Source organism: Lagopus muta, chromosome 16, assembly GCF_023343835.1.
Source record: "Lagopus muta isolate bLagMut1 chromosome 16, bLagMut1 primary, whole genome shotgun sequence".
In the NCBI taxonomy this organism is placed as follows: domain Eukaryota; kingdom Metazoa; phylum Chordata; class Aves; order Galliformes; family Phasianidae; genus Lagopus; species Lagopus muta.
Genome location: NC_064448.1, coordinates 5,457,708 through 5,743,908, shown reverse-complemented (window position 1 = coordinate 5,743,908; position 286,201 = coordinate 5,457,708). Strand labels below are relative to the sequence as shown.

General features: G+C 43.4%; 9 protein-coding genes and 1 long non-coding RNA gene across 18 annotated transcripts; 7 read left to right on the top strand and 3 right to left on the bottom strand.

Annotated features, from left to right (window-relative positions):
- Nucleotides 1-9,763: 9,763 nt before the first annotated feature.
- Nucleotides 9,764-58,611, top strand: NTSR1 (neurotensin receptor 1). The gene is made up of 4 exons (XM_048963273.1): nucleotides 9,764-10,729; nucleotides 41,555-41,756; nucleotides 50,948-51,038; nucleotides 53,366-58,611. Exons 1-4 carry the CDS (start codon nucleotides 10,073-10,075, stop codon nucleotides 53,613-53,615), a joined length of 1,200 nt encoding a protein of 399 aa, XP_048819230.1. The 5' UTR covers nucleotides 9,764-10,072; the 3' UTR covers nucleotides 53,616-58,611.
- A 17,280-nt stretch (nucleotides 58,612-75,891) lies between these two features.
- On the top strand, nucleotides 75,892-77,927 carry LOC125701381 (uncharacterized). Its single transcript, XR_007380221.1, has 3 exons — nucleotides 75,892-75,976; nucleotides 76,936-77,028; nucleotides 77,692-77,927. It is a non-coding gene; the product is annotated as an uncharacterized LOC125701381 (long non-coding RNA).
- A 35,046-nt stretch (nucleotides 77,928-112,973) lies between these two features.
- On the top strand, nucleotides 112,974-118,305 carry LOC125701357 (MRG domain binding protein). The gene is made up of 5 exons (XM_048963336.1): nucleotides 112,974-113,208; nucleotides 113,925-114,046; nucleotides 114,572-114,653; nucleotides 115,647-115,721; nucleotides 117,035-118,305. Exons 1-5 carry the CDS (start codon nucleotides 112,974-112,976, stop codon nucleotides 117,223-117,225), a joined length of 705 nt encoding a protein of 234 aa, XP_048819293.1. The 3' UTR covers nucleotides 117,226-118,305.
- A 335-nt stretch (nucleotides 118,306-118,640) lies between these two features.
- OGFR (opioid growth factor receptor) lies at nucleotides 118,641-128,578 on the top strand. 2 transcript variants are annotated; one of them, XM_048962779.1, is made up of 9 exons: nucleotides 118,641-118,957; nucleotides 120,778-120,831; nucleotides 123,204-123,251; nucleotides 123,876-123,938; nucleotides 124,232-124,316; nucleotides 124,696-124,774; nucleotides 125,251-125,317; nucleotides 125,633-125,781; nucleotides 126,238-128,578. In XM_048962779.1, exons 1-9 carry the CDS (start codon nucleotides 118,739-118,741, stop codon nucleotides 127,601-127,603), a joined length of 2,130 nt encoding a protein of 709 aa, XP_048818736.1. In that variant the 5' UTR covers nucleotides 118,641-118,738; the 3' UTR covers nucleotides 127,604-128,578. The 2 variants fall into 2 exon arrangements, with proteins under 2 accessions (XP_048818736.1, XP_048818735.1); XM_048962778.1 differs by lacking the exon at nucleotides 120,778-120,831 and having other exon boundaries at nucleotides 118,642-118,957.
- Nucleotides 128,579-129,898: 1,320 nt separating this feature from the next.
- Nucleotides 129,899-162,508, top strand: COL9A3 (collagen type IX alpha 3 chain). The gene is made up of 32 exons (XM_048962780.1): nucleotides 129,899-131,417; nucleotides 132,591-132,659; nucleotides 136,973-137,008; nucleotides 137,678-137,749; nucleotides 138,519-138,572; nucleotides 141,996-142,031; nucleotides 143,183-143,206; nucleotides 143,639-143,692; nucleotides 144,349-144,402; nucleotides 145,115-145,156; nucleotides 146,489-146,545; nucleotides 147,158-147,211; nucleotides 147,682-147,735; nucleotides 148,283-148,336; nucleotides 149,099-149,152; nucleotides 149,761-149,814; nucleotides 150,420-150,473; nucleotides 150,767-150,820; nucleotides 151,463-151,516; nucleotides 152,275-152,319; nucleotides 152,927-152,980; nucleotides 153,228-153,281; nucleotides 154,614-154,667; nucleotides 155,313-155,384; nucleotides 157,528-157,563; nucleotides 158,508-158,552; nucleotides 159,091-159,123; nucleotides 159,243-159,389; nucleotides 160,006-160,060; nucleotides 160,649-160,831; nucleotides 161,029-161,106; nucleotides 162,325-162,508. Exons 1-32 carry the CDS (start codon nucleotides 131,352-131,354, stop codon nucleotides 162,498-162,500), a joined length of 2,028 nt encoding a protein of 675 aa, XP_048818737.1. The 5' UTR covers nucleotides 129,899-131,351; the 3' UTR covers nucleotides 162,501-162,508.
- A 1,804-nt stretch (nucleotides 162,509-164,312) lies between these two features.
- Nucleotides 164,313-169,210, bottom strand: TCFL5 (transcription factor like 5). The gene is made up of 6 exons (XM_048962781.1): nucleotides 168,452-169,210; nucleotides 167,626-167,812; nucleotides 166,474-166,636; nucleotides 165,646-165,889; nucleotides 165,125-165,266; nucleotides 164,313-164,461 (listed from the first exon to the last, which is right to left on the bottom strand). Exons 1-6 carry the CDS (start codon nucleotides 169,063-169,065, stop codon nucleotides 164,315-164,317), a joined length of 1,497 nt encoding a protein of 498 aa, XP_048818738.1. The 5' UTR covers nucleotides 169,066-169,210; the 3' UTR covers nucleotides 164,313-164,314.
- Nucleotides 169,211-170,549: 1,339 nt separating this feature from the next.
- On the bottom strand, nucleotides 170,550-220,265 carry DIDO1 (death inducer-obliterator 1). Of its 7 annotated transcripts, none has more exons than XM_048962511.1 (21): nucleotides 219,622-220,265; nucleotides 219,120-219,223; nucleotides 218,071-218,119; nucleotides 217,946-217,981; nucleotides 206,831-207,018; nucleotides 205,349-205,547; nucleotides 203,898-204,008; nucleotides 202,711-203,599; nucleotides 202,090-202,408; nucleotides 199,273-199,485; nucleotides 198,323-198,548; nucleotides 187,200-187,656; nucleotides 186,207-186,366; nucleotides 185,434-185,550; nucleotides 185,105-185,212; nucleotides 184,748-184,883; nucleotides 184,073-184,616; nucleotides 183,001-183,154; nucleotides 182,244-182,333; nucleotides 181,371-181,566; nucleotides 170,550-175,659 (listed from the first exon to the last, which is right to left on the bottom strand). In XM_048962511.1, exons 5-21 carry the CDS (start codon nucleotides 206,993-206,995, stop codon nucleotides 172,289-172,291), a joined length of 7,455 nt encoding a protein of 2,484 aa, XP_048818468.1. In that variant the 5' UTR covers nucleotides 206,996-207,018; nucleotides 217,946-217,981; nucleotides 218,071-218,119; nucleotides 219,120-219,223; nucleotides 219,622-220,265; the 3' UTR covers nucleotides 170,550-172,288. The 7 variants fall into 7 exon arrangements, with proteins under 7 accessions (XP_048818468.1, XP_048818472.1, XP_048818469.1 ...); XM_048962515.1 differs by having other exon boundaries at nucleotides 205,349-205,544; XM_048962512.1 differs by having other exon boundaries at nucleotides 218,071-218,109.
- Nucleotides 220,266-220,553: 288 nt separating this feature from the next.
- GID8 (GID complex subunit 8 homolog) lies at nucleotides 220,554-227,566 on the top strand. 2 transcript variants are annotated; one of them, XM_048962520.1, is made up of 5 exons: nucleotides 220,554-220,673; nucleotides 222,199-222,328; nucleotides 223,471-223,667; nucleotides 224,192-224,389; nucleotides 224,701-227,566. In XM_048962520.1, exons 2-5 carry the CDS (start codon nucleotides 222,211-222,213, stop codon nucleotides 224,872-224,874), a joined length of 687 nt encoding a protein of 228 aa, XP_048818477.1. In that variant the 5' UTR covers nucleotides 220,554-220,673; nucleotides 222,199-222,210; the 3' UTR covers nucleotides 224,875-227,566. The 2 variants fall into 2 exon arrangements, with proteins under 2 accessions (XP_048818477.1, XP_048818476.1); XM_048962519.1 differs by lacking the exon at nucleotides 220,554-220,673 and adding an exon at nucleotides 220,964-221,084.
- A 3,360-nt stretch (nucleotides 227,567-230,926) lies between these two features.
- Nucleotides 230,927-246,000, top strand: SLC17A9 (solute carrier family 17 member 9). Its single transcript, XM_048962725.1, has 13 exons — nucleotides 230,927-231,088; nucleotides 236,826-237,023; nucleotides 237,775-237,914; nucleotides 239,023-239,122; nucleotides 239,648-239,778; nucleotides 240,480-240,576; nucleotides 241,259-241,355; nucleotides 242,974-243,061; nucleotides 243,359-243,393; nucleotides 243,479-243,594; nucleotides 243,955-244,010; nucleotides 244,317-244,346; nucleotides 244,428-246,000. Exons 1-13 carry the CDS (start codon nucleotides 230,976-230,978, stop codon nucleotides 244,589-244,591), a joined length of 1,365 nt encoding a protein of 454 aa, XP_048818682.1. The 5' UTR covers nucleotides 230,927-230,975; the 3' UTR covers nucleotides 244,592-246,000.
- A 32,577-nt stretch (nucleotides 246,001-278,577) lies between these two features.
- BHLHE23 (basic helix-loop-helix family member e23) lies at nucleotides 278,578-280,261 on the bottom strand. Its single transcript, XM_048962745.1, has one exon. The coding sequence runs from the start codon at nucleotides 280,204-280,206 to the stop codon at nucleotides 279,544-279,546; it is 663 nt and encodes a 220-aa protein (XP_048818702.1). The 5' UTR covers nucleotides 280,207-280,261; the 3' UTR covers nucleotides 278,578-279,543.
- Nucleotides 280,262-286,201: the final 5,940 nt, after the last annotated feature.

The following is a 286,201-nucleotide window of genomic DNA, read 5'->3' as shown; positions in this document are numbered from 1 at the left end:
TAAATTCAAGCTGAATATTTACCCAATAGGGTCATAGATTTTATTTTCAGAATTCTCCCATCTGTGAGAGTAACATCAATAAAGGTAAATTATTGATGATAAATATTCACACTAAGCCCCTCTCTACCAGCACTCTCTATGTTCAAACTAGTTGCTCTTCCTTGAGCTCCTTTTTTTTTTTCCCCCTCCACTTTCTAGCAAATTATTGCTTTAGGTGAAGTAATTTCTAGTTCAAACCAATTTCTGGAATTATTCAAGCATTTCATTTGTAATTACAGCAATGTACTTCAGAAAAATTTAATTCCTAAACGATGAAACTGCTTTGGAGATTCTGGGAACACACAGAGATCAGCACAGGCAGAGCTGGCTCCCCAAAACAAAACCTGTGTGTTACCATGTGTGGGGCTCCATGGTCATGCCTGGTGGACCCACCATTTCTGTTGGCTGATCTGACCGTGGTTCCACTGAACAGGCCTGCGAAAAGGCATCTCAAGGGAGAGAGTTCCTGCCTGAAGAGCAGACATTGCTGTATTTAATTTAGATGTTTAACATCTAACATCCTGCTCAGAATAGATTATTAATGTAAGGAGTTATAGCTTCTTTCTGTAGAAAAAAAATCCTCAGTGGGCAGAACTGGGAAGAGAAAGTTTAGGCTATGACTTCTCTCATGGACCAAAATTCATTTATGCTGCCCATATTGTATGATGTATTGTATTTACAGATACTGTGCACATCATATTTTCAGCCTATTGAAATAAGGCTAACTTCGTGTATGAGAGGACTTAATTATACCTTCAAAATAACGAGGCAGTGCAGTCCAGGCTGGATGTGCTGCCTGGATCAGCTGCACTTAGGGAGGCTGTGACCAGAGAATGGGCACAGAGACAGGTAATTATGCACTTTATTGCACTGCTGGGGCTGAGCCCAATTCTAACAGCAGCTCTGAGAAGCAATAGCAAGTTACCTGCAGCTTTATTGCAAACTGAGCTGCTACATCTGCTTTATTCCAATGCAAGAGCATTTCTTTGCACTTGATCACATAACATTTCCTTCACTCATCTGTGCCAATGTAGTGATAGTATTCCAGAATGATGCTTGCTGTTTCAGCTCGTGTAAGTAATCATGAAGTCACTTCATTCAAGCCATATTTGACCAAATGTTGCAATGTTTCCAGCAGACCCAACTGAAACCAGAAGACTGTGTAAGGGATGTCATTGATTTTGGCCCTGCGGTTTCTCCATTCTGCACTCAATTTGATTTAGGTGGTCCTTGTCCCTCAGATAAATCCTACCTGGGAAGGCTGAAATGTGTTGGTGATGGGATGTGAATCCGGCCTGTTGGTTAGCTCCCAGAGTTAGCTGAGAGGTGGCAAAAATCAGAAATTCCTGGTTTCTGGAGTAAGTCTGGGTGGTCAGAGAGGAAGGATGGGGTTCGCCCAGCCACCAGTCTGGGATACATAAAAGAAAAGTAACCCAATAAAGCACAGTTTCTATCTATCTTCCACAGAAATGTCAATAAGGAAACCTAACTTGCTTTGTACCGGGTTTTATGTAACACCTTTCAAGAACAACAGCAGAACTTGTGATTTCCCGTAGAGAAAATCAAAGATGCTCAAAGGGGAGTTCTGATATTATTGGCTCATCTGGGCTTTGTCTGTGCCATCCAATGAGAATGATGGTGATTATTGTTGTCATTTGTAGGTCCTCTTCAGTACAATCTAATGATGATCAATACTGTCTTGTTTGGACAATTCTAGCTGTGTTGGTGAGGCCAGATTGATTCTTCTACCAGGATGGGGGCTCAAGGGGCTGCAGTAGGTCTGGATCTGCTCCTGCTTTCTTTCTGTGAAGTCTCTCCCAGACAGGGCAGCCATGGATGCAATGAGGAACCACCCAACCCTGCAGGGATGTCTTCACTCTGTGGGAATGTCCTCCCGATTGGAGCTGCTTAAAGCAAGGGGGATTCAAGGGGGAAACTTTTATTGCATGATCCAGAACCACTGCATTCAGATCTTCTCTGTGGGACTGAGAAAGTGGTGCTCCAGGAATCCAGGAGCACATTTCTTTGTCTCCAACTTGCCCTTGTAGCCAGCAGGCACATCCAACATGGCTCTCTGATGTGAGTACAGGTGAAGCCACGTCTGTGAGCATGTGGAGGGTTGGAAGAGACACATCCACCAACAGCTGCTGTTTGCCACGGAGCAGAGCAGAGCAGCTCCCTGTCAGATAGGAGAGGAAGAACAGGGTTGGCTCTGCTAAATAAGCAGACCTTGGAGGAGCTGTAATAGTAGGCTATCACACAGTGAGGCTGGTGGGAGGGTGGGCAGGGCTCAACAGTGAAGAGTGATTCACTGCTAAGTGTTTTACAGGAGAATTTGCAGCACTAACCACAACCTCTCAGTTGTTAATGCCTTTGAAGAGTTAAATGAAGACTGAAAAAAATTCTGGATTTTTGAGTCTTCTGCCAGCATAGTGTTTGCAAGGAAGTCAGCAATTAGCAAATGCAGAATCTATAGAGAAGTTTTCCTTCAATTTCTCTAATAGACTGTTAGCACCAGAAGAAATTCAGCTCTTCAGTAAGTGAGCAAAAGATCATTAGCAGCATCACTTTCTCCCAAATCCTCTGTTATTAAATTCAGAAGCCACAGAGCAGGAGAAGGATTCATCCCTGAAGCAAAAAGTGACTGCTTGGATTCCTCGTCCTTAGCTCTTTCCTTTAAGCAATCCTTGCAGTTGGGAAAGACAAGATAAAGCTGCAAGCTGCCATTACAGAGGCTAAAGCAGAGTTATGTGCTAAATATTCTCTATTCATTCTCATCATGGGCAGCAGGAGAAGTTCTGTGACAGAACTGCTGCAATTGGGTTAGTGAGGGTGGGATTCACACATTTGCTGCCTTTATCTACCATAAAAATATCTGGTTCAAACCAGTTTGGGTTAAATATGCAGATATAATCCCTTTTAAACCTTCAAGTGAGAATGCTTTGGAAATCTTTCTTTCTACGCTACTTGGAGATCAGAGACATGTCATGCAGTTAACTCAATATCTACAAATACCCTTTTATCCCAGTACCTCCAATATATTGCAATAGGATGTGTATCTTATTTCTCATGTCTGCCCTTTATCAAGCATGTTCTCCAATAGACCCATTTCTTATTCTATCCGCTGTATCAGGCTCATCATAAAAAGTGTTTGCATTTGTATCAAAGAAAGCAGATAACCTGAGGGAACTGATGTATTTCTGAGCTCCTTGGAGGTGATCCTGGAAAGTGAAGATCTCCATCATGCTATGGATAGAAGCAAATGGGCCTGTGTTCTTCTGGATTCTAAAACTCATGCAAGCAAAACTGGGGACAGATCCTGCCTCACTGAGTTCAGAGTGGCTTTTGGTTTTTAAGTCTTGATTTGTGCAGATTCTATTTCTCTTTGTTTCTGGCTGGCAGAGGAGCACTTATCCATGCTCTGAGGTTAAACCATTCCTCTTGTCCATGTAGCCCCAGGAAAAGCAGAGGCTGTGACTGCTTCTCCGCATCACTGCCTTATACAACATCTGTGCTGAGCTGACTGGTGGCTGCAGAATTTGTTGAAGGATTAGCTGAAGAATCAGAGCAAATTCTGAAGAATCAAACCATTTCAAGAAATCTTTCTGTTAATTGAACTCTGTTCCACCGTCTGCCAGTTCATCTCACAGCTACTTTAGTGGCAGTTATCTTCATTGTTACTTCTATGTTTACCATGTAGTAAAATATGACTTTCTTTCATGAAATGGTCATTACTGAGAGAGAAGGGCTCCATCTAATTTTTCTAACCTATTTCTCATCCCCTGTCATTAGTTTGGCTCTGCTGATGTTCAGCAATTTCTTGTATGAATGCACCCTTCCACCCAAATCATTTTCTGACTTTTTCCTCCAGCACTCAGCCCTGGATTCAAAGCTTGGTGCGCAGCTTTTGCTATTTTGAGCGCTGCCAGAGAGTCGTGTACTGCACTGAAAGAGAAGTGATTTTGGTTTCAGCATCTTTAGATGCTGTGAAATCTGAGCTAGAAACAAGCTGTTATTTTAAATGTTCTTTGCACCAGAGGAGGGGTCCTTATTTCGACATGAGAGGCAGATTTTCTTCTTTAAAAGTTATTCGAGAACCTGAGAAAAACCTTGCGCTGCATTTTCATTGCAGTGCTTCTCAGGTCTGCCAGGTGAGAAACCTTCCTTCCCCTTTCAGCCCCGACAGCAATAAGACAATTATAGGAAAGATACCAGAGAATCATCTGTTTGTCTTTGTGTTAGGATTTGACAAGATATTGGTAGCGTAGGCAGAGCAAACAACAGAAGAGGGAACCCTCAAGATACAAAAAGGAGAACGTGCTGCAAGAGCAGACACTGCTTTTTGTATGGTGCAAAAAACAGTTTGAAAATGTTTGCCCTTGGAGTCGGAACAGTTTGTGATTTATGAGAAGGTTTAAAAAAATGTAGCCATAGTCCAGAGAGCTCCTGCGCTCTGTAAGCATCTCGCCAAATCAACCTAAGGTTTGTTTCATGTAATTTGTTGCCTTTTTTCCAGACTTCTCCTGTACCTGCAGTTCCCTGGACAGCTGCAATCAGATTTTCAAAAACTCTCAGGCAGTGAATGCAGCCCCAGTTGAGCCCCAGTATCACATTGAAAGGCACTGAATGAGCTCCCTGTCTAACTCAGGCTGAGCTGATTAGCCTTCCTGGCTATTTGTTTGCTGTTTTTCTCTTTTCGGCTTCCTGCCTGCCTCCTCTGGCTGTTCTCCTTCAATTTAGTTTAGAGCAGTCACAGGGCTGCTCTGTGTTATGGTTTGGGGTGAAATCTCCCCAGGAAGTCTGCAGAGATTTGTTCCCAACAGTCTGCTGGCCTGCAGGTATAGGAATAAACCCTTCCCTTCAGGCTCACACTCACCTGCAAGCAGCAGGTCCTGCACCTGCAGCAGTGTTACAGGTGGAGTAGCAGGTCAGAAATGGGACACCTAGGTACTGCATGATGGCATTGCCTGTAATGGCAGGGATGGAGCTCATGAAGCAATGCCCTCTCCAGCCTCTCATTCCTGGTAACAGCCAGGAGGGACTGTTTCATCATTTGTGGGGGGTGCAGACCTCCTCTGCACGTCACATCCTCTCTGCATCCTCTTCTTGTACAGTTAGAGGGGTGCCAGCTCTGGCTCCATCACTCTGCCAAAAAAAATGGGAGGATGTGGGCTCTTAGAGGAAAAAATAGCAGGAACAAGGCAGATTGCACAGTACAAACAAAACAGATTAACAGCAGGTCACAGTGTGCTTTGGAAGGCAAAAACTGCCAAATTTTCACGTCTGCTGAAGTGGCACAGAGTGACTCAAAGCCATTGTAGGGTGTCCCAGGAAAATGGGAATGGCTCTGGGGACAGCCCCTCACAACACACCACTGAGAGAGGGCTGGGAAGGCAGATGGCATCCCTGCAAGGCAAAGGGCTGCTTGTCTGCACTGCTCTAACCTAATCCTAGACCTAACCCTAACTCTAACCATAACCCTAGCCCAACTCAGAGCCGGGCTGAAGCCCTGAGGCTTCAGCAATTGCAAACTGTTTCCTTGGATTCCTCTGTCTCATTTCATTGTATTTCTGCCTGGGTAAAATAGGATTTTCAAAGGGAAACTGCATGGCAGTACACGAGCGCAATTCATCATGTGTTGGACGTTTATATTGTAAATGGAAAAAAAAAGTGTTTGTTGCCACAAGGAATCTGATTTGGGCTTGTTGCAGTCACAACTCAGGGGATCCAAAATCTGCTTTCATCTCTGAACTGAAGCAGCTGGCATCTTCTGTGTGTGTCCAGTTCACACATCTGGCTCCATCTGAGATAAATATTGCAATGCCTATCAGCCAAAAAATCTGCTAACTTTAAAGGAATTTTGCTGAAGTAAAGGGATGAATCTGAACACCCAGCACACAGAAGACAAGACTTGTATGAAGAATCTGGACACCTCATTTCCCAGCTGTCCATTCCCAGAGATTGATCCTTCTTCAGGGAAATTCTCTTACCAGCCTCATCGTACATACCCCAGTGTGCTCTGTTTTCCACTTTCCTATTTTCTTTTAAATCTGTCCAGGGACACAATGCTGGGGTATGTGATCATTGCTCTGTGCTGGGTATGGTCCCTCTGCTTTGCCAATGCACACACCAATGCACTCACACTAAGGAGCCTCAGCAGTTTCCTCTGCTATGAAAATCAGAGGCAATAAATAACCCATGTATCAACAGTTTTGATTTAAAATACTGTCCTGAAATCACTTCAGTCAAATACAGTAAGTAACGTGCACCAACTAGCAATACTTCATTTTGCAATACATTGAGTAATGCAGTGCTTGTAAATAATGATGCAGTCAATATTATAGTCAAAAGAGCTGATAGATGCCCACTTTTCTATCACTCCTTTCTTCCTCTCTTTCTTGAACAAATCTTCCTTGTACCTCCCAGGATTGAACCTTACTAACCCACCTTAGACACCCCTGACTTTTAGGGATGTTTGAAGAAGGGAGCACCTGTCCCAGTGATTTCAATGGGATCTGACTCCATAGGTTCGAACCAGGAATCTGCTCTAACAGATATATAGGGTGGGGAGCTGTGACCTCAGAAAAAGGAAAAGGCTGACACAGTCTTTTAGCATTTGCTTCTTGCAAAGCTTTCTCTTTGCTGCTTTTCTTGTCCTTCAGATAAATCCTACCTGGAGAAATCAGACTGCAATAGGGTTAACATGAATAATTCCTAGTGCTCCCAGCTGCAATGGGAAAAGCAAAGAAGAAAAACACTTGGGTCAACATGAAAGGGAGTGAGGCAATCTGGGGGCCTTGTATGCTGGTCACTGTGGGACCCTCAGCTCACAGTCCAGGAAGTTTTAATAGGCAAGGTCTTTAGGTGATATTTTCCTGCAAGATTTTAAGTAAATGCCTTGCAGTAACATTTGAGATCAGGAGCCTGTTGGTTTCCATGATTCTTTCCTGTTCTAAGCCACAGACACACACATACAAAATATATTAAAACGAGCCCAGCTTAGCTAAAAGGTCGGCTAGTTCAGAAACAAACAGCAGGGATTTAGGCTGGAAGCTTTAGCTCACAAGGAGAGAAGGGTGCATCTCTGGCTCTGCTTTTGCTTGAAGGAGAATATGGATTACATCCCTGCAGGGAGCAGAGGTGAAGGCAAGAAGAGATGGTTTGGCATTCAATTCAATACCTCACACAAGGAAAGAGACTGCACGTATCCTTCAGGTCATGCACAAGTGATGGGGACACTAATGGTGTGCTGGGAGATGTTCTCTGTGGGCTGGTGTCTGCTTGGCACTACAGCTCTGCCCATTCCAAGGGAAGGGTTTTCAGGGCTCAGCTCTGCACCAGAGGTAGGTATCCAGCTCTGTAAAAGTGATGTGAGGGCAGAAGGTAGAACAAGACCTTCTTATAAAGATGAGAGAGGCTGACCCTTTTCCAGCTGGTGATACACTAAGGCTTGCTTTTATTTTCTTCTTTACAAGGTGACCCGTGCTTCTGCATGGGAAATGGCAAGGCTGCATGTCAGCAGGCAGACTTTGAGAAGGCAGCACACTCAGGCTCAGCTAGGATAAACTGGTGGTAAATTTACCAGCACCGGTGTACATTAGAGAGCCACATTGTGATTTCACATCTAGTCATGCATTCATGCTCTCCGATGTTCTCTACAAGAGGTGCAAGCTAGCTAGAGGAGCAGTGAGTTGACATCCTAACTATTTAGACTCATCTGCTAGGAAGAGCTGAAAAAGAGGTACCCTTCCAGGGGACTTTTATGAAAGCAGAGATTTGGCAGTTGACACAAACTGCACCAGCCTGATGAAGTGCTGATTGTAAATCAACAGCTACATTGATTCCTGGTAGATGATATTTCAGAGTGTAATTAGAATTCTCTGTTAGCTATATCTCTGGGTATTCTCTGCCAGTACTTGGCATGGAGGGAAAGTAGAGGTGGTACCTGGAGCACTTGGAAACGGCTGCTGGGACAGAGTGAGGAGATGTAATATCTTCCTTGTCAGCAGCCGTGCCTGCCTCGCCTGTGTGCAGAAACACGGGGCAACAGAATCCAAAACAGAGCATTTCTACAGACAGCTATTGATATAAACGTGCACATACACACTGTAAAATTAGACCAGCAGATGGGTATCTAGTTTATGGGGATAGCAATTGCTTTCCACAAGGCCAAAATGAAGTTACAGGGCCAGGAAGGGACAATAACTCTTTGTTATGGACAAGGATCCCAAAGGAACTCTTTCACTGCCTCAGGGAGAAGCACTTTAGTGCAGGAGCAGGGCTTTGGGCTTGGATCACAGGACTATAAGCTACTGCTAAGGAATAGGAACTCATGGGATCCAAAATCTGCTTAAAACTTCTCTGAACTGAAGCACACCCTCACTGCAGCTGCACTTCAGACAGCAGCACAAGGACATGGAACAAGGGGTGAGAGAAGCTGGGGGCCCCAGCCCTGACAAAATCCTCCATGCTGGCAGAGACCTCATAACAAAAACTTGTAGGTAAAAGGAACGTTAGTGCTAAGAGATTATTAGTCATTCTTTAAAGCAGTGTGGGATGAATGCTAGAAAACATTTCTCTCCGTGTTTATATGGCTACATAAGACTGAATAAATCTGATTGTGGTCAGCTTTCTGTGGTGATGCTGTCAGCTGGATATAAGAGAAATTTGGGGGAATGTTGGTTGTTGGTGACCAGCTGTGTAAAGTCCACTGTATGCATGCAGAGATTATTTGATTGACCTCAGGATTAGATATCTTCTGGCATCAAATAGATAAGTGGTCTGCAAGGCATCAGTGCGCTCAGAGTCCACCGGTGTTTGGAAACACAACATCTGTCAGCATATAAATTCAGACAAGCTATGGTTGCCTTGGCCAAATCAGTGGATGGGAAATCCCTGGATGGGATTTCCTAGATCTCTGTGCAATAGTAAAGAGATTTATCATCAAGACAATTGAGTAAACAGCTCACTGAGGTTTTACAAGGCAGCATCCAGCTCAGCACCCCAAGCCTGAGAAAGTAACCCTCAGTAGCCCCTGTCCTGGAGAGCCCTTTGCTGTGGGGGATTCCTTTATCACTCTCAGCATCACCGTGGCATCCTCGCACTCCCTGCAACAGAGCAGCTCAGAGAGGACGCTCATCTCAGAACTGGAGGATGTGGAGCTAAGGGAAAAGAGACATATGGGGATCAAAGCAAAGCAGCTCACTGCTGATGCTGCTGAGCTGTAGGGCTGAGAAGCCTCAGGGCAGAAGTAGATATCTTTATGTGTTTTAAATTCATTTTAAATGCATTCCTCCTAGAAGCAGCAGAGTTTGTGAGTATTTGGATGCTCACAGGGCATGGGAATGTCCAAGAGTGCACTGCCGGTGTTTTCTCATGACTCGGGGGTGGGGGAAGTGGGGGGGAGAGAATCGAGCTGAAGGTGTAATAGGACTAGGACACTTTCCCAATCCCATGCCAGCCCTCACCTTACAGCTATGCCTGACTTCGCATGGGATGGAGAAGGCGGGTTCCAACGGGAGGAGAGGGACCCAGTCCCCGGGGTTCTGCAGCCTCCTTTCCCCAGCCCAGCCGCTCCTCCTCACGGGCTCCAGTTCGGGCACCGGGCTGGGGCTGCCGAAGCCGTTTGGCGGCGGGGCTCGGGCAGGGGGAAGCTGAGAGGAGGGGCCTCCCCGGGGCCGGGGGAAGGCAGCTCGGGGGGCGGCGGTGCGGCGTGTGCCGGCACGGCTGTGCGAGGCGGGCTGCCGTGTGCGTGTGCGTGTGTGTGCAGGGAAAGCCTACCGTGCACATCTGGGCTCCGGGAAGCTGCAGGGAGGAGATTCCAAAGCTGCGGGCTGCACACAGCTCGGCGAGGTTTCTCCGGTGCGTGTGTGTTTGTGTGTCACACACTCACACACGCACAGCAGCCCGGCAGCTGCAAGCGCCTCCTCCCCGCCGCATTAAAACGAGCCAAGTTTCCTCGCTGGGGGCAGCGGCACGTCGGGGCGGGCGTCGGCTCCGAGCTGCAGCCCCGGTGGGGCGGCCCGGCCACGGGATGCATCCCAACGCCACGGCCCCGGCCGTGCCCGGCGGCTCTCAACACCTCCACTCCAATGCCTCCAACCGCTCCGACCTGCTCTCCAAAGGACCCGACGAGGAGGATCTGGACGTCAACACCGATATCTACTCCAAAGTCATGGTGACCGTTATCTACCTGGCTCTCTTTTTGGTCGGCACCGTGGGGAACTCCATCACGGCATACACGTTGGTGCGCAAGAAGTCGCTGCAGAACCTGCAGAGCACCGTGCATTACCACCTGGCCAGCCTCGCCTTCTCCGACCTCCTCATCTTCCTCCTCTGCATGCCCATCGAGCTCTACAACTTCATCTGGGTCCATCACCCCTGGGCTTTCGGGGGAGCTGTCTGCAAGGGCTACTACTTCCTCCGGGATGCCTGCACCTACGCCACGGCGCTCAACATCGCCAGCCTCAGCGTGGAGCGCTACATGGCCATCTGCCACCCCTTCAAAGCCAAGAGCATCATGTCCCGCAGCCGCACAAAGAAGTTCATCAGCTGCATCTGGATTGCCTCCTTCCTCCTCGCCATCCCCATGATCTTTACCATGGGGGAGATTTATGCTAAGGATCAGGATCCGGATTCCATCATCTGCACCACCATCGTGAACACCTCCACGCTGAAGACGGTCATCCAGGTGAGGACCCTGAGCAGCCGGGGCCGGGCGGCCGCCTCATTCCCTGTGCTGGAAAAGCCCAAACTTTGTCGAGAGCAGGGCGGAGCGGGTGGGGGAGACGAGGCTGGGGAGCCAGCTTTGGGAAACGGGGAAGCAGAGCATCCCCGACTGGACGGGACAGGACGGCGTGGGGTGCGGGCGGGCGGCGGGGTTTGGGGGGCGGGGGGATGTCGGCTGTGTTTGCTGTGCCCCCATACGGCTCGTGCCCCTCCAGCGCCAGGCTGAGCACCGGGTGAACCCCGCAGCAGGGTAAGTCCAGCCCCGGGCTGGCGCAGCCCCCTCCGAGCAGCTGTTCCTGCTGCCCGCACGCAGCCCGCCGTGTCCCGGAGCGGGGCCCTCCGTCCCGCACTCCTGCGAGTTGCATGCAGAGATCCTCCGCCTTTCTTTGCACCCCCTCCCCTTCGGCTGGTAAGGGACCAGCAGCATCAGGGCAAATAAACCCATCTTTCTGCTCTCCTCCCCCTTCCAGCTTCTTGGGATGACCTGCAGCTCATTTCATCTGTGAAGTAACAGACTGATCTCACAAAGTTTTGGGCAGCGTAGGCAGCCGACAGGAACAGCAGCTGCAAAGCTAGCGGCTGCTATTTGGGCTGTTTGAGGAAAACCATAGCTTGTTTAACTAGTGGCCCCCTCCCTGACTTCAGAAAGTCTTTGCTGGTCTCCATGCACTGCTTAATCTAACACTTCCGTGAGTGGAACGGATTTCAGCATCACCACTCACAGCACTCTGAGGGGTTGAGGCATTTGTTCACTGGAGCATTAGGCTTGAAAAATGCAAGAGAAGTGGAAGGAGAGAGCAAGACACCAATCTCCGTAGCTCCTTTGCCGCCAGGCTTACATGTGATAGCTTTTCAATCTTCTATTTGGAACATGAATTTCAGGTGGGTCTAATCTGTAGCCTATTAGGGTTTAAAACTGCAAGTGTACTAAAGCTTTCAAAATGTTCCTGCAGGTAAAGAACTTAAATGGAAACAGAACTAAAAGTGGGAGAGGATACAGACAGGAGTAAGCCCAGAGCCTGCAGATGTTAAGGGATGTCTCTCTGAGTTTCCCACTGCACTACTGCTCCAGTGACAAGTCCAGCCCCCACAGAAGCACTGAATTCCCCCCAAATTTTGTCTCCACACCTAACTTTCACTTTCAGATCATGGAGGCTGTTTCCCCTGTAGCTTTGTAGCTTTTCATAGGGGCAGCCCAGTGTGCTTAACCCAAATTCCCTATTCTCTAAGGAAGCGTGAGCCATCTGATTTAAGAACAATGTGGCTGGAATGCATTATTTTCACTTATCTTCCTTTAAAGATTAAACCCATGCTTTGTGTTAACACGATAGGGCTGAGGAGAGCGGATTATTTCCAGCCATGTCTATGGAGATTGAACAATTCTCAACATATTTTACAGTCTTGCTGTTATTCAGGATCTACCTTATCCTGTTACCCGAGGAAAAGATAGGCAGACATTAATGCATTGTGTATGAAGTTTGCCTGGGGCCTCTTCCTTACATTTTTTATCATCATTTCACTTGTGAACGTACTAAAAAATAAAAGGAAGGAGGCAGCTGTGGGGGAGGCGGGGGAGCAGCATACTTTCTTTCTTGGGGACCTGGCTACAAATGAAGATTTGCTAAGACAGGAGCTAATTTCATGGCTTGGGCTCATTCCTCAGCACCCAACCTGAAGCAGGGCCCTGGGTCAGGGAGGGTTGCAGAGTGAGTAAGCAAAGCAGCTGCAAGTCAGGTTTGAAGTGCATTAAGGGAAACCATTGCACAGCGTGTGACTGAGCATTCTCACGTTGTAAGCTGTGCAGGGGTTTTAAAAAAAAACAACGAATAATGGAAGACCTGTGAAGGAAAGGGCAATGGTAATGTGTGAGAGTGATGTGCTGAGGTCCCACAGTTCAGAAATCCGGAGCCCTTGAGTTCTGCAGAGGGCTGAGGCTGCTTCAGAGCAGGTCTCTACATCCCTTTTGTTCATTTTCTGCTTTTAAATTAATCAGAGCAATGATACATTTGCTCGAGCTGGCAAATCTCTCGTACCAAATCACTCAACATATTTCACTCTTCCTGTTTGGCCAACTGCCGAAAGTAAATTGGGATTTTTGAAAAATTCTTTTTTATTTTTTGAAACCATCGGTTCTCCAAGAGGTTTTATTTGGTGACTAATTGCAAGCCAGGCCCTGAACAGAGCAAATGTAACCTTTTATAGACTCAGAGCCCAGTGCTCACGCTGCAGAGCCCAGGAGGATGCCCCTCCCTGAGCTGGAGCCACCGCCTCCCCAGGGTGAGCATTGGGTGTCCTCATTGAAGGCTCTTCCTGACAAAGTTCCTCCCTCTTTGCTTGGAGTCTTGAAGTTCTGATGGACATTCCCAAAGGGAACTGCACTGTGTGAACAACCAGGTTTCCTTACAAAAAGAGAACAAGAGATAACCATTCAAACAACACGCCGCACACTCGGTTTCTGCTCATATTACTTAACATGTACCTCTCAATGTGCACAACTCTAAAAAGTAATTACTGGCATCCCTCTAGTAATTACAGATTGCTCAGTGCAGCACACGCTGCTAAGCAGGCAGAGCAGCACACGAGTGTTCTGTGGGGTGTCACCCATCAGCACCACAGGGTGCTGAGCATCCCTCCTCATGCCATCACGGCGTGAGCTCCGTGCGACCTCTGGCATTTAATTCCTTACAGCAGCATTGCTTCCCAGCTTTGTTTATCAGCAGCCTCACAGCTGCTGAAGTCAGGCTGGTTTATTATGTTTTCCCAGTGCCAAGCTTGCCTGTTCTTTCTGTCTGTTAGGGGCGTCTGGTTTGGATGTTGGCATCATTTTGGGATCTGATCGGAGGAGTAAGTCCATTATAGTACATCATTTAGGTCTAGTTAACACTTTAACTGGCACACATTCTCTAAAACAAGCTGCAGCCAATTTTATGGTGGTTTTTTTTTTTTCCCCCATACAAATTAAGCACCTCTCAAAGCCATTTCCATACAAGTAAATTAATGTTTTCATGCCACTTCAGCTGGAGGAGGTTATAACAGCTGCTCGTTGTGGCACCGCCAGATAAAAGAGCTGCGAAGCAGAGCAACGTGTGGGCTCTGTTCTCCTGCAGGTCAGCACTCGTGCTTTTGGCTGCTCATGGTTTTGCTCTCAAAACAGGAAACTGCTCAGTGACTGCCCCACATCCACCAGCATGCATCCTGTTCCAAAAAGACCTAAATTTTACTGTCTGGATGGCAGTGCAAATACTGTTTTCCTTTACTGCCACGGTGTGGCACAGCCCAGACTTGGTGGCCTTGCTGCAGAGTATTCCCCAGGCTCCTGCAGCCTTTTGGTCTCAGTAAGGTTGTTCACATTACCCCTTTCCAAACCCTTGCTGTTTATATAGGGCCTGTGTAGGGCGTCTGATGCAACTGGTGGTTTGCTGATGCAGACAGTTGGTGAGAACCCATTTATTGAAACACATGGCAGCAGGCCACAAGCTTCCATAAATCATTGCAGCTTCATGGGCTCCAGCCTGACTACTTGCTAGGGGATCTTCTTGGGAAGCACACTGGCAGCTGTTTATCTCTCACTGGTTTGGGTGGACTTTTTCCATGCTGTGCATCATCCCACTCTTGTGTGGCTGCAGCTCTCCCACCCTGCAGGTCCATTAGTTGTTGTTTTATGAAGTCTGCTCATGGTAGAGTACATGAGACATGGTAGAACACATGAAACAACCATTTGCCCAAGCAGGTACTCTGCTTTATTTCCTCTTGCATTGAAGTAATGTGCTGAAGGGCTTCAGATCTGATGGGATGTAAAGGAGGGAGCAGACACTGGGGCTGGGATGGAGGAGCTCTTTCATGCATTCAAGATCCCTCACACAAGGCAGCTGGCCTGAACACTTCCCTGGCCCTAAGCACGCTTCCAAGTTCATCTATTCAACCCCCATTTATCCAAGGGGCCCAGCATCCCACACAGAGTGTTGCAAACACTCCCTTACACCTTCTGCAGTGAGGACATGTGGCAGGATGCCTGGCAGGTCCATGGGGCCCTGCAAATAAACCTGGCAAGGGTCTCTCCATAGCACATGAAAAACAGCAGTGAGTAAAACCAAAGGGCTGAATTCTCTCCATATTTGCTTGCATGTCGTATCCAGGATTAGTCGATGGCTTCAGTTCAGGAATTCTGCGTTTATACTAAAGTTGGCTGGAGGAACTGAGGCTGGTCTCTTTTCCTTAAGTCACAGCCAAATTCCTGCTATGGCTTTTAGTAGCAGGGCTGTTTTCAGTCACTTACACGGCAATAATCTTACCCCTGAAGCCTGGCTGATAAACTATTTTGGATAGAGGCGCAGTGTCTCTGCGCACCAGGAGAGCCCACTCAGCAGCAGCACAGGTCAGCTCCTTTGTGGCAGGGCTGTGTCCAATGCAAGGTTTTAAAAGTCTTCATCTTTCCACAGACTGCACAGGTCCTTGGGATTTTAATCCAGCAAACTCAGCCCACCCAGTCCCAGGCCATTTACACACGGTCCATCGTACAGCTGGATCTGACTCGAGCAAGCTCCTGTGTTTGTTGCCTTACATAACCGCTTGGTCTGCTGTGTTCTGCCAGTTCTTACATAATTTCTTCTCTTTTTTTTCCCCCCAATTGATTTTAATTCACTTGATATTTTTTTCCCTCCCCAACCCCCTTCTCGAGGTGTCAGCTGAAGGGAATCAAAAGCGAGGAAATGTAGCCGATCAATTCAGCTCTTACATTTTCCTCTTAACAGCACTTTGTAAAAGCAGAAGAGATAAAGGTATTCTACTGGCTCCTCTTCCTAGAGAAAAAAATAATAATAATAATGCAGCTGCCTTTAATCTCCTTCCAGATCATTTAAAGCAGCTATTTAATTGTCTTCTCCCTGCTTCCCCCTTCTTCCCCTTAAAGGCTTTTTCTATCATCTCCACGCAGCATCTGCAGGAGATGTGCAGATGGCATTTGTGCTTCCTGTGTCCTGCCCAGCACACCTGATGGCTGCATCCAAGGTCAGGGGCTCTGGGCACCACTGGTGTCACCATCCCATTTCTCAGCTGTGAAAGGGGTGGATGCCATTGTCAGGAGAGGACAGCAGCTGAGCAAGTGTCCGGAGAGGTTGGGAGCATGGTGGGACCCTGAGCTGATGAGGTCTGAGCGCTGTGGTGATTGAGCACTAAAACAGGCATTGTTAGATGCCAACACAACAAGCCCTGGTCCTAACATCCCTTCCTTCATTGCAGAAAGCAGGTGAAGCTCTGTTATTACACTCCCAATCTGCCTGGTCTTTCTCCAGCATGAAGCACTCACGCCATGTGAAGCTGGAGGTGCTTCCAATGCCTGCACTCCCTTATCTCCATTCCCCACATCCCTCTCATCGTTCAGGCTGGTGTGGCAGAGAAAAGCATATTACAAGCTCTGTGCTTCCCCAGTCATTTTTCTACCTTCATATACACAAGAGCATCCTGTGGTCTCCTGCCTGGTGTGACCTTGGTTGCTGGTCCCTGTCTCCCTCCGCAAGGACACATCTGAGCAGAGAGTTTAACAAAGACCTGGCCTTCCCCAAGTAATGCATTTGGCAAATTCAATAACATCAGCCCACATGCTTTGCCTCCTGTGGGTGCCATTTCTTCAATTTAATTTCAAAGCATCATAGGTGTGGGATTAAAAAAAAAAACAACCGACAATAAATCACTTGAGCTGATGAGTTATTCAAGAAATAAGTGCCAGGGTTGGTTTCGAATAAATAGGTTGGTGGTGATGGAGTACCAGCCCTGTCTGGGAGGCAGAAATTTCTGAGCCACTGATTCATTCCCAGTGTTTCTCTGCATTCAAAGTGTCAGCTGTTGAGTTTCCTATGGGTGGGAGGGCAACAGCAGTGAGAAATGTTTGTATCCTGTGCTCAGTCCCTGTGAGTGCGCTGTGTGTGTGCACTGGCCTCCTCCATTCTGGGCCACCACAGAGCTGTCCCTCCTGCTCCTAAGGGGCAGAGGATGCTATGAGGCAGGGCTGGACATGGCTGAGTTGTGTGCAGGCTCTGTTTGCTTCCTCCCTCCTATGGCTTTGCCACTTCAACATTCATCAGTGCAGTAAGTGTGCTGCTGGGCACGGCTCCATGGCAGCTCATCTCTACCAAAGAAATAAAATAACAGCGAGCAAAGTTCTTTTTAACTGAACTCTTGCTTGAGAAAGAAAGATAAGTTTCTCTGAGACTTTTAATTTCTCAGGGGCTGGAGATGACTGTCAGCTGAAGGCAGGCAGTGAGATTTTCTAGTTAAAATTTTTTAAAAATAACTTTTCACAAAGTCTTCCATATCTGAATGGGAGGGAAGAAAAGCATCTCTTCTATGCAAAGTGCTCACAAATGGAACCTAGAAGCATCTCTATATTATGAAGCTACAAATAGCGAAAAGCCCTTTGGATCTCAATAATTCAGGGCTGTCAGAGCAGCTGCTGGGCTGGGGCAGTGCCCTGTGGGCAGCAGTACCACCTGCCCGCCCTCACCCCATGCTCCTCACCCACAGTTTGCAGCCAGCCTGCAGGTTTGCGTCTTACTGCACCCTGTGCTGTAAATCTCCCTTTATAAAGTTGTCTCTTTGCCAAGCAGATTTCTAAATATATAGAAGAGGAACAGGCAGCCTAGACAGAGCTGGGGATGTAATCTGATTTCAGCGACGTGTTCCCTTCTCTTTGCAAATACCCTCTGGTACTTCCTGCCAACTACTACTCCCTCTAGATAATAAAGAATAAATTTAAGGCCGCTGCTGTTATAGCCAACTTGTGCTTCTGAAGCAAACCTATTCTCTTGCTCCTGGAGATTGGTCCCTCCTTCAGGGAACTCTTCTATTGCAGAAGCTGCTTTGAAAAGAAGGAGATGAGGACTCTGAACTCTCTGTGGGCCTTCATTGCAGCCACTTGGAGCAACTCGATGACCACACTGCTTTCCTCCTAACCCCTCTCCTGCCCTGAGCAATGCTCACCTGCTGGGCTCACTTCTGCTCGCCCCTCAACCATCTCACTGCCTTCCTCCTTCAGCCTTGATAATCAGGCTCTGCTCTCCCATCTCATCTTCTCCAAGCAGATCTCTGCAGCACAGAACTGCTGCATAGCAGCCGGGAGCGCTTTGACGCAGGGCGGCGTTGAGCTCAGCAGAGCCCTGGTTTTGATCAAGGCTTCAAGCAGCTAATTAATGGGGTTGTTGTGATGCCACATCCCAGCCATTGCAACACAATCAAAAGCAATGCAGGTCTGCAGAGCTGAACCGCATGGATGCGGTCTCAGTTGGTGCTAGGGCTGTAGCACCATGCTCTCCCAGAGAATGAATTTTGTAAGCCCACAGGTATCTGAGTGTGCTCAATGCTAGTTTAATATTAATTTGCTTTTCACTCCTCTTCTGTGTTGTTTTTTTTTTTCAAGGCTGTCTCATTAAAATGCAATGCACGCAGCCACCGGGAAAGTTTAGCTCGTTGTTTGCATCATTCAATTGATTCCTTCTTGCATTTTATCCTCAAGAGGACAATTTATTCATTTAATTTACTTGTTTCATTCAAAAGAGAAACTCACAGAAATGTCCCTCCCCGCAGCCCACATTTTGTTCCTTTCATCACTGTCAGTTACGGTCTTACGACATGTCACACTTCCTCATCCTCCAGTTCTGAGTGTGTGATAAAGCACTGCAGGAGGAATGGTTTGCACCAGTGAAGAGATATCTGACTGCAGTCACCAACCCACAGTGCTGCCTGAAGAAGTGGAAGATCCCTTGAAAGGGGACAGAGTTTTCCAGGTGTGTTGTTGGGACCCAACAGTGCCGCTGTGCAAAAGGAGGTTCACGCATTGCCTCGTGGCCACATGAGGAAAGTCTACCATCAGAACATGGGGAAAGCAGAAGGCCTGAAGGTGGTGTTTCTGTAGCAGGTTGGTCAGCAGTAAGCTTACATGCTCTGAAAGCTGCTCAGGGGTTTAGGGATGGATTAGCAGCAGCGGCCATGAGGGCACCAGGACATGGCACAGCACGGTGCTGATGTCTGCCCTGACCCCAGAGCTCTGCAGGCAGCATCTCTGTGTCCCAGGTCTGAATCCCACACACTGCTGCTCAAATTCTACTCTGGGCCTCAGCCCTCGCACTTGGCTCTGCTGGGCTGACACTGCATTGCCCATGAAGGGGTTAAGAGTCCCCAGAATGAGTTTTGCAGAGCACTGAGAGCAGAACTTGCTGCTGCCATTTCCTCCAGGACTGAATCTGTGCTCTTTGTTGTAAACAGAGCTCACACAGGAGTCTGCATTCAGCAGTGGGACAGTATTTGACTTAACTGTGGACTTTAATTTATTTATAACTGCATATCCAGCAGTTGGTATCATATTTAATGCAAACAACATTCAAGTGAAATCCCCACTGAGAGGCACATTATGAAGATTAACAGCCTGGCTTTTCTGTTGCTCCGATTAATACAGTGCTGATTTGTGCCTGGTGCTTCATAGACGAGAGTTGAATGAGGGAACTTGAGCTTAAAGCTGCCATTCTGCAAAATCAGTGTCTGACACCCTGCACTCATCTCAACAGCTGGAGGAAAGGGCCCAGAGCATAAAGACCTCTGGGAAACACTGACATCCAGGAAAGGAGGAGAAAAATAGGGCTGGGACCTGCAAGGCACAGCACCAGAAAAGCAGGTGGGCATTGCACAGAGTTGCAGTGGGGGAATGTTAGGTTTTGTAGCCTTCACCCACAGGACAGCCTGGCAGCCTCACCTCCCCAGTTGCCCCCAGAAAGGTAAAGGTGAACCCCACAGCATGCCATCTGCATGGGTTGTATTTCTTTTAATTGCACAGACTGTTTCCATTTTAAACAAGCTGTCAGGAAAATTAATTTCGCCAAGCTTAAGATGACATTGAACATGTTCTCATGCCCTGCAATTATCTGGAGCTGTTTTATTCCTTTATGTATTCATGTGATGAATTTGTCAGGTGTAACACTGTAGGCTTTTTAGGAACTTTATTAATAGGTTTTTGTCTGCTCTTCTGTCTGAGTCCTTATGTCTCCTTCTCCCTCTTTGCAGTCAGATTATCCTGCTCCCAAATTCTTGTCCCATTCTCCTGTGCACAGAGAAATGTGGCCAAACCTCTGAGAGCTGCCAGGACAGGGATCTGTTCTGCTTTGCTCTTTGCTGTGGATGACACTCGTGCTCCAGCTCTGCAGAGAAGCTGCTGCTGTGGGCTCCACAGTGCTGAATAATGCAAAGGGGCTCTTGAGGGTGTTGGCTCTGGTCTCAGCATCTCTTCCAGCAAAGAAGGTCTACCCTTGTCACTGCCTGTGTGCTCTGTGCTGCTCTGGAATGGGTTGGAAAGATGTCTTCCTCAGGGGATGGCTGTCTCACAAGGAGACCATGCAGGAAGTCTTCTATTTCCATCAGTTCTTCTCTTCCCTTCCTCCTTCCTCCCCTTTTACCAGTGGAGACTTCTCAGGAAGGGTCACTCACATTCAGGGATGTTACAGCAGGAAAAAAGCTGCCTTCTGCCTTCATTACTCCGAAACAATTCTGGTTGAGAAAGGGAAAATTACTAGGCACACTCTAGAGGTTTTCTCTCATCCTATATTGCTGTGCTAAATTCCATTCCACAAGCATTAGCCAGGCAAAAAAATTCCTTTGGGGCTCTCAGCCCTTGTGTTGCAGAGGTCTGCTGCTGCTGTTACACAGTGTTATGGGGTGGGACAGCAGCAGCCTTCACTGTGGGGCAGGTGGCAGCATCTGGATGGGACAGCCCTGTTTTGCCATGCATGGGGAAAACCCCGAGCAGTTGGAGGGGGGGCAGTTTGCTTTAAGGACACACAAATCAATCTGGAGAGATGATTTCGCCTCGTAACCTGTGGGTACTGTGGATAAAGCATTGAAGCCCAGCTGCAGATTTGCCAGACACTAATTCCTTTTCAGCTGTGGATTGCCTTTGCTCTCTGGGAGGCTGATCTGCAGCCCTATGCCTTGCAGTGAAGGCATATCTTGGTGTCTGCAGCAAGGTGTGCCTCTCTATTTCCCTCCTAGAAGTCTCTCCCTGAGTGTCACGCAGAAGCTCTTTGAGGCTCTGCTGTGAGCACCATGGGGTGTATGTCTCCCTTTTCAGTGCAGGAGACTTGGTCTAGATGACAGTTAAAGGTTCCTTCCAACTTAACCAATTCTATGATTCCGAGCCCAACCTTTAGCCAACTATTGCAGAATGATCTAGGGAAACTCACCCTGATGTGGTGCAGGGTGAGGATGCAAGGCTTTGCAAGCACATTTGGCTACATCACACAGAGCCACGACTACCTGCCAGTCCTTGCTCTGCAGATGCAGCATCTCAGCTGCATCTGAAAGCACTCAGGTGGAGAACGGGTTCTGCTTGGCTGCCTCCACTTATCAACAACACGGAGCTGGTATGGTGGCCAGGCAAAGCTGGGTGTCTGCATGAGCCCACTGCTTCCACCATTGACCCCAAATGGACCCAGTGTTGCACCACTTCACCTGCTGACACAAATCAAGGAGCTGCACCTCAGGGAGATGGGGAGGAAATCCTTTTGCAGGGAGAAAGCCTCCTGGAAACTACTGGCAGCAAACATCAAACCTTGGAAAGTGACTCTGCAGCCCAGGATGGGAGTTGCTTCAATGGAGTTTTCATGCCTCACTCAGTATTCTAAGTTTTGTTGGAAAGAAGTGGTCTGTAGCAAACAGGCTTTTGTGTCCAGTCACAAAAAAAGGGATTGTAAAGACTGCTGAAGAAAGCAGAGAAATTAGCCAGGGGAAGAAGAAAATATGCATGGTGTTGTCATTAGCAATTCTAACTGTAGATTGTCACAAACCTGGCTTCAGCATAGACTTAGAGATGGGAAAGAGGGGGACTCACCCGTAAAACAGAACATTGCTCCAGGATGTAACCACCAAACATTTCCAGTTTCTCCTGCTTACAGCATTCAGCAGAACTGGTGTTGTTCAGGCAGACCCCCCTTCCCCCAGCCCCCCCTCCCCCCCCAACTTCTTCCAGCTGCTGGCCAAAGTCTTGTGTTTAAATTGCCTGGAGTTGAAGGAGACAAGTTTGCCTGGAGCACCAGCATCAATCCTGTGGCAAAGACGGACTGATAAAATAAACAGAGATTTCCCTGGCTTTAGAGCTGTTTAGATAACTTTGAAATGCTTATTATTCAAATAAACGAATCGCACAGACTTTTCCCTTATTTTTCTCTCAAGGAGTCGGTGAATTTCCTTTTTCAGAGCAGAACGTTTTTGCTTTTTTTTGGTCACGACTGAAGGAGCAGCACTGTAACGAAGCCCTTCACAGTGACACATTTTGTGTTGGCAGAGTGCTGTATCCCCAGAGCACTGAACGGCCCACGCTGTGCCTCCCAGAACCTGTGCGTGCAGCTGGAGCAGCCCTGGGGAAAGCAACTGCAAGGAGCTGGGCCCTGCAGCACACAACTCTGTGCCTTGCAGTGATTTCAGGTGCAAGTTAGCATCAGGGCTAACAGACAGCATTATCTTTCTTTTTTTTTCTCCATTTTAATGCAAGGCAGGTGATGCAGCAGGAAGGCAGGAGCGTGGATCCTATCTTGCTGCACTGCTAGGAAAGTCGTTTCCCAAAGGAGTTGTTCCTGGGTTATATCACTGTAAGTGCGAAGAGACACAGAGCAGTGCATAAAGTGCCCTGGAAACTGCTGCTCAGCTCTCCCTTTAGAGCCTCATCCACCCAAGTAATTATATGTGGCTCAGGAACCTCAGGCTGCCAAAACAATGTCACTGTCCTCTAACTTTTCTGTGTTCATTTACTTAAAGCATTAGTGGTCAGGCACTGGCACAGCTGCCTGGGGAGGTGGTGAGGTCAGCCTCCCTCGGGGTGTTCAGGAATCATAGACATGTGGCGCTGAAGGATGTGGGCAGTGGGCATGTGGGCATGTGGGCAGTGGGCTGGGTTTGGACTTGGGGATCTTAGAGCTCTTTTCCAGCCTTAATGAATCTGTGATTCTATGTCAATTTGCATTTTAAATAAAGGGATAGGGACAGAGCAACTGATTGGTAACTGGTTCACTGCATGGGTGAAGGTAAGCATGACTCACCATGTCACGCTCGTGCTTTCTCTTTCCTTACGCATCTCTGGCATTAAACTGAAGATAAAGGGGAGAAAAAGCCTGGGTGTGGATGACACCTAATTGGTTTCCTCCATTGGGTCTCCCAGAGGGATGGTGATGTGCCCTGGGCATTTTGAGGAATGAGGAAAATTTCATCCCCAAATAGCACGCTGCTTTGGAACTCAGTGGCAAGTTGAGCACATTAAATGGGAGTGGTGGTGCAGTGGGGAGCGTGGCTGGGTTTGGGGGGCAAGGAGCTGCAAGCTGACGGTCCCAAACCTGCCCTGCTCCAGGTGTTTCCCCAGCCCTGAAGCATGTGCTTTGCAGGGGATTGTTGCAGGGTATTTTTAGCATGCTTCAGTTTAGTGCAGGTCGCAGAGAAATAGAGCATCAGTATGTGGAAGAGCTGTCATTCCACTTCCAGTCTAGCAGGAGTAACACATTGACTTATTTATGAGAGCAGTCAGCTCCCTTCTCCCTGTGCCTAAAAATCTGCTTTACCACTCCCAGCACAGAACAATAATTTTACTGTCAACATTTTTGCCTTCATAATAAAACCTTAAATCAGGCTAAGCAGGATTTGAGGGAAGTGGACATGTTCCCAGTTTATTACATTTTTCACTCTTTCCAAAATATTCCACTCTTTCACTGTCTAAACCATCGGGCAGCAAATCACTGTGCTGGCCAAAAGGAGGGAGAGGAAATTATTTTTCAAAGCATGAAAGCTGCTGGATAAACCAGTGGCTGTGACAGTTCCCAGTGGCTACACAAGCCTTTGGGTGTTCACACAACCTGATGTGGATGTTGCTCTATCTTTCATCTCAGAAGGAGGGCTGGCAGGAGGACAGCATCCCCCCTTCCTTTCCATCCCCCTTAGCTGCACTTCCTTGCAAGAGGAGAGGAGCCTGAGTGCACAGCAAACATCAAACTGTTCATTAAATCTCAAAAGACAACATCCCCATGCTTTGTGCCCAGTAGGAGAGGCTTAATCTGTTAGCTGGAAAATGCCCACGTTGAGAATGACTAATCTTGTACCTGGAGAATGAAGGTATTTAATGCTCCCTGCAGCAGAAGAGCAGGTGGATGCCTCTCAGTGGCATACCACATAGAAAGAAGACATGAAGAGCTGCAAGGAAGCCAATGTAGACGGCCACGAAGGCTTTCAACACCACTTGCAATGTCCAATGCTGTTCTGAATTCTGATGTGAATTTTTCTGCCTGAAGTGAAGATTTGAGGATTTGTGATTATGGGGATGTCAAGTTGATCTCACGGATTAGATTTTGGTGGTGCATCAAACGATGTCTGCCACAAGTATGAGCAGTCCTGAATGAGTTACTCAGGGTAGTGCAGATGGGGCTGATGACCAGCAAGAAGGGCTTGGCCAGAACAACAGAGATCCTAAGCTGAAATGTCCTCGTGCTTCATTGCTGTCATTATTTTTGTGGAAAATGCCAGTTCTCATTAAACAATTGTTAGTCATAATTGTCTCCAAATCTGTCATTACCAAGGAGTCAGCTGTCAATTGCAAAGATGTGCTTCTGGAAATGTCTTTGCCTAATTCCAATGAGATGATCCAGCAGAGCATTGCTGCAGAAGACAGAAATCACTCTGGGGTGAAGTGAGGGTAGAACAGCTCCGTCCCAATGCTCCCCAGATGCTGCTCTGGTGTCTTGGGGCTGCAGAAGCACAGCCCAATCCTCAGTACTGCTCTTGCTCATTCCTTAGTGCTTATCATAGGAAAGCTGGGGTCAAAGGCTGCAGAGATGCATCTGCTGCCATTAGACAGAGCCACGTCTTCTCCTCCATCCTCTCTTTTCCATTGGAGATATTCCTTCTCCACTCGGCAGAACAACAGGGTTTGTGGTTTCATAGTGAAATAGTTCACTTCCAAAGCAAAAAATGTGCTTGGGCCAAAATGAGAAAAAAAGAGGTGAGGAATTTATCAGGGATGAGATAAACAAAGCAGTTTGGGGTTGACCTACAGCACTCTGTGAACCTTTATTCACAGCACTGAGTTTGAGTTGAGATGAAACACTTTGTTTCCCTTTCTGCTTACAACCACCTTCTTTCTTAGCTCAGGGCAACTCTGAAATAAGAGAGAAGGTCAGCATGGTTTTTTAATTTAAGATGTTGAGAAGAAATATGTTAGCATTTCCAAAAACAAATTTGTGTTTAAAAGCAGTGGCCCAGTTCACTATTTCCCCCATTTTCTTGATCCGTTCATTGCCTTACAACAGTGTGCAATATACCTTTAAATGCACAAAGCTTTTAAATTACACAAACAGATCTTTCTGGTTATGTTTTTTGCACAGCTTTTACAGTCTCACTGTACTGAGTCAAAGCATTTCTGGTCTGGCTTCATCTGACACTGTGCCAGGTTCCACTTCTTTGAAGCATTTCAATTAGTGCATAATAGATAAGTAAACAAAGGCGTAAATTGCCCCCTAGAAGTTAGGTGCTGTCTTCCTGGCATTCTCTCCTGATGCATTTTGTTTCAAGTATCTCTCCTCTGCATGCCCATGTTTTCCCTTGCCTGTGCCAGGTGTACACCAGGGAGAGTATTTAATAAGCATTATAATAGGCTCTAAAGATAATAAACCAAATAGCAATCAAATAGTGGTACCTCTCCCATTTTACATTCTTTTGTTGTTGTTCCAGGGTTGTGCAGGGACTCTGCACCACTGAACACCAGAAATCCCCTTTTCCATCAGTGTGATCCCTGCCTCAGCAGCAGCTGTGCAGCAGAGCAGAACTTGGCACACTTCACAACCAGCTCCAGGCAGGTCCCCTCCTGTGAAATGCTTTGACACACCATTTGGGTGGCATAACGGTGTCATTAGGGCTACGCTTTTCCAAATGAAGCAGTGCAGGAAATAGAAGTTCAGATGAACGAAGGCTGTAAGTACAGGAAAGAGATGGCAGCGTGCTTGGGACTGGGGATGGAAACAAATTCAACAAATAAAAAAAATATATAATTCAAAAAAATACTATTAAATAGAGCTGATTAGAGAGAAATTAAGGTAGCCGACAGCCAACACAGTGAGATGCAGGTAATCAAGGAAGGCAGCGACAGAAGGCAGAAACATGCCTTGGTGGGGAGCTGAGCAGGTGACCAGCTGTAGTGCCTTCTCTGTGCAAGCAAAGAGGAAGCAGCATGCCTGAAAAACCTCCAAAGAAAAACATTTGCAGCTGGGATAAAGTAATGCTCAGCAAATTCCCTGGGCTGCCTGACGTCTGGCTCTGCTTTGGCAATTGTCCTCCTTGCTGGCGATCACTCACATGTTGATTGTAAACAACTCCCAGCAGGGAGTTGAGTCTTGCAAACGTTTACTTTCTGTCTTAAAATCAAGTAATGCTTCCCTGAGCTGGAAATTCGATATAAGCCAAACAGAAAGGATGACTCATAGGAGGGTTTCCCATTGCCACAAGTCTTACCTGCAGAGCTTTATCATTGCCAGCTCTATCTGAGCGCATCAAATGTTAAGGATGTGACATTCACATCTTTGGTTACACCTTTTTTTGAAGCCATGTAGACAGGAGAGTACCAGAAGGGCAGTGTACTTTCACCCTCGTTCCTTTGCTCATGGTACCCTTGGCTGAACCTTGCTTGGCTGTTGCACTACAGCTCATTACTCCATGAGATCAGACTTCGGTGTGCAACAAGCATCTGCCTTCATCCTTGCATGCTCTGCTCCAACATCCCTGCTCCTCCATCAGCAACTTCAGTGCCAGTGGAAAAATCAAAGGACACAGATGTGTAATTCCCATAGCTTGGTTTCAGAGTGCATAACATAAGACAAGTAGAAGAGTCACTCTTTCAAGCTTCCAAGAATTCATTTAAACAACAAATGTTGTTAGCAGGCCAATTTCTCGCTGCCTTGGTGAAGCAGCATGCTTCTTTTCCCAAAGTCTATATACTGCTTTATTCATTTATAACATCCATGTATTCAGTCTGCTAGTCTGGCATTTCAGCTCCCCTGTGCATATTTTTATTGCCTTTAGTCAAAGCAATATTACATGGGAGCTAGAGTGAAGAATGGGAAGTCAGATTTCTCAGGTCAATTTAAGGCTTTATTTTAAAATACACTTTGCTACAAAACAGAGAGATCCATTGTGAAAACGCTTATGAAGAAGTAGTTTCAATTAGATCTCACTGTTTTCTGCCTCAGTTTATTAACTTGAAAAACAGGAATAATAAAATCTTCCTTGTACCCAGAAGGGAATGGACAGTTTTGCTTAGTGAACAGGATAATGGTTTTGTCCATAAAAATGCTGAATAAATTCAAGTTCCTTCCACCATTTCAGCACTATATGTGCTACTCTATTCTGTCCATGAAGATTCATCTCAGTACCCGAACACTGAGAGTTAATGAGAATTCTCTGCACTTAAAGGATAAATGAAAGTATCGCAATTACCAAACCGTCTTCCATTAGATGGAATTATTTATGAGAACTTGTCACTTAAAAGACTCTCAGTTTTTACTGAATCAGAAATCAAGAGGTTTAAGGCTGCTGTCATTTTTTTTTTTTCCCTACCAGTTTGACACAGGAGCATCTCTTTCTATATTGCAATGAATTGTTTGAGAGAACAGAGTATGGGATTTCTTCTTTATCCACTGCTGCTCAAGTGAAGCCTCTCAAATCAGCTCAGAGCTGTGGAGATTGATCCTCACATGTTCTGGTGCTCATCCTTACTGTGACCAACAAGAGGGTCCTTCATGGCAGGTGAACCTGGAAAGAATTAAATTTATTGCCCTGACATTGAATTTGGTGCCAGGTGCCAAGCACAGGGAATGCAGTCCCACCAAATAATTACATTCCTCAGTATTTCTGAAACCCCAGATCTTCTATGCTCCTCCTCACACCCTCAAAACTTGAAGATGCAATTTCTTTTCAAAAGGAAGAGAAAAATATTAGAAGTGCTTCCATAATCCATTTTGAGGCAGGATTTTGAATGCAGAGCACAGCTAACTGAACAACAAGCAAGCAAACACAAACCTGGGCTAGGAGACTGTTCTTTTATTTCACCCAGAGCAGGCACCTCAGCTCCACACCAGGACAGCAGTGTGAATGTGACTTGCCCGTTAACAGATCAGCATGCATCAGTCAGCATGGCCCCATTGTGCAAAGAGCTGATTCAGGAAAGGAAGGGATGCTACACCATGGGCCACGGGCAGCAGGAGGGTCTCACAGAGACCCTGGGGCAGGGATGAGCTGGGGTGGTCCATATGCAGCTGGCACAGGCCCTTTGTCACCTCCTACAGTGGTGGACGTGGCACTGGATTACGGCAGCACTGTCCAATAACTACTGGGTGTAAGAAGCTTTTTGCAAATAAACATAAGGAAAAGAGTCAAAGGGTGATTTCACCATCAAATCTTTGTCATGTGGTCTGTTACACAGCAATGTCAGACAGAAATGTGGTGTGTCAGCCTGCTTGCTGGCAGCAGAGCCAGGTGCTCCATTTCCCTGAGCTTGTTCTGAAACCAGTATCTAAGGAGTGAATTAAAAATTAGGAAAAAAAATTAAGGACTAAACACTCAGTTGTTAGCTATGAATATTTATGACAATATTGGACTTGCAAATTTAAGGTAATTTAAATGTCAAAACCAGTGTAAAGTCTTACCTTTGGTGGATAAGTCAGAGAAAATTTATCTTGATTACAAGTCATAACATAAGGAAATTAGCATCTTAGGGCAGCAGTGATAAACACTTCTGTGCTATCCCTTCATAAGCCATGTGCTTCACAAAGATGAGAGTTAATTTTAATAATAAAAAAAAAATCACCCCTTAATTAAACAGTTAGGTAATTAACAGGGAAATCCTGGTTGCATTCATGACACTGTGATTATTCCATCTAGCTAAATCAACTCCTCTACTGCACAGGCTCTGCCTCCATAGCTGTTTGTGGAAGAAAGGTTTCTATTTGAGACTGAGTCTTCTTGTGACTGAGAAACTTACCTTAGGGATAAATGCAGTAGTGTTTGCAAGTAATTACTTATATTTAAAAAGGAAATTCTTTTAGTTAATGCATAGAAAGGACCAGCACAAGCTGTGTCCATGGTAGTGTCCCTGCAAGCAGGGAAAGTGGCTGCTGTCATCTTCTGCAGCCACGCTGCCTGAGCAGGATCAGAAGCTGCTGGGCATCTGCAGGGATTGCACTCCTGATTCCTGCACTGAAGAAGTCAGAGTGTCAGGAGCTGGTTTCTGCTCCAGTTCTAGGTCAGCATATTTTGCATCCCTCCATGGGCCTTCTTGGTTTTGAGAAAGGCAAATGTGAAAAACACTCCTACTGTTAGCAGGCTGCAAAATGCTGTACAGGAGGCTGAGCTGCCACAGGAAAATGGAGATTTTTCTAACCCTACAATCAGAATCTGAATTTAAGGAAGAGCAGTTTATAACTTTACAGGCAGCTGAGCCCCACACAGACCCCAAGGATTTAACTGACCCAGCAACTCACACTGGCCTCATCCATCAGACTCATAGCCAATCCCCAACACTGGCTACAGCCAGCTGCTTTGGGATAAGGTTCAAAGAAATTAAGAACAGCAAAGAAACCAACCCACTGGCAGAATATCTGCCTCCCACCACTCATCTGGTAGCTGGATTAAGCCTCAAAGCAGAGGTTACATAAAGTCTGTACGCAGGAATGACTCCTCAGCAGCTGCACCAGAAACGAATCTGACATTTGCCCTATTAGTCTCATTTGCAGTCTTATCCTGTAGCATTTAGTTCCACGTGTTCATTTTGCACTTTAAATACTATTTAAAGAAAAAAAAAATCAGTTCTGAGAAATGGATGTGCAACTGGGACTTGGCTTTGCTATGGTTTGCAGCAGAGTGCCATGACCTTCTTGGTACGTGTTGTTCTGGGATCATTTCCTGAAGAGCTGTGAGGATTTGAAGTTCTGGTGGCCTTGCAGATCCCCACTGAGGCTTGGCAACTGCAGTTCTGAAGCCAGCTAGGGCACACTGGGGTCTGACCTCCTCAGTACAGACGACTTTAATTTGCCAACAGAGACATTGGTACCAGCAAAGGAAAGCTCCTGTACTTGCTCTCCTCGCCAGACACGTTAGATTTGCAATTACTCTCCCTGCTCCCACCTTCCCTTGCTCCCCTCAAACCATCACGTACTTTCATTCTCTACCCTGTCCATGCTTACCTCTGCAGTTTCTGAGGTAGCAGATCCCCTGAGATCCATAGAGCTGTAAGGTCTCCTACAGCTCCTCCATTTGCTTCATCTCCCCTACAAAATGGCAAAACGTGCCCTATCCTTTCTCAGCATGAGGCATGTAATTCTATAGTGGGAAAAGCAGAGCATGCAGTATTACTGTAGAAATATCAAGTAAGCCCCTTCTAAAGCAGTCTGTAAGCCTGTGCATGAATAGTCACCCCATCTTTCTTAGGGAATTTCACGATTTCCAGCATTTCAAGACCTAAAGCAACAATTGCTACAGTAGCCCCATGCTCTCACTGCATCACAAGCATCTCTCCCAGCTAGATTTAATGCTCCTGGAGGAATTGGCTTGGGGTGGAGACATCCAAGATGACTAAATCCACCTGGGAACCTCTTGCAGCTGCTCTTTTCCATGAAATCCTTTCATTTGCAATGCTGAGCCAATGCTCCCCAATGATTTCTTGTTTCTGGCTATGGCTCCAGTTCCTGGCCAGGTCAGCCCTTGTGTCTGTCTTCATGGAGAGTAACCTCAGACCTCCGGTCATGCAACCTGCTCACTCAATTGTAAATGCACAATTGTTCCCAGTTCTTAAAGTTCCCTTGAAAAATACAGCTCTGAGCATCTCTGCTTATCTTTCAGTTTTCATCCCTTTCTGTCTTTATCTGAGCTATCTGTATGTAATCTTTACCCACGCAAAGAAAAGAAAGGTGATACACACATTGATAGAGAGTGAATGGGATTTTTCTCTCTCTCTGGACAGATTTCTTTTACTTCCTCCTCCAGCACTTTACATCCTCAGCTCTCCATCTCTCTCTTGCTGCAAATATCTTTAGCAATGGATGGACCTTGCAAATCTGCTGAGGAACAAGCAGTGCTGTAGAAAAAAAACAACAGCCATGTTCAGATCACACAAGCTGGACTGAGAATACACCTGCAAATCATGCAGGTCATCAGAGAATGGGAAGCTGTCCAGGATGGAGGCTGCTGATCCCCATGCAGACAAGATCTCCTCTGCTGGGGTAGGAGGAAAGCAGCCAAGGCCAGCAGCCCCACTGAGTGAAGGAAACAAGTCCTGGTTCCCTGCTTCCCCAGGAGCAGCTCCTGGATTTGAATGCTGTGACTGCATTGTGCACAAATTCCATGCTGGTCTGTTTGCTCAACAGAGGCCACTGTACGTACTCTGGAGGAAAGACACCTTATCTCAGCTGGTCCCAAACTAGCAGGAACAGACCTACAATAAATTGACTGTAATATAACAACAAAATGACACATCTGGTCATTCAGACTGCCTGAGGAAGGCAGACTTGCCAATGGCAGAGTCGCACCAATTCACACTGTATTCCTGTTCTTCTTCTGTTGGCATTCAGCTTGTGATGTGGGGGAGGAAATGTAATTAATGGAGGACACAGTGTGTGGAAAAGGAAGACAAATCTGGTTATGTATTCTGTTTAGGCTTTACCGAGAGCAAGAATGGGGAAAAGAAAGTATTTGGCCAGCAAGAAAGTGGTGTTCTGTGAAATATAAATGCACTTTCCTCCTTCAAAAATAGAAAAAAAGAAAAATAGAAACTGCAGAGAAATGACCGAAATTTTCTCAGGTCTAACAAGATCAAAAAAGCCCCGAGAGCTTCTTGAATAGTCCCATGATCACAAATCAGGGAATTAAGCCTACAGAAAAAAAAAAAAAAAGTGCTGCTTGATTTGCCTTGGTCGTGCAGTTCAAGCATAGCAGAGGGGGATAATTTAGTCTTCTTCACGATACTACCTGGTCCACACTTTTTCCTCATCCAATCACCCTGATTAAGAGCTGCATAGCTGTGTCTCTCAGAGCAGCAGGGAGGTGCAGGAGAGCTGCACACACTCTGTGCTTCTTGACCTTGTTTAGTTTTGAGAGGTCAACCACATTTCCAAGGCAGCAGCACATCTTGAAGGAGAGACAGAGATCTCTCCATCCCACTTCAAAGCCTAGTGAGAACAGGGATGAGTAGTGCCTCCTGGGAAGGACTGCCATGGAAATAGGGACTTCAAGAGGGTGTTAACAGCATTAATTCCCTCAAGAGAGAGACCAGTGCTTTGCTGGATGTAATGATTCAAATCACATCCTTTCCCAATCACTTTTTCCAACCCCACTCCAGAAAAGATTTAATTTCTTCAGTGCTGTGACCCAACCTTCTGGAAAGACCTCATGGCAAAGTCCTGCCGTTACAATAGTGCTAAAAACCCACACTGCCAAATGCCATCTCTATGACAAGGTCTGATTTTGTGTGGATCAGGCGTTGGTTTGTGCCCCATCTGCAGTTAATTTGTGTAAACTGGAAAAAATAAAGATAAATTATCTGTGCTGCCACATTTTAATATTGTAATTTGGGGAGGAACTGCCACATTTTCTTAGTAAACTGAGGAATGTTCCAAACTTCTAAAGTTCAGACCCCCAGAGAGATTGTTAGATTTTAATTGCTACCTTAATCAACATTTATTAGTGCTAACCAAAGCTCCTCGTGGATTTAAAATTCAACCCATTTGTCAACTACTAATTATTTTAAGTAGACAAGCTGTTATTTTACCAGCTATCTTAAATGCGACTTTTCAGCACACATGAAATATTACAAACAGCTTCAGAAATTTCGTTCATGAGACATAAATCAACAGACAAAGCATTCCTTGCCATGACCTCACTTGTCTCTCAGACATCTATAATATCTCTTACTCCCTTCTACCTTCATCTCACCTGGCAGAGATTGTAAAAGCAGTCTCAAGTCCCATGTGTTTCAGGAGGAGAATGATTTGTTCTTTCCATTTGATTCTAAATTAACTCTCCTTTGAATCCCTCTGTGGCCTGCGTGCCTCATGCATCAGGCTGAAGGATGTTGGCGTGGTTTATTGCAAAGCCTCTGCCTCAAATCTTTAGGATCATGTGGGGGCTGGAGATGATTTATTAATTGCCCCCCACTCTGAGCGTGTGCCTGCCTGTCACCTAGCTTCTTTCACCTTTGCCTGCATCCATTCACTGTGGGCTGCATCCCCGCTTCCCTACCTTGCCCCAGCAGCAGAGTTGCCCCCCCTCCTTCACAGAGCGAGACCCCCCTGTTCAGTGATCACACCACGTGCTGGTGGCCACTGTGGGAGCAGAACAGTCCCATGTGTTTCCCTAGCATAATCCATCTGCCATACATTGCCACGGGAGTGTGGGAAGAGAGAAAGAAACCACCATTACATTTAACTCTTCACTGATTTTACAGCTAGAAATCTTTGCCTCTTACATGTGCTATAATGCTCTGCCTTTTGCTTACTTCCAAAACTCTGGCAAGAAATTCCCAAGCTGGCCTGGTCTCTTTAATTGATTTAATATACACAGAGCCTAAAGCCATCCATTTTGATTATCAGGGCTGAAATGACTCAATATTACCAAATGACAGAACAAGAAAAGTTGGGGGATAATTGACTGTCGCCATGGTTTGATTATTTTTTGACATGCTCTCTGTGAGACAGTATCCAAGTATAATAGTCTCATTCATTACAATGACTATCCCAAGTGTGAACTGAAGAAGTACAGAATAACAAGCAGACATTAGGGAAGCAAAGCTTGCAAAAACAGCTGCTGTGATTTATTTACATGGCGATACACCAGCAAGACATAGGCATAGTCTGCACCCTCATTAAGTCTGCAGCAGCTGTTCCTGCTCCTGTCCCAGCTGCAAGACCTACACTGCAGGAGCAGGAGCTTTGCATATACTGAGTGCTTACACTCATGGCATGAGAAAGAGGATGATTTTCTTGGTTTTGACAAGGACTTCATTAGACATCCCCAACAGGGAGCACCATGCTGGGGAGGCACTTCCCATGGATGAACATCCACCACGTGAGCACCACTGGTGGGCACTGTACTGTAGAAAAGTTATGCAAGAAGATGGACAGAAAATAACGGCAAAATTTGGATTACTGTGACTCAGATGTCAGAAGCATGAGGCACTACACGAGCATTTATTGAAATATTTAGAGGGCTGACAAGCAGCAAGGCTGGAGGAAAGGAGAGATATTGTGATAGGTGCTATAGGGCAATGTCCCTTTGGCGAAAGCAGGTAGGAACCCAAATACCAGCAGACAGCGAGATCCAAAATCCAAATGCACTGGTAAATTATTTAAAGCATATTTCCAACCTGTCATTTGAAGCTGAAGTATTACTTCCCCTTCAGTAGGATATAGCTGGTGAGGAGGGTGAGAGGGAAGCAGTAGCAGCGACCTGCACATTCAAAGGGAAAATCGTGAACATTATTCACTGAGCTTTTGTTCAACCAAAAATATTGCCCTAAATTGTGTAATGGGTAACTAGATCTGAGAAGCAAAGCCGAGGCCAGTAAGCATTCTGACAGCAGACAAATTGACTTTATTATTGTTGCAAGAAAACCGAGTAAATTTAATTAATTTACCTAGTAGCTCAGTGCACGCAATGGCAGGAAAATAAGAAGGACTGAAGGAGGAAGAGAACAAGATCTGAATCTTTCAGGTTAATGATGGGGTGACAGAGGACTGACAGTGCTGCTCTTTCACTTCTTTCCTCCTCAGCAGGATGAGGGAGGAGCAGCCATGCTGGGCCAAAACCTCGACATCTTACTTTCCACACATCCCTCAAGCCAGAGACAGTAATCTCTAGATTGAACGAGGCCCCAAACTTATCTTCATCGTCTTCATTGAGTGTCACCATAGGGAGGTCGCTTTGGTTGGTTGAGGGTTTGGGGTTTTTTTGGTAATTTTTTTTTTTTCCTTAAGAAATGTCCTTCAGTTTTACAGGGAGGTCAATGGTACAATAAGGCATTCTGCATCACACTCAGCAACCTTTAAAACCTTCCATATGTCCAGCTCTCCAGTGTGTTATTTTCAGGATTTCCCAAATTTCACAGCTTTTCTCTACCGCTGGGAGCCAGAACCACAAGAGCCATTCAGATTTGAGAGTGGTGTCCTAAAGATTAGGAGAAGAGGAAATTTTCTCTTATGAATGTTTACAGTGAAGATTTTCTGACATTTAGCAAGGTAATGGGGAGCTCTGAGGTCCCCAGGGGCTTTCATACTTGGATATTATCATTGTGTACAATTAGGAATAATAAGCCTTGTATCAAACACTTGTATGTGAATCATACCTCTCAGCTATTACTTATGATAAGTCTGAAAATACTTTAGGTCACAGGATTATTAACAATGCATAGAAATGAGGTTAAATGATCTTATCAGGTACCGAGTCAAGCTCAGGAATGCCACCATTACTCAGTGTTGTGACATCTTTGCCACCCCATCATAAGCAAGAGACACTTTTAAGTTGTTCTGCATCAGATGTTGTTCTTTATGAACAAGTGATTTCTCCATGGAGGGAGATTTATGAATGGAAAAGCTGGAGGAATGTTTTTGCCATGGAGATATGATGGATTTTTTGTCAGTATGCAATTTATTTCCATCTGTTCTGTATCTGATTAACTCCTGCAGAGTGTGTGATTAAGCTCACTTCTCAAGATCATTAGCTGCTCTGCATTCCTGTTACAGTTCATCAGTGCAGGACCTCACACAGGCTTGAAAATCTTACATGTTGATTATTTTTCATGTTCTGTTCCACGCTGACTGGTCATTCTCTTGTTGTTTCCATGGATCCAAGGAGAGAATGCATGTCACTTTACCTCTGCTCTGGAGCAAGCACAAGATGCTAACAATAACAGATTTTAGGTGGATTGAAGTGCAGCGTAGACTGAAAACAGTGCATGCTATCACTGTTAGCCCTGTGGTAACACTCATTTTATTCTGATCAAAATATCTGCCCATACAAAACCCAATATTTCTTAACAGGAGCAAGCAGCCACAGCTCACACACAGGTCTTTTATATCACCCCTGGAGTAGTTTTACTTCTGTGGATAGAATAAGGCCAGTGAATGGATGTATCAGTAACTGAGGCTCATATGTCCTTGCCACACGATTAATTCAGTTTCATTGACATGAATGGGTGCAGAGCAGTAATGTCATGGGGACAAGACCCAGTCTGATGGCTTGGGAGCATCAGTCAGATCCATCTGACAGACTGTATTCAGGCTTGTGTGCTCTTTTTCTTCACCTAAGCAGCACTACCTGCAGCCTCCTATTTCCAGACCTTATCCAAAACAAGAAGAAAGCTGACTAGAAGAAAGAGACCCCTGCAGAGATCTAAAAAAGAGAAGTTTGGCCAATTTGAGCTCCTGCAGCTGATGTCAGCCGAGCTCAGCAAAACCCACTGAGTTATTTAATGAAAAGTGGATTGAGCAGGATGTGTCTGTATTTGAGGTTTTCCTCTGTTGTCTTTTCCCCTGAAGGATACATTTGAAGGCTTCCACATCTGTGGTCCAAAAAAGTGAACAGTAGAGCAGTTTGAGACAAGATTAGAGCAAATCACACAATCACACTATCACCTTGGGTAGGAGATACTGAGTCCATACCCCTATGGCTGAATAGAAGTACAGAGCATAAGGTGTGACAATAACCAGAAGTTTCTGTGGCCATGTCTCATCTTTGGCCATCTGCTATGGTGATGATAGGATATAATGTCCCACCACCCAGATCCACATCAGATTTTTATATGCTCAGTCTGGTCATGAGACAAGGGGGGTTCATTTTGCATGGCTGAAAAAGCACCTGCAGGTGATGATGGTATCAGGGCTGTTTAACATTGCAGAAATACAAGGTGACAGGCAAGCTTGTGTGAGTTAAAAGAGAAATGTGCAAAGATCAAGCTCCTGCTTAAGTGCCCTGTTAGAGCTCCAGATCTACACAGCATTCAGCACCTAGCCCTGCTCCTGTTTAACTACTGTTTGAGGTTCTGTGCCATGATACACTTACCTGGGATAAGAACCAGCAGTCCTGTGCTGCACTGCATGTACCTCAGTGTTAGCTACCTCCTTCAGCAGCTCTGGTTCCTTCCTTTGTTGTCTCAATTTCATACACTTTTAGGCTTCATCTTTAGTCTGCAGATTTAATTTAGATATTTATTGAATTAATGATCCAAGAGGAGAAAGACAGGAAATACTTTGTACTAAAATCTAATGCTAAATAGTATGCTCTGAACCAAGCCATGCTGAAATTATTGAAATGCCTCCAAACTTTTCAGTAGAGCTGAACTCCCTTTCTAGGCTGTTTTTCAGCTTACACATTCCTTCTTGTCCCAGGTAGAGGCTATGAGAACAGTTGTTGCTCTCTGTCACCACTTACAGACACAGTCTCCCTTGCCCCATTGTATCCAAGGAATGGCACGGAGCTGCTCACTGCTAAACACTTGGCAAGGATGTTTGGAAAACTGTGCAGACATAGGATTTAACTAGACAGGAACTTACTTACAACAGGAGAAAAAAATGGGATTATTCAATCAGATGTGTCCTGTGAACATCAAACACAAGTGGCAAAGCCAAATGTTTCTTTTGGCATGCCAGCATCATGAACACCTCCCAGTCCAGCTTCGTATTCCACAGATTGCTGCACCCACAAATGGAGCAGTGCGATTATTAGTGCTGAAGTTATTCACTGAGTGGTTAAAAAATGCTGATTCCAGTCACCAAGTGAGAAAACTAGTGACTTTTCAACTCTATGTAGTCACATAGGATTGTTTGGCAGCCGAATGATGAAGGGAGTGCTTTTCTGATTGACATATGCTAACAGTACAGCCTCCACAGCCAGGAGGAGGAGAATTTACATTTCCATTAGAAATGAGGTGAACCAGAATGTATTAATTTGTTAAATCCCAGCGACGTTTAATTGATGTGCTCAAAAGCATGACACCCTGCATCTTCAGCTTCTCCATTGTCAGTGCCAGGAAACCAGAAAGGCAAATCTGAGATGCTTGCCAGCTCCTTCGGGGCCATTTTCCTTGTGTGTCCTCAGGGTTCGAGAAGCCTCTGGGACAGCTGAAGATCTCTGCACTGAGAAATCCAGGCAGTGGGGGAGCATCTCAGCTCTCTGCCATGAAACAGGAGTCATATACAACTGCTAGTGCTGACCTAAATATCAGCTGCCCCTTTGTCTGCTCTGGAGTCAGGTCCATGCTGGTGGGAGCCCTGGTTCTGTTCCTTGGGACCCCTGGTTGCTGCCTGCATTTCAAGTTTTGTTTACTTTGTGTGACTTTAACAGTTAACAACACAAAGTCCGATTTTTGTTGAGCTGACTGGATAACTGACTGGACTGATAACTCCGTTTTTATCCTCCGAAAATTTATTTCCATAAATTTCCATTTGTCTTTTCATGAGCCCTTGGAGCCTCATCCTCAGAACTGTTCTGTCTTTGGAATCCTTCAAAATGCTGCATGGTTGTAATGCTTCGTGCTCTGGGGGTCCTGGAGAAACACATCTGACTGATCCCAAGCAGAGCTGCTCAGTGCTGCTGGGAGGAAAGTCCATGGCTTTGTGCTGTGTGAGATGAAGGCGTTGTATGATTACTTGGTCCTGAGCAGTAATTCCATTGCAGAAATGCTTCCAGCCTGGTGCTTGAATGGCTTTTAGGGCTGCTCTGGCTGCAGGAGAGTCAGCAACATGGAAGTGGCTCTGTGTTTCATTCATTCCTGCCAGTGGCAAACATTGTAGTATTGCATTATCTTTAAAAAATATGTATATATGTAAGTTTTAATGGAGAGGATAAACAGCATGAACTCTTGGTGGCAGCTAAGATGAGGCCATAGCATTCTGCTTTTACATTCAAACAACCTGAATACAACGGTTTGGATGTGGTATTGCACAAGCTGTCATTTCTGTGGTAAGCCAGCATACAGCCTAAGACTATTAGATCAAAAATGAAGCTGGATACTGTCTAAATCCTCCTTCCCAGGGCTGTAAAGGTACGCAAGAAGCCAAAGGAATTAACAGTCATAGGTGTTCACTGGCAGCTACAGTTCCACTGATAATGAAGAGTGTCAGCACTAATGAAAATCTCATTAAACACCCATACAAGTCATTCTGATCCTGAACACTGTTCAGTATATAGTCCAGGGATTCCAGACCAGCTCCTGCCAATGCAGAAAGGAAACTTCTGCTGGCTTCAAAGTGCTGTTGGAGGCACACCAGCAGCACTGCCATGCCCCGTGCACAGCCCAGTAGAGCCAGGGACAGCACTGAGCACAAGGGCTGTGCTGGGAGAGATCTGCTTCTCTGGCTCTTTTTGTCTTCGAGTGTTTGTATTTGAAAATGATTTTTTTCCACAAATTAAAACTCTCCATCCCTTTGAATTTTGTTAAGTACAAATCAGTGCAAATCAGGACCAGATAGAAATCTTTCAATGGAGCCTTTCATAGAATGTATGCAGTTTTTACACTTCTGCCATAGCAATTCATAATGCTATTCCTGACAGTTTCTCAAGCTCTTTAAAATCTTCACAGTACTGGGAATGAATCAAAACCTTAAAGAAAGCTCAGAACAGACTTTTTGGTTTCTGTGTGATTCTATTAGGCAAGACTAATTTTTAGCTTGGGCAAAGCTATTGAGTGAAATTCAATAAACTCTGAATCTTTGGTGGCAGAGTGGAGAGCTTCATTTTGCTCATTTGCAAATGCTGCTCAGTGGTGGCAGAGGATATTCAGCAGCACAAACAGCCATGTGGGACTGTAGGGCTGCAGGACCTGTAAGCCTGAGGAAGGCTTTTCACCCTGTGTGTGCCAGCTCAGCACAACTGCATTGTGAAGGTTGAATAAAGCAGATTCTTTACAAGCACAGATTGCTCCCACTGTGAAAAACTTATTTTGTGCTGGCTGTGAACGTGCTGCCTACCACTTAAGGATCTATCTTAACATCTTGATAGAAGATAACTCTTCTTTGTATGCAGGATGCTGTGAGATGTGCTATCTTTTAGGAGACAAGGGGAGCTTGGAAAAGTATATATTTAACAACAAAGACCATTAGTAGCTTGCAATGGGGAAGTATATCTAGGAATTTCCTCCGGAAATTGTCCATGGTGTAGCTCCATTATTATTACAAGAATAAACTGAAAGTCAATGCTCTCACAACATGGACTGCTGGAGATGAAACCCAGCTGGTACTTTTGCTAAGTGCATCGAGCTCTGGAGTTGTACAGAGACTTGATCTAAAAAAGAGAACTGGCAAGAACAGTGCTGCCTGTCTTCAGCAAAAGAGGAGTTACATCTTGCTTAAATTTATGAACATGGAGACTTAACTGTTTCTGATTGTCAGTGCACCTGTTCCCCTTACACTTATGTTCTTAGTTCTTTGCTTTATGCATCCCATGTTACATTATGGGGGTCTGGGGATTTTTTCCTCATTTTTCCATTTACATTTGTATTTCTGATTTTTTCCGGAGCAAAGAGAACATATATCTGAACCAGATACTGGGGGTAGAACAGAAACCTGAACAGTGCTGTGATCTTGCTGTGTTGGAGAAGGGATTTCTCTAGATTTCTCCCCCAAGCAGACGAAGCACTCATTGGTCAATGAGGTTTCCTGCAGAAGAACATGGATTTGGCTCAGAGTGCAGGGCCACTTCTGTATTTTAAGGCACTGATCTGCAAGAGATGTGTCTGTCTGGGCAAAAAAAGTTAGTATGCCTTACAACCCTAGCACAGGGTGAGGGTCCCCATTGCTTTTTGGTTTTTATCCTTCCATTGATGTGGCTGTTCTATTGCTTTTAATAAAATTGCTTCCTCAGTGGTTTGTAGCACGCGGTTCGATTCTTGTTAACGTTCTGAAGTTTTAAAACTTCCAGGCTTTTAGGGACTTCTGCTCTTTCACCCACTGATGTCAGTGATGTGATCAGCCTCCTCACCAGCAGCGAGGATGAGTCTCAGGAACACACAGCTCATTTTCTTCCCAGGCTGCATTGCTAAACTGAGCTCCAGCGAGTTTCGAGGCAGAGACGGAGGCCCTCACGAAGGCTTTCTGCTTTTAGTTGACACGAACAGTGACTTACACTTGATTCAATCACTGCTTAATTTGATCCTCCATTTAATTTTATCAAAACTGTAGTAATCAAATAATTTGTACTAAAACCATTATAACTTCCACTTGTTTATTCCGATCAATTTTAATCCTTTAAGGCACAAGGCTTATTGGACAATTTGATTACTGGCTAACAAAAAGCTGTCATTAAATCTACAAGGGAAGGCCAGAGCTGAAATATCCCGAGTAGAGCTCATAATAAAGAAAAAATATAATAACATACTGTTATTTAGGAGTCGTGCTCCGCACAGTGAAAGCTACAAAGCATCCTGCCACTGGCAAGATAAAAAGATAATGATACCTTTTGGTCATGACACTTCTGGAAATGAGCTGCCCTGAAAAGGGAAAGACATCATAATTGGGTGTGAGTGAATTTGCCTTTTCTGAGTGTTGACACCACTAAATGAACACATGACAGTGGTGTCTGAGCTTTCTCTCTGTGCAATAAGCTTCAAAAGCAAAGGCAAAGTGCAAGAGAAGGGAAAATGTTTCCACTGCAGGCTGTTACTCTTGCTGTGAGAAATGAATCACAATCTCCTGCCTTGCTGACCATTCCCCTGCTTTGACCATGCCTTGTTTCTCCTCCACAGGTCAACACGTTCATCTCTTTCGTGTTTCCCATGGTCGTCATTTCTGTGCTCAACACCATCATTGCCAACCAGCTCATGATCATGTTCAAGCAAGCTGCCCAGGAAAACCAGGTTTGCACCATCGGTGGGCAGCAGACGATGCTCAGCATGTCCATGGAGCCTGGCCGTGTGCAAGCCCTGAGACACGGTGTCAGGGTCCTGCGTAAGTAGCAGCGTTTTGACACTGCAGCAGCTAGAAGTGTCTATGTAGATATGATTTGAAGGGCTAGGTTGAAACTGGTGAATGCTTTCATTCAAAACATCTGAAATGAAAAGTAACATTTTAAAAAATCCAGATTACCCCTGAGAAATGCTTTGAAATTTGCCATTGTTGTCCAGTTCTCAACTCAAAGTCCGACATTTTGGAAAGTGAGTTAATTTCTTCTCCTGGTCTCTTTCCTTCCTCTTTTTCTTTCTGAGATAACAAGAGTTTCTTAGGGAATTTTATCTTTAATTTTCTATTTCTCCCAGAGACACTTTGCATCAATCTTCCCTTAAAGGATAAAAAAAATTCATTATAGAGGAAGGAAGCTAGAGAGGGATTTAAGCATTATTGAATTCATAGTTCTCAATGGAGGAGAAGTTGAGACATGAAAATTCCAAATTTAAGGAAAGAAACTATGTTCTCTTAGACAGAAAGAACATGCTGATACAAAGCTCTTCTACTCCTTTTCCTATCCCTGGCCACCTCCAACCTGAACACCTCTCCTCCAGCTGGTGCTGGCTTTGGGCTCTGTGTGTAGTGTGGGAACTCATGTTGTTTTAGAACCAAAGGTATTTTGTGGGGTTGGGTTTGAACAGATCATCCTGACTGGGCACCTTGCGCAGGTCACTTGTGGGCACACTGCTCATGGCCATGTAGGCAGGCAGATCCCCTCCAGCTGCTGGAAGCAAGGCATTGATTTCCTCCCCCTTCTCTGCAGGCAAAAGTAGGGGCTGCTCTGGTGATCTCTGCCAGAGGGGTGTGGAAAATTGATTTCCCCCTGATGGCACGCACATAGAAATGAGTTTCTTGCAGACGGTCACAGCTTTGATTCAGATTTCAATTTTCCTTTTTTTTTTTTTGACAGAAAAAAAATCGAGTAGCTGAGATTAAAAAAAAAAAAAAAAAAAAAAAACAAATCTTAATCAAATCAGGCTGTTCTTCCTCTTCAAAACTTTGACTTCCAATTTCAATTACAGAACAATGTTAAAATGTCGCTATTTCTGTTGATGAAAAGGCAAAATGTTTTCCACACAATCCAAGCCTGAAGCAAGTCAGTGGGGCAGTGATGGGCGACCGCTGTATCATCTGCAGAGAGCATTCCTTGTTCCTGTGCTGCACACAGCCAGGGTCAGGCCAGTCTTCCCTGGTGCTCTGCTTATTACAGCAGCAAATGACGCATAATCTTTCCCCCAAACCTCCCAAACCAACATATGGAGCTCTATATAAACACACTGCTCTGAAGATTATATCAAACAGGGCTGAATATGAAGCCCTACTGACCGCTGGCTCTGCTGGGAGAGGCCTCTGCATCCCCCAAAGTCAAGTCAAGCTCTGGGGGAAGGTTTTATCTCATTTATATGCTTTTTTGGGGGCCGAAGTCCCACTGTCACTCCAGCAGGGTTCTCAAGGGACACATCTACACCCCTTGAGTTGCATTTTGTCTGCTCCCTGCCAGATTTTGCATGTGCTGTTTTGCAAACTTTGCCCGAGCTATTCATGATATCACAGCAAAGACAAAATGCATTCCATCCCAAGCCAAATTAGAGTATTAGAGTGCAACAGAACTTTTTTATTTTTATTTTTTTTAAAAAAGCTACTCAGAGGATTTTTATTAAATTTTGCAGGCCTCAAAGCAGCTGCAAACATATTTTGGATGAACTCCTAAGCCCAGTTATTGAAAATGCCTCTATCCATATTTCACATGCAATAAAGGGTTCACCTTTGTACTCATAATTACTGCAATGTCTCAGACAACATTTATAGCTCTGAGCACAAATGGCAGCTTATAAACTGATGGGTGAGAATTGACATCAGAGAAATGAGGTACAATTGTGATCTCCCTGGATGAAGACAGAAAGCGATTCAATATTTTATTCTTCTTCTGAACAACCACAATTAGAGTGGTAACAAATAATCCTTTTCTTTTGCCTTTGCTTGCCAATATGTAAAGCTAAAGAATAGACCTGCTCTCACACACAGGCTCTCTGAGGAAGAGCTTTTGAATGAGTTCAAAAGCAAAACTGGCTCAGCATTTTAATGATTCCATCAGCAGCAACTTAGGTCTTAAATATCTGGCTTCATTCCCTTTCTTTTTTGTTGTTTGTTTTTTTTTTTTTCTTCTCAGAGCTTTGGTTCAGACAAAAGTTACGTAAAAGATCCAGTAGCCAGGAATCAAGTGGTGCTGTGAAATTCCAGAAGCCTTAATTAAGCAATCTGAAGAAAAAACAAAGAATCTGGTAGCTTAAACTGACAGATGATAAAGAAAAGCAGTTCAAAAATAGCACCCTAAAAAAGTCTATTAAAATATGCCAGTTCTGGTTTTGCACTGTGAGGGCCCTCATGCACATGAGATGTGAGAGCTGGTTAGCTGAAAGCCTTCCAGCTGCTGCTTTTTATGGCAAGGCTCTTGGTGGCTGCAGTGCTTTGGCCAAGACCCCCTTTTCCATAGGGAAGGAAATCCTGGCCCTAGAGAACCCACCAAAAGTCCCACTCCCTACAGTGGAAGAGCATCCCTCACCAAAGAGTCCAGGTTAACTCCCGGTACTGATGGCAGCCCTTCTTTCTACAACAGTGCATATGATTTGTGCTGGGCTCCATGGCAGCCAAAATCACCCACCCAGACTGATGAGTTTATGGAAGACAGTGGGAAAAGAAAACAATGGCCCTTGTCCACACTAATAAAGCTGCTGGCACGAAATTAGACTTTATGAGGATTAAAGTATTTTCCATTTCCAAAAGTAAACTTTGGCCTGATGTATAAAAGCTTGGTTATGTTTTAATGGTGAAATGTTTCAGAATACATACAACCAGTGCTTAAAAAACAAATTTTTTCAGTTCATGGTGAGCAGAGTTTGATAAGATCAGAGTAGCAAACACTTTCCTTCCTTCTTCCACATCTACTGAGTTTGTACTTAATTACATTAAAATAGGAGCGAAAATTGTCAGGCCAGCAGCTTCATGCAAATGTCCACAGTATTACTTTCCTCCTCTTTTCTAGCTTGTATGTGTTTTCTTGGCTCTGTTTGACTCTGGTCATGTACAAAACAATTAGGGAGATCAGGATCGAGGAACTTGTCAGCCCTGCTTCCTGTGAGCCAGTTCATTAATTCATTAAGCGTGTGATTTCTGACTGTAATTCCTTCTCTGCTGTCAGCTTTCTGTAGGTGTGAGGATCCACATCCTGAGAGCTTCAGGAACTGGTGGCTTTCCAGCTCCTTTGTGAGGACTCCTTTATTCCTTGGTTGCGCTGTAGCAGTGCTGCTCAGCCAAGTCCCTCAGGCATTACGTGGCGCTGCACAGAAGGGTGAATCTGCTGGTTATGCATCCTGACACACCAACCATTAGATAAGGAAGAAAGCTACCTAAATAAATCTGAGCTATACACTAGTTCTCAAACACACATGCAGATATGCACCCTTCATAATAAGCAGCTTTCAGCAGATGAAACCTCACACATGCTGCCCAGACTATTGCACAATGCATCCAATCTAAGTCTTTCTAGGGGCATATTTGAGCTTGGCTCAATCTGGAAGCGCTTTTTGGCCAACCTTTCTTCTTGAAAGGGGACAGTTCTGTGACACAGACTAATTGTCTCCATCAAAACACCAGCCTGCAGCCTATCCAGCAACTGCAGAAAGAGATGCCTATTCTTGGAGCAACTGCCTCCACAACTGCATGCCCAGCAAACGGGAAGGAGTTACTGAAGGGCACAGCCAAGTAATGACAACAACACCAAGGCAAGCTGATGGACATTGAGTGCAGGCATTATGCATCCCTGGTGGACGTATGCTAAGCTCATTAAAGCGTGAACTCTCCCAGGTAGCATTTGCTCTGTTACAGAAGCTGCTTAACTGAAGCAATTATAAAGCTTTTAGAGAGGTTTAAAGAATTAAAAGAATATCCTTCAGCCTCCCACAGTTGGCTGGTTAATGCCTCAGTATGATAGTTTTTAGGAAATGAAGTCACACCATATTTTTTAACTGAAAGTTTGAGAATGTTAAAATTATGATTCTGGAGCCTCTACATTTCTTCAAGCAACTCCAGGCAAATGCCAAGTATTAATGAAGCATCCGTGCATCCTACGTGTTTCATTACTTTGTGTGTGAATAATTCCCCTCCATAAAAATGTGCTGAAGAGTTTGTCCATTTCTCTTTTCAGATGTTCCAAGTTTGAGCTACCAATTTGAGGAGAATAATGCTATGAGATTATAGTGTAACTATCCCACAAATAGGAGTAACAAATAGCAAATGCTTTGCAGCCACAAAGGTCCACAGAAGAACAGCAGTCTGAAAGTCTGTACTATAAGGAAATCAGATTTATCCATGAATCACTTTGCTTGCAAGAAAGGAACTAAATTCATGACAGTTTGTAACCCTAGCAAAAATCTGAGCTGCTGCAAGTGGAGTTCAGCGAGTCTCCCATGACTTGAAGCACGGATAGAAGTGTCAACTAAAATTCAGGAGGATAAATGAGCCACATAATAGCTGTATATGTTTCTTGGAGGTGTTTGTACGTGTAGGTTTACTTTGCAGCCTGCCAAGTGACATAAAGGGAGTTGTACAGAGCACTCTGTAAACAGCCTCTGAGGAGCAGAAATGCAGCACAGCTGTGCTTGTTGGGAGAGGAAGATGTGTGTGCCAGTCCTGCGGCTGCTGGGCATGGCTGCAGGGATTCAGGCTCCTAGGGCTATGGGAATTCAGGCTCCAGCTGCTGCATCTCTGAATACAACTCTAGGGCTGGCCAAGCTGGGCAAGTAGATTTTCCAGGTATTGGGTCCTGCCTTGTATGAGTGTTTAAAAAGGTAACTGATGCATTTTTTAGACATGAAATCTAGCCAGGCCTCTGTGACTTCAGAAGCATGCAGCAAATACAGTGCCAGAATCCCTCAGCAAGCAGAAACAGCTCAGGGAGGAATAAAGGATATGTAAGACTCAAAACAAGAGGAGAATGAAGAAGGGGGCTGCAAAGGATGTCACCTTGGGTTATAGCAGGTTGTAGTGAGTAGAAAGTGTATTGAATGGGTGAGGAGAAGACTAGAGCCCTCATCTATCCTTCCAAGGGGAAAATTTCTTCTTTCTCCTTCCTTCTCCTACTCACACCCTGATATCCTTGGGAGTAATGACACAAATGAAGCTTAGATTGAATCTAGCAACATCTACGACTAATTATCTTAGAAGGGGACTTGGGAAGAGTCCCTGGTTTGCAGTGTGTTGGCAGGGATGTGCTGCTTGCTGAGCCCCATTCTTTGGTTGGCTTTTAACCTTCATATTCTGCCTTGCTCCTTTTGGATGAAACCAGGTCTCACTGGTGCCAGTGAATGTTTTAATCACATTGCCCTGTGTGAACAGAGCCAGGAATTCACATTCATTTTCAAATCTGTCAGCTGAATCCTCTGAAAATCAAGCCTGGAGAATATAGTCAGAGTACAATACTTTGGGTTTTTTTGTGTGCTGAAAAGGTTTTTCTATTCACTCTGCTGTCTGCAAATGATACAGGAAAATAAAAGAAGATCTCTTGTTTCAGAGAATGTAAATTAAGGAGTCAAAACTAATGATTACACTGTTCTGTAACATATACAAGAGAACAGGAGGATTGCACCCAGCAAAGTCTATGTGCCTTCAGCAGCTTCTGAAGGAGCTGTGGGCTCCCTGGGCTCCTTCAGTTCCCAGTTTCTCCTTGTTTCACTCTCCTGGGCACTACTGGTGCATACTGGTGGTCTCCGCTCTCTGCTGGTAGTTATCGACTTTTATGGAAATGCTTTGTTCTACAGCCTTGTGACCCAAATACCAGCACAAGCAGTTTAACTTTTACTAGGCTCCTACTCACATTGTAAGTGCCACAACCCCTAGTTTGGGGCCTGCTGGTGTAAATATTGCTGATAACCTGTCAGGTACTGCATCACTTTGCATAAACAGCACCTCGAGGTTTAGCCAGGCACTGCCAGCTGCATCTGCACTTGTCCCAACTTTCTCCAACTCTCATATCAAACCACACAGTAACACTTGTTCTCCATTGTGATAGATTCTCTTGTAATGACATCAGCTAAATAAGCATATAAAACCCCCAGGGCTTTGAATGTGCAGGGACTGCTTCTCTAGAAGTCAACATCAATGCAAATTAATGAGCTCCATTCCCCTGCTTTATACTTTATTCAATACCGGCCGGAGCGTGCATTCCTTGAGCAGCATTGGAGATGAACAGCTGTTGATATGCTGAAACTCAGAAAAGGATGAGAGGTTTTGTTCTGCTCGGTCTGCCCAGACCCAGACAGCTCCTGTCTTTGCTCCAAACTTATGACATGCTGTCTGTTTTTCAGCTCCCTTTGAAACACAAAGAATAAGAAAGAAATTGGCCAAAATTAACTGAACAAAGCTATTGAGGAAGGCTGGATTTGAGCTTCTCTGAGCAGCATCTCTCTTCTGTCTGTCCAGCAGGCACTGCCAGGGCCCATGTACAGGTGATGTGCTACACGCACATTGCCAGATTTTTGAGACATTGGCCCTGGAAAATGGCCACCTCCCAGCCCCAAACACAGGATATACTCATGGTGAATAAAATACTCAGTGCAATCTAATAAAATTTAGCTTCCCGGCTTGCTTCCACATCCAGTTTAGTCTGAAAATCAAGACTGGCACAGTCTAAATCTTCTCTTGCACAATGAAGAAGACGTCATTCAAGATTTTTGTTTCCCTCTGTGGACTTCCTGCCCTTCTTCCTTGGGATGCAGTTCCAACAGGCAGGGCATCGAGCCACAAGACAAAATAGAAAATCACAGGATGCAGTAATTCAGGTTTGCACTTCTAAATTATGAGTTTGATTTTGAAGGTAAAACGAAGACCCACTGTGCCTTGTTTTGAACCCTTTCTCAGGTGGTGCTCGGCTCCACCAGGCTGTCCTGCCCCATCTTATAACACCAAAGAAATCCAATCCATGTGAAGTGTCAGATGATGGAGAATAGGCTTTAGGAGCCTGTAAGTGTAATAAATAATCATTTTGGCAGCAACGTTGCCCTTGATACAGCAGGGTTAAGAGTGACAAATGCAGGTCAGGGCCTCCTCACCTGCGCTCCACAGAGTCTCACAGCATGCTGCCCAGCCAGGATTTCAAAATCAGCCCCTGAAGTGCTTCCATTGCACTTAGCCATGTGTTTAATACAGTTCTAATTGCAGAATGATTGCTGGGGATATTACAGAATTACCACAGATTATTTAATTGACTATCTGTTTGCTGAGGTCGAGTGGTTATTTCTCTCAGCGTGTGTTTTTGTTGATATGGACCCATGCCTCTGTGCTGTCTGGCATCACACTCTCAGAGCCACGGAAGCAGAGCTACTTTACATGAAGGAAAACACTTTCAATTAACGTGTTGGGAGATTTAATGGGCAGATGTGCAGGATCATTAAAGGTGGCATGAGAAAGAATCCAGGCCCTGCAGTGCCTGAAGAGCTGCAGGCGGAGGCAACACCTGGGACCTGTCAGTGCACGAAGGTTTCTACAAACTATCTGGATGAGATGCAGGTCAAATTCATCCACTTGGTGGTGTCTTTTAGACTGCTGAAAAGCTGCAGACCCTATAGTGACAAATTATATCTGCGATCACAATGACCACATAGCAGCCAAAAAACACTCAGAATGAAATAACGAATTCAGTTAGATGAGAGAATAAAACCAGCCCTTCTTGCCTGCTTTCCAAAACATATTCTTTCAGGTGTTTGAAATTTTACTGAATAAGTGACTTTTGCAGGGTTCCTGCTTTGGTGCATCGCACAGGCTGATTAAATAACTAAGTAAATAACTTAGCCATCTCCATTGATAGTGATACGTATAATAAATGGGAACCCATGCAGTTGAAATAAAGTGTGAGTACAGATCTGGACACCAGGAATTATTGAATTTCTTGCCCCATTGAAGGGATCCCTTCACCAGAGCCTTCACTTTGCCTCTGTGCTGCATAACAGTGATGGGGAGGTGCAGCTGCCACGGACTGTGTTTTTATGAGATGCTCATCATCTGCACCTCTCCTCCCACTCTGTGGGATGAGAGCTGATGAATTTGGGACATGGCTGCCTAAATATTTTCAATCAGAAAGCAGAAGGAAAAGCAGCCTCCAAATTCACATTGCACTGGTGGTATGGAGCTCGGCAAGAGCGCATTGCTACTTCCTAGTCCTTACAGGTCACATAAAGGACAAGAGTGATGAGGCCCTTACTGTCTGTAGAGCAGATTTGGAATAAAAAAAAAATAACATAATTATTTTATTTAGTCTTGATTTTCTTCTTGGCTTTTATTATGTTATGTTTTAACTGAGATTTCTTTATTTCCTGCTGGGATTCTGCCAGAACGTTGTCATTTCATACAGAGGTTGAAATACATATTGCAAAAGGAAACAAATCTTTCTCTTGATTGCCTGATATATCTGCTTTTTAATTTCGATTGATGATTGCTCAGCACCAGCAGAGCTTTTATGCTTCAGAGTTGTAATGTTCTGTTTTTCTTTGTTTGACATTCCTTGGCTGGAATACTGAAAGGAAAAAGATATGCATCATCTTTTTAACTTACGGTTTTTATTACAATAACGTCCAGACCCAAGCATCTTGTAATCACTGTCTCAGGTATTGCAGAAATGTAGAATAAAAGGACAAGCTCTGCCACCAGAAAGCAGCTCCTGAGGCCGTTTAATGATCCCCAGCACTGGGGGGACTGTGGCCAGTGGCTCCACGTAGCAAATTAATGAGATTACTGTGTCTACCTGGATGAAAAACACACACCAGCTGCCTCTGTGGGTATTGTAGACAAAACTCCCAGTGCCTTAACAGCATAAAATGCAAGGATAGGTGCAAATACATTCTGTTTTCATTTGGCCTCCTTCTGATCCAGGCATAAGCAGTCCCTTATCACTGTTATATCTTCTTTTGTTCATAATTTCTCTGTCCCCAGCTTATAGCTATTTTTTCTATTATTTCTGTTATACTTGTTTTTATAGGTATTTTCAGGCTGTTTGTCCCCTAGGGTTATTAATATCTTCCACAGCAGCAAGATGTGAACAAAGCAGGGCTTTAAGAGCGAAGTTTACAGTGATGCAGGTTCCTTTTCACCCTCGAGGAAAAACTCCTCACAAAAAGTAATGGGCTTTTTTTCACGGCTTGCAGGTGCGGTGGTGATTGCCTTCGTGGTCTGTTGGCTCCCTTATCACATACGGCGCCTCATGTTCTGCTACGTCCCCTCCAACCACTGGACAGAGTGAGTCGTGGTCTGGGGAGCAAATCTCCCTATGCTGGGTTGTGGGGCCAGGCTGGAGCTCAGCTTGGGGCACCAGTAGACTGGGGATAGGGGTGGGGACCGGACAGAAAAGGAGGGCAAAACCTCCACCTCCTAATTGTTGTTTTTCCTTACGGATTTCTTGCCATGATTATCAGCCAAATTAAGAGTCGTTGCTTTGACATCTAACTCGCCCAGATGTAGCTGAAGGAAGCATTAGTTTGAACCAGAATGCATCAGCAGCCCTTCTTTCTGTGGCTATGACCACAGAACAATCCCCAGTGACAACGGCAGTGGATATTCACCTCTGACAGCCCTTGATGGAACAACATTTGGCAGAAGGGTTTATGCATCCAAAGGGAATAACTGTCTCTATGGTAGAGATATTGATCTTCAGCCCTAAGATGGAGCAGCTCCTGTCAACACCCAATTTAGTTGCACAGTGCCACATTTCCTTAGTGACAGGAGAGATTTCACAGATGGGAAAATAACTGGGATGCTCAGAATCTGGGATAGGACATTCACTGTGTTTTGCAGGGAGTGCAACAAAATTAAACACCAGTTTTCACTGATCAGAAAATGTCCAGGCTCGCAGACAGTGTAGGGATACATACATACATGCAGTTGCACACCTACAATGAGCACACCTCTGGTGTTCATAGATGGGCAAGGGCACACAAACAGCTACTTGCAGCTTTTCTGCTGCATCAGGCCCAGTTCCTTAAGCAATGCAGATACAGAGCTGATTATTCATTTTAAGTATGCATAGTGCTAACACTGCCTAGAGATCTAAACCCAGGTAACCCAAGAGAGAGAGATAACATAAAAGGTTCTCACTGTAAGATGTCTCTCTCATCCCACAGCATTATGCCCCTGTTCTCTCTGGATCTGTCTCTGCTTACTGCAATGAACAGGAAAAGAAAAAAGATCTATGATACCAAAAGGCAGAGCAACAATGAGACATTAAAATTTCATAAACTCCAAGCATATATAATAGTAATTTATCATACAGCAGTTTGCTGCATGGAAATATACATACATCCATAGTAAAAGCCAAAAACTTTGATCATGAAAACAGAGCTCTAGGCGCACAATGGGGCAAACTGTTGTTTCTTATTTGCTTTCCTATATGTAAAGCACTTAAAGCAGCAGTCAATTACGTAGTGGCTGGTTGTGCTTTGAGTCAAAGAGGTAGAGAATTCTGCTGGCAGTTAGCATGAATTTATGCATTCCAGTTGAATTCACTTTTTTTCTTCTTTCAAAAGCTGTGAGTGAGTTTAGGAAGATGTTGAATTTACAGGCATATTATGAATGGTGAACGATCTGTATGGCAGCTAATCAAGAGCTTGCAGCAGCTCAACAAAATCATCTATAAATGCAAGTGTCTGCTCCTGAAGAAATCTTTGCTAAGTTAATTTTTCACAACTACATTGAGAAACTCGGCTTGTAAGGGCTGGATGGGCCACACCATACTTGGCACTGCTGAGGGGGCCATGGGGAGCTGGTGATGTACTCCAACACTCGTCTATTTATCTTTTGTTAGACAGCGCTCAGACTAACAAAAAGGTCTGCGGTTTCCACTGAGATAAACGAACCTGGGGAACATCTTGCTGAAAATGAGATCTGTGTTGTTTATAAACCCTTTACCAGCACAGAGATGATGATCTCAGTTTTCCCAAGGAAAGATATTTCAGAAAGAAAAAAAAAATAAAGCTGAACATTCTAGATGAAAACATCATTTTGTGATGGCGAGGATGTGTTCCAAAAGCATACTATTACCAGCTTGCCCCCAGAGTTGAGAATGCCATCCCACAGTACAGGCAAATCCCAACCCAGGGACCCATTGAATGAGTTGATGCAGCTCTCACTGCCCAGGGGAGGAGAGATCTGCATCTGTTACAAGATGCTGGCTATTCTGCAGGGTCTGTATACCAGAACTGCAGCCAGAAAAGTCAGACTAATATATATGCATTACACAGAAGCAAATTTCCATCTGGTTTCTCAATTTCAAGCATGTCTATTTTCAAAGAAAAAATGAACAGGAGGCAAATGTCTCACGCAGTCCCAGGGCATAAATGAGTTTCTAACTGGCAGAGACTGGGGCAAGACCTCTGTAAAGGTATTTGACCTACACTTGCCCAGTCTCAGCTGAAACCAAAGGGCGCCTGCACTGACTCCCACTGGCAAGATCATGTCCCTAATAGAGAAAAGTGAGCAACAAGAAAAGCTCGTGTTTTCTTCACACTTGTGACTTTGAATTATTCCAGTTCTCTTCACTCTTCTCAGAATTCTTTCATCTGTTCTTCCAGTTTCCTTTTCAACTTCTACCACTACTTCTACATGCTGACCAATGTCCTCTTCTACGTCAGTTCAGCAATCAACCCCATCCTATACAACCTGGTATCTGCAAATTTCCGACAGATCTTCCTTTCTACGCTCACACTCGTGTGCCTGCCATGGAGGAAGAAGAAAAAACGACTTGCGTTTACCAGGAAATCCAACAGCATTTCCAGCAACCACACTTTTTCCAGCCAGGTCACAAGGGAAACTACATACTGAAGCCAAAGGAGGAAGAGAAATGCACTTCGTGGAGTCTAAACTTGAGAGAGGCCTCTGTGACTTTCATACACGGTCTCCGAATTCATGTAACACAAAGCGTGTTTAGCAAAGTCATTTTTGTTGGAGAAATAGGCTTCATTCTGCCAGTAACTTCGAGGTTAATTTAAAGCATTGGCCTTGCCTCCTGTGAGTGATGTCTACACGATTTGTAAGTTCAGTCTGGTGTAAATCCAGGTACAGTGTTAACCGGGAAGCCAATATATGTTAAATTTAGGCTACTTCATACTTTCATCCTTCTCTCAATGCAGAGATGCCATGTTCACATCCAAAGGTTTGAGATCACGCCTCTTGGTGGCACTGAGCGGAGTCTAAGGAGGAAAAAGCGGTTTCAAAATGAAAGGGTTGCTTTTGGCAAATGGACATGCTCATCTATGGATGGATACTCAATGAGCAAGGAGTGAGAACTCAGGGAGTCAGATGGGTGTTCTAAAATTACATCTAAATTCTTACAGATATGACCTGGGTGCTCAAAAGAGCCGTTCTGGCTCCTTGAACTTAAACACCAACAGATGATGCCTTACTTAGAATAGGGTGAGGATAGCCTGGGGGCAATTGGAGTCAGCTTTCACTTTAGGGCATGCATAGTGCCTGGCGCAGGGAGCCCCACTCTCTGGTATTGGTATTGCAACACCTATAAGTAACAGAGTCTCTGGCAAAGTCAAGAATGTAGGAACTGTGCCCAGCTGGAGTGTTGAAAATGAACAGAAATGGAAAATCTTACTTATGCCACACAGCCAAACTCTTGTTTCTTTTGCCAGGGACAGCAGCTAGCTGGCCTGCATTAAAGAGGTGAAAAAACAGTAGGCTGCCGAGGGATCCAGCCTGCTGATGTAAGAGCAACCAGCCCAGTTCTGTAGGACTAAGATTTTTCCCATTATTTTCATAAGCTGACATCTCATAGGCTACTGGCTGTAGGCGGCAGGGCCTCTTCTTCTGCCTTTCATTTCTTTTTGCTACCAAAACTGTTGGTACACTGATCTCATCACACAAGGTCTAAGCTGGGGAGACTTAGCTCTAAAAGAACTTTCTTTTAACAAATCAGAGGAACAGAGCTGAGACCTGTTTACAGCAAATCAGACAGTTTGGCCCAGTCAGGGTTGTGCTGAATCCTGACTATGAGCGGGTTCTGAACAAAAATCAGAGGACATACATCAAAATAAGAGGACATACAGCATACCTTCCTCATATTTTTCCCCTTGATTATTGCTTTGAATATGAAATTTCTCAGCTGGCCAGGATAGGTAGCATGATGTTTTTTTCCTATATTGTTCTACCACTAACAACCATCTATGAGATGTAACAAATTGCCCAAGAGCCTTTGGCATCAGAAATCAAGGGCCTCTGGGACAAGCTAAAGGGCTTTCCCTGCTGTCACAGCACCAGATGGTGACCTGCATGAACCTGGGAACCAACCCATCATCTTGTTCAACCTGTGCTGTGATTTTGCTGTTAGTGACCTTATGTCCCCCTTCACACAGAGGTAGAAAGTAAATCAAAGCTGTGCCTGCTCACATTCTTGCCAGAGACATTCCTCAACACCCATTTGTGCTCACACAAAGGTGAGCCAAACACATCCTATCAGGGAAACCATGCATTTTGTTAAAGGTCTGGCCTTTACAAAGTGATGCAGTCACAAACCATTAGCAGGAATTCAAACATACTCTAAAATAGAGGTAAGCCATTTTGGGGCAAGAGGCAGGCTGGAAAGCATTGGTAATAAGGTTAGGTTTTAGTCTTATCTGGAGTTGTTGTGAGAAGGGTTATTCTCTGTTGGTGACGGACTTTGCTGTTTGTTTCTGCTGCTTAGAATGGCTGTGGGAAAGGAAAGGTGGGTTATTCCTGTTCAAAAGCACAGAAATGAAGAGATTCTTCATAAAGAGAGTTCTAGGGGGAGCTCTGCTGAAAGGAGGCTCTTTGCAAATCCCTGCACTCTTGCAGAATGGGCTTGCTTCTTTATGACAAACTACAAGTGATGCTTGGCTCCATTCAGCTTTTCAGCTTTGCCTATCCCCTGTCACTCTGCAACTACTGACCACTCATGGAACATAGGACTAGTCTCAATGCTGGACATGTGCTTCTGGCCCCAAGCACAGCTGTGTGGGCCTGCAGATCTCCAGTGTCCTCTGCAACGCAGATCAGTTCCTGATACATTCAGTACCAGCAGCATCTCATGAGTTAGGTCCTGCTGGGCTCAGGACATGAAGGAAACACCTCCGGGGCATTTGTTGTTTGTTGTGTGTGACAGCTCTCTGCTCCTGAGGCTTTTATTGGCAGTGGTACAGAGCTAGCTGCACGGTTCATCTGTCTGCTGCCAGCCTTGACCTCCAACCACACCTAGAAGGGACAGGAGATTATTTTAATGCCTACTACAGAAATACTCCAAAGGAAAGGGCTCAAAACAGGAATCGGTTGGGCTTTAGTTCCTTCTGATTCCGCCAAACTACAGGCTCTGTCCTGTCATGCCTTCTCTGAATTTCTCGCCCTAGTTGTTGTACAAAAAAGGGCAGAGTTTACAATTGACAAAGCACTTTTGTTGCTCCTGTGCAGTTGACTCTTCTTTGACAAGGAAAAACAGTAAAGGGGCACACGCACACAAAAAAGACAGAGGAGACTGGCTTCTCTTTGCAAGGAAATTTTTGTGCAACCAGTAAATGTTATTATTGTGTGTGTGCTAGAAATGGCTTGGGCAGATTGGAAGAGAAGCTGTAGAGGATCAATATACCCTGCACCATGGGCTATGTGAAACACATAGGAATAGCAGAACCATGTATAGACCTGTATGTTCTTGGTTTATTCACTTTTGCTACTTTCACCTAATGTCTGTCCATTACAGCTCAAACTTCTATGATGTTTGTAGACGACTGTAGCTGAGAGGGGGACACAGCACTTGTGGCACCTTGACAGCTTCCAGCTGACCGAGGAAGGTGAGCTGCAAACAAAATAACTAAATCATGGACACCATCCATAATAGACCCTACAAACCCAATTATCTTCACTGCTCTCGCTCCTCCTGCACTAACAAAGTCCAGGTACGATGAGCAGAGGAAGAGGAGTCTTAATGTTGCACACTTAGTGCCAGCCTTGCAGGCAAGACAACCTTTAAATAGTTCTGGAGAGGACCCAAACTTTTTAACAGTATTTCTAAATAGAGTCAACAGCTGCGAGGTGGTTTCTGAAACCTCCCATGGAAGCTGTAACTGTGTGTTGCTTTGACTTTCATTAGGATTCCTGTGTGTCTCAGTTGCTTTCCAGTATTCACCTTTAAAATATTTAATGCTATTAATATGCTCATTAAACACCAACCTGCTGAAGTGTGCTTGGTTATCTTAGGAAACACTGTACTGAAATATTCTCACATAAGATGTTTGGCTTTGATTTTTATCACTGAGATACACTGGCAGCTTACGGAACTTTTGATCACAGCTCTGTGAAGGTGGTGGCTTTATTTTTGGTTTGACATGAAAATGAAAACAAGCTGGAGTGAAAAAGAACTTGTCATAAAGATCTTCAGCAGTGTTTGTTGGAATGCTCAAGTCCTGAAGAGCTGCCTGCAATGGGAGATTTATTCAAGCAGTTTTCTGGCTTCTAAAGCCCTGTTCCTTCAGGTTAATGTGAGTCTATGGCCTTAACTTGGGATTGCAGCTCAAAGCTACCTCTTCCATTGGGCAAATCTGATTACCTGAGTTGAGAAGTGGAAGTTACAGCTGATTTCATCCTCTTCCCCCCCCATCACCTAGTTTTGCTATACTCAAAATAGTTTTGGTTTCCCTGAGCTCAAAGAGGTGAGGATAAGTCACTATAAGACCCTGTGGTTTTCTAAAGAAAAGCATGGTACTCTCGTGAAGAAAAAGGTACCAAATGCCCAGTATATACCCAGGACACGGTTCTCTTTCTTTCCATGCCTTTCAACAACTGCTAACCCTACGTGGTTTAGCTTTAAACCTAGTGGAGTACAATTGGCTTTTGCCATTAAACAAAATGCGTCCTCACATCTTTGTGTTCCTGTCTTGTCTGAATTCTCTTTTGGGGCAGAGCGGTGAGCACTCATGCAGTGTGCTGTTAATCTATGCAAATGTCCTGTAAGAGTTTCAAACTGTTTGTTTTGACTGAAAAAAGAAAAAAAATCTGTTGAACCCACAGATGTGTGGTGCTGGCAGATGGATTCAGAGCGATTCCCATCTGAGGACAGTTTATCAAGTGACCTCTTCAAATATACTTTTGAGGTTTCGTTTGTCTTCACAGTCTCCATGTCAGGGCCGTCTATTTGGCAGTGTGTGAAATTAGATTTCCAAAGTCATTATGCTGTTCAGAAATTTCCCCCAGACAGGACTTTCTCACCGCAGGCCCCATACGCAGAGGTGTTTGAACGCTCTGCTGAGCTTGTCTTTTTGCAAAGCGCATGAGATCTCGCTTCAGTGACTGCACTGTAAAGAAGAAAACTAAATGGAAAAATGGGTGAGGAGGGTTGGCAGGACACGTGCTAGAAACACAACAATCACAGGACCTTTGCATTTATAGCATCAAACATCCAGTGAACTAAAAGTCTGCTGTTGCTGTGGACAGCTTGTCTTGTGGAATTGAGCTGAGCATCTGTGCAGCTACCATTTGTGCATGCCCTCAGTGGGGGCTGAGAGCACTGAAGTTTTCCTGTGCAACGCGTTGAGTGTTAGCTCTGATATCTTCCTGGCTGTGTTGTTTGGTAGCTGTTTAAACAAAGCTTTATCTGCTGGAGCTCTGTCTGATTCTTTAAATTACAGATGAACGACTTCTGTTTTCAGTTCATACTCACTGAGCAGGGAAACAGAAGTTGCTAAAATTCATGGTGCTGTGTCCTGGCTTTGTGATCAAGAGTCCTTCCCCAGCTGTGCCACCTGATAGTCCTGCATATACTGTATTTACAGCAAACATTTCTTAAAGTGCACCTTTTTTTTTTTTTCTGAACTACAAAATGTTGATGTGCTTTATTTTCTGTGGCCTGTTGTGCAATGGGAAAAAAATGAATGTTCAAAGTGTGTCAGCGTCTCCTTTGTAAGATTTTCTGTGACAAAGGGAAGGGAAAGGGTGTGAAATCCTTTTGTACAGCAATGGGAAACGCTCTTTTGATGTAACATGCTATTATTGATACTGTGTTTACTATCAAACTGTAATGAAATGGTTACTTCCTGATATTAGCCTTTGTACTGTATGGTATTTTATTTTATTTTGTCATTAATTGAACCTAAGAAATAAATATCCAAATTTAAGGCTTGGGTTGATTCTCCTTGATCTGGTGGTGGCCGTGCCTGGGTCACACACCCTGCTCAACAAAACAAGCTGCTGGCTGCTCTCCAGCCCTGTGAAATCTCCTTAGATCAGGTAAAAGCAAAGAGAATGTGTGCCAGTTCACAGCCCAGCCTGCTGTGGTGTTAGGAGCAGCAGAGCAGAACATCCAGCTCCCTCTGGTTGAACCCCAGGGCTTTGAGAGTGTGACAAGCCTGAGGGATGGGAGTGAAGATGTCCCAGCCTTCAAGACAGTTTGCTGTGCTGAGATCCAGCTGGTTCTGCGAGAGTCCTGCTGTTTTCTGAACTCCTTTGTTTCTCTTTTCTGCTTGTTTTCTCCTATTGTAGGGAAAGCACTAAAAAACATTACATCTCGGCTGTTATTTTTACAGCAGCTCTGCCTGGAACACTGAACTGATCGGGGCTTTATTGCATGAGAAGGTGTATGTACACAGCAAAGGAGACAGCCTGTGCCCCAGAGAATGTGCTGCTGAAAGACAACGCAGGTTCCTGGGCCTTAGCTCTGAAATCTCCCCTCCTATTCCTTGTCTCCTCCTCTTTATTTTGCATGACCCACTTCCTCCTGGCACTGATTTTTCCAACACAGATGTAATTTTGTAGGAACAGGATACTCAGGTGTTGCCTTTGTATTAAAGCATCTTTACACTTAATGAGCAAAAATGAGGCACTCCATTCTCCCTGCAGCTCCCCATTAAAACTGTCATAATGTAGCTCAGCTGAGCAACAGGGCAACCCACAGCATCTTCATACTTTTTGGCCATTCCACATGATTGTTCTGATTTCTAGCAGCTCAAAACGTTGCTTGGAAAGCAACATCGAACTAACATTTAATTATTTGGAGTCATTCATGGATATAAAATTCATCTTTTAAAACCTCTCTGAGAAATGCTGGCTCTCCAAAAGCATTTTGGTTCTGCTACCAGTTGAGAAGAGCAGGATTTCTGTTGTCCCTACATCATCAATTATTGAAGAACCCAATAATTTATTCGATGGATCCTTTTATTTGGTCTTCAGCCCTGCCCTGTTAAAAGGTGTATTTTCAGTCAGCTGCCCACAGAGATGGAGTTCAACTCTTCAGCAGTGAAAATCCACGATATGCAGCAATGTCCTTTTTTCTGCATGAGATTTTCGTGCAGAGCAAGATGCTCCCAGCAGAGTCTCAGAATACCCAGACCTGGTTCAAACTGAGGTGAAAAATGTTGCCCTCTACTCATGAATTCCCTTGTTCAGAACTGATTCCTTGAAAAAGCAAAATTCTCAGAAACCAGTGAGCTGTGCTCTACCGATGAAACCTTCCCTCCCAGTATTGTGCAATCAGGCATCACAGCATCCCCCACCAATGCAAAGGAAAGCAAAGCACTGTGGATAGTCAGTGGGTTTCTTCCTATTTTAGAAAGGGAACAGGGCTACAAGCAAGGAGGAATGCTTTCAGCTTGGCCCGTATTTCTCATTTCAGTTACAAAGGTAATTTCCATAGTTAAGAGGAGGAAAATTTCAGATGCTTTTTGAAACAAACATTGCAGTTGAGTAAATGGCTTCATAAAACTTAATAAGCATCCATCCAGAAGTTAATTTATTTAAAATGTCTTTAAATGCTCCTCTGCCTTATTGAATTCATTTGAACTGTAGATCAGGTTGGAGTATATTCATGAGGGTATTTAAGCAGTAAGGCAGAGCATCCTGGTTATTGTTGTAAGTCCCATGTGGGCTGTGAAGTATGAAGTGTGAAGAGACTATGGGTACTCACATGCAAAATCCTTCCTGCAGTGCATGAGCACAGATACAGCCCTGAGTGCTGATGGTGGCTGCACCCAGCAAAATGCCAGCCTGCAGGCTGAGGGCTCAGTGATCACTGCTGGGCTGCCTGGTGCTGGGCTCAGTCAGCTCCATGCCACAGAGAAAGGTTGGTGTCAGCAAGCTTAGGATGAGACATCTGAGCCCACTGGGGACTGCGGTTGGTAAAGAAAGGAGAGAGTCCAAAAAACTTATGTTTGTCTCAGAGATGGCCAAAATACCATTGCAGGTGTGAATACCATACACATACAAGACACATACTTGTCCAAGCATACACTCACCAATTTTCAGTCTTTCCAGTGCTTACTTGAAAGCTCAACTGGTTTGTGTTACCAGTGACATGACACTTCATTACACTTGGCTGCTTCTTTGTGAAATCATGAAGAAACGGGAAGAAATATCTTCCACAATTTAACACAAAAATGTAAAACCATCTTGTAAAGCAGGAACAGTCCACTTTTTCCCCTTTCACACCGCTGCGGTTCTGCTGTACACAGCTGACATGGGTAGTGTAAAATCTCAGCTTCACTGTAAACTGAAGTACAAAAAGGAGTGATTACGAACACATGGCCCAGATGATCTGTTTCAAGATCTCCAAAGGTACAGAAAGAATAATGAACTCCTCACTTATCTTACCAATATCTTATATGTGCTGTTTCATCCTCCTTCGTCCCAGTGTGCTGTTGAAAGGATGGACACACTATACTTTGCCATTGCATCAACTTCAGTCACATTAAAGGCTGAAACAGTTGGACCACAATTTCTTTGTTCCTTTCTTCTGCTTGTTCTTTCTTCTGTCTTTGGAAGCTATTTGTTAGGAAGGGTATGTCCAGCATGTATACAATGCAGCTTTCAGCCTCAGGCACTCAAACACATCATAATTAATCAGGCGTTAGCCCTCTGCAACTCATCTCTGTTACTTAACTACATAAATTCCAGTGAAAGCATTCACATACCATTTTCTTCCTATAAATGTCTCAGGATTGAGTAGGTATTTGCACCACGTCAATCAGGCCCATGGTTTGTTTCCAGCCAAAGAGTCCTTGCCAAAAGGGAAGAGTCCCAGAGTCAGAGCTACAAGGGAGGTTCGTAAAGGCTTTTTTTTTTCAAGAACTGTGTGAAGGTAAGGTGCTACACAGCCAAGCTCGTGTTAACATCTTAGGTACTCTTAATAACCAGAATATGGACTGTATAGTGTAAGATTAGCTTCTGAAAATCATTTTTGCTGAGGAATAGACTGATGGGCTCATCTGAGAGCAAACTCCATGGATTTTACTATCCTGTGCCTGCATGTAGTCTGCAGTCACTTGTGGACTTGCCAACACCCCAACTTTCAGGAACACAACTGAGATGTAATGGCAGTCATTAGCAAGGTTTAACAGTGTTAGCACAATGCTAACAACCTAGCAAACTCCATCTCTTTGCTGCTGCAAGTGTGCTCATATTTTATAGATATGGATTTCAGGAACAGAGCACAAAATAGATTCACTCAGGGTCTCTAACAAGATCTTTCTGCAGGCCAGCAATTCAAACCCCAATGTTTCCATCCCAGTCAGTTCTGATTCATCTTTTCCTTCATTCAGCATAAACATTGCCTGAGAGCTATATATAACCTCCATTTGAAGAGGTGTATCAGCCAAACATGCCAACGCTCAACCATTTAAAAGCAGCTCTTGTTGCTTTCATCAACAGCAACAACCTTGGCATAGCACTTGACAGCTTTCAAAGTACTCTTGCCGGAATAGCGGTGCTGTGCTTGGTGTCTGCTTCCTTACAGAAAACATACGCACTGCCACTCTAAATCTCAAAAATAGCCAAACAGGAATGAACTCTATTAAATGGGAATGGCCTCAGCAGTGTCATGGAGAACTCCAAAAGAATCTGTGACAACTGACATTTCCAGAGTTCTACCTCTTCCGTCCACTTGAAAAGCAGCTATATCTGTCAGCAGCGTTCTCAGTAGTGCTCCCACACAGACTGTGCCTTCTTACAAAGTTCCACACTACTGCAAGAGATTATTTTTTGTCTTCCTTCAGACCAGTAGTTGGGGTAAGATGAATGCATTCTTTGCTATTATCACAAGCATGAAATTAGAGTCTTCAGGACCATTCCAGAAAAACATCTTAGGTAGTCAGTCGTGTTTTCTGACTCAGAACTTTTCAACCTTCTGCTTCCTCTGAGCTTCATCTGGACTGGGACAAGCAAGGGTAGAAGGATATTAAAGCTAATGACTGATGGCATCACAGCAAGGTAGTGAATATTCTTGTCCAGACAATGCCTGACCTTCCTGGGGAGGGTGATTTAGCAAGACGTGTAAACACAAACCTGTACACTTTTGATGCAAAATCGAATACCAATTTGGGGAGCATTTATAAACCCAGATGAAGGCCTGTGTGCACAACTGTATAAATCAGCCTGGATTTGAAAAGAAGCACAGTTTGTGTTCGTAAGTGACCCCATCTAGCTTTGTTCCTCATTTCTACGGCTTTCTTTTTTTAAAATAACATTTAGCAGGGGAAAAATAAAGCAGTTCATTATGTTAGCAGCTCCACAGCCAATCTTAAATGCCAGAGGCGCTGATCAGATTAAAACAAAAATCACATTTTGTAGCTGATGTGTGGAAGGAACAAAGAAATGGTCCTCATTTTGATTGAATACAGGATGATATCTCTTGCTTATTGTATATATTACAACTGCAAGGAAGGATGTCGTTCATCACAGCATGCTTCAGTGCTTTTTAATATACTGTTTATCACAAGGAGCTCACTGGTATTCACAGAGCACCCTTGCAGATTTCACTTTGTATCTTAATAAGTTTTTATGGACTTCAGGAGACAGAGGAAAACACTTCTTGTTCCTATGCAGCCACTCTCACTTTGTTCATGTGCAGTTAAAACCAGCTCCTCATCAAAGCCAGAGCAATGTCCTCAGCAGAACAGGCAAGAGTCAGTTCTCTGAAAGAAAAACACGTGTAATGGTGCACCACCTCTTCTTCCAATTGCTGCTGTTACTGCTACAAAACTTTGCAGATCTAGCCTAGCAAATGTACAGTGTCATACTGAAGGGCAGACCTGCACTTCATTCTCTGTGGTCTCTCTGATGATCTCTGGGTCAACATCTCATTTTATGAGCAGCAATTTTACCTCTTGTTCCAGTGCCAGTAAGACTTTCATACATCAGTTCCACTGATTTCCCTTGTTATAATCCAATTCCTATGGAAGTAGCACTGGCTTCTGCTGGGAAAACATTTCATCATCAAGCTGGAGAAAGAATTTGGCTATTAGTGGGAACTTCACAGCTGTGGTGAGCAGCAAAGGCAAAGCTGCTCACAGATGAACACCAAAACTGAAATTATGGAACACTATCTTTGGTCCAGCTGTCATTCTTGAAAGGCAAATGCAAAATTAATGAATCTCTGTACATGGAGACAGAGACAGAGAAGCTCTCTGCTGGGAGATGTTGATTTGGCCCCTGTTGAAATGCATGGCAGCCCCAAAGCTAACGACATTTCAGTGCTCAGCTTCAAGGAAGGTTGTGCTCTATCAGCTTAATATGGAGGATAAAAGGTTCAATGAATTCCAACTGTCATCAGAAAGCATGGGAGAAGTAAATGTACAACCATCATTCTATTTGCTTTCAGTGTCCCAATATGCATCATGACATCCAAAGGATTTGCAGACGTTTCCCAGAGAGAAGGCGGTTGTGTCAGCAACACCATCATCTAGTGAAAAACACTGGTAGAGGAAAAGAAAAACAAAACCTGCATTCTTCTCAGGTCTGATTTTCACATATTTCACATATTTCACATATAAAGACATTGAGATTTTGGAAAGGGTCCAGAGGAGGGCGACTAAGATGATCAGGGGGCTGGAGCACCTCCCCTATGAGGACAGGCTGAGGGAGTTGGGCTTGTTCAGCCTGGAGAAGAGAAGGCTGCGGGGTGACCTCATTGCAGCCTATCAATACCTGAAGGAAACCTACACCCAGGAGGGGAGTAAACTCTTCAAAAGGGTTGACAACAGCAGGACTAGGGGAAATGGTTTTAAGTTGAAGGAGGGAAGATTTAGGTTAGATGTTAGGGGGAAGTTCTTTACTAGGAGAGTGGTTAGGCCCTGGAACGGGCTGCCCAGGGAGGTTGTGGATGCCCCGTCCTTGGACGTGTTTAAGGCCAGGTTGGACGGGGTCCTGGGCAACCTGATCTGAATGTGTATGTTTGGTGGCCCTGCTAGGCAGGGGGGTTGGAACTACATGATCCTTGGGGTCCCTTCCAACCCGGGTGATTCTGTGATTCTGTGATTCTGTGATATTCACAAATCAGTCAGTAGCTTTTTCTTCATCCACCATTTCAGTTCCTCTTGTTTATGACACTTCATCCCTCTGTGCTGTTCGTTTTCCTTACGGATTGCCTCAGGGCTCAGAGTCTGTCCATTTTTTATATCCATCTCTCCAGGAGGCACTGTAGGGTTTGAAGATCAGTTGTCTTGATCAATATGAAAAGGCTGTTTTATGTAAGAAGGGGCTGTGAGTCACAGCAAGACTCTGATGAGCCCAATAAACTTTCTTAGCAGCTGGCACCAGGGTAATGGAGAATTAGGAGCTACAGGACTTAAATGAAATACTGAATCAGATAGGATGGGAAAGATGGTTTTGGGGGTGACAAATGACAAACCTGAGGATATTGCATGTTTCTTTGAAATGGAGCCTATTTCTTGTGAGGGATAAAATGGATTTCTCAGGAGGCCATTTATTTGTGCAAAGACAAAGGAACAAAGAAGAGGACAATAATCAAAATGAACTGAAGGGAAAAGAGGGCTGTTCTGCACCCAGTGCACTGGGATGAAGGTGGGATGTGGGTACAGTCGTGTTAACCTGCTGCCAAAGGAAGCTCCAGAGCTTGTCTACCTTGGTCCAGTGCCCCCCTCTTCACATTTAACTTTTCAATTGCAGGTATTTTCACAGCCATTCCTAAGTAACATTTGGAAAAGTATTGTGAGCACTTAAAATTAGTGTGCCTGTTTTGATAAAAATCTCCCTGATAAATATTCACTTCGTTCCAACCAGCTCCTTCTATTCTGGGTGATCAAGTAGAAGTTTCACTTGAGCAGCTGTTGTTACATGCCAATGGATGTTTATATTGAAGATAATTTGTTTTCCTCTTCACAGTAAAGTATCTGTTCTATAAAATGGCTTTAGTCAATTCTGTATGTTTATTCTTTGTGAACAGAAATACTTCTGGCTTATTGGCCTTGCAGATTTATTCCTACCTTCATTTCCTTTAATAAGATTGTTACTTTAAAAAGATTTAAATACTGAGATTAACAGTACACAGATTTGAGATAAATTTGCTCACCGATCAAGGCGCAAAAGAGAAAATATATCAATTAAATTAAATATTAGTTTCTATCCGCTATTCTACCAGCAGTAATGAATAGCAGACTGAAATACAATTCAACTCTAGCCATCAATATTCATAGCTAAAAGTCCTTATTTTCCCTTAAACTGTTCTGTGCTGCTAGAAAATGAGAGCTCATCTTAACTAGATGTACCCAGAAAAACTGAGATGCAGAAAAGTAGATTTCATTTCAAATAATGAACTGGAGGAAGCAGTGCTGTGTACTATGAGTTAATGCATGAAATTTGCATAAATACATAGAAAGCCAATCCAAGACAGGCAAAACTGGGAATGTACAGTCAGGATTAGGTGAAGACACAGATTTGCAGCCAGATAATCTAGCTCCATCTTGGGGATCATGAGCAGAGAGGTGTGGATCTAACTTTTGCATCTCATCCAAAGGACAGCAGTAGGTAAGCAGAGTTCAGCTCCCCTTTAAGCATGATTTTGGAAAAGGAGCTCACTTTTACAGCAAAAATGTTGCCTTCTCTGACATCCCAACTAGCCTCCAGTCCTGGTTTCATGCAAGAGCTGACTGTGGCAGGCACCCCTTAGACTGTGTGTAAGCAGTTCAGTTGTATTGTGACAAAAGATTTTCTCTGCTACCAGTGAATTTACATCTCCTCAAGGTCCAGTTTTGCAGATAACTGTTTGTAGCTTCTTTGTAGAGGTGGAGATTAAGTGCAAATAGCCAGGTTCTTGGAAATGCACCCAAGACTGCACCAGAGTGCTACAAGTGGAAACCATGAGCTTTTACTGCCTGAGCTGCCTAAGGCCAAAGGCAGCACAAGGTAACACGTGCTGCAGCATCCTTGCTCCTTCCTGCTGGCTTGCTGGCACAGAGGCTGAGGACTGGAGGTGTGATGTCAAGCTACTGTCTGCCTGGAGCCTGAGTGATGGAAAAACAACTGGAAAAGGCCTTGCCTACCTCTGTAAAACAGTCTCATCAAAATTCAAGAGGTGATTTAGTACTGGTGCAGGAACCTTATGTTTTCCCCTTTCTGCTCCCATTCCCTTTGCCAGAAGCTTACCATCACCAGGAATTAAGTAGCCTGGCATAAAGGCACCTTGAACCAATGCTCACACTTTAGACCTAGAGGCAGAGGCTATTTGTTGTGTTTGTGTTCACAACTGCAAGAGGAGGGGGGAAGGAAGGAAGGGTGTCCCATAAACCTTCTGACAAATGGGAAGACAAACGTAATTCAGTCAGTCTGCACAATGATGCTACCAAAAACAATGAAGAACTTAAGTAGATAATAGTTAATCCTTTATTTCCATTGTTGATTCAAAGCTAATGCAATTATTTCTGTAGGTAATGTCTCAGCTCTGGTTTACACGAAGGAATAGTCCCTCTTGTCTCTTACAAACTGTTAATTCAACATGACAGGTTTTACCTGAGAACACTAATAACTTTGTCATCTCAGTTTCCTTTTCACACAAAGCTGGACCAGTACATCCTGTCTCACTAGTTGAGGCGATTCTGTGGTAGCAGATCTCTATCAGGTGACAGTGGTACACAAGGGGAATTTCTTTCCTTTTTTTTTTTTTTTTTTCTTTTTGTTATAAAATAAGCAAATTGCATTTTCCCCATTGCTTAAGTTATGATCCCCTTTTATTTCAATTTCAACTCTTAAGTCTTTCTTCTATAGCTACTGTAATGGAAAAGATCTGAGAGGAGAAGTCATCTGTGGAGAAGAGGTTGGAGTAGAGCTAGACAATGTGGCTGTGATGGGCTGGTCAATCATCTGCTTCTCTCTTCTACTGTTAGCTGAAAAAAATTGTTTCCTTTCTTCCTTAGTCATACCTGACTCTCAGCTGGGAACATGCCCATTCATGCTTGGAATCCATCTGCCTCTTCCCCTGAGAAGAAGCAGAGGCTGTACCAGGAGCATGCTTTCTTTTTTAGGGGGTCACATTTAAATTTCTAGATATTCTCACACAGACACTGTGAGGTGGTCACTTTGGACACAAGCTGTAGCCCAACCACAGCTACCTGTGTTCCATGCTTCTGTGGTCCAGAAAGTACATACAAGAACTCTCAAGAGCTTGGGCAAGCCTCCAAAGTTACATGACCTCAAAGACAGACCCCTCAGGGTCAGGGAGGCTCAACTCTTCCTCCCCTGTGTGCTCCTATGATTTGATCTGATTTTAACTGCTTTGAAATTTTTCCCACTTGTGTGTGCTATGTTCTTCCACTAGAGAGAGAGACAAGGTTAAAAGAGATGATTGTTAACACAGATGCTGCAGGTTGCAGTGCTGAACTCATTGAGATTCACATACTGCTATCCTCAAACCCCCTGAAAACTGAAGGGTTGCTGTAGGGGCCATGTTCTAACACTTGAAGCTCTTGAGATGGGTCTCTCTGAAGGAAAGCTGGAAACAACAAATGTTGGATGTTATTGGCTGCTGTGTATCTTCAGAAAACATCTCCTTTGCCTTAAGCATCTGCACGGATCCATCTCAGCACCTTGTTTATCTTCATGGACTGACTGTAGAGCTTTAGTTAAATGCCTCTCCCTTCATTAAAAGAAAAAGAGCAGAGAAGAGAGACTCCACTTTCAGACCTCTCTATTGACACCTTTTCTTTTAAGTCCCACTCGGTGGTAGAGATGAGCATACACTTGTTCTTGGAGTACATGGGAGAAGAGATAGAAGCTCTCTGTGTTACAACTGCTGCCTCATGATCTTCACTTCTGAGAGCAGCAGCCTTGTTATATGAGGTTTCCCACTTTCCCTTTTATCCATTATTGCAGTAAGCACTTTGGCTTGTTCTCTTTTCTATCCGACAGCTATCATGCACAAATGAATAGTATGGTACCTAGGACCTTCTGAGGAAGGATAGATCATTCTGATCACCCCATCCTAGCTTCTCAGATCTACAAAGTCACATAGCACCTGCACATCTCAGAAGCTACTTGAACCTAAAGGCTTAGAGCATCATGACAGACTCAACAGTATCCAAAGGAAATGATACCCAAGCACAGTTCAGACACAAAATATCCGCTAGTGATCAGGGCTGTGGGATGCTTCTTCTCACCACTCCTCCACTCCTGCTGACAGCGGATGCAGAAATAAACTTGCTCACGTACCACATTGGAGTCTGGAGACAAACCAGCAGGAAGGGAGGAGGTGTTGGGGGTGGATGAGGGGGAAGGAGTTTTTTTCTCTGTGCAAACATCCAATTTCACCACTGACAAGTCTGACAGATGGAAACCAATTAAAAAAAAAACCTTCTGCTGGCAGGTGCCAGCTTCTTCAGTGAAGTTCAGCAGTTCTCTCCACCCATTTGTAGTAGCTGCTGGGTGCTCACACATGGCAGTTAAGCAGTTAAGCAGCCTTGTCTTCCCGTGTCACAGACTTCTTGTTTAAAATGGGGAGTTGTCAGCTCTCAGGTAACACAGCCACAGTCCCTCTGCATCCACAGCTTATGGGGCCACACATCAGTAATGTTGTTGTCCAGTTGCTGGAATAAGGTAGCAAAAGTTTGGCTGCAGCCTCTTCTTCACAGTTTCCCATGGGATGCTAATGAAGTGTCTCAGAAGAATACAGGCCATTTCAGCAGGAATTATACTATTACTTGCTTCTCCTCAAGAAAATATTATCATTGTTAATATCAGCAACAGAAAGAAGTCACTGACTTTCCTCAGACCACAGAGATCTCACCTCAGTGATGAAGTCCAGATTCAAGTCCTAGAGGCTTTTTATCTCCCTGCTATGAACTATCAGCTCTTTTTACTTAGTGTTTGTTCAGGGATGCTCAACAGGGCTTCTGAGGCTGCTGCTCACTCGTCCTTGCTCACATAAGGCTTGATGAGAAAACTCATGCTGTGCAACCTTTTGAAGATTTCCCCCTTAATGAGAGCCACTTCTCTGCAAGGAGCCTCTGTGGCCTGGTGATCAACATCCATCATCTTGGGCAGAGCTACTTCGTTGTTATACTCCCACCTTGCTGCAGTACAAAGCTCATTAATACAGCTTGCATTCATCTCTGGCCATTACATGTAGGGTTGACATTTTGAAATGCCTGGCAAATCACACAGCAAGGTCCCCTAGCCCCAGCTTACTCATTCCTTCCCTAAAAACAATCTGCAGAGTAATGATGGACAGAAGGTCTTATTCAGTAATGTCTCTTCATCTGCACTCATGAATTTTTATACTGTCGCTTTCCTCACAGGGCTTTTAGAATGCTAAACTGATTTTATTAAACGTGACAGGAGATAACAGCACCTTATAATAATTTCTTATTCTTTTCCATCATGAAAGTTATATAATGTGGCAATCTCAAGCTCACTGATGAGCAAAGGGATATCTTCCTGAGTCACAGGCTATAATGTCAGCAAGTCTACTTACACTCACTATGTCCCACACGAAATGGATGGCTCAGGAGGTTAGCAGCAACATCCAAATTATCTTATGATTCAATTAGTTGCCTTGTGGGCAACAAAGGAGAAAATAGGATAGCAGCAGAAACACACTGGAGTGCATCTCTCTCCTGAGGAACATCCTGCTGAGATGGAGAATGTGGAAAATGGCTTGCTTTACCTTGTTATTCTAATTTATTCCTATAGATGAGCTATTAACTAGTGGATAATGCCAACAAGAGAATTTTCTCTCCATGGCCAGGAAAAAGCCTGCCTTCATTTGTGAGACTCCAAGAAATCAGTTGCTGAAAAGTCATCTAAAGTGAAAGAGAAGTCTTCTGCCTACATCTGCCTCCCTGAGATGGGCATCACTCACCAGCAGGGTATCAAGAGGGCAGGAGATGTAGCAGGTTGGAACATGGAAGGCTTGAGAACAGAGGAGCTGGTTCCATTTGTACTTGACTTGTGTTCTAATTACCACAATTCTATGTGTTGATCAGGCACTTAGCTACACAGCAACTCCTGGGAGTATCTGCAATTCATGCTACAAGCACAGAATAAACTGCTGCAAAATTTATTATAAGAAAGAAGGTCAGGCAGTTTGGTGAAAATTAAAGCCAGGCCAGGAAGCAATATCATTCATGACTTCTGCCTTTTACACAAAACCTTTGGTATGGAACTATCAGCATCCTAAAAGAGTGCTCCTGTACTTCATTTTTTATTCTCATCCTCATTCTCCAGTGACTCTCAGTTTGCTCCAGCCATATTTTTTTTCTTCCAACAATAATGAATTTTATGCTATTACCCTTTAATTTGCTGCACATTCTAAATACATTCTTGGAAACTGATACAGGGAGTGTGCTGCTGTCATTTGGAAGCAAGAAATGGCTATAGGGCTTATAGCCAGTCCTCAAATTCAATTCCCTGGCTTAGCGCAGCCAAAATGCCTTGAATGAAGAATTACAGTTTAAAGGGAGCATAGAAATCATTCCTGCAGCCTGGGGTACTCTAAGCTCTAAGAAGACACATGCACAAATGCACATACTGTATATGCACACAGGCAGTCATTTTGTGACATCACGGTACAGGTTTCATGCATTATTCAATAGATGGGCATGGAGGCTTGGAAATGCATGTGGCTCATTGGCTTTCTGACCCACAGCCCATGCCAAACTTTGGTCTATTTGCACTGCTCAGTTTGGTGGGTTTTTTTTTGAGATGCTGGAACTTCACCTTGTTCTCAAAGATGAGCTTGATGTTTCTCCTCATGACACCATTCTGCATATTTGACAATAGCAAACCACAGTGAAAGAGATGTGAAATTGTATTAATGCTCTATTTTCTTTGCCAATAGGAATTAAAGCTTCTGGGAAAAGATCGATGTTTCACTTGATTTTATCTTGTGTCCTGGATTTAAGTGCAAGCATCCTTTACCATCTCTGTTCATTCTCCTCATAAGACTGCAGATGCACACATAAGAACATACATCAGTCTTCCTCTGCTATTTTAGCTATTCCTTAGAAAGCATCAGTTTTCAGGGAACCATCAGTGGGTTCTGAGATGCCAGAGGGCTGCTTAAATGAAGCTGGACAAAAACATACATACAGTTAAAACATATGGTGTTGTAGCTATATTAAATAAGATGTTGTGGTTGAAAGAACATGTCCTAACATCAGGATGTGGTACAATAAGGATTTAAAGACACGAGGGGAGGATTTTCTTCTGAGAAGACATTCTGGGGAAATGATCACCTGTTTTGCATACCTACTATTGCCTACAGATTTCCTATATTTGCCTGTTTATCAAGGTCAGCTGTTACATATATCCTGAGCCTCCATGTTTTGCTGCCTATTCAATTGTTTCGTGATTTTTCCTTTCTCTTTCTCTGTGGCCTTACAATCCACTTTTTGAAGTTCCCATCATGGGTTGGAACCAAATGCGAGTGACAACATGATTTTGTAACACACAATTACATAATGAGCTTCTTTCCTCACACCATTTCACTTCAAGCATGTTCACCCAGAAGTGGAAGCCTCAAAATAGCACTACTGCCACAAGTTCATACTGAAAACTGAGGCCAAATACACAAGGAGTCTTTACAAGTTTCCACAAGTGTTAGCAAGCATAGCCTAAGCTTTGAATGTAAAACAGAAGGAGGGGACTAGCAGTACATAATAACTGTTGGTCAGTGACACTGAATGTAGTACAAACATTGTTGTGAGAGACCAGCTTGCAATTTTGAGACCAAGCCAGCTGAACTCAAAGGATGATTTCCCATCCCCACCGAGAGGCTTTGGGATCAGGCCCAATTTGCCTTAAATCAGGCATCTGGCTCTTAAATAATTAGAATTAGTTCAATTGGAAGGAGCATACAAAGGAATTGTTCGATTAGAAGAGGCCTACAAAAACCATCAAGTCTTGTTACCTGACCACGTCAGTGCTAACCAAGAGTTGAAGCATATTATTAAGGGCATTATCCTAATACCACTTGAACACTGGCGTGCACAGGGCATCAACAATCTCAAGGAAACCTGTTCCAGAGTTTAGCCACCATCAGTGATACAGAAATTGTTCCTGATATCTACTCTGGACAACCCCTGGTGAAGCCTTGTGTCATTCCCATGTGCCCAGTTGGGGTTAACAATATGGTACAAGTAAGCTGATGCATAAAAACCTCTGGATATTAGCTAGAAAAGACTGTCCCTACTATTTACTCTGTTTCATTGCTATCTTCAGCTTTCAAAACTTCTTCATTCTCAGTGACACAAATAGTTTCTGTCATGTCTTGTTGATAATCTGGCTGTGATAAAATGCCTCTTACTGTTATTAATCTCTCATGTGGAAGAATGCAAGCAGAGCTCACAGCCTTATCAAAGCCTGTATCAAGAGCCTGTGAAAGCAGTTCTCTTGTTGAATCTGGTCCCATAGACCAGGTTTCAAATATGATTGCAGAATGTCAAGTTCACGTTAATATGCATAGAGATTTACTGCAAGTTATAAATACTAATGTTAGCTATGTGGTTATCAACCATTATTACATCAGTGGCACCTGCAGCATCTTCAGCTCTAATTATATTGATTAAACAAAACAGGCACAAAGCAAAAAGAATCAATCGCTGAATACAATGAAAGACTTCCTCCATTTCACAAAGATAGTTGTATGTAATTATAGAGATACAGGTTGGCCCATAGTGGCCAGATTGTACCAGGGCAATAGGCTGCCCTTTGCAATTTCTATCATCTATTAGGCCTGTCTCCCTCTGCTCTTGCCTCTGCCAGATTTATAGTGACATCCACTGCAAGAGCTGCAGAACCCTTGAGCTTTCTGCCATTCACATTCTTCTTCTGACATGAATTGGTTGCATCAGGCAAACCTGGCGGAAGGTTCAGGACAGAGAAGCAATTAGCAATCAATCTCGTACAATGATGAAGCCATTTAAACTTCAGCAGCTGTGTGGAATCAGCTGAAAGTAGTATTTTATTTTTTTATTTTTTTCTCCTTTAGAGGAAATGAAATCTCTCTGGATGTTTCTGTTTTTTTCAGCATCTGTGCTTGAGTCTCTGGGCTAAATGGCTGGGTCTCGTGGCACTGTTTCTCCTTTCCCACTCTTGATGAGGGTGTTTTTCTAGTAGTAGCTTGCCTCGTGAGTTTTGTATTGGCTCTGTTCTGTGTAAAACTGGCATCTCAATCAGATGTGAAAGCACTGCTGTTATCTTTGGAAAGCAGAGACTTGAAATGCACATAAGCTGTGGAAAATTGAAATATCCTCCCTGCTACATCTAGTTAATAAGAAAAACTGAAAGAACTCTCATGCTATGGACATCTAACTGCTGGTAGAAGTTATTCCTTGCCAATATCATTTAGATTGCAATAGAATCTGAAGATAACTGCAAAGCCAGAGTGCCTCTGGGTTTGTTGTTGCTCTAAGTCAGACAGTTCCTGGCCTACATTTGGAACACCAGGATTTCCTTGTCCCTAAGATCTAAAGACAAAGGAGCATCAGATTAAAAGTTTTGTGCTTTTCACTGTGACAGGCAGACAAGTTTTCTCCCATGGTCTGAAGGATACTCAATTTTCATCTCAACTGTCAGCATAACTTTTACTGAAACTTCACAATACAGATTTTATTGTCTAGTTGTTTAGAAGAGCAGTGATTGTCAGTGCTGCTGTGCACTGCCATCTTCTCTGGATTTGAGCTGAATGAAAAATCAGAATTAACAGTTTGCTGTAAAAATGAAGAGATTGCAGCAGCTGTCATAAATCCGTCTTTCTGTGAAAAGGAAAGAGAGGTTTGCTGCTGATTTGCAGATGGCAGACAGGAGTCTCAGACCAGTATGTGAAATGGAGCTATGCTGAGGTCCAATGAATTAAACAGCAGTAACTGCACTGGGGATACGAACCTATTCCCAGCCAAAAAAATCCTGTTACGATCCAAAAGTTACCAGCCAAATTATTTCCGCCTTGCTATTTCTTATGTCTCACCTTATTCTGAGGAGGAAGAACAGGATGAAAGGTGATGGTCTGTCTGGCTCTAGGAGGTTGCTTGGAACAGTTCAACAAATGTAGTGAATCACTTTTCATTGCCTCCTCTGTTGGCAGATCAAAGTGGGTGAAGAAAAAATCCCCCGTTGTAGGGGGATATAATGGTGTCATAGATGAAAATGACTTGCAATGATCTGCAGAAAGCTGCCAAAATCAAGAGATCTTTTACTGTGACCACACCGGAGAGCCGGGAGTAATGCAGTTCTGTCCCACATAGAAGTACAATATGGGGAATGTGAATTAACGAGTAATCAAGGCTCTGTAATTCTAAATACAACGGGGCATGCCATAATGGAAGATAGAGGCACCCAAATTTTCCAGGTAGAGTTGTGCCTCACTTAAACTTTATGTTTAAAGGAAAAAGGAATATGAAATTAAAGCAGCTATTGACAGCTTGAAATCCAGAGGGACCATGTGTTATGTCAGTGTTTTCTACCAGGCCTTCAATACAGAAAGTGCATCTTTGCCTGCACTACAAGTTTGTTATTTCCTCTGTGGAAGGAGAACAAGGGGGAAAAAAAAGATAGAAATGCTGTTCTGCTGTTGTAGATCATCTCATAAGACATTACATCTGATGTGATAGCTAGGAATGAAACTGGGTCACTCTGCAACAGCAAGTGGCTTTAATTAAACTTCTTGGCAGGATCCATGCAGACTCTGTGCTCACACCTCTAATTTAATCTTGTTTGTGTGGCTTCATTCAGCCAGAGAATCTCCCCTTTCTCCCTGGCATCCTCCACGACCTCTAAGCAATTCATTGCCATGTAAAAGAAGTAAACAGAGAGGTTTAATGACCTCACTGGCAAGGGACTGGGCTGGTGGCTCTGAGGGATTCTCTTCAGAGAGCTCTTTTTCCCCTGGTGCTCTCCTGATAGATGACCAAGAAAGAAGGTGGCACAGAAGCAAGCAGCTACCCAGCTGATACCAGCAGGTACCTAAATCCATCCATCCCGCAGGCAATAGGCAGCCTCTTTACAACATCTGAACATATTTTGGTGGAGAATGAGAGCTTTCATATAAGCCCTGTGCAGAATTTTCCAGGATAATTTATCCTAGTATTAAATACTGAGTTCACAGAATCACAGAATCACAGTTGTGCCATGTTTCCTCCTACATCACATTGTATTAGATTACACTCAGCTGCAGGATAGCATATTACACAGCATTACTGTGTATTAACTTGAGTTTGTACTTAGTGTATGTGCATCATATGGTAATGGTTTGCTGTTAGCAAAGGTTGTTTGAAAGGGGAAGGCTATTAATACAGAAATAACGAAATCAGAGAGAGAAGGAATAATTACAATTTGTAGATCTTGTCGTAGGTCATCTGGGGCTTAGAGAGTGGCATGTACAGCCTGATCACAGCAAGAAAGGACCAATTATTGGGATTTAGAATGTTGGGATAAAGGAATTGCTGCAGAAGTTGAGACAGGTTTTCTTCTTTTTAAGTTAGGAAAGGCCCTACTTTGTCTTCCTGAAATCACATGCCAGCAAGTAAATAACTATTCATCAATATGCTTTTTGAAAACTGTCTCATGGAGAAGCTCCATCCCTGCTAACAAAAAAGCATTTACTGAGTTTGTAGGAAGAACATGGTGTTTCTTGGTAAAGTTCTTAAGTTTCAACCATCTTATTTCTCCTGTGTCTTCTAGGTTTCTCATCAGACAAAAAAACTTGATTTAATGTTCAATCACTGTCTATGAGTCACCTGTAATTTAGCAGTCAGTGATTGAGAGAGATATCAAGCATAAGTGGAGAGGGAGTAACAGCCAATGTACAACTGAAATTTTTTAGAGATAATTTACAATACTGAAAACAGGGCACAGCTAATTTTAAAGTGATCTCACTCAGAGAAGCAGTGAAAAACCTGTTGATCTATATTTTCTGCAGATATATTTTCAACATGTGTATATTCAGAAGAACCTGGAGGAACTGGGAAAACAGATTTTTAACAAAACAGGCTTTTAGTGTGCTACTGGACGAGTAAGTCTTGACGTCAAGATATTTGACCATGAGCTAGTTCCTGGCTCTGCACAAAATGCTCCCTTTGACCTTTAACATCTCATTTATTCTTCTGCTGATTCCAGAATAAATAAAATAAGTAAAATCTTAATATTATTTCCTGATCTGCAAAGGGTACTACAATAATAAATGCCTTCCAACCTGTAAGGCGCAGAAGCAATGCCATGACTACAGCTGTATTAAAACAAAGACAGATGCTTCACGCTTTGGCCCACCACTTACCTACAGGGCACCAAGTTAATTTGTACCCTATGGATGGAAGCAACTGTTGCACAACCAATTGCAAGGCTGCAGGAGATACGGATTTGTCATGTGCTTTCACCCCTATCGCCCAGTCCCTGTCCACAAATACATTTATTTTATATTTTATATTTTATATCCTTCCCCATCTTTTCCAGCTTCAAACTGCCAGCATTTGACAACTGAATCTCAGTTTTGATAAGAAATATTTAGAAAACTACTTTGTAACAGATGAAAGAAGAGTACTATTCTAATTCAGCAGTGCTCAGTTATCAGTGTAGTAGGGTGGGAAGTGTCTCTTGTCTTCTCTGTAATTCTATCTAAATAACTGCTTTGATCTAAAGAATATTCAAATGAAAACCCAACAACCAATTTCTTTTCCAGTGGAATGGAAGAAGTTGCCATACATTGCCAATAAATGGAAGGAGAACATAATAATGTAGACAGAAACACTGTTTAAAAGGAACCCAAGTAGACTCAAATGGAATAATACAGCTCAAAAAGATCACTGCATCTGCTTCCATCACCAGACATTTGTCGCAAGCTCAGCATCAGCCATGCTACCCCAAGGCACCTATCAGGATCAGTGACATCTTTAATTAATCCAGTCAAGACGAAAATAAAACAAAGGCATTTCTGCATTCAGTGTTTTCTTTGAACATTGTGTATCCCACTGATTTTTGTGAAACGTTGGAGATGAGAGTAGTGTGATGCATTTTGCTACCCAGACACTCATCTGCACTCCCTGCCCTACTCCTCCAAAGGCCTTCCAAGCCCCACATCCCACCAGCTGAGTGAATTACATGGGAAACAGTTTTCTGCATCATACAGTGTTCATATCCCATCACTGACCTCAAGCGTTCAGGTTCTAAGTGTCCGGATATTTACCAATATTTTATTAACCCTTTAGCAAGACTCCCTCAAGTTTGTCTTACCCTTCTTCTGAGAACATTTGCTTATGTGCTGTCAACACCCAGCCATACCCAGCCTGTTTCAGCTTCTTTGAAGCAATCCAATGAAACATCTCTCAGTCTCTAGTCCTTAGCATTTGTCTTTTTTATCTATTTCTCTCTTTTATTTTATACTTCACATGAGAAAAGAAACCACCAGAGGCTGAAAATTTAATTTGGTTGGATCATGCACCTAAGTAGACCTGATAAGCCAGTGTGTTGGCAATACTTCCAGCTTGAAGACAATGCTGCAGATGACTGCATGGCCTCAGGTAAACCAAATTGTTATTAAACATGATCTCAGAGCAGTTAATTCTTTAGAAAGTAGGAGTTAATCAGGTTCTATACCAATATTCCAATCTCCAACAGTTGACAGAAAAAGAATAAATTCATCTTCTGCCTCACTTGGGCAAGCCTCTGCTCCTCTCATGTTGACAGATCTCATCTGAAGCACATTTTCAGTTTTCTTGGCAGATAAGTCAAGGATTTTTGCCATTTGAGCTGTCTCAGTCCAAATGAATTCATTGCCACATACATACATGTTCAGCTGATGTCACTGGGCACATTACCTCCATGTTGGAAACACGTGCTTACTGGCGGGTAAAAGGGCATCTCAAAATCCAGAGCTATCATATAGCTCTGAAGTGAAAAGCGAAAGTGTGGCTTCAGTTGTGGGCACTGAAAAAGATACGTACAAATTTTATTCATTCTTGCTTATACACGTGTGTGTACGTAAAGTAATATATAAACATACACATATGGGGATGTTTGGGTTTGTGTGTGTGTTTGTGTGTTGGTGCACAAAATCAGCCCGAAGAGAAAACAGTGCTGTGTCCAAGTGATTGGATTAAAAAGTACGTTTGACATTTTTTGTTTCTTAATGGAGTAATAGAAGGCATTCACTCAACAGACTCAGCTTCCCCACATGCCTTTCTCTATTCTCATGGGCATTATTCATGATATGCTTGGAGTTGTTGATGATTGCTGATAGCTTTTGCATGAAGACGAAGAGCATGGATAGGCTGTGTGCTCCTGCACCACCAGGCTTCATGTGTGCTGCAATGAAGGCCGTTCAGGTGCACAGTGGCTTCAGGCAATGAGCAAATTACCCAGAGCACGTGGTGAATCAGAGATGGTCTAAGAGGCTTGAGGAGCTTCTCCGATTTAAAATGTGATAATAATGTTTTGACAGAAGTAGCACCTTGTGCTTGCTCTTAGCAAGACTGTATCTTGAAGAACCTCTTGCTGCTTCCACTTCACACATAGTTCTTACATTGCACAGGGCTACTGTACAAAGCAGGGCTTTCTCAGACTGCTTGGTTTTCTGTGGTTTCTAAATAGTACACAGAAAGGCAGATCTTGCTGGAGAGAGCACGTGCAGAAGGGGCAGAAAAGGGGTTCCTCATCAAGGGGACTGCTTGCTCAGTGTTTCTGTTATATTCACTGGAATTTTGTCTATATTGTTAGTAAATTAATGTTAAAGAACACACAAGTCAGGCATCAAACGCTTCTCATCTTAATGGAAAGATCTCAGGAAAGCTGTAATTATTAGCTGGTCACACCAGTGAAATTGGCAGCAACTCTATTAGCTAACCTATTATTATCACAGTACTAGTTTCTTCACTTTTGAGGACGCTGCAGTACACTATGATAACACCAAGACACATGATAAAGGCAATCCTTGGGCATGTGTTTATTGAGACTTCTCTTTTTAAGTTTGTATACATCTGCCATCTGTAAGAAACAAAGTCCTTGTTTGAATCTCTGAATTTTTGAATCAATGAAACACACAGAATGTACTGAGGGACGTCCATCCTGCACAGCATTGGTGTTGTGGGAATCAAGTGTTGTTTCTGCATTAGAATTGTATAATATTATTTTTATTTTATGATCTCCGCTATCATAGTTCCCAGGAACACACTGTATATATGTGTATATACGTACATTTTGTCATACACACTGCAAGAATATCCTGCACGAGAGCAAACCAGAGAACAAGCCATGGCAGCCCGAGGAAGCGCCTGACATTGGGAAGGCCTGACATCATCCCCCAGTGCTCTTTGTTTAACGATGATGACTTTAAAGAAAATCACCATATCAATAGGACCAGGAGAGCACCGAGACATCTTGGAGACAACAGGATGACTGCTGACTGGCACCAGATAACAAGTAAATAACAAATGTAAACCTTCTGATAAGATTGTGAACCTGGAGTACCCAGCCAGTGGGGAAACAGGGGAGGGGGAAGGCAAGGGGGAGAAAACAGGGTATAAAGGCTGTCATGTTGTGTCCATAGGAGCGCTCCTACTTGTGGGACGCCCGCCATTGCAATCGCGAATAAATTCTGCTTTTATCAGAGATACCGTCCTGACAAAAATTACTTGGATTATTTCCAACAATTTGGGGGCTCGTCCGGGATTATTATCGCCTCTTTGAGAGTTTCCCTACTGCCCTGCACAGGATAGGTGCACCCCGCTGATTTCAGCGGTCCTGTCTGGGTGGTGAGGTGACTCCTTGGTACGGCCGATAAAAAACCGAGACTGTTTCATAGAGGACGGACTCTGTAAAAGCCAAGGGGCAGGCAGGCACGGGTGTTGGCCATTGCGACCCGGTAACTTCGTGCACGGACCAAGGTAAGGGGATTTAACTCTTTCCTTGGGGGTCGGTTGAGACTCTTTGAGTGTGTGTGACTGAGACGCGCTGTCAGTGCGAAGCGAGTGCGGAGTCCCGACCTGCGGTTCCGCTGTCCCGCGAGGGGCACGGCCAGGGACGGACGAAGCGGCTGTGTTGGTGAAAGGAAGAGTCTCGGGAGGGAACTGTTGGTGTGCGGTACCCTGTGCGCTTGACGAAGTGCCAGCAGTACACCCCTATTAATCCGAGATAGGAGTCTAGTACTCCTGAGGGATTGGGCCCGAAATCCGAGAATCAGAGTGTGGTAACCTGTGAGCTGGGGAGTTCACAGTAGCATTCTGGAGGGATGGGTAATAGGAGTTCCCGAGAGCAGGGGAAAAAGGTCCCCGGAATGGTGCCTAGAGAGAGCCAGCCCCTTGGGAGAAGTGTTTCAAAATTGGAAAATAATCCCAAAACTAGGAAAAGAACAGGGAAAAGATGTTTAAATACTGTATACAGTAGGGAGCCACTACAGGGAAAATCATTTTTGTTTTGACCAAAATAGGAGCCTGACGAAAATTGGGCCTATCAGACTTTGTATTTATATCTCAACAGTAAGACTCCTTTTTCTGAAACAGAATTGGCTTAGGTCGCTTAATGAGTGCAAGGAGTAAAGAAATGTGCCTCGCGAGGAGTCCAAGTTCAAAGGAAATGGGAAAGAGAAGCAGAAAGATCATAAATGGGATCCCTTAGGTAACTTCCCCCCCCTTTAATTTCTAAAGCAGTGCAATTTTTAAAGCAGCGGTGACCTCTCCAGAGGAGGAGAGTGGGTGCTGCTGATCTGTGCAGGGTCCTGGAGAGAGGATGCGCTCTCAATTACTGAGGGAGTTGGAGTAATGCGAATGGGACCTGGAGAGTTTTCCTTTCTCTAATACTAACCTTACTAATACTTTGTCCTCTTAAGGCAGTCTTAGGTCAAAGGGAAAAAAGGTGCGGTAATGCCTGCTGTTTTTACTAGAAGAGAAGTTAGGAGTTGCAAGAAAAATTCCTTAACTGAGGATCCTATAAGTGTAGCAGAACAATTAGATCAATTTCTAGGGCCTAATTTGTACTCATGGATGGAAATGATGTTTATCATTGATATGTTGTTTATTGGAGAAGGAGGTTGACAGCTATGCAAGTGTGGGAAATGAATACAGAGGGAAGGTTGAGCTCTGGAGGAAGGCAGAGAGAGAGGAAGGATCCTGAGGATAAATTGTCCTGATTATTGTCACTGTCTTTATGATTGTTAAATGTTTATGTCCTGAAGGTGTTATGTTATGTTGTGTACGAGGCTGTTATGGAACAAGGGGTGTCTAAAGTGATATGAGAAGACCCCCTGGGTTGTATTTTGGCTCACTGGAGAAACATTGTTGGTGAGCCAGGGGGAATATTGAATAAGAAACCAGGAACGTAAATGGAGTAATGGGACCAGTTGTATAATTGAGTATCCTAATCATGAGACCAAGTGCTGGGTGTTTGTGGAAGCTGAGGAATTGTGTTGTTTGATTTGTGGATTTTGAAGGCACTGGGAGAAACTGTCTTAATGGTATGTGGAAATTATGTGGAAATACCGCTTTTAATGATATGTGGAAATGCAGTTTTAATGGTATATGAAAATGAAGAAATGCAATTTTAATGGTATGTGGAAATTGTGTGGAAATGCAACTTTTAATGGTATGTGGAAATTATGTGGAAATGCAGTTTTAATGGTATGTGGAAACGCAGTTTTAATGGTATATGGAAATGCAGAAATGCAACTTGTAATGGTATGTGGAAATTATGTGGAAATGCAATTTTTAATGGTATGTGGAAATTGTGTGGAAGTGCAATTTTAATGGTATGTAGAAATGCAGTTGTTAACGGTATATGGAAATTATGTGGCAATGCAGTTTTTAATGGTATGCGGAATTGCAATTGTTGATGGTATGTGGAATTGCAGTTGAGGGTACAAATAGTGGAATTGTGGAAAAACAAACAAACAAACAAAAAAAAAATGGCAAAAAGGTGAAGGAAAACAGTGAGTTTGGGATATTAGAGTTGGGCCGGCACAAGAACACATCCCCGCACACCCCCCCCACTGCGGCTTGTAAGAACAACTTGGAGTGGGAGAAAGAGCTGGGGGCTGGAGCCTCCCGCTGTGATGTGAAGGGGTGCAGTGCTTGTGAATGGGGATGGGACGGACATTGGAAGTGAGAATAGCCGGCATCTGCAGAGCTGGGGAAACCCGATATCCAGTGTGAGCACTGGAAGCCTGGGGAGAGAAGGGAGTGAAACTGAAATACAATGTTAGTAATGGCTGTGATGATGAGAGTTTGGGAAGTGAAAAGGGCTTGGGAAAAACAAACTGAGGAAGGCAAAGTTGAGCAAGGTTAACAGGGATGTCCTTACCTAGAAGAAGAGGTAAGGGGAGCCTGGAAGGACTCAGGGAGAGTTCCACCCTGCCAGGACTGAAAGCAGCAGGGGAAGCAGGCTGAAGAGGTTTGTTTTCTGGTACCTCTGGGTGCGTCTTACTGTTACCCGTAGATGATTTTTGTAACAGTTGTAGCAGCTACTGGCAAGAGAAGTTTACTTTTTTTTTTGGACCAATTAAATACAGGCTAGGAGAACAAGTAGGAATATATAAATTCTTGTACATGCCAGGTTCTCCAAAACGATTATTTGGGCATGACATGTTAGAATAGTTGAATGTGGAGATTAAATTCAGTAGAGACGATTGGACCTACTTGTCAAGCAAGAGCAATGGACTGAAAATTTTAAGTCTGGCTTTAACACAAACTGGGAAAAGCAATGTTGTACTCCCAGAAGTTACGTAAATCCTACATTGGGTATACACGGGATTGCAGGCATCAGGGATGCCTGGCAGAGCCAAAAATGCAGCCCAATGAAAGTTAAGTTAAAGATGGGAGCCAGCCCAACCAGGGTAAAGCAATGCCCTTTGAGGATACAAGATTGTAGGAGGATAAAAGAAATAAAAATAACTTTTTGGATTTTGGATTACTAATTGGATAGAAATCCAAATACAACACCCAATCTTGCAAATGAAAAATTGGATGGCAAGAGCTATCGTTTGGTACAAGGTTTGAGGGCAATTAATAGAAAAGTTGAATATATACAACACATGGTGTATATCTTTATTAACCAAGTTAAGGGATAAGTAGGTGGGTTTTACCGTTCTGGACTTGAAGTACACCTTTTTCTGCCTGGTTTTGCAAAAGAAAGTCTAAAATTACTTGCCTTTGAATAGAAAAACTCAAATATGGAGAGAAGAAAAAAATAATAATAATTAAAAGTAATAATAATAATAATAATTCAGTTAACCTGCACAGTGTTACCCAGGGTTGTGAGAACAGCCCAATGATTTTTGAGAACTGGTCAACTCATGAGCCTGAGATTTGGATTCACCATCTCACAGTGGAACTTTACTGCAGTACGTGGATGCTACAGTAACAAAGGACTGTGCAATGGACTGTGAGCTTGCTGAATTTCTTGATTTAAATGGCTATCAAGTTTCTCAACAGAAAGAACAACTGATCAAAGAGAAGGAAGCAACTTGCTGAACACCCAGAACACCAACGCAGAGCTGCCTCCAAGCCAGCAGTGTGCGACTGCATGGAGGCTGTCTGTACAAGTTGGTCAGAGCTACAGGAGGAACCGTTGGACGATGCTGAGGAGTCCTGGACGATGCTGAGGAGTCCTGGATTCATCGACGGAAGCAGTTTTGTGAAGACAAGGAAACCGTAAGGCAGGACATGCAGTAACTGCTACTGACAGGGTAATTGAAGCACAACCATTACCTGTGGGGACTTCCACTCAGAAGGCTGAAATCATTGCCTTGACAAGAACCTTAAATATATGGATGGATGCTAAATATGCTTTTGGGGTGGTACCCACTCGTGGTACCATCTGGAAAGAGCAAGGATTGTTTACACACAAGGAAAACAAATTCAGCATGATGTAAATCTACCAAAGAACATCATGGCTGTTATACATTGTAAAGGACATCAGAAGAGTGACACTGTACAGGAAACTGGAAATATGATGATGGATCAGGTGGCAAAACAGGCAGCTGAAGGAAAAGAAATTGGTGAACAGCTTTAATTCCAGACGGTACACTTGAAATACCTGAACCTTAGTCAGAACCTATAAGGTACTCTAGAAAGGATAGGAATCTAATGAATGAAGGGAAGAGAGCAAGCTGACAGATGGGTGCATACCCAGATGGACACACTGTTGTGCCCGTTAGTATTTTATAGAATTTGGTTCTAAGGGAACATAATAAAACATGGGGGGGTTCAGACACCAGAAAGTAACTGTACAATCCTAGTACCAGGAACAGGGTACGAGTGGGGCTTGTTGGAAAGGGAACCTTCCAGGACAACAATTGCAAATTGATTTTTTTTTAACTGCCAGGAAAAATGAGGGTTTTGATATATGCTAGTTGTAACCAATACCCTTTCAGGGTGACCAGAAGCATTCCCTTGCAGGACCAATAGTGCCAAGAAAGTAACCAAGGTACTTTTGCAGGAGATTATTCCAAGGTTTGGGTGTCCTGCAACAATACCCTTCAACCAGGGAACTCGTTTTATTGCAGAGATTGTCCAAGAGGTCAGCAAGCATTGGGAATAAATTGGCAATTGCACACAGCACACAGGCAAGTGGTCAGGAGGAAAAGATGAACTATGTAATTAAATCACAGGGTGTAAAACTGGGCCAGGAAGCTGGACTATCCTGACCACAGTTGTTGCCTTTGGCTCTCCTTAGTACCAGAACAAAACCTAGAGCCAAAGATGGGTTAAGTCCTTTCACAATACCGTACAAAAGGCCTTATGTTGTACAAACGGGGATCTCTACCCAAGTAGGGAGCAAAATACTAACTGAGCATGTGATTAGTCTGCAGGAATAGCTCTGAGAAAAGGAGAAACTGGTTCTAGGAACTAGAGCCCAAGGCCTTGATATGGCTCGATAATATGTATGTAACAAATCTCTTTTAAGATTCGCCCCTGGGACCAAGGTGGGTAGGTCTGTTCCAGGCACTGCTAACATCCCACACAACAGTGAAAGCATTGTGAATACATCATACTAGAGATAAGAAGGTCCCTCGAACACAATGAGAACTGAAATCAGCTGGACCCTTAAAACTGTGAATCTAAGGACAGAAATGTGGGCTCTTGTAACTGTTAGAAATGTTAATTTGATGAGTGCAGCATTTAATGTAAATACTTATGTATCTCTTGTGACGAACATTATTACATATCAATATTGTTTGGTATGTGGGCAAGCTAAGGATTTAAACTTTTATCTTCTTGTTGTTCCTGATGATTTTAAGGCAAGAAATCAAACTGTTGCAGGGTTTGAGTCACTGTCCTGGTGGGTGATGATCAACAAGAATGTAGATTGGGTTAACTACATCTGTTATAATCAATGGAGATTTACAAATTATACAAAGAGTGCAATAAAGAGAATTGCAGGACAGTTATATGCCACAAGTAGGGTGGCCTGAGAAAATAGGATCTCCTAAGATATGATAAAGGAATGTATATGTAACACTGGGTACTCGTTGTTGCACCTTTATCCCAATAACACAGCTCTGGATGACATAATAATGAAGGCAGTGCAAGGACTTGGTGCCACCCTTGGCAATGAAGTGGCAGAAAAGAAATCAGGAATAGATACTTCTGTCACTGGATGGTTGGAGTTCTGGTTTGGTAAATGGAAAGGGGTGACTGCATCCACATTTACTTCTTTGATAGTAGCAGCAGGAGCCTTGATGGCCACTGGTTGCTGTGTTACCCCCTTTGTGAGGGGACTAGTAGAGTGAGCACTAATAGATAGTAATATAGATATAATAATTACTATAATAATGTAGATAATAATGATAGAGAGAGCACTATTGAAGCAAGCACTAAGGGAGCCATTACATTTGGAAAAAATTTTGGTATTAGAGGAGATGGGAGATAAAGAAAGTGAAGATGAGGGCGATGTCTATAAAAGTGAACCTTAAAGAATTGCAGAAATCAACAATGTATAAAAAAGAAAAAGGGGGGAATTGTGGGAATCAAGTGTTGTTTCTGCATTAGAATTGTATAATATTATTTTTATTTTATGATCTCCGCTATCATAGTTCCCAGGAACACACTGTATATATGTGTATATACGTACATTTTGTCATACACACTGCAAGAATATCCTGCACGAGAGCAAACCAGAGAACAAGCCATGGCAGCCCGAGGAAGCGCCTGACATTGGGAAGGCCTGACATCATCCCCCAGTGCTCTTTGTTTAACGATGATGACTTTAAAGAAAATCACCATATCAATAGGACCAGGAGAGCACCGAGACATCTTGGAGACAACAGGATGACTGCTGACTGGCACCAGATAACAAGTAAATAACAAATGTAAACCTTCTGATAAGATTGTGAACCTGGAGTACCCAGCCAGTGGGGAAACAGGGGAGGGGGAAGGCAAGGGGGAGAAAACAGGGTATAAAGGCTGTCATGTTGTGTCCATAGGAGCGCTCCTACTTGTGGGACGCCCGCCATTGCAATCGCGAATAAATTCTGCTTTTATCAGAGATACCGTCCTGACAAAAATTACTTGGATTATTTCCAACAGTGTATGGCAGCCACTAAAGCTGGTTCAATTTCTAAACACTTGCTGGTGGTTGCAACACTACTGTTTTGTTAACTTCATCATTTTGGATCCCTTTCTGTTAACTTTCCTGATACGGGATGTAATTTAACTCTGTATATCATCTCCTTCAACAAATCATCAACTCAGACAGCAGTATGCAAAGAGCAAGTCGCTAATCAACTGGAGAGCAAAGAGGAAATCTGGTCTTTAGAAGGAGATGGAATTAAAACAGGAAAACACGGGATCTCCAGAGAGTTTAAAGTGTCTGTCAAACACACACCAAAGCTCCAGTTAAGTGGGCTGTGGAAAGTTTAATAGGGTGGCATTAACCCAAACTGAATTCATTTGTTTGTGTGTAATGTTAATGAACCTCGGCTGCTGAAAGTAGGCAGTGAATGCTCACTATTTGGAGTGCATGCATTAGCCACCACTAGTTCCTTAATTAGTTTTTCAAAGGCGGTGTCTGAATGGAAAGATCATGGAATAATAAGTGATAATGGACTCTCATTTTGTTTAGAGCTCTTTCCTAATTTATGGTACATTAAGTAATGGTAAAGAGAAATAATTTCTTCTCATCACATGTGTCCATGTTGTGGGGAGAAAGAAGTACTTATGGTTTCCAGACAAGTTTGGCTTTGATGGAACTCTCTTTTCAAGGGGCTATTTGCCTACCAAAGACGAGTGTATTTTTCATAGAGCTTTTGGAACCTGCCAGCCTCGCTGCAATCCACTTGGCTGATGCTCCAGTTCTCTCTAAAGGGCAGATCTGCATCTAAACTACTTCAGATGTTGGACAATAGAAACAGTGAAATTCCAAGAACTGAAAACCATTGAGGCACTGGCAAAGGCATTGATATGTATGAAAAGAAATGGATCAGAGCAGGCTTTAGTGAAGAAAGAGGACGGCTTGTGGAAACAAAACAAGACTAGGGTTTTAAATAAAGGCAGCGTCAGGCTTCTGTAGAAAATGGGAACAGTCCTTGAAAGCAGATGTTCTACTGTTTTTTATTAAAAAATAAAACACAAAGTATGTATCTGTGTTCACAAAAGCAGAGATAATGAAATACCCAAAAGAGGGAGCACAGACTCTTCCCACTGAGTGACCTCCTGACAAAGGGACAATTCCCAGGCTGGTCTCAGACTCATGAAAAGCGGAATGGTACTTTGCAAAATAACACAGCAATGATCAGCTTCCACTGACATGGTTTATGCCTTGAGAATAAATGACTTAATAAAATGGTGGCAGTCATTTCTCTTTGTATGAATCACTCTTCTGCATTAGAGATCCTTGCAAACATTCTCACAACAGAATCAGATGACAATATGCTGTTGCTGTTCTGTTCACAGCTGTTTCCTTCACCTGCACATACAAGCTCTCTTACCTTCCCTTCCTTTGCCATCACTTCCTTATTACGAACTCCTGATGAAGCAAAGTATATTTTCACTGAATTCATTAAAAAAGAAAGTAATACATAATTGTGCCTCTACATAATTGCTGTAATTGTGCCAGGCATGCTTCTGCTTGTAAGGGGCCCATTTGCACAAAAAGGCTCTCCCTGTCTTAGCTATTCCCTTTTGCTTTATTGCTAAGAATGAAATGTAAACACCCAAGCCTGTGTGTGGTTATGCATTTCATTGTATCTCATTTCCATAGTTCAGATTTCCTAGCAATTCATACTTTCTGATTTATAGCATTAGAGCAAAGAATTGAGATTAATCTGTCAGCTCCATCACCGAAAAACTGACATGTTATAATGCCTAGAGAGCTGCTCTTAATCAAACAAGTCGTTAAATTGCAGTGTGTTTAATTATTGGTAAACTTTCCGGATACTGTAGCTCAGAACAGTCAAAATCCCTTCAGATATCACTTTCCCTGGAAAGCCCTTTTCTTCTGCCAGGATAACATTAATTGCCGTGTTCAAACTTTGCACCTTAGTTTAGTGGAGTCTCTAATACAGACCAGGATTACTGTAATATTTGAAAATTTAATCAGCAAATGCTGATGCCATGGCGAACAGAAACAATATTTTTCTGAAAGTCTGGGATATGCATTAAGCCCTGAACGTGACAAATATCTTCCCTGCTCTGAAAGTCATGAGGAGACACATACTCTTTCATATTAACCAAAAATTAGGTTTTTAGAGCTCTAAAAACAATCTCTGGTAAAAGTTTCATTCCAACTGTTGTTTGATTGTTTTTCTGTTCTTGTGAAGCATTCCTTTACAAAGAGAAAAAAACCTGCATTGTCCAACAAAAAAATTCTGATCAGCTGTGCTCACATGTCCCAAATATGCTTAAAGAAGCCAGAATTTTGACAACAATGGCCATGAGAGGGAGAAAGTTCTGCTGCTCTGTCAACCAGATACAGAGCACCCAAAAATGCCCCAGTTATTCCAGTGTTTGTCTTTAAATTCTGTAGAACCACATTGCAGTCCTATGACTATAAAGCAGTCCTAGGACAGAGCTTCTAGTGTAATGCTATGGCAGTGTCCTACGGACATGGTGAATTCCTCTTGAGAGAGGAATTTGGTTCCAAAGATCTTCTCTGCGAGCTCCTGCTCAGGAACGTTTCTTTCCCAGAAAATAAATTTCATCTTCTGAAAATGAACTGCTGTACATTTCTGGCATCCAGTGCAAAGAAGGAAGGAAACATATGGAAATTTCAATTAACAAACTTGAGAAGAAAGACTGTGGGGTTTTTTTGGTGCTGCATGTTCTCACTGGAACACCTCCAGCTCCTTACTCAAGGCTCTTTTTGTCTCCATGGTGGAAACATTAATAACAGTACTGATGTCCTGGTGGATTAGACACAATTTCTTAATAATTAATGACAATTTCCCTGTGCAGCTTGGTCAGCAACCCACTAAATAGCGCAGAACAAATGAGATATCAACAACAAAACAGTTAACCTGTTGGCAATGCAGGGCAAGAGCTCTGAGTGCTCTTTGATTTCACCATGTACCTTCAGATGGCTAGAGCAGGAAGATGGTTGCATTTTTTAAATAGGTTGCCAAGGAAATGAAAATAGGTTATCATGAAAACGAGCTTAAAATTTCACTATCAATATTACCCCCTAAAGTACTTTAAGTTCTGTTTCTTGAGTGCAATATCCTGTACCAGCTCTGCAGAGACTTCATCACTGCACTGTACTACTCACCAAGAAAATACGTAGATGGACAGACCTGACTGCACGTCTCAAACACCTCCTGCAATCAGCTCACTTTGGCAGGGCTCTCGGTCAGTAGGAAGAGCTGAATTTCTCCAGAGGGCAAGCTGTAGGAAAGTCTAACTGTTAGGTTTAACCCAAAATGCAGTAGCTCAAATTGCTCTCTCAGCTGAGACTTAAGGTTGGTCTTCTAACTGGAATGCTCCTTACAGATACCTACAGTTACCTACAGATACAGATAGAACATGTCCTAAAGCTTCCCTAGTCTGTAAAAGCTACAAAGCAGTCATCCTGCCCATGCTGCCCTCAGACCTCATCTCCACTGATTCAGATCTCCCTCAGCAATCAGAGTATTGGGGACTGACAAGGAGATGAAGAGACGTAACGTTGCCATTAGGGAGGCACTGACTTATTAAATTATTAATACACTGCTGTTTGGGTTTGTTTTTTTTCTGAATGATATTGAGAAATTATTGTTTCGTGAAATTAGGATAAAATATTAGGGAAAAAAATCAGAATCGTGAGGAGTTTGTTCCCATAGACTTTGGTTAGTTATTTTCACTCTTGTATTTAATTACTTGAAGCTTTTATGCTAAACTTGGTCATAAAAAAGCTGGCCATATAGGATGGCTGAGCACACAGATGCATGGATCTTCTGTCTTTCTGATATAGAAACAGAAGGAAATTATAAACACTGAAGTCATCAAAGCCACATGCTGCAGGAGGTAAATATATGGGGGAAAAAAGAGAGAGGTGGATTGGGAAGTACTTATGTTCTGTTACAGCTTACAACCTCATTCTTTGCTTTGTACAAAAGATCAGTACCAGGATCTGTTTCAGCAGAAAAAAAAAGAAGTCTTCTAAACCTGGCAACAAAAAGTGCCAATTTTTGTTACTTCAGAGATGCACAGGGCTGGAAAAGTGTAGATTTGAGGGCTGCCTCAAATCAGAGTGTATTTAAACTTCTTACATCGTGATCAAGTTCAGCCCTCAGTCTAGGATTAAGGTTATGAAATGTTAAAATTATGTAATCAGGAATGACGGCAGCAGATAAAGTACCAAGCTGTTAGGGTAAGAGGGCTTTTCCAGCTATGGTGTATGGGCCTTTATTTTAAATATTCTCCATGCAGAATTAAAAGATCTCTGAATGTGATAAGGGAGCAACAACTAAAAGCTGGAGATGCTAATAAAAAGTGATAGGCTGGATCCTGAACTTCGGGGTATAGGCTCTTCAGAGCTGCTGCGACTGCAAACTGAGATCGGTGCTCTCAGTTTGGCTGAGTGTTCTCTGAGTTTTTTGACTCCCAGTCCAATGTCAGTTTCTGCAGTATGACCACTACAGCCAGAAAGTTTGGTCACCCTTTATACTGAGTATGAGAATTCCAATGAAGAGAGCTGCCTTTTTTTCCCTTAAAAATTCTCAAGATTCTCTCGCATTGCAGGTACCTACATTGCCATCTCATGAGTAAGTAGACATGATCACTGATTAGATAGGAATTTCATGCTGTTGTTCTAACAAAAAGGAGATGTCACCTTCACTCTGCCAAAATTCAGGCTGTTGTGAACTTGGTAGGAGTTTGATTAAACTGTGACAAGTTTGAGTGCTTCCACAAAAACAGAGTGCTACCACTGCAGCTGCAGCCCCACGAAGCACTCAGTCATCTATAGGTATTCTAATTAATAAGAATTACAGAATTCTGAACCTTCAAACATGGGATAAAGAGGCAGATCTGTCTGCAGACAGACAGATGGACAGAGGGGAGCTGTGGCACTGAGGGCCAGTACCATTTGTGCTGTGTAAAGACTTGATTGTCATCAAAATGTTCAAGTACCATGAGCACAGTGGAACTCACTGAAGGCTAGAAAATCTCTTGTGGAAGTTAAGTAAGTATTTGAGCTGTCAAGTAAATTATATATTTGGGCAATGCCTCCAATTACTCCTGATTTAGCTAGTTAAAAAGTAATCTGGTTAGAACTGTATAATCTGACAATTTTCGTAGTCTAAATATAATTAGGCATAATTAGGAAAAAATGACAGCTGGTAGATATGATTTAAACATAGGTATCAGTTGAAACCATTTTGAACAAGAAGAGGGCAGTTAATGTCAGTCAGTCCTTTCATCTCTCCTTTACAATTAACTGTTTTCTCTCCATTATGCATTCATCTCTGCAGTGCATTGAAATTTCATACTCCAGTTCATCCAGTGTTTACCTTTTGAGTCTCACCAGTTCTGCTCTAGCAGACTAAATTTATAGGCTGTTAAAACTGTCCTTATATATTTCTGTTCTAGAGAGGACTCCTGGTTGGTAGATGCCATCTAAAGATAGAAAACGAGACGAAGCACTGAAACAAACTGCATTGCCCCAGGCTTTCAGTTTACTGTAGCCTTCCTGCCATTGCAGTGCTCTGCCTTTGGACAGTTGCCTGCACTGCTCTGCAAGCTTTGCCTTGATTGATGATTCTTGTGCTCTACTCTCTGGGGCAGAAGATGCAGAGACACATGCCCAGCACTAGCCAAAATGGCTAGAGGGGTTAACTCATGTCACTTAACAGCTTTCCACTTGGCTAACTCGCGAGTGATGCTGAGAGGTTTGGAATTTGTCTTGGACCAGCCATCCCAAGCCTGAAAGCCATGAATTCTGGGAAAGAGTCAGAAATTGGGGCCATGGAATACAGCTGGGGGAGATTCCCAGGTTACAGAGCCCTGTGGGAGATCCTGGAGGAGCAGGGAAAAGTGAAAGTCTCTATTGCTGTTCATTGGGCAGAATAATCACAGCCAGCAAGCTGAGGATGACAAAACCACGCTGTGTTCCCATACCTGCTTCATAATTAAAGACTTTCGCAGCAAGTAATATTGCACTGTGGATTTTATAGCAGTCTATAAAGATACATAAGGTTTTGCCTTTCAAGCTCAGTTGGGAAGCGTGTATTCAGACAGGAAAGTTGTTTAACTCAGCCTGCTTTCTTCTTCCCCCACCTAACACCTCTGCCATGAGGAGCTCACTTACAAAATCAAGCCTCTTATAGGTCAAGGCATGTGATGACAGCTAGGGAAAAAAAAACTGGATGCTCCTAGGATACTCGTAAACACATTGCTCTGTGAGCAATGACTTCCTACAAACTGGTGTTCTGCACATGAATTATCTACATTTATTAAGGTATGTTTTCTATTTGAAGACTCCCACAACGATTTCAGTGCTTATAATCACCGTTGTGCATCTTCTCCATTGTCAGCTGTGCTCAAACCACAGCTGTCCCTTCATTAAGAGCACTAATAAAGTCTACCCTCTTCACCAGTTACTTTCTGCTGAGAGGTTTGTCAGACTCACTTCTTCAGGAACTCTTCCTGTCATCTCAAATGTAACCAAAACTGATCATCTGGGGAAAAAACTACCTCAGATCCACTAAAATACAGCCCCTTTTTCTGACCTCTTGGAACTCTGGACTACAAGTCCATCAGGGTAGTTAAAGCTTACTTTACCGCCACCACTGCTTTAATATTATCAAATCACTGAAGGATTTTGTAAAGCTTCTCTTTTTCCAGTTGCTTTAGAATTGCCTGATGTTACCTCAGGTGAAATCATCAGAATACAGCATTCTGCAAATGACTCAGGAAACTTTCCCCAGGACATCTCTCAACCCCCCCTTAACAAACCAGTGCTTTCAGCCCCACCTTCTGTGGCTCTGTAGTAACAAGATTGATGTGGCTTTTACTTGCCTTGGACAGGTGAGCCTCTTTTGGTCATTCATCACTGCTTTTCACTGAGTAATATGAGCAGCAGCAAGTGTGTATCCTAGTGCTGTAAGAAATAATGTGCTTTCTAGTCCTTTGTGTGTTAATTCACCACATAAACTCAATGAATTCCCAAAGGGATTCACGGATGGTCAACAGCAGCATACAAAAGGGGCTGCTGTATAGAAAAGGACATTTCTTGTGTTGAATCCATGGCTGCTCTGTGTAGATAACCTAAGTATCTCTTATTTAGCTGTCAAAAGGAATGGAGATTTTCCTTTCTGCAGGCCAATGTTAGTAGGTGCCAGTGCATCACTGAAGAACCTCTGGGTTTTTTGGCTTTTTTTTTTTAATTATTATTATTTTTTCCATAAAAACATATCAGAAAGGGTAGTGAGAATAAACACTGTCTAAAACCAGAATGGAGTTTAAGATAAGAGAAGGGATGAAAAATGCATCTTAAGGACACTCTGGCTCCCAAAGAAACATGTTAATATCACAATTCTGGGCTCAGATACACATGGAATATTCTTGTTCACTTCCTCCTCCGGTGTTCATTTTGCAGAAATTTTGTTAAAAATACGAGTTAGCCTTGCCCAAGAGAAAGCAAGATAAAAGTATTCAGATTTATCTTAAAAACAAACAAACTTCATAATGAAACCAGGATGTCATTAATTCAGCAAGGACTTTAAGAGCCGTTTTAATTTCAGTAGAGTTGCTCTTGTCATACACTACTGAAAGCACTGTGTGGTGTTAAAGCTGTATAAGTTATCTTTTTAAAGCTTCTGAATGAATACTTTGTGTTTCGTAGCATAAAAATTACACTGTAGGTGAACTTCTGAAATCCCCGATGAAACCAAAGACCTTGTTCTTGTTCCACCCCTACATTCTCGATTTATAGTGATGAAAGAGATGAGAATTAATCGTCCCTGGTCATACACTAACACTGACCAAGACTTACAGAGTTGATGGTGGTTTAATAGAGGCCTGATCCCAGTCTCACTCCTCTCTGCATATAGACCAGCACAGCCGTGGGCAGCAGAGCTATACATATCTGCTATATAACACCAGAGCCATCCTCAGGATGACTCCCAAGTAAAAGCACAGTACAGCTGAGAAGCATGAGAGTAGTATTAGTACAGCTGTGTTCAGTGTGTTCCCCACAGATGCACAGAAGCCATCGAGTGTACAGGTAAAGCACTGAGTGGGACCATATTTACTCTGAAAACATTTCCCCCAGGAAGCCAAATCACATTTCTTCATTTAACCCAGATCAGTTAAATTGGTATTCACAAAATGAGTACACATTTCTTCATGAATTTTGCTCTCCCAAGACAAATTTTTAATGTTATGTCACATTTCCATCTCATGCACAAGTTCCCCATTCAGTATGTTACAGTATGCATAGCTTATATATGACCTTAAACGTGCATATATATTGCCATAAATGTATATAATATCTTAAACATGTAGACTTACATACAAAATATATATGTGTTATATATGTGTTGGTCTGAAACTCAGAATCTTGCCTGTACCAGTGATTTTAATGAAAACAAAGGCAACCTACTTCAGTGCATGTCCTCTTCCCCAGTAACAGATTGTTATTTTTTCTCTAATTTGGAGTTTAATCTTCATTACACAGGTGTGACTGTGAATCTTCTTAGGCGACTTCAGTAACTATCACATTGATCCCAGTGAGAAGATCTGAGTGTACTGACTTGCCCAGTGTGTCACAGTGGATTTGTGATACAGATGAAAAGAAAATCCATAAGTCCTGATGCACTCCCTACTGTTCTCCTCATTACACAACGCTTTGTTATATAAAACTTTTTTTTTTTTTTCGTTTTGTTTTAAAGAGGAGGGGAAGAGAAAGATGGAACAAAATAACATAATTTTGATCGTAAGCCAGTTTTCTGTATCAAGATGGCAGCAGCGTGTGAAGCGAAGCAAGATTTCCTTATAGCACCATGTGACAAGGCTAATCAAAATAAACATCCGAAAAATAAAGAAATTAAGGATGAGGTAGCAGACTGTGGGGAGAGCAGATGGTTATTTAAAATAACAGCAAAATTTTGCATGCTGAGTTCAGCTATAGCTCTTGTCACAAAATATAGCTGTTAATGGCAAAAAAGAAGGCAGAAATATCATCAGGGTATTTTGTGGAGCTGGCAAAAGCAGGAAGATGAAAAATAAATGGAGAAGTGGGCATTTTAGCCTTTTGTAAAGTCCACCCCAAATATCAAAAGAGAGCTACACCAGAAGACGGGGAAAAAGAAGTGCAGTAGCTGGAAAAATAGCATCACATTGATTGAGTTTGTCACACAACACAGAAAGTCTCTTAAAAGCACAGGAATCAGATACTGAACTAAATACAAAACTTTTGTCTCTGTAGAAACAGAAAAATGTATAATCTGTAGTTTATAATTGTGTGAAACCCAGGAAAGAGAGCTCAGTCCCTGAGAGAAGTGTGCTGGGTTGTTTTAGCTTCTTCAGGAGGATTTTTCCTTAGCGTGGGGCAGCAATCATTCCTGACAGCAAAGTGCTGCCATAGTCTCTCAGAAATGCCGCTCTGTTCAGGTGTAACTCTGAGCTCCTGCTACAGTGCACACTGCCCCTTGGTTTTGCTGTGAGGGGGGTAGATTATTGCTAGACTGCAAGTAACATCAAATAATAATAATACAATTTTAAAAAGCCAACAGTGGGTCAGTTTCCAGACAGAAAAGGACAAAATGAGGCAGTTCACACAAAAACTGAGGCCCCCAGATGTTTATTCGCTATCCCAGTAGCTGACAGTCTCTGATTAGGAGCAGTACCATCACTCACAAAGGTTGCTCCCCCCTTAGAAGGGCTAGCACTCATGTGAACATCCTCAATACCTTGGCAGATACCATTCCTTGGATTGACCTTCTGAAAGGTACTCTTGAAATATGCCTGGTCTAAAAAAAAACAAAAAAAGCCAGTCTCCTTCTGACACAGCCTTTCTGACAAACTGAACTGCATGAAAAGAACTTCCCTCCGTACAACTAAATGCTCAAAAAGCTGTGTAGGTGGGTGGGAATGGCAGAGGAAGCTATCTCAAGTAGTCCAAAAGTACCTTTAACTTCGTTGCTGATCCTCTGGTACAGAGTACAAGCAGATTGCTATTGTGCTGTGCCCTGAGATCCCTCATCCAAGGGCGGTCAGCTGAGCAATGACAGTAACTCAACAAAAGACATATATGCTTTCCTAAGTTCACAGAAAATACCTGTTTTCTCCCAAGTCTCAGACTCTGAGCCACTCTGTACTCTGAATCACTCTGTGAAGCTAAATAATAAAAATAATAATCACAGGCTGCAGACAAATTGCTTCATTTCTACAGTTAAAACTTTCAGAAGTGAGCTGTCAGCACACTGAAAGAATGGAAGGCAGCCGGCTCTGCTCTGCGCTATTAAGTGTTTTTAGCACACCAGACACTTTAGGATCTTGGCACAGTGAGAAATAAATGCAAAGAAGCATTTTTTCTGTCTCTTGCAGAGGAGGGGGAAGTAGAGGGACATATTCTAAAGCCTCAAAATCTGGAGATGACAGTGACATAGAGGATGCAGCTGTATGCTTTTTCCAAGAATGATGGGTTTCCATGGAGTTCACACCACACATCATCTGCTCTTTTGTCGGCCACGTGTATTACCCACCCCTGTCTGGCCTTCACGCAGGAGAGCCTGCCAAGACTCTGTGCATTTTAAAGATGTAGGTAGAGGCACACAGCCCTCTCTCTGACACCTGTGCTCTGATTTTGTGATTGTGTCTCTCAAAAACGTGAAAACTGCCAGGTTGGATCACCCCCAAGGTCCATTTACTCCACTCTCTTTCACCAACAGCAGCAGCACCAGCTGCTTTGGAAGAAAGTGAAAAAAAATGCCTTGAAATGCCTTGAGTACAGCAGGCTGGGCAGAGACCCTCCGAACTGGGAAAACACCATCTGCCTTATTATCTGAATGTTCCTATCCTTCCTGTGGATTTTCTGCCCTAATAAAACTGGCTGTGTTTTCCAGGGCTGTGAGACAGCTTTTCTAAGTGTTCTTTCACTCCTTTGCTGGGAGAAGGAGGTGGTGAAGAAAAAAGTTCAGTTTTAATTTTATTTTTAGGTGCTTCTTAATACTTAGGAAGTATTACTTTTCAGAAAGGGTGGTCAGGCACTGGAATGGACTGCCCAGGGAGGTGGTGGAGTCACCAAGCCTGGGGGTGTTCAAGGAAAGGCTGGATGTTGTGTTGAGGGACATGGTTTAGTGGGAGCTATTGGGAATAGGTGAACGGTTGGACTGGATGATCTTGAAGGTCTTTTCCAACCTTGGTTATTCTATGATTCTATGATTCTTTATTTCATATTGCTTGATTAGAAGGGATTTACTGAGTAGAAATATCGTTTTGTAAAGGTGATGGTATCTGCTGGGACCGAGGGCAGGATGAATCTCATCTAACAGACAGAACAAGGATATTTCCAGGGTTATGATGTGCATGTGGGAAAAAGATGCAGGTAGTCCAGAGCACCATTCCAGAGCCCCAGTTTGTAAGGCAGGTGAGCATGGTTAGAAGGACCCAGGGCAAAAAAAGAATAAGGAAGGCTGTAGGAGAGCTGGCAGAGACAGTATTCAGTGCACACAGGAAGCTCTGCCTCCTATGTAACACAGGCAGATGCAGTGAGTCATACTGCTGTTGGAAAAGCAGAATTATAGATACATACACATGTATAATAATAGCCAATTTTCTAGTTCCTGCCAGGGCATTTGACTAAAGCTCTTTAGTCTGTTTAATTCAGTTTTACAAATATATCCTACCTCAGTAGTCTAATGAAACAAAATATTATAGCTCTCTTGATTGCCTCAGGCCTTGAAATTCAGCATGGAAACTTCACTACAGAACCAGCTTGCCAGATTTCACAAGAGTCCTTCAGATTTAAATAACGGACACCCGGTGAGCTTCTATATTAGATTTACAAAGCTTACTGCACTTAGCAACATTTTCAATAAGTTTCTTTGCGAATTAATTGGCAGCATGATTAATTTCTTATTCCTGTTCTCTATACAGCGATTCAAGCACCCATGTAAATATGGAATGAAACATAGGATCAGACTAAAAATAAAAGCAGAACAGGAACAATGACTAGCAGTGCTTTCTTGTTTTTCTTTTTTTTCTTCTGAAATTACAGTTCTTGCCAAACAGCTCAAAAAAAATTACATCTATGCCTCTAATGCCCTAATGAATATTTGCTTTGCAAAACATCCAGACTTGAAGATTAAATTAATAAGTTTAACTCCAGAAGATATTATGGAAGCCACTGCCTCTACAGGTTTTGATTCTTTTTGAAAAGCAGAGAATCTCTCTAGCAATGGTTGTCTGTCCGTAGGCTGCTGACTTGCTCAGGTAAGTACCAGCCAGGTTCCAGGTAACCTTCAGACTGCTTTCAAACCATTTGGCTTCAGGGGACCTGAGTGCTTAAAATATCTTGACTGCTCAGGCATTGTTCTCTACTCAGAGGGCTCAGAAAAAGGAAATGACCAACTGAAAAATTTCCTCCCTAAATTAGCGCGGGTTCCTCCTGCTCAGTGCCACATCACTAATCCATGGCAGGAACTATTAGGACTGGAATTAGAGGACTTTCTGAAGGGAAGTGCCCAAATTAGCAGGTATCATAATGTGCCTGCTTTTAGAAACATACATAGAAATGCCCCCCTGCCACCTGGCTGGTAAATAAAAGCAAAAAGTAAATAAAATCTGCAGACATCTTCCTCATAAATGGTCTGATCAACAGTTTTATTAAGGTTTTGATCACAAACTTCGATGTGATGTGGCTCCTTTTGAAATTTGGCATGTTGTGCTCATACCAGTGCTATCTGCCTAACGTTACAAAGCGCCACCAGCGTTTCTGTTCCAGCCCTGATGGCAGTGCAAATGTAGATACGAACCACCAGTCAGTCAGACAACACAATGAAAACAAGTGATGTTAACTGCCCACTTAGCCTGATGAACAGCACTTATCTTGCTCATCATTAAGGGAATAATAAAGTAGACTTGGATTCAACGATTTTCATGAGTTGCCTGCCAAAACCATCATTTTATGTAAAGTCAGCACTTGCTGTCAGAGCCCAGGTGCTCTGCCTGAGCAAAACTCCTCCTGGTGTCCTTCTCCAGAACTGGAAACACTTTTCTCATTCACCTTCCTGCTGCCGACCAGGATCCCGCTGCCAAACACAGAGCTGCTGTCACTGATTGCACTGTGCCAGTACACCAGCCATTCGGATATGGGAAAGCAAATGTAGAATGGCTGTTGCCACTCCAGGGCTTTAGATTTGCCTACTGAGCTCCCAGCAAAGTTACTGTCATTAAAGCCTGCTGTTTTCACAACGCATCTAGACTCTGCACTCTGTCATTTCCCCCTGCATGCTGAACTTTGTTGCTTGGCGCTGTGTGTCCGTCTGACTCACGTGGATTCTGGTGTACGGTCTGTTAGCCAGCCATAGGAACAGAGAACGCAAAATCAGTGTCTGTGAGGGATTTAAATTGAAACAGAAACACTGTGTTCTCAGCAAAGAAATGGAGGAGATGCAAGAATGAAAATGGGGGTTGTGGGAATACCTGAATCCTGTTTCACTTGAATACTTGGTGTGGTATTAAAAAGGCAGTTATGTGTTTTCTTCTGTTTGCTGAATTATACAATACTGAGATGTTCTTATCTGTGGAGCATTCAAAACTCCTCTATTACTCTGTTGGTATGAATTTTTAATTACTACAATTTATTTTAAAATCCTGTAAGGAAGTTTTTTTGTCTACAACTTGTGTGTGGTAAAACAGTGACAGTCCAGCAGGACCAGGAATACAATCAACTGCAGTGTACGAAACTGAAAGAAGGCTGTAAGAAGAAATAGAACTCAGAGCTCAGATCCTGCTCCTTCCAGCTCTAATGCCCTTTTTTATAAGGTACCACATTCAGTGTGCAGAAGGAAGGTGCAGCTGTCACCTCCAAGTTTGCAGAAGTCCCAGCTGTATCCGTCAACCAGGGCAAGGCGTGAGGAGCCAGCCCAGAGGCAGGTAGCACTCAATACTGCAAAGCCTGCTGCTATGGGAGGAATTACACCTCTAAGGCTGTTTCCAAATGATTGCTAATGCAATAAAGGACACTAAAAATAAGTGTTTTGTTTGTAAAACAGCCATCGCAGGCAGTTCCAATTAAACACTGTGAAGCCAAATATTTTCCAGTTATTATTACAGCCAATAATGGCACTTCCTGATGCTGAAGAAATTGGAGTCCAAATTCAGCCTGCATTACTAAAATCTATTCTAGCAAGAATATAAACCAGAGCATAACTCCAGTAAATGAAGCTCCCAACAACCCTGGAGTGATTTCTGCTCCCATTCTGCTCCTTTTGCACTTCAATCTTATCCCTTATATTAATAAGGGATTAATAATCATATCTGTGTGTGTAAGCCAGAGTGGATGGAGACTGAAGGCATAAAAACGTATGTTAAAACAAACAAACTAAAAAGGACTGATTTAACAGTTTTTGTCCTCAGAGTGGGGCAGTGGTCATCTGTGAAAAGGTTAGAGAACTAAAACTTTCAGAGTAGAAAATGTTTCTCCTTTGCTCTATCATACACAACACCACCACTGAAAGGACAAGTACAAATAAATGTAAAGCTATGCAATCGGTGCTGCTATTGCTGATTTCTAAGTCAGAAGAGACACGGTGCCAGCAAGGAAAGAAATGCTGTGAGAAGTTTAAAATGCACTGAAATTCGGGTATGCAGGTATCCAGCATCCATTATCAACTTAGTAGCCACGGCATTCTTAAAAGAAAGCCACTTTTACATTATGAAGTCAGAGCTATGTTTAATTACTTACAAAATTTAAATTTTGAGTTTTGAAAGAAGGAAGAAATTGTCAGGGAGTAGAAAGAAGACAAGTAATCACTTTGCATTAAGCTTTGGTTGCCCTCATTTCCTAAGAGGACCTGAATTTGTATGTCATGTGAGCTCTGAAATCCATGTAAACACTGGGTCAAGCCATGTGGATTACAGACTGTTTACGTTCTGAGGCTGAATGCAAATGCACAAAAATGCTTGTATTCATTATTCTGAAGAACATTCACGTTTTCAGTTCTTGACATCAACAGAGCTTATAAAGCAGCAAAAAGGCATCTCTTACATCAAGCAACATCCATTTGATATCCGATGCTTGATCTCAATTACATTAGTTATAAACTTCCATTAATGTTCTAAAGAGAAAAACGAGTATAATATAGTATCTCCTGGCAGAAGACTCAATTCAACAGTAAATTGAGGAAAAAATTCAGACTCAAAATGCAATAATAGTCATAATGAAAAGCTTTTTCCCTTAGCTGCCCTCTTGTTATAATAGGTCGCATCTTTTTAAAATTACATTATCTTAAATGATTGGTGGGGTTTTTTTGCAATGTAAATAGCAATTTTTATTCCAATCTGAAGACAAAAGAAAGCATTGTATAAAATAAATAGCTATATGGTATGAACTGTACTGCCACATAGACACAGTGTCTCTTTTTGTTTGCACTAGCATGAATCAGGAGAAATTCCAGTCACTGAATTTACTTCATTAAGTTCAGTGTCATAGAACACAAGATCATCATCATGTTCAATTGTCTGTTGATTAATGTGTAGCATGTTTTTAACAGAAGAGTAAAGAGAGAAGCATAAATAGTGTAGTCATTGTTCCAGTAAGACTGTGATTTTTAAATTCATTTTCTGGAAACTTGTTCAAACTTCTATTATGAACCTGAATTTTATTTGTATTGGAGTCGGAAGTTTCAAATAGCTGTTGCTAGAATTAGGCTTATAAATTAGTCTGGAAGACAAGTACAAAGCCGACTAATCAGCAATTCTGCACAATAAAAGTGATTAGAAGAGCACAGTGTTGCCTTGATCATGGTGAGAGCAAACAGAAACGGTTCTGAATTTGAACAAGTTAGAAATAATCCCATCAAGACATAAAAATAAGTTGGTACACTAAAGTGAATGGTAGCGATAAAAAGTAAAACAGAAAACAACAAAAGAACTGGTGAGGGGTCTGGAGCACAAGTCTTATGAGGAGCAGCTGAGGGAGCTGGGATTGTTCAGTGTGGAGAAGAGGAGCTCAGGGGAGACCTCATTGCACTCTACAACTTCCTGAAGGGAGGTTGTGGTGCAAAAGGGTCTGGCCTCTTCTCCCAGGCAAATAGTAGGACCGAGGAAACGGCCAGAAGTTGTACCAGAGGAGGTTTAGGTTGGATATTAGGAGAAACTTTTTCTCTCAAAGGGTGGTCAGGCACTGGAATGGCTGCACAGGGAGGTGGTGGAGTCGCCGTCCCTGGCAGTGTTCAAGAGGCACCTGGATGAGGAGCTATGAGATGTGGTTTAGTGCTTGTGGTACTGATAGGAATGGGAGGGGGGTTGGACTGGATGATCTTGCAGGTCGTTTCCAACCTTGTGATTCTGTGATTCTGTGTGTGATTCTGTGAACAGAGGATTATTTTTCTTAACAACCCAGATAAGCTGACCCAAAGAAGAATAACTTAAAAAAAACTTGAAGTGGTGAGTGCATCTTATCCTGTTCTCAGATTCTGACTGCAGGTGTAGAGGAAAGGACGTCAGCACTGCCTGCCATTCCTACCTGAGGACACTTCCATACGCGGGTACAGAAACAGCTGAACACCTTTCACTAAGGGTAGAAAGGTGCCCCTTACGAGCCACCTTTGATCATGGAGAATATTCAGATGGAATTAATTAGACTCCCTTTGAATGGAAATAATGGAAATGAATGTAGCGAAAAGAATCTTTAAAACAATTTCAGAAACTCCTATACACAAAATGGGGAGAAACCGCCACTTTTGTGCTGCGCCTTTGTTGGAAAGCCACCACAGATCATCACAGGTGGACACTGTCAGAAAGGCAGTAGCAGATTAAATGTCTGTGCAAGACTAGAACTTCTGAAATGAGAGTAACATCAAAATCACCTCTGAGGATGAAAATCAGGCAGCTGTAAAAGGACAGCAGTCATGTTAGTCCCAGGGCTAACTCTACATTCATGTTCTAACATTGAGGAAAATTCTTCCCATAAAAAAAATGCCAATTATGAGAGCAGCTTGCAGGGGATCCTTTAACAAAGTCAGTGAATGACCAGCATTTTAAATTTGCTGCGAATCTTATTTTTTCTATTCCTCATTTTAGATCTTTCTCCTTTTTGGCTGTTGAGCATTTGGCCTTTGGATTAAGGAATAAAATGAACAACTGCAGAGCCAGATACAGGGGAAAAAATGACAGAACAAAAAGGGAATTTTAGAAAAATTCAGCTGATAAGCAGGTTTTGTGGAAGGCTCTTGTACTCAGCAGAGCTGGATGATTTCACCCTCTGACCAAGGTCAGATGATATTTCTAAGGCCATACAACTCTTCCTTCAAAAGCATCAAAAAACGTTAGCAGACATAAATTCTATTCTAAAACTATCACAATTGTAAATATTTTCTAGTGGAGGCTTAGTCATTGGATTGAAAAATTGAAGTGATTATGTTTAACATCACCAGAAGTAGAAAGCGCTTCAGGTAATGGCTTCCAAGGAGGATAAATAAAACCCTGGGAAGAAAGCCTTCCTTTTCATCTTGTAAATATTTATCATCATTGCAGGAGAAATTCAGAATTCTGTTGTGCAATGTTAATAGGACCCATTATAGTTCACCTGAGCCCCAAATTCCCTACTGTTTATCCTTTATTTTTATTATTTTCTTAAAGTACACCGCACGCTATTATACGGCAAGACGTGTAGAGATTCCAAATGAAGTTGCATTTGCTTCTAGTAGTGAATAAGAAAAGAAAAACTTTTTAAGTCAGAAATTGATTAAATAATTCCCATTTCGGGAGCTGGTAAACCTAGGGCCTAATTTAGTGTCTCTAAAGTTGTTGGGGAAAACAAACAAACAAACACAAAAGACAGCTGTTTCTTTTAGGTTTCATTATCTCTCAGCAGCAAAGAGAGCTGGGAGAAGAACTGTGTTCTGAGACACCTGGAGTTAGCTCTGAGTGTAAATTTGATGAATGCAAATGAAAGACATCGCATTTTCCTTCACAGATGTGCAGTCTCTAAAATACAAATGCACAGATAGCTGACTTCACAAAACATCCCTCAACCAGGATGACGTTGGTAGTTAATGAATGTACTGATATTGTGTGGAAGAAGGGTCAGCTCTGCCATTATCTCATGCAGACAGACAGAGGGATCTTGGCCAAAGAGAAAACTAGCCAGTGAAGGAAGATTAGAAAAAAAGGAGATTTTTATCCTCTCTAATTCTTTGCCCGTACAGTGCTGTCTCTTGTATGCTAAATGACCTCCAGGGCCTGAGATTTACAGGTAAGTACAAAGTGGTTGAGGGAATCACAAAGCTCGATGTTGCCTAGGAAATTCTTAAATTACTTTTCTCCTCCAACGGTAAGAGGACAATATGTAGCAAACACTACTCCTTTATCTCCCATTCCTAATGGCTTCCTAAGGGCGGATCTAAAGTATCCTGAAGCCAGGAGAATGTCACCCACAGATATCAGCACATTCTGTATCAACGTTTCTTTTGGACAGGAGGCATTTTTCTAATGGGAATGTAAGAAAAGTGCAAGCTTTATGAATGAGGTAAGAGAAAGAGGTACTTGATGACTCTTACCCGAGCTGCAGGATGAGTCAGTAGCACCAGGATGTGTAGGTGGGATCAAAAGCCAGCCTAAGCTTAGCATCCCATGTCTCACATCATTGCTCCAATCTATAAAGAATAGCTGAGCTTTCAAACGTATGCCCTACACACACAAGAGAAAACCAACTAGATAATTTTTGTAGATTTAACGCAGAGCTAAATGATGAAGTTACAGATTATGGTGGAAACTGGGGCCTTCCTATCATTTAGAAAATTGCGTAAATACGGTACTTTACCTCTGATATTGTGTCAAGGAACATAGAACCAGTGTGAATGGCTGAGGCAATTGAGAAATCCTAAGTAGGAAAAGAAGTTCTGTCTCCTTCCAAAAAGCTTACAGTCACAGCTTGCTGGGAAAAGCTGTCAAATGTGCTAACTGGCTTTGTTGCTAATGTGACTATGCAAAGTAGATGATAGTAAGAGTGCTACCCTGTCATCACTTACAATGGCATCTGCTCTCTTTCAATTTTATGTAATTTTCATTGAATTTCAGTCCGTCAGGTTGCCCTGCCATAGAATTTGTGTGAAAATGAGATCCTTATTCCATGCAACTGATGCACTTGAAGGAACAGGATGCGTTAAGGCTGCTATCCATTATGCAAAGGGAAGAAGATTATTTCAAAAATGCAAAAAGAAAAAATGTACTTAAATGTGCAAGGTTTCAGTTACTTTCATTCCAGAAGAAAATTGAGACTTTTCTAAAGAAGAGATCTGTAAATCTCAGCTGGTCCCAGAATACTCAACATATTCACGTGGGAATTATGATACATACATAAAAGTGCTTACAGACTGAAAATAATGCATTTGGTAGGAATCTGAGATGGGGGTTGGACTTAATGCTTATTGCTGCTATCTTTAAATAGCAATTTTGGGGTAGGGAATGCTGAGAAAATCAATAATTGGCAAAGGAGAACCAGTAATTCGAGGACAGACAGTGATCATAGCAAAGCAGTAGAGCACGATGGCCAAATCAGCGTGTATCAACCCACTCCGTGTTCTTCCAAGACCAAGGATAGGGTTTAATTATATAGTGCTTCTTGTAGTAGGAAACAGAGCAGAAGGTGGTAATTGAAATTTTGGGAGTGAAGTAAAAAATACTGATCCAATGAGAGGCTTATGCAAATGAGTCTCTCACAAAGGTAAGAGAATTTGCCAGACTTCTTAAGCAACAGCTTATTGGCATCACTGACTTTTACATCAGCTTACATGATTGTACAATTTATAAAATCACTGATTCAATATACAAGCAGCAAAGCACCGGAATAAAGTTCTGCCTGCTGAATCAGAAAACAAACATGGTAGGCTTCCCTAATACAAATAAATCCCTCATGTCATGGGTGCTGCTACCCAAAGTCTTCTAGCCACAGGAGGTGCTGGGGAACTACAGGCAGGTACAGCCTGTAATAGCTTTGATTTGTTCTACGAATGACAACTGGAGAACACATTGGATGACAGACTATCTTTGCTTAGAAATATTGGATTTAAGAATGAACTCTTTATATTTAAGTAATATTTTCATACAGTGATATCAGTCATGACAGTGTTGACTGCAGCTTTTCTTTAAACCTGTTTATTTATTCGAGGGTTTTTTCTTCCTGAGATGCCCTAGGCATGCACATGGTGCAAAATGACATTTCATTGGCTGTGAAGATGAAAACACTTCTATGCTTCAAATCTAATCCAAATACTTAAATTACTGCTATGGTTTCTCTGGCGTTTCTATGCTGTTTTAGAGGGAATAACCGGCTTTGAAATATGTGCTGTAAATTACAACAACAAAGAAGCAAGAGCTGCAAGCCTGGAATATAGTAACAAACTGTCTCCTGTCTCTCCTTACTGATGTCCCCTTACCTGCTGAACAAGTAGAGACAAGAATACAGCCTGTATGAAATTCCACTTTTGCTGATATCAATGGATTTTTGTTCCCCTTAATACTGAAGCATAACTTTTGCAATTGGTTTTACTGTTCATCAAAGACAGCGGTGGATTCATTGGCAGTAATGAAGGCCAAAACTCACAGACCTTAGGCAACTCCAGCTGCAGCTGCTCCCAGTCTGACACAGTAGCATCTGTCTGCTTGAAAGCAAGCTCTGACCTACGTTAGAGCATCTCCTACCAACAGAGTCACTGAAGATACACCGATGATTTCTTGGAATCCAATTCCTTTTCAGTGTGATGGACTCTACTTCATACACAGTGAGGAATTTACTTCAACGTGTCTAGCCCTTTTATCAAACAAGCTGATTTATCAAGTATTTGCTTACATGAGTAGTTATGTTCTTCATTTATGTGGACAAACTGAGAATTATACAGCTCTAGTTTGGCTCTGTAAATAAAACATCAGGCTTAAAATTTTGGGATCAAAATGGAAGTGTTTATAAAACACACAAGAGGTAGGACAGGTCCATTCTCCTCTGCTCATGAAGAAAGAGATACTAACAGTTTGTAGACTCTTGTTTGTGAGACATGTCACATCTAGAGCTGTATTTCTATGTACTGGACAAGTTCAGACCTTCTTTGAAGAATCGACTCACGTTAGTCCTGAATGGTGCTACTGACATCATCATTGCAAGACAAATTTCAAACTAGCCTGCAGTTTCCACAGATTTCTGTAACAGCACTGCCTGGCCTGCTGCAGCTGGAGCTTGTTCCTGGCACATCATTGTTTGCCAATGCATGGGATCCATTCTAGGAAGCAATCTTAGTAATGTTTATCACCCAGATGTTGTTCCCTAACAGATGCTGCTGAAGGGTAGTTGTGAATGTCCTCAGGTATTCTAAGTTGACATGCAAAAGAAAAGGCCTTAACAGAATCCCCTCAATCCCTGACTTGCATATTCCCATAAAGGCTTGTATGTGCCTATAGGAATGTACTTTTGTACCACATACGTCGTGAAAATCTGCTGCCACCCTTCTCCACAGCAGAAGGCTGACTATGAAGTGCTGTTGTTGTTTTACTGTCAGCTGATCAGGTTTAATACTTGTCTGTTGTACTTCTGAAGACTGTTTTTAAGCTTATGCAAGCTATTATTTTTTTTTTAATTTATCTTAAAGTAGTAATTTTGTTTTGAAAGATGGATAAAAAATAGTGCCTCCAAGAAGAAAATGGTTATTAGAACAATTCTGATTGCAGCAATGTCACTGTCAAGGAAAAAAACACGTCCTTAAATTTATACTGACCAGATTGGATAGTGTGCGTTTAGGTTGGCAGGCAATTTAGGCACTATCAGTGAAAATCACCTTCAATAAATTGTGCTGTGAAGTCTTCTGATGTTGACTTGGGGCATCCAGGCATTCATGAATTGATTCTTGTGCTTACCTGGAATTGGTTCACGCTACAATCACTGGTTCTTTTTTAAAGCTTCTTTGTAAGCCTGGGACATGATGTATGTTTCAAACTGAAGAAATAAGTGAGATGGCTTTTCTTTTCCCACTCCTCACTCTGCACCGTGATGTTTCGAAGCGTAACAGTAGCAATAATGAATGCCTCTGTGCGTGCTTAGAGATAATTATTTGCGCTGTTTTCAATCTATTTTTCTAAGGCTTGCCATCTGATGCCCATCTAATATGTAGCCTCTCTCTGCTGGGAAAATGAGCACAACAGATCACAAGGGAAAAGTTCAGCTGAAGAACATATGTCTCATCAAACAGAACGTATCCTCTGTCTGACAGCTGCTTCTCTTTCTTATGCTGCTGCCCCACCACCACCTTATTTAGAACCAAATGCAGTATTTGTGCTCCTGTGAGAAGATTGGTAGGCCAAGCCTAAGAGAGCACTCCCTGTTCAACGTTCCTGTTTGAAACAATCAAACAGAGCTTTTTGCTAAGATCTTGGGTAATTGGAAGAAACCTGGGCAGCATCTTCTTGCCTCTCGGCTGGAAGAAGCAGCACTTCTCTAAAGAGCTCTGTGTGATAGGACTCCAACAACACAGAGGCTTCTCATCCTTTTGATTCTTCCTTCTTGGCAGGTCCTATTGGAGAAAAGCAGATCTATTTCAAACTACCACCACTGATAGTTCCAACTCCCCATCCAGCTCTGCTGAAGAAAAACTTCCCACACATTTCACACTGAAATAACAGATTTTGAAAAGCTTACAAATCAGATCAGAACTCTTCAGGAGGTCCTTATCACAAAGAATATGTTATTGGGAAATATTGAAAGATGTCAAGGCACTGAGATTACTTTTCTTGTTTGAAGGTCTGCTGGTCCCTGAGTGATCTGCTGCAGGAAGGTGCCTCAAATGCATGTATTTCTGCACGTAGAAATCCATGTGTGTTATTCTATCTATAGAATAAATGGTAATGTTTGTTAAGGGTCTCAAGAGGCGTCATCTACTTATATTAGAAAAAATATTTTAGATTCTATACCAAAGATGCACTAAAATCAATTAGCAAACTGATTTTAATACAAAAGTACTCAAATGTGATTCCTTTTACAAATGTCTATGTGACGTACCAAAAGTTACCGGGTATTCAGAGTGAAGTTTTAGTTTTATTACAAGCATTAACACACGGTGCTCAAAAATAATGACAGAAATAGCTGTAGCTGTATTGCTTATCCCACAAATCTGATTCTTCTAGAGAGAATGCCAAACGCTGCGCATAATTCTCAGTTGTTCAGACTTGAATGCCTTATGACATGTCATGTCTCTGTTGGGGGAGAGCAAAGGGCTGAGCACCCTTAGTTGTTACAACAGTCAGCTGTATTCCTAAGAATGAGAACTCAAATGTGGGAAGAAAAGGAGAAAATCTAAATGACTTATATTGCTGATGCCTACTTAAAGCCGCGAGTGAGATTTAAACCTGAACAAGCAAAGGGAAAAGTGTCAGAATCTGAAAAATCTGTTCAACGAGGGGAAAAAAACATCTAACATAGAAGAGAAAAATTGAACTCTGGTCCTAATCCATGCAGATGCTGCACATGGCATAATTATATGTTCCCATATGTTTCCTAGAGGCATTTGAAGAAATAAGGAAATTTAGACACAGGGAAATGTAATTATTTGTGATTGAAACAAAATAGCAACCAATTTATGTATATACTCTTCCTGTTCAATTAATGTTATTGTATTGAATTAAATTATTTTCAGATGCTATTGTACTTCCAGAGGTAGCCATATGTTCTGCACATTCAGTTTCAGTCTCCTTTTTTTAATCCTTGGAACTCACTGTCATAAAAATTGCTATCTGAGTTAATACAGTTATTCCCTCTTGATAGCATTTAAGCAGAAGCATAATTTGACAGATGAGATTGCTGAAGCTCAGCATTTCATACAGACTTTACAAAAATAAAATAAAAAATTCCTGTAAAACTTAGAAAACTACTCTATTGGGGGACAATTTTTCTACTCTTCAATTTACTTTCTTTCCTTTTGTCCTTCACTTTTCTGTGCCTAGAAACATGTGTATAAAGCAGGAATTTAGTTGTTCAGGAACTCATTTACTCCTGCTGTGCAGCCATCACAGAAAATCATAACCCTCTCTTGATAGCAGAGTAAGACTAGGTAGCAGCATAGATCAAATAAACATTGGAAGATTAAACAAGTCTGAGAGTTTTCTTGGATTTAGGGCTGGATTTAATGGGAAAGCATGTGGATTTCTACTGAAGACCAGCAAATTTGAGTTGGTATGTAATTATGGCTCAAAGTGAGGAAACTATTGTGAAGGCAAAAGTGTGCGAAGGCAAATTTGTCACAACCAGGATGTGGGTACAGAGCTGACAGCAGACAGAAAAGATATTTTGGAGAATCCTGACGTCTTGCAGGAATGGCTTTTCCACAGCAAGATTTCTGTCACTGTGATTCAGGCTGTCACAGAAACAGGGATTCCTGAAAAATTTCAACAGCATCTAAACCAGACTGAGCAAGAGATTCCTCTCCATTTTCTACCCGAACCCACATAGAAACCAGAATTTGTATCCGGGCATTCATATCCAGCATCAGTGAATCATGGAATCAGAGAATTGTTTGGGTTGGAAAGAAACCTCAGAGATCATCCATTTCCAACCCCATCCTTACCTCCAAACCTCGCAGGGCTTGCAAGTTTTGGGTTCAGCTCACTTCAAATGTTTCCTGAATGTTAATCTGCTTGAGGTACAAGCATGGTATCGGGCCATAGGAGTTAGTTAGTTCTTTGTGTATCAGACGTACAGAAAATTCCCATTTCTCACAGTAGCATTTTCACCTTCCTATTTCTCACTGTTTGGACAATTTGCATGAAGATGTCTTTCTCCTTGTTTCTGCCCACACTGTTTTATTACTGACTCACAGCAGTCGTTCTTTACGTATATCATCGCTATTTGTTGTAGAACTCATTTTAATGTCACCTAAAGGACTAAGTTCTGAAGAGAGCAACTGGAAAACCTGATCCCGTGAGTGACAGAAGCCCTGGTGCGTGCATGTGTGCCGGTATCACATGTGGTAACAGCCAACCACCCCAAAAAACACCAATCCGCACTACAGAGAAATTGCCGTGTTCTTTCTTCCCAAATGAAACACTTTCATGCCTTAAATGACAAACACAGCAGGTGAGTTCTGCACTTCTCAACGCATGAGATGTCGTTCCTAAAAACAAAAAGTGACAGCGCCGTGACAGTGACGAGCAGTTTTGGGTACTGAGGCGCGCAGTGCCACGCCAAATCTCCCTCTTGGCAGCAGCTCGAGGTAAAACCCCTCACAACTGCCCCCCCCCCCTCCAGCACAGGACGGGTAGCGCGCCCAGCCCGCTCCTCCGGCCGCCAGGAGCCGCTGCGGAGGCGGCGCGGGGGAACGGCAGAGGGCGCCGCGCGGCGGCACGGCACGGCGCGGCCATGGGCGAGGCGGAGGGCGGCGCGGCTACCGCCGCCGCGGAGAAACCGCCGCTGCCTTCGGCCGGCCCCGGGACCGCCGCGGCGGTCGCTGCCGCCGCCGCTGCTGTTGCGGCCGCCGCGGCGGCAGCCGCCTCCGCGCCGGAGCCCGGAGTGCCGGCGGAAGAGGCGGTGGTGGTGTGGAGCCCCGAAGTGGAGGTTTGCCTCTTCCACGCCATGCTGGGCCACAAGCCCGTAGGTGAGAGCAGGCCGCGCAGAGCCTCGGCCTCGAGTAGCGGCGTCGGCCGGGTTGGAGATGCGGGCGCCGGGGCCGGGCGGGCGCTGCCTGGGCTGCCGATCCCAGCGGCCTCCGGGCCCGGGCGGCCCGAGCGCTGTGCAGAGCTGTGCTCGCCCCTCCCGATCCGCGCTCATCGGCGCGCACGGCCCGCCCTCCTGTCTGCCTGTCCTCCCGGGATTATTCAGTGGCAGCGTTTCTCTGGGAGCTCTGGCTGCGGTCTCACGTGAAAGTACCGCCAGTGCGGCAACCGCTGCCTCTCCAGAACAGCGCCTGCGGTGCAGGGTGCGGAAACAGCCGGGCTGTGCTGACGGGATGCCGTTCTTCTCGCCGTACTGTATGATGTTCCCATCTAGGGAGGGAAGGTTTAGGTTGGATGTCAGGGGGAAGTGGTGAGGTGCTGGAACAGCTGCCCAGAGAGGCTGTAGATGCTCCATCCCTAGAGCTGTTCAAGGCCAGGTTGGATGGGGCCATGGGCAGCCTGGTCTGGTATTAAATGTGAATGTTGGTGGCCGTGCATGTGGCAGGGGGTTGGAGATTCATGATGCTTGAGGTCCCTTCCAACCCTGGCCATTCTGTGATTTCCCTGTGATTATAGTTTGTTTGTTTAATGATTGATATTATCTTGCGACACAAATCAAGCTGTTGGCGGTGTTAATTGCACTGAGTTCTCCCCCCAGGTGTGAATCGCCATTTTCACATGATTTGTATCCGAGATAAATTCAGTCAGAATATCGGACGGCAGATTTCTTCCAAAGTGATTTGGGACCATCTGAGCACCATGTATGACATGCAGGCTCTTGTGAGTATAAGGGAGTCCTGTCTGGTCGTAATCCCTGGCACCTGACAGCTCTCAAACTACAGAACGCTGTGTGTGTTCCAGTGAGGTGATGAAGTTTTTCCCGTATGAAAGTGCATTGGGTGGGAGGCAATAAAACTTATTGTGTTTTGGTTTGTGTTTTCCTTTTTGCCACACTGAGTTCTGACTTTTTACTGATTTTATTCTCTTTTTATTTTTAATCGCCTAAGAGCTGATCCAGCAAACATTTACACATGTACTTAGGTACCAGACAGCTTATATATATATTTAAGAATTTGCCACAGTGTCGTTCCAGAAATGGTCTCTAATGGTCATGAGTCGTGATCTCAACTTAGGAACCAGTTTGATATCAGGAGCATCCTTACGCTGTAGTATCTGAGAATTGTTAAAAATTATTTGGCTACTAAGTGCACTTAAAATAGAGCTTGAGATTGCATTTCTATTCTATATATATATATTCTTATTTTTACCAAGATCAATCATAAAAATCTTTATTTTCTTACCAAGCATGAATCTGAGATTCTTCCATTTCCAAATATAGAGAAGAATTTTATTCTTCCTGATGAACTGATTCAAGAAGTGAGAGAAGGTAAGACGTGATAGAAATCTTTTATTTCTTTGTTGCTCTAGGCCCATCACAGAACAAATAGCTTAACAGAACTCCCAGAAAAGAACATAACAATGTACCCTACTAGCATAAATACATGGCAATTCTTTCAGACTGGTGTGTTAGGTGTACTGATGAAAAAGAAGAGAACAGATGCATCTCTTGAATCTGCTGGCTGAAGGAAATAATCGGGGAGAGGATCACCCTGCTGGTGTTGTTCATGTTCCCCATTTATCAGCCTCTTTGATTCTCTGCTGTAGAAAGTAGGCTAGTGGGCAAGACAGACCTTTGGTCAAACTCCATGCAGTATTCCTTGTATTCTTAAATGTAATAAAGATGAATGCTAATATGGCACAAGCAGGTTCTGTTTGTACCTGCTTGTAGATTCAGCTTCTGGGGGTAGACAAAAAATCCACGTGCTTTCCTGCTGCCTGTTTGTGTTTCTTTGCAGTTAGTTGTTTATTGTGTGGTTTTGCATTTTGTTGAGACTTCTGTTGGATTGAGGTGGACCTTTTTGCTAAAATTGATCATCTGTGCACTTTTCTGTGGTCCGTAGCAAGATCTTTTCAGAAGGAAGCTATGGAGTGTAATACCATTTCTCTATATACATTGTATATAATATTTCTGTGACTATATGTTGAATATGAATGATTAAGGCCACTGAACAGCACTGTCAGCAAATGTTTCAAAGCATACACTGGAAATACACTTTTACTGTATATCTATAGTTTCAGTGCAGAAGAAACTTCCATTTGACTTAGACTTGCAGCAAATACCTGTTGCTGGTATAACCCTTGCATTTTTATTGTTAGGACGTGCTTATTTTTAGGATAGTTTGTATGCTTTAATTCTAAGAACATTACTGTTATGTCTAATGTCTGCACACACTGCACATATGCTGAGGTTGCTAATGGAGGAAACCTCTGTATGGTTCTCCATAACCATCTAACCATTGGTTAATGACCAATTCCATAGGAAAAGTGATGATTGAAGAAGAAATGAAAGAGGAGATAAAAGAAGAGATGGAAACACATGCAGGTCCAGAAGAAGGTAAATTTGTAACTCTCTGCTGTGTAATGAGATTAAAGAAAACAACTGTATTTCTGAAAAATTGATGTTAAAATGTAAATATCATATGTAAATACCATATATAGTGTATTTTGTGATTTCTGTTCAGATGTAAAGAACTAGAGTAACCTAAGAGTGCACAGAATAAGCAGTTGCCAATATATGATTCTACTGGAGATTTCTGCCTTGCTCCTAATTCATGTGTGCAGTTCTGTAGCTTCTAATTTCAGCCTTTCAGTACCTAAAAGGAGCCTATAAACAGGAGGGGAGTCAACTCTTTGGAAAGGTAGATGACTGCAGGACAGTGGTTTTAAGTAGAGGGAGGGAAGATTCAGGTTGGATGTCAGGGGGAAGTTCTTCACTACAAGAGTTCCAGCACCTTACTGTAAGAGTGAGGTGCTGGAACAGGCTGCCAAGAGAGGCTGTGGATGCCCCATCCCTGAAGGTGCTCAAGGCCAGGTTGGATGGGGCCCTGGGCAGCCTGGTCTGGTATTAGATATGGAAGTTGGTGGCCCTGCACATGGCAGGGGGTTGGAGGTTGGTGATCCTTGAGGTCCTTTCCAACCCTGGCCATTCTGTGATTTTATTTGTTGAAATTAAATTTCTTTGAATTAAGAGAAATTAAGGCCAGTAAATCAAAACTTGAGATGCTACAATGGGAAGGAGAGCAGAGTGGGATGGGGTTTTGTCTGTTTGTTTTGCATTATCTTGCCTCTTAAAATGAGGGAAAAGCTTACTTTTGAAAAATGTTTTGCTGTAGAACAAAGTCAAGCACAGACAGTAGAGATCCTGCTATTTCCCTTAACAGACCAAGCCAACTGTTAGCTGCATAATGTCATCATACTGCAGAATAAGTGTTTTAAAGATGAGTGTGATAAAAGGTCTAAAAATGTATTTAAAAATATATGAAATTTCACGTTTTGGGTGTTCTGTTTCAAAACCTATCTCAAATCCCAAATAATTATTATATATATATATATATATATATAGTGCTAATTATAAATCTCACGGATTGGTCCTATATAAAATATTCCCATTAAGTATTTTAAGTGCTGCTTGTTTCCACTTAATGAATGTCATTTCTATCCTTCAACATGCATGCCCATCTTCGAAATCAAGTAATAAAAGAAAGCCATGCCTTTTTAAAAATGAAAGTAGTACTTAAAGGATCTTTAAAGGTGCTGAGAATGTATTTATTGGAAAAGTTTAATGTAATATGAAGAGATTTTATATCAGTTCTTGTTTGCCTACGTGCATGAGTCTGATCTGGACTCATTACTTTGATCCTATTTCAGTTTTTACACCCTCTGGAAGTTTAGGAAAAACAACTGAGAAGCCAAGCAGCAAAGAGAAGGAGAAGACTTTGTCAGATTCTGGGTCCAAAGAAGGATCTGATAAGAGGAAACGCAACAGAGTCACTGAAAAGGTCTTAAATGCCAACAGCAACCCTTCCAGCCCCAGCGCTGCGAAACGACGCAGGACATAAAGCTGTGAACAACAGAAATAGCTGACTGTGGAACGTGAGGAGGGAATATTAAAAACAAATAGTAGGATTGTCATTAGATAAACGTTTCTCACAAAGGAAATGATATCTGAGCCAGGTATTTGAAGAACCTGCACGTTGCCTTTATGCATACAGGACTTTGTGCCCATCCTTGATCTGTTTGTGCCGTGGCACCAGGCTGCACGGTGGCAACCTGCTCAGGGCGCTCAGGGAGAAAGCTGGCAGCAGGGAGGGTTTATGCATATGTAACAGTTGCAGTGTTTGTATTTCCAAGTAGCGCACGCCGTGTTGGAACAGCTCCTGAAAGAAGTGTTCAGTGAGACACAGAGCCTCGATTCATGGAAAACACAGGGGTTGTATCTATAAATTTTGAATTGGTTGTTTTCGCCTTTGCTTGGTTGCTGTCTTTGAACGTTACAGACCCTCTGTGGGTAATGCTGTTTGGCCATTTGTCCAAACGTACCATTTGTATCAAATATCTGAATCTGTTGGTTCAGTAAAACCAAAATCCTTTTAAATACGACTGCTGTGCTGAGGTATTCTTTCACACCATTTGCTGGAGGAAAATCTACTTCTTTTAGTGATGTAGCTTTTTTCAATCTTGCTAAGCTTGTATACCGTAACTGAAGTGAAAATGACAACACCTGTAAGGAGGATTATTAACAAGAGTCCTAAATTAAATATCCACTGGACTCGCATGGTTTTGAAAGGGATCAGCTGAGCTGTGCCTAAACTTGGAGATGTTGCTTCATCTGTCTGTACCACAGTCGTATGTAACAGCAGGTTTTGTACTTCATTATTTATTTTTAAGCAGTTTTATTGATGTGGAATTGGTGTTGCAAAGCGTTGTTCCTGTTCTATAATTTAAAATGTTACTGATGTTGTAACACTTATCTTTTATATACCAGAATAGTAAGATTTGATAGAAATTACTATTTTTGAGTTGTGAAAAGATGGACTGCGGTCAACCAACGTGTGAAATGGTGACTGAAAGAGGCTGAAACGTGGCTGAACTTGTCTCACCATATCGACGAGCGGTTAATAAAAAGAATTACTTTATCAGTATTGTCTTTAAGGTGAGGAACCAACAGCTTCCTTTTCACCCCACGCATGTGTTCACGTGTACTGTGCTGCAGCAGCCGGGGTGTTCCCGCACCCGAGTCTTGCTGATGGAAGGAGAAAAGCTCCCATTCGTACAGCACCCCGTTCCCACCACCGTTTGGCTAGCACGGGAACAAGAGCCAGTCTCGCTCAGGCCGCTCGTTGCCTGCAGGCTGCCGTTCCCTCCTCTCTTCCCTCAGGTGGACTGGCCGCGGGCCGGGCGGGCGGGCGCTAGGACCGCGCGGAGCAGCCTGCTGCCCAATGGGGCGCCGCGCCGCAGGAAGAGGGCGGGGCGTGCCGGGCTTCCACCTCCTCCGCCCCGACCCACGTGCTCCGGCTTTGTGCGGGCCGGCCCGGCGTTCCTTTCGCTTTCCTTTTCCTCTGCCGGCTTTCCATGGCGGCCTGGTTCAGTTTCAGGGCGGAGGAGGACGAGGACGGGGACGAGACGTGCTTCTGGAGGTACGACTCCACCTGGGAGGAAGACGACGACGAGGAGGAGGACAAGGATGGCGGTGAAGGCCAGCCTAAGGGAGCGGAGGCGGCCGCCGGGGAGGAGCCGGAGGATGCGGAGAAGTCTGTGCTGAGCTCGCCGCGGGAATCCCGGCAGGCCCAGGTGGGTGCCGGCAGGCCCAGCGGTGCTCCTCAGCTCGCTCGATGCTGGGCTGGAGGCACTGGGGCGGGCGGCAGAGTCCTCCGTGCACCTGTCCGAGCGCCTCCTCTGGCTCCAGTCCCCGACTCCTCGGCGCGTCTCCCCTTGTCCGTGCATCTTCCTGGCCCGGCTGCTTTTCCTACTGCCTGTATTTTGGGCCCCTTTTCCCTCCTATCCCGATTTACAGCCGGGGACTGGAGCAGATGAAACGCTTAAAATAAGTCGGAAGGTTTGTATGTTCTGGCAGCGATCGTTAGCGTGTAGTTCTGTCCTCATCTCGATGGAGCCAGTCTTCTAACCTCGAAGAGAGGAGGCAGTGTGAGGCCCACTTGGAAATGATGTCTTTGCGACTCAGCAGTGGCGGAGTTGTGTTGGAGCTTTAAGAACTAACTTTCATTAGGCTGCTATGTGCAGGGTTCTCGCATTTTCTTTGCCCTCACACCCTGTGCTATGGCTGCTTTACCCCATAAATAACGTTTTGTCTTCTACATGGTGCAGCATGTTTTCTCCATTGCTTACGGATGCTGTTTTGGCACAATAGCATGGTGTCTGCATCAGATCCTTGCTTTACGTTGATGTCCTCTACAGTGTCCTTTCTCTTTTATGCCATGGAGAACCATCAGGCCATTACTAAAATGAGCTGTGAGTTTTTCTTTCCTTTAGCCTTTTTTTTTCCTTATGCGAGATATTATATAGCAACTCTCTGAAAAGATCCATTGATGTTCTCAGAACTGCAGTTATATTCTGCAAAATGTTAACACTTGTCTCCATTTTCTTATGTTGATTCAACTTTAGGAGGAGCCTGTCTAATCTGAAGCTGCTATCTTTACAATGTTGCTTTGCAAATGCAAAACTATTCAGCCTTTTATGGATCCAGCAGAAACGCTGTTAACTGTTAACTCCTCCCCTTTTGGGGAAATGAAAACTGATCTTTTGCTTCTGGTTTCATTTCAGGGATGCATCCATATTCTCAAGGTGGGAACAAGCAGATAATACATTAGAAACTAATAAAGTTTCTAATACGAATGTATTAGTATTAAACTTTAATCTTTTTTCTTCTATGAACACTAAGTGAATAAAATAACCCTATTTTAAAAAAATATATAACTTCTATGCAACACAATATTCCAAACATCAATGACTTAGTACAAAGCCACACCCCCTATACTTCACAAACAAAATCAAAGCTTAAATAGAGCAGCTGGGCGTGCACATCTTCATGGGGATGGTGTGAGGCCTATTGACATAGATCTTTGTGAGGTCACAGGTGTTTTAGGTGGAATGGAAGATCCTTCCCTGTTCCTTTATGTGGTTTGCGTTGTTTGATGGCACACGGTCAATTTTCTGTTCTTGTTTGGAGCTCTGGTTTTGTTTGTGAATTTTAAAGCCTGATAAAATCCCTTGAACTTTCAGATTGTGCTTTCTGATGTTTGTTCTTTAGATTTTTATTTTCTTAGAGCGACTTCTGGATTGTGACAACAGTAAAAGCAAGGACCGTTTTTTTCGCTTTGCCTTGAGGAGGATGTTGTCTCTGGGACTTATGCCCCTGGAATATTGTTCTTCACCTTTAAAGTGGAGCTCTTCCTTCACGGATGGATATATAATCACCTCTGTCTTACAGTGCCTGATTCCTTTTTAAAGGGAGTGAGAATGAGTGCAAAAAGAAACAGTGCATTTCTGCTATAAGTCTGTGCCTTTGTAACTTGCCAAAGCCACGAGTCAGGTTCCAAAATAAGTTCCTACTTCTGCTGATATTACACTAACTTTAATTCTTCTCCCCTCAGCCTAGATGGTATACTATATTCCTGAAGCTGCTAATGTATTTATTCAATACTGAGGTTAGAGGGTTTTTTTTTTTTTATTATTATTTTCACTACACACTTTCAAAACCTCCAAATTCTTTTATGCTTGCATGTCACTTGTTTCTCTGCAAATACCCCGTATTTGTAATTAAAAATTTCTGCAGGTGTCTTTTTAACTCTTTTGCACTCCAGTGCTTTAAGGTTCTTCCAAGAGTGACCACAGAACATCTTGGGGCTTATGCTCATCTTCAGAGATCACCTCGTCGTTTGCTGTAGCGCATGGGGTTTGTGCTGCATTGCTCAGAGCCTCGTAACAAGCCCTGTCGTTCTGCCATCTCCTAACTATCCCCCAATGGAAGGCTTCCATCGCTCGTCTAAGACTGTCTTCTTTCTTGTTGATAATCTCTGCATCCTTTCAGCCCTTTCAGTTGGATTTGATTTCCAGTTTCCATCCAAACACAGTTGGTGTTACCCTTTCCAGCTTTGTTCTCTGCTCTCCTTGTGCTCTTCATGAAACAGTGCACGTTCTGATTGATGCTTCAGCAGTGCTGGAGGTGGAATCCCACCTTAAGTTGCTTATGAGTGTTGTTTGAAATAAGGTTTGATTTTTTTGTGTGTGTGTACAAGTTTGTCTCTGTAATCTGGAAAGAAAGTGAAGGTCACATTTCTGTGTGGCTTGTACTGAAGTCTGTAGAACACTCCAGGAACAACACCTCCATGGGCAGAGGGCTGAGTTCTTGCTCTTTGCTTCCCCACATTGTTTTTCCTCATGTTGTGCTCTAGCCTGCTTGCTTCCTTGACCCAGCTTCTTTCTGAAGCAGCCCGATAGCACCTTACACCGCTGTGCCATGTCTGTCTCTGTATTTATGCTTGTTCTTCAGCAAACCAATCATTTTTCAGAATTAAAACTATTTTCCTGTTAACTCAGCTCAGCTGTGTTAAAAACATTGTTTTTGATTCTGAAGTAAAGGAACATCTGAAATTGATTCCTCTGTATTTGGCAGTTAAGTTCTCATTAATTCCTCATGTATCAGGATTTAATCTGTGGAGCTCAAAACTTACAGTTAAAAGCACTGCTGAATCCCAGAGCTCTAAATCTTGGTCAGTGCTTACATCTTGAATGAAAGAATAATATTGATCTGCTTTGGCTAAGCAGATATCTCAGTCTTTTGTTTGCATCCACATTTATTTTCCAAATATTAACTGCATAGCATGGCTTTTTGTAGTTATGTGCATTTCTAGCTGCTCTACTGGCAGGGGGTGTTGCAGCAATGGGATACCAGCGCTTGATTTCTAATCCTGTGTGGAGCATGCAGCTGTGGGAAATATATTGCAATGTAGACAGGTATTATTTTAGGTCACATCACAGCTTTGTTACATTAAAAAACAAAACACAAAAAAAACAGAACAACAGAACCACATAAACCTGGAGGTTTGTTTGTGTTTTAATTCCTTTCACCCAAATGAATGGGGACCATAGTGTGTGCAAATGTATATTTAAACGAAATTCTTTGTCGATCATCTCCCCACAGCTGTGCCTGCTTCTAATTTCAAGTGCTAAGGGTGGATGGTACAGTTGGAGGGATTGCTTCATTACAAGGAGGAGCTGGGAAATGTCACCCTGCTCCTGCATTAGTGGAACCACTTCTGGCTGTTTGCTGCTCGATACAAAGTGGTTTTCCTTTTTATTTTTCTCTAGGCAAAGGAAGTTAAGTAGTAGCAAATGAGGCTTTCAAATAACTTGAGAGACCAGTAGCTGCTTCTTTCCTCTAAGTTTCTTGGAAGGTTTATTTTGCAAGATTCTGCCTGCCTCATCCCTGTTCTCAAAGGCTCGGCTCTTGTTGGCTATTGCTGAACCTTCTTGCTCCTGTGTGCTTTGCACTGGGTGGATCCTTTTATTCACAGTAATCTTGTTTGTTTTGATGGTTGTGCCTTGACGTTTGCGAGTGCTTTGCAGCGTTGTCATGGTTTGAGACAAGATGGTGTAGCACTCAGCAAGATTCAGCCTCTGTTGCTTACGAGTTGTCACAAAAATCTCTTACCATGGAAGTGATGCACTTAAATGTAAATATACATTTAAAAAAAAAAGACATTGTTTGCAACTTCCACTGTTCAGAAGAGTGTTCTTTGTGATTGCTTTGTATGTGTTATGACTATAATGAATCCAGCATGCATGTGTAGCAGGGAGAGCCTGATACCTTTCTGTCAGGCAAACGTGGCAGCACAGGCTTTTTTTCTATAGTAATTTAAATGATTAATAAAGCCATGTTAATTCAGTTGTCACTAGGCAAATCTATCACTTGGCAACTAATAGGGATCACGTGAATTACTGCTGTGGGTATCTTCATGTGGTATTACTGTATTGTTTTGTTTCAGTATGTTTCCTTCTAATTGCCTTCTCTTTGTAGGGACAAAGAAGATCCAATTCGTCACCATTGTTTCAGAGGAGTTTTAAGGTAGGCTTGGCACACAGTTAGGTTACTTGGAAACATGAGCAGCAATGACAATGACAATTGTTATGGGAATAAAACAAATGCCTAGTGTGACCATGTGGCTGTTGTTATCTAAAGGAGCACAATGCCAGTTCAGCAGGACTGCTCTAGAGTAGAAAGCAAAAAATGAAGAAAATGCACGCTGAATAATGTCTGGAGGAAAGAAGAGTCCTGAATTTAAATGGTCTTTAGGCATCTTGAGTTCTACAGTTTAAAGTATGATCTCTCTTGAGTGAAGCACGTAGTGATTCAGGGACAGGCAGATAGAACTTAATTTGTCTACTTAAAACTTTGTGAGTTAACAAACTAAATAAGATTTATCATTCAGGGACTTTCCAGCTAGCTCTGACCATTTCTGTAGGAAAACCTGCCTGGGATAGAAGGCAGACATCAAACATAAAGAGCCCAATAAAACTGGGAAGAAAAATCTTTTGGCTGACTCCAGTAAGAACTGGCTGTTCTTGGGGTTCTGGAGCTGTGGATTGCTGGGCACAGGGGAACAGGTGTGGGAAATGCTGAGTTCAGGCTGGGTTTTTATTTTCAGAAGGCCACGTTATCCTGGGTGTCTGATCTGTGACTTTTCTCTAGATCTCAGGCAGGCGCAACTGGAATGCAGCAAGAGACTTGCAGAGATACAGGCATCGTTACCCGGTATGGACTTCATGAGAGTGCACCTGCTCTCGTGGCTTTTCCTTGTTGCATGCTGAGTTTAGGAATGTGTTCTAGCTTTGAAGATGCCCTTTCATCTTCACACTGAGGCTTCTAGCTTTAAAGGATTAGTTTATGAAGGGAAGGGATAATGTTCATGTGGGTGCATCAAAAACAAGCTGTTCTTTCCCAGAGGTTTCAAGGACTTAGCCTGTGCTCCTGATGTGAGGGAAGGAGAAGTGCTGAGGTGAGTACTGCATTACTGCTGCTTGTTGATTTCTTGTTCTCGTTTCCAGGGTTTGATAGAATCAGAAACTGATGAGGAAGAAGATATGTGGAACTTGAGCTTCTACAAAAATGAGATTGCTTTTATGCCCCATGGTGAGTACCTTGCTTGATGACTGCTCAGTGCAGCCCTACTGTGGCTGTTGGAGTTGGTGGAGGTGTAGCATAATCCATGTGGAACAACCATTAAAACAGAAACCAAATGAAAAAAAAAAACAAAACCTCTACAATTTCCATTTTAAAATGTCTTTGTTCCTGCTGCATTTTCTTCAATTTTCTTTAATTTTCTGTTTGCTGGTTTGAAAAAAATACATGATTCTTTTTTAATTATTCTGACTTCTCAGTGTAGTTGTACAGTAGATAAACCAGTGCCTGACCCCTGGCTATGGCTAATGAACTGTCTGGGATAACTGGCTAACTTCAGTTTTCATTTGGTCTCATTTATTCTTGCCTCAGTTTTGTATTTTCTCTGCAGGTTTGCATATTGAAGATCTGCTTGAATCTTGGTGGGACAACTATGAGGTTCTGGAAGAAAACCATTCATACATACAGTGGTAAAATACCTGTGTGAATATAGTGCCTGTGTCAGTTGTATACATGCTGTTGAATTCACCTTCCCATGAAGTCTAGAGTTACTCCTAAGTGAAACTTGCCTTTTTTTTTTTCTCTCTGTACCTTTGGAAGCAATGCTCTGGAAATCCTGAAGACACAGGTTCTCAGTGCAGCTGTGGTAATAGGTCTCAGTAAAGTAATGCTTGGTCTTCTAACGTACTGCAGAACAAAGTTTTACTGGAGTGAGGGTTGGAAATAAGCAAAGTTTAAGTGCTGTTATTTATCACCTTTGTGTACAATTCTCTTATGGAAGAGATTTGTCTTCTAAGTAACTATTTCTGTGTTCATAGGAGTATGAACTGTCTGTGAGATTCCTGTGATCTCACAATTTCTGGAATCATTTGAGTTTTAAGAGAGTGGGTTCCCTGGGTTGGATATCATCTGTGCTCATCTGGCCTGAAAACTTCTTTCTTCTTAGGCTATTTCCTTTACGTGAACATGGGATGAATTTTCGTGCGAAGCCGCTCACGTGTCAAGAAATTGAGGTATTTAAAGCTTATGTGCTTTTCTTTTTTTTTTTTTTTTTTTTGAAATCTGAACAATGTTAGAATTTTCCCTAAAAGACTTATGTTTAAAGTGTAGGGCTTTTTTTCCCCCCTTGCTTTCTTGGGGCCCTGATGTGAACAGGTCTCATTCAAGCATTGATTAGTAGTTGTCTGTCTTGTGTGTCTGCCAGTTGCTAGCAGCAGCACATGAAGTGATGAGTGATATAATTATGCTTTGTTTGACATTCAGATCCTGCTTAGGGATGTAGGTTATGAGGGAATTGCAACTTGTGCTCATTGGTCTCTCTTTTTCAGGCCTTGAAGAAGTCAGAGGAAGCTATGGAAAGGTTTATACGTGCTTATCGACTCATGTTGAGATTTTATGGAATAATTCTAGTGAACCAGGAAACTGGAGAACTCAAGAGAGCAGAGAATTGGGCTGAAAGATTTCTAAACTTGAACCGGTGAGTCTTTGTTTGTTTGTACTACTGATCATTTAGCTACAGCCATGCACTTGTTTGAGGAGAAAAAATAGTCAAAGTCAAGAAAATCTTCTGTGCCTGACAAATCAAGGCGTTGTTAACACAAAGCTTACCACAGTCAGGGACAAGATATTGGGCTGCATGGTCTTGTATGTATGACCCAATATGGTGGCTGTTTTCTACTGGTGGGTGATTCAGGAAGTCAAAAAGTTTTTAAGTAATTGAGTTAATTTCAAGAGGGGTTAGGAAGGTACTGCTGCAGATAGTTGCTGTAAGTCCATTAGAAGTAGCACAAGCTTGTATTTCCATCTGCACTGTGTAATAGCCTTTTATAGATCACTCAAGAGTACACAAAACATTCTGCAGGTGCCCCACAGGTTCATTATGACCTCAGGATTGTAAAGGTTTCACTTAACTTTAATCATCTGTTTGTCTCAGGTTTAGCCACAACAATTTACGGATTACTCGCATCCTGAAGTGCCTGGGGGAGATGGGATATGAACACTATCAAGTGCACTTGGTAAAGTTTTTCCTAACAGAAACTCTTGTTAATGAGACATTACCAAATGTCAAGAGAAGTGCCTTGGACTACTTCCTGTTCACCATCAGAAGCAAGCAGAAGAGAAGAGAACTAGTCCACTACGCTTGGCAGCACTACAGACCTCAGGGCAGCTTTGTGTGGGGGCCCCATGACAAACTCTTGAAGTACAGACCCCGCTCCAACAAGTCAAAGTTGCACCAAAAGGCTGAAAATGAACAGAAAACTCCTGGTAAAAAGATTGATGATTCAGTGGAAGAGAATCAGAACCAGACTGTAGAGGAGGAGCAGAAGGCTGGTGATGCTGCTGACTTGCAAACTGAAGCAAATGAAGAAGACACGACGGAGAAGATAAGCAAATGTGTCTCAAAAGATGGGGATGATGAAGATGAGAAAAAAACTCAATTTGCTCAGCAGGAGAAGGATTGCAACAGTGAGGCTGAATTGCAAGATGCAACAGAGAATGACTGTGGAAAGGAGAGCAAGAAGAGAAAACTGGATGCAAATTTGGCAGACGCCGTAAAGAGCGGACAACTGAAAAGCCCTTCTGACATTGAAAAAATCTCCAGTAATCTGGAAGAATGTGCAATTGATGCAGAAATCCCCTTGGATCCACTCTTACAGTCAGAACAAGACCAAGAAACACCAAAAGAAGAAAATGCAAACCCCAAAGACTTAACAGTGCCAGAGGCTGGTGATGCAGCCATAAAGAGGAGGAAGGTTGATAAGAGAACACAAAGAAATAAAACGTTCAACTTGGCCATCAATCTGAACATGGCCCCACCTGCTCACAGTGCCCAGTCACATCCGTCTGTTTCAAATGCTAAGACTGAAGATGAAAAAGTCAGTGAGAAAAAGGCGGCTGTGGAGGAGATGAGTGAGAAGGCTGAGGACAATGCAAATGGTGGGGCTCTGAACTCCTCGGCTGCCTCCGTGCTTCCCAGCACTGCTCAGACTTCTCCACTGAGTGATGGCGTGGAGTCAAGTGCAGATCAAGTCACAGCAAAGAATGATGAGCACCCCTGCAACGCCACCCTCCTGGAAGGCAACAGTGAGGCGAGTGGGGTAGAACAGCATAAAAACACAGCAAATGCGAGTGAAAAAGAAGGTGCACAAGCCACAGGCAACGAACAAATTCCAGGGAGTCCTGAGCAGAGCATTGCATCCTCTTGTGCAGAACAAGGCAGTACTGAGGTTGCAATACAAAGAACGGGTAGCTCTGAGCGTGTGGCAGAGCCTGGTGAAGAGCACATAGCAACAGTGTGAGAGCAGCACGGTGAGCACTCGAGCAAGCAGAGGTGTGCTGCCCTAACTACTGAGAGCCAACTTCTGCAAGCTGTATGCTATGGAGAAAATAAACACTGACTGGGCTGATTCAGGCTCACCCCTGTCTCATTGTCACCCTTCCTCACTTTGATAAGGTCATCAGTAGTGACTCTGCTGAGAACCAGCACTTGGTTGCCCTATAGAGGAAAACTTTAAATTAGTCATCTTCCTCAACAAGCTGTGTTGTTTGTGTTCCTATTTTTTATCTGATGTTCAGAATTCTCTTGGAGCAACAGGGATTTTTGCACTTTGCTTTGCTTCTGGTATGTCCCTTTTTAAAGAAGGAGAATGTTAATCAGTTTCCTTGATTTGATTTAGTATTTAATAAATACATGAATTTTAATGTAAGATAGCATGATGTAATTTGCCAGACCTTTCTATTGCCATATAAATTCTTGGTTGTTTTGGAAGGCAGCACCTTCACAGAAGACTTATTCCTGCAGAGGTGTCTCTTTCCTGGGCCATTTACCTGAAAGAGATGAAAGTATTATGTAAAGAGATGAGAGATTTTGCATCATATAAGAGTTTTGTTGCCTCTCCTCCTGTAAGAAAACAAGTTTGAATTAAGACCAGGATAAAATGTGTAATATTAATGTGTCTGTGACTGGTATTAACCTTTGTGTACAGATAATGTTCTCCATGGTGCAAAAACATTGGGCTACTTGTTTTCTTTATCCTCTGCAGTTGTTGTTTCGTAGCCTTTGTTGAATTTATTGAGAACACAAATTGTCTACGGGTTTCTAAGAGAAAAACCTTCAGACTTTGCATAAAGCTGTCTGGAGCACCTCTTCCCCTGCTTTTTCCACTGTGTTCAGGAGCTTGGTAGTCTTCCATGTGAACTTACCCACTGCAGATACAAAGCCCTTCCTTCCTTGATTGCTAAAATGGAACAAATGTTTCTGTCGTTGTGTTTTCTCTGATTTTGTTGCTACTTGAAGCGACCTGAGGGGCTCTTTTCTGCTGGCCTGCTGGATGAAGCTGGATGTTTCAGCTCTAACCTGCATCCCAGTTGTGGCAGGATCACTCTACCATTAATGATCAGCTTGTCAGACTGTGAGGTCGTGCTTGAGTGCAGCATGTCTGGTTTCTGCTGGAGCTTTGTTGTGGGTCAGTTAATTGAAGCTTTAATTGGAGGGGATATGCTTGTCTGCTTCATTCATTTACAGCCATCAACAGTTTACTTTCAGACCTCGCCCACTGTTCTCCTGCCTTTATGCTACTGACCTCTCTGCTAGCTGTTCTGCCTGACTTGTGCAGGGTCCAACCGAGTCTGAGGGAATATTAAACAACTTAGCACTTCTGCTCAGAGAGATTTACAGCAGAAGATCCATTTCGTGAAGCAGAGGAAACACTTTCACCAGCTGTTGAACAGAGAAGTCCGACCTACTGCTTGCTCAGATTGTTTTACTTTTGGTGTTTTTAGGAGGTGTTTATTTCGTGTAGGAGACAGAGGCTCACCCAACTCACCAGAGAGCAGATGCAGCAGCCTGTGCAGTGTTTGGCCTCTGTCTGCTACAGCTTCTTGTTTGTTAGAAGCTTCATCTTACAAGGAACTTGATCTGTGATTTTCCTCCCCAGGCTGCAGGCCCTGCTTCAGCACATCATATCCTCATGTGTGGGAACAGAAGTCTGCAAGCTTAGTATTTAATGGTGATGGTCACACGTGTGCTGGAAAAAGGCTTCAGTGTTTTTAAAATATTTTCTTTCTTATGAAAAGGTGGTGTTAAATAGCCAGTAAGAATGCACTTAGCTCTACAGATATAAAAACTTGAAGATGTTGAGTAAAAATTCTTTCATAAAAGGTTCATAAAGAATTGTTAATCGTGTTTTCTTTTTGTATAGATCTGAGTATTTTATTTAATGACATTTCATTGTGAATATATGCTCAGCTGGGGCATCAATCATAAATCCTGTATGCTAATGTGCAGTTTGTCTTCTGTTTAATGGGATTTCACAGTGAGTCCTAATCTGGAGTGCTCAAAACAAACCTTTCCCTGTTGTGTTCAGTTTAGAGTTTCGGCTGTAGGTGTTTGCAGTGAGTTCACAGGATGTATTTCAGCAGTCAGAGCTGTATGACGGTCTGTTGCATTAACATCACCAATTAAAGCATGTATTTAATGCATACCAGTTTCCACTTAAGTTTTTCATCTCTGAGGGCAGGATGTGACCATGGATCTGGTCTACCAACCCATCCTGTAGCCATCTGCAGTTGCTTTAGAACCTCCCAAGTGTATGTGATGGAAAGCTACAGTGATGCCCTGTAGAATAAACCAGGACTTCCCTTCTGAGCAGTTTCCAGTGCACATACGGAAGCTTTAGCTGTAGGGCCTCTCCCTTTGGGACATGAGATAAAACTTTTTCAGTAAACCCTTTCTGAGCTGAAAATGTCATCCTTCCTTCATCTTAACAAATGCATGCCACAGCTGTTGAGTGGAGCTGGGGAAAGCTGGATCTGCTCTGCCATCAGTTGGTCTCTTTGAAGGAGAAGGTACGAGCTGTGAAGTTCCTGTGGGGTTTGAGCTGTCTAACAAGCATTCAATTTATTTTTAAGCTGTGTGAACACAGGCATAATCTCCTTTTCTGTCCCTGGCTGACTGTTCCAAAAATTCTTGTAGATGCTGGTAAATGTTTGAGCCCTCTAAGTCTCTGTAAAAGCTGGTGATGAAATATGGGCTGCTGGAGAGCTGGGCAGACATGCACTATTTGCCCATACAAACCTGGCGTCAGGATGTCAAATAGAAGTCTTGGGATTAAATTTGTAAAGCCTTGGTTTTCTACTGCTCTCCTCTTGATAACCAAATTAGCTGTTTTATTCCAGTCCTGATGAGTCCTACGGTTTATTCTCTCCATTTCCAAGTATTGCTTTGGATGAAGTTGTCTTTAATTCGAAAAGGGAAACCTGAAGCTGTCTGCTTCATTGTGAACAGGCTGCTGTTTGGGATCACCTTTTGGGGATCAGTTTGGCAGCTGTTGCCCTGCTCCTTCCTTGCAAATATTTCAGAGGCAATTCTTCCTTAATTCCTTGTAGTTCCAAGAATTTTTCCTTCTTTCTTCCTGCTTATGTCTCTGTAGTCATCTCTCCTCTGGTCAGGATTCATCACTTCCTCGAGAAATAAGCCTGGCGTTCTTTGGGTTTCCCTCGAGGAAAAACAAAAAAGCAGTTGTGGCAGAGCTAACAAACCATCTCACAAAGCAGTAAGTGCATTTCTCTGTAATTCTTGCACTCGTTACATGTATAATAATTTTTTCAAGTAGCCTCAGGCAGTGGATGACTGTTACTTTTTCATCTGTCCAGCACTGAAGTGATGATGCGCTTTGAGAAGTGCCTCAGCTGAGACCTAAGGAACGATGCATTTCCAGCTGCAGATGCAGAATTTTCTCCTGTGTGTGTCTATAGTTCAGTTGTTCCTTATGTTTCTTCCCTGCTTGCTGGGGCTGCCCAGCAGGGCATGAATGAGAGCCTCTCTTCATGACTGCCTGCTGCTCCCCCTCCTGCTCCCACCTCCTTGCAAAGGCTTCTCTTTCCTCTGGGCTCAGCCCCTCTTGCCTGTGCTCCTGAGCACTGCCCCTCCAGTGGGAGCTGCAGGTTTATCTGGAGGCGAGAAGTCTCATTTGTAAGCCAAGATCCAGGGGGAGAGAAACGGTTTGGCTGCCCAGGAGTAAAAAGGAGAGACAGAGCCTGGGCACGATGACTGTATTCCCCACTCTTGGGCTTCTCTTCCTTTGTCAGCTATTAGCCGCAACATCAGCTCAGGTAAGAATTTTCACGTTGGTTTTATGCTCAAGAAATGAGTGTCTAAGAGAAAGACATTGCAATGTGTGTATGCTATAACTACAGAATGAAACGTGGGAATAGCAGGTCATTAGAGTTGATTTAAAGCATGCACTCTCCATGCTTAGCGAGGAGCTGTTTTCATACCTGCATCAGTAGGCTTTTACTTCACGTTCTTGTGTGCAGGAGCTGCTTTACACTTTCTGTGCAAGTACTGTTTTTTTCAATTAGAGCTGCAAGAGATAAAGCCCTAGGAAAGGAAGAGTTGTTATAAGAGAAACAGGTTTTTTTTCATAGTGAAGCAATGAGGTGCCCGTGAGACTGGGATCTCTTGATCTGGTTCTCCGTGAGTCAGAGAATGTTTTATTCTTTCCCTCTGAATTTTTAAAACTTCACATTCATGAAATAATGTATTGAATCCTTATTCACTTGGCTTGTGAAGCTATATTCAACTTCCCTGCATGATGTTAATATTTTTGCCTGGGGAAGTAACTCCTCAGTGAGTTTTTTTTGTTGTTGTTGTGCCAGTAAGGAATTTTTGCAGTCTGGCTTGGAAATTCAGAGCTGCCCTCATCTGCTGTGAGCAGAGCTGCTTCCACAATGGAACCTTTGTTTTGCCAATGCTAAAGCAAGTTGCTCTCTGGAGTCCTCTCAATACAGAAGTCATTTATCAGACCTTTCTTTCCTTCCCCCAGCCTCACACATCCAAAATCCCAGATTTTCAAATGACATCCTGCTCAGAGAGGAGACTTTTTTCCCTTTCTTATTCTGACTTCAGCAGACTCCTGTCTCCATCACCGCCATCAGGCTGGGACTGAATGCGTTTTTAATGCTACACATTATCACTTATTTTCCATGGACCTCTACCCCATAAGGATCATTCCTATAGGCAGTGAGGAACACAGCCTGTACAACCAAGCCCGTTTGCTTCCCATCTCTCCTTCCTGTTAAAGGGGCTGACCCTGAGGCTGTGCTCACTTAAAAATGTTTTCCAAAGAGCCTTGCTTTGAGCTCCTTCAAGTTTGCCCAGAATGGTGCAGGGCCCTTTGAGGTGAAGCAGCTGTGGAACTCAATGATTGCTTTCTTATTTAGCTTGTGTGTTCATTCTGATGGAAAAATAACCTTTCTTCCTCTTCATCCCCCCGATCCTCTCAGAGAGTAGGACCACAAGGCCCTCCTGGACCCCGAGGACCCCCTGGACCATCTGGCAAGGACGGCATAGATGTGAGTGCCACATGGCAGAGGGAGGGAGGGGGTGGAGCGGAGGCAGGGCGAGCTGAGCTGAGAAGTGCTGCTGGTCCTCCTGAGCCTTTGGATCATGCTGCAGAGGTGGATGGATGCGGAGAAGAAGATCTTGTCCTGCAACGGTTAGAATGGAGAATGGAGGCACTGAGTGACCTTCTTCACTGTGGGATCTGTACCCCATATCAGGAGAGTTCAGGACAAAGATAGCGTGTGTGCAAGAATTCACAGCTATGCCTGCAGAGCTGTGCTTTTCTCTTTTGCTGTCTGGAGAGGAGGGGGGAACAAAATGTGGAAAGTTGAGTGCATGAATGTGATAGGAGTCAGTGTTACTGCATGTTGTGTAGCACAGAGGGGTTTGTGGTGCTTCAGAGCATCCATGGTCCTGGAGAGTCTGAAGAAACTCGACATGGATGCTGCTCTTATGTATGTTTTATTTCAGCAGAATCAGTGCTGTATCTCCAATCTACTCTGACGTGTGCAAAGTCAGAATCTGGCCCACTGGTTTTCAGACATGAGTTGCTTTCAATGGCACAAACAGATAAAAAAAACCCTTTATTTCAGCGGGCAGTTCTGTAGGTGTACCTGTGTCCTGTGTAGATAGAATGCTGTGTACCCCAGGAGATATCAGAGAGGGAAAAAAACATCTTGTCCTATTGCCTTTAATAGCTGTCTCCATAGAAATTAAACATTGCTTCTGTGACTCTGGTGGAGAACTGTTTGTTCTGTAGGTGACAGTGGGTTAGAGTATCAGATAAATGTTCAGCAGGATGGTATCAAATACAGAAGACCAGTTTCCTGTTTTGTTGCTCCTTTTGAGTAGTGCTTACTGCAATTGGGCCTTTTAGCAGCCTTGAAAAACTCTATTTACTCCCTGCAGGTCATTTGCTTTTGGATAAGAACGTAAAGGGGAAAAAAAAAAAAAGATATATGTTAGCTCCCTGGTAAGCAGTGAACAAGGAGCTTTTTTGTTTGCAGTGGAGAGCTTTCATAGAGGCTGTGTGAGCAATGCTGGTCTGAAGAGAAAACCTCATTGATTTGCAGCTATTCCCTCTGAAGTGTCCTTTCAACTAAAGGAAGCTGTTTTACTGGAAATCTCACTCTGGTTTTGTAGCAAGTGAAGTTCAGAGCTGATATCTCCCTGCTGTTCTTTGTGATAAAAGGCCGAAGGGGAGGAGGGCAAAGGAAACACATTCCTTGCAGCTGCAGGGAGCCCATGGTGTCTGTGGCCAGAAGACTTTGTGGAATGGGGACTGGTTTTGTATGCAGAGGAGTTCTGTATAAAGAGGAATTTAGGGGGGACAAAGTCCTTCAGGTTGTAACCAACTTGTAGGTAACAGCATTTGGAAGGAAACAAATCCCTGTGATCCTGCTGTTCTGCCGCTTTCTACAGCATGTTTTACACCTTATTCAGGAGCTTCATCAGCATTGCTTCTGATGGTTGTTGGAAATGGGAACCTGGGGAAACATTTAGAGTGAATCTACACCTTTTTATCCACTGCTAAAAGCTTCAGAAAGTTCCAGGTGGGACAAGACTAGCATCTAATTATTGTGAAGAACTTAGTCCTAATAAATCAAACCGCTGATTAAAGAGTTTGAAGCACCAAGTCTTGCAGTCCCACCTTCAGACGTGGAGTTCTGCCTGCATGGGAGCAGTCTGCCATTCGAACAGGCACAAACTACAGCCCTCATTCAGATGCAGGTTGAGTCAGGTGCCCCGTTAATGTGAGATGAAGCCAGCTGTTCAGAGATAGCTTCTGCAGTCCAATCAGGCAGTCAGACCTTTAGAGAACTGCATAAAAGAAGAGACTTGTGGCTGGTGTTGAGGATGCTCATGCAGCGTTCCAGTTGAAGGGCTACTGTTTTTCTGGCAGTACCCTCCAAAAAGTTATGCCATATAAAATGCATCAATGGATGGAGCCTGAGTAGCATTATCAATTCTGTAAGGAATGAAGGCACTTCATTGTTTTTCTGAAATGGTGCAACTTTTTTTAAAACACAGTCAGAACTCTTCTGGCCCTATATGTGCAAGTTGTCTGAATGCTGTAGGCCACTCCAGCTGGATCAGCTTCACAGATGGCTTTGGAAGGATGCTGTGTGGGAAGAGTTGCTCTGAGACTGATGAGTGATGTCAAAGTGCTCGGTGCTTCCATACCATAGGCCCTGAGCCATGAGTGGTGCTCAAAATGCAACTGAGTTAGTCAGAATATCTTGGAATAAACACCATACGTACAATTTCTAGAAGCTGCTGCTGTTGTTCCTTCCTTCGTTGAGAGCTGCAGCATTCAGTTCCTCTGAAATCTTTATAATTACAGCCTTTAACATGCTTCACATTTCATACGCAGCACCAAACAAAATCTCCCTCCCAAGAATAGGAACAGCATGTTGTGATCAAAAGAATTAGTGCCAAGTTCCTGTGAATTATTTCTAGGAATGTAATTCCCCAAATTGCTAATAAGCAATTGTCACTGTTCAAAAATCAAGCTCTTTATTTTTTTTCCCCCACTTTTCATCTCATGGCTTGACTTTAATGCAGGCTTGCTAAGAAAGAGTAAACTGACTTCCTTCTCATGAAGCACCCAGGGGAGCACTTCCTTTTGCTGACAACCTTTGCCTCTAATTCCCAGTGATCTGGCATTAAGGGCATAAACACTTATTAGGCTTTTGATTCATCTGACCGAAGTTCTGGAGCTCCTGCAGAGTCCCTCAGGGGTCCTTGATGGCAGGATCAAGGTCTAAGATGGTCCCAAACAGCATTTACTAATGCTGTGACCTTGCTGTATGGATTGCCACAGGAGTGAGGGGGAAAAAATGTGCAGAGGGTTGGAAATGTAGTGTGGTGAAGGAGGGATGCTGCCTTTCCAAGCCATTCATTGCAGAAGAACTGCTCCTTTCATTCCTTTGGCAAGGGACCTTCCCCACCTATGATCACGATAACTATTTATGGAAAGTCTGTGGGTAATGAACAGCAAAAGGGTTTCTTCATCAAGCCAGAGCACAATGCCACCTCTGTGCAATGTCCCTCTGGTCTGAGCATCGATCAGCCACCAGCACAGTGTGTAAATCCATGGCTGAGCAAATCAAAGCCAGTCTATGGGGCAGCCCAGGGCCTTCACAGCTGCCAACACAGTAAATGCAGAACTGTGCTATAAATTGCACACCTTTGTTTACTGCCTAATAACCCCTAATTATCAGACCAATGGCAAGAATGGGTTATTTCTAACCTTGCTCGGTTAGCAAGCAGTCTTTTTCCATACAGATTTTTCTCTTCCAGGATATCAACATGCCCTGTGCCCCCTCCTCACCCACAAAAAATGAGCTGCTCACACTATTAAAGTACTTACCCTGAAGCCAGGAGTAGAAGTCCTTGTCCAGGGACCTAAGCTGGGACATGGAGGAGCAAAACAATTTGCCTCCAGACAAAGCAAGGAACTGAGCTGAGACTGTCAAGTTTCAGCAGGCTCCTGTCTTTTGCAGACAATTGTTTTTTTACAGAGACTGACAATAAAACACAAATATCTTCTGGGATATTCTCGTCTGGGATCTGTGTGAGCTCCTGAATGGCATTATGGCTGGCTGAGCTGAAGGAGCAATTCAGAGGCTTTTTAAATATTATCTTCCAAGCAACAACTCGGTTTCCATTAGGATCAGAAAAAGAAAAAAAGAGCACTTTTTAAAGTAAATACTTCATTTTTTTTTAATCAAACTTGGATTTCATCCAGGTTGTGCAGTGGGATTAAGTTGAAATCAGTTGGGCATTTTGTTCATTTGCTTTTCCTGTCCAAGTTTAGTCATATGAAGAAAGTTGCAGGAGACTTTTCTTCCCTTTTTGTTAGTCCCAAACTTCTGGTAGCACCACCATTTCGTAGTGGGTCCTGGATACCTGGATCTCATAGCATCTCTGTTTTGTCATGGAAGATATTTGAAAATCGTAGTCGCCATCCAGCTTCCTCTGTGCCTTGCTTGCTGCGAAGTCAAAGTGCAAACAGTTCCTAAGAATATGTGGAAGGAAATGCAGATGTTGGGGATGGTTCAGAACACTCTCTAGTGATACCCTCATGCTCAGCCTCCCAGACTGCTACTGGCAATGTGAAAAGGGTTATCCAGGTTCATCTTGCTTTAGGAGGTAACAGGATCCCATAGCATTACCTTCTTCATTCTGAGCATGGCAAATCTTGGAGTGGGCATGGAGGGAACTGTGAGCACCGTGGCTGTTGTGTATACCGCTGTCATAAGAAGCCAACAGAAAGGAGAAGTTCATCACTAACACTGATGTCTTTTCTCTTTTTACTCAGGGTGAGCCGGGCCCTCCTGGTTTGCCAGGCCCACCAGTAAGTATTACCTGGCTGATGCCAACTTATTTGTTCCCTTAGGAAGAAGCGATGCACAGGAGCTCAGTCTTATGGCTGGCTCCCTTTCCTCTTGATCTGCAGCAGCATTTCCATAGCTCAGCACTGATTCTGGGGAGAAACAAATTTTTTTGTTTAGTTGCTAGAGGAGGACGTGCATGCATGGGGGTTTGAAACAGGATGATCATAATGGTCCTTTTCAACTCGGGCCATTCTATGATTCTATACGTGAAATACAGCTCACCAGTGTAACAAAAACTGGCACTTAGCCATGTATGCATGTTTATTTTTGGTGTCAGTTTAGATCTACTTCAACTCCCAGTCTGTCACGTGGTGGTGGAAAGTGTGGCATAGCTCTGCTTTGGGTCACCTGTCCTGTCCCTTTGTAGCATATGCCATCCCTTTCTTCTATTAGGAGCAGCGTAAGGGTAGCTGTGTCTGTGAATAGGGTTGTGGAGAACTGAGCTAAAGCGCTGAAACATTTAGGATTTGGATATGGGTTCATGACAAATTTCACCTCTCGGGAGTAATTCTATGTTATATGGTGTAAGATGAACACATCAACAGATGAACCTCCATCTTGTAGTCTTTATCAACACGTGACGTGTTTCATTTGTTATGGTATAAAGAATTGCCTGTTTTCTGATTTAGGGACCAAAGGGTGCACCAGGAAAGCCTGGAGCAGCTGGTGAAGCTGGGCTGCCTGGCCTTCCTGGAGTAGACGTGAGTATTTTGTCATCTCCTCTTAAGCTGTTTAAGCATTTCATATACATGAATGTTGTTCTGCATCTCATCAACTTGCTCTGTACCTACTGGAGAAGTAAAGCGGGTACTGAAGGTGCATCTTATAAATCAGGAGAAGTTTTGAGTGTTGAAAGCATCTTTAGATTGAACTAAGCAGTATGAGAGTGATTTGGGGATGCAGAACTGATAGGACAGCACAGTTACAATGAAACATTGCAGCTCTTGGGCAGTGTGCTAGGCAGGGCTGGAGAAGTAGGAACATCTGTTGGTATCTTGAAAGCAAACCACTTGAGCCTGATTTTGGAGATCCAGTGTTACTTATTTGCTCGAAGCTTGCTGCTCTCTTGCCTGTTTGTTTGTTTGTTTGTTTTTTCTGTTCAGAGCTGGACAGGTGACTGTATATAGTGAAGTTTTCCCAACTTAACAACTTACTGCCATAATAACAGAGCATAGCCAGAGTATTTTCTTCTACTTCAGGCTAAGAGGAAGCATTGAGGCAGCTTCTACAGCTAAGCTGGGGACAGCAACTCAGTAAACTCCAACAACAAGATCTCTTAGTGGTGTTCATCTGTACTTAAAATGCATGGGGTATTTGCTTCTGGTCTTCTGTTTAACTGCAGAGGGAACTGAAGAGGTTGGGCTTTCCTGAAAGTTTGACATACAGGTGGTAGATGACAGTGACAGGAGTTTCCTACAGCTCTTGTTTCTGTGTTTCTCTGTCTTTACTTTTATTCTTGTATTTCCACAGGGTTTAACGGGAACTGATGGCCCTCCTGGCCCAAATGGGCCTCCAGGAGACCGTGTGAGTACCACATTGCATCCCCAGTGCCTTGAAATGGAGCTCTGACATTGCTTATATTGATGATTCCTCCTACCTTTGTGAATTGGTGACACTGGGGAATTGATGATGGCGGGTTATTTGTCTGTGAACCCTTGCAGAATGCTTAGACCTTTGAAACGAAAACCCAGATGGTTTTTCTGTAGGTGCAAGGCATGGGATCCATCTTTCTTTCACATGATTTTGAATGAGCTTTGGATAGTTTTAGTGCAAATACCAGTGCAGAACATCTCTTGTGGTATTTTGAGCATCCAAAAAAGCAATCCGTAGGCTTAATTAAAGCATTTATCAAAGTGAAGCTCTTTGGGTCTTTATTTTCAGGCTGATTTTGCAGTTCTGTTATGGATATAATTACATTAGCTGTTCAAACTTTTGCCTTTTGTTAATTCTGAGGCTGTCCATGCGGTTGACGTTATTAGCTGCTTTGGAATAAATTTCCCTGGTTGATATAGAAAGAAAAGAAAAAGGTTCTTCTTACTTCTTATGTATTATGGCTCTGCTGAAGGACACTACAGGGAGAAAAGGCTGTCTGTGATGCTACAGGTGTCCTTCAGGTCATCTATAATGGGGCCAGAAAGATATGTAGGCCTCCGTTATGACACTGGGAACACAGCATAGGTGAGCCATTCAGCACAGATTTTACCCATGGCCATCCTCCTCTCTTCTATCACAAGCCATTACGGGTTGTTATGAGCTGGTCCCCAGTTCTCTTGAACTTGGGGCTGCAGTGATGGGCTCAACACAGATTGCAGTGTGCAGAGGTTAAAAAAAAAGAAAGTAGTGCTGCTGGCAGACCTCTCTAGCATGTTCAGTATTTCTCAATCCATATGTATATATTCATATATATATATATATATTTGCCCCAGAGACTCAACTAAAGCACAAAACTCTGACTTGTCTTAGTTAAAGCAATGAGTGGTAGAGCCATGTGTCTTTGATACACTCTTCTTCCTTTCCCATGTGCAAGGCAAAATTAGCTTGGCCTCTGGGAAAGTTGAACCCAAGCATCCTGACCACAGCTCTGAGCTTCTATTCATCAGCACTGCAGTAAACATCTTGCATCCTGCACTTATGATAAACCTGTCTCCCCAGAGTCGCATCTCAGACTGTGATGAGACTTCAGGAAACTGAGCTCTGATTTTTGAAATAGAAATGTTAAGGAGCACACAGAAAACCGTGAGATTCTGTTCCCCTGTTTCACGTTCAGTGGTAACATTTGGCCATGCCTACTTTAGCTTATGAAGTCTGAGTTAGCAGGGTAATGGAGCAGATAATTCCTGGGCACCAGAACTTCCCCTCCAAGTATTTGGTAGGAGCACACAAACAGTGTTCTAGCACACAGAGTTACTGTAACTTCGTGTTCTGATTCAACATGATTTCCCCTGTCTCTTAACTCAGTCTGTCAGCACGGGGCAAACTTGGGGCATGTTGTCACTTATGGGGGTTTTTCGAGGTCAGTGATCTGTCTGGAAAATCATTTTAATTGGACTAATAAAAGCCTGCAAAAAGAAAAGAAGCTCTACAAGCCCTATCACTCTAAAAGGGCAGCATGGTTATCCTGACTTTCTTTCTTTTGCACACGTTTAAGAAGGCAGCTGGGTCCTATGGGAATCACTGAAAGCAGCAGATGTCCATTGGCTGCTGTGGGATTGAATGCACGTGTAGCCCTATGCCTTGTTATGAATAGACATGTATTTCTGAACTGAAGTGCCTGAGAGTGAAGTTGTTTGGCAAATGGAAGTGGGCTCCTGGGTGGTTGTTTTTAGCTGTGCATTATTTATTTATGAGCTCATAATGCCATATTAATCAAGAATTTCCTGCTCTGAATAGCTGTGTATTCATAAAGTGTATGGATTTAAAATGGAAAATCAGGGTAAGATTGTTTTCAATAGAGAAAGAACATTGTTATCAGGAGAATGAGTTGAGTCAGTGTTATTAAAGTAGAGGTGTAAATTAGAGTTTTTCATTAAGATTTAATGGAGTCACATCAGCTTGCTCAGGGCTCAGTGATTCATGACTGCACCAAAAATGTTCACCACTGACTGTTCCACCCCACGCCCTCGATATTAGGGAGGGGAAAAGACCAGCACTTGGTACTTTGAGAACAGTGGCAAAGCAGAAGGGGCCTGTCCAGTTTTTGTGTGTGTGTGGGAGCAGGATTAAGGGTGTAAATCACCCTTAAGGAGTCTACCTTAAGGGTGTAGATGCTGGAAATTCTGTGGGTTTTTTTCACAAGGAGAGATCTCAGCTCATCCCATAGGCTCTGGTGTACAAAGACTTCAGCCTAAAGAGAAAAGTGACCGGGTGAAAACCAGAGTAACCTGCAAGAAAAATGAATGAGCTGACATCTGCAGCAGAGCTGATTTTGATTGGATTACACTCCTCCCCTCACAAGGCTATTCTTAATGAGGCACTCGGGTCCTCATATCTTTCTCTTCAGATTTAACAAGTGAAAACATTTCTAATCTCATTTGGTACGCCCAACATTATAAGAAAGGCTGCAGTCATCCTTGGGATCACAGTGAGCAGCCGTGTGCTGGGATGCTTTCCTGGTTCCTGGTCTGCCCATCTGCCGTATCACTGTGGCCCCAGGGATGGATATGACTTATTTCCAGCTCAGGAAATCATTCCCCAAATGTGTTTGGTAGAGCATCCTGAGAACTTTTGGAAAGCAGGTTTAGTCAGTCCAGCTGGTGAGAGGCTGAGGAAGGCTCTGCAGTGCAGCAGAGGGGTTGAGAGTAAACTGACTAGCTTATCATCTTTAGTTAAGCAAATTTTGTTTCAGCAATTTCAGGAATGATTCGAGTCTAAGACATAAGCTTGACTAGAGTTTGGTGATCTTAAGAGGAAGAATGCAAATGGCAAAAAGGAGATTGGGAATTGATTCACCAAGGAAACCAGTGAGAAGGCAGCAGCTGCCCCATCAAAACCTTTGCCTGCAGGGAGATGCACGATGTGATAATATACACTGGAACAAATCCAAATCATGTAAATGATTCCAGATAACTTCATCACTGGACCTACATCATGAAAGTACTATGAATGAGAATATTTCAATGAATGAAATTGCAGTTTGTGAATGTTTAGATGTTCATAGCCAACAAATGGGGGAGAAAGTTTTTGGGGCAAGTTCAGAGCTTAGCTCCCTACTATCTTAGAATATTGTTCAATCAAGTAATTTATAACAACAGGATCATCATTACCCATAGGTTTCTGTCCTTGTACCTGTAAATTTGGCTGAGCATCACCAGCTGTGTGCTGTTTCTATCCGTCACTGCTGGAGTTTCCAAGCAGAGTATTATCAGGCAGAGCAGACATTGATATCTATCTGATATGGGAGTTTCTGATTGACCTGCTAATTTGCACTTTGTTGTTTTATTCCTGTAGGGTGCATTAGGACCTGCTGGGCCACCTGGACCAGCTGTAAGTAACTCCCAGATCTTTGCATGTAAGGGTGGTCGTCATTGTATGCCAGAGTCTGCCCTGAGAGAAGGGGGGGAAGCCAAGAGATCTAAACCCGAATGAGTGAAAATATCATTTTAAGTAGTTAAGTGTCTGTATTTGAGCTTTTCTGGGGACATGGAGCCTGTTCTTAGTCTCAGAGATGTTATAAAGTCACCTGACTTGGGATGAAGACTAACATATCAAACCTTCCATCAGATAACATCTTTTGTGTTGTGTAAGTAAATTAAACAGACTTTCATGCATCAAGCTATTTTGCTGCACAAGCATCACTGGCTATTCTGTGCTCATTTTGAACTACGTATTGCTATGTTAAACTTCTCAGCATCTACAGGCAAGTCATATTTAGCTTTGATGTCTATACTGATAGAATAATAGAAGAGTCATGCTAAGTTCATAACGACCAGAACTGATATCTCTGTAAACAAAACCCCCTTAAATCTTTTCCATCAAATCAAGTGGTAACTGTATATCCATATTTAGCATCAAGCCTAAGGGTGTCTGAATTCAGCTGCTGTTGCATCTACAAAGACATTCAATTAATGCTAAGCAAGCTAACACCCTTCCCCAGCAATTATCAGTATCTCTGTTTCTTCATGAAGCTGAGCTCAACTGCAGAGCTTGCTATGCAGATTTGAATGCCATCAGCAGATGTAAGCCCTGCCCAGACGTGGCAGCACAACGTGCATAGGTGCTCATTTTAATGGACTTCCACTTCCCTGACCCACGCCTGGATCGCACAGCACAGCCAGTGGGTGCCAGCTGAGGTCTCAGAAAGCAAACAAATGCTTGAAGATAGGGAAAGCAGATGAATAAGTTAGAATGTTTTCTTCATAAATGTCCCTGTCCCACTACCGTGTCACTGCCGTATGTGGCTTTAATTAGAGATGTCTCGTAGGTAAAGGGACGTAAAGGGAATACAAATTACTAGAGGCAACAAAAGGATTCATTAAGACTCTAGCTGTGTTCTGATTATGAATTGCAGTAAGTGGGGGCAGGAGAGTGCTATGAAAACTGAAAGGAAAATTAAAATTAAGCAGCATTTTCTGAGGTGCTGCTCCTCCTGTTACATGTTCATTTTTTAAGTGATCTCTTTCAAATGTTGTTTCCAGGGTAAAGGACTACCAGGACCTCCAGTAAGTAATGAGATTCTTTTTCAAAAAAAGAGGTTTAAATTACTATATAAGAGATGGATATGGAGTCCTGCAGGTTGGCAGCTTTGTGGACCATTTCTGTGTATCCATACCCTAATGCAGCTGATCACTGCTGTTGATTCGAGGCAGAGCAGCCTTGGCATTGCTGGAAGTGGCCATTTCTGGAGCAGCAGCTTTGGTTCAGCAGGCTCTCAGAGTGCCTCAGAGCTGAGTCAGCGTGTGGCAATGCTAATAGAAAACTCTATGGGAAGGTGAAGCAAGAAGAAAGAAGTGCACTGGCAAACCAGTTGATGGGTGCGGGGCTGGCAATTCTCTGGGTGATTAGACAAATGAATACAGCCAGACTGTTTGCCCCTGGGCTTTGGCAGCTACCCAAGGTCACCAAGGTGTAAGACTTTTTATTCTGTTCAACAGGGGCCTCCAGGACCCAGTGGACTTCCAGGTGGAAATGGATTTCGGGGTCCTCCTGTGAGTTTTTCCCACTTGTCAAACATGCCATAACTACAGAAGAGTAAAGTTGATTTCTGTTTTCTTACTCTGTTCTGGAAGCATGATGCACGAGGCACTGCAAGCTCTACAAATGCACATGGGCAATGCTATCCCTTGTATCAGCTTGTGTAGGGTCAGCCTTGTCAACAGTGCAGTGCTTTGGTGTGCAGCTGCTTGCAGACAGATCTTTTACCAACAGTGAGTAACAGCAAAAGAGCAGTCAGTGCCACGAGAAGAGAGATCTGCCCTGTTGGCATGTGCTTCCAGCACCCTCAATAAGAAGCTGTTGAGCAGAAAGAGTCTAATTGGAGGGAGCCCATTCTGTAGAAGCATACCATCATTTTTGGATGCCCATGGCTCCACTGGACAGGAGAGGTACAGAGCCAGTAGAAGCAGGGGTGTAGATACAGAATATATTCTTCCATCCTACTCCCAGTGCTTGCACATGCATCTGTTATTCTCTTGATAGCACCAGAATCCTCTGCAGACAGAAAGGTGCCATTTAGGCTTATTTGAGATACCTTGCCTCACATTCACAAATCTGCAGTGGCATTTGGTAGCTGTCCTTTCTCTCTCTTCATGTTTTTGTCTAAATTGTTAAGAAGATAAGTTCTTGATATTTTTTCTCTTTTTAGGGGCCTTCTGGTCTGCCAGGATTCCCAGGGCCTCCTGGGCCACCCGGACCTCCTGTAAGTTGAGAGTTGTGAATGAATGTGAGAAACTTCCCATGGGGAGTCTACAATTTTCATCTTGCTGCCAGAATGTGTGTGTTTTATTTGCTGCAATTACCACCAGCACTCCCTCTCTGGGCTGAGTTTCAGCAACCTGTAAACACTGCGCCCTGGGGAGAGCAGTGACTTCACTAGCTGCTCTTCATTGTGTGGATCATTTCCTGTTTGTTTATTATTTGTTTTGTTTGCTGCTTGCACGTCTCTTAAAGATAAAATGTGTGACTGTCTGGGAGCCCCTGCCACAAGCAGATTCCCACAGGAGCCCAGATTGTTGGAGTGTGTTCTTGTTGTGCCAGCGAGGGGTCTTGAAACCAGCAAGACTTAGCTTAGCTGAGTTTCTTTGGAAGGTCAGATTGGCCCCAGATTGGCCTTCCCCCAGTCCCTAAAGAGTACAGCTGCTCTCCTGAAACTGCTGCCCTCATGGCCCGAGGCTCGAGGACGTCTCCCAGACTAATCTGTGCATCTCCAGTTCGAGTCTGCCATGTCCGTTTTGAGGACATGCAGCTCATAACTAACACTCTAGGTTCAGGGGCTGTTTCACACCATGTGGCGAGGTATCTGCCCTGTGCTAATTTGGCCAAGCTGGGTTTATAAGGTGCGTTTTCTGGAGATGATGTTTCTTCATTTGTTTGCCTAGATATGCTTAAAGACCACTTTTTATGAATTTCAGGGTCTTGCAGGCATCATTCCCGAAGGCGGTGGGGACCTTCAGGTAGGTTTGTCTTGATGTAGCATGAGAATATTTTTGCTGGCATACTTGGAGGACGGTCAACGTGTGCCATTCAGACCTGCAGACATAGGTCTAGCATGCTGCCATATTGCAGGAAGCGTAAGTGTTGACTGAGGAGGTGTTTGTAAGACTGCAGTGTTCTTGCAAGGAGATCAGTGCTGATTTTTTCACACGATCTTTGCTTTCCAGTTTGCTTCCCAAATGCAGGTTTTGCATACATCCTTCCTCTACAAAACAACTTTAGCATTTGGCAAGTGGGAACAGATTTTCATGCATCTGTTTCCAATCCTGCTTTGCAAGAGAAAAGGTTGTGCGTGTTGCACTGTTTATTTCTATGGATGATGGCATGGAGCTCCTTTGGGCATATGCTTTGTTTAGACTTTCTTTCTTTATGAGAACGCCTTGATTCCTTTCTTTCAAGGGAATGAAGGGAGTGTTAAGCCCATGAGCGATGGAAGTGACATTTCCAGATTTCACAGCTGTTGTTGTGACAACATCTCTGCTTTCTTAATTGGCGTGCCCCAAAAAACTCAGAGTCAGTTTAGACTACCTTATGGCAATTCACATGGAAGTTAATAGGAAAGGATACTATTTCTGCCATTTTAATTTAAGTTACACTGTGGAATATACCCGAAAACTAAATTCTTGTCACGTAGATGTAGCCTGAAGTTTTATTAAAAGAAAAAATAAATAAAATACAAGCTGCAGAAGAAAATACTGTTCATAACAATACAGTTCTTAGAGAAAGGCTTTTGGAACCCCCATTAAATTTTTATCTATGCTCTGATTCATTCCCACTCAAGCTAGGGTCCCCACCAGAGGCTCAGACAGACCTCGACACCCGCAGGCACCAGCTTGTTGGTACTGGGGTTAATTTGGTATTCATCCCCTTCTGATAAGCCTTAAGGCTTGCCCTTGTTTCAGTTAGGTGAAGTGCCTCATGGAAATCAATAGGGGTCAATGCATGCATAGAAATGTTCCTAATGATTTCTAAGGTATCTGTGCTGCTTTGCTGAGGACCTGTGGTTCTCCATTATTTCTGGATAGCTGTCAGCCCTCAGAATTCCTCATGCAAGCATGCTCTGAGTGAAACTGACCAAGCAGAAATCATTATTTTGTGGGCTGTTATGGGCCTGAGAACCTGTTTTAGGACCCCTTTCCCGTAGGGAAATGTCACTGAGCATGTTATGGTATGAGTGAGTTAGTGGATTTAGAGCCTGCTTCCAGACATGGCCCTTTCCTTTACTAATGAAACCCACTTCCATGGATGCACTGTGTGCATTCACTAACCCAGAGTGCTCCTGTTTCTTGCAGTGCCCAGCTCTGTGCCCACCGGGTCCTCCTGGTCCTCCAGGAATGCCAGGCTTCAAGGTAAGAAAAATGCTATCTGCAGTGACAAAGGTGTCTCCTAAAACAGATGTCACTGTGAACCCCGGGCAGCTTTCTGTTTTGTGGTACCTAAATTCTAGGTTGCAGCCCTCAGGAAACCACACTCAGTCGTTAAACTTCTCTTCCTGTGCCCCCTACTCCAGTGTGAATTCTGAAGAGCAGATGCACTCCAACAAGCCCTATGATGCAGGTGTTAAAGATGACTTAAACAAAAAAGAGAGGCTAAAAATGTGGAAAATGGTTTTCAGAAACATCTCAGCCCCATGTTCAGAAATGATGGAGCTGAGTTCTGCTGACTGACCTGTAACTGAGAATTGCACCTGGACACCTGTAGCCTGTTCCCCATGCAACTCAAGTCTGGGTATTTCCTGACACAAGGTCTGTTTTGACACGGTGATGCCAAGCAGGACTGACAGGAACAGGGCAGGACTGGCTGGCTCCAGAACTGACCTGAATTTTCACAATTACATGTATATGTATTATTTCGCTGGTTCTTTCCACTGTGTGGATTTAGGTTGTGAAGTTATCTGATAAAATTTGAGTTCTGTAACAAGACTGTACTGGAATTGGGGTAACTTGAGCTCTTATTTCTAGGGACACACTGGTCACAAAGGAGAACCTGGTGAAATAGGCAAAGAAGGAGAGAAGGTAAACTTCAATCTAAGGGGTGGGAAGGGACTTTGGCACTTTAAAGCACCACAGTAAACAGTTCTATTGAGGAGACAGGGAGATGTAAGGCAATGAGCTGAACAGCAAAGGGAAGTTATGCCTGAAGTCTAATTGCTTCTGTTGCTCTGCATGTATGTCTGTGTGCTACTACTTCAAGGAGATTCATCTTCCCAATAATCTTCTTGTTAAGATCAGCTCCATAAGTTAATGCTATTGTTTCGTATCCAGGGATGTCAGCTCAGGAAAAAGCCATGCATTGATCATTCAGGTAAACTCCTGGCTGATGGAGTGTTCTTGCACGTAGAAGAAATTGCAGATGATGTAGAAGCAAAACCTGCAGCAGAAATGTGGGTAGAAGAGAGCTCAGGAAGGAATAGGATGGGAAGGTACTGGCTTTGGGGGCAGGCTCATGCAGCCTCTGCTCTTCCTAATTAATATTTCTCTTCCAGGGCAGCCCTGGCCCTCCAGGTCCTCCAGGCATCCCTGGCAGCGTTGGCCTGCAGGTAACACCTGCTCTTCAGACTGGTTCCTTTTTGCTTTGAAACTGAATGCTGCCATTGATCATTTCACATTATACAGGCAGTTCTTGCCTCTATAAAAAAAAATATGAGAAAATTGCTGGGGGGGAGAAGAAGGGAAGAAAAATAAAAGTAAAATCATATTAAATTGACAGAGCTTTAGTTCAGGTCTTGGTTTTGGCACCTCACCCTGGATGAAACATCCAAACAAATAGCCTCTGTCTGATAGAGCCCTGGATGCTTTGCCCCTTTCTGATGCTGAGTGCTGGGATGGCTTGACAGCCTGGCAATTGGGCTGGAGAAAGCAGGCAATCTGAAAGCTTGGCCACGTGGAGTATCTCCACTGTGTCACTTACTCTGAGGTCATCTCTGAAGGGGGAAGGATCATTTTTATGCAACAGGAGACTGAGTTTTCTGCCATTCCCTGGAGTTTCTTAAGGTCTTTTGTGTTGATGAACTGCCGTGCCATTCTGTTTCATCATTTTGTGTTTTAACAGCAATTGGGTTTTAACTGATTTGTTTTCTTAATTAGGGCCCAAGAGGACTAAGAGGTGTCCCTGGTCCAATGGGTCCAGCTGGTGACAGAGTAAGAAAAACTTTGATTTCTCTCCCTCCACCATTGATTTGTGCCATGTGAAGTCCTGATGGCAGGTGCCCATTTGTCTTTAATGAAGACCACTGGGGAACCCATGGAGATGCAGATTGCAGCCTCTTTCCTGCACACCTGAACAAAACAACAGAACAAAACAAGGGCAGAATGAATCTGCATACCTGGGGGATTGGCAGGATCAGGCCTGGTGTTGATTGAAACATTCAGACAGGGACAACATGCTGCCTTTGCAGGACTGACAGCACTAAAGAATCTTGGAAGAAAAACAAACAACTGAGAAATCTATCCTGAATATTTCTCTTTCTGTTCTCTCTTTCTAAAAAAGAGTCAAAGGACTGCTGATGAGCAAAGATTTTCAGGATGTGGAGTCTCTTCAATGAGAATGAGGTCAATATCTCATCATGGCTTTGGAAGCTCACCAGTGTCCCCTGACCATTGTCTTAGAGGCTGAATGGTTTTGAGTCTGATTAAAATCATGCATTGATTTAGGAACGAGAGCAAGATATCGAGGCTGTGAATGATATCAGTGTGTTGCAAACATAATGATGGGGAGACCCGGAGTAAAAACCTGCTTGTCCAGAGAGGGATCTTTTTGCAAGTCTGTATTACAAACTAGTAAGAGATATGAGGTAGCTTTTCAGGGTTTTGTGTGTTTTCTGAGGCTGTGGGATGAGGTAGGGATATTGTTACTTCCCCTCTGCCAACAGCAGCATTAGAATGATGTGTTTTTCTTTGCAGGGTGACATCGGTTTCAGAGGGCCGCCTGGAATCCCAGGACCTCCGGGCAGAGCTGTATGTGCTGCTTTGTGGCCTGCCTTCCACAGCCAAAGCCTAATGTTTGTCCTTTCTGAGCAGAGCTTTCCACTGCCAATGAACAGGAAGGAGAAATACCAACTCCAGCAGATTATTCCCATCACCTTTTTCCCTCCTGTTAAAGCAGTGCCATTTCACCTGACCCAGATCTTACAGTGTCTTTCCCTCTGTCGTGCCTTGTGCCTATTCTGTAGACTTGCCTGTGGATAGAGCCCTGTACACCCACCTTAGTGTGCCCAAATGCAAGACCAGATCTTCATCTGCAGAATTATGGCCTCTGAGAGCATTTTCCATTAGTTCTTCTACGCTGTTTCTGGTGAAAGAAAATGTTTCAGTAAATGAAGGGGAAGACTGTCTCTGCCCTGAGGGATTGCTTGCAAAGTCCTTGCTGCAATTCACCCCTGTGTTAGGAATTACAGAGTGTAACAGAAAGTGCAGCCCAGCTCCTAGGGGAGTGTGTACACTGTACACTCACACCTCTGCTAATGCTTGCAAACAGCAGAAAAAAACCTTCATCGTTTACACACTGGAAGCATTAGTCGTTGAGAGCGATGAGAAGTCTTAATGCTTTTCCCCTTTTGTCTTAGGGAGACCAAGGAATCAAAGGACCTCAAGGATTCAGAGGGCCCAAAGGCGATACTGTAAGTGCAGTAAAACCTCCATCCCCTTCAGCATTGGACGTGACATTCAGAGCAGTCTGTCTGACAGCTTTATTAGAGCTTGTCCCCTTGGTTTGCTTTTTGTTTTCACTGTCCGTTTCTAAAACACAGTAGAATTTGAGAGCTTGTTTGTTACTGGCTGAGGAGCTGTTGCAGGGAGATGGCGTGGTAGAGGGTAACTGGCCATCCTGCCTTGCAGGAGGTTTTGCTCTCAGTGCTGTTTTCTGATGTTTTATCTAATTATGTCTACAAAAAGGGGATAATTGTTCTTATGCATTCTTCTAAAGTACTGCAGGCACTGTGAATAGCAATTAATGGTAGGGATCTGATCTCGTATCTCCATCACTTGAAACAATCAGGAATTGTCTCAGGCACTGCAGCCAGCACTGGCTCACATTTCTGGTGCTTGCTGAAGTCAACTATATGAACAAGACAAGAGTTGGTGCAAACTGAATGAAATATCCCTGCAGAGTCTGAATATTGTCGTGGTTTACTGATTGTTCATCAGGGTATAACACAGGATTTATAAGGGTGGATATTAGGATTTTATAAGGGTGGATAACACAGGATTTATTGTTGATTTCTAGGGTAGACCCGGACCAAAAGGAAACCCAGGGGCTCGTGGGCTCATAGGAGAACCTGTAAGTCAATTAAGGAGGATGTAAGTCTCTCTGTCTTGCAGATGGCAAGATAAAACATGATAGGAGAAATCTTGCATCCTAAATGCTTTGTTATCAAGCCTCTGCTCTGTGAATCTGCATAACCTTCAGTGTAATCCTGGTTAGACCAGACTCTCGCGTTGCTCTTAATGACAAATCTCCCAGTTTCCTAGTATAACTGGAGATCCCACTGCCCAAAGGTTCTTTGTTGTAAATGTGTTTTGTGACCCCGATGTCTGCCTTGTAACCTTAAGCTGCACTGTATGTGATTGTAGGGCATACCTGGCAAGGATGGACGGGACGGGGCTCCTGGACTCGATGGTGAGAAGGTTTGTAAAGTCCTACTTACACACTGTGCAGGAAAGACTTCTGTTGCTGCCCCGTGGGTGTTGCAAAGCTTCTGATTCTTGTCAAGGAAAAAACGCTACTGGAAAGCTTTTGCTTTTAGTTTTCTGACAACGTGACTAGTGAAGAAGAGGGAAATTACTTATATTAATTAATCCCAAGGAAATTCCCTAAGGAAGATGCACAGTAAGGGCCTTGCATGTATGATCTGAACTGTGTCCCTGTGCTCTGTGGTTCCTACTGACTGACTTTAGGCCTTCAGAGATGCACTTTTAAGAGCTGCTGATGGAGACATATGTTTGTTTTAATTGCCTACAGACAAAGTGCTGTCAGGTACTCGTTGCCTGATTTTCAAATAGTGATCCCACAGCAACAATGTGCACCACGTGCTGCCAAGGAAGGAAAATTATTGGATTATGAAGGCTGGGAGCTGCAAGGGAACTTGGGAAGCATCCAGCAGCCCTTGTGTCCAGTGGGTACCCACCTCCTATGGGCACAAGGGCTCTTGGTCCTGCACACATGGGGAGGGAGAAGATTGCAAATGCCTGTTAGGGAATGCATCTCCTCCTTGTGTCAGATCATTTTCCAATAGCAGAAGCTCTATGCTAACCTCTCGATATCCACAGGGTGATGCAGCTCGTATGGGGGTTCCTGGAGAGAAGGGGCCAAACGGACTTCCTGTGAGTATGGCAGCATTGGCTGCTCGCCTCCGAGGCATTAAGGCAGCGTGGCTGGGAGAGGGGAGCTTCATGTTGTGCACTGTTTCACAAAGGGACCCACTTAATGCAAGAGGAAGTGTGATTTCCCCAACATACAGACAGGGAGCGATGTACAAAATGGGATGGGAAGCATCTGGACTAGCACCAAATAGTAGTGCAGTAAAGCCCTGGCTTCTGGCCATCTGGCCTAATTTAAAATCTAAATCAGAGAGGGATTTTCTCTTTTCCATCCTAGTGATGAGCATCCCTTATGCAAGGAAGTAAAATCTGGGGTACAGTTAACCATGATTCAGAAGTGTGCTGATCCCTGCCCTATCGGTATGCATTGGCAAAGTGTTTCATGTCTCCAGTCTTCCAACCATTTACATAGAGATAAAGCATTTCTTTCTTCCTGTGTTACAAAATATTTTCAACACCCCAGGAGGGAGGTTTCCACCGTGCAAAATGTTGCTGCTGTTGCGTTATTTGTGTATTTCTCTTCTTTGCTCTAATTGTTAAGGAGTAGTGTGTGTAGAGCAGCTATTACAGTGGAGGAGAGGAAAATGGAAGGCATCATTTGCATGGTGAAAACTGCAGAAATGTAAATTCCTCCATTGCTTCAAGCAAACCACGCTTCATGTGTGACAAATCAGACTAGAATAAATACACTTAAGAGCTTGACTGCTTCTGACATTGCTTTTTTTTTTTTGCCTTTTTTCTTTCCCTTCTGTCTTTTCCAGGGACTGCCTGGAAGAGCAGGGATTAAAGGCTCTAAAGGTGAACCAGTAAGTGAGTCAGTCTCTCTAAAGATGGGCTCTGGTGGGGAAGCCATTAACCTGCACAGCAGAAAGGTTTGGTGCCTACAGGTGTGCCCTGGGGGAGGGCTGACCCTCAGTGAGGGTGTCTGCGTTCCTGAGGAGGTAAAGCAACAGAGGTGGCCCTGCTCTTGCTGAGACAGCTGTTGTATCTGGCTCACTGAACATGTACCAGATGCATAGGAGTCTCACCAGTCATTTACTGAAGCTCAGAAGAGAAGTGTGCCCCTTTTTGTCAAGGTCCTGAAAGCGAGGTTCATCTTGACAAGGACTGAGCATTTCCTAGCATTATTATCTCATCTTTCTTTCTGGAGACTTTCCCCCACTACCTCAGGGGAAAAGCTTCCATGGAGCATTAGAGTAACATCTATATTACTCTAGTTATGTCCCAGCACAGGGTGTATTGGTCCCCCATTCTTTAAATGTCCTTTGGATTTCTCTTCTTTGTCCTGAAACTGTAAAAGCTTAAAACTGTCCCCTTATTTTCTGACTCTGTTTTCCAGCTTGTTTCTCTAGATAGGACAGAGATGGCTCTCTGAAACTGGTCCTTAATGGAGTGTTGCTTTTTCCTCTGCAGGGCAGTCCTGGAGAGATGGGAGAGGCAGGTCCCTCTGGAGAGCCAGGTATCCCCGTACGTATCCCCATCATTTACATTTATTGTGAGCTTTGCTGAGTGTGCTTTAAACCAAACTGTGAAGCTGGAGTTGATGTGCTGCTTACCTGCACAAGGAAAGCTCTCAGTAACGAGACAGACAGGCGGAGTGGTCCAGTAGATTGCAGTAAAATGGGATCCACTGTAAAGAGGCTTTACAGTGGGCTGGGGAGGGTGGATTTGCTGCTCCTGAGTGTGCCAGGGATGAACTTTGGTGTTGTTTCAGGGCGACGTTGGTATTCCTGGTGATAGAGGTCTGCCGGGACCCAGAGGAGCAACTGTAAGTATAGTGCTGCTTGTGAACCAGGTACCAGAGGAGACCTCAGGACATGCAATTAGGCTCTGCCTAAAATAAATGGCCATGTTCTCTAATTGTATTGTCCTCAGGCAGTTTCAGTTAAGCTATTTCAATGCATGCTGCCACCAGCAATGTTGTCCGTCCCAGTAGAGATGCACTGCAAAACCTGAGCTATCCAAGCAGCAGCACTGCAGAGCCTGTGCACTGCAGTCCTGAGTGACAGGAGCTTAACATGTGCTACAAAGCTGGTAGCCCTGCTGGGAATCTTGTGCCAGAAAGGCACAGCGCTGCAATGCTTGAAAAGACCCCAACACTCACAACATATGGTGCAAAGCCAAAGCATTTCTCAGGTGGGAATCTGTTCTCACATTTCTTTGCCCATGCCTGGTACTGCAGCAGTCTTATCTTGCTGTGGGTGTGAAACAAACCCAGGTACTGCGCTGTCAGTTTTCACTTCTGCTTTCTGTACTGACAGCTTCGTGAAACTTTGGGCTGAAGAGCTGAGGTCTCAGTGGTGCATGAGAAACCATTTACTGTCTTATTCCCCACCTGGTGCTACCACTGTAGTTGAACTTGACCTTCTAGTGGTTCTTATGGACTTTTTTGTTTCCTTTTTGTCCATTAATCTCATTTTGAAATCCAGAAGCCTGCAGCAAGTCTGACATGATTTCTGGTATGTGCCACTTGGAAGAAATTGAGCAGGATAATGATTTACTGTTTGCATGCAGTTGCTCTTTAGATGCCCAAGGAGAGGGAAATCAGCCTTAGAAATAAACTCTATTCATAATATTTGCTTTTATGTCTGCAATTTTTCATCAAAATTGCCACTACCACAAAAGGTATCGTGTTGTTATAGCTGAAGATCAAGTGCAATTCAGCTAATTACATTGCTGCAGGCTTACGACAGGGATGCCATAGAAGTGGAACCCGTGCTTACTTTTAATATTGGTTTCTAATTTCTGACTTGTTTTATTAGAGTTCTAACTTACACAAAATGTCATTAAACCTGGGCTATTCTGGGGGAGTGAACAGATCGTGTACTTTCATCTTTTGCTGTCACCAATCTCTACCATTCATGAGTATGATATGTTCGTAACCACAAATTTATGCAAATAAGCATTTTTATTAATGGTAACAGTATGTTAACAAGTGTCAGCAAAAACACAAACAAGCACCACTGTGATGGCTGTTCAGCAACACTGCCTCTGGGGAAAGTGTTCTGCAGCATGAAACTGCATGTTTTCTCTGTTAGATGGAGTCATTTAATGACACAGGTGAGTTACCTGAGCCTGAATCATCTCCTTATGTTTTCAGGGCCCTGTTGGTCTCCCAGGCCCCATTGGAGCCCCCGGTGTCCGAGGCTTCCAGGTCAGTGTGCAGACAAGAGTCACTTCACACACATCATGTTCTGGTCGGCTGCTGTGTTCTGCATTGTGCTCACCATTGTGTGATGGCAGCAAATGAGGGGAAGCAATGTCTTTCCACTTGCCAGGATTGGATTAACACTGTCATTAACACACTACAATAGAAAGAATGTCAGGGTGGACAAGCTGCCTGCTGGAACTGATGTTTAGTGTTTATATCAGAAGGGTTTGAGCTTGACCCCTTGCTTCCTTCTTCACCTGGACACCTGGTGTCAACAGCGAGCTCCTTTTCCCTTTTGTAGTATGGAGGACTCTCTTCTTTCTTCCTCTCCTCTCCCTTCTTGGTTTACAATCACTCTCTATCCCCAGAGAACTGGCTGAGGCGCTGTGTCCTGCCAGATCCTGGCTGTGGTTGTATTAATAAGAAGCTGGAGTGCCTTGTCAGTGTGCTTGACCAGAAATGAGAGCAGGCTGTTCTGGCTGAGCAGTCAGTAAAAGCAATGCCAACAGCAAGTAAATGGTCCCTGGGGAACAAAGGAGAGAGGAAATCCAAGGCAATGCTTTCAAACGTGAGGAGCTGTGGGGATGTCGTGCAGGGTTTCTTGTTCCTCTAGGTTGTAGCTCTATTTTATTGCTGTTTTCCTAACAGGGTCCTAAAGGTGCCAGTGGAGAACCTGGCCTTCCTGGTCCAACTGGAATTCGTGGAGAGTCTGGTGACAGGGTAAGGAGGAGATGATGTTTGTAACTCCTTCCTGTTTGGGAGATGTGAAATCAGAGCTTAGCAGGTCTCTGACACAGAACAGCTGATGTCGTCACACTGAGTGGATGCAGACTCAGCTGCAGGCTGGCACATGGGGTCCCCCCTCTACCCCCCTGTCCTGCTGCTGCTGCATGCCTGAGCTGGGCCCCAAGCAGGCAGAGGATTCGTGCATCTGCCTCTTTTCTGTCTCAGCTCCTATTCCTGCCTATTTCCCTTCCAGTACAAGAGCTCCTGCTAGTTCCAGGCAGGATGGAAATCCATCTAAGCCAGATTAGGCAACCATTGTTTCCTGCTTTGCATGCACTCCTCCTCCCCACACTTCAACCCCCAACAGCACAGGAGATTCACGCTGTCATTCAGATGCCTTGATTAGGATTTCAGGATATTTTATTTTTAATTACAGTTTGCTCTGTGATTTCTTTCTGAACAGCACCGCAGGGCCCCACACTTCAGAACAAATCCAACTTTTTTCTGTAAATGAATTCCTTCTCATTTAAAAGAAGGCAGCAGGGCAAAGCGAATGGCATTTGCTCAGGGCCTGCAGGAGAGCAGCAGCCGTGTATTGGGTAGCTGCCCTGACTCCAGCTTTAAGGTGAACTTTCTGTGTCAGCGATGGATTTTACAAAGGCCCCTCTTGTGTGGGTTTAAAGAAGGCTCTCAGTGCAGCCTGAGGTGTGAGACAGGAGCAGCATTGTGACCCTGCCCGCGTCCAGGGCTTTGCTGCCGTGAGAAATGCATGTTCCAGAGGGGAAAGAGGCCCTGCACAGAGCAGCGTTATCTGGAGAGCTGCTCAGGGGAAAAAAGTATTTGCTTAAGGAAAAAAAAAAAAGATTTTATTTCTGGCTCTGAAGTGTGGTTGCTCTGAGATGTAATTGTTGATTATTTCTTAAACCCTGCAGCTCATTAACAGTTTTCTCCAGGAGAATGTGCTGTGTCAGGTCTGGGTAACCCAGGAGCTTCTCTCCTCTGTGTGCACAGCTGGCACCTGCAGTGACTTTCCAGGGTGCCTCTGCTGTTGGTGTGGGAGAACATGAGGAGTTAGTGCAGCTTACCTTGCCTGTGCCTGCAGTCTGAGGCAGCAATAGGCAAGTATTCCTTCACAGGATTTAGGTCAAAATCAGATTCCTGGAGATCCTGTATGCAGCATCTCCCATGGAGGAATGTTGGCTGTGTTCGGTGGATAGAGGCACCCACATGAGGATGGCGCTGGGTGTGGAGCTGGCCGTCCCCCGAGCCACGAACGTCACTTCTTCCTGCTGCTGGGAATTATGGCTGCAGGAAATTCCACAGTTTTGAATCAGTCTTTTCTATTTAAGCTTTTTTCTAAGGGAGAGTTCCTCTCAGGGCCCCCTTTGGTGGCTAAGATGTGTTACATTGCCATGAACTTCCATGGAGCCTCAGGACTCTGGAAAGTTGGAGGCATGGTGGTGATGTTCAGGAAAGAATATAAGGCCTCTGTCACATGAAACAGGAGTTACAGCTATAGCAATTTCTGCATTTCCACGTGCTGTTATCTGTTTTGCCAAGAATTATTTCTTCCTTAGTAGAAATCCTCCCCCTTCTTTTTTAAATGTGTTCAGTGCTTGACTTGAGCAGAATGACGTGCCCTTATTCTGTGTCTGTCCACCTCTCAGGTTCCTCCTGCTGGGCCATCTGCAGGTCTGCTTATTAAAGATCAGATTGCAGGTGCCAAGTTGATGAATGTAGAATGAATGCAGTATAAACCTCATCTGAAGGGCGAAATGGCTCATCACCAGGATGTATTTTATTCCTGTGGCTGTGTCATTCTGTAAACCTGCATGTGGAGGAGCACCTGACTCTAAATCTCCAAGAGAACTGATGCTCTAAAGCCTTGAAATGCCTCCTGTTGCTCTTAGGGTATAAAATGCATGGGTTGAGGCCTGAGCTGCTGGCTGCAGAGTGTGCTGCAAGAGCAGCAGGATGCTTTAATTCTCTTCTTATGTCTGAGAAATGTGAATGAGCATTGATCCCTCCTACCTGGCAGTTAGGCTGACTCATTGCTGTGCGAGCGCATATGTGACACACCAAGAACTCACAAGGAAAGAACAGTTTGAACTCATGGCCTTCTTTTACTTATTCTCAGGGTCCTACTGGTGTTATTGGTGCCAAAGGTAACCAGGTAAGTGACACTGTTCTTTCTGTGCTGAGTTTCCTGCAGACGAGGCATTTAAACTGTGCCAAAGGTGCACAGACTGCTTTTCCTGCCCTGGGATGTGAATAATCTGCAGCAGGCACCGACAAAACACTTTTTGATCTCCCTTTTTTTGTGTGTGTGTTTGTGTGTGTGTGTGATAATGAGAGAGATGTAATCTGTTCTGATGGAAACTTATGAAATGCTGGGTTCTTGCTGTTCATTTTGCACCCACGAGGCGTGCTGCATGTGAGCTCCTTGCACACCAGCGTTTCACTGGGGCGGTCCCTGAGATCACTGAAGAGGATTCGTTGTAGCCCCAGGGCTTGGCAGCCTCGTAGCCTCGTTTATCTCATCTTTTACTCCCTGCTGTTTACTTTCATAGCTGGACTTATCTCAGTGCTGAGCTTTTTGGGATAAATTTCATTGAATATGTAAATTAGGTCGGTGCTTGACTTTGTTCTTGCAGAAAATAAGTGATGTTCCAACAGGTACTGCTTGTTCTGTTTCCAGTTTGTGTCTGTGTGGTCTCCGTTGTGTTGCTAAGCGAAAAGCCAACCTGTCCTCTGTTTGTCTTGAATTAACTTTCTCCCTCCAGCCATACAGTCACCATAACGTTGTTCATTATCTGCTCTAATTGCTGTGCAATGAGTAAGCTTTGCTGCACAGCACGTGGAGTGGTGCCAGAGCAGCAATACACCATGGTTTGTGTTGCTTCCAGTGCCTTCCATCAAGCATCACCTGTGGCAAGGAGCATCTCTTTGTCCTCTCCGCAGGGCAGCTCCTGGGCAGTGCTTCCTCTTGGGGGCTGTGGATAATAAACTGCTAAGTGCCCCCATCTCCCTTAGGAGCTGAGGTTGTAGAGTGAACCTTCTTGCCAGTAACCTGAGTGTATTGTTAGGTGCTGTGTTAATTCTGTCATGTGCTTTCAGGGCATTGCTGGAGCAGACGGTCTCCCGGGTGACAAAGGAGAACTGGTAAGTGTCCTCAAGTTCAGTAGAATTGAATTTGAAGTAATAGAGCAACGTACAGAACTATGAATTAAGAACTAATACAATCAGTGTGTTAACCATGCAAGTGCTCCAGCTGCCATCACTGCACCACTGGCTGCAAAAAGGGGACTGCAAGCCAAGCTTTCCAGCCACAGCCTTCTGGCCACAGCACTGGCCCAGGCACAGGAGGCACAGGGGAGGCAGCATGGCCTTCACACAGCAGTGGCACATCAGCACTTGTAGTCATTTTGAGGGGCAGGTGGACATTTTTCTGTCCTTCTGTCAATTTCTAGAACTCTGCAGGCTGCCTGGGCTTGTGTTCAGCACTGGTGATCTGGTCTGGTGAGGCTGGATCTGGTCTGCAACATCCTGTTATCGTTCCTGGCCCCTTCACTAGAGTGGCCCAGTGCATGCCATGTGCATGTCGACCCTGCTTCCTAGACCTTGCAGAGTGGGAGAAAGGATTTTCAATGGACGTTTTCCATAAGATCTTTCTTTCATGTTTCCATTTTCTTTCTAACAGGGTCCCTTTGGTCCTCCTGGCCAAAAAGGAGAGGTATGTATCAGGCACTGCGGACTCTGCCCTGTAATATTTGGCTATAAATGTGTTTACTGTATCTTTCAGTGATGCATCTCCTTAAAATCTAAGTGCTGCATTATTTTTCTTTATTATAGCCAGGAAAAAGAGGAGAACTGGGTCCAAAAGGTGCTCAAGGCCCCAATGGAACAGCTGGAGCTCCAGGGATCCCAGGACACCCAGGGCCCATGGGCCATCAGGGGGAGCAGGGCGTTCCTGGCATCACAGGCAAACCAGGGCCTCCTGTAAGTATTGCCTGCTTCTGTGGTACATTTGTTCACTGCAAATAAAGGAAGGATTGCAGGTTTTGGATGCATGTTCAGAAAAGAAGGTGGCATCCTGCATTTGAAGTCAAAAGTAACTGCTCAGGCAAGCTAGCAGTCTTGCATCAGGAGCTCTGCAGTGGAAAAAGATCAGTGGTTTGCAGGCTTCAGAATTGCAATCCCCCCAGATGTTTACCTTGGAGAATGAATCTCATTGACATGCAGATTATCTGGCCAGTGGAATGGGCTGTAAGTTGCTGTTGTCTTTACAAAAGTGAGTTAGAAATGGGTCATTTAAAAATACAGCTCCTACTCGGTGCTCTGTCTTGGTCCAGGCTCACATTCTGGCACTTAGGTGAGGCCCAGATTCAATAGCTGCCCTGAAATGCTGGTGTTAATCTCTGCCATTTATATTGTGACACAGCTTCTAAATTGAAGCTGTCATCTTCTGAAGAGGGGCAAAAAAATCTCATTTTCATGCAGGATCCTGCGCTGCTTACTGAGCTGCTGGGAGTGAGTTTCAAGTCATGACGTAGCTGTCAGTGATGATTATCAATAATGTGATTTATATAAAGCAGGAATTCTCTGTTAATTGCAGGGCAAAGAGGCCAGTGAACAACATATAAGAGAACTCTGTGGGGAAATGATAAACGGTGAGTTTTGCTGGGAGAAAGCAAACTTCAATTACTGTATTTGGCTGAAGATGAGATCTCGAAGGTGGGATGTCTATTGAGATTTGTTCTTTTTCATCGTAAGTAGGAAAAATACAGTGGCTGTTAATGGAAAGAAACACTTCAGAAAATTCTTATTTGGGATGTCTTTTATTTTCTTAAATTTAGTTATTTTTGCATGATTCTCTGGGGCAACATACAAAACGTGCTGGCAGAAGCTCTGACGTCCCCTCACCTGTGTCATTCAGAACCTCAGCTCCTAGCTCTCCTCTCCCCACTATGTCACATCCCAGGCCTCAAGGCAGGACTCCAAACGAGTGCCAGCTCCCCACAAGTGTTTTTCTTTCCCTCATGTTACTGCTTTGCCTTTAGAGGTTATGTTCAGCACTGCTTGTTTCGGAGGACTTGGTTTTTAATTAAGTATCGTTCTCCAGAATCCTTGCTGTGTTTCAAAGTGGTTTAGGAAACAGAAAATGGCATAAGGTGCCAGCAGGTTTCTGACCAGATGGCAAAGAGTGAAGGTGTTAGACGTGCAGTTTTTACTGTAGGTGCTGTTATTCTGTTTTTCAGATCAAATTGCACAGTTAGCTGCTAATCTGAGGAAGCCTTTAGCTCCTGGGATGACAGGGCGCCCTGGCCCTGCTGGTCCACCAGGTCCTCCAGGAGCTAGAGGAAGCGTTGGCCATCCTGGTGCTCGTGGTCCCCCTGGGTACAGAGGGCCAACAGGAGAGCTTGGTGACCCTGGTCCCAGAGGTAAGACTGAGCCAAGCAGTTTCTGTCTTATGGCCATTGAAGTCAATGAGCAGCTTGTACTGATTTCAGCAGAACGGATCAGTCTTTGTACAGAGTTCTAGAGGATGGTTCTGCTTGCACCTTTTAAGATCTTAGCACTGCCCTGAGGCTTTTTGATTTTACAACTCAGTGCTGAAATTGTTTATTTATGATTCGAGGTGACACTGGTGAAAAGGGAGATAAAGGACCGGCTGGACAAGGAATTGATGGGCCTGATGGTGATCAAGGACCTCAAGGTAAGCCTGTGCAAATAATGCCATGAGTCTTAACTAAAGTAAAAGCTAAGGACAGCTCTGCCTGTTTGATCAGAGGATTCAGAATTTCTTTTCTGCAAATTAATAAGCATCTGTTAGGAAATCTGAAAGAATATCTTGCTTACCTATTAAAGCAGCTTTTCTACTTGTGATTACATCTTCACACTGAGTAAGTTACAGGCACTAAAACCAGGCTCTGCATTCACATACTGCCATAAAAACAGACTATTTATATGCCACTGTCTCTCACATTCTTCCATAAAATACTTCCATCAATAGATAAATAGCATCTTTTTATATGCTTTAGAAAATATTTTTCATATTTTAAGTATTGAGGGTATTTCTCTTATTTATGAGGTTGAGTGATATCAACAGTAGACGAATTTGAACTAAAAAGGATCAGGTCTCATTTCTGTATCATAATTCAGTCAGGTTTAGAGATAGAGTTGTCCCTCAGGGAGACAGAAGCTCATTTTGCAGTGCTTCTAAAAGCTTGTTATTATGGGAATTAGAGTTTTATGAATTATCTTTGGCACGTGAATAAAAAAGAATAAAAGAAAGAGCAGCCCAAGGCTGCCCAAAACCAAAACTGTTTCTGCCAATAAACAAAATGTGTTTCACCATGAGGAAAATTTTGAAATTAGACACATTATAAAGGAAGCTCCTTATCTTTAAGGTCAGTGAGGCCTTCTGTATTGTCACTCTTCTTCCCCTATTCAGAGTCTTAATGATGACTTTGGGACACACCATGAGTTGAAGCAGCTGAGTGCCACTGCCTCCCACTAAGGAGGGACCTGGGCTCACACAGAATCCCTTCAGCAAACGAATCAGGGTCCCTACAAAAAAAATCAGGTTACAAATTCATTATTGTCCCTCGTGGTCTGAAGTAGCAGCAAAGTGGAATCCAGTTCTGCTGTGAGCAGCAAGTGTTAAAGCAGACATGTGGTAACCATATTAAACATGCACTGTGATATTAAACACCCACCTTTAACTACACTCAGATAATTCCAGTAAACCCAAAGGTACCCTAAAAACATCCAACACACAGACTGCAGACTCAGGGTAAATTTATTCAACATCTTGTATTCAACAAGGCCGATATGCAGATACTCAAAGTATTCAAGAACTTTGAAAGTTATACATTTTTTTTTTAAATGAAAGGAAATATTACATGTCATGTTTTTCCCCCTTCTTGTTTAGGACTTCCTGGTGTACCTGGAATCAGTAAGAACGGGCGGGATGGAGCTCAGGGTGAACCCGGCCTTCCAGGGGATCCTGGTACTCCTGGTGCTGTTGGGGCTCAGGGAACTCCAGGCATCTGTGACACATCAGCCTGCATGGGAGCTGTTGGAGCATCGACTTCCAAAAAGTCATAAAGCAGTACAAGAAGTGGAGAAGTGACTGAATATTTAAATAAACAGTGCATTGTAAGAAAACAGACAAATCTTCCTAGTGATAAATGGACACATGTTCCTTCTGTTATTTTAAGTGGAGACTCTGACACAGTAATTCAGTTGTATGAAAAAGAAAGCATCAGATGAAAACCGTAACTAAAGATGCTTTATGAGCATTTTTTTCCTCCTCCCTCAATACCTTTCCAGAATTTTCACTTCTAAATCACCTCACCTTCTTCCCTGCCTCCCTGTGTTGAAGAGACCTGCAAGAGGAAGTGGTCCTTTTTACCATCATCTCCAAGCTGTACTAGTGCAGCTTTTCTGTACAAACGTTTGAGCCTTTGTCAATTGAATTCCTCAGTGCTGCTCCACTGACTTCAGCCATGCAGGTTTGTGCACTAACATCCACGTTGTTCAGGTTTCAGGCACCTAACTGCTGCTTACAGCAGTGGAAATAAGGCATTTGAGCATCCAGTACTGTAACACCTTAACACTCTGTGCTAAGACCATAGCTGAGGTATATGCTGCCTATTGCCAGTATTCAGACTGCACCTCAAATATTTGCCCAGCCTAATAATTACTAAGCCTCTTGCAGTCCAATTCTGCAAAAGGTGTAATGTATATATTTTAATTTACAGGGGGGAGTTTTTGTATTTCCATATGATAACAAAGGAAGTTAACAGCATTTTCATGTCCTCAACTTCAGCTATTTGCACAGTAATGGTGAAAGGAACCCCAAGTAAGGAAGGATGCTCTTCTAAAGTTCAGCCAGAAAAGACTTGTATGAACTGTTGTAAAAATAAAAGGAGATTTTTTTTTTAACCCTTTCTTTGTGATGTTATAAATGTCACTATACACATGGAAATGAATTCTATATTCCAAAACTGTTTTTCCTAGGATTGTTTGGAAATAAATTGCTGCAAAATTGTCAGTATCCGTGATTTCAAACAGTATTTACTTTGGGAGACCTTTTTGTATCTCAAAACCTGCTGGCATCATCTGTTATCACTGAAATTAATAAAGCTCAGACACTATTCTACTTCTGCCCTAAATGCTGAAGCTCATCAACAATAGAGCCATGTTAGTCTTTAAATATTAAGATAGTTTGTACATTTAAATCATCTGCTGTTTACTATATGCCATTTTTGGACTAAACAATACAAGAAACTGTTGGACAGCTGTGTGAAATGCATTAAAGTAATGCACCACTCTAAAAACAATGCTAATAGCTTTGTATCAATCTTTGGGGTCAAATGCATTAAAGTACAGCAAACAAACTCCATCATAGCAGTGCAATTTAGGAACTGTGCACTTATTCAATTAACCTACATAACTTTCAAACTTTTAAGGAGAAAAATGGGCATTTTATTACAGTACCTTATATTTCTTTTTACACTTAAAGGATCTATTTGCACGTAGTTATTAAAGTAACAGGACAGGGTGATCTACAACAATTCTTAACTGTACTGTATCACCTTAAAGGAAAAAGAAGGGAAAAAAATCCAAAGCAGAACCACAAACAGAAAAGGAGCAAAAGGAGAAAAATAATTACTAGCTGCCATGGCATTTTCTTGTTTTCTCTAGTCCCAAAGCCCCTTTAACAGAACACTGATTTATACTGCTGGCAGTCAATTTCCATTTTCATTTGGAATGATGAACGTTTTCTTTAAAGCTCCATTTATGTGTTTTTACAAGTTATAGTTTTGCAAGTCTCTCCCAGAGCTTCTCAAATAAATTAATCACAATAAGCCAAAGCCCCACACGTAAACAGAGATAAATGCAGTTTGGGTCATTCCTTATTTATCCACGCTCAGGCAATTCAAGGCTACTTGGTCTCCATAGCCATGCTGCGCGCTCTCCTGAACTGGACACGTTACAAATGAATCCGACCTGGGTGCTTTCAGTCTCCTGCCTGTTTTGCCACAGAACACGGTCTCAAATTCCTAGAAAATAATCAAAATACAAGAAGAAACAACAACAAAGTTTGATGGAGGTATTTACTTGAGAGTTGTGTTTTTGTTTCACTGATGTCTCGAAGAAAATTAATGTACCTTTAACAGTAAGCACCAAGGGACCGTGTTCCATCTGTTCTCCTATGACACTTATAGAATTGCTCTTGGGCTGCAAGTAGGGCTGTGGGAGCTTATGGGACATAGAACCCTTCCCTACTCTCAATCACTTTGAGCGTGGGCACAGATGCAGCTCAGAATCCCATCCTGTGACCACTGGCTCATAGCAGCCAGCTAGAAACATCCCTGTGAATAAGTGGGGAAGACAGAAAAGAGAAAGGAGAAGAACAGGAATGACTGAAGAAGGCCCTAATTCTACAGGCAGCCCCATTCCTGAGTATGATGCCAACTACAAAAATAAGTAAACTCAATCTGAAAATTCTAACTGAAGGCAGCCTATGATACCACAACACTGAACTGAAATTCTGCAAGGAGAGCTGGTCAAATAAAACAGCTTTATAAAGGACAGTTCGGTGACACAGTGGTCCTTCACCAACAGCACCCAGAATAAACATTCCATACACTTCAGCTACGTTATGACAGCTTTAAAAGTGTTTCACTATTTGATCAAGAACAAAAATGAAATTGGATTTGAACCTCTTTCAGAGAATCGCCGTGCTTTTCCTGAATATACTTCAGAAATGCAGTTGTCCACTGTAAGGTCGTTGCTTTATCAGTTTCAGAAGTGCAGAACGGAACCAGAAGATTCAGTTCATCACAACAAATCCGGATTCTGCGCCTACAAACAAACACAAAGGGTCATCAAGATGGAAGAGAAGGGAAAAAGTAATAATAATGATAATGTTTAAAGGACAATTACATCTGATACAAGCCATGACCTCTGGGGATTGCTTTTTGTTTTATTTTAAGCTATCTTTGGTTTGTATATTAGTGGTGTTATATACAAGTTAGTTACCTCATCTCTCTAGAGCAGCCTGCAATTAGGCACACACTCTTCTAATAAACACCAAACCCTCACCACCTGCATTGCTACTTCTTCCAAATAAACATACAGCAAATTCACCTCCTACTCTGGGAAATGACGGGACCGTTAGAGTAGCAGTATCTTAGGCTCCAAAAAAAAAACTTTGCATGGCAGCTCCTCATAGAAAAATTACCTTCTGTCTCTCTCCATGCGGTTATGTCTTTCTCTCCGCTGAGTAACTCCTTCCTGCGTACCACTCTGTACCTGCACACTGGAATGTGACTGTGCTGACTGCCAGGGGCCCTGTGCAGCTGCAGTGCTCTGGCTATCTCGCATATTTTGTATCTCACTAAGAGGTTTGCGATCTATGTTTGCATCCATTGGGCTTATTCGGCTGCAACTTCGTTTGTTTACCGCTTGCTTGCATAAGGTGTCTTCTTTGCAAAACAAAGAGGAAAAGAACCTATTGATAATCCTCCTACTGGTCATGGAAAATACCGAGCAGAGAAAATTTGTTGTTGTTTTACGTGGAACAATCCTGGCAGCTTTACAGCCAACCTAGATTGACTCTTACAGCAACACGTGTCCTAAACCCAAAGGCACCGATTCAAAATCCATCTAATTCCATTTGCTCAGAGAACATACAGAGATCATGCCTACCTTTAATTAGCATTTGAAGAAGTCCTTCAAATGTTCTTCAATTTGATAACTGGATCTGCTATATCAACTTTTGGGTCAAAAAATGTAGAAAGAAACCAGTTACTTACTCTAGACCCAGAATTTCAAAGATATTTTACAGCCTCAGGTTTTCTCTCTTCCATCTAGAAGAGCTAAACACTTTTGTAAATATAGCTAAAATTACTGGCAACTTTTTTCTTTAATCTACTTCCACACTGCCCACTGTGCATCTCAAAAGACCACACCTGGTATGATTCACTGCACTCGTATTCATTGTAGAACACATGCACATTAAAAAGGATTTGAAGGACAGAGAAAGCTAAAATGAAGATAGATGGCTTACCTCCAACTTTAATCCAAACTTCCTCAGGCAAAGCTTTATTCATAGCACCTACTGTCTGTTTTGTGGATTCCATTTCCTGATGGTAACAGAAAGAGAATGTTCTGGGAATCCCAATCTCTTGATGCGTGGCAGATTCCAAGATAGCACAAGATGTTCCAGAGGCCTGTGAAAATCAAAAACGGAACGCTTAGGAGGATTATATACATAAAATGGAGACAACTTTCATTATCTTTGTATGAATATCTTAAATTTCAGCTCCATTAGTCAACACGTTGTATGAAAATCAATCTCAATTACTTCTGCACACCACAACCAAGGCATTTTATCAGTCTGCTGAATTTAGTTCTACTTCTTTAATACGCTTCTGGCATTTCCTGAGTGCCACTCCATCTCTTTTGCTTCAGAGGTTACAGGGGAAAGGAAAAGCAAAACACCACCTTTCTCATCAAAATGAAGTAGAAAATAAACAAACAGTAGAAAATCTTATTTGTTAAACATCTCCTCCTGCTCTCCTACAGAATAAGAGATATCTGTATCTATGTTCTTTTACTGTATCATTCTCCTAAGACACCTGCAACACTATAACGTGATGGAAAACACAGCAATGACAGTGGAGCAGCAGAGTCCCAGGCTACAGCAACGAGGATAAGCCCAGGAGCAGCAGATGCAGAAACAAAGGAATAAAGATGCCTACCTTTGGAAGGCCTCAGGTATGCAGGGATCTCCAGCAAGACACACTCACCTCCACTGCCAGCCCTTAAATGAGGCCTGAGAAGGAGTGGATCCTGGCTCCACCCCTTCCAGTCACTCAGGTACATTGCAGGCACCTGAGCTCCACCCTGGCCCTGCCTTCCCACCAGGTGCTCCATCACTGCTTCCAGATGTGACTCAGCATTTCTGCTACAACACCCAATGGCTACTGCTCACTACCTCACACACGTTACTGCACGGCTGAACTGCCACACAGTCAGTTTGAGTAATTTTGATAGCTTAAGATTAACAGATGAACAAACTACAAATTGTACTGCTCACGTCTATCCAAACCAAGCCACACTTCAACATAAACCTTCACAATTCCACTACGCCTGGAAGATGAACGCTATTAGCATCTGACATTTGCAGAGTACAGTTAATGGAGAACATACGACCTACCTGAGCCTGTGAGGAATTAGCAGCTCCAGCAGCAGAACACGCACTCATGGCAAACAGTGGATGCGTGAACTGTGCAGAAGGCGTGGTGGGTGTGCTCTTGTTTTTCACCACCGCTGCACACTTGTTCTGATGCTGATGAAGGGGGACACCGACCAGCTCTGACGGCTGCTGAATCAATGTTACCAAGCTACACAGCAACACACAAAAACACACCAAGGTGAATAGCGAGAATGAGGAGCACAGAAAAACAATCACAGCTCTGTATCCTTTGGTAGCTATCATCAAGAAACCGCTTTCATTTGTTGCAAAATAATAATTATCTGTCAGCTGAGAAGGCGTCTTATTCAGCACTGCAATAGCCTCAAGGAAATGCTTAGCAGAACACTGATACAGTTACAGGGCCAAAGTGTTCACAGTGTACAACAAGACTTCCACCCGAAGTGTTTATCATAGCCAAGCCTCTACGTTGTATCATTCATTACAATAACCAACTGCCCCACATCATTTTGTTAGGATCAAGAAGCTGCCTTGCTTTAAGTTGCAAAACCAGGCAACTCTCTCACCTTTACTTAAATCACAGCTTGTTATCAATAATAAAGTTGTAAGGTCATTAATTTTGTGATGATGTTCTGTGCCACTGATGCGATACACAGGAGGGCAGAGAGCAGCTGCAGCCACGTGGGAGTGCCACAGATTAGAAAAGTGCCACTTACGATAACATCGCGTGTATTAAAGGACCCACCGTAGGACCCACTTCAGAAAAACAGTTCGAACTCTATGAAAATACATAGCTTAACGACAGAAACTGAAATTAAGCACAACACACTTGTTAAGAGTCACTCCAGATTCTTGGGGTTCTTGGCATCTGGGGCTTTCTGTCTGGACGCCGTTCAACGTGTCCTCCAATCGAACTCTGACTGCAGATTTCGATCTGGGCTCGGCTGCCATCGCCACACGCTCAACCACTACGCTCCCTTTGCTCACCCCAGCAAAGCTCTCACCGTGTTTCGCCCTCAACAAGCCGCACCCCGAGACTTCCTCGGAGCCACCCTTGGGCGTTTTGTCCGCTTGGCCGGCAGGGGGGTTCACCTCACCGAGCAACATCATCCTGCGCTCCTGGAAGTCCGCGTGCCCCACGCAGGGGTTCGAACCGGGCGCGCCGCCGTCGGCGGTCACTCCCGCCTGGCAGAGGCCGGGGAAGGCTGGCGGGCCGGCGGGGCCGCGGGAGGCGCAGCCCTCGTCCGGGGGAACCGCAGCGTCGGGCCCGGCTTCGGCCTCGCCTTCGGCGGCCCGCGGCTCCGCTTGCGCGTACAGCGCGTGCTGCAGCTGGCCGTACTCCACGTCCGCCATCTCCACCAGGCTGAGCTCCGCGGCGGCGAAGCCGAAGCTCTGCTCGCCGAATGCCGCGTCCGCTCCGGGCTGCGGGCCGGGCCCCGCCATGGCGCGCCTACCCGACGGAGCCGCGTCCGTCCCGCTCTCTCAACCACCGAACCCACCGCCGTCCGACGGCCGCGGGGCAACGCCCGGCACGCGGCGCACCACGCGAGGCGGCGGCTCGGCCCCTCCCCTCCCGCGCACCGCCGAAACGGCCTTCACCTGCTCCGCTCCGCTCGGCTCCCTCAGCCGAGCCCCCGCGCCAGCAACCCGGGGAGGCGCGGAGCCGCCTACGGCCGAAGGGCGGCGGACCCTCACCCCCGCGCTCTGAAGGGGAAGCGGAGCACCGCCTCCGCCGCCCCCCGTCCCGCCCTATCGCTCACGGGTCGGACGGCAGCGGCCAAACCCGCCTGCGCCGCACGCGCGGCACGGGCCGCCGCCAACCGCCGCGTGCAACCGCCCGTCTCGCGCATGCGCGCTGCGCCCCGCCAACCGCCCCGCCGTGCGGATGACTGCGCGCTGCCGGCGCTGCGGCGCTCCTCGCTGCCGGCGCTGCCTGCCCAGAGGCGCCCGCACGGAGTCGTTCTTTCCATGGCAGCGCCGCGCGTTCGTGTGTCAGTGTCTGTCACGGCTGTGCTCGTGGCCCTGTACTGCAGTACTAAAAACACATGCTGTTGTGACAGGCTCCAGAAACAAGTCGGAGTCACAGGCACAGAAGTACTATTTTAGCCCATGAATAGAATATAGAGATCCACGCTGTATGGAAACCTTCATACAGTCTCCCTTCAGGAGGTTCAGAAAATTTGCTTTACTATGAGAGTGGTGAGGTGCTGGAACAGCTGCCAGAGAGGCTGTGGATGCCCCGTCCAGCCTTGGAGGTGTTCGAGGCCAGACTGGTTGGGGCCCTGGGCAGCCTGGGCTGCTATGAAATGGGGAGGTTGGTGGCCTTGCGTGTGGCAGGGGGCTGGAGATTTGTGATCCTTGAGGTCCCTTCCAACTTGGGCTACTGCTGTGATTCTGTGAAAACAGACCTTTTCCCTACCTTCCTTTGCTGTGCACCAGTGACGGTAACAGCATGCGTGGGTATTTTCCATGGTAAAGGCCAATCCAAAAATGCATCTGTTACCTCCAGAAAGGAAATCAGAAATGCTGACAGCAGCTGTGCACATGCTGGGCTCTATATTCCTTCCTCCCCCTTCTAACCCTGCAGTAGTTGCACAGAGCACAACGTAACCTTTTGTGGACCTGTCGATCCTTCAGCTCACACTGCTCAGAGGAGCTCAGTTGAGGGTATTTTGTCCCAATTCAGATAAAACCTTCAAAATAAACCAGAATAAATCCTAAGAACAAACTCTCATGCACCTTTTGGAACAGCTACATATAAATATCAGTTAATAATGGTGGCATCCTGCAAAATTTCATCTTTTGGGGTGGAAATGAAACCTGTGGGCCATCAGCCTCTTGTGGTGACCCTCTGGGCTTGCTGAAAGGTACCAGAGACCAGTAGGAAATGACGGACACAGGCATGCCTCAGAAAGAGACAAAATTTAGCTGTAGATGTTTATTCTACTTACAGTAACAAAAACCTGTGAACTCCCATATCTTCATGTACAGTGCTATATTTTGCCATATAAAATACAATTTACAGAAATTTCTATCAAGTAAACCTAAACAAACACACTTGCTTTTTGCATACTTTTATGTATGTCTTTAAATTAGAAACATCTCATTAAGAAAAAATCTTACACCATAGTAGATGTTTGTATTTAATAACACCTCTCTGCATGTTAACGTGTTGTTTACAGGTTCATTTTGCAATCATTCCAACCAGCAAACCCGTGATGTGTGAGGACTTGTAAGACACACCAATATGAACCTTATAACCTATGGTGAGATACATGACATGGATGCTACTTGTAATGTAGAATTCAAGATGCAAGTATCTGTAGGAATCTAATTTTACCTTTTTCAAAACTATTTTATAAAAATACGAAAATACTTAAGCAACTGTTAATTTATGTAGTCAAATTGTAAATAACGGGGTTTTCTTATTTCATACTTCAGAATTACGTACTTGAAGAATACATGAAAAGTAGCTGTGTAATGTATTTCACAGTAAGGACTTTCCCCCTTGAATCATGACATCAGGTGTTACCAATCTTTCCAAGCTAAATGCATGTAGACCATTTTCATTGGACAGTCTTATATACAGTGCCAGAATGAGCAGGGGCTGACAAAAACAGGGGCATTTTTGTGGGGTTTTTTTTCAGGAGCACTTTTTTTCACACTTTTAGATTGAAAAGTAGAGGAAAGCGGTGACACTTCTTAAATCTCTGGCAGTTTTCTGCCCAAAGAAAACAAAACCCCCAAAATGCCTCACATAAATCAGTTCATCTGTTCAATAAAGTTATTTTTCATTCCTTTGGTATCCCCATCCTTTTGTAGACTCGATCTTTTGCCAATAGATCTTGGTGTTTTTAAAACGTTTTGCTGGTTATAAAGGTGCTACTCATATATGCTCTTTAATTACGGGTTTGTAAATATGTGGGATTTAAAACTCCTCACCCTCGTGAAAAGTATGAATTGCTTCTTTGCTGTACACTTAACAGATGGATTTCAAAACACAAAATAACTGTATAGAGAAAGGAAAATAGTGCACTTTAAGCTCATAACATTCCATTTCCAAATCCTCTGTCAAATAATAACACTGTTCTTCTGCAGCCTTTTCCTAAACACACAGTCTTTGCATTGTAAAGAAAGACAGCAATATTGGACTCCTTTTTTAAAGCGTGTGCTGTAGGAACAACTTGGACATCAAAATACCACATAAATGAGATGTACAGGTATGGCTCCTAGGATTTTGATTAAATTCTCTTATAAAATTACAATTCAAGTTACTGGAAAACATAACTTTATAATTTTAAAAAGCAATATGCTCTTCTTAGACTTTTCCCATTTCTGTACCGTAAATGGAAATTTTAAGATAAAGATGCGAGTAGAAAAAAACAAAATTTCAGAACAGGTAACGCTGTGAATTTTTAGAATAAAAACGTTATGCACAAAATGCAGCAAGTGAAAGTCCGGTATGTTCTTGCCGTTTACATCTTCGAGTATTTTCATTCACAGTTCTTCAAAAATTACTCATTTGTCAGTACATTGTATAAGGCTAGATTTACAACAGCACTTTTGCAAAGGTGAGAATATACAGTATATACAGAAGACACTGACTCGGTCCTTGCTGTGTTGTAAAAGTGTCTTATTTACGGAAAATACAGTAGCAGCCATATTTCTACGACTGAGCAGTGGACGATGAAGCTTCTGCCTCTGTTGGTTTCTGGCTTTCCTTAGGTGTTTCTGGCTTCACCTCTTTACCAGTGTCCCTGGTTTTGCTCCGATCTTTCCGATCTCTTCCTCTCTCACGATCCCGATCTCTCTCCCGATCTCTTTCTTTTTCCCTGCTTCGATCCCGGTCCCTGTCTTTATCTCTGTCACGATCTCTGTCTCTGCTCCTTGATCTCTCCCTGTCACGTCTTCTGTAGGATTCTCTGTCTCTGGTTCTGGCTCTGTCTCGGTCTCTGCTTCTTTCCCAGTCCTTAGCATGCTCGGAATCCTTCTCTCTATCTTTGTTTTGGTTTCTGTCTCTGTTTTTATCCCATTCCTTGTCCCTGTGTCTCTCCCAGTCCCTGTCTCTGTTCCAGTTTCTGCCACGGTCTCTTTCCCAAGGTCTGCCATGTTCACGATCCCTTCGTCTTTCCTCAAACGGTCTACCTTGTCGATTATCAGCTTGCTGAGGCTCTGGCTGATCTAAACCCTTGTCTTTATTTCCTCCCTCGTATCTGTCTCTCTGCCTCCCTTCAAATGTCTGGCCTCTATATTCAATATTTTTGCCTTCTCGGAAGTCAGGTGCTGACCACTGTCCTTCTGACTCATGCCCTTGTCCGGGAACACTGGAAAGAGATGCAGATGGTCCAGCCTCCTCCCACATGTCTTTTCTGTGGGCTGACAGATGACCTGGAAGGTCTAGGAGTGGTCTTGGGGTTGACTTCATACTTTGTTGCGACTGACCTTGGAAATGAAATCTAGAAGGAGGTTCATTTTGCTCTGGAAACATTGCAGGCGAGGGTCCTCTTGGTCCTCCGTACTGAGGTGGTGCTGGACCTCTCTTGTTGGCAAATCTGGGAGGGGGACTCCCTCTCCGTTCTTCAAATGGCTGTGGCAAAAGTCCTCTTGGGCCAGGTCCGTGATTCGGAGGTGGACCTCTCTGCCCTTCAAATTGATTTGTGTGAGGCCCTCTTGGTCCCCCAAAATGACTAGGGGCCGGACCTCTTGGCCCTCCAAACTGAGGGCCTCCTCTCTGTCCCTTAAACTGAGCTGGTGGAGGTCGTCTTTGACCTCCAAAAGGAAAAGGTCCTCTGTTTCCCATAAACTGAGGTTGATCAGATCCTTCAAATGGTCCTGGAGGCCTAATCATCTCATTGTATTGGGAATCTGAGAATTCCCTTTGTTCCATGTGAGGTTCCATGTGATCTTCAAACTGAGATGGTGACATTCCTCTTGGAACACCGTAAGATGGGGCAGGGCCCCTACTATCACCAAAAACCGGAGATCCATGCTGTGAAGAAAATAAGGAAGGGATGGGACCCTTCTGACCTCCAAATCTTCCAGGGGCAGATCCTCTTTGCCCATCACTGTTTGGAGAACCGTGCTCTTCTGAGAACTGTGGTGCTGGCCCTCTAAAGTTAGGTCCGTGAGGTCCTCCAGGTGCATTGTGCATTGGCGGTTGTGGAGGTCCTCCTTTCTGCCCAGACAAAGAAAATGGAAGTCTGTTTTCCTCAAAGTGCTGTGGGAGAGGGCCACCCTCACCCTGAATTGATGTAGACTCAGTTTGTTCTACAAATTGATGAGGCTGAGGGTTTCTTTGTTCTTCATACTGCAGTGAAGACAGACCTCTCTCTGGTTCATAGTGACCACCTGCATTTTCCTGAGAAGTAAACATTGCATTTGAAAAAGAATCTCTTCCTATTCCTTCCTTTGGCTCATTTGACCATGGTACTTGATGCATATCTTGCAAAGACTGACTGTCATTTGATGTGGAGAAATTAGGCTGAAAACACGTAGTCGGAGGTGTTGGAAGCAGCACTTTGCGTAAGGGTTTGGATGTGGAGGGTTCGCCAGGAACTGTTTGACTTACATTCTCCAAATTAACTTGAGCGGTGTTTTCAAATTTGCTACTAGGTGCCTCTTTCTGTGACACCGTACAAGCCTGTTCACTTGAAACCCAGTTACCAGCAGTGTAACTAAGCTGAGGAGCAGACATTAAGGTATTATCTTCCTTACCAAGTGAAGCTGACAAAGCACTTGGAAAACTTGCTGAAAGAATTTCTCTTGCAGGTGTTTCATTCTGTACTGCCTGTGGCTTTATTCGAGCATCAGTATTGTCGTTTATTTCTGTTGCCATTCTTCGGGCTTGTCGAGGATCTCTAGTCTGCCGTGGGTCAGAGCCCTGGTTTAAAACTTGTGCTTGTTGATTTGCAGATGAAGGTAAATCTACTTTTTGTACAGCTTGCTGGCCCTGTTGGAACAATTCAGTCTTTATTAGGGAAGATTTTGGTGGTGGTGACATTAAAGCATCAGACACTGAAAAATGAGCCATTGAAACGCCAACAGCCGCTCTTTGTTGTCTGAGGGCTTCTTCTTGCTCCTCTAATTGCCTTTTCTGTTCTTCTATTTGTTTGTTTAATTCTTCCAACATTTTCTGCTGCTCCACTAAGGATGAGGACGCAGATAAGTCAGGTACATATGGAGCAGATGTTTCTGGAGCACTGCTTTTAGCATCCGTATACATTTTGTTAGGTAAATCATCAACAGCAACTTTTGCTTCTTCCAAGATAGTTTCATCTTCCGGATCATAGGCCTCATCCTCTAATACTGCTGTATTACTTGGCTTTTCCACACTGTAAAGTTTTTCACTTTCACCTGTCTGCATTTCGAAAGCTTTCTCTGGATCATATTCTTCCTCGGGATCATATGGTCTGTCATCTTCCTCCTCCTCTATCGCTTTGTCTTTCGACATCTGTCCAAACTGCTGTACAATGGGATCTAACAAAGGAACAGCTGCCACACCTCCCTCAGCAGCTGCCTGAGCTTTCTGATTTGAAGACTGGGCAGTTTCAGAATCCTTAGCAACAGGTTCGAAAGATTTCTTTTTTCCAAACAGCGTCTGCAGGATGTGCTCGAGAGGTGTGGCAGTTTTTGAGGACGAAGAATGCGTAGCAGTAACACTTGGAGAAGCAGCGGCTGAGATCGGAGGCGGTGCAGTAGCTGTGGTTCCACTTTTAATCGAGGACAGTATTTTTAATACTGAAGGTGTAACTGCTGAGCTTTCTGGAACGGGAAGTGGGGGTGGAGGCGGCGGAGGAGACCCAGGGGGTGTTGTACTCACAGCTGAGTCTCCAGAATAAAGCCCGTATTTGGGGGTTTTCTTTTCTTGAAAAGAAGCTACTGGCCCCTTCAAGAACTGCGATGGCTCTGCTTCCTCCTGCAACTGAATCCGACTTCGCTTTTCCTCTATTTTGTCTGTTTCCATGCCGGTAGCAAGACGTTTCCCTTTCTGACAGATAACCAATCCAAGAATTAAATTTGGACGCGATGATTCAAGACCTGAAAGAGAACACAAAGATTGCATATGTAAAAACCATTTTTATCAGTGCTTTCAATAGAAACTTATTCCATTTTACAGTGGTAGCTACAAATGTCATAACAGTAAGTTCTTCTGTATTTCATGCGATGACTTATTGGCAATTCTATTAGTCTGCACACGTATGTATCTACATTTATTTACTATTTATATATGTATGCATATGTGAGAAGAAATATTTTAATCCCTTCTTTGGTACTCTTTTAATATTGTAGTAACAGGAAACTTTGCTAATGTTGCTACTTTAGTATTGTTCAAATACTAAAGAAAATTGTCATTTTTGTATTACTGCTTTTATTCTTGTCCACTCCCACTCCCTACTCAAACAGTTCCAATAAAACAGTTTGTAATAATGATAATAATACATTTAATATTACATATTAAATGTAATAATACACAGATATGTTGGACAAGCAATCTACCTTTCTGTAGGGCTAAGCTAGAATTTAAGAAGCACAGCTGAACAAAAGTAAGTTCTAATGCTATTAGAAAACCTTCCTTTGTTTTTTTCTTACAGATAAACCACATGGCACTATTAAACTTCACAACAACATCCGCAAACAGGCTGTTTGGAAACAATATTAAAGCTTGTAACTGACTCTGATTCCTTTTTCTGTTGTTGTTCTTTTCCCCAGCTAAATATCATTTTTAACACACATTGAGAAGTAGGGAAACTGATAACTAACACACCAAACCAGCACATGAGCCCTTAAGCAGATATGAGTTTAGCATGTGGGAGAAAAGGACACTGCGTATGTCTGCCTTCTCTCCAAGAAAGCATTTATTTGGGTATGAATTTGGCATGCTTGGCAATTTGGCAGGTTGCTTTTTAACCCCCTGGTGTAGGATTCAGATTGATGCTATGGGCACTGGGAGCAGAACTGCTCTGCTGTGAAAGCTTCTGACTCGAATCTCTGGAAGCGTTTATCTGAAAATGACCGGAAAGTTCCTGGAAAGAGGGAAAACACAAACATCCGTATGTCTGCTTCATGTGATTGTGCTTCTTCCCCTTACATTCACAATTCCCACTGGCACTTGTGGAAAATAAACATGACTAGAACAAAGGGCAGGGAATGAATCCTTTAACACACATTTAAAGGCAAACGTAGAAAAACTGTACAAAGAAAGGCTTTCTTAACTTCTGGATTTAATGACTTCAAAGAATCCCTTTTAGAGCCCACATTAATTCTATCTGCAAGCAGCTAGGAAGCAAAAATACAAAAACACAAAACAAAAGGCCAAGTAACATAATATTCAGTGCGGTTAAATGGCAAGGAATCTAAAACCTACACTGCTCCTTCCGCTCATGAACCTGCAACAGTTTTAAAAGCTAAGATACTAATTTACGTGCATCTTTGGTCCTACTAAACAAAAACCTCCGCTCACTAAGAACAGTTTACACCACCAAAAGCTTTTAGATAACAGCAATATATGCCTAAGTACATAAAAATCCCACAGATGCAGATAAATACTATTTGTGAGTCGTTAAGTACTTTCGGCGAAACAACGGAATGCAAAGCTTTAAAGGGACTCCTAAGTTCACTAAGTAGATACTAATTGTATCAGCTGCTTTTGTTTATGTAGCTGAATTTCTATTTGTGTTCAACAGAATTCATCTTCTCCAAGTTATGGTTGCTATGATTAAACTCAGAAACCACTAAAATGAGATCAGCTATTTTTAACTGAAGCTTTCTAGGTGAGAAGATTCCATTGCATACAGATGAACCTGAGTTACATTTTGACCAGGCAAGTCAAAATTTCTTCTCCTGTGAAAGTTTGTACTGCAAGAACTATGTACAGTCTGCTGCAATAACACTGCAAAACTACCACTGCTTTAAACCTAGTGTTGCCAGCACTTACTGTATATTTCATTAAGCCTTTCTTTCTGTCAACAAAGCCTTGCCCCATCATCATCAGTGCTTGCATTTCTTATCCTCAATTCTTGCTCAATTTAAGCCTCACTCTCCAAAAACTTAATTGTAATTAACAAGGCCTGGAAATTTTTTCGAATAAAGTAAATTAACTTGAAAGTCTGATGAGATCTCTCCACAGCTGAGGAATAACCTCTCCTCTGCAATTGTGTTCTTCTGATGGTAACTGGTAACAACACAGTGAGTCTGTTTTACCCACGTAATGGGGAGAGCAGCAAAATCTGCAGAGGCACTAGAAGTAATCTTTACAAAAGGTCAGAAACAAATTGAGACCAATCTGAATTTCACTCGAGACTTCCTATCAGAAATAGCTCTCGTTTTAAGTACAATGAGAAACAAGAATAATTAAATTTGACTGAATGTATCCTAGATATCCATAGTTGATTTTGCAGTTCAGTGTTTGAGTCTGACGTAGTTCTGTGGTTGAGAGGGTGCTGGCCGTGCTGCTTTCTGTAATAATTCCCAATCTGCAACGTATGTTATTTCCTATTTGTACATTTAAAAATTCAGTGCTATCTTTATCCTCCAGAAAAAACGTTTTGGTGTTCCTTAAGTGTTGCCAATTTTTACTTTCTTCCAAAGTTAGAAAAATATATATGAAAGAGCAAATACAGGAAGAAAGTGAATTGGCTATCTGAACCAGAACTAAGACTAGCTAATAATGTAGTACACACACAGCTCTGCCACCATAAGGGAGCAGGGATGGTGAGATGAACAGTGAAAGCAGGCAGGACAGGAACTAAACAAATAATTATCTTCAGCGAATCCAAGATCATCTGGAAAGCACCATATGAATTCTTGGCTCATCCAATTACAAATTCATTTGCATCCTTTGCCTGAAATCAGCTCCAGCCGTTCTGATCACAACGTATTACGTGCACATTAAGTTATAATCCCAAGGCATAGTCCAAAAGACAACTTCAGTGGGAAAAAGACCAGCCACAGCATATAGCCTGAATGGACTCAGTAGTGAGGTATGGTTCACACTGAGTGAATTTATCAGTAGGTGAGTAATGACTCCACACTTGGTCAGTGTTGACCACTGCAGAGTAGCTCACAAATCCTCCCAAAATTCCTAGCAGGCATTCACTGTTCTTCTGTCATTAATATATAGCTCATTTACAGAGAGACTTGTGATTTACACAACCGATCACAACACGCATCTCAAACACTGAATTATTGAATCAGGCAGGTTTCAAAAATCCATCAGATCATATCTCTAAAATAAACAACAACAAAAAAATCATTTCTGAATCCTGGTTAAGAATCAGAGATTAAGAATCACTAAATAGGGTAAAATTTAAGTACACGTTCAAGACAAATTCCAGTGGTAAGTTAATAACAGCTGTAACTGAATCTGTTTTGTTCAGTCAGAGAACAAATCACGTTTTAAAATGCTGAGACTGTAATTTTACATGAATATTAGAAGTTTGGCACAACCCACTATCTGCATTCATTCATTCCAGAGTGAGCAAACAGCAAGAGCTTATTTTGGATGGAAACACAGAGCAGAATGCTGATCTACCTCTATCTCCACATCCATAAACAGGTTTCATGACCCATAAATAGGCTGAATGCCTAATTTTAGGTAATATTGAAAATGTTGGCTGAAGTCTCCAACTACTGCTCAGTAACTCTCTCTCACAAGCCAGCGCTTTAAGTGCTGCAAGCTAAGTTGGCAGAGCTTTCAGTGCTAAATTAGTTATACAATATTTAACTCTTTCTGATTTGAAGTCCATGTGCTGGTTTTATTGCAACTAAAGCCATTAAGACATTATATGCTAAATATCAGCACTGGACATATATTTGCTTTTCTTGCCCTTGAATACATCTTTTCATAAGATCAGTTTTGCCACATTTATATGTATAATGGCCACATATTCTATCTAGTTTGTTTGCTGTTGGTTTTTTTTTCCATTTGTTGCAATTTTAAGAGCATTCTAAATAGCACGCAGATATTTCAGGCCTTCATTCTGCAAGAAAACCCACATCCAGTTTTAAACTGTCAAAAGAGACAACATTTGTGGAATCTCCTTTGCTGAGAAAAGGGCTTTCGTTACAATTAGTCTATTTTAAACATGAGGTCCTTGCGAGATTTGCAGTGCTGCCAATAAAGCCCTCACTCAATACATCACTCTTTCTATTGATAACTACAATTGATCTTTGTTTTTTCCTTTCTCTCCACGAGTTGCTTTGACATCCACACGTGAGAAGTGCTAAGTAACCTCAGTGTGTATGTGAAACAGAAGTAAATTCACATACAGGAAACTATCCCACAATGTAGAGTATCCCAAACACACATTACATCCAGTGATAAAATACTTGAGATGACGTAAATAAATGTGAATTTTCTTCCATTTTCCTCTCTTTTTAAATCACCCATGTCAATGTTTTTGGAGATCTTCTACGTACTACAGCAGTTCAGAGGTCCTCAGTCACCTTCCAAATCCAGTTCACCAAAGAACAGGAGAAATTCACAATCTGTGTGTGCCTGATGGAACTGGCTGAGACAGCAGGAATAAATACTAACCAGGACTTCTGGAGTGACAGGGTTTTATTGTCCTCTCCCTCCTCCCCCCTCCAGCCATATTAATCAGCACATCTTACACTGTCTACAGCATAACGCTTTTAAAGTACTTTCAAGTCTTCTGTTAGAAGGCACACGATTAAATTTAAGGAGACAATGACCACTTTGTACAAAATACTTTTATTGAGTATATAAAAAAAAAAAAAGGTGAATTCCATCAGATGTCATTAAAGAGTATGGATTACATGTATTTTATGCTATGGTTTGAATACATACACAAAAAGCAAGAACAGCTTACCTGGTATTTTTTCCCCCATGTAGTGGACTCTGGTTTTAAAGTACGAATACAACTGAGCACAACTATGAGGTAAGGCCTTCTATAGAAGCTTCCAAAAAGAGTGAAGACTAAGCTGGTCTTCCATTAATTAAAGGTGGCTATACCTTTGGAACCTTGCCTCTATCGTAGTGCTTTAACACACTTTGCCTAACAAATGTGGATTTCTATTTGCCTCAAACACACAGAAAATTCAAGCCAAATATTACTTCCGATAATTTTAACTATAAATAGAATGGAATGTAACTCACCTACACCAACTGCTGTCTACTGCCTAACTGAAGGAATATGATTTCCCCACTCCCAACAAACTGACTTTCAGAAGTCAGTGATTCATCTGGTTGGCCCTGCCAAGCATGGAACACTTCAAACAGCTTGTGTATATGCGTTGCATGAAGCACAGTGCAGAGCAGCCCAGCAGCCAATGTAGTGAAACCAGTGTCAATATTACCTTTGTCTTCATACACTTTGACTCCTCTGAAGGCTGAGTCCTGCTTGATGCAAGTGACAGTGCACCACTTGTAGGGACCTAAGGCTTTGCAGATTTGTGGGTTGCCGAAAGTAGGGTGAGTTTGTTGTTTTCTTTGTTTGTTTGCTGTCACTGTTTGGTTGTTTGTTTAATGTGGCTGTTCTACGTAATCAATTTTATAGCAAAATCATCCTCCTAATAGCACTTATGCAACTTGGTAGAAAGGCTATGTGAGTTTCAAACTATTTTACTTTGAGACGGTTGACTTTGTAACTTTTCCCTGTATGATCTGTAAAAATGTTTTTATATGAAATATATACTTTTAATAACACGTCAAACATTCAACAACTTGTTGCTGATTCTTCTTTTGTGATTTTACCTAGCGTTTAATCTCCCCTATGTTTTGTGCTTACCTGGTCCCTCAAAGGGCAAGAGTTTGGAAGGTATTGGGTCCTTAGAACTCAGTGGGATCAGGTAGAGATCCTTGACATGTCTGTTGTTATTAGCTACAACACCAAAACGACCACGACTGCTAAAATAGGAGTAGAGAGAGATATAGGCCACTTCTTCTTCTTCTGTGGCAGGATGGAAACGAATCAAACACAACTCCTGTAATACAAAAGCAAAGTGGAAAAATTCAACCTGTAGCATATCAGCAAATAAAAAGGTAAACGGCAAATTCCAGGGTTAAAAATTAGCTGTGTACTTATTGATCTGCTATTTCTTCAAGGGATGCTCTATCTTTAAGACAATGCTGTTGTTCAATCAGCAAAATTAAAACAGAATTAGGCTCGGCGTTTCAGAAATCCCAATTACTTATGTATCTCACTTCAATCTATCCCTCTTGAGGTTCTGAATACTCGATTATGAAGGAAATGGGAAAATCTTAGTTTCGTAATTATATCTACATGCTGTGCTTAAGTTTTACCACTTCTAAAGTGGTTTTAATAGTAAAACTAAATACAGGCACTTAATGATAATGTCCTGGTTTTTAACATTTGAGTTTCTGTCTTTGATACTGAATATGTAATTGTTTACAGTTAATCATTAAAAAACAGTAAGTAGTATGAAGTCTTAACTGGTATGCAGGGGAAAGATGATCAGCACCTTAATAGGCAAAGCTTCCTTCAATAAATCAAAAATTTCAAAGTAGTATGTGATGTCAGTAGTTTTCTGAGTTTGATCTGTGCCAGTATTTCCTGATTATTAACTTATATTATCAAAAGTTGTCATTTTTCATTGCTGCATATTTCTTCTGTATTTTGCAAAGGATTTTAAGTGAATACCTTAGAAAGCGAAGATTTGAGTTTGCCAACATAATCCCAGACTGTCTTCGGTGAGATCCTCCCACCAATATGAATTGTATCTGGTAAATCCTAAACAAGAAGTATTACATGGTAGTGTAAGCCAAGAGACTTTAGCTTTAACACAGTGCAGACTGCCCCATCCCAGTAGCCCAGGGGATAATGCACTATTCTATTTTAATGAACTTGCACATATACATCTCTAATTTCAGACATTCCAATTTCCAAATTTCAAGGTGTTATTGCCAAACAATGACAGCAGTGGAAGGCCAAGTACTTTTATTCACCCATCAGCTATAGTTCTCAGCTTTGTCTTATAGGAAAGCTGTCATTTATAAAAGCTAACAAATTAAAGACAAGATTTTTAATAAATGGCTAAAGAAATATTTTTAACAGATCACAACAGTGATCCAACTGGTTGCGAGCAGAAGGTGGCACCTATTTTAAAACACTGGCTATAAAACTTCTTTTCAAAACCTGAATCTGAAATAAAGCTGTGATTCCATGGTAGATACTCACATATACATATACACATTTAATAAAAGACCTGAGACTTCTTCACAAATCTGTGAGGAATTTTTTAAAGGCTATTTTTTTCCTTTAGCTACCATTCCCCTACTTCTAAAGGGATGCCCATTCACCACTGTCAGACTTCCAATATAATATATATAGCGACCATAGCTTTCCTAGCAACTGGAATTGCAACGTATTCTGAACACACAAACACGTCAGTGCTAACCTCACTAAGATAATCAAAGCACCCGGAGACAGGATATGCTTTAGTGACAAATTTGGCCACACTTTGCATGTTAATAAATCCTTTCCAGATGGTGTTGAGACGAGAGAGGAAGAGGGAAGTGTCGCTGTCTTGAGGTGAGCGTGGCTCTGCAACGCTGTAAAACAAATCCAAAACAGAAAAGTTACAGATCACAGCAACAATGCTGCTTTCCTTTTTCTTCTCTTGCCTAATCCTAAATAACAGAATCCTTTATAATTGCTTTGTTAATGTTTTCCATTAACTAGGGATTAATGGGAAACGTGAGGAATAATTGAAAATATACTTGTAGCTACAGACAAGCAAAATGATACTGAAAGACATGATGTTTATAGAACTAGGGTTAGCACTGTGAGTATTGTGATCCTGAGAATGTAACAGCTAATTTGAATTACGTAGCTTCCACTAAGCGAGACAACAATATGCATCTGAAAGAGAATCTTATATATAGGGAGTGGGTATGAACAAAACTATTTTAACTGCAGTTCCATAAGCATATCCTTAGCAACACTTATTTTTTCTATTTTATATATATATATATATATATATATATATATATATATATTATATATATTCAGAATACATTAACAATGTGCTTCCTTCCAAGCTGATCAAATGGTTAATTTTAATTTATATTCATAAAGTGAGACGTAACTGTTCTGTGTTCATATACTTATTTTAATAGGTGAAAATCTCAAGTGCCTTTAAACCATCTCTCATATACGCTCACTTTCTATACTTGAATGTATATGGAGATTTTACCACCAATTACTTTTAAGTTTTATTTCTCTGTTAAAGCACATTGTAGTGTCTCTGCTGTCAATTTACAGTGATGCTCAGAAAAAATTTACCAACAAGAGAAGGTAAATGAGGAGATTATCAATTAAAATTTTGAATCAAGTTATTTGAACTTTCAAGTTGAATGTGCCTTTTGATTATTGGCAGAGGGGGAGTGAGAGGAAGAGGAGGATAAACCAACTTTGAAGGTGACTAGGCTAAAGATTCAGTAACTTAGCTTGCTATTAAATATACGCACTTGATACTGGGTAACTGATGAACAGCTAAGTATCTTGGATCTGGTGAAGACGATGGTTTTGTTAATATTGATTTGGGGACAGTCATAACTGGCTTTGACGTTTCCTGCTTTGATTCTCCCACTGAAACTTTCTCAGATGCAGGACCAGATCGTGGGGCAGTTGCTGCAGTACCAGAGGAGGTACCCAGGGCCGTCCTCGGGTCTCTACCAGAAACTGTTACAGTTGTGACAACTCCACCAGCACAAACAGCAGGAAGAGATGAAGCTTCTTCAGGGACAGAGGAGTCAGCATTGTTCTGGACTTGAGTCGTAGGAATATAAGATCTTTCTACATTTGACTGGGAAACCACTTCTGCTGCAGGTTCAACATCAGTTTCCATTGCATCTTCAGCTACTGCCTCTTTGGCTGGCTCTGCTGCTGCTGGTGCAGAACTTTCGTACTTCGGCTGAACTTCTGGTTTTGATTTTGTCTCCACCTTTTTAACAGAAGCCGCTGACTTTGACTTCTTAGCAGGTACTTCATCTTCAGATGCTGAAATCTGACCTGTAAATTCATTTAAAATGCTTTCGGTTACTATTTAACACTGAAAATGTTCTAAGAGAAAAACAAACAAACATGCAGACAAAGCTCTTAAGAATTAAGAATAACATCACACATAGTCAACATGTAGATACCTGTACAAATTTTGCAGTTTAAATCAAAAAGATGGGCTCGGTGCTGACTTGTTGTATCCTTCAACATACTGCTAAAAACATCCAAAGAAGGAGCACTGTTTGATTTTGGTACACTTCGTGCTGACTCTTGCTGCTCCTAAAAACAAACAAACAAACATTCTGGTTGATCACCAATTCCAATCACAAAGAAATACTTTGGGAATGTAATTACAGGAAAATGCTCACAGCACACCTATGAGGTAATAGTCTTACAGCTCAGTGAAACAGGTCACATTTCTGAGGAAAAATTTGAGGCCCCAGTTAGTTACCACTGACCTCCTTTGAGGTCTTCATGCTAAAGCAACAGCTGATACTTACATCGGAATCAGACACTGGTGGAGAGTCTTCCATATTAAGATCAGGTGCATGTTCCCGTTTCACAGGTACTTTCTTGACCTCCTGTGATTTTTTTCTCGACTCCATCACCTGAGAGAAACAAAATCACTTCAATAAGAAGACTGCACACTTACTTTATAATTGCATTCTGTACTTTCTTACTAGTTGGCTAGTGGAAGAGAAAAAGCCTTCTGAAATGTAGAATTGTTCCTACTTCATTATGAAGAAAACAGTAACAGGAGTGCTAAGGGCTGGTGAACTTGCTTTTAATTCATAACTAAGCACATACTGGAAAACTGTACATCACTTACTGCTTTGGTTGGTTTCTCTTTCCACACAGACAGTTCTTTAGATAGAAGTTCTTCTGGTTTCATTCTCACAAGTTTTGACAGAGAGATTTCCCCATGAAGAACACGATGAAAAAGTCCCTATAAACAAAACACACTGTTGCTATGCTGAAGATAACAAAAAAGATATGCAGTGTTGAACTGTCAAAACATGTTTGGATTTATTAATTCCCTATTAAAAATATTAATTAATTATAAGCAAAGTGGGAAAGGTGCAGCAACCAGAAAACAAGGATGAAATAAATATCAAGTACAAGTTTTCCTCATTATCATAAAAAAGTCAACTTAACTGAACAGTTATTTCAGAAGTTGAATGGCCAGTTCTGTTTTATATCTACTGCAGAAATTAGAGGGAAAAGTCCCACAAAGTTTGAAGTGTTTTCTAGTATATATTTCCACCTGCAAAAGGTTTTCTTCCTTTTAAAACAATCACGTACAGAAGCAGTATCTGATACATACTACAGAATGTCACAGGAGGAAGAATGAAGCCTATAATTAAGAATGCCATTCAGTGAATATTCCACTCCAAAGGCCCAGACTGAATAAATACACATGATCCAACTGAAGTTCAATTCCTACTAGATTTTTTTAAAGAGATTTGGAAGGATTTAAAATAATCTTGTACTGTATAACTCATAAATTGCTACCTCGAAACTCACAATTTTCAGGATAGACCTTAACATATTAAAAAATATTAATGTATTTCAGTACATTTACTGCTTAAGGAAATTCCAAACCTGGTTTTTTGGGTCCTTGAGATTGAACATGATGCTGCGGTATTTGCTCTTGTATCGGTTGTCCGTAACTTGAAACAAATTAAACATCTCCTTCTCAATATTTAGCGCTACTTTCCCCACTTCACTCTCTGTCATGACCAGATCATCGCTATCGTTGACTCTGTTAAAAACAAGATGTCCATGCATTTATGTTAGGCACGAATCTTCAGGTAGCATTCATTAAAAAATAACCTTCCAGAGGAAGGAGCGAACCTGAGCTCCTCTGCACCCAGCAGGGACTCAGGTCTCTTTTAAGACATCTCAAAATCAAAGCGTATTTCAGGACCTCAAGCTGAGAAGTATGGCAGCCTCTTGTCTCTGTCTACAGAAGACAGGAAAGACAGCTTGGATGAGCTGAGGTCAGCCTCTGCGACTGCTCCTGGCACCAAATGGAGCTTTCTGCCATGAGCTACACAGGAAGCCTAAGCTCTTGAGTTTTAAGCTCAGACTTCCCGCTGTGAACATTTCTAGTTCAGAGACACTACCAGAACGCAGTGGTGCAAGCCTTGACAGCCGACCACAGCTTTAACAGCACTTGTGGGACAACATTTCAGCAATCTTTTTTTATTTATACATATAAGTGCTACAGTTCCTAGCTTTTCACTGTGACATTCCCAGTACTATTTTTGTACCACCTCTACATCTGCAAGCACCGCCATCGCCAGATTTTAACTTCAGATCACTGCACCTCAAATGCTTCTGTGCTGCAGTTTAATTCTTCAGATGTCACTGTCTCAGCAGAAATGGGGTAGGGGCTTCGTGGCTTTTCTTTAAAAGCCTTTTCACCTGCACATTGATTTTAGATCCAGATTTTTTATTTTTAATAAACCTGAAATGCTAAATGCATTTTCAGTTTCTAGTATATATACCAGTTTCTAGTATAAGTTACATCCTTCAATTTTGCTTATTTTCAGATATAGCTTCCTATACAAAATAAGCGCTCTGAATTCCCACCTCTTCCACAAAATTTCTTTTAGGGATCGCCGAATATTTTGTCGAATCTGAGAGTTGGGCTGTGACTGGATAGGAACAGCCGATACTTTCACTTGACTACTTCCAGATGCAGTGGGAACAGAAGATGGAGCAGGCCTTTTGAGTCCTGCACCCAAACTGGACGATGCAACTGGCTTTTTGGGTAGCGATGAGGCAGGAGAAGGAGCTGAAGGCTTTGAAGGAACGCTGTCTGATGAAGGCCACGGCTTCTTGGGAATTACGCCTTTGAAACTCCCAGTAGAAGACTTCAGTGGCTGTTTGGCTAGTGACAAGCTAGAGAAGGTTGGGGCCTTCTTGGGAAGAAGATTTTTAGTGAGAGATGCCTGTTTCTCTGCCACAGATGTTGAAGCAACAGGTCTCTTTGATGCCACAGTGTGCTCTGCTGCTTTGTCTTCCTTCTTTTTATCTCCCTTTTGAGCTGTCAAAACAAAGAACAGTACAATACTAAATACTTACATTTATGGCTTGCTGTTTACAAAGACCGTTTATCAATCTATAAGGAAGTCTGTGAAATGACACTTCTAGAGAATAACTACCAAGCTTACAAATACTGAGAGAAGAAACTTGCCTTGAATGCAAAATAATATATCTTGCCAGACTGAAGAGTTTAACAGCTCCACTTCAGCTGTGCAGACTGAAAATCTTATTCACACGCTATGCAAAAAATCTGACAAAGGCACCACCTTCAAAGATTCCCGAGCTGGATTTCATGATCAAGCTTCAAAACTCCACACTCACACAAAGTCAAAACAACCCATATCTTAAACAGAAAAATCCTCATAGTAACTTGTAGAACTGTTTCACTGTGGAGGTTGACTAGATTCCACCAGTTTGTGGCTGAATTAATGTCACCCCAAGCTTAATATTCTTGAAGTTTAAGAAATCCCCTTCCACAGACTTTTTAAGGAACAAGGAAAGAGAGCCAGGTTACATAACACAGAAGTTGCTGAAAGTTTTAACGGCATTCTCCATCTACTTGGTCATTACCACAATTAAATTATGATTAGATCTTCCTGTTCAGTTTCCAGCTAAACTCTAGATTTCCAGAATTAAACATTAAAAGCTGTGGCCATCTAAATGCCATCATGTCATTCACCATATCCAAAACTTGCTGTTTAAACTAATTATTCTTTCTACCATTACTAAACAGATCAATAGCCATAATCTCATGCTTAAGTTAGACTTCAGTGGGACACAAAGCCAACCATTCCTTCAGTTTTTCATCCATTCACCTTCTGGCATCAACAGAAACAATTCAGAATAACAAAATAAGCCAAAAACAGCCCCTTGTACAGCAAACAAGATTTGTTGTTCCACCTCAGCTTACCAGTAATATTATGTTTACAGTGGGCTAGCACTAACACATGCATCACAACAGTTCAAACAACGATGGGCTCTGAGTGAACCTACCTACTGAAATACAACACTTCCAATTAGAAAAGTCAAACTTACTCCCTCAAGTCTTTTTTCCCCTCTCACAAACCTGCAGTTAACTACCAACCAATTAACACACTAATTTTTATCTGATGCTTTCAACTAGTAAGGATTTGTCAATGGAAGAATTGGCCCTGAAGCTCTAGATGCAAAAAGCTGTATGCTTTCTGGAAAGGATTCAAAAACTTTAGATAACTTCACCAAAGACCAAATAAGTCCTTCTTCATCTTCCACACCTGCTACAAGAGCAGCAATTATCAGGAAGGGTCTGATGCATCCAATTCTCATGCGTTCTGAAATAGATTTGGAATGGACAAAGGTGGAAGCACCTTTTTAAAGCCTGATCCAAGAAACGCCAGACAGCATAGATTTTGAATGGAAATACAGCCACAAAAGGGGAAGGCTTGAATTACTTAAGAAACATATTGCAAGCACTCCTTTTGTGAATGAAACCCCAGATGAAACAGCCTCCTGACTTTTCTCTACAACCCAGATCTAAATGACCCTGAACGCTTGTACACTCCTCCAGCAGAAGGAATGCTTCCAACAGCTTTGCTACGTTGGCTCTTATCACCGTAGTTTCACTACAAATACAGAAACCGGTGGTTCAGATCAACTAAAAATAAACGCTGCACCTGAACTTCTACAAGGCAAAGTGCAGAAGTGTGTCTAAACTGGAACACAAAGCAAAGAAGCTGGAAGAATCATTTATCCCGTTTTCTTTTTAGTGTGTTTGTTTTGGAAACGTGTATTATTTCAGTTTTTCAGAGCGAAATTTATCTGAGGTGTAAAATGAGACAGCTACCAAAATATATTGAAACCTTCCAAAGAATGTGGAGATCTTACTCTTAAAGTAGATCGTTGTTCTCAAGCTACTCCCTAGAGGCTGTCCCACTCACTGTCAGACTGACCATGGAGCTGGGGAGAGCCTCAGCAGGACCCACACTGACTTTTCTGATGCTCCCCCCACTAAGCACACCCCACCAACCCCACGTTATTTGTCAGGAGGTCTTCAGCCACCCCAAGAGGGATTAGAAACTAGTGCTGATGGGTTTGGTTTGGTCAAATGAGGCATCCAGAGCTAAAAGAGGTAAAAAGCCAGTATTAACATTATTGAGAGAAGATGAATATCCAGAATGTGTGCATGATAAGTCTGCAGGAATTTCTGTTTCCCAGCTTACTGCATCTTCTGCACAGACTTGCATCTCTTCAGTCAAGTGGGACAGCAGCACCTTTCTGTGACACACTATGGAAGGCAGGACAGCACAGCTCAGGTTTCAACAAAATGACCACAGTACAATCCAGTCCTCAGTGCTAAGAGCTTTAGTTGTGCACAATATAATTACAAGCCATTAAATACTAAAGTTATATTTAACACCCTATCCTCTCCAGTCATTTGTTCAAATTGGTTAACAAGCACGCTGATAAAGTTAACTACAGCACTGCTAAGATGTTGTGTTAATCAGATGATGTATATGTTATAAAAAAATAATACATCCATACTCTAAACCTTATGATCCAAATAACTACATCATGGGTAAGAATACGTACATGTAATGTACATAAATGGCAGTAGTGCAAAGGTAGATTGAAATTCCCAGTACAGAAACAGGTGCACTGAAAAGGTTTCCAGCACAACGTGTGCTATTTTAGCCAATAGAGAACGTGCAAATATTTCAGCTTTGTGAAAGACTAATGGTTTTCACAAGTCAAAATATTACCTTACACCAACTGTCTACTTAATAGTACTTGATGGTAGTGATTCTGTGAACATCTCACTGTATTTGAAGATTATTAAAATGGTGTGTGCATTGACAACAAATCAGGGGTACTTAAATCCTTCATATGCTAATAACCTGCAATGTCAGCAGATGAACCTTATCTTAAAAGAAACCCGTATCTAGTAATAACTTTGAGAAAGCAAGTTTGACCTATTGAGGTTTCAGTTCCACTTGCAGACAGTCCAGCCGCACCAACTCCCTCTGCCTTTGGACAGGTCTTGCAGTCAATGCCCAGGAGGCAGGAGCCGCAGCCGAGTGCAGGGAAGGAGCAGGACTGCCTCTTCTGCCAGCAGCTCTCTGCCCTGTTGCCTTGTCACAGTGGCAGCACAGCCCCAGGACTCGTGCTATCACCAGAGCACGTTTGGGAAACTTGTACAGTAATGTGCACTCTTTCCAGCGAGCAGAATGTCAACATTTGTGGAATTTAATTTCTGAACAGATGTCACCGTTGCTCAGCAAACTGATGGAACAAAAACAACCCGGTATTTGTTTGGACCGCGAGTTTCAAATCACTTCGCCTTGTGGATCACGAACAGCTTGAAGACACAGTCAATGCCTACCACTCACAGGGGCTGCTGTGCTTTGTACTGTGATGTTTTCAGTTCTTTTTTAATCAGCAGCTCCAGCGTACCTACAATAAATGCTCTTAAACCAATTTTAAAATAAAGACTACTACAGAACATCAGCTTAACCAGCCTGAATGAGGTTTCACCAGACAAAAGATCAGTGCCAGAAGGAAGCATCTGGTGACTCTTCCATCCAACACCTCCGAATCCCTGGGCTTTATGTTAAAGGATGCTTGAAACAGAACAACTCCCCCATCTTCCCCCATTAAATTCCCACATTACCCGTTCTGTCCTGTGAACCACTCAGACAGCAACAGGATTCTTTTTGACCAAAGAGAGGCACAGGCTAAAAAAGACTGAGGTACAGATGGAGCTAATGAGTCTGCTCATTGCCAGTGAGACCCAGTGAGCACTAAGCTAGAAAGGTGGGTTTGTGGGTTTGTTTTTCTCATTTTGTTTTTAAGGCTTATGAAACAGCATTACTGTTATCTTAACTACAGACATTACTACAATCTCTCCCACTAGATGTCATCAGATAGAGAATACTTCCCCTAAGGAAATTCTTGTTAAAGCTAAGCCAAATATTGCAACACGCAGCTAAGAACAAAACTCCTTTAAGCGGTGCAGAACTGCCACATTATCTGCTGTGTTACAGATGAGCCGGTTGAAAGTTAGATGTTCAAGCATACTTCTAAGGTTCAGCATTGATGCTTCATATCATAACATGGGTTAGATCCAACTCAAGAATGATTTCCACAACGTAGCACCAATCATTTTCGGTGACGGATTTGCAGGATGCATTTGTGCTGTAATCTCTCACCTGCATGGAGAAGTTGTGTTTTGCACCACCACCACCAAAGCTATCCACAGGAAACTTCGTTCTTCCCCCAGCCTCTTCAATAATTTTTCTGCAGAGATAACGCTGAAGCCTATTTCAGGTCTCTCTTCTTCTCCTCCCAGTCTTTGCAACAGTCGCTTTAGAAAGCCATTTCAAGATATCACATCACAGAATTGTAGGGGTTGGAAGGGACCTCGAGATCACTGAATCCAACCCCCCTGCCAGAGCAGGTTCCCTACATGCACCATCCCCTCACAGCTCAAATTTAAATTATTTGTGACATTATTTTGCTGGAGACATCTAGTTACTCCAGTATTTAAACATCTGGAGAAGTGTGCTATATTTTAACATTAACTGGATCACAGCTAAGATTGCCAAATTTCTTGCTCAAGTTGTAAGCTACGCTTTAGATGAACCACGGGTGACTGAAAAGTGTTTTGCAATGAGTTTGTAAGGCTTAGATTTAAAACAAAACCTCACAACAACGAAGCATCACAACTAGCAGCCCAGTACACTACAGAAATTCTGGTTGTGAAAAGCATCTTGCAGTCATGGAAGTTATTTGCTACAGAATTGAAAACCTTGGCACAAGGTTGCTCATGCACAGAATTACTGCCTCTTCTACCATCTACGCTGTCTCTTATTAAATGTGCTCTTCCTCCTCCCCTGCCTACACTAATGTTTTGGGTTCTTTCCCCTCCCCTCTATGGTAAGAGCTCCCTCAACAAAGCACAGGGAAGATGGGATGAGGGTGCATGTCGTTCAGCTTGCTTAGAACTTTTTACTGTCACAACATATTGACAAGTGAGCAGGACTTCACCAACGCAGCATTACCTTGCAGATCAGTGAGCCTTTATGCGCCCACAGTGCAAAGATTGCTGGAGCATGCATGGGTTCCATGGATACTCTTAATTCTCCCTGCTCACCAAAATAAAGGATTTTAGAAAAAAGTGCACAGCTACTTGGGATCCACTTTTGGGAGTGGATTGGTTGTTATATCCAAAAGGATTTGGCATCCTTTTCAGAAAAAAAAATTAGAGCAAATTCACAATATTAGTGAAGTTTTGCAGTTAATAAAGTATATCTATATCAGGATGTATTCTCTGAAAACCTGTGTGAAGATTACCCTGAGCTGAGTAATCACACATTGTCTCTAAGGGCTGGACACAGCACTCGCCTTAACCACAGCTTGAATGTCTGATAGAAATTCAGTTGTGAAAAGAATTATTTAAGAATTTAAAAACAAAAAACCACAACGTACACCAGCGTTAGCCTACGGAACAGTGAACTTGCAGATGGTTGTGCTGCTCCTTGTTCAAAGGAAGGCAGCAGCAACACCATCAGTTTTTGTCCTATCACTTTATGTACTGCAGCTGTCCGGTCTGAGCGTGGCTCCGCGATTAAACGTCTCACCCCTATTTATTGATATTTAAGAGCTCAGGAACAGCAAGTTTACCTTTCTAAAATGCTCAAATGGAAGATGGGAAAAAAACTTCCCCAGCCTCATTTGGAACTACTGTTTTCCTAAAAGCTTCTCTTCATTCATTCTCTTCATTCAGCCCACGTCTTGCACAGACTTGGCTCATGCAGTTGTGGTATGACTGACCCCTTTCTGTATGACTAGTGACAGAAGCAATCTTAAAGCAGAATGTCAGCTCTGTACTCCAATGCAGTGGCTGTTACAGAGCTTTCACCCATGAGTTTAGGTGAGATCTTTCGATGCATTATCTAACTAAAGACTGAACAAAACACATGGGTGAGCTGGTGCTTTAGATGTCAATTATAAAGCACTCTACAACGGGAAGTTACTTACCAGTCAAGAAGCACTCCTCATGTGCAGCCATTGCAGTCACACTGCTGGGATGCATGCCTGACATCTGAGCCTCAGAAACTCGTCGAAGAGTCAATCCTGTTAGGTGCCACTGAAGCACCCTCTTGTGGCACTGAGCACTCAATGCCCAAGGCTGTGAAGGTGAGGTGTAGCTTGTAACAGCTTCTATTACAGGGCTGTGCAATTGCTGCACTCCTGAAGCTTGGGGCTTTTTCAGGTCTGCTTTTTTTTGGCCTTGTCATTTCTCTCAGATAGCTTAGGATTAGTTTCAAGTCATTCAGAAGATCTGAACTATTCTTAAGCAGGTTTGGGTGTTAGTTTCCACTGTTAATTGCCTCTGAAACAATGTGAACTCTGCCCGTTTTCACTTTTAAGATCAAATCAAACCTCGTCACCAAAAACTAGCCTTTTTTTTTCCTCCAAAAGCATTTATCCATTCTGATCTACACAAGCAGTTCATAATTAAACTGATTCTCCGTGTCAAGCCTCCACGTTCAGGCACACAAAGTGAATCTGCCATTAAAACCGATTTAGGAAATCAAGAGAAGGGGCTTTTTTTTTTGTAGTGGTGATTTGTTTGCGCTGAAGCCAGCACTGTAGCTATCCTCATGCAAACCTGTAACTTAGACGTGCAGTGCTTTGCTTTCATTTACATGAAATTATGATTCATACTAGACAGCTACTTCATAACTATGTCAGCTCCTGAGAGAAAGAGAGGCACCGTCCACTGTTAAAAACAAGAGATCTCCTTGTTTTCAAGAACCTTTTCTGGATCAGCACCATCATTCGCTGGAGGGACAGGCCATCTTCAGGGTCCAAGTTCAGTACAGAGATCAGCACAGCGAACCATCAGCACCAGTATCAGCAGCAATACTCGACTTCAAAGTGCAAGGAGATGGTCTCATTAAAACCCTTTTATTTGGGGACTATCAGAGGAAGATCTTTTTCACCAGCTCTCCAGTCAATCGAGTTAAGTTCAGAGAACTAAAGCAATATTAGTAAAAGAACGCAAAACAGCAATAGAGGGTGGTGAGGTTTTTTTAATCAAACTTGCATCACTTTCAGTTTTGGTGACAAGAGGTAAACCACCCTGATAGTCATAGTGCATCTGTAGGTTGTACCACGTGTCTCCCCCATCCCAGCCCTCCTGTGACAGCTCCTCACACTGAAACCAAGCACCCATTATGGCAATTCTGCTGGCGTTCTGTTATCCAAGTGCCACAAGGATGCTGGGTGCTTGAAAGGCACAACAGAAAATACGCTGTCAGCAGAGACCAGCCTTCCTAACATAAGACACATGGCAAAAATCTTCAAGTGGCTGACAACCACAGGACAGATGTAACATACCTGGTAGAGCAGAGAAGGGGAGCTCCGGGAGTTCACAGGCAGGAGATGGTAATTGCTCCCCAAGGATACCACTGCTCCTTTTAAGAGGATGAGTCCCAGGGGATGTTGGCTTCAGCAGCCAATACTGGTCTGCCTCACTCCAGAGCCAGGGTTCAGATTGCCCAGCAGCCCCTGTGCCAGCACAGCCCCCACCACGCTCATGATGCAAGTTTGGCACTGGAGCTGTGCTACACCAGAAACTTCTGCTCTATAATCTTTCCACAGCCAACTCCAACGTGAATTTCTCAGCAGTTCTGGCAGCTTCATTGTTAAGTATTCAGATCATTATTTTATCCCTCAGAAAGCTCCTATAGTTACAAAGGGTTAAGCCTAGACCACATATGCAGCAACCACATCCTAGGAAACTGCTAGTAACAGAAAAGTAGGAGCTCTTCTTACTCCTTCAGTGCTGTTTGATAGTTAATGCCAATCCCATGGAACAGGCCTGTTTTGCAGAATAAATGTAGTATTAAGCAAAGATACCTTAGCTTTCAGGTCTTAACTGAGGTATCTGAAGTAGTTTAGATGTTAACAGTATGGAACTTGGCCCAGTATGTCATAAGGGAGCACTCACACAAAAATAAAAGTTTAACAATAAATAGTGTAGTCCTCGCAGTCAAACATACTTATGACTTAAGTAAAACCCTTTCCTAACATTTAAGCTGAACCATACCAGTGTGTCTACATACTCAACTGCAGAGTCACAACATAAGCAGGTAGAAACTCGTCTGAACAGGCAGCAGTCTGCACAGAAATGGCCTTGTTTTTTCTTTCTACAGTGATACTTACATACTCTAACATTAATTCTACCACCTGAGTGATAACTCCTCTGGTCTTGAGTATAAAGGTTAAGGAGAGAAAATGCGTTATAAATGGCATCTTTCCTGCCTTAACACAGCATTACAAAAATCACATTTTCATACACCCAAACTTTCTGATTATCAGATCCTAGCATTACTGTATTGCCCTGAGAGTCTCCATGTTCTGTTGGAGGTGTATAGGAACAAGGCAGTCCAGGTGTCCTTTGAATGTGGGATCATAAGTTATATAAGCAAGCACCAGACTGGGATTAGTTCTTAGATGCACAGAAGATGAACTGCACAAAAAAATGAAGAAAATTGAGAGAGGATAACAAAAGCAAAGTGGTTTTTCTTGTTGTTTGCTTTTCTTTAAAAATCACCAGAACTAGTGCTTTGAAAACCTTGCTACCTCTATTCCAGAAGGGGGCAGCATTCATTTGTTTCTCCCTAAGTACTGCTGTAAAACAGGACAGGTATACCACAGTTAGTGCACTTTGACCTTCTGAATGGAAGACCTCCCCAGAGTCCCTCTCATTAACAGCTCTAGGAAATATGAGCACTGGTATCATTTAGTGCCAGGTTAAACCACAACAAATACCCTTGAGGAAGATGCAACAGCAGCTTCTCGTGATGATGACAGAATACACCAGTCCAGTCAAAAAGCAGGACAATCTTTTTACCCAAACATACAATTTACCTGGGATTTTAGTAGTGCCACGGTGTCCACATATTAGCACAGCTTACCTTAGTGACAGCAATGTGAAGTTCTTCACTGCATTTGATATGAGAGTTTGTCATCACACACACTAGGTTGTTTTCGTTACTGAAGTCTGGTATAAACACAGATTTTTTTCGCACTAATGTAACAATTTAGTTAAGGGAGCCCTATTTTCTACTGGAATTGGTTCAATCTGTGTAACTTTGTGTTGTAAAGTTTAAGAGCAAGCCTCTCAAAAATAAAAAAACCTCTTGTCTCAAGATCTGTATTCCTGTCTCCAAGGAGAACTGAACTACAGTAGTAAGAGCATTTTAAGTACTGTGGTTATATCAACACTTGCAATTATACTGAGATAGAGGTGTGACACGAATTTGCATGCAAAATAGGCCCCTGTACTTTCATTTTGGTCTTTTCAAATTATCAGCTACATTTAAACAATGCTAGTTTCTGATTAAAAAGCAAGTTTCTTCACAAGAAACTCAAAATGCAATTTTATAAAATTTGTATTTTAATACTTCATTGCAGAAAAAGGCACGGGGCATTTTATCAACTAACAGTATAAAAATATGTAAGGAAAAATTATAACCCTTTAAATTTTCCATTTGGGTAAACAAAATTAAAATGCACCTAGTAACTGCCATAGTAGAATGGAGCAACATAAGGTACACAGTGCTCCCTGTGTTTAAAAATTAGACTGAGAAGATTTATGAACCTACCAGTTACTTTTATATATAAAGTAAGGGTTTAATAACTATGTTTATTTCTAAATATGAAAGTTGGCTGAAGTGTGGTTAAGAAAGCTGAGAGCACTGAACTCCTGAATTCACTAATTTTCAAGTGGGAAAATATTAGATACTAAGTCATGTGCTTCATAAATGTGCAATGTAAGATTTCATTTGAAGCTCCATCACTGCATCACAAAACCACTTAGTTTGAGTAAAAGAACATTAGCAAGACCACCTGTTTAGGCTACAAAGCAGTATTTACTTACCTTTGTGTGTTACAAGGATGCTATTCAAAACCTGCAAAAATATGCAATATTTCTGCCCAATACCCACTCAAGATGTGTTCTTGTGTGTGTGGATAATGTGTGAAGTATGAACATAATAGAAAGGTAAAAAAAAAAAAAAAGTACTTCCTCCCCCCAAACTTAAAAGTAAAGAATGGCACTTAAATCATTTCATGTAAAGAAGAAAAGCAGTAGGAAGAGCTTGAATATACTTGACAGTTAAAAGCTGTTTGCAGAAGTGTAAAAGTGCTGTTGGATACCACGCCGAAGACTTCATTTTCGTCACTAACAATGAAAATGTAAGGCCTGAGAGACAGGTGAGAAATCTAAATCACAAAAATACAATTCCAAGTAGTACAGTCAGTTGCTGATTCAAGCTGCAGACTATGTGACCTTTTTGTTAAAACTTTAAAAATGTTGCAATACTTACCTTTTCTACATTACAGACAGGTATTGTCTTTATGGGAAAAATTTTAAGCTTAATCATGAAGTTTGCATTCACAAATCAGCTGTTAATCATACAACTGTCCCACGATACAAATGAAACTTCTGCTAGTGTCTCCATTTATCTCTGCGTGTGAATCTTTGAAGGTGGAGAAAAGCTTTGTGCCACGTTAAACAACCAACCCTAACCCTAACCTCCCTAGTCTCGCAGAGCCAAGAATGGATGGGTATTCAAAGAAAATGTGGTTATTCATGAATATCCCTATGCGATACATACATTTGAACAACAGTGAAGATGATATGGCAGCAGTCTTTTCAGGCTTTACAGCATTGTAATTATGATCGCTTGCCCATGATGGCGTGGTGTTTTCTGCTGCTGGCTCTCTAGCAATAGGTTGAGTGTTTGCCTCAGTCTTGGCAGCTGACAAAACAGTCTTCTTCACATTCGTTTCTTTTTTCTCAGGAAATTGTCTCTTCTGGTTTGAAAGAGGCTTAGTGCCTGCCTGTAATGGTTGAAAGAAGCTTAATTACTAATACTCATCAAACATATTGTATTTCACAAACGAGCAGTGATACAGTTACATATAGGTAAGCAAATTTATTGCATAGTAAGCTCCTGTAAATACAGCTGACACTATGCAATCTCAAATCCAAGTCTTTAAAGTACAAGAATATACACTGTAACTTCAGGAGCATGAAGTGATTAATAAAAAAACCTCGTAGCAGTTTTTCCTTTCCTTTGTTTTAAAAGCTACTGCCCACTTTATGGGTGCTTCAAAAAGAAAGAAAGGCTTTAATTTCACTGTTTTGCTTCCCAAACCACACATACAATACAGTAAGACAATAATTCATAGTTTTTATAATTTAATTACTATTTTATATAGTAATCAAAAAATATTACCCAATCCAGCAATTTGGAATTAAACAAGGAAAAACTTGCAATTAACTTTAGAATAAAATGGTATACTACTGTTTGTATTAAATTATACAAAGAGTGCTCCTGTCTGGAGAGTCCTTTCCAGAAACTCTACCTACCTATCAAAATAAACCTCAGGAGAGCAATTCATCAGAACAAAAGGAACAGAAAACAGGATAGAAAAAAAAAAAAAAAAAGGATGTTTCTCTTTAATGAACAACTCAGCAATTTTGTTTGCCTCAAAAAGGAGAGCACAGAAACAAGCCACTGTCCTTCGACACAGCTGTTTCAGATCACAAATATTAACTTACCTGGAGATGAGATTTTGTCACACCAGGTTTTTCAGATTTTGGTTTGGTCTTCTCCTTAGGTTTTGGTTTTGTATCTTTGCCTGTACTCAGATACTTCATGGTGGCTGCAGCATGTTTGAGAATGCAGTCACTGCTGCAATACACAGAATCAGGCTGAGCCACATTGAAACATCCAGGACCAATGCACTTGGACACACCAGGAGCATCAACTACCTGAAGATTGAAGTAGAACAAGTTCAAAAATGAATCAGAAACCTTTACAACATGAAGAACTTACAAAAGTCCAGACTACAGCTACGACAGTGACCTGAGCAATTATCTACATAACAATAATTTTCATCCTTAAGATGCCACAAACAACCCATACAAATTAAAAGCATTTCATTCTTGCAACAGTATTTTTAGGATGTGTTGTACTGGTCATCCTGCTAGCAGTGAACCAATGCACCCTGATTTTCAGATCCCATGAACACAGAAATGCTTTTGCTCTGATCCCCCACATAACGTGAGGAACTTCCTTAACAGTACAGAGCTGGTTTCACAAGATGAAGATTTCTAAACCACATTTTGCTTCTACACCACTCCCAGCAGCTGTTTTCAGCACCAGCCACATGCAAAAAAAGGCACTCAGCTCCTGCAGCATACAGGTAATTCTTGCTCAAGAGGCTTACCAATTTTAATACTACAAGTCTTCATCTGGCATAAGCACAGCCATTCTCCTACACAATTCTGTCATACTCTAATACTATTTACATATTTAAAAGTTCACATACAAAACCTGCATTTCCTTAACATTACTCTCAATGTCACTTAAATCTGAACATTGGAGAAGAAAACACAGCACATCCCTCAAAAATGATGTCCGTAAGGTCAGTATCACTTGTTCCATCTTCTAGATTACTCATAAAAATGTTATACAACTGACCTAATATTTGAAATAGCTGGGATAGAGACAGCCTCTCACTCCTCTTCCATAAACTGTGATTTCTAACTACCAAAGTAACAGTTTCAAAGCAATATTTCCACTGAAGTAATCTTTAAATAGTTTAACATCTTTTAACATCTTCTTACCCCAAAGTCAAGGATTAGTTAGCTGCTGTGGTCTGATAGAAGCTGAGTTTAAGGACTTTTCCCATAAAAATTGACATTGTGATTCATATTCTTTTCCATCACATATACACTTAACTAAGAAGTTCAACAAAGAAGGATGAAATTTCCTTAGGAAGCACCTCAAAATTCAGTTAACAGCCATCATTAACTATCAAGGACTGTGACTCAGATAATGACAACACTTTCATCACTGATGTTTCTATTTGAAGAATTCCTAAGAGTTTTAATCACAAACTACAGTTCTTAAGTAATAGGTACTTATGGGCAGCAACAAGGAGGAGCCTTTTGTGAAGTGCTCAGAATACTGGTGTCAGAACACAGTAACTGTGTCAGTCGTAGCACAGAGTGGTTTCAGCCCATCAAGATATGAAATGATGGGTTGATTTCTTTCCCCAGAACGGGCAGGGAATTCTGCACAAGAATGGGCTGCTTGCTTCTATACAGAGAGATCCTCACTGGGGTATGAGGGACAGCATGGGGTAACACACAAACTGAACAGCCAAGTCTTATTTCAAAATGTGGACTCATCTGCCAAACATGCTAGCACATTAATACCAAACATAAGTAGCAGCAGTACTTAAAATTAACACTAATGCTGTCAGAAATGCAGACCCCAGCAGTGAAGCTTTCTGAACTTTCTGTGCAAGTATGTACAAGTTTACATTCAACACAGCTGAAACTGTTTGCAAACATTTGAGTAAACATGTAACATATTTACCTTAAGAGAGTACTTAGCATACACTAAGCTCACACTGCTTTCATTTATACTTAGGATCACTATACTGATATTAACAGTTCTGATATTTAAATTGCTGAGTATTTTTTCAAAAACATTCTGCATAAAAATTTTCTACAACAGGAAGATTATAATCCAAGTCACTGACACCAAAATTCAGAGACTGTCAAAGGACAAATTCACAAATCTGAACAGCTGTAGCCTTCTGATAAAAATACACTAAACATGGTCTTCAAGGCATAGTAAGAAAAGGAAAACATTGGCATTACTATGGTAACCCCAGTAATACAGAGATTGAACTGCAGCACAACGTTTTAAATCTACATGGCTTTGAGCTGAAGCAGCTTCTTTGGCTCTATTTTGATTTAAGCAAGGAAATTGCTAGTACAAAATTACAGGAATTCATACCAGAATTCTTAATTTCCAATGCACGTTTTTAATGTTACCCTTTCAAAAGGCAACACAAAATGATTTTCTATATACTAGTATCTTAAAGAAGCATCATGACAATAAATACCAGAACTTCAACTAGAAGTAGAGGTAATTGGAAGAGCTGGAACCAACTCCAACACAGACACTTGCCAACATTAAGTAAAAACTTCCATTATCACTGAAAATGTAAAAAATGCTTTGAGATTTTAAAGCTCAAATGAGGTGGTCCAGAACTTCGACTTTTATTTGATTTCCAAAACAGAATTTTGGAAAGTTAAATATCACAGAGCACACCGTGTGGCATTTCCTTACACCTGAATAAAAGTTTCCAATCACCTCTTCCAAAAATATTTTCTTTGTTTTAGTTAGCTCCTTCACGGATACAATTATGGATAAACTGTTGCTGAACAGTAACATTTAGAGAGCTGGTCAGATCTATATTTAACTTTAATAAGCAAAATTGGATTTACTGCCATACAAGGTATTCCCTCAGTGTACTCCACAAAGCACAAAAAATACTGAAAACCTGAAATACTTACAGGTTGAAATATCTTGAGTTTTTTCTTCCCACTTGGATTTGCAGCTTTTTCAATCCTACCCTTGATGCCTTGGTCCTCAACAGACTTGTGTTCAACTGTTCCTATGCTCGTGAATTCTGTACCATCCACATTTACTTGCCCTGCTTTAGCTTCCTGCTGGTCTGTTTCTGAAATAGACTCATCCTGTCCCTGTAGAATGGTGCAGTTTGGACAGATATAGTCCTCACCATTCCTTTCCAACAGCCGCCCTCGAGCCTCAGAAATACCCACACAGTCACCATGAAACCATTCCTCACATCTATCACAACAAATCATGAACCTGAAAAAAAAAAGCAACAGTAAAACATTAAAAGACTACAGTCAAAACTTGATTTTTTTTTAAACAGTAGATATTAATTTTCCTGCTAAGATATCAGCATACTGTTTTCCCTAGCCGTTCATTTGTTTTCATTAATATTTCCCCTTGAATATTTGTTACAAACTCTCCCCAAAACTTCAAATAAACCCAGTAACTTATTTACACATATTCAAAAAGGAAGCCATAGCAATCAATTTATTTTTTCGAATCACAAATAACTTCCAGCTACTAGCACTGCATTTTTAACTGAAAGTTTTGCCTACCTGTTGTTATGAGGCTGACGACAAATACAATACAGTGCATTGGGGTCATAAATCTCAGACTCTGGTTTGCTTTTGGGCAGTTCTTCAGGTTGCTCATCTGTAATTCCTTTTGTTCCAGCAGGAGGTTTGACCTCCTTTTGAACCTGAAGATCTTCAGTGTTTTCCTCAGACACAACAACCTGACTTGCAATCTCAGTGTTATCTACAATGTCAGGCTCCTGTTTCACAGGTAATTCAGTCTTAACTGGCTGATCAGGCTGGACGTTATCTGTTTCTGCAGGATCTTGCCCTGAAATTCTTTTTCTCAAGCGATTCTGTATTTCTTTCAGTGTCGGTTTCTGTTCAACACGTTTGTTTCTCAGTCGGTTCTGCAGTTCCTTCAGTGTTAACCCATCACTGTCACTGTCAGAAGTATCTTCCTCCTCCTCTTCATCCTCCTCCTCCTCTTCCTCTTTTGTACGCCTGCTTTTAGAGCCTTTCTGATCCTTACTGCTCCTAGTTCTGCGAGTTCCAGGCTTTGTATCTGAAGCACTTTCAACACTATCTTCTGATGCAGTTTCAGCATCTGTAGCTGGACAGGATGCAGGTTCACTTGAATCTTCCAAAGCAATAGGAGCATTTCTCCTCCCCCTGCGCCTCACTGTTGTAAGAAATTCTTCCACTCTTTCTGTTCTCTTTGGTTGTCGCCCACTACGCCTGAGATTTAAGCTTTGTTGCTGTTGTTGTGGCTGTTGTTCACTAGAGTCCATATCAATGTCTCCAGCACCTTCTCTCTTGGCAATTGTAGTCCTTCGAAACCCCCAGGTTTTCCTGAATTCTTTGCTTGTAGGCTTGATAGATTTTTGTTCCTCCTCATTGCTTTGCTCATCTTTTTCATCCAAAGCTGATGCTAAAAACCAAGAGAAGGTTACTGAATTAGTAGTGGTGAATAATGTTTTTCCCAAACTTTTTCCCCAACAGCACAGCATTATTTTCTTTGTAGTAACAGATGAACATATCTCCACCTCATTTTATGGCCCTGAAAACAGATGAATATTTCCCTGTGAACTGCCACAGCAGCAGCAGTTAATTACATAACTACACATTGTACCAAAGTAACCCAAACACTACGGTCTCCTGCATTATTTGAAAACACACATATATGATGGACAAATCACCTTTCTGCCCAATTTAAGAAGAAATCTTACCAGGGGAGCTGTTTTCCATGTTGTCAGTATTAGATTCAGATTCCATAGACACTGGCTGTAAGCTTACAGCTTGTTCCATAGTATAGACACAACTCTCCCCACCTCGAAACACTAAAGGCAAACATAAGATTTAAAACTTAGATCCAAAAATATATAGAGCCTTCACTACTTCTTTAAAAAGGTTTATTTGCTAGATGAAATTATAAGAAACAGTACAAAAATCAAGATCTTCAGAAGTATTTTTCAGAGAAAAAAAATCATTTGATACTTGAGAAAGGCTGCTCACTGATTTCATTATTTGCAAGGAGGTTTTTGGTCTACATGATCTACCAGAATGAGGGAGAGGAGGGGGGGGACAAAAACCTCCATGTTCTCCCCAGTGTGCCAGAAGACTTTCCCACAGGAGAAGCAGCAGCAAGTGACAGGAATAAACAAAGCAAGTCTGAGACTACATTTTGAGCATTCAGGAATAATCTAGTTCAAATAAGTTTTTAAAGTTAGTATTATACCAGTGTCACGAGTGCAAACTGCACTCCTAGAATTCAGCAACTATATTTTGCAGTCACTGCACTTACATTGCTCACATAAGATTTAATGTGCAGTACTGAGTATACAAAATGAAATGGATGAACAGAAACAGTACTTTCAAAGCACCAAGAAGAAAAGCTAGCCATCTCCCAACCATGCTTCTGGAGCAGGTATCTGTATTTTCCTGACACAAGAGTTGTCCAGTTAATGCCAAAGGGCACTTTAAAGAATTCTCACCTAACAGCATTACTGAAAGCATCAAAGCTGTATGTCCTAAGTTTTCAGAGGCATCCTTTATTAAACTTTTCAATGTTTCCAGCATTGCAGTGTACCTTGGTAATAAATGCCTCCTTATTTCACACACAGCACAACAGTAATGCAATTGATGCAGTATCACATACGATCTCTCTACGGTGCAATTCTTGTTTTCTATTATTATATTCAATATGGTGTTAAAACAGAAGGGTAACTATCACTACTAGGCAAGCAATAAAGAGAATTTTAAAGCCCATATTTATGTTTAAAATGTAATATTTAAATTGCAACTCAAGTCATTCAGTGAAATACTATAAACGGAAAATTACAGATCACCAACTTAACATTCCTGTTAGAATACAAAGAATTTAAACCTCTAGTATGAAATATGAAATCCCTTTAAATCCTTAAATCCCAATCCCTTATCAAAAAAATCATTAACTACAGCTTCTTGCTCTGTCTTTAAAGGCAACACTAAAATCAGACCCCCATCAGAAAAAGGCTGCCATGGAAGCAAGAGCAGAACAAGATGAAACAGTTAAAATTCACACCTTTGTTTACTTCAAAAGGTGAAGACATGCTAAAAATTACAGGCAGAGGTAATCTAAATTGAGATTTAAATTCAAAATAAAGTGAAAAGAAATAAGTCTCTTCAAAATGTGCTTTACCTGACACAGCATTAGAGGTTTGAACAGTTTCTCCCTGTTGAGCTGAATTAAAAGGAGAGCCAGAAGAGGGCAGCAAAGGATCAGAGTCATTCAGCATTATCCTTCCAGCACATGCTGAATTGCCTGACTCAGAAGCACCAGACTGTCTCTTTGAGTTGTCAGCAGAAGCAGATACCAAAAATTCTTTTTCTGACGACTGCTGGAAAAGAAAAAAAGAAATGAAATGAGACACCAATGTATTTACAAAGTGATCTTACCACTGAATGCTTCAGCTTGGAATTGTTTTATCTCCATTATAAACCGACTTTTCTTACTTTGCCTTTTTATCAGTTCTCCATTTTCAGAAAGATGTTGAAACAGGAATGAAAAATTTAAGTAAAGCAACACTACTTCCACTTACCAACAGATGAGACTCATCAACTCATGGAGAGTCCATCAAGATTCCAAACAGTAAAAAGCTGTATTTGACAAATTCATCTTCAGTATTTAAAAGTATTTAAAAGTATTAAATTTACTAACTATATATCACGCAATGAAAACACAGAAACACAATTAAACTGTGTCAGCACACCAAGGTTTACCAGTAGGGAAATAAACCAGTTTGTGAAATTTATCACAGAAGAATTAAGGAGCATTCCCTATCACTGTCCCTTTTGCTGAAGACATTTGCAATGCACAGCATTTCAGAAGCTTCAAAGAACAGAAGGTGACATTAATAATCACATTTGTTACCCCCACAAAAAATGAGCCCAGAAAATGTTTCAGAATTAGAGCACTTAAAGTACTGAAACAAGTCCAATCTTCAGTCCAAGGGTTCACATTAAAAAAGTGAAACACAAACACTGATTGTTTGCTTCTGAGTTAAATAGGCTGGAAAACCTCAAGGAAAAATCATTATTTCCACCACTGCAGAGCAACACCGGAAAAGAATTTGGGAAGAAAAGTAGGACCTGATGAATGGGATAAAAAAGTCACTTTTCAACTGGCCTGTAAAGAACAGTGATAAGGGCCAGATTCTGCATGTTAGGATTCTGCAATTAAACAGAGGGGAATAGCCATAGCAGGTGTAGGAAATCCCTAATACACTAATAACTGCTTCAAAGCAGTACAAACAGATTCTGATAACCATCTGCTGTTTAGAAACACTTCTTACTTCCTAAACAAGAATTATCTCCAGGTGAACACCAATGACAGGGAAAAAAGAACCCCACCCAAAACGTGATTCTCAGTGGACCGCTATTATTTCATGAACAGTAAATGTCATAATGGGCACAACTGTGGGAAAGTGTAATTCTGGGGTCAGGAAGGGAATGGAGCTATATTATATAGCTAGATCTACATCAGCATCTCCTGCCTCTACACTTTCTCTACAGAGGGCTCCATACATTATGTACATTGTGCCAACTATTCCCACTCAAAGAAAAAAAAGAGAGGAGAATAACCTAGTTTGAAGACCCTACTGTAACTCATGACATTGAATACCTGCTCTAATTCGTATTTTGCTCCAGAGTCTGAACCAGTGATTACATCCGAGTCTGTCAGTGATGTCTGAAGACAGTCTGAGTTATTCTTAGTGCTTTCTTCCACGCTGCTGCTCTGCAATAACCTTTCAATCTCCCTGTTCAGAATCTCCAACTCATCACACATCACGTAATTTTTAAGTGATAATCCTAAAGGAAGAGGGAAAGTCAGCTTCTTGTTCAACTCTAACGTTAAGCTATGAAAATAAACTATTTCTTAAACACTCAAAAGGAACATATTATTTGAATAATTTATCTAATATATACTAAAGAATTGTCGACCAGAATACTGCCCTCATTCTGCAGTCACACCTTGGTGTATGAAGGGCTGTTTGAGCAACATGCTCTTCTCAATTTCCGTGCTGAGCCACACAACTGATATCACTACCTTGCTCTCCAAGTGCAATCAGCATCTTCTCAGGAGATATTCTGGCTCCCTGAACACAATCTGATTTTCAGTCTGAAGTCATACCCCACTGAGAGGCGTGGCTACAGAGTATACACACAGTTCATAGTTTAATATAACTTTTTTTTAACACAATTTTAAATCAAGAAATTCTATGCAATAATAACATGGGTGAGGTTTTTTGTTTTAAATAAAGACATGATACCATTATTACCTCTATTACCTATTATTCTCTCTATTACACATAATCTTAACAAAATTAAAATTTTAAAATAATTCCAAGGTGGAAGGCTTAAGAATTTAATGTTTAAACTATCCCCTACATTTGGTATGAAAATGCTTGGTTTTCTAATAAAGTATCCTTAAAGTAAGCCTTTAAGGCTACCTACAAATAAAGTTGGACAGGTTATGAATTTCTTTAAAAGGCAATAACTCTTTCCCTTCCACAGATGAAGCAAGCCTAGAACTTCAAGCTTTGTAGACTAAAATGGTAACAAAACAAAACAGTTCCTCATTAAACAATGGATTCAAATGCTTATTCAATTCACAGTTACGGACCATGAAAAACAAAGAGCAATGCTAACATTACTAAGGCTGCTCATTTATGCTGCCTTCCCCCCAGCCACCTCCCCTTGGTGAAAGGATGAAGAATTAGTATCAAAACTGCAAAGACATACAAGAGAACAAGAGCCCTTTTAAGCAGCAACAACAGCTCAGCTGCCACTCAGCACGAGCTCATCACACCTTACCCAGCTGTACTGCCCCAGCTGCCCCTCAGCCAAGATTGCCTTCTCAAACTCTGATCAATGTATTAAGACTGCAAACCACAGTGTGAGCATTCCAGTGAAACAACAGTCACTTGTCTAGAAGTAGAGCAAAAAGCTACACAGAGTATCTTGAAAAATAATATTTGGTCAAGAAAGCATTTACACAGGTTTTTTCATACTCCATCACTTTTCAGGAGAATGCTCTTATATCCCCTGAAAAAGTCAGGCTCTTGAATTCATCCTGGACCTCAGTTTCAGAGGCAGCCAAAGTATCCTAAGCATTAAAACAAGAAATAACTGTCACTAAACAAAACACGCAAAGCCCTAAGCTGAAGTTTTCAGCTGAAGGAAAAAACAGTAAAGCCACTGAAGTCCTTATGGCATTATAGCTTTATCTGATAGAAGTTTACAGTTCCAGTGTGATCAACTACTCTCAAAAAGTGAGGAGAATAGCAGAAGCCAGCACTCCCATTCAGCATCCTTCTCGATGCAGTACTGTATCATTCAGTCTATGAGTATCAGCAACTGATTTAACAAGAGGCAGAAAAGAAATTCCCAAATTCCAAATCCTGCTACTGTGACAGCAGTTGCTCACAAACACACTGCGTACATTAAAACAAAAATGGAAAATCTATGATTTCCTCTTTCTTTTCTGTAAGTCCACTCTCATTCTCACCTTCAGCCAAAACCTCAGAAGCTGCCATTGCTGGAGCCAAACAGATGACAAACGTCACACACAAAAAAGTCAGCTACAAGAAGTTACCTATGGCTGAGAGATGGCAACTGCAGGACAGGCAACCTGAAGATACCTGTAGTTGCAGAAGGGTAATTAAATTAAGCTGTTCTAGATGCCTCAATATAACATCTTAACCCTGAAGATGACAGAACTTCTCAAACAACAGCTATCTTTCCCCATCTTTTTTGTGTTGCTGTTTTTTAGACAAAGATCCATTTAAAAATTAATTATCTCCAATTTACTGGCCCTAAAGAGGTAGTAAGCATTCAATGTGTTCACAGACTGCATAAAGACCTTGTCTTTTTCAGAACTTATCTTAATTGCACAATCAATTTCTTGTCTCAATTAACCGGGAAGATCTCACTTGACAAAAAGAGATTGAAAGACAACTTAGTAATATTACTTTTAACATGAATTAAGAGCAACCAAGAGTTTCTCCTTCATCTGAGGACTTGGGTACAAACAAAAAGCAAAGGCAAAATTCATGGTAAATTCTCCAATTCCAGCTTATGAGCTACCTAATTCCTGAGGAATTCATTAAGAATAATGTTCTTTATCTTCTCATTAGTGCTAGGCCCTGTTAACGGGTTCACTTAGCAAAGTATCCTGCATCTCTTCCTGCATGTTCTTAGATGAGAGCTACTCTTCTACGCTCCAACAATATGCTGTAATCTGTACAAGTTCCCAAACCTACTAAACTACAGGCTATACAAACATCCTGCTAAGTGTTTTAGTCCAAACAATGACATCCAGCTGACATCCAGCTTAATTCTCATCTCTTTATGTGCCTTTAAATCTCCTTACAAAAATGTATTTGGTTTTGAAACACCTCACATACAACAAACCCCACATAAACACAGAAAGCGAGTTAACTGCATACTCAGACACTTTACAGGCTTTAGCACCCCAGGACTTGATTCATTTAGCCCTCTTACTTAACAGTGGGGACTTACTTCTGCTCTAACAGGAATTCACAGGCTTTGGCTGCTTTGCTAAGTCCACTAAGACACCAGTTAATGCTTCAGACACATTATTAATACTCAGTGCTATGACCCAAAGGCAAGTCAGAGATCTGCAATAATCACAAGGATCATCAACGTAAGATTCAGCAACTCTCCAAAAGCTAGAGCTAATAGGAATACAGAAAGGTATTTCATCCACAAAGAAATTTAAAGCATAATAAAAGTCTTACTTTTAACGCTGTATCCAGACAAGAAAACAGTCTTGGCCCCAACTTAAGATACTAGCTTCAACTAGAAGACTTCCAAAAACTCTGAAGTGAATAGGTTAATTATCACATCATATCATGTGATTGTCTGAGAAGTCAAATAAGGACATCATTTCTGACGCAAATGAAAAAACTGCTGGCATAGTTCACTTAATGTCACTCCCAGTTCGATGTTTGATTCCACTGAAAATCTTTTTGTCCCCAACTTGTCAAAGATGACATCGAGGAAAACTTGCACTCTTTCTCCTTCACATTAACAAAATTAATTCTTTGCATCTGAAGCATCACAAAAGCAGCTTGGAGGAATTCAGTAGGGCAAAACTTATTATATACATAGATCAGAAGTTTTATCCAGAAAGCAGAGAAAAGGTAAACTTCACTGACCCCTTAGAACAGCAGGAAATAGGTTCATCACTAGCAATGGAAGAAGCTGCACACACACAGGGCTGCAGTGCAGTTCTCTCCACCTGCTCCTTCAGGAAAGCTGTAAGAGCAGACTACTTCTGTGAGAAGCAACAGATACTGATGGTAAATGTGATGTGTTCCACCACTTCTCTGAGGACTCACTCAGTCCACATCTATCTCAAGGCTGATGGAGTCCCTGACACCTGCAGGTGTATGCCAACACGTACAGATCTGACACAACCCATACACCTATGCTAAGAAAGCTTTGATTGCACAGTGTACCATCTTTTCCCCTATATGTTCAACTAGAATATAGTCTACTTTAATATAAAACGTGCCCACTGATTACTAGTTCTGATACTTCCCTTCTGAAAGAAGGAAATTGCCTTTCCAAGAGTTGTGAAGTGGGAACATTGCAACAGAAGAGACGCAGCAGAGTGAGAAAGGCAGTGACCACAATGCTGAACTCCCCATGTGAGGAAACTGATTTATTTCCCAACTCCACTCCCTGAACAATTGACCATCTCACTATTTGACTGCAACAGATACAGCAGCGCAACAGTGTAAAGGTCAGAAGCCCAGACATTCCTAGTAAACACATTTTATACCAGTAAAAACTCAGCATTTGAAAGCTGATAAAGACACAGTTTGCTTAAGAGCTCTTCACTGCTTATTATTAGATGTAAGAGTATAAAAAGCAATCAAAAATAATGCTGCAAAAATGTACTGCAGTACTAACAGCTCAGAAGTAGAAGTTAACTTCTTCCTATTCCAGAATCAATAAATTATTTCCCTTTTAAAAAATGAACACATTAACATACTCTAATTTCAACAATGCATATTCAGTAATGCACAGCTCAGTAATACAGCCATATTCCTCATAAATATCCCCACACTAATAAAAGGAAGAAGAAACTTAAGCTGCATGAAGCTGTAATATATCTAGGCAAATAACTCTGCACACAACAGCACAAAGCATCAAGATCTACTTTCAAGGTAGCATTTACTACCACAGATGTATTCCAATCCCACGTACAGGACACAATATTTACTGGTCAGAGACGGCAGCAATAACCTCCACAAGTCTCATCCTACATCCACTAAGAGCTCCTGTGCTTCTGCCTCACCTGCCCACCCACCTTTACAAAGACAGGAACAACATTCACAAAGCCCAACTGCAGTAACTGGGAAGTGTTGCATAGCACCCCATCTAAACTCCTAACAAAAGCAATGGAAGAGAACAGACAACTAATGTGAGATTATGCTGATCCAAGACAGAAAGTGATGCACTGCAGGACGGGAAAATTTGTACCCTTGGAAGATCAGTTCCTCCACTTAAGAAAGGTATCAAGAAACAGAACAAAATCCACAAGCAAACGAGACCAATTTGGCAGCTTATGTAAAAAAAATACATTTATTACAAGAACACATACTTTCAAGTGGTGTTCACTCTTGTAATAAAGAAGCTTTCCAAATTAAAACTGCTTCAATCATTATTTTAAGTCCCTCCACAGTGTGTCTACACCATCATCCCTTCCCTCCCATGATGTGTGTCAAGTTACTCACTTACCGTACATGAGTCTAAGAAAGCCATTGCCACAAACAGGACAGCAGTCCTGCACACTGCAGTGAATGTGGCACCTCTGGAGGCAGTGAATTTAATGTGCAAGCACAAAACCATGTTACCACAGACACACAGTGGACTCCAGTCAATGGTAAGACTCCGAAAAGACAACGAGCAGCCGCAGAGTATAATACAGCTACCCAACTAAAACAAGTGGTGTGGGCAGCTCCCTGGCTTATGCAACACAGAATACAGAGACTTAAGTTTATTTGGATGTCTCAGGCTTTAAAATAATCTTCCCATGAAAAACACTGGAAATATCCTACTTCTATAGGACTACACTCAAAATAAATAAATAAATAAATAAATAAAAAGGATGAACCACTCTGTCATGCCCCAGAATGAACACAGCACCAAGTATTGTAAGTTTATTTTCCTGAACAAGTAGCAGAAATACTCTTTCACCAGCACAATCGCACAAGTCAGAAACATTAAGGGGTGCAAGTTCTTAATGAACAGAGCAGTGGTGTATGCTCCTCACACAGAGGTAATGGCACCATTACAACTGTACTTTCACCTGCATGTTGTTTTCACAGGGTGGGGTGGCAGGCATGCACCATTTCAGGGCAATACAGCTCCATCAGTGCAGCTGCACACTGACTCTGAAAGCTCTACCAGCACATCAGTACAGGCCCTCCTATGTAAAGAGGTTTATCTCAGGATGAAGCAAGTTCACACATTCTCTGAATGAACAAAGCTACATCAACAGAGCCCAATGTTATCTGTGTACATGAGTGTCTGCCAGCTGTTAACAGCTGGGAAAAGAATTGTAACCAACAATACCGACAGAATTTTGATAAAAGCCAAACCTCAAGACACTCTGACACACTGCGCACATCTTCCAAAGTGCAAGCCATAATCACTTCAATAAACAAAGCTGATACTTCCGTGTTTCCAATTTAAGGATACAGGAACTAAGAAAAAATATTATAGAGCTGTGACTGGTATTTTCTACCCCACAGCTTCACACAAGGCAGAGACTTTAATGGCTTACTACCAAACTTTTAACTTTCTTACTACTCCTGTAACACCATCTAAAGCTTTTCTTCACACTTTCTGTGCAAGCTACACATCTACTCGACTCTAAACCAAGAGTTTACCCAAAGCAACAAAAATAAATGTGAAGTTTTTGATCAGGTTTACCTCTCAAGTTCTGAGCAGTACAAGCACAAATGACACAGCCAACAGAACATTAGGAACCACTGTAAGCACAATCCCAAGCAGCACACACAGTTCTGCTCTTTTTTTCCCTTTTATATAGAAAGTGGGGGGGAGGAAAGCACTTTCCTGTGGTCAAAAACTTGTATTCCAAGAAAAAAAAAAAGACTCTTTATGGCTTCAAAACCATGAAAAGCCAATTTTGTAAGCCACATGTTTAGTAAACAGAGATATCAACTACAAACTTAGATTGTCACTGCTTATTACTCACTACACAATAATCTTTACCATTCCTTTTCCACCACTTTGAATGGAAATATTTGACAAAAACAAACCTTTTTTTTTTAGACATTCAACTTCTGCTACAAAACCTGACCTCCTCAGCATCACAAAAATGTATTTTCAGCAACCACAAAGGAAACAAAGAGCTTTGGAAAACTGATTCACACCATCTGATATTCCTCCACTAAAGTACCAATGAAACAAGGTCTTTCTTGTGACTTAGGAATACTGGGCTGTTAAGTGAATGGAAACAGTTTAACTCTTCAAGATCCCCTTGCTTGTTTATTTTTAAATATTGTCAAGTTACAGCTTGAATATTTACACTATACTTAAAATCCCCTCTTCTCCTTCTCTAGTTTTATACTAATTCGTAAAGCTGCGCCAGCTTTTTCTCAAACTGGCACTACTACAATACACTAATTATACTTCCTAAAGCATATGCAAAACCCTTAGTTTTACACTAACCTATCTGTATCCTCTGGCATGTCTAATCACAGTTGTCAGCAGAACCAAGTGTACAGAAATAGACTCAGAGCAACTGCAGGATTACAATTTCTGATCCTACCAGCCCAGCTGTTGAAGAAAAATGCTTCGTTTTTACACCTTTTTCCCTTTCTAATATGAAGTAAAAAGTGTGTTAAAATACATCTGAAACCAGTGATCAATTTCATTCTCACACCATCAAAAAGGTGCCATTATATAACATAAAAAACACAAGATCTTCCTTCAGCATACAGTCAAGTACATTAATTACAGTATACTGGTTATGTTACTACACAGTCAACACTTCAAATACCAATTTCAATTAGGGTTGACCACAAGAGCACACTAAATACACATTTAATTTTTGTGTCTTCCCTAGTGGGAATTTTAAGATACTAGTTAACCTTGACGCCTATCAATGCCTCTAAGAGTAACTCTACTGAAACTCATTATTTTATTAACTTATTTCTGAAGTTATATTATAAAATCATGACAGTAATACAACCTTCAAGTGTACTTGACAGTGGAACTAAAATGGTCCTAAGGAGGAGTACTGCGAGCAATGCCTGCATAAACGGGGTAAAATTTACTTCTGCCACTGTCCTGCTAGCTCAAGTACTACAGGAGACATTAGGCAGAAAAAGCTGAGTGTAAAACTAACACAGACAGACATTGGCACTTCTGTCCACAAGAAGCCACCTAGTCTTACTCTTGCTTAGTAGAGTCCTGTCTCCTTCCATTTCTATCAGTTACATTTCATAATCCTCCAGCCTAATCCTTGTAATCCTTCCCCTTCCTCTCTCCACTTAATATTTCTGGCTGAAGTTTCAGGTTGTGCAGACTAAAAGCATGCAGTTAAAACTCTAAAAGACAGAATCTTAAACTGAAATAATATAATCTACTCCCAGAAAAATCTTAGAATTAAGACAACATCTTTCATCAAGTCCATCATACACTGGAAACATACTCTGTTTTGTTTGCTATTTTGTGCTTGTAAGCATTGCTTTTCAAAGTTTGAGGTTTTTGTTCATATTTTCCTGTTGGTTTTGTTTTGTTTTTTAAATTCAAAGAACAATTTAAAAAGCATAAAAAGTATTGTAAGTTGATGCATACAATTCATATAATTTTTTTTTAAATCCATATTTTGTTGTATACTAAGTATACAAATTTGCAGCACGAAAACAATGTTCATCTGCACACCAACAGAAATTAAAACATCCCCTATAAGTCAAACCAAAACATTCGGAAAAAATACTGAAACTCTAGTCTTGAATTCAACTGTTTTCCAATTTGCAAATCTCTGGACTCATGCAAATCAGAGCAGGCTGAAGGCCAACACAAGTCGCTACTCTTCCACCAAAGTTTTGTGCAGTATCTTTCTGCAACCATAAAGGAAAACATCTTCAGGCCCAACTCCCAACAGCTATTTGGAGCATACTTCTGTATTTACTCCTATAGAAAGCTTGAAATGTCAAAGAATGAACATAGAACACAAAGCACAACCCGAATATCTATTACAATTAACAAGTAAATCCTACACTTGCATAGTAACTACATATCGACGTTTTTCATTATTCAGCAATCCAACTGCTTAAATGGCTGCTAAATTTCATTCACAAATGTATCAACAAGACACAGCTGAAGCTATACTTCTAGACATTCCCACTTCAAACAAAAAGCCTTATATAAAATGGTTGTAAGAAGTGGAAAAGTTTCTATAAAATTAAAAGACAGCTGAATATCAACTGCCAAAGAATATAATTAAACAAGGCTGTGATGGTTAAGCACTGAAAAGAACTACTTTTGCAGTCTCAAAAAGATTACCTAGAGTCTAAAATATGAATAATTTTTAAAAAGAATCTTAAGAATGCTACACACAACTTTGCACATTAAATGAATCATTATTTTTTCCCCATCCTGAGGTTCCCAGGAAAAAAGGGAAACAAAACCAGTGCAACAAAACAAGAACATTACACTGTTTTTAAGTACTGAATATACAGAAGAGTGTAATCCATATACATTTTTCAGTTTATTCAAGAGACTGAAGCGTTCTTTCCAAGTTAAAAATGACAAGCTAAGATGATAGGATCTTATTCACCCACTACTAACATGAAGTTACTGCTTGAATAACTGTACGAAACAGAATTTGGTCATATTCAAAGCACAGCTTCATGCAAGGCACATAAACAGCTCTAAAACATCATTACCTCCAAGGGACAGTATTGAAGTACACCAGTGGGGAGGGAGGAAGGCAGACACTACCAGACGCTGACTAGTATAAGCATTCAATACAATATTGGCATTAACTACCTAACGATGCAATCCCTTCACCTTCCTCTGCAAGACACCAGCACATCTTAAAATTCCGTTTTTCTCCTTGGACTCACCACAGAGGAGCCTTCTGTATCACCCAGTGCCAGACCCCGTAACTTCGTGCCAGGATCCACCCCTAACCCCGGCAGCGCTCAGGCGGCATCCGGAGCAGCTGCGCTCAGGGGGCATCCGGAGCAGCAGCGCTCCGCCCGCAACCGGCCGCTTAACGGACCAGCGGCGGAGAAACCCTCGTCCGGTAGCGGGATTCGTCGTACGGGTCCGAAAATGCGGTTTATGTCGGTTGCAGCGTCACAGAGAATCTCGCCGCCGTCAGTTGGAACCGTGACGTCGCTCGGCTCATCGCACGCCTGTCCTCTGCTCGTCTCTCCCCCAAGATGGAGGAGCCCGCCTTCCTGCCCGCTCCGCCCGCGGAGGCCGTCCTCTCCGCCGCGGCCCAACCACGTTAGGAGCTTACGGGGCGGCGGCTCGGGGCTTCCTCCGGGGCCCCCGCAATGTGTCGCCGACCTCCTCTGGAAGCGGGCCAGGCCTCCGACGTGCCCTCGCCCCGCAGCTGTACCGACGGTTCACTGGAAACGGGCCGCGCCGCCCCCTCCCCCCCGTCCCCATCCCCGCCCGCAGCCCTGCGGCCGCCCGGCCCGCACCGCACCGCCCGCCCGCCTCCATTTTCTCGTCGAGCCCCGAGGCCTGAGGTGGCGGCCGTCCCTTTTCCGTCACCCCTCCGCCTCGGCGGCGGCCCGGCTCCCGTTCTCCTCCTCTCGCCGGTACTTCTCCCCCTGCCTCCCTCACTCACCGTGGGGAGTGGGTGCGGGATCTCGCCTCCGCCACCGAAGGTCTCAGCCGCGCCGCGCCGCCATTTCCTTCTCGCAACGGCTCCAGAGAGCTGGGCGGGGCCGCTCCTCCCCCGCTACCATAGAGACGGATATGGCGGCCAACCGCTGCCTAGAACGGTCACCGCGCCTCGCTTTGCGCACGGCTCCCGGAGGACTTCGGCCGATATAAGCTCCTCCCCCAAGCTCAGCAGCGCGCGCGCGCTCCCTCACAGCTGGGCATTGGGCGGGAAACCTGCGGCCCTCCACTGCCTGCCCTGAGCCCTAGCGCGGTGAGCAAAGGTGCTCCCTCATGGCCCCGTCAGCAGAGCTGAAGTGTAGCGAGTCCTAAATACTGTTTTACTCACAGCGACTTGTCTTGCAGAGCAGGATCTATTACAGGATTAACATGGCAGAGAGTTTGCCTACAGCTTGCAGACTCAACTGCTCCATCAGCTATGCTCCACACCTCTGCTTATTCCATTTTTCACCTTAATTCCACCTGATTCGGAAAAATCAAGTAGCAGCTGCTGCATTACTGCCTGCGGATCTGGATGCTGTGGAAGGGCTCACTGCATTAACTGACTTCATGCACAAAGGCTGCTCAGTAAACACCCTTCTGTCCCCAAAAACACCCTTTGAAAATGTCTAGGCTCCTAAGAAACACCAAGAGCCAAACTTTTACAAGCAATTACATTTTATAGAAATCTACATTCAAGAGCACAGTATGAGACTCATGGGAATACAAGCTAAGGATGGTGACATTAAATTTTCCATTAGCTTTTTTTTTTTTCCTAACAACACAGGAAACCTCTCCACCTGTAAAACAGGACTGTATTAATACTTACTCCACACAGGAACACCAAGATGTGAGAAGCAGGTTCCTGTATGAAAGTACAAGACAAGCAGTAGTTTTTGTTGTGCATCTACAGAGCTACAATAAAACAAAGGCACATGGAATGGAAATAAATACCTTTTGATGTAGTAGATCAAGCCCCTCTGTGATTCGTGCCTGAAAAAAGCTAATGATATCATTAATGGTCAACTCTAGCATCCAGTGATGCTCATAATAAGGAATCTATACCAAGGAAAAGGGAATGTGCAAAACAGGGAGGTGCACATCAGTAGTGAACGGGGACCCAGCAGTGAAAGAAGTATTAATCTGCTCTTACACACGTTTGGTAAGAGGCTTGTATCATCTTGATGTGATAATTAACTCAGTCTGCACACCCAGCGAATACCAACTAAAGCACATAATGCTTTCATCCCACAAAACCCCTACATCGTTGTGTTAAAGACTGCCTTCTCACCAAGTCCATTATCTATCCTTGCTAACAAACACCTATGTCACCTTCACTTTACCACTACATTCAGCACTTCAGCTTTTTCTCTGCTTCATTTGATTCCTATCCCTTCCTTCCCCACTGTTTTCCACTTTTAAAGCCTGATTTCCCTTCATTAAGGGAAGTTACTCCTGGCTGGTTTATGTCTTCTCTTGCATAATGTAACTGTAGCTTCTAACAGAAAGGTAATTATAACTTGAGCTGAAAAAAAAAAACCCAAACCTCACAAATCTGCCGAGCAATCCTAGCAAAAAGATTAATGCATATCAATTTGCTTCCCAAACAGTTTAATAAGCACCTTATCCATCTATCCTTAAGTACCGGAAAGCTTATGCAAGGATATTTACCAAGCCCTCAGCACTACTCTCCTTAAAACCTTTTTCCACTGCTTTCCCAGATTTTGTCTACCATTAGGCTGTGAATACATTGAGATTTTCTTCTGCAGCTAATACATATGTGCTTGACTATCCCTGGGGTTTCTCTAACTGTATTTTTATTTATTTGTTAAGAACAAGAAAACAACAACAGGTAAAAACTAGAGACAGAGTTAGCCCAGTAAAAGGGTAAGAATGAAAGCTAATGAGCAAGTTCTCATCCCTACTCCATTGCTTTTTAACATGAATATTGATCACTTCAAGTCAGCAGAGACTAGTATTTGTTGGCTGTGCTCCAGCTTTACCTTTTTTGGTTTACAGGAAAAGGCCTGTGTCCCCAGAGTCCAGCACATCAGCCAGTACAGATACTCCAGGTGTCAAGTTAGCGTTTGATATTACCGTCAAAATGCTGGGGAAAGCATTGGTAAGGAAAGAAAGAACATAGCAAATCACATTGCCCTGAAAATAGGTTACAAATTCATTTTTGTTAACATAAAAGTCTTTAAAAAGGCCTACTCCTGAAAATGTCTGGGGAGAAAGAAAGCCAGCAGTATGTTTTTTTTAACAAAATCAAGGCTACAAAGCAGGAATAGTTACTGGCTCATTTTTTGCATTTCTTCAGCTTAGAGACAAAAAAAGGGACAAACTGCTGCAGTTAGCTGAATATCCCAATCTGTGAAAAAAACAGTGCCATCACTGCACCGTCTAGCATGCTGCCAACTAGCAGCTCATGCATTTTCGGTTTACTTACTCAGTATATTATTCTACTGTTTAAAAAGCAATTACGAGCTAATCTTTGCTTTTCACCTGTAAACAGCAGCTCTCACGTGTCTCCTCTTTACCCAGGGTGTGCTTCCCTCAATACTGAGCTCAGGAAACCCTTCAAAAGGGGGGTACTCTTCTACTCCTTCTGTTTTTATGGAAGTCTCCTGAGAAACTCCACCTTTTGGGGGAGGAGCTGACAAGAACCAGGAACAAGAATCTGAAGGAAAGGTTCACAAGGTGGCTGATTCAGATGTGTAAGAAATAGAATGGGAACGTTTTGTCTTTCCCCAAGTATCAAATTTGTTGAGAGGGTTGGGTGTTGTTTTGATTTGTTTCTTTTTTGTGTTTGACTGATTGCTTTGATTTAAACTGGTGAAAAGCTCTTTCCAAACAGGATGAATACTTGCTGTGCTATAGCTTTCTGTCCTGTAGATAACAACTAATGGTGTATATTAGTTTATATTTGAAGTTCTCTATCCAAAGCTTTCTATTGTTTATAAACGATGAGAGATTTTTTGAGAATTAAAAAAAAGAAATTAAACTATAGAGAGTATCAATTTCAATGTAGGAACAATTGTAATGGGAAAAAAAAAATTGGAAACTGCATCTTGTGGTGCAATTACCAAAAACAAAAACAAAAACACAAAAAAAACAGGAGTGAAAAATGAGTAATTGTATCCATATTCCCTCTCAGTATAAGAGAAATTATATGTTCCCTATTACTATCATTTGCCATATTTCATATGCAAATGTATCTCTTAAGCCCTGCTCTCTTATTTAAATACACAAATACAACTGTTTAATTGTCTTTGTGCCTTGATTCATAAACCTTATTGGATCTAGTTGCAGCAAGTTTATTAATTCTCTGGAGCCAATATAGATTTTTTTACAGATTGTAGATCCGAGTCCTCAGCCACTACATTTAGGAGTCTAGCGTGGCAATTGAAGAAGGTCTGCAGTCTGCAAGTTGGCTGTCCCAGAGTAGGCTGGCACTGTTGCCTGAAGCACTAAAATACCAAGGAGGAACAGGAGACAGCGGGCCCTGCAGCTGGGACAGGCGGCATGATGGAGTCAGCAAAGGCCCTGCCTGACAGGTGAGACCCAAAGAAGGGAGATGAGGAACAGATGAGAAGTGCTCCCCAGCCCCAATTCATGCAGCCTCGCTGCCTCCAGCGCCGCTCGCCCTGGTGGCAGGGTGGCCATCTTGCGGCCTGCCCTCGACCGCTCTAACTCTATGGTACTCCCGGCGGGACCAGCTTCAATCTAGCGGTACTGAGGCGCCTCAGGTCTTCTCTATGGTACCAGCGCCCCACTGGATGTGTGTGTGTACATACGTGGTGTACACTCTGTCCCGCGGCCCATCTCTATGGTTGCGTTTTCTCGCTTCTCTCCGGGCGCCGATTGGCTGAGAGAGCAGTTCTCGCGAGATCCGCGCGCCAGAGGCCTGGCAGAGGCGGCGGTGGAGTCCGCGTTCGTGCGTTGAAGCCGGTATCGTAGCGCGCTCGGTAAGATGGCGCCAGCGAAGCCTCTCCTTTTCCGGGGGGACGGGGGCTGCCGCGGCCCTCGCCTCGCCTCGGCGGCTCGGTCCCTTGCCGATCGCTGCGGACGGCGGGGAGGCACCGGGCCTGTGGCGAGCGGAGCCGTGCGCTTGGGTGGCCTGGGCCCGCGGAGGGCCGGCTCGGTGGCTGCGCCTCGGAGGGCCTGAGCCGAGCGGCGCGTTGTAAAGCGGGGGAAGGTCAGGGTCCCTCAGCGGGACTCGGGCCGCAGCAGTTCGTGGGGAGACGCCGCGTTCTTGGGAGCGCGGGCCGGGAGCGCTCGGTCCTTGGGGTGGCTCCGGGCTCGTCCTGTGCCCCGCTGCCTGGCGCTGTTGGGGTCCGTGCGACTTTGGTCGCAGAGAGCTGGGGGAGAGAAGGAGCCGTTCTGATGGGAAGGGGCGGGAGGCGGTGCGCTGCCGCTCGGGGCGGTGGTGCCTGTTGCTGTTGTTGCCGCCCCTCCTCTCCCTTCCGCTGCCCCTGTCAGAAGTGGACAAACACCGGCTTCGGTTTTAGCGGCGCGCACTGTTTCCAAATCTGAGAGAAAACACTAGGAAATAATTTAGTAGCGATGGTAGGAGCGCTTCTGGGACGGTCACACAAAGCCGTCTGGTTGTGCACTGGAGTACTCACTGCTTTTTGTGGCTGTATGACAAACACTACTGTCCAGTCAGCGTTCTTGTTTTTAACAAACTTTAAAACAAATGTTGTTTATATAGATTTTGCTTTGGAAATTTGTTACAGGTTTTCTGGTTAGCAGTAAAACTTTGATTCATTTGTTTTACTTTGTGATGCTGTGGGTCCTGTATAACTTTCAGACAAGATTTTATTTGGACTGGATTTAACGACATGATAATGGTATTTGAATTTTGTATTTTGATGATGGATGAAAGCAGCTGTAGAAACTGGCTGAAAGTGCAGGAAGGAGGAAAAGAAAATGTAAAATAATGCCTGCAGATAAAAGTGTCTTTTGGAATATTTATGAGATCTCATTAGAAAGTTACAGAGATAGCAGGAGCATGCTTACACACATTAAACTTGCTTTTAACTGAATTGTGTTAAATGAAATGCTTTTCTCTCTTTGTAGTAAGAGACCAGGATGAGTTATGCAGAAAAACCTGATGAAATCACAAAAGATGAATGGATGGAAAAACTTAATAACTTGCATATTCAGAGAGCAGACATGAACCGCCTTATCATGAACTACCTTGTTACAGGTAATGCTAGGAGGCTTTTATTGTATTTTGTTGGGGCATACCACTTTGGTTAGAAGATGGTACTATAAAGAGTAAAATTAAGGACTTTAAGGATTTGGTGATTGCTTTTGACTTTTAGCAATGTACAGATGCTCTTGTATTCTCTTAAGTGGACACAGAACCAATTAGATTAAAACAGAGACCTAGATATATCGAAATAGAAATTACTCTGACCTTAATTCTTATGCTAAAAGATATAGAAGAAAGTAATTTTGGATTGCTGTAAACAGAAATAACCTGCTTCTCTATGATATCCTTTTTTTTGTGCTGTTACAACAGAATTCAAGATATGTAGCTGTTTTTAAGTAGCACTCATAAAGCTTCACAGAGCGTTTATCAGAAGCAAGTTTTAACTGTCTGGAAAGGTAGACTCTGAAAGGATATTGTTGTCAAAACAGTTGAAGACCAAAATTATTAAGCCCTTCAGCATATGGCCTAACTTACAGCAATCAAAAACCCTTGGGAATTGTCCCTAGCAATTACGATGCATACCATCACAGTAAGCTATACTAGGGTGGAGGCATTTATATTTGATCTACACCCCTGTTTACATTGGTGTGCAACTGGATCTCCTGAGATGAGAGAAGAGCATCTTAGTGGCTTAATAAAGTAAGCTAAATCATTTCTGCATGTATAGAAATAAAACTTAAGATTCAGAGTGGCCGTTAAAAACTTTTAGCAACACTGTATTTGTTTTAGAAAAGCAAGGTTTGTTTTCTTTTCCTGTTTGTTCTCTGTAAAACTATAAAGACACGATTGGGGACTGGAGGGACAATCAAAATCGTGTAAATTATTCAAATATGAGCCATTTTTGGAAAAAAAAAAAGCAACAGTGCTTTATTAAACATAGAAAGTTACATGATGCTTGCATCCTTAGAGAGTGAGGGCACTTGAGTTACAAATGAACTAAGCACATACTGCTAAGTGCCTGTTGGATCAGATGCTTACATAAATAAGAATTTTTCAGAAGTTTAGAATTCAGTTTTTAGAGTTAATCTTTGAATCACAAAAATATGCCAGCAATGCTCACATCTTTTCAGTGAAACTGATTATTTTAAGGCGTTTTGTAAAACTGACTTGTAGGTAAAACGTTTTTATTTCAGAGGGCTTTAAAGAAGCAGCGGAGAAATTTCGAATGGAGTCTGGAATTGAACCCAGTGTTGATTTAGAGACTCTTGATGAAAGAATAAAAATCAGAGAAATGATACTGAAAGGACAGATTCAAGAAGCCATTTCATTAATAAACAGCCTCCATCCAGAACTGTTAGATACAAACAGATATCTTTACTTTCATTTGCAGGTAAGAACAAGTGGAAATTCTTATTTTTGTTTCAGAAGTTGTTAAGAAACTCTGGAAGAAGTGTGGGCTTAAGGGTATTGCAAGGGATTTGTGGCTGAACGTGGCTGCAGTTTGAAATGTTTGGTTTTGATATCATTTTATAGCAATGGGAAAATCTGTGGCATGTTGCAACAGCTGTCAGATACAATTAATTAGTAACTTGGAAACTTTTAACAGAGGGAATGATCTGTGATTTACCAACTCGTAATTTGGGTTTCTAGTAGCTCTTTTAATGAGCTTATAACATGTTTTTCTTATAACATGTTTTCAAAACATGTTATAAGAAAACATCAGCCTGCCTTTTCTAGTAAATCTTGTTGGCAAGTTTGTTACTTCTTGTCTCAGATATTTAGAATTGACCTTAAACTTCCATAGCATGGATTAGTGTTTGTCTCAAATTACATACTAGCGACTGAAAATCGTGGTCTTGAAATACTGAAAATTTGCTAACTTGAGCTAACATTGCTGTGTTTTTCTTGATGCAGCAGCAGCATTTGATTGAACTGATTCGGCAGCGTGAGACAGAAGCAGCTCTGGAGTTTGCTCAGACCCAATTAGCAGAGCAAGGTGAGGAGAGCCGGGAGTGCCTGACGGAAATGGAGCGCACGCTGGCTTTGCTCGCCTTCGATAATCCTGAAGAATCACCATTTGGAGACTTGCTTAACATGATGCAGCGACAGAAGGTAGGATTTGCTCACAAGGAAGTTGGTGTATTTTGTTCGTATGTGGTGAAAACAACGCTGAGATTTTGATGCAAATGTGTATAGCATCATGCAGAAGAGCAGAAATATTTCTTACGCAGCATTCAAAACACTGATGTTACCATAATCAGCTGTTTGATTTTCTTCATTTCTCTAGGCTGTTGGTATGTGGAGCTTTGCCCTTGCTTCATTCTGAGAGATAACAAGCTGTGTTGATGTTACCCGTGTCTGTGTGACATTACAAGTGTTAATCGTAGGAAAACTATCACTAAACTCCAGTATTTCTTTTCCAGGTATGGAGTGAGGTTAATCAAGCTGTTCTAGACTATGAAAATCGTGAATCAACACCCAAGTTGGCAAAATTACTGAAACTACTACTGTGGGCTCAGAATGAGCTAGACCAGAAGAAAGTGAAATACCCCAAAATGACAGACCTCAGCAAGGGGACAATTGAAGAACCCAAGTAAAATGTGTGCAGATGGACATCAAACAATCATAGTACTGCACAGTATACATTTATATCAGTCTGTGACTGAAATATTTTTACTACAGTACAGCACTCAATTCAGATTTTTCAATGAACATCTAATTTGAAGGGAGAAAAGTCCCTTTTGAATGCTGCAAAAACTGCATTGAAAGGCGCTGTATCTCTTTGGAAGTCTGACTTAGGCTATGCACTATAATACATTTTTAAAAAACAACCCATTAAACAGGACAGGAAAAAAATCACGTTTTTAAAAGTACAGAACTCAAGCTTTCTAATTGGCTACTGATGCTTAGTTGAGTGGTCAGTGAGTTAATATGAGTTACATTGGCAATTATTCAGTTAAGTTTAACTGTCTCCTGTTTGAAATGTGTATATAGAACAGTGAATATTTTCTACCTTTAAGTTATAGCAAGATATACATTCCCCTTAAGAGTAACTGGTCTTGTTTTCATCTATAAACTTTGCAGTAAGGTCAACCTTTTGCCTAGGAAATAGTGTACAAACTTGTAAATCTTAATTTAAGAACTTTTTTTTCCTTGTTTCTGACTTTTTGGTGCTTTATATGGTGAGAGCTATGTTCATAATGGATCAGTGACCCAGCTTTTTTCATGAGAAGTATTGTTGCAAATAAGTTTTTTTCTTAGTTTTCACAAATGACCAAAATGGCCCTCAGAGGCGTTTGAGAGTTTTTCTTCAAGGGGACCTTTCCCCTCCATATTGAGTTTGCAGCTGCAGACACTGCAGTGATTGCAGCAGGCTCGTAGAGCTTGGAGGGCCACTGGATTTTTGTAAGCTGAAAGACATACTTGTGTTAGGAAATGAAGTGGGGGGAGAGATACTTACGGAAGCCTCTGATGCATCTTCTTGTGCAGGATCTGCCTTTACTCTTGTCGAATAAGAATCGTAGTTCTAGAGCTACTTGGGCTGTTTTTATGCCTTGAGCTGAGCAGAGCAGGGCTGTCTTTCAAGACTGAAATGTCAGGTTTTGTTTGATTCTTTCCATACCTTTCTGAAGAGATGCAATTCATCTTCACCCGTATCGCTTTGTTTACTGACTGCCCTCACTCCAGTTAGGATTCTAGTTTTAATGTTTTACGTGTGAAGTCCAGACTTTCAAGTCAACAAATTGTAATCTTGTGGGTATGGGATGTTCAGGTCAACTTAATTTTGCAGCACTGTTCACTGGTGTACATCCAGTGGTAGGAAGCACTAATCTTGCCAAATCAATCTGTAGGTTTTTTAGGTCTGTACATCAAGTTATTAACGATTTGTTGAACGAAGACCGACCTGGTGGGTGAAGTAGCTGAACATCACGATGCACTGGCAGTCGTCACACCAGTCCCATACTGTACATAATCTAGTCTTGTATGGTAGATATTACCCTGTAGAATGAAACTTAGTTTTCACTTAATTTTACTGGAATACTTACGCATTAAACTGTATAAAGCTTTGCAGATACACCTGACTTATGGAAACTAAAAAAAAAAACAAAAAAAAAAACAAAAAAAAACCTGTTACTGGTTGCATTACTGTGAACACTGTTTACTTGTGTAGCTGTTTTTTTGTGAGGGGAATCCATTGTTTGTTAAGCAGCTATTAGAGATGCAGAGTACTAAGTTTAAGCTAGGTGATGGATATAACAAAATGAGTTGTTCTCATTTATTACTGATAGTTTTGTTCTGCACTTTTAAGGCATTTTGTGGCATGGAGGTCTCGAAGTTTATACGTAACAAGCAAGCTGTCAGTTGCCCCCAGTTACAGCGGTGGTCTGGCTTTCCTTCTCCCAGACTGGTTATTTTAACACCAACATTTTAACAGTTGTGTTTTTTCCTTTTCTTTTCTTTCCCATTCGGTTGATGTCTGAAAACCATGTACAACTTTGAGTTTGTCAGAAACTGTGTGGTTAATGTCACTTTGTTTAATAACAAACTGCAGAAACAAAACTGGAATAGCTCTATTTTCTTCATATGTAACTGATCAGCTTTTCCTCTGTTCTGATGCTTACCTACTAAATCTAAAGCTTCTCCCAGATGAAGTGGAAAGCAGTGCGGTTCTGTGGCATGACTAGCATTTTTCTCCATGAGAAATGCAGTATTGCAGTCCTGGTTGAGAAGTTCACTGTACTTCTGGAACGCTACGTTAATTTCACATAGCATTTGGGCAAAGAGTGAGCATAGATTACTTGAATTTTCACTAGCTTGTTGTTTTTTTTCCATTTAAAAAAAAATGTTTTTTAAGGGGTTTAATATAAAGTTAGTCTAGAACTATTTCACTTTGTTTTTATGAACATGCCACATTGATAAGCAGCTTTAATCTGTAAAGTTTTTTGGTAACTGCAAGAAAATATTCGAAAGCTATGCATTTTAGAGAAAGCATAAAGGTAGTCATAATGGTACTTCTAAGGATCTTTATATTAGTGTATATAAAATAGTTTGCATATACAAATATAATATATAATCTGTTTGAAATATTCTTGGATGGTAGGGGCTGTGAAACATAATTTATGGAAATATTGTACACAGTAAACAGACCTCTGTCAGTACACGAATGGACTTTTGTCATATGCATGAGAAATGTCTTATTTGGTGACTACTAATGAATGGGATTTTGTTAACCCATTTTTGTTAGATAACCACTTTAACAAATACTATTAAATGCCACTTTGAACAGTTTGCTTTAGCGTTAAAATACATATATATATTTTTTCCCCCCACTTAATTTAGAATACTCTGAGAATAACTTTTGTATGAAGATTTGTTCCAAACTCAACGGTGGCAAACAAATGTGCTGCACTGCATGCATTCTTCCCTCAGCCTTTCTCTTGCTGAAAGCAAGTAAGATTATTTTCTTTTCAGCACTGCTATGAACAGGAAGAAGTCAAGTTGTAAAATGTCTTGGCTCTGCCAAAAGACTTGATATGAAACATGCTTTGATTGGGCTACGAATCTCATTCCTTCTCCAAAATTGTCTCCTTAATGGCTATCTCTTGGCTGTTACCATGTTTCTTTTCTGCCTGTCCAATCTGAGCTACACTGGTTGCTTCTGTTGAGTCGTTTGTGAAGGGTTAGGGATGGTGGGTTTCCATGAAGATGAAATACTGGCAGTACTTTGAGAAAATGTTACTGAACTGCTCAATTTATATAGCTGGAAAACCAGAGGCTGCTGAAACCAGAAACTAACAGCAGAATTTTAAGTAAAGCATTTCCTCTCAAGACCTTTAAAGAGGAGAACACAGCTTGAAACTGGGACAAGTACCTCTCATCTTGAGATGATTTCATTGAAACACTTTCTGCTCCTTCCACCTGCATTAAAAGAAACACTGAAATGAACGTGGAGAGCACTTATGTAGCATTAAAAATGTGTGAAGTTACCTGGACGTAGTTCTGTCTCCTTTCCACTCCTTGTATGTATAGGTGAAGCCATTACATTCTTCCAGGATGATTTCATTGGTTTTAATTTACAATGTTTATGCTTTGGATGCTTGAGTCTAAGCTTAAAAGCACTGCTTTAAAAACACAAAAACCAACACTGTCACACTCACCCAGATGAGTGGTGCTCAACTTATTTCAAACCATTTTCTGTCCAAGTTCATTCTGAAGCTTTATTCAATTGAGTTGGAGCGTGATCCCTGTGTGTCTGACCTTCATGGACCTCCTGTTAGCAGCAGCTGAAAGCACCCTTCAGGTAATCACCTGAATATCAGCGGAGAAGGAGTCATGTTTTGCTCTAGGCCTGTCTTCAGCACTAGAGCAATGTGTGGTGGCTTCTGAGCCACTGCACATCCCTCTTCCACATAGAAACATTGTGACTGGTGAGCATTAGTTCCTGCCATCAAGTTCTTAGTGAAAATGGCCCAGAAAACTTCTTGAGCAGTGTTGTCTCCTGCAAACTGCAATTGGATTTTCCCTTCAGGAGCTGGCAGTTGCCTTTTATGGAACATGTGAACCTATTACTCTTTCTCATATACTCCAAAAAATGCAGAATTGGGACATAATTTGTGCTGAACTTCCTAAAGTACTCAAATGATGCAACCATCGTGTGGATGAAATTCAGTGCTGGTGTATGTCAGCTCAAATATTATCCCAGTAATCTTTTGTTTGGTTTAATCTTTTGGCAGATTAAACTGAACACAGGGAAAACAAGAGGGGATTGTGTTCTCAATTGATTTTTGAAGTCAGTGCTGACTTGTTTCTGTTTGCCATGTAATCACCTTGATGGGATGTTTGCCTCCAGAAAGTAATGCAGCAATGAAGAGAATGCTATCAATGTTCTCACTTTTTTAATGGATGTTCCAAGTTTGCTGTTAATTTTATATTCAAACATATATATTTTATAACTGCAGCTATTTCTCAAGGTAAAATCAGCTCCCTACTGTAGAAGCAAGTTAGTCAAAGTGTCTGTGAGCAGTAAGGAGGAAGTGTAAGAGTATTTACTTCAGTAAATATCCAACACTGCAGTGTCGGATGCATCCTACAACAGAACTGAAACTTCACATAGCAGTGTCTCAAATGAGTGTAAGTGGGTTTTCTCTATCTGTGATTGCATATCCAAGCCCTCAGCTCTTCTGTGCTCTCCTGGGCTCATGAGATAATTTCACTTCTGTACTCATACTTAACTCTAAACACACACACTATTAATATCCATACACATCTCTCAGACTGAAGGATGTTTGATTTTTGGCTGCATTTTCTCATGCCTTGGCTCCCCCTTCTGGAAACAGTCACAGCAGCAGAGTGAGTAAAAACACCTTTGCATGGTTTCCAGTTATGTATCCAAATAACTGAAAGAAAGCCGACAACACGACGAAGGCTGAGCCCTGTGGTTACTCTGCATAGTTCCCCTCGGTTTGCGCTCACACCAAAGCTTGTTGGTGTTGTTTCCTTTCCCTGTGGGTAGGCAGGTGACTGCATGTGATTAAGCCATGGGTGTTTTGGGGGAGACCTCCTTCCTCAAAACTCAGAGGCAATGAACATGGCATGATTGTGTGTCTTTTGCTGGAGCCCTCCTATTTCAGGTCTGGAGCTGTCTGTGCGTGAAGAACCTTTTGCTACTTCACTCTCTAGAGTTCAGTTCAATATTGCCCCTCTTGATTTAAGCTAACTGCTCTTCAGGGACTTGAAAAGTATTCTTTCTGGGAGAAGAATGGGTAAGTTAGCTTAAGAGCTAAGTTTTGTTTTTACTGAGTGGTCACAGACCCCTGATTTTCCTGGTTGTAGGCAGGCTTTACTGGCTGTGCTCATCATTGTGCTTTTTGGTGCAGCCAGGAGCTTCAGCACCTTCCCCAAGGGCTGTGTGCCACCTGGCCAGGCTGAGTTGTGCCATACCCACATCCAAGCTGCTGCTGGTTGTACAGTCACCTCAGTGATGTCCTAACAGCTGCTCATTCATATTCCTGAGGTGACTCATCGGTCCTCTTGGAGTGAGATAACCATTATTTTAATTATCTATTTCCATACAGAAGTCTGATTGTATTTGACATTTAGAGGATAGCAGCAGCTCTGTCCGGCAGGATAAAATCAAAATCAACAACACGAATTTCTATTCAATTTCTCCTTAAATTGGGTGGGCAAATCCAGAGTGAGAGATATTCCTGCTGGCACATCTATGAAAGGCAGAGGAGCGAGGGGCTGTCCCACCAGTAATGCAAACAGCATCGCAGTTTTTGGATGTTGAAGGGTGAGGATGTTCTTTCTCTTAAGCCCCCGCGATGTTGCCGGCGAGGGCTTAATTATTTACTGGAGGAGGAGTTAAAAAGAATAAGAGGGGTAAAAAAAGAAACCAGCAACACAAAGACCAAGTTTGAGGGGAAAGGACGGAAACGCCAAAGCTCCGTTCCGTACCGACCGCCGGCCGAGCGCCTTCCCCGGGCACCGCGAGTTCGGGGCTGCCCCGGGGCTGGATGCGGAGCCGGGATCCCGCCCGCCCCGACAGCTATGCGGGCGGCCCCGGCATCGTGGAGGGCGGCGGGACTTCCCGGAACGGCCCGGCGGGGAGGCGCTGACACGTGGCCGCGGCTCGGCAGGGGGAGGGAGCCGGCGGCAGCGGCGATGTGAGCCGGCGGGGCCGGAAAGCGCTGCCCGCATGGCCGCGGGCGGCGGCAGGAATGCGCCGGTGTACGGCGGAGAGCACGGCTACCGGGCCCCGCAGCACGACGGCATGAGGAGGGATGGAGGCGGGGAGCCGTGCTGGTCCAGGTAAGGTTGCGGCATTCCCCGGACGAGCTGGGCAGGCTCAGCCGGGAACCTCTCCGCAGCTCCTGGGGCTGCTCCTGCGACGTGCCGGATTCCGGACGGGAGATTTCGGAGATGCTCGAAGGTCGGAGGGCACCCGGCCGTTGGGTGCTGGGCGGTGGAGGAAAACCCCCGATGGGCGAGGTGTGGAATTGCTATGAATCGCGGGGGGAAAAAAATCTCTCCGATCTATTTCTGGCCTGCAGTCAGTTATTTAAACATGCCGTCGAAACTAAGGCGAGGTTTATCAAAGTGTTCCAGCCGGGATGTTTGTACTGCTGATAGCGATTAATTAAGATGAAGTCTGTAAAAGGAGGAGCTCACCAGCTCGGAACTATTCCTGTTTTTTTTCCTCTCCCCAAACTGCCTTGGTACGATGCCATGGAGGAAAAAGTTGGGCACTGGTGGGCTGGATGCTGACTTTCCAGCACTTCAGTACCCAAAAATTCCATGCTGTCTCTATGGTGTTCCCTGTGTTACACCACGATTCCCACAACGTGCTTCTACCTCATCCCCACCTGGATGCACTCCTGCATGGGAGTCACAGTTTGGTTGCAAACTGCCTTCCTTCGAGGAGTGCTGAGATGCTGCTCTCAGGTGTAGGGTTTGGGTTTCAGCTTTGCTGCATTCATTGATCACCGTGGATCCCTTCCAACTCAGGGTATCCTACATTTCTATGAAAATATTTAGCTCTCCTCTTAGGTCAAAGTGACCGCTTTAAGCAGTTGGGGTGTAAACGAAAGAGATGGTTGATGTTGACTGTGGGTGAAGTATTTATCAAGAAAGAAGCGTTTTTAGAGAATTCTGACCATGTTGCTGTTAGTGATTGAAAGAATTTGGTCTGTGCCAGACCCACACACACCCATACCTTCTCTTGTTTGGGGGTCTGAAGCAAACAAGTGGGAGAGCAGCGTTCTGCCAGGTTAGATGGGCGGGTTGGTGTCTGGGTGGTAGAGGTGCAGAACGTGGCTGGTGAGGCAGTTAAAAATCAGCGTAGCGGACAATTTTTGATCAAGGTATGCGATTGAATAATAGCTCCTGACATTTCAATGCATGGATTAATTGCTGTGGAGGCAAGGTTTTATCAAGTGGGGGAAGTGACACGAGTTCCGTGTTCGTGCTCCAACAAAAGCCCTGCCGGGCTGCCTCCCAGGATCTGCCTGCACTGTCAGTGCAAGGAGAGATAAGCGCTTATCTCGGCGGGTTTATTGTTCCATCTTTGTTCGTGCTGCTTCTTCTTTTGTCCTTTTTTTCAGCCAGCTCTTCCTTCCTCTTGCACTGTTCTTTCCCCGTGGTTCACCCTACCTCCCCAGCTGCCCTTGTCAGACTTTTTTGGTAGGTAGGTTTCCCCTGGCTGTGCTATCACACGTTATTATCTGTATTGTCTTTCTCACCCAAGAACAATGTTTTCTGCTTGGAGCTTGAAAAGATTACTCGTGTTGTAGCACATCTGGACATTTAGATAGAGCTTTTTGTTGGAGATCTTAACGTGCCAAGCGGGGCCTTCTGGTTGGACTGGTGGGAAGGCTAAGGCTCCAAGAAATCTATAGCCAAAAGTTAGAAATAAAGCCATGGGCAGATCCACCAGTGACACAGAGACAACATTTTGGATGGTGCCTCCAGAACAGGAATAAAGCACAGAAAAGGCAGCGTGTCCTGGGAAGAAAACGGCTCCTGAAACCACTCTGCCTCTCCTAGCCTCTGGCTACACCTAAAGACAAGGGCTTATTATTATAGCAGTTTCTCTCAACTTCACAGATGAAAGGAGCTGTACCATGGCCACGTGCTGCTCTCCAGTCTCCTGACTGCACTTCTTGCCCCAGAGATCACATTGTGTTCCTGAGCTCTGTACTCTAGTCTTTTGTCAGCCCCGTGTTGCAGCTTTTGTTGCTTCTTTCTTTTCTTTGCTGGTTGTTTCATTATCCAAGTTCGTCAGTCTGATTTTAATTGTGCCTTTGCTGAGAACTTTTCACATGGAGTATGTAAGCAAGAAATGCATTTCATTTATGTCTGATCCATGTCCATTTTATATCAGTGTGCAAAGCATGTGTGTGCTTTGTTATTACATTTTCCCACCTTCTCCACCTGGACTAAAAAACTATTTCCAGCTCATGAGAGCGGCTCAAATCTAATTTTCATCTTTGCTTTTGCCGAAAGCAAGAAATGAAGAGAGGGAATAAACTGAGAGCTGCGCTTGCTGAACACCACTTTGTTGCCATCTGTGGCTCTGCAGAAGAAGTTTGTGCACAGGAGGCGAACAGGAAATCAGCAGCTTTCCCAGTAAAAAAAGCCCTGTGTCCTCTGTGCTCTGGCTGGAAAAAAGCTTTCTCTGAACCAAAATGCTGCTTTTGACAGTGAGAAATCACCGGAGTGGAGCCAGTCTGCAGCATGAGGAGGGAAGAAAAAGCACCACGGCAGGCAGGTGCCACTGTGTCGATTGCTGTCAATTAAAGCAGGCGGTGGCTGAGCTGGGGCTGAGGTTTGCTATGGAGCTGTCATCCTCCTGCCAGGTGGCCCCATGCTGGTGCCAGCGATGCTGTCCCATGGTTTGGTGGCCCTGAGGTGTGGCTGGGAGCTGGGTCTGTCCCTGCTGATAGCCTGAATTTCAGCAAGTTCATTTCAACAGTGACCTGCAGTGCCTGCAAACAGAGCAGCGGGCTGAGGGCAGGCAGGGGGCACATCAAGAGAAATACAAGTTGAATCAATATTTGCTTTGTGGCACCTGTTACAGATGTTCCTCCAGCAGGATAACAGGCTGCAAATAAAGGTAACCTGTGCTTCTGGTTCTCTTTCCACTGTGGCTTTCCTTACACACTGGTGTCAGCCATTGTGCCCTTGGATGGGGCACGGTGGGGTCTGAACCCCACAGAATTGTTGGGTGCCTCTGAGCAAAATGGTGACCCATTGCCTGGGGCTGTAGTGGGGCAGAACCAAGGGACATCACCAGGGCTGCTCACCACAGCACTGCTGCCATACAGACAGCAGCCCAGAAAAAGTCATTAGGGCTCAATTACAGTCCTCATGCTAACTATAGTCCGTCTGGGTGGTGGTTGGAGGTTTGTGAAGTAGGAAGTGTTTTCTAGCTGCATGGCTGCTTTGCTTGCAAATTGGGTCCCAGAAGGGGATGCAGCTGCAGGTGCTGTTCTTTGCACAAAGGAAGCTGCTGAGCAAGGCCACAGGTTTAGGCTTAGATGTGCTTCAGTCTTACTTGATTTGGTTATTTCCAGCTCAGATTATTACTCCCTCATCAGAGAAACAATTTAGGTAAATTTACTAATGCTGCTAAAGCTCCACTTCTCAGAGGGCAGTTATAATCTCCAAAACCTTACATTTGATTTGTCATTACTGCTTAGTTCTAAAAGCAGAGTTTTTTTCTCCCTTCTGCTAGCCCAGGCTTCTCCTGTAACCTTTGCTGCTGTTGTTTTGCACTGAGCAGAACATTGACTCATCGGCAGCCTCTGTGATAACTATAATTAGGAGAAAATGCGTTTACAAAGCTCTTTCCTCTGATGTAAGCACATCATTGTCCTTGCAGAGAAGCAATTCTTGCCGTGCTTCAGGTGGGTGTGGGCACACTCAGACTGTCAGAGTGGATTTTCCTTGCTGGATATGCTACCTATGGAGCAAGTGGTAATTTGCAGTCCTTATGACAGTCCACGCTTGTTTTGAATGGAAGTGTCTACTGATAACAGTATAGGAAAAGGGTATAAATGCAGTGAAGCAGTGATCCAGACGTGCACTGTCTCAGCAGCCAAATGATAGTGAGTATTGACACTTATTGCAGGTGCTTTACTTGGTCGCCCCAATTGTTCAGGTTCACTGACTCAAATTAACAGGCATCGTGCCACTGCAGATAAGAGGGAAGATTAGGGCTCCAGGCTGGCTGCAGAATGAGTAGGAGCCAAGCTCTGCACGTGATGAATAAACACCTTTGTTTTTGCTGCAAGTTAAAGTGTGATCATTGGATCATAAACTCACAGAATCATTTAGGTTGGAAGAAAGACCACTAACACCCCCAGGTCCAACCCCTACCCACTCCACTGCGCCCGCTGACCCTTGGGGACACAGGTCTGGAACACCTCCAGAGATGGTGACCCCACCACCCCCCTGGGACCTCACAGCTCCTCTGCCCTTCTCTGGACATGCTCCAAGGCCTCCATGTCCTTCTTGTAGTGAGAGACTCAAAACTGAGCACAGCACTCAAGGTGAGGCCTCAGTAGTGCTGAGTACAATGTGACAGTGTCCCTCTTACAGCACATGCCCTTCTGACAGCATAAGACCAAGAGAATGTATGTCACCTGAGTCAAGTGACTGAGGCAGCACAACCCTTGGTTACTCATTCTTCCAGCAAAGATAAGTGAGGTTCCTGCACTATTTAGTAGTGTGTGTGCACAGTCAGTACAGGTCCAACCTTCAAAGCCCCCAGTTCTTCCTGCCAGGGCTGGCACAGAGCTGCCTGTTTGCCTTGGCAGGATATAGCAATAAATTCACCTGGAACAGCCCAGAGGCTCTGAGTGCTTTCCTTTCCATTGTTCCCTTGTCTCCCTCCTTGACGGACAGGTTTATTGATGGTCTTGTGCTGTGTGGGATAAACCTACAATGGTCATAAATCCAGTCCAGGGGAATAAGTGCTCCTTTCAATACAGAAGGGGTGCAGGTTGTTTCCCATGCAGACAGTGGGGTGGAAAGCACAGAGATCAGTGCCCCAGTACAGTGAATTCCAGTCTACCCTGGAATGGAGAAAGCTTGTTTGCTTTGTGCTCTGCTCAATGGACGCAAAATTAACCAAATTTAACATATGAGGGTCGCATCCTGTTTATTTCCATGGAAGCTACAACAGCTACAAAGAGCACAATAACACCATTTGACAGGGCAAGTGCTTAGCTACAAAAAAGCACTTCCCATGTAGTCACCACCACTAGGTGTTTTTGCCAAGGATGAACAAGAGTCTGTATGCCACACTTGGACAAGTCTGCACTACCCACCGCCTCACTGTGCATACATCCACTGTTTGGTTTCCATCAACATTCAGCAAGCATCAGTGAATGTCATTGGGTGCCCTTTTTCCCACATGGAGGAATTCAGTTCCATACATTCTTCCATGTGAGGTGCTTTTCTGCTGCCATCTGTCAATGGAATGGAATATTGTTGAGAAGGTTCAATCTCTATTGCCGTACCACTGACATCCACCTCTCATGGGCCAACATAGTAAAATAGGAAGCACTACTTTCGGAGCAGCCCTCCTGAATACTGTGTGTGTTCTCACTGAGCTTATTTTTTCATGGGCACTGGGAGACCCAGCCTGCAGACTGGGCAGGAGTAAATACTGCCTTCTGCAGGAGCACTTACCTTGGGGCTGGGTCTCATGTACCAAAACTGAGCACGGGCTGCAAACCCATCCTTGCTTATACACTGGGTTACTCTGCTCCTCGCTCTGGGCTGTTCAGCCCCACAGTCCCATCTCTCAAACACTCTTCCATCCATGTCACATTTAAGAAGGGTAACGTGCCACCTCCCCTGGGGAATGAGTTGGAGTGCCAAACAGCAAATATTTGCTTCCAACATGGTTTGTCACGTGCAGCCCTTTCCTTTGTTACCCTCTAAAGAACACTTCCCGGAGCTTTTGTTTGGGACAGAAAAAGACAGCTCTGCCAGGCACATCCACTCAGCCATTTCCCCACCTTCTTTTTGCCCCGTTCAGGCCCGAGTGCCGCGTGTGGACGGTGATGCTGCTGCTGGGGACGTGCCTGCTGTACTGCGCCCGCGTCACCGTGCCCATCTGCGCCGTCGCCCTGAGCGCGCACTTCGGCTGGGACAAGAAGCAGTCAGGAGTTGTGCTCAGCAGCTTCTTCTGGGGCTACTGCTTGACGCAGGTCATCGGAGGACACATCAGTGATCAGTACTGGGAGTTACTTCCATTTCTATCTTCTTTTTTTTTTTTCCCTTCCATTTTCTGTTTCCATTTTTGGTTTCTATTGTTTCCATTTCTGTTTTCCCCTGCTTGGGTTTTCTCAGTAGCACAGAGCTTGGTTTTGACCTCTCGCTTCAAGGTTTGGTAGTGCCACCTTTCACCCTGGGAGAGTAACAGAGCAAAGGGTGAAGCCTGTCTGTGGGGAAAGGCTTGATGGGTTTCTTTATCGGCCCTACCCAGGGTCTTTAGCCCTGATTCAGAAAGTATACATGCAGTTTTGACTATTTGTTTGGATGCCTGGGTCTTAAAATCGGTGCTATGGTTACAGTGCAGCATGCACCAAAGGACTTTGCACAGGCATAATTCCCATCAAACAGAGGAAGTGCCCCAACCATCCCACAGAGCTGCCAGAGAGACCTACAGGTATGTTAATGCACACGTAGACCAGCGTGGTGGTTGTGGACACGTAGACCAGTGTAGTTTCTGTTCACCTTTAAACAGTGAAGACCACTTTTATACCACCTGGATTTTTCTGACAGAAGTGGCTTTTGCCATTGGTTCAGTAACTGTGGTAAAAAAAGCGAAGCAGCAGCTTGGAATTTCCTGCATAGGGGAGAATTCGCTCTTAAAAGCTAGCAGAGCTGGGAAGAAGGCTTGAGCTTTGGCAGGGGGCCTTTGCCCTTTTGCCTTTGCCCTTTTGCCTTCTGCTCACTTCCTATATGTGTTCTTTTCCTTCCAGAATAGGGGGTGAGAAAGTCCTCCTCCTCTCAGCATCAGCATGGGGCTTCCTGACATTCATCACCCCACTGCTCACCCAGATCACGTCTGCACACCTCGTCTTCATGACCTGCTCCAGGTTCCTCATGGGGCTGCTGCAAGGTGAGAGCCACGTCCTGAGTGCAGGCAGTGAGTGCGTGCAAGTTCAAAGAATTACTGAATCATTTGTGTTGGAAGGGACCTTTAATGTCCTTCTGGTTCAATGCCCTGCAATGAGCAGGGACGCCCACAGCTCCATCAGTGCTCAGAGCCCCTCCAGCCTGACTTTGGGTGTCTCCAGTGATGGGACACCACCACCTCTCTGGGCAACCTGTGCCACTGCTTCACTGCCCTCATTGTAAGAAACTTTTCTCGTATCCAATCTAAATCTCCCCTCTTTGAGTCTAAAACCATTTTTCACTGTCTTCTCACAACCAACCCTGCTAAAATGCCCATCCCCAAGGCAGCTATCAGGTCTCCATGGAGCCTTCTCTTCTCCAGGTTAAGTCCTTTGGTTTGCAGTGCATGAGCACTTCTCCTGGGTGTCCAAGCAAGCCTCAGAGCTGCCTCTGCACCTGCAGCATCCATAGGAAGGAAAAAAAAAGACATTTCTAGATAAAGTCACCCACAAATCATTCCCCACAGTAACCTCTCTGCAGGACACAGGCTGCCACAATAGGAAACTACAGCTGGCTTCTGAAATTGGATTGGAATTTGCTGGGTTTTAAAACTCCTTCAAAGCACTCTGTGAAAATCAGTCCTTCCCAAAGCCTTGGCATAATTTGGGGTGATTTTCCTTTCCTCTTGCCAAACTGCAGCATTGTGGGGATGTAATTGGCACTGATGAGCTGATGAGGTGGTGGAGTCGCTGTCCCTGGACGTGTTCCAGAACCGTGGAGACGTGGCACTGAGGATCAGTGGGCATGGTGGGGTGGGTTGGGATTGGGGTTGGGATTGGGATTGGGGATTTTAGAGGTCTTTTCCAACCTTACTTTTTTTTTTTCTGTAATTGATGGTAGCAGCAGTGTTGACAATATGGGATTATGCAGAAGGCACAAGCAAACCTTTCAATGGCCACAAGTTCCTTTACTTTCTGTTATGCCCCTATTACAAATTCACCCAAAGTCCTGCTTCTTTATCTCAGTGCTTAGCTCCTGCTGGATCTTGTAAATTTGCTTTCAGCTTGCTGGTGAGGCCCCCTACCCTTACAGCTCCTTTCCCTTGCTCACAGGGGTCTACTTCCCATCCCTGGCCAGCCTGCTGTCTCAGAGGGTCCGGGAGAGTGAGCGAGCCTTCACGTACAGCACAGTGGGGACTGGCTCACAGTTTGGGTAAGTTCAGAAGGCAGATGGCTTTGAGCAGCGACTGACAGTCTCAGGACATCCTGATGATGAAAGGACATTAAATAGTTGGAGGCAAAACTTCCAGCCTGAAGTGCAGGCAGGTGCCTGGGTCCTTGAGGATGCTGCCTGCAGCTGGGGAAGCCTCAGGCAGTTGCTGTCTGTGCTCTCATGCACACGTTGCTGAAGACTGTGTGTTCTCTGAAGTGTGCTGTTTGCTCTTGAGCATGTCAAAGATTTCTGTGTTGTTGTTTTTTTTTTCACTTTCCTTCCAAGACAGACTTTGAAGAGCAACATTTAATTACTCTGGGAAACAGCCTGATCCAGTAGGAAAAGCAGGGGTCAGCCCAAGACTGCTCACTGTCCTCTGACAGATGACAACAATAGAACTTTCTCATCTCTGCTAATTTCCTTTCTAAATGGAAGGGCTGCTTAAAAGCCATACAGCAATTTTGCTGTGTTTAATCACTCGCTTGTGGGGGTTAGAAATGAGCCATCCTGTGGTTTGCCTTACAGGACGCTGGTGATCGGAGCTGCAGGATCTCTGCTGCTGGACTGGTACGGCTGGGAGAGCGTTTTCTACTTCTCTGGTTTGCTCACTTTGCTCTGGGTTTACTGCACCTGCAAGTACCTGCTGACAGAGAAAGGTAAAATCAGCCCTCCTGCCTCGGGTGGCAGCTTTGCACTGCCAAGGACGTTACGTGGTGGGTTTTCCTTGGGTCTCTATGTGTTGTATGCAGTGTCTGCCTGAAGATGCTGAACACAGAAACAAGATTTTGAGCTTTTGCTTTGCTGAGTTTCTATTCCCAGTCCCATGCTGGATTATATTGCTGTCAAGAGTCCGCTCTGACTCTTCCATTCCTTTAAGCACCGGTGAAAACACCACGCAGAGCCTGATCTGCTAAGTGGATTAAGCTAAAGCAGGGCAAGATACTTATTCCCAGCTAAGGGCATCTACACACAGAGCTTTTACAAACCAGTTAATCCTGAATATCTCTTCCAAATAACTCCGGGTGTAAATCCACACATGGGCAAACAATGACACCTGGATACAGTGTTATTAGTGCACATGGGATGCAGGAGCCCAGCTCACCTTGTGCCTGGTGCTGCATGGAATCCAGAGCTGCCTGAAGAGCTGTTGTCCAGAAATTCAACAAATGGTGAGGGTGGCTGGATGGAGTGGTGGGTGGGTGCTGTGGAAGATCTTGGTGAACCCAACAGGAGCATCCAGTGCCAGTACTGCAGAGTTAGAGGAGATCGAAGTGCTTGAGTGGTCTCTCAAATCTGGTCCAGCTTGCACAGCATGTTGCTGATCAGAGCTTTCTTTTGGCTGTTTTTGTCCCTTCAGATCTCATCATCCCCATAGACTATTTAATGAGAAGCATCTCAATCTCGAAGCAGAGCAAAGTGCCTTGGAAGCAGCTGTTTAAGAAGGCACCGATATGGTAGGCAGCTGACGGAGCTCTGAGTGCTGTGCCAGGGCAGAAGGGTTGGAGAGCATCCTCCTGCCAGGGCTTCTCAACTCAGTGTGCTTGTTTGTTCTGTGCATTTGTACTTTGCCCTTTTGCATTTGGAAAACATCACCAGGTTTGCAGGCTGCTCCCTGGGTGAGTCCTGTGCTTCTTCAGAGCACCATTCCCCAACAAGCTTGTCAGAAACACTGCTTGCAGTGAGCTCCTAAGCAGTGCAGTGGCCCTGCATTCTTGCTGTTGGAAAAGCATCTCTATAGCCCTTTTTTTAGGGAGGAGGATTCTGCATTGGGCACTGAGGCTCATTGGAGCACAGCAGTGGGTTCCCAGGGTCTGCTAAAGGCAGGGTAGAGGTGCTCACTGCCCTGAACAACCGTGGGCCATCTGCTGATGGCAGGGCCTTAGGAAGCCCTCGGTGCCACCTCCTGCAGCTGGGTGAGTGAACCTGTCCTGAGCCTGTGCTCTGATATCAGGCACGGAGAGAGGAGTGTGGGAGTGCATGGTTAGAGCAGAGAGCTGCAGTTATCTGTGAAAAGATCTCTGGAAGCAACTGCAGCACTCAGAGGGATTTAATTATAGAGCAGGAACTGCAATGCTGCACTGCTGGGCTGGTCCCTCTCACCCAGCTCACTGCCTCCTCCCTGCTGTGTATTCCCAGGGCTGTCATCGTCGCACAGCTGTGCACAGCCAGCACGTTTTTCACCCTGCTCTCCTGGCTGCCGACTTTCTTTAAGGAAACGTTCCCCGAGTCCAAGGTAAGCAGTGGTGGGGGGAGGAGGGCTGGGCTCCCTGCACTGCTTTCAGAGAGTGGGGTGGTTTTCTAATGAACAACGCGGGGCTTGCGACACCGTGCTGTTGCAATGACTCCATGACTGGGTTTTCATGGGGATTTTAGCTATATTGACATTGCACAGCTCAGAGAGATCTGCAGAAGTGGTCGTTACCATTGATAACGTGCACTTACTGGGAATGCTTCCCTCTCCCCAGTGCAAGCATTCCCATCTTTCAGAGTCCTGCTCCTCTGGGCTGAGTGCTGCTGCCTATCCTGCGCTCAGAAGCTGACAGGGCCTTTTCCACAATAGCTCTGTTAGGATTGGGTTTTGTTCTTTTTTTTTTCCTTTTTTGGGTAATTTTCAAAGCTTAAACATGCCTTTTATTATTATATCCATTATGGCATCCTTGGTTTTTACATTACAATCATGTATTAAACCAGCAAACATATTGTTGTGTCGGGATCTGTGCACCTCTTGTAATGCGCTCGCAGCGGTAATTTACCATCTGCTGTGCCTTATATCATGGTTCCCTTATGTAAGATGCTCCATACAGTGCTCCTGCATCCAATAATCGCTTCATATATTTTAATAAACCGGGGCTTGACGATGCTTGATTTTAAAGGATAATCCTTAGTGTGGTAAAACTGTGTCACCTGCTGGTCAGATGCCCCTGCTGCAGGTGAGATGCCTTCACCCACCCCCAGCCCACCTGGATGGATGGAGACGCAGGAGCCTTTTGGCATTGGGGTGAGACAAGGGTGGCTTTGGTTGTTGGGACCAAGTGTGCTGAGTAACCCCAGCTGGTGCTACAAGAGACACAGACCTGCAAGCCCTATGGTGGTACATTTTTGAAAGTGACCAAGAACTAAAATTTCACCAGTGCTGAGATGCAGATGGATGCAGTTTCCAAGAGCAGCCAGAACAGGATCACTCAAAGCAGGAGCACTCATCCCTCTGTGCATCCCTCTGCTGCGGGGTGTGTCCATGGGGTTCTGAGCAAAGGGGCACGGAGGGGATGAGCTGAGATGAACGCAGCCCAACACACAGCGAGTTCAGCTCCCCGTGGGATCTGGGCACTAAATGCCTCTGAGCAGCAGTAATCCAGATGACCAGCAATCATCTGTGATTACAAATGTAGCAAGCTTGCTGAATTGAAAATAGACCAAGGCGTGTTGTTGCTATAATGTTACCTAATCCTGGCGTTACAAAATCCAGCTACGTTCCCTCAGCTTCCTGCTAATGCTGCTAACGAGGCTGAAGCCCCTGCTGAAAATGCTGCCAGCTTCTTTGTTGGTGACCCGCAGGGCAGAGCTACACCCGCAGCTCCCAGAGCTCCCTGGCTCTCTGCACATCGCTGTGCTGAGCACCAAACTTTGTCATGCTCAGTCCTCACTGCTGGGATTTGCACAGGGACAGAGAGAGCAATGCTGCCTGTCCTGGCCTGGCAGGCAGCCACAGCCTGGGGGCTGTGCTCTGGGAAGGCAATAGAGGCCTGTAAGAAGTTCTGCTCCCTTCATGTGTTTCCTTTCTGCAGACTTTTGCAAAACATTTGCAGACAAGCTCTGACAGCAGCCCTCTCTTGACTTTTGCTGTCTTTCAGGGCTGGGTGTTCAATGTAGTTCCCTGGCTGGTTGCAATTCCAACAAGCTTGTTCAGTGGATTTCTGTCCGATCATTTAATTAATCAGGGTAAGAGCCCTTCTGGCTTTTCCTCAGCTCTTATTTTATGCGTTGTGGGAACAGAACTGGGAGGAGGAATAAGAGAGGCTTGTTGGGAAGGAGGAGAAGTCCCAGCAAACAAACAACATGCAGTCCTGATGACATCAGTGGGAGTGCTGCCCCATCCATGTTGTTGGAGCTCTCTTTGGTCTTACAAGATCCATCCAGAAATGAGCTCTGGCCGTCTGAAATCACTTTGTGCTCTCCTGGCTGGGAACAAGGAGAGCTGTTGTGCTGCCTTAACTGAGGCTCTTCCTTCTCTTCCAGGGTACAAAACCATCACCGTTCGTAAGTTCATGCAGGTAAGAGAGCTGAAGCCATGGGAGTAGCTTGAGCTACCTGCTCATGGAAAACTCACAGAGGTATTTAATTTTTCTCTTTTTCCAGGTCATTGGCTCTGGAGTCTCAAGCATGTTTGCCCTGTGCCTGGGTCAGACATCTAGTTTTTGCAATGCTATCGTGTTCGCCTCAGCCTCTGTTGGGCTTCAGACCTTTAACCACAGGTACCCACAACCCCTCAGCTCCCACCCCACACTGGTGGAGCTCTATGAGCAGCCTGCTTCCATCCCACCATTGGTGCTAACCCTGAGCATCGCCCTCTGATCTGTGTGCTGCAGGGCATGCGGGACTGAGCAGCTTGTGGGGGCACAAAGCAGGAGGTGGCTTGCATTTCATCCCCTCTGAGCGCTTGGAGCTGAATCCTTCTATATTGCTCTGCTTGCAGCCTCTTCCCTCCTTGTCCTCTCTCACCAGTATTATCTGGGATCCTTTCCTTTGGTTGGACCAGCTAAACTCAGTGCAAATGACGACAAATCAAGTCCTGCTCCATTAAAGCTGCCGTTTCCCTCTCTGTTTCTCACTAGTGGCATTTCAGTGAACGTGCAAGACCTGGCCCCATCCTGTGCTGGCTTGTTGTTTGGTAAGGAATCCTCTGGGCTGTGTGGGAGACAGACAGGGTGTTGAGCTGTGTGCCTGCAGCCTCAGCTGCCTTCTGTGCATGGAGCTGCCCTCATGGAGCTGCACAGACATGCTGCTTTGTTTGTCTGATGGCTGACAGCAGGAGGGGTGAAGCGTTGGTTGGCCCCACCATTTGCATGGCATTTTGCTGTGCACACAGGACGAATGGGTCGGGTTGGCGAGCCAGGTGGAGATGTGCGTGTCTTCATGTTGTTAACACCCAATTCCTGTGAGATGAAACAAAAGGGCATTTTCCCTCTCTTTGCAGGTGTTGGAAATACAGGCGGAGCTCTGCTAGGTAAGGCACTCCCTGCAGCTCATCCCATGGGCAAGCAGGATGCAGCCCCTCTGCATTTCCATCTCTTCCCTCTATGCACAGGTGTGGTTTGCGTGTACCTGGCTGGATATCTGATGGAAACAACGGGCTCCTGGATTTCTGTTTTCAACCTGGTGGCTGCTGTCAACAGTGTTGGTCTCTGTGCGTTCCTGGTGTTTGGAGAGGCCCAGAGGGTGGACACAGACTCTGCCTACATTGACATGTAGCAATGGGTCTGAGGAGCAGTGGAAGGAGCCGGGTGTGTCACGTCTGTGTGCCACTGATGCACAAGTGCCAAAGAACATAATTGTTTTGTGGGTGTTTTAATGGGACGAAAATGACTGGGACCATGTGTGCAGTGGGTCTGAATGAAACCCACAGCAGAAGAGAAAGGTAGAGTTCCTGTTTTGCTCAGGGCATGGCTGGTGGTTGGTGAGGCCATCCAGTTCAAAGTCTACACGTGAGAATGTGGCCTTGGTTTGCCCCTGTCCCTTTCAGGGGCCATATATGCTGGTGGCTGTCCTGCTGGACGGGGCTGCAGTTTGCACTCTCAGCTTACAGAGTGCAGAGCATGGGAACGGCTGTGCTTGGCCGCCCTGTGACTGCGTGGGGTATTTCCAACGCCTGGCTTTTTGTCTGGACTAAAAGCAAAATCCAAAAGATTGCACCTCTGACCTTAACCGCCCATCGCGTGCCTTTGTTTTGCAATCTGCTCTGCAGGTCCAACCCAGGTGCACATGTGAAAAGGTTGTGAGATGGATTCAAGGCTTCCTTCAGGGCAAGTGAGGATCTCTAGCTGGGAGCCCTGGGCAGGACATCACATCCACACTGCCTTCACCACGCTCCTGCTGAGACCTCAAAGCTCAAACCCTTCACTGGGGGGGACGTGGAGCTGTGCTGCCCTCGTAGTGCAGGGACAGCTGAGGAATCCTCCAAAATCATTTCACTGTATGCTGTGAATGTATGTGAAGAACTGGTCATGTGCAGTGCTATGGATCTGTGCTCCCTGCTCTGTCAGAGGTGTCCTCCATGTGCTCTTGAAGCACTGGGGGCAATCCCAAAGAGCACACAGTGGGCATGGAGTCTGCATGAGGTGTAAAGCCAATTCCTATATTGGGGACCCGTAGTGCTGGATGTGGATCCACACTGTTCCCTGTGTCAGGGGGAATACTTGGCTGTTCAAGTCTCTGAGCCTGAATGTCTGAAGTTATTTATAAATATTTTTAAATTGAAGTACCAAATTCTATATTTTATGTACTTGAGGCCTGATTCTGCATGCCTGTTTTCTGTGGTACTCCCAGCAAAGCCCATGGGATTTCTAAAGGGGAAGGATTTACCAGCCTACAGCTTCTGCTTTTGTAGGATCTATGTTTTGTGTGACATTTCACATTAAAGGAAGTCACTGCTCTGTCTCTCACCCTTCTCTCACAGCTCACCCAGCACTTCAGTGGGTTGACTGCATTATCTGCCTCTGTAAACTGGCCAGAAAGTTACAGATCTAAGGCCAGGTTCCACCTTCAGGTATCCTCAGCAAAGCATTGAACCCCCTTTTCCACAGCTGTACAATTATTAGTTTAAGCAGCATTGCCAAAGCTTGCTATCAGAGATGGTGTTATGGAAGGATCTACAAAATAAAGGCAGCAAATTGTTTCACACTGTGTGGTTTCCCTTGGAAGCAGAGATGCTCAAGAGGCGGAGCTCAAGTGCACTCAGTGTCACCAACCCGTTGGGGCTGGGAGGGGGTGGGAGGCTTTGCTGGCAGAAGAGCAGGACTGGTGGATCACAGCATCCTCACGTGTGTGCTCATATTGGAAAAATGACCAACAAGCTGTTTTCTGGACACTCTAGCATCAGAGGACATGGTTTGGGGTCATTTGTTGGAGTGATAACAGGATTGAACCGAGTCTGCTGTCGGATGGCACATACCCTGCACACAGACCATCTTCTGCCTGGAGACTGCGTAAAAAAACGGCACAAATTGCCAACTTTTGTGCAACCTCACTGATAGGTTCGTGCAGATGCCAACAGAGGGAGCTGTTAGATTTGGGATGTGGGAACTGCTGCCAGCCCAGAGCTGCTGCTCCTGGCCTTTGCACTGCTGGCACAGCTGGTTGTGCTGGGCAGAGAGCAGAGCTGCTCACCCCTCCGAGCAGCACTGAAGAGCAGAGCCATACAGTGGCTGTCTTTGTCCACACAGCAGATGTCTTTGAGGACCATGGGATCTACTAATTTTCTTCTGTGCATGCTTAGAAAAGAGACCACAGAACTCAGTGCTATCAAAATGATGCTGAAGTCAATTGAACAGCATGTGTGTTGTCTTCAGCCCTTCCTATCCTGCTCCTCTGCATATAAAGATGCAAACCACCTCTGGTAGGCACACTTGAGCTCTTTTGGCCTGAGGAGCTCTGAGCAGTCACAGATCTCCCCAAAACCTGCCCTGTTCCCCATCATTGTGTGAAAGGGACTGGAAATCTGCAGCTGTGCTGATTAATTGCAGGTACATTGTACTGCTGTTGTGGGTTAGAATTGCTGGGTCAGTTTGTATTTAAGTTGTTAAGGGTACATTCAGTAGTTGGCATTGGCCTGAGAGCACTGAAAGAGCACTGGTTTACTGCAGTTTGCCTAAGACTAAATCAATGTAATCATTCAAGCAGATGGGAAGCAGAACACAGGAGTAAAGCAGCGCATTTGGAGGGGAGAAGAGATAGCAAAGAGCACTTCTCCCTGGTACTACCTCACAGGAAACACAGGCAGATGCTCTTGAAGCAAAGCCCTGTTCTGACACCCACCTGGCAGCTCCCCAGGGTCGGGATGTGCCCCAAAGGCATCGCTGTTCTGCAAAGGGCACCGCGCTCTGCGCTGTCACAAGCAAAATACCACCATTTATTGCAGCCGTGACCTACTGCATGCCACCTAATGAGGAATTTTCCATCTCAAACTTTAATGTGATAATTAAGATGTCCATTAAGGTCTTTACAGTTTGACTGCTTGTAATTAAGAAGCAGGATCAGGGGGTGGGGGGTGGGGGGAAGCAAGGAGTTACACCTGAGAGCATCAAGCCGCTTCATGTACTCTCCCCTTTCCATTGCTCTGTTTTGTTTCTTGCCTTAAAAGCATTTTTCTGCAGATGTGGGGTGTCTCTGGCCAGGGTGATCCCTGGGGATGAGATCTCTGGAGCACAGAGTGCCCTGGGATAACCAAAAATGCCATTGTGATTATCAGTAATGGGGCTTTGTGCTTCAGTTCCTTTCCATACCAACGGAGTTCCGAGCTTGTGGTGTGGGATTAAGGGTGGGGAAGGCTTTAATCCAATAATAAAATGAGAAGAACCCCCCCCTCCCCCTCCCCCCCCCTCATAAATCCACATCTTCCAAAGTGCCTTTGCTCCTGAGAGGCCAAAGCTCCATTCTCCAGTAATAGGATTTGGCCTCCAACTGCAGTTCTGAAACACTTGCAAAATTTTGGTTCCAAATTGCCAGATTTTTGTAAGGATTAACAGCAACTAATGGGGGCGACTGTGGAAGTAGCTGCCAGAAAAGCTTCGGCTGATCCCTCGAATCCCTTCCCAAATTGTGTTTCCCTGCCCTGCCCATCCTGGTCACTCGCTCTTGTTCATCCAAACGCAGCTCCTGCCACGATCTCCTGGCACTTTGGCATCAATTATTCTCAAATTGTTTTTAATTTCAGCTCCGTAGGAGAAAAGAAAGAAAAAAAAAACCATGCACAACCCCTTGCATGGGAGACAACGGGAAGTACACGTGTAGCAATTATCTGTAGGATTGTACACAGAGAATTAGGAAGCTGCTCGCGCATGTCCTGCATGCTCATTACAGGAGCGGTTTGTGGCTGGCGGGGGATTTTCCTGTGCAGTCATTGGGGGTCGTTGCAGCTGTTAAATTCCTTTCATGTGTTTCCTGTTGGTTGTTGTTTTTTTTTTCCTTTTACCTACTGAATTTTACACAAACCCACTGATTTATAACCTCTCCCATGTAGCCCTCATGTGAGGTGAGCGCTTTTGTCCTCTGCTCTCCAGAAGTGCTGTTGAGGTGTTTGGTGTAGGGTGGGCATGAGCACCATCCTGTGCTTCTGCTCATGTGCTCAGTGGGTTTGGGGTACAGATGAGGTCCCCATGCATTCCTGTGCTCTGAGGATGGAGCATTTGCTTTCTTTGACACCCCAAACCCTGGGTATTTATGGTTATTCCACAGAATAAAGCCCCTGAGCAGATAGTATCATCAGCGAGGATATTGGCAGATAACAGACCAGAGGTCTTCAGCTGAGAACGCTATCATTATCTTTTTTCAATTTCACTTCATATCAGCCCATCTGAGGCAAATTTGCTCTTTGGAACAGTTGGGAGCCACCTGGACCAACAAGAGCTCACCCCAAACCTCTGTCCCTGCAGTGCCATGTATAGAATCATAGAATCTCAGAGTCGCTGAGGTTGGAAAAGACCTCTAAGATCTCCATGTCCAACCCCAGCCCAGCCCACTGTGCCCACTGCCCACCTCCCTCAGTGCCACATCTCCCCAGCTCCGGAACACCTCCAGGGATGGTGACTCCACCTCCCCATAAGCTGCTGTGCCACTGCATCACTGCTCTTTCTGAGAAGAAAGACATCTGAATTGCCAGTGCCCTTCTTTTGACATGCTGCAGGGCCTCCACGTTTTTCTTGCAGCAAGAATCAGTCATTGCTCTCAATAAAGAACCAAATTCCTCTCTTTGATGCAATACGATGCCATTTTTGTCTTGTTTTGTTGGTGTCTATCTGTCCTTGCACTCCTCCTCCTTGGAGATTTCTGGATTAAAGAATATAGCACAGAATTGATTTCCTGGGCGTGCATTAGAGAGGATTATTCCAGGAGATTCATCCGTGTTGGGTGGATTAGCATTTTCAGGGAAGGACAGCCCCCATCTCAAGCATTACTTCTCTTAACATTTCCTGAAACATTCTATTGCTTTAGCAAACACAGAGAATGCCTGTAAGAGACAGCAGAAATATTCAGCGTTTGAGCTTCAGTGCCTTTAGTAACACTGTCATTTCCCACACAAATGTATGGAGGGTGTTTGTGAGAGTTTTCTTTCTGTTTTCCTTTTCCTTTTCCTTTTCCTTTTCCTTTTCCTTTTCCTTTTCCTTTTCCTTTTCCTTTCCCTTTCCCTTTCCCTTTTCCTTTCCCTTTCCCTTTCCCTTTCCCTTTCCCTTTCCCTTTCCCTTTCCCTTTCCCTTTCCCTTTCCCTTTCCCTTTCCCTTTTTCCCTTTCCCCTTTTCCCTTATTCTTCTCTCTTTCTCTTTCCCTTTTTCCTTTTCTGTCTTTCTTTTCCACATGAAGAACTTCAAGCAGATGGCGCCCAAGAGTTCCCAGTGGAGTCTGCATTTTTTTGGGACTTGCAGAACTCACTGTGGATGGCAGAGCGCTTCCTCCCTCGTGCCTCAGTGGCACAGCTCCATCACCATAACCTGTGCATGGAAATCACTCCTTCATCTCTGGACGTTAAACCCACATCTCCAGAGCTCTCCAACATGGTGTTGGGAAACCATCCAGCCAGCCCATGCCCAAAGCAGTATTGGTGCAGGAAAGGAGAGGAATTGGGGCAGTGATGCCACATACAGCCCTTAGGAAGAAACGAGCCATGAGAGCATGTGCTGGAAGCACAGCCTGGACACGCAGTAAATCCTCACCCAGTGTGGCTGCTCCTCTTGCTCCTTCTTGAGAAGGAGCCTTGCTCCAGCCTGAGGTGTCAAAGGACAAAACCAAGCAAACAAAAAACAAAACAAAACAAAACAAAAAAAGGCACTTATTTTTTTCTCCTTCTTTCTAGTTATTTTTGACAAGCTGGAAGAGAACAGGGGGAGAGGGAAAGGCTGACGCATGTTTGATATACACTTTTGACAGAGATTTTGCTTTATTATGTTTAATTGAAAAGTGTTAACGCCGGCCGACATGAATATTCAGCTGATGCCTTTTGGTGCCATTCCAGGAGTTATGATCGCCTGTGATTCCACCACGGCTTCTCAGCACGGAGCCCTGTCAAAGCTGGAGTGACAGTGGGGAAGCTATTAATTGAAATAGCTTCATTAATTAGTAATTAACAGCAGGGTAATGACTATGTCACACATCGTATTTCAATGAATGCCCTTCATGTGTTATGGGGCCTTTAATTAAAGAATATGCATTTTAATTAAAGGCAAGTTTGGCCCTTTGGCCTCCGGAATACAAAAGATGTTTTAAACTTTCGGGACTTGGAGGAGGAAAGGTTGGATCGGGGAAAAAAGGAGTGTGAGCTCCCAAGTTCAGTCCATGCAGTTGCTGTGTCCACATGGGCCCTGGGGACATGGGGCTGAGGGCCGTGCCTTGCACCAATGTCTTCCATCAAGGTCTTGTACCCAGCACTTTGTTCACAATGCCTTGTGCCAGTGCCTTGAGTCCAGCAGGTTGTAATGGTGCCTTGCTTGGGAACTAAGGCTTGGGGAAATAATTGCCGTGCTGTTGCTGGGTTTTGAAAGAGCTCAGGCACGGCTCCAATCCCTCACAGCAGTGCTGCAGAATCATAGAAACATTACGGTTGGAAAAGACCACTAAGCTCAAGTCCAACCCCAACCCATCACCACCCATCGCCACCATGCCCACTAAACCATATCCCTCAGTGCCACAAAGCATGTGCCAATTGCTCCTGAGACACATACAGGAATTAGAGATCATTTCAATGGGCCAAAGGACATAAATTACAGCAAGTTTCTGTCTTTTCAAATGTTGTTGGCTGGCGTTTACTCCTTAGTACATTAGTGGGCACAGTTTTGGTTTCTGTTGGCTGTACACACAGCTCTTTTGGAGTGATCCCAAGCTAATGCTCAAAAACACAATTTGTGTGTTTATATGAGCTTTACATTGAGCACTGAGGGAAAGTCCAGGCACACAGACCCAGGGTGCAAGAGAAATGCATGCAGTCCCAAAGGAAAAAACCAAACTCAAGGGAAAAAAAAAAAAGAAGAAAGAAAGAAAGAAAGAAAGAAAGAAAACCCAACCTAACCAGAAACAACAACCAAAAAGGCTACTTTATATTTTTATCAAAAAAAAAGAGCATTTACATTTTCAAAACAAAAACTTCAAAATGGCCTCTTTTTAAAATAAACTCTACTCCCCTGACATCTCGATCTGAAAGCCTGAAAAGCAGCTTCCCAAATGTGATGAGGATTAGAGGAGTGAGACATTGCATTTCAAAGAAAAAACGGCACATCAAACACGTGGGAGAGAGACATTGAAGTCCTCACCCAGGAGGGCTCCTGCCTGGAGACCTGGGCAAGGCAGAGGCAGCCGAAAGTGCTGAAGGAGAAGGTGGGAAGGGCAGGAGGGAGCTTCTGTCCTTCTGAAGGCAGCTGGGTCTGGATCAGGCCTCCTCCAGCTAATGATGCTGTTGGCGTGCTCCAGCTGAGGGGTTCCCAGGAGGCAGCCTCCTGTGTTTGGGGCTGTGATGCTTCATGTCCCACCTGCCTCTCTGCTCTGTGCTCCCCAGGGGGCTCACACGAGGTGCTGGTCAAAGGCAATGATCTTGTCAACCAACTGCAGAAATTAATAATGAACTATGCAGCTGAAACGCATCTTCCACCCTACCTACCTGGCTATTTCTGTTAGGTCTTGGGTTCTTTACAATGGTCAACCCCGCAGACACAGCCTGAGTCCTCAGTTTATTGCATGGTGATGACGTCGTTTCCCTCAGTGTTGAGATGTTGCCTCAGTTTATGAGCTCCAGAAGAAATTCCATTAAGACATCCATAAAAAACCAACAGTTCTGTTGGAAGTAACAGTGAAGTGAGGACCACGAGGGTCAGATGCCTCCAGCTTCGTGCCTCAAGACATCATTGCCTTGTCATGGGCCAGACCCCAGCTGATGCCACCAACAGCCCCACGGAGGGGACAGCTGGAAGCTGGGACACACAGCTGTGTGCTGAACTGAGACCAGGTGGCTCTGGTGCCAAAGAGGAAGAGTGTAGGGGATGAGGTGTGGGACAAAGTGCTCTGGGATCATGAAATGAGGGATGAGCAGTGGGCGAGTGGATGAATGGAGACAAGCAGATGTTCAAACTCAGTGCTAAACTCTGCATGGGAATCTGGGTGAGGGAAAACGTGTGAATCACTCAGAGTATCTGAGTATGGTAATTAATGTTAATAACATTAAATAATTCCAATGGACAAGCAATATTTTACATGGTATTTCTCTGGCGTTTTTACTGGTGTCACACAGGATTTGTCCTTGCATCCCGGATCAGGAAGATCTTGTTCTCCACCACTGTTACTTGGTGGTAAGGGAATTTTAAAGACAATCATTTTTCTTTCTGTTTTCCAAAGTATAACTCCAGGTTTGAGATTCCCATGAGAACGTAGATTCTACATACACAACAGATACATTTATTTTCCAACAGCAGATATTTGTGCAGTCTTGGGAACACGGGCCGTGCTGCGGTTTACAGTAATATATATTTCACTGCTACATTTGTTCAGACTCTACAAACCGTACATTTGAAGCATATTTTCACTTTTCAGCTCTACATCCATCCAAGCCCCCCTGGGTTTGGTTTCACAACCCATGCTAAAGTTGCGACCAAGCTGGAGGGTGGAGTGTCATCCCAGCCTGCGTCAGAAATCGCCCTCAGTCCCCCTGTGATGGTTCATACAGCTGCTGAAATGCTGCTGGTGTGCTCAGCTGTGTGCAAAGCACAGAGACCAGGTTTGCCTCCTGAGCAAAGCTGCTTGAAAAGTCAGATAGGAATGGCTAAAAGGAAAATGGCTGCGTAGGTAAATAAATGTTGGCGGTACATAGAAGAGCAGAAGATGCTACAGCTTTTGTAAAAAAAACAAGAACCAAAACCTCTTGTTTGCCAGTTATCCAATCTGTGATGCTGGCAGGACTCACGTTAAGAAAAACAACAAAATATTGTAATAGAATTCTAATTTCCTTCAGAAATTCTCACAAAAAATGATCCTGATTTAGGTTTGGTTTTGACAGACCATGCCTAAAAACACGAAGAATGAAAGACGTGCATTTTTCCAGCCTTATCCCATTTGATGCAGGGCAGAGAGATGCTCAGGGCCTTTTTAGATCATAGAATCAGAAAACAACAAAATCATTAAGGCTGGAAAGGACCACTAAGGTCACCAAGCCCATCAACCCGTCACCAATCTGCCCACTGACCACGTCCCTCAGCGCCACAGATGATGCAGCTCTTCGTAACTCTGGAGATTTAAAATTCAGTAAAATGCAGTCAAATCTGTTTGAATGCAGTGCAGGTTGGGGGAGAGGTTGGGCATCATGGGACATCTGGGCCACAACATCCGTTTTTTTGGGCCCCAAATGGCCAGGAAGTCCCACCTGGAGATGACCCACTCCATGCAAAGCGGTTTGGACCTGGACAAGTAATGGCTGTGCTGTAACTCTGATGTTTCCCGGGGAGAAGAGCTGGCCGTTAGTTGGCTCGTTAGGTGCAACTCGTTAACATGGTTGTGGTGGGACGCCAACAACAGCCCAACCACACGATGCTGTGGAGTGAAGCCGACGCTGCTCCGTGTGTGAGCCCCACCTGGGCAGAGCATCGTGACCACAGACGGACAGACAAACAGACGGGCAGACAGATGGACTGGCAGACAGACGGACGCATCCAAGGCACAGGTTCACATGAGATCCCAACAAATCTCCCTGTATGCCAGCATCCTGTGGAAGCCCCTGACCTTGCTCTGCTTTCCCGCATCGCGCCGCAGCGGGACGGAGCCGATCGTTCCTTTCTTCCTCTGCTTCCCTCCCACTCCATGTTTGTTGTGTACCAGACGTCGCCTCATTGCTTTCAAATCAAACGCCGTCTTCCTTTCTGCCTCTCTGCTCCCAGAAATTAAAACGTGGCAAGGTCCTTTTCTTTTTTTTTTCCCCGTTGTTTTTGAACAGCGAGATTAAAAGTTGTTTGAAGAATAACGTTTTCCTAAGTTTTAGCTGACATTCAATTTTAATGACTTTTTAAACAAAGTAACTATTAACTGTGCATCGTTTTATAGTTTCCTGATGTCTGACAGGTGTTTTTGCCCATGTGGGAAACAGATGCTAATAACATTTTCCCTAATAGCTCATAAATAATAAGCATTTAGCATTTTCCTTTGTATACCGCTCTGTCAATAGCCAATTTACTTTTCAGAAGCCACAACGTTTTCCTGTCAATCAGTTTTAGCCTCGGGCGCTTTTTGGTGATTAGAAACCCCTTGGAGAGAGAGAACTCCAAATTAGTTTTAAATAAAAAATAAGAATATTCATGCTGTTGAACATCTAAAGGTAAAAAAAAAAAAGATCTGGGCACATAGATATCACTGGTGGGGTATTAATACTTCATAGAAATAGAGTGACCAAGTGTTCTCGGGAGAAATGCAGCAAAGGCAAGCACATGACACAAAGAAAGTAATGCACGCAGGAGAAAAATAACTTTTTGTTTAAAAAACAAAACAGTTTGGAAGTTTGTTACAGAGATTGAGCTCCAGGAGAGCCGTAAGCCGGCACAGCACTCAGTGCTTACTGCTGTGCCTCATCCTCTTGGTAAGTCTTGGTTCTAGTGCTGATAATTTGTGTATTTCCAGATGAGAAAATGGGGAAAGCAGAGACCTTTCCCTGCTGGGAGACAGCAGGTGCAGAGCTGGGAAGCTCTTGGGGGGACACTGGAGCCACACAGTGCCTGGGGATATGGGGACTGGCTCCTGTGGGTCTGCCTGCGGCCGGCTTATCCCTGCAGGACACCTTCTCTGCAGTCACACAAAGTGCTGGATAAGGGCCTGGGCATCTCTTCTCAGACCTTTCAGGCTTCTGTATTAATAGCCATGTGTCTTCTTTTAATGATCTTCAATTTAAATCACATTTTTCCCCCGGTGATACCAACAGACTGCACTTTGGAAGAGAGAAGAGGCTCATGCACTGGGACTCAAGCCTGCTTCTAGGGATGGTGTATTCAGGTTACCCCCAGCCTTGACTTATCAGCATTTTGCAGCTTATAGGACTTTTCAGAGCAGCTGGTTCTGGTCTCCAATGCAGACAGGATACCAGTATGGATGGAGTTTTGTCTTTCCTGCATAAATGAGCTGAAATTCATTGATTTCGCCGTTCATTAGCCTTACATCATTACATCATCATTGCAATATGCAGCTCAACCACTGGACATATTTTCTCATTCATTTTGCAAGAGAAATGAGGGGATGCAACATTTACCAGCCAGCAAAGGCAGCATAATTTTGTGAAATAGTGGCCTCATCTATTCTAACATATTGACCTGAAACTCCACAGCATGCTGGCATATCTGCAGCTACACAGAATATCAGTAAGCCCCAAGGGGTGCCAGTTAATCAGATGTAAACATGAATAATGCAGTGACAGAAAACGCAGGTATCACATCAACACGAGACAAAGGGTCAGGGATTGGGTTGGTTCTGCTGGCTGATTGCTCCCCTCGAACGAAGGAAGCGGAAACTTTTGCCCTCAAATGAAGTGGTTTTGCAGTCCTTACCATCAAACGTGACAACGGTGACGTGACCCACATCGCTTCCTTCCGTCACACGATCCTTCTGTGGCAGCTGCTGTGTCACATCCACCCCTTTTGAGATGACAGCAGCGAAAGGGTTAAGGCACTGCGAGATGATGAGCCTTGAATTAAGCATCAGCACTGAGGTGAGGAAGCCTGGATTTCTCTAAGCAGTTTAGGCTGCCTGGCTGCCCATGCAGAAGGCAAACATGCCTAAGATTTCAATTCACATGTGGTGACTTTCTAATAATAAGGGATGTTAATTGAGAATAGAATAATGCTAGCAGGTGAGTAACAATTAGCTGACATTTTGGCTTTCACAAAGCTTACCATGGCTCGTGCATGCATAGTAGGCTGGAAATCACTGCTACATATCACATTTTGAAGCTATAAGATGAATGCCTTGGAAGGAATTGGACTTCTGGAACCACGCTGGGTTGGCACCCATTGCCCCATTAGACTCCCAGCAACAGGGTGTTGCCTGTGCTTAGGGCCTTCTGTTCAATTCCCAACAAGGCAGCCTCCATGAAGTGTAACTACTGAAAAAACTGGACCAAAAAAACCCCAATGCTTGGTATGGTCAGCATTGTCACTCCTTTTCATGGACTGGGTGCTGATGGGCCACCCAAGCCTGTGGGAATTTTTGAGACTTGCTCTTGTGGTGGTGTTGCATGGGAATTCCCCTTGCTGTGTAACTAAGCATTAAATACAAGCCGTTCGAAAGAAACCCAGAAAACCTGTGATACTTTTCTGTCTGTGATTTGTCGTTCACTCATTTCTTGGCACTCTTCTGCCTGTGCTTCTGCCATTCCCGCCTGTCCCAGCCTCCACTCATGGCTGCTTTGGCTCCCATGCAATAATAGTCAGCCTCCTTGGCCAATCTCAATGGTCTCAAAATGAGGGGGAAGCCCTTAAAATCCTCACACATCATTATGAGACTTCCACATCGGAGCGATGGAGAGGGATCAGAATAATCCCAGTGAGATATTTTCATGTATTTAACCTCCATTCTCTTTGCTTCTGCACTGGTTTACATCCTCTCCATTGCCTCTTTTTTTGGCTTCGTACACTCCAAATGGTAGACTGCTCCAAACAGCTACCTTGTTAGTTTCTCCTCTCTGAGCAGTTGGGTTGGAACATATGCCATTGGACCTGATGTCCCCAGTTAAAACCCCTGTCACATCACTAAATATTTTAGCAAATAAAAAATTTTTTAAACACGCGGCCAGATGTCCACATTGACATAGTGCTTAAGGCGTTCGACTGATAAAAAGCCAGGGCCCTTGGTAAGTGGGGATTTAAAAACATGTCCTGAGGCAAGTGTGTGATATTAAAAACATCCTGGGCTCTTTTGTATGGAGATTTGCATACGTTGAGGTTTTAAAGAGAGTGTCCATCTGTCACTGAGCATTCTCCCAATACAACAAAGCATTGATAAATATTTTGAACCCCAGTCACTTTTCAGCAGGCACCAGCAAGGAAGCAGAATGGTTTCAGCTGGGATATCCATTGCTTTGTGCAATAAAAGGAGCTGCGGTTTCACTTGGAAGCTGTGTTTAATATTTATGAGGATGACAGCCCTGTACAAATACAGAACTATAACCTGGCCCTCGAGTGATTCCATAAAAAAGTATCTGCCAGCCAGAACAAAATACAAAAACTAAAGCTTTTGTTCTGGAAAGTCTGGTCGCTGAATTTAGTGATGTGTCACCAATGCTCTCCAGCAGCGGTGGCAATGGAGCAATGGGAAGATTCCTGGCAACTTCAACAGGCTATGGACCAGCCTGGATGCATCTGAATCATCACAGAAGTGGATAAACTCATCGTCCTTAGCAGATAACTCAGAAAGAATGGCCAAAAATTCAACTGGCTGCAACCCTGTTCAGATCCGTTGCATCAGTGGTGGGCTTGGATGCTTGGATTTGAGACAGTATCTTGCTTTAAGGCTCAGAGTGGGATGTAAGAGAGCACAAAGTGGCATCAAGAAAGGGATCAGGATCAGAATGTTCTGACAGTACCACAAGGCCTGGTGGCACTGTACAAAAGGGAAAAAGAAGCAGGCATCGCTCTGTGCCTTGTAGAGCTGGCAGCCTTGTTTTGGATGGAGTGGTGTGAATGGCCACCTCTCCAAACTTAACATTTGTGGTTTTTCTGGGGGCTGGCATTTTGTCAGGGAGATGACATATTCCTCAATATCCTAGAGGATCTGGGGAATTTGAGACAAGACAGTCACAGCACAAAGTATGCTGGCAGCAACTATTGGAGTTCATTAGACAATTACAGCTTAAGCAGGTGTGCATCTGAACAGATTGGTCATCTCAGCAGATTTCCAGTCTGTCCTGCTCATATTCTTTCTTTCCTTTAATCCAAATCCAGTTCTAACTCTTCCTACCTGACCACTGGTCTTTCTAAAGAGCTGCCTAGAGATGGATTATTCATCAAGGGTCTCTCTTTCTCTTTCAGACTTTCCTCTAATTGTGCAGTAAATATTGTGGTGCTTATGGTGGGAGACGCCAGGCGACATTTCCATAGGTGCAGGATGATGTTCCCACACAGCACTGGGTAGGTGGCTGAGCATGCACAGCGAGTCGCTTCCTTACAAGTACGTCTGGGGGCATCTCTGTAAAGTTAGTGTTAGTTTTGTTAAACACCTGAGGAAAGGAGACTTCAAGAGAGCAGTATGCAGACAGTAACAAAAAAAGAATCTCTGTTTCATTTGTGGAATATGTGTGTTTATTGGGAAAGCAGTGATTTTTTCTCCTAGCTGGCAATGCATGTTTACCACTTCTTGAAGGCAGCGGTGCTTCATCTGCAAGCATATGCTGCTAAAGGAGACCTTGACTTCACTTCTACAGGTGCTCCCAGCCAAGCCAGGGATATCTGATGTGCTCTGGGATGAATCCTGTGTGTCTTGATGTTCAGAGGATGTGGTGTTAAATGGATGATGTCCTGGAAGGACAGGAGAATGTGACAGGAAAAATGGCTCAGGACCACATCAATTTCAGGCAGAAGAGTGGGGATGATGTGGATAAGGATCAGGGAAAGACATTCAAGCCCTAAGGCCAATTTTTGGAGAAAGTTAATGCTCACCTGCTTGATTAATCTCTGCTTGAACTTCAAGCTGTAGCATTCATGCTGGGATCTCAACGTGCAATTGCAGCTCACAAGCTTTCAGCGGGCTCTGATGGGACAGTCATGCTGGCAGTAAGATACACAATCAGATGGCTCAGTTCTGAAAATGAAATACTGTATTCTAGTCTTTGCTTGTCTTTTGGGCACTAATTTATATTAGAGGGCTATTTTACCCCTAGGACTTCATCTGTGACCTTGGGAGCAAGGACTAGGTACAGCTGAAGAAGGGCTGGGAGAGTTCTATGGATGACTTAGAGGCTGCTCAGCACCTGAGAGCTGAGATCCTCTCTGCTTTTATCTCACAGCAATTCAAGGTGCAGGACGAAGCTTTAGCTTGGGTGGAAGCATTCTGAAGAAAAAAACAACCATCTCACTACATCCATATCCCATCTCCTCAAAGCTTGCTTACTGCCAGCTCCCTAATTTATGTAAACTGGTCGTCAGAGCTGAATTAAAACCTACAATTAGCAATCCAGGAGGGCACGGCTGTAATTCAGACAGATGTGCCACTTCCAAATATTTACATAAAGCTTGTGGAATAACCAGTGCTCCCACAGGGAGCGATGCACGTGCCAACCGGTGTGCTCAGAGCATGCAGGGCTTGGCTTTGTGACCTGCTACCGACAACTTCAGCCCTTGGGTCAAAAATGTCAAGACCTGAAGATGTTGTCAAGAGCCCTAAAGTTTTTTGGGCCAGATAGTCACCAGTTTCCACTTTTCCAGCTGCAGGAGTTCACATTTAATGTGAAGAAACTCCATACTGGAAAACGTAAATCAAATTTGGAAGATATTTCATTGATATTTCCTTGCCATTTGAATCGCACCCAGTATTTCCTGCCCCATTACTGGTAGCCTTCTTGGCAGGAACGTATTCCAAAATGACTGCAAAAGACCATGAATTTATTTCAGATATTTACGGAAATAATCACAATACTCAGAGCAACAGATGAAAGAGGACTGAGTACAGATTCATTTGCTTACTGGCAAAACAGAGGAGAAACAGCAACAACAGAAAACCAGTTGCCTGCTTTCAGTCTCATTTTATCAGTAGTTTGCCCAAAACTTTCCAATTTAAAAATATGATCTTATTTCAAAATGGAATTGATGAGCACAAAACTTGATTTATCTGCTGGCCTTGGCATGTGGAATATTCCAGCAGTAGGTTTGCTTTGTTTCAGCACAATGGAAGCTGAAAAAAAAGTACTGCAGACAAATTTTATTATTGCAGCTTTTATGTGGGACATGAAAGCACACTAGTTTAATACAAAGTCATTACTGCAGTTAAAACCATTAAGTTAATTAATATGGACATTTATTACTGCCGATAAAAGATAATATCAGGGGATTTATAGAAACAATATATCTGTATATTCTTCCTCCTAGTCTACATAAAGACAGGACTTACAGTGGAACAGAACACACTGCGGTGGCACATGTTAGTTGGTTTCCACTGGGGGCAGATCAAGGGGAAAAGTTGTGGTGGGGTCATTGAAGAACCCCAGGCCCTGAGAGCACCAGTGCCCATAGAATGAGCCCTTCAGCCTTTGCAGAACCACAGAATCACAGCATCATTAAGGTTGGAAAAAGAATACTAAGAATATCCAGTCCAACCCCAGCCCACCACAGTGCCCACTGTGTTTCTCAGCACATCTCCATGGTTCTGGAACACCTGCTGCCTGGGAGCAGAGGCTGAGCCCCACTTCACTCCAACCTCCTTGCAGGGGCTGTAGAGAGCAATGAGGTCTCCCCTGAGCCTCCTCCATACTGAACCATCCCAGTTCCCTCAGCCACTCCTCATAAGACCTCTGTTCCAGACCATTCACAGCTTTGTTGCCCTTTTCTGGATGCGCTCCAGGGCCTCGATGTCTTCCTTGTAGTGAGGGACCCAAAACTGAACACAGCACTCAAGATGCAACTTCACCAGTGTTGAGCACAGAAGGATCATCACCGCCCCAGACCTGCTGACTGCACATCAGGACTCAGCAGGAAGAAGGTGGAAGGATGCAGAGCCCCTGACCCAAATTCATCCTCATGTTCACATGCATAATGGTGAGCAACCCCTCTGCTGCTGAATGTGGAGACACTGCTAACTCCCATTCATTGACATAACGATATCAGTGATGATTCTGCATGGAGTTTTCTTTGGACTAAATGATCTTATAGGTCGTTTCCAAGCTTGTGATTCCATGATCCTATTCTAGCATAGAGCTAGAAAAGTCAATGAAACCAGCTCTAAACCCCTCCACCTCCCTGGGTCTAGAAAAGTTCAAGTTGTCCCTGACTGCTCTTGGTCATATACTTGTACTGATGTCGGATAACAGTTGGGAATCACAGTAATTTAATAAAGCTTTGCAAATGTAGACAACTGCAGAATGTGATAGAGGGGCTGTATCCATCACGGTAATGACAGACATTAGCAGAATGCCAAGTGTTTTGGTCTCAGCAGATCTGTCACCGCTTTGCAGCCGGCAGTTGTAAGCACAGGTCTGTGCGATGGCCGCTCTCATTTAGTGCTGTCTGCAAAGCTGTCATTTCAAGAGAAGATTTATTGGGCTGATACATGTGATTTATGTCAGACGGTTCCAGCTTTGCTAACTTACGGGTGACAATAGTAGTTAACAAACAATTAAAATCTGTGATCCGTAGTGGTGGAAGAGCTGGGATAGATCCTGGAGCTGATCATCTGCACCTCCTCCTCTGCGAACCCTGACTGGGAGCCTGAGGGTTATTCAGGATCTGCCCTCCTTGGCCTGCACGCTCTCTTCCTCTTTTTAAAATGGTGTGAACAAGTGCATTGCTGGCTCTGATTTCTCTAGCTTCACATTCCCCGTGGCTGTGCTGTGATAGTCTCAAGGAGATGGGGGATGCCTTCATCCACACTGATGTGTCTGTCTGTGGTCGTGGTCTGCCAGCATTGCACAGAAGCCAGGGGGAGCACCATTACATAGAAAAACAAAAGCACTCAGATATCGCCTTATTCCATAGCTAAACCCAGTAACTCTGTTCTCTTCCAGAGAAGCTCCTCCAGGACCCCTCTCTCAGCCATTCCCCGCTCCAAAGCTGGTGGTGGTGACCCCATGGTACCATCCCCACACCCGAACTGATGCCATGCCCCATCCGGGGAGCACCCATACAAAAAGCTGGTGCAAAACAAGGCTGTGAAAAGTCAACATTCCCACCTGGGAGCAATTCGGGTTGAACACATCAGGCAGCATTTCTTCATTCCAGGATCTGCAGCGACTGATGAGCCAATCCTGGAGCCTCAGGACAGTCCCCTGTCCCCATGGGATTGCAGCCATTCCAGCCTGCTGGGAGCAGGGTGAACCCGTCCGTGCATTGGCACAAACCAAACTCTTTTAAATTGAACACCATTTTGGAAATAATTAGCCTCATTGCATATACGCAGTGGCTCTGGCATGAATGATGTAAGCTTAATTACTAATGGCAGGGATGTGGGTTTTGTGTGTGTGTGTGTCCTTCTGTTACAACTGCGAATGACTGTAAACACCAGCCTTGATGGGTACTTTCACCTGCTGAATGCTGCAGCACTTCCCTCCTCTTCCTTTTTGTAGATGCTACATGAGAGAGCAGACTTTCCTCCCTCTGTGAAGTGGGTACAGGAAGACAACATGCTGTCTAACACTCAGTATATTTAAATCTTTTTATGTACCATCTTCAGTGTACAGATTCATACAGATTCAGATTCATCTTGTATCAGAAAGAATGTATTTGGGGTTCTGTGCTTTGCAGTATTAAAATCTTGGGAGCATGTCTTCTGGTTCGACTGCAGGGCTGAATTCTCAGACCCTTTACATGCAGGAGCGAGTAAAACAGCAGTGGGTTGGATCAGTGAGACTGTACAGTATCAGCTGCACTGATCAGGCTGTTGCAGCTGGGACATGGGTGTGAGAACCTAACTCAGCTCAGGAGGACAGCCAAGCACCCCATGCCAGGCTGGGAAGAGAGAGAGCTTGCTTAAAGGAAAGATAAAAAACCTCAGGAGCCAAACAACCCCTGGAAAAAACTACCGTTGAGCAGAGGTGATCCAAGCTGACATTGAGAATTGTTTGATTTACAATAACAGGGAGATAATATTTTGCTAAGCCTCTCTGTAATACAATGTGTGTCATTTTAAATTTCCCATTACACCGAGCAATCTAATAAATAAATGCCCAGGCTGCAATAAACATGAATCATTCAGTGCGGAGAAGCTCTCAGCAGTCCTGTAACAAATACCTTCTTCCTAATGGTCTTTGGAAGTCACCGATTAATTTGACTTTCAGCCGACTGGCTCTGAAGGCACAGGCAGGCGGGTGCTTGCAAGATGCTGGGTCAAACTCTGCAGAGATTTAGTGACAAATCAGATTTACAAATTAGGGATGTGCCACTCGGTAAAGAATACATCTCCAGCCGGGTGATTAGCAAGAACACGGTCAAATGGAATTGGCTACTGGGATTTTTCAGGTTTTGGTTGTTGTTTTTTTTTTGTTATTATTCTGGGAAACAAAGCAGTTTGCTTTACATGCTGCAGTGATGAAAGCCGCCTTCCGAGAACAAGAAAGCAGTTTGTGTTATCTGTCCCCTAATCCCTGCAGTTAACCTTTCCCTGGATTACGTGCACGTGAAGGTATTTTAACTACCTTGCGTCCTCATGCCAATATTTGTTAGAATTTGGGATTGAATTTAATATGAGTAATGTCAGGAGAAACAGGTCAGGGTTTCAGATTAACACCAATAACCATAATGAGAACAGATGCTTATATCCATCTGGAATGTAGATTTAATATGCTAAATTCATAGCTCAGCCCATGAAATGCAATCATCAGATGTTTACTGGTCCCAATTTAATGAGCGATTTTGGATTAAACGGGGGCCAAACAACCGGCCACCAATCTATATTAAATCTCTGCAAAATGAAAATTGCAAAGATTTACTTAGGGTCATTACACAAGAAAATTTAATCACAACCTCATCCATAATGTCACATCGTCATCAGACTGATAATTGAAATGCCATGTGAGGGATTATGAATAACCCTCTGTTTATGAAGATAGCTTTCTGATTATCTCCGTGTCCTGTGAGCAACATAAAATATGATTTGTATTAATGCACATAGCCCTCGCCTAAGAGAAACCCACTGGGGACCGGCAGGAAAAGTTGGATTTATTTATTTTTTTTTACCTTCACTGGAGATGCTGTTAAGGAACATTGTTAAGGAACATTATTGCCACCATTTCTGAGCTGCAGGGTGAGGGGAAGCCCTGAATGCAGCCTTGCTCTGTGCCCTGTAGCAATGGCAGGAGGTGCAGCATGCACTGCCCCTGCAGCTCTGTGGGTGCTGTGAAGTATTCAGCACAGGATTTTAGTGAGCAAACACTGGTTTGTCTAGAATCAATATTAATTTTTCAGACTGTGTGTCTCTGGGGCAAGAAATGTATCTTCCATTATTTACTGGAACGCTTCACATGTTTGGGATGTTAATAAGAACACGCTTTAGATTTTGGTGTTGCAAATTATTCAGCTTGCAGATATTGGGCAATTATATAATTCTGTATTGCAACAGAAGAGAGGCTACAAATACCCCGATTTCTGATGGCGTTTGATTCCAAAAGCCCATCTAGATATTTATAAAGGGAGGGACTCAGTGATTTATGAAGCTGATGCGCTGCTCCAACCTGAAGGTGAATTCTCAATTGAGATCCTCAAGAAACCACACAAATGAGCAACAGGCTGCCAGAGGGAGCAAGTGCTGCTGACATACATGTGCTGCTACCCTCTGTGCTTCCAGATGCACACCTCCAAATGTACACCTCCAAATGCACATCTGCTCCTTCGCCCTGGAGGGCTGCCATAAGGATGCAAAACTACATTCTCCTCCAAGTAGCCCAAGCTTTGTCTGAGATTTTCATGTGTCCTGAAGATTCTTTGCCATCCACAGGTTTGGAGCAAGATCAGAAAGCAAATGGGAATGTGCCTTTTCTCCTGTTCAGGGATGGTTTCTGTGCCACCTCATTGTCGGTGCTGCAAAACTGATCACGCACAATGCGTTTTAATTGCCCTGCGTATGAATTAATTAGCCCCTTTGTCAGAGAATAATTAAGTGGCAAGCTCAGGAACATGAATAGCAAAGACAGAACAAAAAGCCACGTCCTGGCCACCCATGGGAGCTAGCAGCGCCCGAGCTGAGCTTCCTGCAGCAGAGCTGAGGGGAAGCTGGCTGTGAGCAAGCTCTGCTCCACACGTTGCAGGGATTTGCCCACCTTTCAAACAGCACTTGTACCAGATTGAGCCGATGCATGTCCATGTGGGCAGAGGTTATGTGTCTCTCAGCCCACAATGAGACTAACATTAAAGCTTTGAAAAACTTTTCCATCAGCTGAAGAGCTACATTAGCTGGGGATAGTATCAGCAGACCATGGGTAGCCAAGTGAATCTGCAGTCCTCTTTGACAACCAGAAGGGCTCTGGTTTTGCACCAGCAATTCAGTGGGAGGTAGATGCAAGGTGCACACATTGCAAGTGAATTTGTAGCCCAAGGGATACGTTTATCAAGGTATGAGTGGGGGATACATGGCAAAACGATGCTGTGTGCTTAAAACGTGCCATCTGTAGGTAAGTACAATGTGTAGCTGGAGGAAGCTGCACCCATGGATGCACATCACTTAACAAGGGCAGGTTTTGCACATTGCTTTGGCTTATATTAGATGTCCAAGAATGGGAAGAATACACTGGACATAATTTCAATCAGGGCACGGAACAGCACTAATACATAACCAGTGCGATCAGACGCAGTCAAACAGGTAAATGGCTTCTCTCCATGGGCCAAGGTAGCAGAGGCTGCTGTTTTAGAAATCGTTTTGATATCTCCAGCTATCCAGCAACTGGAAAAGCAAGGACCAAATCCCATGCATTGAGATATTCCCCAGGGTGGCAGATAATCAGCTAAATCAAAGTGCATTCAGAGGCTGATCATAGGGTGGACGTCTTTCCTTAGACATGGATTGTCATGCCCTAGGACATGAGCATGCAGTGTTTTGGGGTGCTGGCAGACCATACGGATGGGGAACCCCATAGGCAGCTTCAACAGCATCCCTTCAACTTGATTTGTCCTGCAGACACAAGATATCCCCTGGGCCTCACCCACAGGCTGCTCAGATCCTCACTGGGGTAATTGTGAGGATCTGAGCAATTTTAATGGGGGTAAGTGTGAAAGAATGAACTGGGTGGTCTCCTCTACAGCTAAGGGTTTGTGCTTGACAAGCCATCCTAAATGCTGAAAATTCCTGCTACTGAAGGTACATAGCCCTGGAATGCTGCTCTGGAACAGCAGAGAGGAGAAGCTGTGGGGTTCAGGATGGGTAAGACCTTGATCTTTCATCTCAGAGCTGTTTGCCCTTGCTGCCGCTCTGTCAACAGTGTTTCCATCAGAAATCCCTGACAGGTGATAATGGCACATCCAGTGGCACCCTACAGTACCACCCCCCAGCTATTTCCTGCTGTCTCTAAGGAACAAAATCCCTGCATTTTTCCAAGGCGTGTGTGATGAAGGTGATGCACAGAGCTCTGCATGCCATTTTCCCATGGTGACGTGTGAGAACCACACGACCGTGCCTGCAGGTGTTCAACCACAGTCATCTCCTGAGCGTGCTCTGCTGGCAGGTGTCTCTGTGCCATACTGAAACCCTGAGGTCTCAATCCCACAACGACCCATTAGGGAGGTTGTTACACATGCTGCAAACCTACGTGGGGATTGACTGCTCTCATTCTTCCCTTCTTCTTTTCCAAACCTGGGATATATTATTGAGTTTCTCCAGACAACATAAGGTGCCAGAGTGCATTCAGATTTGTGGTGATGACAGGATGCTATCTGCTACTCTTTCATTGAACAGTTGGTCTGAGTGTTGCCTGCTTTATTACTGAGGGTAGAAAAATAATGAGTCATTATTAGTGGTAACTGCCATGTGGGCAGAGTTCGAAAGGTGTTGGGTGAGGGCCAAACTGAGCACATGCCCAAGGACTGCGGACACACAGACACTCTCCTGTCCCCCTGCAGCAATGGGGAATAAGAATGTTAAGGCACATACAGGAATGGGGACAAAGCCTTGATGTAGCAGGATGCTTTAGTGAATCCCAACCCGCAAAAGTCGTCATCTGAAGGTGACAGCAGCCACAAAATGGAGGTGCTAAAGAGAGCTGACGCATCAGATAAACTCCAGCTGTCGCCTGCAGTCAGCGCCTCTCCCTGTTCCCCTGCCTGGCCCAAGTCTCTTGGCTGATATCCTAATGATTAGGGCTGAAAACACTTTTTTCTGCTTTTGTTTTCAGCCTCAAAGGTTGCTCTTTCTTTTTCTTCCTCCCCTTCTTTACCCACTCTTATTTCTCAAAGCAGGAGTAATCGAAACACAGGGTAAGTCAGTGGTTTGCTGCTTGACCTGTTTTTCTTGAGAAAGCTGGTGAGACACCCTTTGGATGCCTTTATGTATCCTCCAGGTAAACTCTGCTACAGACCATGTGTTCAGTGCTTCTTTTTTTTTGCTCCTTTTCTCTCCTTCTCTCCCAGTCTGTTTAAAAGATCAGATTTGAAGGTTTTTTCTTGCTCCAAAATGTCTCACATTACAGATTGGCAGATCCCAGACTGACTTCTCTAAGGTCACAGTTGGGTCCTGCTGCTGTATCTTCTGGTTGAAAGTCTGGTGAGGTGGTGAAGTGTGGCCACAAGCTATTTTACAAGCAAGATATTACAGCAGCCCTTGGTCCAAAGGTTAATTAAACTTAGTATTCCCTCCTCATCAAATTGTTTCCTAGGGTGACTTTCTCACAGCTTCACTGTAGTTATGGCAAAAATGAGAGTCTGTTTGCAAAGATAATACTTAAAGAGCCAAAGGATGCTCTAGGGAAGAGCAGTAGGGAAGCCTGGCAGGTCAGACTGCTCTGTCAGGGCTGGAATTAGCGCTTCTCTTCTAAGCCTAGAGGAAAACATTTTGTTGTCTTTCCCCCAGGCACCTGAGTTTTGCATGGGAAATAGTAAGATCTTTCTTGGTTCAAGTAACAGTCAGGACCTCATCCTCCATCACAGGGTAAGGAACTATTCCATGTCTACATGCAACTTTGCTATGATGCACTCAGACTGCTGTGATCTCTCCTCTGTGCCAGGGTGAAGTATTTTGAACATTTTTAGATGCTTAATTTGGCTCCAGTAAGCCCAGATGCATTAAGTGAGCAAACATTTTTTTTTGTATGTAAGATTATGGGCTTTAAATGGACAAACATTCATAGCCCTTCTGTTGACAAAGCGGCCAGATAGAGGTAAATAAATCTCCATTAACAGATGCTCTGATCAGTCACTCAATATACCTTAGGGTGGTATTTTATGTTGAGAAATAAAACCTTTTAAATTAATTTCTATCCTTATCCCAGGGGTGCAGTGCAAAACTACCCCTATGGTGGAGAACTTCACTCAGTAAATTCTTCTTCTGGTCAAACAAAATTGTTAATAAATAAATGCAAGTAATTAACAGTGCTTTGCTCTACATGCTCTACCATCCGTTGGAAATCTAATAAAGAGAAGGTAGCAATGAGAAAATATTCCAGAACGGATCCCTGGATACTGCTTTTTTCCCCCAATAATAGAAATTTTGAGAACATACCCTGCTTACTCACACAAACAACATACAGAGAAGAGTTAAAAGCGGACATTATCTTTCCAATGACATATTTAGCCAGTTATTCAGGCTATAATGAAGCTGCGTAATGAAGTCAATGTCCTTGAAAGTTCTTCATCAATTTTTTTCTCATCTGTCAGCATATCCACTTGCCGACACAATATTAATTAAACACAACATTTCCTGGAGTGTTGAAGTGAAGTCCCATCACTGATAATGAACAGGTTTAGAAGAGTCACATCCCAACAAAATTACTTTTTAAACCAGCCTTATTAAGCAGAAAATTAGACCTAAATCACCCTACAACATCCTCATTAAAAGCCACTGATCCTTGGCTGCTTCTATGTTCTAACATCTTTAATTAGCAAACTGCGAGTCTATCTGCCACGATAAATGCTATTAATCTTATCTTTCATTCGCTTTCTCTTAACCTATCATTTGCCCACTTCAGGGAGACGCACACTTCCACCACAGCTCATTTTACTGCATCTAACGCCCTTGTAAGGATGAAAAATGTGGCAGCCACGGGTTAAACGCGATGACTCTCTCCGCCCTCACTCCATCACTGAATTTCATGCTCTGGAGGCAGCTCGGGTGGCAGAGCTGCTGTGCTTTTGGGGACATTAAGGATGTTTTCCATGGGATCAAGACTCGACGGTAAAATACGGTGCCATCGTGGGTCAGCGCCTGCTCTGCTGCCCTGTGGAACACTAGGAAGTCACAGACACCAATGAAAGCATCACCCATCCAAGGAAAGGAAATACCTTAAAAACATGACTGAGCTTAGAATGGTAGCAACCAAATCTGTAACCTTTTAGTAGCCTTTACAAAGCATGACAGCTTCACAGCTTCCTTGGAATTTGTTCGCAGGAGCCCCAGAATAATGTACTCTGTTGGGCCTCTTTCACTTTATATTAACCAGAAGTAAACTTCTAACGCAGTGCCATGCTCTAGATTTCAGAAATGCTACTAATTGCTGTGTTCTCAGGTACAGAACCTCCCTACAGGTGCAGTTATTTATTGGGGTTTATCACCATTGGCGTTAGTTGGTTTCTACCACATCGTTCTCTTATTGCACCACACAGCTTTCCAACCCAAGGCGTGCTCTGAGCTGGGTACTACACGACCCACCTGCTTGGAGAGCTCAGTCTAAGGCTGCTCAGTATAATTTGCCCATTTACCCCTACTCATTAATCTCTTTCATTGTTATTATCCCCTGTTATTTACTGACCAGACGTGCTCCCTGCAGATATAAACACTTTCCCTTGGTGGCTTTCATGAAAGCTGCTTTTAATTTCACGTTGCCTTGGGTTATTCTTGCTGCTGACGGGCTGCTTTGTGGATGGGGACAGTTTATTCTAAATGCTACAAAATCACAACCCTTTAAATTCCCACTTTCACTCCTCACTCTAGGAGGAGGCTTCACGGCAGGGTTTAGATGTCCAAAAACTGCATATCTATTCTACACTACCAGCATAGTTTCTGCAGCCAATGTCAAGAGCTGAGCAGCCCCAAAAAGTGACTTGTCCACCTATTCCATGGTGACATGAAAAACCCCTTGGAAACAGTTGTCTGCTATTCCTCAGCACGGAGGCAGCCTAGGCTGGATTAAATGTCTGACTTCTAGATGCTGAGTTAGGTACAACAATCTGATCCCAGAGACTTTTTTGGTCTCTAGGGATGCAGGAATCCTGTTTGTCAAGCTGCACCTTCCTAATAAAGCCCTTCTCTCAACCTCAGCGTGTTTCCATTATCTTTCCATCAGAAAATAATTTTTTCTCTTGCTTACAAAGACAAATGACATGCTCATTTACTTGCACACATGCAAAACCGGAATAACTACTCCATAAATTAGTTAAAATGTTTTCCCAGAGAAAATGAAGAGGCAGAGAATGAAGAGGAAATTTGTGTAATTGCCACTACTTGACTGCCAAATGAATGAAGACACTCTGCTCGCTCTGCCATGGGACAGATCACTGAATTGTGATGGACAGGTTTAAGTGAGCAGAGGGTCTCCAGTGTCAAACAGAGAGGGAGAACAGAGGTGTGCAAGCACAACCACCTCAGGACAAGAGACAGAAAAGAGGCAGCCTTAAGCAGAAAAGCAAGGCTGGAGAATGGATGTGACACAAACGGAAAATGTTCCAAATGCCTGCTTTGGTTGTAAAAATAAAAATGAAGAGATGTTCAGCCAGTTCAACCAGAGCATCTCCTATTCCAAAGGCACATCAGTCTTCTGTCCCAGGGTTATCAGCTTTGAGCAGACCTCCTAGGGCACAAGCCTGTGGCTGAGGCGGTGACAGAGATGCAGAGCAAGCAGTGGAGGACAGCCTGGTGATGACACTGTTACAGCCCGCTGTTCTCACACACAGAGCCAGGATCTCGGGCAGCACCTTTGCCATCTCCAGCAGAGGGCATTCAGACGCCAGCAGTGTTTTGCAGAGGGCAGGTTTCTATAGCACTGCATTTCATAAACCCTGGCCCAGATTCTCCCCCACGAATCGACTGTGCTCAGCGCAAGACAACGGCTGGCAGACAAAAGTGGCTTGGAGCCACCTTTATACTTCCCCGCTCCAGAAGCAGCTGGGGGCCGGCTGATCCCTGAGCAGGCTCACATCGCCCCAGGCTAACACGGCACCGGGATATTGCTAGAACCAACCACAGTGCAGCCACACCTCCATATCCATCGGCTGTGGCTGCTGCAGAAGGAATCAGGAGGAGGACTGGGTGACACCACTGCCACAAGAGTATCTCTTCGTGCCCAGGACCCCGAGCCTGCAGAGCGAATGTCAGGGCTGGTGCTGCCTATGTGCAGCTTGCTCAGGGCAGCAGCGAGCTAAGATTAGCTGAGCTCAAATACGGCAAGCTGCTCACTCAAGTCAGTGCTGTCCATAGGCAAATGCCTTGATCTTTTTGATGCCTCAGGGCAAGGCAACTGGGGAAGGACGTAAAAAGCAAGAGAATTTCACTACAATGATCAGATAGTGCTACCAAATTTGGCTCGACTCTAAAGACAAAAACAAATAAATACCTACAGACAGAGACACTACATACAGCATTCAATGTGGCTGAGCATTATTATTCACATATTTATATAGAAATTGTTCTGTTTGCAGGCTGGATCAGAATCCCACTGAGGGATCCCGTGATTAAGGGAGTACTTGGAGAAGGAGCGCGGTCCTAACAGGTGCACATAAAAGCTCAGAAAGGAAAGGAAAATCTCGCCTGAGAAGACACTTGGGTCTTGATTTCAGGGACATATTGGGTATGAAGAACCTCAAGCATCTGCAAAGGCGAGACACATTTCAGAGGAAGCACTCTTTGCTGCGCTGCTCCAAAGGTTATTTGTGAACTGCTGGAAGCGATTTGGTGTTGCTCCGCAGGCGCAGAGAGGAGTCAAGTCACTGAGGAGCACATTTGCCTGCTGCGCAGTCTCCAGAACCAAGATTATTCTGTGCAGTGCCACATTCAATTGCAAAAAGCAATGTTAGGAGTAATAGAGCTCCTGTAACTAAAGTGTTTCCTGTCCTCCAATCTTTCAGGCAGCTGATTGAAGCAGGAGAGGGAATAAGCCAAGGGGAGAAAACTTGTTACAAGTAAAATTGTATTTTCTTGGACACTGGGGAGGATGTAAAACTAACCCAGAGGCCTCCAAGTCAGCAGCCATTTTAACATTTTGCAAGAGATTTTCATCTTTTTCCCCTACAGCCCCAGTTCTGCTGTAAACACTGAGCACTCCCACTATGGCTGTCAGCTGCGTGGTTTCCTTTACACTGAAGCTGCCAGGAGACAAAAAACACTTAAGGTAATACAATTCTCAAACCAGTGGCACAAAGACTTCTCGATGACATCTCCGTCAATAGCGCAATGTATGACACTTTTACCTGGTATCAAGCAAATCAATAAGAATAGGATGCATCCATTTGGAATCCAGTAACAGCAAAGATATCACTGGCTCTCCATCTTCTGTCTGCAAAACTGCCAATTGCAGAATGGGAAACAAACAGCCTCTCACACCCCCTCCCAAAACACTGCTTTCTTTATAGAGGGTAAAATGAGATGAGAAATATAATTCATTGATTGGTTGGCCTGCACGGGTCAGAGTAACTTTGCAGGAGTCGCGTGGATTTTGTGCAATGGCACTTCGTGCTGCAGCCAGATGATATTGCTCAAAGCTTCATGCAAACATAACAGCATTCCCACAAGGCTGCTGACAGCTGGTGGAAAACAGACACGCTGGGTACATAAACCACAGGTATATGCATGCTCACCTGCATAGAGGAAAGTGTTGTAAAGACACATCAGTACAACATGCATGTGGATGTGCATTCTAGGCACATACAACATCTGCGCAGAATAACTGCATATATCAACACAGCCTCATTTTAAGAGAGATTTCCATCGATAATCAATTGACTGCCGCTTGCTTGAAGGCAAACACAAGCACAATCAATTTCCTTGCTGGTACTGCAGAAGCAGAGGAAATAGTGCCACAGCGCACAGAAAAGTTCAGCACTGGTAAATTCTTAGGAACGCCATTACTGTGATTACGGCTTGTGCAAAGATATGCCTGCCTCATTGTCATGTCTTATCCTACATCAAGCAAAGGCTGGTGGGGACCTCGCACCGCTGTCGCCCAACTGACTGTGACCTTTTTTGGGTGACCGCGCTGCGGCGGGGGCTTCCCTGCTTCTATGTGAAAGCAGGAATTAAGAAGTGTGGACCCTGGGAGGTGGTGCTTTAATAAGCACCAAAATTAAATAGATAAGCTTTTTTTTTTTTTTTTTGCTTTTAAATGTCAGCGCAGCAACTTCTGTGTCACTCGCAGGAGAAAATAGCAGGGGCTAAATATCTTGGGAGGCAGTGAGTTTTTAAGCCACGTAATGATGGCGATAAAAATCCGTCATGTCAGTTGCCTTGTGGCAATCAGCAAACATTTCGCATTATGCGTGCATCTTAAGGTTTGCGGCCAAAAAACAGATTTGCCTCCGTCTCATTAAAATAACGAATGCAGTCCGAATGGATCTGCAATGATTCACTGTACGTCATACTAAATCACGACGCTTTTTGGAGCCAACTGACTATGGCCTCATTACTTTAGACAAAAGTGGGCTTGGAGGAAAAAAACTGGGTGATGTTTGTTTGCTCGGCCATGTTTTTCCCTTTGAAATACTCCAGGCAAAAGAGCAAAGAGTTTTTTTCCCATTGGTGGCTGAGGAAGGTTGGGTTATATTCACGATGCAGTTCCATATCGCTGTATATAAACACACACGACATCAGCGCCAGCGTCAGGAGACAGAAATTAAGCAAATACAAACGGCATAAATGAGGCAGGCTCTAATGAACACGAATCACGGATGAAATTAAATATTTACGGTTAAAATAAGCTGTTAAATAATAAACATACATTTAGCTGCTCCACGAGGGCAGGCAGTTTGCAGACAGCCCTGCTCCTGTTCCCATCTATAAGATCCCATGTACCTGTGGTTTGTCTGCTGCAAATCTTTATTCTCCCTTCAGTATCTTGAGCAATTATTAAAACCTTTCCTTTTTTTTTTTTTTGTCTGAAACAGCACAGCTAAAGATCCCTGAAAATTACTGTTTTTCATCATTAACACTTAAGATTAATATCTTTGGCTTTGAAGAAATGCTGGGAAGCATTTAGCATTTCAGGAATAAACATTAACTCAAGTTTTACTGTTCATAATTGCAGGAAACATTTAAAATGAATTGGATAATTTAAAAGCTGCATAATTATAAATAGAAAACATTAAGAGCTTGAGGTAATGTAAAAGAGTAAATGTAAAATGTAAATTTCCACTCTGAAAAGAATATATAGAGGTGATGGGGGAACAACCATTCAAAACATTTGAGTGAATGGTGAAGATCTTCCAGATATATTCTTTGTTTTGAATATTGGTTCCATTTTGTTTCTTTTTTTCCTTAATAAAGAGAAAATGCCTGATATCAAACTATTTTTCTTCTAAAGAAATCAAAACCTTTGCAAGCGTATCTACTCTGATAGCAAAGCATTTTGTTATGTATGCGTTATGAATTTATTTCATGGAGGAGAACAACTGAATGAGAAGCATCCATGGAAGGACTGATTTAAACGTTCTAAATCCCTGAATTTTTCATCTCCCTTTGAACGGGATGCCAAAGGGGATTACAGATAAAGACATATCACAACCAAATTTACATTACTAAAATTACTGTAATCAAGAGTCTTTTCTAGCCTTAATCAGGATTAGAGAAAACAAAACAGAGTTTACTGTACAATACTAATCAAAATTCTACCAGACAACGGAGTAATAGCAGTACTGAAAATCAGAGATATGGCTTGGTGCATTCTAGTATTCTTTCAAAATCTTTCCCTTCGAGATGTGAGCAGTGCTTGCTCTGCTGATGGTTCGTACGGTAGGCAACAAGCACAAGTAAAAATCATGCTGCAAAGTTTCAATAACACTGCAATATCAAATCTTCAGGAGCACGCACAGGAAACACTTGTTTGAATGCATCTCCTGAATTGCAAGCACAGTAATTTGAGTGGTAACAAAGCGGAAGGCAAGCTGCTGTCCAGAGCTCAGCCTTCCATCGTGCACTGCAGCTCTTCTGCTCCTGTGCTGGCAGTAAGCAGGCTTGCTGACGAGCTGTGGAGGCTTTTAAGTGTAGTCTTTATCCACCGTGCCCTATGCTTTTCAGTTCTGCTACAAGGCTAATGCGGTAAAGGGATCAAGCTTGCACAGATTTTCCTGGTCCGGTGGAGCCTCTTACAGAGGGCAGCGTTGTGCTGGTTTCAGAAAGCACCACTGAGCTCTGGAGCATCAGGTCCTATCTTATTTTCACTAACATCACCAGAAATATCACCAATTACTAACACAGCAGCAGAATTGGACCCTGCATTTGTTTCATTCCCGTAATGTGCCAACTTCTTTTTTGAAGTGGAAAAAAAATAGAAAAGTAGATGTAAAGAACGACCCTGCAAATGATCTGAGAATAATGATCAATTGCTTCCTAAAGCCTGGGAAATGAGATCAGCAAAGCAACAACACAGATATTATGATGGCCCATCAGAAAAAACAGCACAAGGACTGAAGAGCAAGGAATACTGCAGGATTCCCATGGCTTCTTCCTGGAAACAACTGGTTTAACTGTTTGCTGGTACCTGGGGAAGGCAGGTGCAGCATCCTTAAACCTGTTGCTTTGCAGTATTTGGTTCAACAACATTTTATCTCACAAGCTAAAGACATCATCAGATTGTTAATGCCAAACCTGGGCTGATGCGGGGCAAACTGACAGCAGCTTCCAAGTTCCTCTTACTAATGTTACACTGGTTGATGAAACTTTTGTTGTGGTCGGTGACTGGAAGAACTAGAGAAGCAACAAGCAGGTGGGCAGCATCTCCTCTTTCCATCTCTTCCTAATGAGACTGAATCTGGCTGTTTTTGGAATTTAAAGAAAAACTGAGTGAGGTTAGAAAACAATATATATTATCTTTAATTAAAGATTAATTGGCAATGTCTTTTTCTGTCAAGTATGAACATACAGGATAACAGGTAGATTAGAACACATGATCTGTATTTCAGTTCCATCTGAGCACACACCGTAAGTCCTTTATAAAAAGCAAGCAGGAATCTTAACAAGGACGTGAGAGCAGAAAAAGAGATTTCAGCATTTTGAAGTTCTTCCTTTATATTCTCTGAAACACTAGCCGAAAAAATAGACACAAAACCTTCCGTGGAACACAATATATATATATATATATATTTCATATGCCAGTGGGGAAAAACCAACTGAGAAGTTGTGGGATCTCCTCACCATAACCACGCACACCTGCAGGGTTAACAGCGATGCTTCACACACACAAATGCAACAGCCAGAAGCCTGGCTTACCGCCTCAGCAAAGCAGTGCTGGGCATTCATTTAGCAGCAGTATTAGCAGCAGCCCAACACAAAGCGTGCATCACGTCCAACTAGATGCCTTCCTGTCAGCAGGAAACACAGAGGGCTCTGTATGGGTTCCAGCTCTGCAAAAGAGTGAAAATTCTGCAAGCCCACAGCGGCTGGAAACAACTCCCAGAAGTGAACTTTCACAATGAGCTGGAAGCCAGTCAGCTGCAGTTCAGCAGTACTTTGTTGCAGGCAGGACTATGAACGGGTTTCCTTCCATTTTGAAATTAATTACTCTTTAAAGTAGATGTTCATAATTATTTACGAGTTTCTGTAGTATTGCTTTGATAATTTCTACATTCCTGTTTTCAATAGCTTGCCTTTAACAGTTCTTATTCGAGCTTTCTGGGTTTTTTCCCTATTAAAGCTTTCTTAAATAAAAGCTTTAACTTCTGCATTTGAAATTAATTAATCACTTAATTCAAAGTGAGTTCTCAAAGAGCCTTCATAATATTTCAAGGACCCTCTGAAGGTTGATTTTAGGATTCCAGGTAGATATGGCAATATAAGCAGGCTTTTTTTCTCAAGGAAATTGCAGAAGTTAATCACTGTACTAAAAATGATTGTTCCAAAAATAACTGTAAGACTGTGAAGACTTTTCTCAGCTCAGAAATTACAATGAGACACTTCTCAATATAATTAGCTGAGAAAAAAAAGCAATTATAAATTCCATTGTTATAATTTTTTCACCAAAACAAACTCATATTTAATATGAAGCTGTTGAATATTTCATACTCCAACTATTTCAGTTGTGGTGAGAACTGAACAATTCAACCATTTGCCATTTAAATATTCACAACTGTTCAATTTTCAACGATTTTAAACAGAATTAATGAACGTCTAGATAAAGATCATGATTCCCTCCTCCAAATAGTTTCTGACAACAACTCAGCCTGCAAAATATCGAATGACCGTTGCTGATTTGCAGCTTCCAGTCATTTGTGCTTCAGTATTGGCTCTGGTTGACTTTCACTTCATCAGATGCCTTTTAAGAATAATTTCAAGAATTTCTGAATGAGGTACGACAGATAAACTTTCCTGTTAAGAAAGAGGAAGGTACAAGAATGGAAATAAGCAAGATCTAATCTCAAGTATGCGTTTGTGAATGAAGCTGAATCACACATTCATTTTCCAAAACAAAAAGTCTTTTGGATAGGTATTAATTAAAACGAAGTGCCACAGACAAGAGGCTTGAGAGAGACGGCAGTCCTTTTCAAATTAGCATAACACTAACGACAGCCATGGAAATTGGTTTAATAACCCTAAATAGTTACACCCCACTCCTAACACAAATGGCCATGGACAGCTCGAGCCCCTCAGGCTGCAACTGTACGAGTTTATGTGCTTGCTCTGACACAGGGCGGGTATTCCGATCTGAACAGAAATCACTGAATGTACTTCAATTACGATTATATAATCATTAGTGAAGCACACAAGGCACCAAAGCATTAAATATAATAAAACAAAACCAAAGTAAACCAGCACAGCGACATTAAAAACTTGGCCAGCAAAGTACCCACTTGGTAACTTGCACTAACACAGTCAATACTTGGCAAGATTATTCATTAATTATGACATTAAATGGCCCAAACCACACGCAGATCTAGGATCAAGCTGCAAACGGAACAGAAGACCAAGCCAAAGGGATGAGCAGAATCTTTTAGCAACTTCCTTCCCTGCCACGTTTCACATGAGAATCCTGGGAGCTACGTTCTGTGCTAGAGCAGCCCCTTCTAAACACAGCTCCAGTGCTGGGGGCAAGGCATTCTCCAGCAAGAGCTGAAATACACAACTTAAATCTGACATACTTACAGGCTGCTTAACTGTAAATGTCAGGTGTGAGCACCTTTTGGGCGCTTGGGATTCATGAAACAAATTGCAGAGAAATCCCAAATCCCTGCTGATAAGGAGCTGAATGTCCAAAAGGTTTTCAAAGTACGATTGTTCACCTAACTTCACACTGGTACCCTGTGAAGCACTGCTGCAGCATCTCTTTAACTGACTTCAGCAGGGGCTGTGCTCTGACTACCAGCTGGCTTTAGAGACATGTAGGACAGAGAAAACAGTTATTCATGTCTTTTATTTATTATAAATACATATAAATATGTTAAGTGACTTTTTTGTTTGTTTATCATGATGCGCAAAGGCTTTGGAAAACCTGGAAAACTTAACCACGCTGAGAAACAGGCAAAAAGCAGGCATTAGCATACAATCAAGACTCCCCTCAGTTCAAGAATTTCTTTTTTTCAAAGCACAAGACTGCATCTTATTTTGAAGCATCTGTAATTTTATCAGGGGCACCAAGCTTCCTCCTTCCCACAAGCCAAGCAAACGACATTTGCACTGGGATTCGTGGGCACAATCAAACCCCATCTGGCTACATAGGAACCCCTCTAGTTTACGTGCGATTCTGAAACATTGCATAGCTTTGGGGCTGGGTTTTGTTTCTTCTAAGCTGTTTTGAACCCAGATCAACTATGGCCCCCAAAAAATCCCACTGAGGTTTCCACCTCCAGATCTTCCCCCCCCTCCGTGATTCTGGAGTTCAGTTTAAGAACTGCTCAAGAACTTCACAAGCAGAAATGTTATGTGCACAGTCCACTAACAGCGCGGGAAGGAAATGACTCTATGGATGAAGCTGCACAGGGGGAGAACTAAACGGAGTTAATAACAGGTGTGCTTTTTGGGTCGGTGTAATGGCCAAATGTTTCCAATATGAGGTCCAGGGGGAAGTATACGAGAAATGAACAAAAAAAAAAACAAAAAAAACCCAGACTTAACTGATGGTAGGAAGCCAGGGCTGATGGTGGTGGGAAAAAAAGCACGGAAGGAAAAAAAAAAAAAAAAAAAGAAAAAGAAAAAGAAACCGAGAAGAAGCCCGGAGAAGGCAGAAGTCAAGGCTTGTCGCTGCAGTGTTTGCAGAGAGCAGAGGCGGCTCCTGTGAAGGCAGTGCATTTCTCGGGGCAGCCGGGCAAGGCCGTGCCGGTGAAGGGATACACAGCCGTCTGTCCGAAGGGGTTGAGGGTGGCGGGCAGCGGGGCGCTGAGGGCCTGGCCCTGGTTCAGGTAGGCCACCAACCGCCGCATCTCCTCCAGAGCCTGCGCCTGCATGAGGATGTAGTTCTTGGCCAGCAGCAGGGTGGCGATTTTGGAGAGTTTCCTCACCGAGGGGCTGTGGGCGTACGGGATGACGGAACGCAGCCCGTCCAGCGCGTCGTTCAGGTCGTGCATCCGCCGCCGCTCCCGCGCGTTGATGCTTAGGCGCAGCGAGCGCTGCTCCTTGGGCTTCTTGCCCAGCGCCGCTGCCTTCAGCTTGCCCTCCCTCTCGAAGGCCGCGCCGCCCTTCACCCCGGCCTCGAAGCCGTCCTCCTCGTCGCCGCTCTGCTCGCCGCTGCTCTCCGCCGACTTGCCCAGCGCCCCGGGGTGGAAGTCCGCCCCGCCGCCCCCCGCGTAGGCACCCCGCGGGCCCTCGGCGCCGCCGTAAGCGAAAGCCGACGGGCCGTAGCCCGGGGCCAGCGCCAGGTACGCCTCGCCGCCCAGCGACTTGAGTTCGGCCATCGCCGCCGCCTCAGCGCCGAAAAAGAACCGAGAGGAGGCGGCCCCGCCGCTCCGCGCTGAGGGCGGGCAGTGAGGCGACGGCGGCCCCGCCGCCCTTTTATATAGCGGAGAGCGGCCCGGCGGGATTCCCCCGCCGTCCAATCAGAGGGCAGCGAGGGGCGGCGGGCAGCGCCCCGCTGCGGGCACCGAGCGCCCCGCGGCCGCCAGCCCTGAGGCGGCGCCGCCTGAGGAAGCGCGGGACGGGGCGGCTGTGGGTGGAGGGCGGGTGCGCGCAGGAGTGCGTGCTGTAGTGGCATTGCGCCGTTCCCCTGACACAAATCGTGACAGCGGAGCGCACACGCGGGGTACATAGCTGGGAAAGCAGCTCCAGCCCCGCGCTCGTGCTACTCCAAAGACTGCGCTCAACTGTGTGGCTGTAAGGGAGTCTGTACTTCACAGAATGGCCAGGGTTAGAAAGGACCTCAAGGATCATGAATCTCCAGCCCCCTGCCACATGTAGGGCCACCAACCTTCACATTTAATAGTAGACCAGGCTGCCCAGCGCCCCATCCAACCTGTCCTTGAACACCTCCAGGGACGGGGCATCCACAGCACCTCACCACTCTCATAGTAAAGAACTTCCTCCTGACGTCCAACCTAAATCTTCCCTCCATCAACTTAAAAGCATTTCCCCTTGTCCTGCAGTTATCTACCCTTTCAAAGAGTTGGTAAGTGGAGTGTTAACAAAGAGTTGATAAGTGGAATGTTATCAAAGAGTTGATAAGTGTACTTGTGGAGATGGGGGTCCTCCCACAGCAGGGACGGCCTGGGCTGAAAAACCAGGGTTAAAAAAGGCAGTGAAAAATGAGTGGGAACAGAAATAGTGTCATGGTCATGGAAAATCAGACAAGTGAACACCACCTCCTCCTCACACTTGGGACCACCAGTCACTAAGTGGTACGTGTTGCATTGGAGGCAGTTCTGCAAGGTCTTGACAGCGGTGGGCATGGCATGCTGGTCTGGTGGCTCTGATGTGGGCAAGGATGACAGAGGAGGCACCTGATGTGGAGAGAGGTTTTCAAGGCAGAGCCCCCATCCAGTTCCATTTTCTTCAAAGGCTCACTGCGCTCCTTCGTTCCTTGTACCGGGAAAAGAAATGTGATCCTTTGTGACTCAGTCCAACTCTGAAGGGATTCTGTCCTTCCCTGTTATGAGTGCTGGTAACTGAGTGTGAAGCTCAGAAAGGAAACAACTCCCTTTTTCTTAACTGTTTCAGTTGCCTAGTGGCCTTCAGTGAGAGAAATCAGCCCTGCCATGACTGGGAGAAGGTCTGGTCCACAGGGAAATCCTATGGAGAACACCAGGTGGGCACTGGCAGTGGTGAGAGCTGCATATCATAGAATCATAGAATCACAGAATCACAAGGTTGGAAACAACCTGCAAGATCATCTGGTCCAACCATCCTCCCGTCACCATCGCTACCGCAAGCACTAAACCATATCTCACAGCTCCTCATCCAAGCACCTCTTGAACACTGCCAGGGATGGCGACTCCACCACCTCCCTGCGTGGCCATTCCAGTGCCCGACCACTCTCTGAGAGAAAAAGTTCTTCCTTATGTCTAACCTAAACCTCTGGTACAACTTGTGGCCATTTTCTTGGGTCCTGTTGCCTGGGAGAAGAAGCCAAACCCCTCCTCATCACAACCTCCCTTCTGGAAGTTGTAGAGTGCAGTAAGGTCTCCTCTGAGCCTCCTTGAGACTAAACAATCCCTCAGCTGCTCCTCATATGACTTGTGCTCCAAACCCCACACCCTCACCCTCAGGCGTAAAGAAGGATAAGGAGGGTGTTTTGTCCTGTGTTCCTGCACTGAGATGAAAGAGAAAGACCAATTTGTGCAACAGGAAGAGGTCCCAATTTCAATTTTTTGGTGGTTTTTTGGGGGGGGCATCTGGGGCCATGTCTTGTGCCTGCTTGGATGGGATGCAGCATGTGTGCTGACACAGAGGTACAGCAGGTGGATATTGCCCAAAGGCAAATGCAACCAGTTGATGCAGATGTACCTGGTAGGTTTTTTACAGAAATAAACACTAGCTTGAGTGTTAACGTGACACAAGGATTATCCAGAATGTGTTCTGTTTTTATCAGACCCTCTACCTAGTGTAGTTAGCCTGTCCTCTTTCCATCACCTCCCTTTCTGCAATGTGCTAACATGAAATGACGAGCTTCTCTCTTCCTTCTCCACATCAGAGTCAGGAGTGCCGAGATCTGCAGTGACAGATGCACACTCACTCGTAGTAGCAGAGCTGCCTCCTGAGGATGAGGCTGTTCTCTCTGTGCATGTAAATCTGGAAGACTGTGTTTCCACATTTCGGAATGGCAGAGTACATAAGATTAGGTGCTGTGAAGCCTGGCCCTCAACCCGCACACAAGTTTTGACCATCATATTTTCACTGATTTTCTCTTACCTTGCCTCTGGCGTCTGAATCTACAGTCATGTCTCTTCTTTGCTGCCCTTATCGGACTTATCAGACCATGAAGACCAATTACTGGTTTTAGTCACTTAATTGTTTTATGAGATTTGGACCACTCAGCTACTCCTGGGACAGATCACTGAACACATTCACGGTGACTTTCAAATACAGGTGAGCACAGCGTAACTTCGTTCACCTCTGGGATCACTCCAAGACTCCAAGTGACAATAGACGACAGAGGAGGTACTAGAAAATTATCACTGGCGTAAATCATTCCCATGAAAATGATGTGCAGGGACTGCTAAATGCAGATTGTCTCCTGCTGGAGATGATTTACCTTTTTTGCAATGTGCTGAGATCTTGCAATGAGAAGGACTGGCTGTGTGACACCATTATAGGAATTCTAATGATAAAGACTCAAGACAAGTAGTGCTAACTTTCTAAGCATGCCCTGTAATGCTGAGAGAAAGTGTGGACTGAAAATTAGAAGTAAAAGCTTTTCATGCAAGCTTTTGTAGTACTTTGATAAATAGGTGAGTTCTTTAAGGATTTTATCAACTACAAGAGAACAGAACAGGATTGTTGCCTTATATAAACCCAAAATACATGTCTTAGAGAAATCATCTGAAGCCTGTATGAATCTGAAATCAAATGCACATGGAAGGATTTATTTTGGACTTCTCGCTCACATTTCAGTTGTGAATATCTATCTTTGAAAATTTTCAGTGTTTTCTCTTTGAGAACTGCTTTGGCTGCTATCTGAGAAAAAGGAACATCTGATTTGGGGTTTGACACGTCAGACTAGAATAACAACAAAAAGAGAAGACAAAATAAATAACAAAAAGGGGTAGTTCATGGAAGAACTCTGAAGAAAATTCTCTCTTCCAAGTGGTTACGTTGGCTAGCATCTGAATGCCTTGAGAACAGGAATGAGTTAGGACTAAGCTATGGAGCACTGATCTTTACTCAGAGCCATGTGTTATCTAGCACACAATAGATAAACGACCTCAGAGTTTGCCTAGGATCTATGACTAAAGTGATTAAAAGAGTTGCAGTGACTGCCACAGTCAAACAGTAGTCATTTTGCTGGATTTTGCATTAGCAGTGTTTTGACAGGGGACCAGTTCACAAATGGATATTGTTCTATTAGAAAAGAGGAGGAGAGAAATTCCATGCCCATCCTTACCAGCCAGATTCTTGTGTTAGAACAGCAACAAAACAGGACCTCTTGAAAAGAGATCGGGAAGAAGAGTGTTTGATAGAAACGGTACGGCCCTGCGCTGGAAAGTCCCACGGTGACACCTAGCGACCAGCAGAGCCCAGTAGCCCACCAGCACCCATCCCTCAGGCTCAGAGACCCAAAAGCCCGACAGGTACAGCAAGCCCCACGAGTGTTTTGGGGCTGGAACTCCACACCCTGAATTTTGCATACCTTCCCTGTTCCAAGTGGCTGCTGTCACTGCAGTCTTTGAAGGTTTTTCTTCTATTCAAACGAATACATGGACAGCAGAATGTGTTTGAGCATCAAGCTGTGGGAGTGAGATAGTCTTGTGCTTAGAAAAAATGGTACTGAAATGAGTGGAGTCATTCTGCCCTGCTGAGTGAACACAGTCCACTTCTTCCCTCGGGTGTAATGGTAGAAAATGGACAAGAAAAATCCGGGAGAAGAAGCCCAGTTTATGGCAATGCTGTGCTGGTGCTGGCTATTTGCAAATTGTGGATTGGCTGAGGAAAGAAACTCAGAGCACTTCCCTGCATGTGGCAGGGGGGTTGGAGATTCATGACCCTTGAGGTCCCTTCCAACCCTGGACATTCTGTGATTCTGTAATAGATCAATACTTTGCAGGGAAAAGCAGGCAGAGCTCAGCCTGCTGGTCTGCTGGTTTGTTATTTCTGCTGAGTTCTGAACTATCGCTTGTCCATTGTGCTGCTGGGTCTTCTGGAAAAGATCCCCTAAAATGCAGGGACGCTCTTTGTGTTGTAAAGAGGGAAGATCTTATGGTTAAGGCACAGGACTTTGGGCATCCTGCTCTCGATCCTGCCCGAAGCTCACTTAGGTGCTAAGAAGAGGTTTGATTCTGACTGTAAAACCTGCCTGAGATGTTTGGTGCTGTGCAATGAGTCAGTGCTTAGAGCCACGGCGGCTGTGCTAATTATTCATTCATAATACTATGAAGGACAGTGAAATTTTCCTTTACTACTCGATCCTGGAAAGCCCACCAGAGTTAAATAAATGCACCCTGAAGAGTTTCAACACAACGAAACGAGCAGTACTGTGTCACTCTTCAGTGAGCACCAGCAGCAGTTCCCCAAGGGCGAGCAGGAGACCTTCCAATGGTGAGCAAGCAGAGCTACGTGCAGCCTGGAAGGTTATTTTGAGGCTTTTTTTTTTTTTCCTCCAAAATTTGTTATAAAAGTAGATAGTAGAAGTGATAGAATTTGCTTACGCGCTCAGATGCTCACTTGTGTATTCAGACACTTCTTTCCCTTCGCTAGGTGGCAGCAAGGAGACGGCTATAAATTTGGAGGATTGCTTTCTAAAAATATATATATATAGATAGATAGATATATTTTTAATACAGCGTACAGAGTTCATAACTGGCTTCCTGTTTGAATGCATTAATGGAGCACAGTCCCTGCACACACACCACTCTCGGAGCAAATTTGCCCTGCCTGAAAAGTTTACCTGTGCGCTGCTCCGGGACTCGGTGTGCAGCTCCGGAAGATTACCCGGTCTGCAGTTCCCTCTGCTGGTAAAACGTCTGCTTGCAGGAGGCTCAGGCTGAGCTGCACCCTTTGCATTCTTGCTACAGCTCTCATCGTTACTTTTGCTAAGGAAAGCGCTGTGCATGGTTATTGCCACACGTCACCACATGGAGAAGGAAGCACGTATTTCAGGAAAAGTTAATCAGGAAAAATACTCGTGCAAAGCTATATCCCAGGGCATGAAACGTCCCCTAAAGAGCAAAAAGAAACACACAGGACCCCAAGAGCCCTAGAAAACGGTTGCTCTGTGGAAATCAAAACAACTGCTAAGCTCAGCCTCTTTCTAATGCTTGCCTTCCTCTGCTCTTTGCAACTCTGATGCCTCCGAGCAGCAGCTCTCCTATCAAGTCACTGTGCCTTTTGGAAGCTCTAACTAGATGTCCCTTCCAAGGTCTTCTCCTGGCTTCAGGGGCTGTGTGCCACCAGCGTGCTGGTGAAAAAGCACTGATGGCTGCGATGGCAGGCAAGAGGAGGGGACATGCCAAGCTGGATGAAGGTGCAGCCATGGTTTGGCTAGTGGGGTGTGCAGGGTGAATATACATGCGCTGTCAGGTTGGTACTGAAGAGAGACTTCTGTCATGTCCTGAGCCCACAGTGGAAGTGCAGCACTCCGTTGCTTCTAAGACACTGACTTCTCCCATCAGTTGTGCCTGCCTGGCTCTCCCTTTCTGCAGAACTGACCCATGCATTAGAAAAGGTGATGCTTGAGAGGCCTGGATGTGACAAGTGCCTTTTAGGAAAAATTGAGAGGGAGAGATGTCCCAGTGTGGCTCCAAG

Bases quoted from the DNA above. Each gene is read 5' to 3' on its own strand.
- SLC17A9 (XM_048962725.1), top strand. From the start codon at position 230,976: ATGGCCGCGGGCGGCGGCAGGAATGCGCCGGTGTACGGCGGAGAGCAC. The intron at 231,089-236,825 runs GTAAGGTTGCGG...TGCCCCGTTCAG, and splicing joins GGGGAGCCGTGCTGGTCCAG to GCCCGAGTGCCGCGTGTGGA. The intron at 244,011-244,316 runs GTAAGGAATCCT...CTCTCTTTGCAG, and splicing joins CTGTGCTGGCTTGTTGTTTG to GTGTTGGAAATACAGGCGGA.
- LOC125701357 (XM_048963336.1), top strand. From the start codon at position 112,974: ATGGGCGAGGCGGAGGGCGGCGCGGCTACCGCCGCCGCGGAGAAACCG. The intron at 113,209-113,924 runs GTGAGAGCAGGC...TTCTCCCCCCAG, and splicing joins GCTGGGCCACAAGCCCGTAG to GTGTGAATCGCCATTTTCAC. The intron at 114,654-115,646 runs GTAAGACGTGAT...CCAATTCCATAG, and splicing joins GATTCAAGAAGTGAGAGAAG to GAAAAGTGATGATTGAAGAA.
- BHLHE23 (XM_048962745.1), bottom strand. From the start codon at position 280,206: ATGGCCGAACTCAAGTCGCTGGGCGGCGAGGCGTACCTGGCGCTGGCC.
- GID8 (XM_048962520.1), top strand. From the start codon at position 222,211: ATGAGTTATGCAGAAAAACCTGATGAAATCACAAAAGATGAATGGATG. The intron at 222,329-223,470 runs GTAATGCTAGGA...TTTTTATTTCAG, and splicing joins CATGAACTACCTTGTTACAG to AGGGCTTTAAAGAAGCAGCG. The intron at 224,390-224,700 runs GTAGGATTTGCT...TTTCTTTTCCAG, and splicing joins ACATGATGCAGCGACAGAAG to GTATGGAGTGAGGTTAATCA.
- NTSR1 (XM_048963273.1), top strand. From the start codon at position 10,073: ATGCATCCCAACGCCACGGCCCCGGCCGTGCCCGGCGGCTCTCAACAC. The intron at 10,730-41,554 runs GTGAGGACCCTG...TCTCCTCCACAG, and splicing joins CGCTGAAGACGGTCATCCAG to GTCAACACGTTCATCTCTTT. The intron at 41,757-50,947 runs GTAAGTAGCAGC...CACGGCTTGCAG, and splicing joins ACACGGTGTCAGGGTCCTGC to GTGCGGTGGTGATTGCCTTC.
- DIDO1 (XM_048962511.1), bottom strand. From the start codon at position 206,995: ATGTGTGATGAGTTGGAGATTCTGAACAGGGAGATTGAAAGGTTATTG. The intron at 202,409-202,710 runs GTAGGCAAAACT...TTTTTTTTTCAG, and splicing joins CGTCAGCCTCATAACAACAG to GTTCATGATTTGTTGTGATA. The intron at 199,486-202,089 runs GTAAGTATTTCA...TTCAATCTTCAG, and splicing joins AACTCAAGATATTTCAACCT to GTAGTTGATGCTCCTGGTGT.
- TCFL5 (XM_048962781.1), bottom strand. From the start codon at position 169,065: ATGGCGGGGCCCGGCCCGCAGCCCGGAGCGGACGCGGCATTCGGCGAG. The intron at 165,890-166,473 runs GTAAGCCATCTA...TGTTTTGCAAAG, and splicing joins AGTTTGGATTAAAGTTGGAG to AAGACACCTTATGCAAGCAA. The intron at 165,267-165,645 runs GTAATTTTTCTA...GTTTGTTTGTAG, and splicing joins CGCATGGAGAGAGACAGAAG to GCGCAGAATCCGGATTTGTT.
- COL9A3 (XM_048962780.1), top strand. From the start codon at position 131,352: ATGACTGTATTCCCCACTCTTGGGCTTCTCTTCCTTTGTCAGCTATTA. The intron at 132,660-136,972 runs GTGAGTGCCACA...CTTTTTACTCAG, and splicing joins CTGGCAAGGACGGCATAGAT to GGTGAGCCGGGCCCTCCTGG. The intron at 161,107-162,324 runs GTAAGCCTGTGC...CTTCTTGTTTAG, and splicing joins TGGTGATCAAGGACCTCAAG to GACTTCCTGGTGTACCTGGA.
- OGFR (XM_048962779.1), top strand. From the start codon at position 118,739: ATGGCGGCCTGGTTCAGTTTCAGGGCGGAGGAGGACGAGGACGGGGAC. The intron at 118,958-120,777 runs GTGGGTGCCGGC...TTCTCCCCTCAG, and splicing joins GGGAATCCCGGCAGGCCCAG to CCTAGATGGTATACTATATT. The intron at 120,832-123,203 runs GTTAGAGGGTTT...TTCTCTTTGTAG, and splicing joins TGTATTTATTCAATACTGAG to GGACAAAGAAGATCCAATTC.